Below are 288,358 nucleotides of genomic sequence, written 5' to 3' on the forward strand. Positions count from 1 at the left end.
CGTTCGAACCTCATGGAAACAGCATGGCTGGGGACACCAGTACAGGAACTGAGCTCCTGAGCTGAGAAACCGCTAAAGCCAGTTATTTTGTAAGAGTGTAATATGTTAATAAAACCCCCCACAAAAAGTGAAAGGCCTGCCTGCTGGGGTTCTTCTTCAGCCCAAACTCAGCATTAGTCCCCATGTCTCCCCTGGGGTCGCTCTCTCTTGCACTCCCATTTCCAGTGTCTCATGGGACTAGACCCAGGGCCCTAACACTTTATGTGCCCACTTCTGTGCTCTGTAGGCTTCACCCTTTATGGCTCATGCAGCACTGTCAGGCTTGGGGGGAAGAGGGGCCCTTTAAGGAAACTCAGATGCAGCTTGCTGTGACAACTAGGTACCCTCCCAGCTGTTCCTAATTGGTGGGGGGGGAGGGGGTGTCAGGTGGCCTGGGGAAACGCTTGGCCCCAGCTGAGGGAGTGACTGGGTTTGCACAAAGGCTGAGAGTGCTCATCTGTGGAAAGGCCCTGCTGCCGCGTGCTTTTGTTCTGGGACTGTCCCTGGTAAGTGCAAGCAGCAGGGATAAGAGACCCCCTCGAACAGGCTGAGCCCTAAGCATCTGACCTTGGGGCAGGCTGGAGTTGAGGATCCAGTGGAGTGGGAGGCACTCCAGGGCTAGCCTGGGGAGGCAATGCTGTGAAGCATAGGAGAGCGGGCTGCTGAGCCCCAGGAGGGTGGAGACTCTGTGGCGCAGCAAGCGCTGAAAGGAGCTGTGGGAAAGGCCTAGCACCAAGCTAAGGTAGGCAGTGGTAGCTGGAGCTTGCAGATGTCCAGTGGGGCCCTGGACTGGAACCTAGAGGAGAAGGATGGTCTGGGTTCCCCTACTGGCCACTGAGGAGGGTGGTGTGAACCCCCCTGAGACCAGGGGTAAGACAGGGGAAGCCCTGAGATCGGGGGGTGTAATGATCCCTGGGCCTGGTGCCAGAAGGCTGGAGACCTAGTGGAAGGCTGTTGCACTATTGCTTTCTGGGCCCCTGGAAAGGCGGGGGATGACTATAAGTGACCTGGCCAAACCATTGCAGCACTGGAGTGACTGTTGGTAGGTGGCACTAGATGGGCAGAGCCTGCCATGCCATACCCAGCCATGAGGGGGTGCCCCAGTAGCAAGGCCACTCCCCTACAGCCCCTAAGCGCAAAGGGCTGCACTGCCCAGTTACTGAGCAGCCACAGCACAGCTTGGCAAGGCGTGAGAACTGCCCAGTGCATGCCAGCCCATCCTCCGGGTCACACGCTCTCCCTGCCTTCCCTAACTGCTGCTGCTCCCTGTACACACCACCCATAGGGTTGCCTCTCTGAAAGGCTCCCCCATCCCAGTCAGTGCCCAAGGCCTCTGGGCCTACAGGTTAATGCAATCCCATTTGCTCCTCGGTCACAAAATGTCCACCAGCCCCTTGCTCACAGGCCCTCTATGTGACACAGGGCCATGCCCTGCTCCATAGCAGCTGGAGCAGAGCTATTCCCCTTCTCACAGCTCAGAGCCAATTTAAATGGCTTCCCTGTCGACCTGCTGCAGTTTATTGAAATGCTAAAAGGGTGCTAGTCCTTATGCTCTAGGCACCCTTGAACTAACTGAAAAATACACCACCATTGTGTTGTTGTCAATGGGTGATAGGCACCCAACTACTCTTGAGGCTCTGAGCCTTAAGGCCTAGCTCTGCTCTTGCTTGGATGTAAGGCCCTGATTCAGCCAGGCAATAAATAAGCACAGAGGCAACTTGACCCATGATTAGTCCCTTGAAGGCAGTTGACTTCGATGCTTGCGGGCTTACCTGCAGGCTTAAAAGCCTGGCTGATCTGGACTCTGAATGAGTGCGACCTCTATTGAAATCAATAGAATCCAGTGTCTCTAAATGGAATCCCTACTAGGGTGGTTTTTGATAGGGGGCCTTATCCAAATGACAGTCTAATGCATTGTTATTATTGTGTCTGCTTGGTGCATTCAAATCTGCTAGTGCTGTCAATCATTCGCCCTTGGTTGTCACTGCTCAGCATTGCTGCTCGTGGTCTCTCCTGGAACAGCACTGGTCTGAACTGGGCCTTTGCAGGGCATCGCTGCCTGACAAAAGGTGCAGACGTGGGCTCCTTTCTCAGGGAATGAGGCCCAGGGGTGTTTGCCTGAATGAGGGAGCAGAGTCCATGCTGCTCCTTTGGAGAGGCACCATGTGGAAGGCACAGTCCAAGAGCCAAGCCCCTGAAGTCTGGGCTGCTGGAGGGGCCAAAACAGCCTTTGGTGTAAGCCCTGAAGGCTGCTCTAATTGATGACAATGCCCCCATAGCTGCTTGCTTGACTGAGCTGTAGTCTGCGCTCTCTATAGGGCTGAATGCATTGGTGACTACTCCTTCCAACCCAGCCTACCCTTCGTGCCTTTCTATACACAATACATAAAGCCATTTTCCCCACGGGGCTCTTCCTCATTTTGTCTACATGGAGACAAGACGTGGGGGGCTGTTTCCATTTTACAATGGGCAGAATAATCTGACACAATGATGGAGTGAAAGGAGGTGGTTGGCTGGCGGGCTGGTGCTCCTCTGAACCAGGAGAGGCCCTCTGGCTATGTGAGGGATGGAGCTGGCTCTGGTTGTGGATCCCCTTGGCAGGGGCTATGGGCCCAGAGGGGAAGGCTGGTCCCTCTTTGGCACACAGGCCTAAGCTTGTCAAGGACACCGTTGATTGGAGTTGCCGCAACTTCTGAGCCACCTCAAGGGCTGAGCATCCGCCCTCTGCAAATCAGGCCCCTTTGAGGAGTTTCAAGTTGGGACTCCAAAATCACTGGGAACTTTTCATGATGTAGGTCATTGCTCCTTGTTAGCAATAAGCAGTGGAGCCCTTGGTGAGGTTTTCCTAATCTCTGGCGGTCAGGGGCACTGAGTGAAATGAGATTGGGGGGTGGGGGGAAGGGGTCCTAGTTCCATTATTCCTGTGTCACACTTGGTTAGCACCAAAAGGGTGCTAGGCACTTTGCTAGGCCAAGGGCCCGTTCCATAGTTATTGACCACGCTGGGCTATGGGTAGGGTGACCAGATGTCGCGATTTTATAGGGACAGTCCCAATATTTGGGGCTCTTTTTATTTGGGCTCCTGTTACGCCCCCCCGCCCCATCCCGATTTTTCACACTTGCTATCTGGTCACACTAGCTATGGGTGGTGGTGAGGAACATTGGGAGGTACCAGCCCAGCTGCTAGTGCACGCGGCTGCGGTCAGCTGTCCTCTTCCCCAAAGCAAATGGGATTTCTCTACACAGCCTCCCTGGGAGGTCAGGCTTGGACTGGGGGCACCCCTCCTCCCTAACTAAAGCCAAGAGAGGTTTACTTCTGCCAGGCACAGCCCTAAGCCACAGACTCCAAATACTCACCAAGACAACCTTTCCATGGACAACACAGCTGTGCTCCCTGGCTTTCCCCTTCCAAGTCTCCCCCCGCTCCCCACTTTCTTCTGCATGTGGGATACCTTTTGTTCAGTGCCTGTTTTTCCCCTCAGACTCATTTTGAAATGCATTTCACTCTGTTTTCCCCCTCTTAAATCCTTCTGTCCCAGGGTGACTGGCCCTTTACGGGGAGCGGGGTTCCTCACCTGCAGTACAATTTACCTTCCCTCTGGAGGGCCCGAGGAATGTCATGGGACAGGCAGGTCACGTGGGGGATAGATAGGAGAAGCCCGTGGAGAGCCAGAAATGAAAGTTGGGGAGGGGTGGGGGGAGTCTGTTGCTTGACAGGGAGCAGAAAGGCGGAGGGCGCAGCCTCCACAAAGACTTTTCCTGGCTCCCAGGGACAGGGCCTGGGTTGGGGGGGGAGAGAGCCAGTTTCAACCAAGCAGGCTGGAGTGCAGGAAACAAGGTGGCTGGTGGAAGAGCCACAGGCAGGTTTTCCTTTTGAAAGGTATGAGACCAAACCCGCCCCTAAGGAGGAGTGTTGCTATTGGGCATGTGAAGAGTCCAAGAGGGGAAACTGAGGTGGGAGTGAGCATGGGCCTAGATCGGACAGTTAGCCCTCTCTGCAAGGTCTCACCTTCAGTGTTTCTCCTCTCTCCTTCAGTGTGAAATCCCCTCCCTGCTTTACGGGGTCCGGCCTTATGGAAAACAGAGCCCTGGACGAACTTGTATTTTGACACCCTGTTCCCACCCCCCCATCACCCTGGTCTCCACGGGCTCCCTGGGCTTCCCATCACCTCTGGGCCCCACTGCCTCCACAAGCATTTAATTCGTATTGAAAGAGATGCCAGAGCTCAGCCCTGGCACAAATTAGGCACTGGCAGGGCAGCCTGATACCAGCGGGTGCTGGCCGGGTGCCCAGCTCTGAAGGCAATGCCACTGCCAGCAGCAACGCAGAAGTAAGGGTGGCAATACACCCTGTACCATGCCACTCTTACTTCTGCGCTGCTGCCGTGGCTCGTGGTGCCTGGGGCTCGGCCTGTGGCTCAAGGCAGGCGTCGTGCTGTCACAGAGGGGCTACATCTTGCCAGAGCCCTCGGGCCACTCCTGGCTCACCGGCCACCATTTCAGATTTTGGGGCGGGGAAGGAGGAAACTTTAACTGTAATTCCAGGGACTACTTAGGCACCTGAAAATCTAGAATTTTTTTTTTTTTTTGCAGATAACTTAGGAATTAGCTGACAGGTGCACTGTATCTAATGGTTATATAAAGAAAGAAAAAATGTACAGAAACTCCAGTTAAAGCCACGTTTAAAGTTTATATGTAAATTTAGAAGAGTCAGTTGATAATACAGGAAGATATTCCCAATGCCAAGCCTTGAGATATCAGTTCTGGAGCTCTAACACAGATTTCAGAAACACACATTTGATACTTTGTACACTTTCTTTAGTAGAGAGACATAAAATCTGCTTACTTTCTCTAACATGCACACTTTGTGTTACTGCCATTATCTACTCTATTTTAGTCCATTGTTTTTCACTCCACTAAAAATATGCCTAATTTTAACCTACGTGATTAAGGTTTCCTTTCTTTTATTAAGAAGGGGACTTTATTTTTTAAATTATTTTGGCATTTATGTTTACCAATCACAATCATGGACGTGACTCACTAACATCTGATTCCATCGTTGCTATTAGTATAATAGTTGGCACTGCATTTATTTCCATGCAAATTTTAAGTTACTTTACAGATAGAACTAAGAATTAGGGCTGTCAATTAATCACAATTAACTCATGCGATTAACTCAAAAAAAATTAATCACAATTTTAAAAAAATCGTGATTATCGTTTTAATTGCACTGTTAACCAACAGAATACCAATTGAAATGTATTAACTATTTTTGGATGTTTTTCTACATTTTCAAATATATTGATTTAAATTACAATACAGAATACAAAGTGTACAGTGCTCACTTTATATTTTTAATACAAATATTTGCACTGTAAAAATGATAAAGAAAAGAAATAATATTTTTCAATTCGCCTCGTACATAATGCAGGCTCTTCATCATGAAAGTGCAATTTACAAATGCAGATTTTTTTTGTCACATAACTGCACTCAAAAACAAAACAATGTAAAACTTTAGGGCCTACAAGTCCACTCAGTCCTACTTCTTATTCAGCCAATCGCTAAGACAAACAAGTTTGTTTACATTTACGGGAGACAATGCTGCCTGCTTCTTGATTACAATGTCACCTGAAAGTGAGAACAAACATTCACATGGCACTGTTGTAGCCGGCGTTGCAAGATATTTACATGCCAATGTGCTAAAGATTCATATGTCCCTTCATGCTTCAACCACCATTCCAGGGGACATGCTTCCATCCTGACGACGCTCATTTAAAAAAAACATGTTAATTAAATTTGTGACCGAACTCCTTGGGGGAGAATTGTATGTCCCCTGCTCTGTTTTACCCGCATTCTGCCACATATTTCATGTTATAGCAGTCTTGGCTGACGACCCAGCACATGTTCATTTTAAGAACACTTTTGCTGCAGATTTGACAAAACACAAAGGAGGTACCAATGTGAGATTTCTAAAGATAGCTATAGCACTCGACCCAAGGTTTAAGAGTCTGAAGTGCCGTCCAAAATCTGAGAGGGACGAGGTGTGGAGCATGCTTTCAGAAGCCTTAAAAGAGCAACACTCCGATGTGGAAACTACAGAACCCGAACCACCAAGAACGAAAAACAACCTGCTGGTGGCATCTGACTCAAATGATGAAAGTGAACATGTTTTGGTCTGCACTGCTTTGGCTCGTTATTGAGCAGAACCTGTCATCAGCATGGACCTTGCAAATTACACTGCAGAGGGGTATGAATCTACACAGTTGCCCTTTGCTTTGTGATTTACAGTTGTTAATACATGATTGCTTGCTAATTAGTGACAGTGAGTGTCTTGTAATTAGTGACGAGTCTCTGCTCAGGGCAAGTCTACACTACAAAACTAAATCGCTCTACATTATGTCAACTTACAGCTGCTGCAGTCATTAAACTGCTTCTGCATGTCCACCCTCTACTCCTTGTATCAACAATGCATGTCCTCAACAGCAGTGCTTGCCCCAATTTAATTGTCAGTGTGGGCATTGTGGGATGGCATCTGAAAGGCATCAGAAATGCTCTCCTATAATGCAAGGAATTTTGCATTTAAAGAGTCGGCCATACCTAACAGTGCTACTACTGTATTTAACCTACATATCCTGAAGAGTCTGCTACACTTGTCCTTTGGGTGATTTTTCCATCACATGCCCCCAAAAGCATTGCTCTTTTGAAGGTGGTGTTGGGGGGAAGGGAGGGAGAAGATAGATGAGATGACCTCCTGAGGTCCCTTCTGCCCCTCCAGTTCTATGCTTGTAAGGTATCTGGAACTGGTGGTATGGGCCCGCTGTGTGTAAACCTTGCCAAGTGTGGCCCATATGCATGTGCAATCCAGTGCCAGCTGCCGCCCCCCCCCCCCCACCATTTCAAGCGCACAGATCATCTCTGCTCCCATATGTAGTTGTTTGGGCCACCTCTCCCCATGGCTTATTGTGTAACATCCCCGTGGCGGCGACAGTAATCTCTTACGTGGAACATTAACACAAGGAAGGTATTTTATTTTAATGCAACTGAGCACCTGGAAAAAAAGGTGGGACAGCCCCATGAGGCATGATCCTGTGATCACTGCAGTTAATGGGCAACTAGATCCCATTTTTAGGCTCCACTGGGATACACTGAACTCGCATCGAATCCTGAAAGTGCCTAAACTCACTTGGTGCCTATGTTTTTAGAGTAAAAACTCCCTTGGCGCCAATATTTCTGCCTCAGAGCAGGTGTGCTGCCACCTCGTTCTTGGCATTTGGATGCCAGTCTCCTCTCCAGCCACCTGTTAAGACCAGACCAATTCTCAAACCAGGAGAGAGAGAGGCAGCCAAACAGCTACCAGGCGTGTGGGGCCCAAGCCAGTAAATGTGCTCAGAGACCGCCTATTAGAGCAGCTCCTGTTCAAACGCTGGCTGGTGGCATTAGGGCTCCTGCCCACCACATCACTTTTAGCCCAATGCTATCACATCCAGCTGGGACACAGCAGACCCAGGTTCACGTCTCCCCTCTGCTTAATGGAGAAGGGAGATTTGAACAGGAGTCTCCAGCTGATACATAATGAAAGAGTGATTAGAGGAGGGGGATGGGACCCTGCATCTCCCACCACCCAAGTGGGTACTTAAACCACCAGGCTACAGAGTCATTCTCCTTCGGGCCTGATGACTCCACATATTTATCCAAAGGGGCACATCACCAGGAAAGCTGGAGGGAGCTCCACATCACAATGCCCTATTGCCCATTGGTTAGAGCCCTCTCCTGAGCAGCAGGATTTGAGCAGGGGGCTCCCCTCTCCCTGTGAGGCAGAGGGGTGCGTTGAACCTGGGTCTCCCACGTCTGTGTGCTAAACCTGGGGCTACAGGTTATAAGGTTGGTGGTACCACTACATCCCACTCCTGCCACCATCTTGTGTGGGGTGAGGCAGGTGCCTAACTCATTCTTGCAAGAAACCTTAGGTGCCTAAGCCACCTGGAGTCCAGGCGACAGGTTCCTGGTTGTCGCTCACTAGCAGAGATGGGCTCCTCCCTGCAGCTGACCAAACTCCATGAGAGGGGCAGGGTTTAGGACACAGCCCATTTGTTGGTGTCTCCCACTGGCTAGTTTAGGACGATCCCCAGCTTGCCTGCTGGTTTCTGGGGATTGTATTCTAAGGCACCTACCTCTCCCCATTTGTTTTATAGGGAGCTTGGCCCTGAACTCCGGCTTTGTGGATCACAGTGTTGTTCCTGTGATTTTTTTTCCCCAGGCACCTGAAAGTTAAGCATTGCAACTCTCAGGGTCTGGTGCCTGAGGCCCTTGGTGAATCCTGGCCCACATGGTCAACACCTTTGTGGTCTAGGTTGGGTACCACTAGTATGGACTGTGGGATCAGTAGTGTTGGATACTTCCAGGGCAAGAAAACTGTCTTCAGACCTTTAAGGAAGGCTAGGTCAGAAGCAATATTGTTTGATCACTTGGTCAAAAGCAGGAGAACTCTGGGATGCAAGGAGGCAAGCTAGACCCAGGAAGTGTTACATAGGGCTGTTGTAACTATGCTTAATGGTCTGCGAAGCAAGGATTTAAATGACTTTCCCTGCTGTGTGTAATAAGTAGGATACATTTCCTTGTTTTTATAAACCTGACACAGTCACCAATGCTAGTTTAGTTTTCCAGGATGGGAAATCACACACCCTCCAGAAACATTTGCACTTGTACCACATGCCAGGGCCAAATTCACAGCTGATGCAAATTGGCAGTGATGTTGACAGAGCTCTAGTGATTTACACCATCTGAGAGTCTAGCGACCAATTCTTTACCCACACACGTACTGTTCCTTTTTCATGCCGTGCCAGGAATTCACCTAGAATTCAACTAGAGCAGGGCAAATGGGTAGCTAATATCTGTGTGCGCTGCAGTGACTTTGCCTTGATGGGAGCTATTGGTCTTGCTTTGTTTATCGAGTGGTTAAGGCGTTGCTTAATCTGGTGGACAGCCGGGCTCATGGCAACTTGTGTGAGGCAGGAATGGAGTTCAAAGGCAAGGAAGTTACAGTCTGAACACTTCATCTAGTGCCAGAAGTGACATCAATGGGACCAAAACTATAAACAAACATTCCAATTTGCCAAACCCACAACTTACTAACAGCTCTGTTTAATAGTCACTTAAATTTTCATCTGGATTTTTACACAGCGTTACAATTCTTTTTTTAAAACCGTTTTTAAATAATACTGTAATTCCTTATGATTTTGCCATGTCTCCCCGCCCCCTCATCCCACTTTCAATCTACAGTAGTAAAACATCACAGCGTTCTAACAGAACATCAAGAAACAACTGTAGTAATTAAAAAAAAGTAAAACCCACAAAAACCAGCCCAACCATCGTCATGTTAAATAACTGCACAACAAGTAAAAGATATTAATGCTATTACAGTAGTACAGCTACAGCCAAGAAAACAACTCAGAGGTTCGGCTCAAGTGAATCATCCGCCGTTAATGCGGGAGGAAAGGAAGGGAGGGGGAGACTGTGGCCACAGACATATAAAAGCATGCATTTGGTTGGCAGCACGGTCAATGCCGCCTTTTTAAGGGTTAATACTTTGTTAATGTCATTTTCCGCGCGTCTATCATCGCCGTTGACAAAACCCAGTTGCAATTAAGAATTTCCCCCATAAGCAAATGTGGTATGTGACCCAAATGCACAAAGGTATTTAGGCACCTATTGCCCAGTGATTTCAAGGGGAGTCAAACAACTAAGTACTTTTTGTGAATCTGGAACCTGGAACTTTTGGGGCCAGACTTCCAGGTGGTGTACATCAGTGGCCTAGAAGCCAGTGGTCTCCATGGAAATCAATGAGTGATTTGATCAGCAGGTCACGTGCAATTGCAACGCTGCTGGGCTGCCCTGCAGATGCTTGTGTTTGGTGCCAGGACACTGTAATACATAGCCAGGTCTGGTTTAAAATGTTCCATGGCTTAAAGCATCTGTTGAAGTGTTAATTCAGGATTAGCTGCCATAAAGTTCAACCAGGGTCATGATCCCACCAAGGAAACCAGACCCCATAAGAATAAAGAAACTGGCATTAAAACCTGTGCCTTAGGGGACCTCTGCAAAAGACAGCGCTGAGCTGTGACAGTCTGTCCTCCTCCTCCTCCAGCCGCTCCTCTTGTGTTCTCAATTGTGCAGGGCTGGGAAGAGGGGGACGTGTCATTGGGTTCCAAGGCCTTCTCACCTTATCCTGCACCAGCAAGAGGTGCTGTTGCGTCCCTTGATGCACCTCACCTGGAAGGGCCATGCATGGAAATGGTGCTAGGGAAATGATGATTGTAAGTGGGTGACACTCCTGCTTCTGTTCAGCACCACAGGCAGGCAGCAGAGTCTAGTGGGTAGGGCCCTGGACTGGGAGCAGGGTTCTAGATGTGGCTCCGCCACTGTCCTCCTGTGTGCTGTTGGGCAAGTCAATGCCCCTCTCACCCTTTGTCTGCTTAGATTGTAAGCACTAGCTCTGCAGGTGTTCACCACCCAGCAAAATGGGGACTCCGGCTCAGTTGGAGCATCCAGGTGTCAGTGTAATATCAATAAATGTTCCTCGTGTGGCCTTTTGGGGTGCTCCTGTCATTCAAATAACTAAAACAGCAGCAGGTACTCATGCTGTCCCAACACTTGCAAGGTGGGCTTACGGTGGTGTCGCAAGGTGGTATGCCAAGCTCAGCAAGCAACAATCTCCTGTGAGGTCAACCATAGAGGTCTGCTAGAAACCCCAATGCCTTAGTCCTTTTAAAAAGTGAACTAGCCAAAGAGCTGGAGCGTACAGGGGACACAGTACCAAAGAGACTCCTATTCTGGCCATGAGCTGGACTGGATAACCAATTAAGGTGTTGCCATGTGTAGTCACTGTGATAAGACAGGGGCTTCTTGGGAAGGCAGGGCTGCCTGGTGGGGGGCTCTGTGATGCAAGTATTTCAATGTGAAGAGCAGAAGCAATCTGGAAATGGCTGTGAAGCCCAGACACAAGTCATGGATGGGACAAATCAGTTACCTCGGCAGGTGTGAGTGCCCAGTGTCTGGCAGACGCAGGGGTTTCTTGGCAGAATCCCACTCTCTAGGCTGACCAACCCTGCCTCCTACACTGTGCACCTGGGAAGTGATAGAAGGGGGATGAGGCTGCTATAGAGAGGAAAAGTCTCTCTCTCATAAAAATGCCACGTATGCAGTACTGCTTGGTGAGAAACAAACTCACTTCTGGGCCAAAGACATATGTGTTTAAGGGTCCTTCAGAGAAGATATCAAGCTAACGTCTCTTTTGCCCATCCCCCGGGGGCTGCCCATGTGAAATCCAAAGCTGTCCTGGCATTTGCTGAAAAGAGTAAGATAAACCCAGGTGTCTTGGCCCAGATTCCACCTCACTGAACCCAGCTTAAATATCCAGGGCTGTGTATGAATTATAGCCAAGCGTACCAATGAGTGCTTCAAGATTAGCTTCCTGGCAGCTAGCTTATCCTTGCTTTGTAAAGTGGCTTGAGAGGGATGCATTGGCCCTGAGGGGCAGGGAGACAAATAACTAAGCATGAGCGCGATACGGGCCAAGGTTAGTTCAAGTGTTTTTATAACACCTGGGACTCTGCAAGTGGAGATGATTTTAGAAGAGAAATCAGCCCTCAGGTCTGGGGCATAAGCCACCTTGGAGCTTCTAAAATCTCTTTCCCGTCTCCCCAGCTGGGCAAGAGCATCATGCAAGGCATTTAAAGCACCAATGAGTGTCTACTGCTGGGGGCAGAAGGGTATAAGACCTTTATGACAGAGAGCATAAAAAGTGCGATCTGGCATCCGTATGGATTCCACTGCTTTGTTGCATATAGCAGACTTTCTTTTGCATGGAGCTGCTCGTTGGCTGCATTTAGTACCTAACTGTTACTCTTCCAGGTAATGGTCTAACTATGGTACTGGGTGGTCTTCTCAACTCACCAGTCTAAGTCAGCTCTCCTGAGGTCAAGTTTGTCCACACAACTGGCAATACGTTATAATGCTACTGTCATGCCAGAGGGAGTTTTATCTTGCATCTGCCTGTCTGAAAAAGGTCCGAAGAGCTGACATATCTAATGTGCAAAATTCTCCGGGCATGGTGGTTGCTGATATGCAAATACTGTTAGGTAAGGCTGTTGGCTGTGGGTAGAGCTCTTTAACTCCACACTAGATACAAAACAAACAGATTTGTGTCCTTGGCACTTAGTGGGCGAAAAGAAGGGTGGCAGGAAAGCATAATGTGTAGGTTCAGATGGCTTCTGCCAGCACTAAAATATTAAAAGGAGATTCTACTTTGAAAACTGCTATAAATATTCCATCATGGGGCCCCCATGTTCATCTCACAGTTGTTCCAAATCAAAAGTTCTCAGCTGGCAAGGTCAAAGAGTGTTTCTCTACCTGCCACCTCTGTAGCCTCACTCCGGGACTGGAGAGTCTTTCTCCCTCTCTGATCATCACTGGTAATAAAGATGCTGTCTGCCACTGAACTGGAACTGAACTAAGCCCCATCTCCCCTAGTGCTAATGGGAGTTTAAAACAGTGAAGTAGAGGTGAAGATCCTTGCTGCCATGGCGTGAATTCTTGTACAAACACAGGACTTATGTCAGTCCCCTCAGGGGTTTGCCCCTCGTGTCACAGGTGCCTTCTTTTCCTTTTCCCTGGGAGTGCTCCACCCCCGCTTTGCCCCAAGGCCACACCCCCACTGCACCCCTTACCCCAAGGCCCCACCTGCACGCTGCCTCTTCCTAACCCCCCACCACTCTCCACCCTCACCCAAGCCCCTTCCCGAGCCGCCCCCCATCAGCTGTTGAGCAGGGGCAGGGAACAGCTGTGGCTGGTGGGTGCTGAACTATGCCTCATGCTGCAGCAACCTCAACGAGCTGTGGCAAGAAAGAGCAATCAAACAAGGTAAGATCAGCCCTATTCTGGGGGTGTGGGTGGGAGGCGCTCTTAAAAGAGCCAGATTCATCCCAGGTGCTCTACTGACGTCACTTTTCAAATGCTTCACCTTTCATGAAAGAATAAGCCAAAGATCAGGTTTTTAGAAGGGATTTCCCAAGGGTTAGACTGCATCTCTTCAGTAGGTAGCTGTCTGCTCCTAGGTGTGTGTTCTTGGCTCCTCCCCCCCACCCCGCAATGCATTCCACACTCGGGGTGGAGTTTCACTTTCCGCTAAGTGGAGAGGGATCTGAAGATAAGGAGACGACCCCTACTGCAAAGTGAAAACAATCCCACAGTTTCCAATCTCACCCTCCCTTCCCCACATCCTACTGGTCACGCTGGGTGGCACCTTTGAAGCTGATACTGTGCCATGGACTGAGGTTTGGTGCCAGGGTAAATGCTCCCCAAGCATCTACATTTTAGCCAGAGCTCTGCCCAAACTCATCACTGCTTAGCAGCTGTTATTGTGGCAAAAAAGGGCACAAATGCGGTCCAGGGAAAAGTACATTGCTATGGCCCTGTTAACCTCAGTGACCACCCCCACATGCCATTTGGGGCTGACTACAAACTGGAAGGACCTTGCAGGATCCCAGCACAGAGCCAAGATCAGGGACTCTAGAGAATGAGCAAGGAATGAAGGGGGCAGGAGAAGGGTGCGACAAGCCCTCCCTACCCTCAGATGGTTCGAAGATTATTGCTGCTGCAGTCCAGAGCTTGTCCTTTACAACCACAGCCATTTTTTTGTTATCAGATCTAATCTCAGAGCTGGATCCTTATGGGGAAGAGCAAAATTGGACGCTCATGCCCTCTTTCTGCTTTCCCAGACCTGATGTTATTTGAGAGGCTGGGTCTATTAATTCTAAAGAGGAGATTCCTCTCCCTGCCTGGCTTCTGTTGTTCTGATTTTGTTCTCCTTGGAAACTGAGGTTCATGCTGCATGGGGAATGTAGGTGGGAGTCGTGGGCTGGAACCTTAAAAGTGTATCTTTCATTCTGGAGTATGTGTTCACCTACACAGTCCAAGGAACCTCTTGGTAAAATGAGCAAAACAAACAAAAACTGGGTCTCACAAGACCTCCAACTAGAAAGGCTATTGGCTGTGTTGAAGAGTCTAATACCAGGTAAGTCCTGCAAAGAGCAATAGTTTCCCTCCCTGGTTTAAGTTTTGTCTTGGGAGATTTCAGTGACCTCCTGCAGATCCATTTATAAAACTCCCATAAATGCGCTTTTCTCCCACTTGCCTCTTAGGGGCCTGAGAGTGGTTCCTCAACCCCTCAGTTGTCTTTGTCTCCATAGTCATTATAGAGGACGCTTAGCGCTTGCTCTTCACATGTCTTCTTGAGGTCCCGGCTCAGCTCTGACCAGTTAAGTCCATACGGCTTGATCTCACTGTAGCGGCAGGCGAGATACCTGAGTGACGTGCGCTGGAGGCTGATCTTGGGCTCCTGAAGGAGGCTGTTGCACCAGCTGCTGAGGTCCCCAAGCTGGGAGAGAATGAGGCCGGCCTTCCTGCAGACGGGGGAGAGGAGAAGCCAGAGACATGGTGGGACAAGAGGTAAGATGGGGGGTGGGAAAAGGAGAGAAGGTGTAAAAAGAGAGACACAAGGAAGGTTAAACAGACCATGAAAAGGCCCAGGAGAACGAGGATAACAGTCCTGTGGCAGATAAAGTCACTTGGTCACCCTTAATCTCCATGCCACCTGAATGCAATGTCTCCCTGCCGAAGGGGGCAGCACGGACCAGCCTCAATGCTGAGGATGAAAAGCGAAGCTGGCACCAACCCCACACCCAGCCACCATGCTTCTGTCTCCATCTCAGCCCCCTAGTCACTCGCATCTTTTCTTTCTCTGAGGGTGGGGGCTAAACTCATGTAGGACTAGAGGCCCATCCTGCTCAAACGAGGGAGGGGCCCCAGAGCCCGGAAAACAACTGAGTCTGTAGGACAACACATGGTAAGCCGGGAGTGGAGATCAAAAGTTTAGATCGAGGGCTCTGGATGGGGACAGTGAGCAGAGAACACAGGACAGCACCCACTGCTCCACAAAGAAGTCCAAGGAGCTGCGGTCACCACCCAAAGGAGGAAAAGTGCAGCCAGAACCAAAGCAGGAGGCTGTGGAGGAACCAGAAGAGGAGCTGCAACCTGGTGCACTGCAGGTAGGTGTGCGCCAGGATCTCTCACTCGCCACGGAGAGGGCAGAGGTCAGTGAACCAGGCCAGCCAGCCGTCTCCATTCCAGAGCTGCCAACTACTATCCCTGGCAGGCTAAGAGCAAGGTGGAATCAAGGCTAGCCCATCATGGTGCTCTCCCTTGCAAGGTGGCAGAATGTCCCACCACTCGCTCCTTGCAGGCTTCAGATTGTTGCTACTGACATGGGTGGTTTTGAGGCAGCTACCTTGAGGTGACAGGCCCAGACTAGCAAGGTGATACCTCCTGGGAGGCGATGAGCACTTGGCTAGCAATGCAAGAGCTCAGCACTCCCCAGCAGGCTGAGCAACATACAGCATGAGGCCCGGAGTCACTAAGGCCCAGATCCAAAGCCTACAGAAGTTGAGAGACTCCCACTAACTACAGTGGGCTTTCCAGGCACTAACACCCACTGTTGGTCTGCTGGGAGGCAACCTGTCCCTCCGTGCTGGCTCTTCTCTTGAGCAGGTGGTTGGCTAACTGCACTCTGCGCGCCTTCACAGGGCGGGAGTGAATGGCCACAGTTCTAGCCCCAAACCTCTTGCTCACAAACCAGCATTGCCGAGAAGTGACACGAGCGCATTCTGACAAAGCATACCCAGGAACAGCATAGCAGGATGGAAGGTGCCGACTCCTGACAGCTCACCCAAGAGTCCAATTGGCCTGGGTTTGTATCCAGGACACCCAAGGAGTACCAGAGAGAAGTCAAATGAACACTCTGCTGGCTAAATGACGTCATCTGCAAATGATTTCTCCTGTCCCCACCAGCCTGCATGCTTCACCAAGAGGTCCGGCTTCTGAGCTCTGTCACCACCAGAGACCTCAGCAGCTGTCTCAGCATTCCTTTCCAACAGCACGAGCTGCAAACACTTCATCAGAAATTGTGTCATTTCATGTCAAATGCTCAAACATTTCCAAGGGATGACGTTAAGCTGCCTGCATTGTCACCCTCTCCTCTTTGAAATTCAAACCAACTAAAAGGTTCAGTGGATTCAGTGCTGATCACTGCCAGCCTTGGAGACTGAACTTCCCCCATATACTGTGCACCACACCGTGCCGGTTTACCTCCCTCATGACCGAAAGGGTCGACAGGGGAGTTCCCCTCTCCACGTTGCAGTCAGCCCTTGGTCCCTCTGCTGAGAGTGCCCAGGGAGAGGATAATCAGGACCAGTTCTGGTACTGGCTCTGTGACGAGGTCGCCTGTCTGGGGTTAGTCGAGTTCCCAGCAATCAGCTGCCCTCACAGAAGCCACCACTGGAGGGGAACAATGTTTGATCTCTACCTCCTGGTGCTCAGTTTCAAGAAAGAAGACAGAGGAAGAGCAGCATGAAACCTGCAAGGGTCTGTATGTGTATGTAAAATACCAGCCCTCCCCAAGCAGGGCCCACGCCCAGAGATGGCAACGTACCTACCTCTTGGAACGCCCACTTCTACAAGAACCTGGACCTTGAAAAGAAGCCGCAACCCCCGCCCAGAACACCTAACCACTCAGCCTCCCCACCCCCTGCCCAGGCCTTGGGAACCCCATGCCACACTTTTAAATGTCTTTGGGGGAGCTGCCAGGTTGGGGGGGGGGATGTCTTTGAATCTTTTCTAGTGTCGCCAGAATGGCTCAGACCCCACACACTTGGCAAGCGCAGAGAGGAAGCAGCCCCAATGATCATCCGGCGTAAGGAAGACTTAATAGTCTTTTTAGCATTGGGGAGTTAAGGTGGCCTTGGAGGTTCCCTAGCAACTGTACACAAGAGGAGACACCCACTAATATTTGAATGCAACCATAGGGATGACTGCGTGCTGCCTGCCCCTGCCAAGTCGCACAGCTTTTGCAGCAGGACGGAGACCCTTTCCCAGCTTCTGGGTGCTGTGTCTGTCTGCGGGCTCTGGGCCATTCTGTCCTGACCAGGAGATGTGCTGAAGATACAGGAGGCAGAGGCCCTCCCTGGGAATCTGCTGGAGAGCCACACAAGGACAGGGAGGGACCACTCAGTGCCCCCTGGCATCTGGGGAGGAGGGGATGAGAAAAGCTTCCCAGGCCCGGGGGAGGCAGTGGGCCAAGCTGATACCCCCTGAAGCCCGGCAGATGCAAGCCCCAGTCCCACTTGAAGGTAAGATTTGGGGGAGGGTGGAGCTGGAGCTTGGGGTGAGGGAGAAGGTGGCTGTGTGAGCGCTGTAGTTCCCAGGCCCACCTGCATCTCCTAGACCAGGGCTGGTGGTTGTGGGTTTGTATGGGATTTAAAGCCACCCTGATTTTGGTTGGGTTCTGAGCACTAGTTCACCCATTCCATGGTTGTGCCTGAAGGTGAAAAGCTCTTAGTCCCATGGCCTCCTGTCTGAGTTACCCCTTTCCCCCGCTTCAAGCTGCCTGCAGATGCAGGCTGGGAAATGACCCTGCCAAAGCATATGCGGGAAGACACTGAGCCAGCTTCAGCCTGGGGCTATACAGTCTTTTGCTGCTCTCACCCAGCATGCAGGACGCCTCAACAGGTGAATGGCTGCCATGGGACAAGGTGCCCACAAGCAGATTCACAGATGGCCAGTGAAAGGGTGAGGGCTGGGCAGTAAGGGGATGCGTTGTGAATACTTGGAGCTACAATTCAGAGTACCCAGGTGGGGGCACAGAGAAAGGAGGTTAAGCGTCTATGGAAACAGCCTTGCATTCACCCTGACCCCAGGGTTCTGGTCTCTGAGCTTTAGCTGGCATTCGTCGTGGGATAGAAGGGATCCGGTCCCTCCCTGCACTGTCCCCTTTCTCGGAGAATCATTCACCCAAATGTAATCTTCTGAACTCAGTAGACTCAAGGATTGGACTCTATGGTGCCTAAAAGTCCCTCTTCTCATGGGTTTTTTATTGATCTTCCTTCTTCTCCAGTCTCAGGAAGTCACATCAGCAAGGGTCGAGTTGGCCAGGGAGGGCTGGGATAGTGGACCTCACCCTCTGTTTCTTTATCTTTTACAACCACATCCTATCCAGCCCAAGACCCAGTCTGAAGCTGTCCTTCCTGGGAAGTTGTGGCAGTGCAGATGCCATGTGCCCGAGTCCTCCCTGGGGCACAGCAGCAGTGCAGTTTGTAACTGCAGTGAGGCCTGGATCTCATTTTTGGCCTATATGTGCCACAGTAATACAATCTGCCATATCTAACCTTCCTAACGGTAGCTAAGTCTCAAGGGTGTGTTGGTCAGGCAGAGCTGCTACGCTAGCAGGCATGGCTATTAGGCTTACCTGGGTCCTAATTCGTCTTCACACCGCCAGGTGAACTCCCCGAAGTTCTCATAGTGCTGGTTGTAGTGGAAGAGGACCCGGTGCAGGCTGGGCGAGCCCAGGTCCAGCAGAGTGTTGTAGGCTGTCTGCTGCTCCTTGCCGCTGGTGTAGCCATTGAAGAGATTGTAGATCTTGTCTGCTATTTCTGGGTAGGATGACAGAGAGGGCTGTAAGTGCGTTTGTCAGAGAGAAAGGAAATGTAGCCTCAAACCAGGTCAGATATCAAGTAAAGAGCCCTGGGGCAAAATTCTGGACCCACTGGAGTCCAGAGCAAACTCTTACTGACTTCAATAAGGTCAGGATTTCCCCCCAGGGGACCTGGAATTTACTCTGTCACCAGGACATATTCTAAAAGGAGGGACAGTGGAACACACAGGATTTCCCAGACTGGATTAGACCTGTGGTCCCTCTAGTCCAGTGGCATGTCTCTGACAGTGGCCAATACCAGCTGCTGTAGAGGAAGGTGCAAGGAACCCTACGACAGGCAGTTATGAGATAACCTGCGCCCAGGTGAAAATGCCTCCTAACCCCCATCACTCAGGCTGGCTTATGCCCTGAAACAGGAGGGTTCTATTCCTGTCAAAGCTCATGGACTCTGTATTTTTTTGTACTAGCCATAGACATGTCCAACCCTTTGGGGACTTTTCTAACACTTCACCATCAGCCAGAACAACCAATGGGAAGGCAAGTTTCCATCCACTCACCCTCCCTCCGGCCTCAATCCTAATCTGGATGGACTCCAGCCAAAGTTCCTGCGATCGTTCACACCCTGGTCTTTCTAGTGCAGGGGTGGGCAAACTATGGCCCGTGGGCCGGATCCAGCGCATAAGGGGTTTGGATCCGGTCTGCGGAATTGCCCCCCCATGGTACCGCAGGCTCCGCAGCGCTCTGAGAAACGGCCGGCACCACATCCCTGGGGGCAGAGGCTCCGTGCATTGCCCTTGCCTCCAGGCACAGCCCCCCACAGCTCCCATTGGCTGGGAACGGGGAACCGTGGCCAATGGGAGCTTCGGGGGAGGTACCTGGAGGCGTGGCAAGGGCAGCACACAGAGCCCTGTGCCCCGCCTCCCCCAGGGGCCACCCAGGGACATGGTTTTGGCTGCTTCCCGGAGGGGCGTGGTATGGGACCAGGGAGGGCATGCAGGGAGCCTGCCCTGGCCCCAATGCGCGCCGCTACCACCCTGGAGCCGCTTTAGGTAAGTGGCGCTGGGCTGGAGCCCGAACTCCTCCTGCACCCCACCCCCCAATTCCCTGCCTGCACCTCGCACCCCTCCTGCACCCCAGCTCCCTGCCCTGAGCCCCCTGCTGCACCCCGTGCACCCCAACCCCCTGCCCTGAGCCCCCTGCTGCACCCCGCACCCCCATGCACCCCAACCTACTGCTCTGAGCTCCCTGCCACACCCTTCCTGCACCCCAACCCCCTTCCCTGAACCCCCTCATACACCCCGCACCCCTCCTCTGCACCAGTCCCTTGCCCTGAGCCCATTCCTGAACACCGCACCCCCTCCCACACCCCACACTCCCTCCCACACCCCAACCCCCTGCCCCGGCCCTGCATACAATTTCCCCACCCAGATGTGGCCCTCGGCCCAAAAAGTTTGCCCACCCCTTCTCTAGTAAATCAGGCTTCCAATTACTGCTGGCTCTGGTGCTCGGTTTTTGGGAGAGACACCACGCTCTGAGAACCGCAAATGGAAGATGCTGTCTATCGGGACAGCAAATTATTGCTGTAGTAATGGGAACAGGACCAAGATCTGATGCCTGGGAGAGGCCACCTAACCGACAGCCATCATGTGGGAACCACTTAATTACTGCTGAATGGGATCTTAACTAGTTTATTCAGAAGAGTAGGGCTGTCACCCCATCACCAGTCACCCCAACCCACACTCAGAACAATGCTTCCTATTACCTCCCACCCAAGTGGAATGAGATGTTATTTCTAAACAAACACACTCATTCCACCTGCACAATCTAGATGTATTGACCTGATTCCCACTGCCTCTAACAAGGTTCTGTTCCAGTATAATCAACAGAGAAACAGCCATGCATCCTCTGGCAATAATTCCATCAAGAGCCTCCAAAGTCCCCTTAACCCTTGAGATCCGACGCATGGAGCCCCAAGATGGTGCTTCGTTCTCGTCACGCTTTATTGTCATTATTTATTAATGCAGTGCTGTCGGTAGGTATGGACAAAGATGACGACAAAGGCCCAGAAGCTCACAGATGTTTAGGTGCCTATTTCCCATTGAGGATCTGGGCCAAAGTTCCTACCCCAAGGGTCTTGCAGCCTGAACCAGACAGATAACTAGGGATGGGCTGGATCTGGGAAGCTTCGCTCCAGATCCAAACACCACCAGTGTTTATGAGAGTGTTCAGTTCTGGAGATTCAGGTGTGCCTGTTACAGAGATGCCAAAAGCAACCAGGGTCTGGATTCCACCCAATTTCAGGGCCGTTCACGCCTAAGGTTTGGCTTGGGCGTATCTCTTCAACTAGCCCAACAAAAAAAGAATGGGGGTTTACCTGCTCTATGTTCTGCTTAACCATGCTCTGACAATCCACTGCAGTGAAGTCCAGCATGTCAGACAAGGGCTTTGCCGGGGAGAAGGCAGCACCCCCCTTAAGCACCCCCATTGTTACCTTGAGCCTTCACGTCATCTACCACCGGGCAGGGGGTCTTGACCGTCACATCACTTGACCTGGAGCGTCTCCCCGTGTTATCAACTCCCCAAAGCGTGAACCTGGGGGAGAGGGGAGATGTTATCACAGCACAGAGACAGCAGACAGACTGGGGAATCCAGAGCTCACACACACAGGTGCACACGGCAGACCCCCATCAGGAGGAATGTATGCAACTAACTGCCTAGGAGATATGGGGCTGTCCTACCATGCATGTCACTTCGCTCTGCTTGACACAGGTGCTCCAAACTGGCCTGCGCTGCTTTTCCATGTAGACCCAGTGGGAGGTGAGAACTCAATACAAGAGGCTTGGCATCCCGTTTGCAGCACAGTGACCTCAGCTTAGTGCAGGAAGCTCTCTGCTGGGGCTGGCACTTGGGGCACTGACAGCCCTGCCAATTCACAAGAGCCCTGGTGCATGATGCAGAGCAGAGCCCTGGCCAGCAGCAGGGAAGAGCCAGCTAACATATGAAGAGCCTGCTGTCTCCATCCTGATGCCATCTGAGGTGCTCACTGTGCGTAAACTCCACCCTGGGCCCAGCCTTGGAGGAGGTGATAAGGAAGGAACAGAACAGCAGCCGCCTTGGTGCGACCGCATCATGAGCCTCCTCCACTGCAGCCAGGGCAGCACGCCCGCCTGCCCCCCCAACCCCCGGCTCTGGGAGTGGGGCTGTAGGTAAGTCAGGCATCAGTTCAGGCACTCAGTGAGAGTCATACTGTAGGCCTGGCAGAAGGTGAGGCTGGACAAGACCACCAAGCAGGTGTAAGAAGGGCGGGAGTTAAGGATCTTTCCAGCACTGCCACACATGCTCGGTGTGGCTGCTGCTGGGCTTCCCATCTCTGAATCTACGGAGCACAGCGTTGCCATCAGCAGCTGGGTCACGACTGCAAATGGGAAATAACCCTCCGGGGCAGGTGAGGGGGATACCCACATGCTGCTGTGCCCAGATTCCCCCCACACACACACACACACTGACATCCCCGGGGGATAAAAAAAATGAGGGGGATGCACCATTCGCAGCCTGTGTAGGCCCAGCTCCTGGTGTACCCCAGGGGCTCCTTGCCGCTCACAACCTCTCTGTGGGCCACCCTCCACCCCAATCTATTTCAGAGACTCCCTCAACCACGGGGCTCTGGGTGCCCCGCATTACCTCCTCCCAAACCAGGGTTCCCCATTCTTCCTCTGACCATGCTAGCTGCTCTGCATGCCCCACATCCTTAATCACTCCAATCTCCCCCACCCCCCGTGTGCCAGGGGCTTTGTCTGCCCCTTTCCCCATGCGAGAGGCTGTGTTCTCTCTTCTCCTGCATGCCCTCCTTCCACCATTATTCCTTCTGTCTAGGAGAGCAATCATTCAGGGTGTAAACATGTTAAATTCTAGTGGGAGGTAGGCACAGATGAGATGGGGGATCATTAGGCTGGAGACCTTAACAGGTGCCATCAAACAGGTCTTTGGTCTTCGGACAACTGCAGAGGTGCATGAAGCTGTGCTGAACAGCTGATGGGGTTCCATCCGTTTGTCCCCATTTTGGTTTCCCATTTTCCCAAAAATCAATAGAGTTCTGGCCCTTGAGCTCTCGAACATTTCCTTGTTTTGATCAAACGCAGCATTCAAGAGTTATCGTGTCACCAACAGGGAAATGCTGTCCAGCTGAGTGCACAGCCCTGGCAAGCTTAGCCAACAAGGTGGTGGTGATGATTTGTGCATAGTTTCAGAAGCACATCCAGCATGAACCAATTGGGGGGGGGGTGCTTGCCATGCAAAGGGATGGAGAATGAAAGCTCCCTTTCTCTATGCCCCCCCCCCAAGATGAGGAGTAGCCAATCAGAAGTGGCAGTGCTTCTCACAAGGTTGGGCGTAGCCAATTAGAGGTAGCATCACTCACGTGTAGGTGGTGTCAGGCTCCAGGCAGCGAATGATCAAGGAGATGGTGGTGGACAGCTTGTCGGGTACTTGTGCCGGCATTGCGCAGGGGGATTTGGCTCCGGAGATGATGTCATCCACCAAACTCAGCACCGTCTCTAGGGAAAGAGGGAAAAAGGAGATTTTAGGCAATTATCTTCCCATGCCCCAGAACCTGAGCAGGGGACGATGGGTGAGGAGAGGCTACAATGGGTCACAAGACCGACCAAGCGAGCCCAATACCTAGTGATGGATCAGAAATTTCCTGGAGGGTCGGGAGCAATGAGGAAAGGACCTTGTAACAGGGCTATTCGTGATTTGGACTGGTGCATTGTGCACTGCCTCCGGTGTGACATTAGCCAGTTGGGAGCTATGGAAGGGGAGAAAATGCACTGGTGGGAAGGGTAGGAAAAATGTTTATGTTGCTCTTTTGTCCTGCCTTGACCCCGAGCTGCAGCACATGATCAAGGCTCTTAGGCTGGTGACCTCTCTGCTAGGGGGCAAGTGGAAGTTCTGTGGAGCTTTCTCAGGTGAGGAAAAGCCTTAGTGTCCCTGTTGCAGACAGAGAAATACAAATAGCCTCACAATCACTGAGTCTCCAGCGTAAGAAGTGAGGATGGAGACTGGTGTGATTGTGAATGAAGGTTACCTGTCTATAACCGGATGTGTGGTGGTCCCTGTCTGTATTCCACACGTGGGTGGGGATGCACGCCTTGCGCCCGAAGCTGGAAATACTAACAAGCGCTGTCCGTTGGCCCGCACAGTTCTCCTCGTCCCCCAGACCGAGGGAATAAGAGGCAATGCAGGTTCCTTTTCTTACCACGAATCCAGTAGGATCAGAAGCAGAGAGGAAGGAGGGCAGGCAGTGGAACACAGACAGGGACCACACGTTTCAAAGAACCTCCAGTTACGGCTAAATAATCTCCACTTCTTCTTCGAGCGCTGATCCCTATGTGTATCCCACGTGTGGGCGGTGGGCAAGCGTAATCTGTCAGGAGGTGCAAGGATACCGGCAAGACAGATGTGTTGAAGCACTGCAGTTCCCACGGCCGCATCCGCAGCAGAGGCCCGAACTGGTGTGTTCTGTTTTGGGAATGTGCGACTGGAACTCCAGTCTGCCGCTCTGCATGTGTCCAGTAATGGTACTTCCTGCAAGGAGGCTGTAGAGGCAGCGTGTGCTCTGGTGGAGTGATATGTGCGAATTGGGGTAGCACACTACGGTGCACCAAGGAATCCATTTAGAGATTCCCCGAGAGGAGATAGCTCATCCTAGTGACATTTGTACTACGGCAACAAATAGCTTAGGTGATTTTCTGATCGATTAGGTTCTCTGCAGGTAGAACGCTAAGGCACATCTGAGGTCGAGGGAATGAAGTCTCCTCTCCTCAGCAGAGGCACAGGGTTTCAGGATGAAAACAGATACGGGGAATTCAGAAGTAAACTTGGGGAGGAATTTAGGGTGCAGGCTTTCAGACCAAGAAGAGACAGATTTCGGAATGCCGCAAGTAAGTGAAAACAGACAGTTATGACCCCAATCCAGCCAAGTATTTAAGCGTGGGCTTAAAGTTAAGCCTGGGCTTCAGTACTTTGCTGGATTGGGGCCCACCCCTCCCCACTGAAAGCGCTCTGCTCTTGATTTCAGCCTTTGCTAACAAGCCAATGCTGCAAAAGGCAGAGCTGTGATGAGGGTGTTCCTCATCCATCCGGAAATTAACTCTACTGGCTGCTGGTGCCACCCCACGCCCAGAGCAAAGGAGGAGCCCGAGCAGAGCCCAGTTCGGGCTGCTGGAGGAGCAGTACCCTCCGTCACTGCCCTCACCGGTCTCCACTTTGGAATGATCCATCCGGTCGGTGATCTTCTCCTGACGGATGAGGTAATCGACGATCTGCACTCCGATTGGCGGCTCTGAGTGCTCCCATTCCACCACCACCAAGGTGCTGCTGGGCTCATGCACGGTGGAGAGCTGCAGCCTGAGGAAGAGGGAAAACCAAGGTGGGTCAGGCCCTGTGAATAGGCAGCTCCTGCCCGCTCTAATGGCGCCATTCTTTTCTTCCCAACCCTCTTCAGTGTGGGGCTGGCTCCACCTGTTGCTCCCTCTGAGCTACTGGAGACTCACTGTCCTCTGCAGCCACACGTCACAGGCTGGGTTATGCCCTGTGCCTCCCAGGAGGCAGGGCTGTGAAGACATGATCTGTAGGGTAGGGGGCAAAGGTGATTGGTGACAGCCTTGCGTGGCTGCCTGCAGCCCAGAATAGCCAGTGTACAGAGCACAAGGCCAGCTGCTTCCCCTCCTCATCCAGCCCATCCTGCGCCTAAGTTGCTCCCTCACTGGGGTCCCATCCCCCCCAAACACTAGTTTAATGTAGGAAAACTGCAGCACCAGTCAAGCCTGATGTAATTTTCCTTTGTGCAGACATCCCGCTGATTTCTGAGACAGCTCAGCCCTGCCTGGGGAAGGCAGCTGTTTTCAAGCGAGTGCTGCTGAAACCTTTCTGCCATACTCAACTCCCCCGCCACGCCAGGAGGTCGCCCCTTGGGGTCAGGGATCAAGACCTTCTACAGGGTGGAGTGGGGGAAGCTCGAGCTGCTGCTGCCACCCCAACTTCCAGCTTCATGCTGGTTCTGGGCCTCTGGCTCCGGCACCTTGCACCAGCACGAAAGTTCCCTTCAAGAGAAATAATCTCTGCGAAGGAGAGGCAAAATCAGCGTGGGAGAGACGTACACCGGGTGTGGGAGGGGCGCGCAGGCCGGGAGCCCGTCGGCACCAAAAGCACTCGAGTCGCAACGGCACCAGTCTTCGATGACATCCCCACTCCCGGAACACCACAGGGTGCTCATGGTGGCCTCCTGCAACAGCTGAGATAGAGAAGGAGGGTTAAGGCGCGGCAAGCATGAACGCTCATCACCCGCTGTGCCACTGGGTGAACCCTCATCATCCGCTGTGCCACTGGCATCTGAAAACCTGTCACTTTCTGTGCATGCCTCTCCCCACACAGCCCTGCGCGCACTGCCACAGCTGGGAGCTTGGAGACCTCCTAGCGAAGAGGGGACACAGAGAGAAGTCAAAGAGGATGGGGGCCATTCACGGGGCGGGGCAGACGTGTTCAGCCTTCACCCATCTGCAACTGGTTTCAAGTGGCAATTGCTGAGCCAGGCCTGGGTCTGTTTACTCCCGCGCATGCTGAATGGTGGCTGGTGCTCTGACCTGATAAGCTAGATGGCAGCGTGCCGAGTGCCTGGTCACTATGGTGACCTCACACAGCCCCGCAAAGGCAGATGCCTATCTCTGGGACGCTCTCTGGCTTTTCCTCATCACTCGCCACGTGCTACACCCCTTTGAGCTGTACCTACATGCTCCACGTGGCAAACCCCAGGCTGGCTCAAGAAGAAGAGGTGGAAAGGCCAGTGGGCAAGTGGCAGTGCTGCCAGCCGGCCACACCACATGAGGGCTGGCTGTCATTCCAGGCCCGCCAGAGCCATTCACTGCTAATAACCTCAGCTCAGCCAATCACCAGCCTGCCATATTCTACCCCTCTCTCAGCAACCGGCTCCTCACCCTCTGGGTTTGGTTGTGGGTGACCAGCTCATAGATGGGCGCTGCTTTGGTGACCTCCAGCAGAATTGGCTCGGCCGGCACGTCCGGGCTCGAAGTCACATGGCAGAGCGGGCATGAGGAAGGGCAGCGGCCTCTGCTCTGGCACTCCATGCGGACCCCAGCTGCCATCCGCTTGGTGCCCGACTCGGACAGGCTGGCGACGTATTCGGGGAAGGTGAGAACCTTGGGGTCCCGCTCTCGCTCCTCAGACTCATCAGAGGGGGAATTGCCTGTGGAATGAGAGAAAGAGGGGGGGAGTGGAAATCAGGCCAACCCATAATGCCCTCACCTGTTCTCCCTCTGCAGCCCCTGGCTCTTCCAGTACCACAGATGGCCACACTTGACTTGGTAGTCAGGAAATACTGACCAGTACCGGGTTTACAATGGCGCCATGGTGCTGGGCCCAGGCTCCAAAGGGGCCCCAGCCAGCCCGCCCCGCTCTGCTTGGGCCGCAGCTGGGGCCGAGAGAGCTGGAGCCCCGTGCTGCCTGGGTGGGGCTGCTACCCGCCCCCAGCTCCGCAGTACCAGGGGATGACCCCTCCCTGAGCTCCCCATGTCGTGGCCAGGGGCTGGGGCTGGCCAGAGGCGGATTTACAGTAAAGTGCAGGTGCCCTGGCATGGAGCCCCGCAACGGCAGGGGGCCCCAGGGCCGGGCAGCTGCGGGGGCAGAAGCTTGGTCCTGCCGGCTCCAGGGGCTCCTGCTGCAAGGCAGGCTCCGCCCGCACCCACTGGCAGCCAAGCTTCTCCCTCTCCCGCCTCCTCCCCCGAGCATGTCTTGTTCCTGCCCCTCCCCCCGCCGCTGAACAGCTGTTTGCCGGCGCTCCTGGAGGGAGGGGGATGAGCAGGGATGCAGCGCGCTCAGGGGAGGAGGTGGAGGCGGGGCCTTGGGGAAGGGGGTGGAATCGGGTCAGGGCAGAGCAAAGGCGGGGCCCCTGCACTCCCCCTACACATACCCCCCCCCCAAGCTCCCTGCCATGAGCCGCTCAGGGCACGGGGCTGGGAGCACCCCCACCCCTAGCCCCCTGCCCTGACTCCTGCAACCCCTACATACCCAGCCCCCCGCACTCCATGCCCTGACTCCTGCACCCCCCACCCCCACCTTGAGTGCCAAACAGGAGTCCTGCACCCCTCGCACCAAACAGGAGCTGCCCCAAGTAAGAGCTCCACACCCCAACCTCCTGCCCCAACCCTGAGCCCCCTCCTGCATCTTAACTCCTGGCCAGACCCTGTACCCCAACCCCCAGCCTGCTCCTGCACCCCGACTCCACACCCCAGACCCTGCACCCCCAGCCCTGAGCCCCCTCCCGCACCCTAAGTCCTGGCCAGACCCCGCACCCCAACTTGTTTTTACATTTTTTTTTATAAAGCGCTCTTATCCAAAGCGCTTTACTGTAGTTAGCTAATGGTACAAACAATATTTGGAAAGATCATTAAGTGTCCGCCAAGACTCTCAGCGATTTTCAAGTGGTCTGTGGAAAAGTAAGTTAGACTACAAGAACAATCCAGGTACCTCACTTTATTTTCCATTTACTTGCTATTACTTATAGGATGAAGATGAAGAAAAGAAGAATGAAAAATGGATGTGAGGGGAGAAGATGAGAGAACGCTCTTTTTCTTGGCTGGGACCCAAGGAGGGGCCCCAAAAATGAAGCTGAGCACAGGGCCCAACTAACTCTAAATCCACCACTGGGGCTGACCCCTCCCCCACAGCTCCCCATGCCGCAGCCAGGGGCTGACCCCCCCTGAGCGCCTCATGCTGCTGTCAGGACAGGGGCTGACCCCTCTCTCGCCCCAGCTCCCCACACCACTGCCAGGGGCTGGGGCTGGCCCCTAACTCCCGCCCCAAGCTCTATTCTACCTGCAGCTGGGGCTGACCCCCCAAGCCCGGCTGGCTGCCACCTCACCTTGCCCCCCCCCCACACATTCTGCCATGTCCTGCTAGGGGGGCGCACCGGACTTTTTTAGTAAACTGGCCGTTTGTTCATTTGCTCTTGCCAACTGATCAACTGCCAACTAAATGCCCTTTTTTGTCAAAAGTGTCAGGATGGCCAGGACAGAGCTTAAAAAGGGAACTGTCCTGGCCAAACGGGGACGTATGGTCATCGTATCTCCAGGCAAGTGGGTCCTGAGGGAGTCTGTCCAGGGCGGGGCCAGACCCTGACCTGGCTAATCACGCCATTCCTGAGAGGCCAGAGTGATTCCCCAGCCTGGCACTGGACCGGTCCTGACCGCACTGCCAGCTCAGCCTGGCAGACGCCGTCACATTCCAGCAGGGCCGGTGAGTGTGGCCAGGGTGTGAGGGAGTGGGTCTCTGGAGGTGTGTATGGGGCTGTTGGCCAGTGGGGAGTCTCTTGGGGGGTGGTAGGGGAGGTCTGTGTGTTGGGATGCTGGGCAGTGGGGGGTCTGAGTAGAGTTCTGTGTAGTTGTGGTGGTGGGCTGTGGGGAAGTGCATTGGGAAGTAGTGGTGTGGCTGTGTGTGAGGGTGCTAGGCAGGAGTGGGGGGATGCTGGGCATGAGTGAGGGGGGGCACAGTATGGGCCCACCCCCAAGGGGAAGGGGCACACTGGCAGCACAGGGCTGGGCGGGCCAGTGTGCATCTGGCAACTGCCAGTTAGTATACAGTGCCCTTGCACTGGGCTGGGTGGCCCCACCATCCTATGCCCCACTGCCCCTGGCTTGCCACAGATACTGACTGGTGATTAGAGTAGGGGACCAGGCATCATGATCTCAGAGTTCCTTTCCCTGCACTGTCACTGGCAAGTGACCTAAAGGTCTCTGTGCTTCCATTTCCCCACATCCTGGCCTCTGGCTTGGGGTTTGCTTCCCTGGCTGCTCTCTGCTCACACGCAGAGGCTGAGTCCCCAGGCTATCTGCAAGTGGACTGAATTCCATCTGCAGTGATTAAATTCTCCTGGGGGTGAGGCGGGGGGGCATAGTGAGAGTTAAGGTTTATTCTGGCTTCCACTTGGACCTACTTTCACATCCCGAGACCTTCCTTAAAAATCCTCCTTTTGCGGTGAAACGTTCCATGCTTGGTCTCAAGCCCAGGAGTAATTTTTGTTAGGTTTGAGGGAAATCCTTTTAGCCCTTTGTGGGTAAGAATGGAGTGAAAGAATAGATTTTTTTCAACTTAAAACATTAACACTTTTTTTGAGGGGGGAGCATTATTAATTCAAAGCAAGCATTTAATCAGTTCTCATTCCACCCAATAGAGGGCAGTGTAGCACAGAGTCTCCACATCATGCATTTCACTTTAGGCTTTTATGTAAGACAACTAGGAAGACTTGATCCAAAGCCCACTGAATTTAAAGAAAGGGAACTTAGGATCAGGACCCCTCCTTTGGAAATTTTCGCATGAACCTCTCTGTACCTCAGTTCCCCCATCTGTAAAATGGGGGATAATGACACTGACCAACCTTTGTAAAGCCCTTTGGAATCTAGGAGTGGAACACACCACAAACCATTATTAATTGGCTTGGCAGGATTCATAGTTTCAAAAATGCTACAGCCAGAGGGGACCGCTGTGATCCTACAGGAGGTCACAGTAGATAACAGACTTCCCAGAATTAATTCATGTTTGAACCAGAGCATGTCTTTTTTTGGAGGGGGAGCGTGGGGGGGGGGGGCGGGGATCCAACCTTGATTAACAGATTTCCAGTGATGGAAAAATCCACCACAATCCTTGCTAAGCTGTTCTAGTGGCTAATGACCCTCATTGTACAAAATGGGCACCAACTTTTCAGCATGAATTCTTCCAGCCTGAACTTCCAGCCACTGGATCTCACTATACCTTTGCCTTCTAGCCTGGAGAGCCCATGATCAAATTTTTTTTATTTTTATCTATTTCAATTTTCACAGTTGCACAAAATTATGAGTTTTAAGCATTTTTTTCTATTTGTATTAATTTAAAGGTTCACAGTTGCAAGCCATTATGGGGGGGGGTGTTAAATAATAGTTATTTAATGACAGATGTTGCAATTCAAAAAGTTACAGCTTTACAACTGTTAAAAAACACAAACTGTCATCATCAAATGTCAAAATATGCCAAGTAACTATCCTTCAATCAAACTCTAGTAAGTAGTTACTTTGCCTATCCGTAACGGTTGATCATCATTGATGAAGATGTTCTTTCATCGGTTTGTGTTTTTATGGTGAAATCAACATTTACTGAAAAAAAATCTAATTGTGCCAAGCCTAATTATTCAGTATTTAATAAAAACAGGACTTGCATAAAATGTTAATAGCCAAAAAAGAGCACTATAATAGTTATAAAAACTATCTTATTTTCCTCCCCAAAAGCCTCTCTCCTTGTTCTCTCTCTCAGAAATCTACCTGTGACACTTGTTGGAAAGGTGGATAAAAATCACTTATTAAAAATATATAAATAAAAATCTGATTTTTTTTAACTTTAAATCATTTTTTAAATTTAAAATCTGATTTTATTGTTTAAATAAAATCAGCTTTTGACAGCAGTAGCCTCTTCTGCAGCTGGAGAGAGAATATTTTCTTCATTTCTGCTTATTCAGTTGGTTCAGTGCAATGACTAATTCAGTCAAAGTTGAGAAACTGACTGGCATTTGAAAAATCAGGAAAGCTTGTTTTCTATATCCAATCAATAGCTAAAAACAAAGTACAAGAGGATGAGATCTACTAATTCTAAAATCTTGCAGACCAGTTCCTTCTCAATTATTAGTCCAGTCATGATCTGAAGCAGAAGGGAAAGAGGGAGGGTAGTGGAATACAGACAGGGACCGCACATCTTGAAGAATGTCCAGTTACAGGTAAGTAACTTTCTTCTTTGCGAGCTGGTACCGATGTGTACTCCAAATGTGGGTGACTGGTAAGCAGCCGTCAACAGGGGTGCAAGGATGCAGGCGATACAGATTACTGTAATACTGCCGTTCCCAAGGCTGCATCTTCAGAAGAGGCTTGGACTAAAGTGTCATGCTTCGTGAAGGGATGGATGCAACTCCAAGCTGGCACCTTACAAATGTACACCAGGCAGCCACCAAAGGTTTGGGAAACAGATGAGGATGGTGTCAATGATGGCTTGCAACTCTTGAACGTCCTGTCAAAAGTGACCTTTAGCTGGTGGATGAGGTTGGATGGCTGACGTTGAGGTGGATGGAGCTGCATACCTTGGTCTTTGCAACATCTGATAATTATGTGGTGGTTCATATGGTCACTGGTGGTAGAAAGGCTGTAGAAAAGGCATTGTATATACACCTGTTTATGATGTTCCTCCCTTGGGGGCAGAGTATAAATGCCTATGGAGTGGAGGGTTGTCCTGGAGTCATAACTAGTGCAAAGACTTGACTGTCTTTTCAATAAAGCAATTAGCTGGATCAAAGGGCAAATCCTCCATGTTGTTCTGAATCTCGAACCCTGAAGAGAGAAGCCATGATTCACGCCACAATAATACTGTGGTTGCTCTAGATGTGGTATCGGCCATGTCAACCACAGCGTGGAATCAAGTTATTGCCATGAGTCTACCCTCGTCAACAAAGGTTTGGGAATTGGGCCCTTTCCTCCTGAAGAAGTTTATCTTTAAACTCCAAGAATATGAAGTAGTTCATAAAATCATACTTGGCTAACAGGGCCTGGAAGTTAACGATTCTAAACTGGAAGCTGGTAGATGTGACCGCCTTCCTCCCCAGAAGATCAAGGTGTTTAGTGCCCTTGTTTGCAGGGGTGGTCTTGGAGTGTTGTGGCCCAGATTTTTCTATAACTGCTTGTGCTACTAGGAAGTTGGGGGCAGGATGGGTGAACAAAAATTCTGCCCCTTTTGCAGGGACAAAGTATCATCTTTCAGCTATTTTGGGGATAGGGATGCATGACGCAAGCATGTGCCATGTGCCTGGCTGGTTCCACAATAGTCTGGCAGAGCTACCTGATTTGGACATCCTACAGCCCAGTGGACCCAGAGTGTATGCTGCATGCCATTAACTTCCTCAAATGGGATCTGAAGTTCAGATGTCACCATCTGCAAGAGTTCTTGTATTGTCTCTGGTCATCAGGTGGGGATGGTGAAGATGGGGCAATTGCCACATTGTGGGAGGATGATGATACACACATCAGTAACGCTGGTACCAGTAGATCTGGGTCTCGATGTCTTTCTCCTCTGTATACTTTGGCAGAGCCTGTTGTCTGGGGGAAGAGGGCCTGTGAGACGCTCACACAGATCCAGGGTGCCATGCATATCCCATGGACCCCAATAGGGCCAGTATATTTTGAAGGCTGGTTGGGGGGACCCCAAGGCATCAGGTACCAATGGTCTCTGGAAGGGTAGTTTTGTCTGGTTGGAGGATGGGTCCAGAACAGTCTGGAAGCCCTGTCCAGGCTAACCTTTGTTCATGGAGGCAATGATTCATCCTGGACATCAGATTGAGGAAAAGGCAGCATCTGGTTCCATAGCAGTACTGTCGCTGCTTGCTTGTGGATGGAGTAGGGAAGCAGCTCTTTCTCCCTGATGTGGATTCCACTTCTGGTGTTGAAACATCCCTCAGAAGGACTGGACCCGAAAGCAGAGGAGATTGTGGGTGAAGATATCCTCCAGGGAGGTATAAGTCTCAATCCACCCTGAAGTGTGAGGGGTCCTGGTAATCGGTATTGTTGGATCTGGTGTATCCATGGGCTTAGTGGTTCATGGGTACTTACAGGATTGGGCTGGTACCGTTAAAGGAGAAGAGTTCTGCCTGGAGCTCTTTGTCAGTGCTGGCAGATGCTGATTCTTCAGTTTACTAGCTGGTACCGGAGTTGGTACCTTTGGCTCCTTGCTCCTGAGTGCCTTACCCTTGTGACTGGGAGGCTTGTGTGGGCCTAAGTTTTTAGTACTGGAGTATGAGGACTCACCTGATTTGGAAGGAGTCAGGAGGGATTCTCTCTCTTGGGAGCAGATCTGGAAGGGGATCTGTTCTTGTGTCTGTGAGAGTGTCCCCTACTCTCATAAGAGCCCGAGACAATGGGTCTTTGTCTTTATTAGATCTGGCCTCTACTCCAAAGCTAGTGCTCGGAGGAGCGCTGTCGATGGGCTGCATATGACTGGGGTCTCATAGCTTTGTCCATCAGGTACTTCCTCAGACAGAGCTCTTGTCCCTCTCGGGTCCGGGGAGGGAAGGAGAAGCAGATATTGCATGTGGAGGAGATATGAGCCTCCTCAGAGCAGTAAAGATAGTGCTGGTGGTCGCCACTGACCGAGACTGAGGGAGGACAGGAGAAACCATTCTTAAACCCAGAACTCTGGGCACAGTCCTTCTGGGCACAGTCCCACTGAGGGGGGAAAACAGAGAGGGTCTCTACACTAACTATAAAGAGACTACTAAAACACTAAGAATTATATACAATTATGTTTACAGATAAGAGAGACAGTGCGAAGATATCTACAGACACAGAGGATTTCGAATCAAGCCATGTGGTGGTAAGAACGAACTAGGGAGACAGTCGGCTCACACCTCTCATTATCCCCTGAGTGCTGACCACGAGGAACTTCAGGGCAGAGGCGTGGACTGACAGACATTACTTGCATGATTTTCCAGTCTCAGGCACCTGTGGTGGAATACATATAGGGACCAGCACTCAGACAGAACCACATCAATTCAATTCACTAACTACAGATAATACTTCCTTCCTAATACTTCACTTGGTTTTAAATACAAAATATATTTTGATGATTACTTTTCTCTTATGTATCCAGCACACTTAAGGTAGGTTTATTTAACCAATAACAAACTAATTTAAAATGCTGGTTTTGTGCATTTTTAATTGAAATCTAATTTCCAGCCAAATGAGTCTTGACACAAATATAAAGTAAAAAATTCGTGAAGTAAATAAGCAATGTGCCATTCACCACTTTCCAACATAAAAATAGGTAAAAAATACGAATCTGAATAAATGTGTATAGACATAGACATAGTGTATTCTTCTGATTAACAAAGAGTAATACCGCATTTGATGAAAAGGGTGTATTTCACTGTGAATAAATACCTTTTAATGGTTACCAACTAAAAAGTATAAATGCAAAACAAAATTAAAATTGCTGATTTAAATCAAGGGTTCCTGCTTGTTGATTTAAATCATGATTAAAATTGCTGACTGATATCACTTTAATTTATATCAGTCCGCTTTGGTGAGGGAAGCAGAATTGTTTCTTAACGCAGTGTTTTGGAGAGTTCCTATGATATCAAAGTAGCTCGAGATACTCTGAAACGTCTCTGCTTGCTATTAACCAAGTACACCTATACCTAATATATTCAACAGCTAAAACAACCTACAGCAAAGAGACCACTAGGTGGTGCTGTGACGCCATGAATTGTTCCAGGCCTGGGAATAGCATATGACAGCAATGATTTAAAAGACCTATTTAAGATCAATTCCACTCCTGCAGCAACGTGCAGTATAGTTCCTCCGAAAGCTCCTGGATCAAACAGCAGAGATGAGCTGCAGGCTGATATTAGGCAATGGGCTCATGTCCTTGGAAGCGGTACAATCTCCACTAACGAGTGAATCAAGTGAAGTGTCTTTCTTTTCAAGGAAAGTTTCTATCGAATAACACAGCATGGGGCGAAACAGCCCAATATACCCAGGGAGAAATCTTCAAATGAAACTTCTTGATTGAAAAGAAAGGCAGTGAGCTTTTCTTGCCATTGCTGCGCTCTGAAAATATGAGGCCAGATTGTCAAAAGACCTCCACACCCAGCAGCTCCCCACGTCTGTGTGCACGTGTTCTGTATGTGAGCTGCTGGGTGCCTAGTCATCCGAAAATCCTACCCGGGCGGGAGATCCGTATTAGATGCTGGGCAGACATAGTGAGTGTCCCTCAAAGCTCAGGTGTGGAGAGTCCTAATCTGGAACAGGGAACTAAAGAGAAGAGCAAGGGCTCCATCAAGGAGGTGCCCAGACACCAGACAGCTCTCCCTATCACCCCGAACAGCAAGAATGTGCTGAACTAATGTACCTTCTCCAGCACCCAATGGGGCCCTCCTTCAACTCCTACTGACTTCACGGGTGGGGGGTGCGCTTGGATTTGAGGAGACAATTAGGCCCTGATGCCTATTAACCCCTGGTCTCCAGGGCTTTCCCTCACCTCTGCTTGTCCTTTGTGCTGCAGCTGGGAGCGAGCTGCAAAAGGATCTAGGCAGGGTTGAGAGTGGTCTAGAGCATTGCAAGGGCAGGTGGGTGCTGTTCTGGGTGGGTGGATGAGAGAGAGAGAAGGAGAAGAGATGCAACACACGAGAAGGAGAGGAAGAAAGCTCTCCAGCTTCCTTGGATTCCACTCATCAAAGACAGCAGCTGTGCCCAGCTTCCTGCAAAGCCAAATAAACCCTGGCAGTGTGATTCATAGCAGTGCGCTTCGGGATTGGCAAAGCACATCTGGCTTCTATCTGCCGAGTGAGAACAAGACACGGAGAGAGGTGGAACTAAGTATCCCTGCGGGATTCAGGATGCTCTAATCTCTGTTAGCAGTGGGGGAGGGAGTAGTGCGTGCGAAGGGCTGGCTGGGGAGCAGCTACCTGCTTGTTCTGGGACTGGATCCAGATTTTGCGTACATATATGACTCTGAACAACACCATCAGTGTAAAGAGGGTAGAGACAAGCCAGGTTTGCAACGCCCAGAGCGGCATGGAACAAGAGAGGGCTGGGACCTGACTGCTTCTGCCTACACCTGGAGTAGTGTGTGAATTTAGCACTGAAATACAGCCAGGCCTCTGGTAACAGGAGCTGGGGCTTCTTGGCAGATGTGGAACATAATGAAGGACACATAAAGGTCCAGAGGAAGAGCCCATCTCCTTTTCCCACCAGCTGGGCTTAGCAGTTGGATCCCTTTTGCCTTACAAACACTCTGCTAACTCTGTCTAAAAGCTGTTCATCCTGTTGCTGTGCTGAGCAATGTCTGTAATCTATAAACGATGCTCTCTAAAGGCATCTCACCTCTACCTCCTTGAGCTCTTGACCTTCCCTTCACTTCAAACAGCCACATCACTTCTCTCAATCCTGTCCCTTTGGGATTTTGAATAACTCACCGAGTTGCCCTTCTGCATCTCTTCCTTTCCAAAGGACATAACATCCTAGTCAATACCCAAGACCCTGTAGTCCTTGACACATTCTCTTTGCCCTTTGCAGTAGCTTCTCCATTTCTACGATGACCTTCTCCCAATACGATGACCTCAGTGGAGCACAGAATTCCACCCAAAATCAGGCAGTCAGTGGTCTGGATTCACATGGAACTGTCCTGATTTTGACCAGGCCATCCAGTAACTTTGCTAGCAGGACATCAAAAGTGTCCCTGAAACATCTCTAAGGATCTCTTGCGTTACAGCATGGCATGGCAAGGTGACAATGCTGCTTGCGAGATGGAGATATTTTGTAAACTGATGGCCCTGATGCAATGGTAACAGAGTCACAACAGTGGAGCAGGGCATATTTGCCCTTGGGGATGATGATGTTATTATTTATTTACATTTAGAATAATGCAAAAGTTCCCATGCACAGGCTCTGAGCTCCCAGCTCATAATTTACAAACACCAGCTATGCAGGTCAGGAAGGTGTCCTGTTCTACCAGGGAACAAGATCATCATCAAATAGTAACTAAATAAGTGGCAATGGTAAGAATCATTTCCTTCAACCTGTCATAAATGATCTGGAGGATGGTGTGGATTGCACCCTCAGCAAGTTTGCAGATGACACTAAACTGGGAGGAGTGGTAGATACGCTGGAGGGTAGGGATAGGATACAGAAAGACCTAGACAAATTGGAGGATTGGGCCAAAAGAAATATGATGAGGTTCAACAAGGACAAGTGCAGAGTCCTGCACTTAGGACGGAAGAATCCCATGCACCGCTACAGACTAGGGACCGAATGGCTAGGCAGCAGTTCTGCAGAAAAGGACCTAGGGGTTACAGTGGACAAGAAGCTGGATATGGGTCAACAGTGTGCCCTTGTTGCCAAGAAGGCCAATGGCATTTTGGGATGTATAAGTAGGGGCACTGCCAGCAGATTGAGGGACGTGATCATTCCCCTCTATTCGACACTGGTGAGGCCTCATCTGGAGTACTGTGTCCAGTTTTGGGCCCCACACTACAAGAAGGATGTGGAAAAATTGGAAAGAGTCCAGCGGAGGGCAACAAAAATGATTAGGGGACTGGAACACGTGAGTTATGAGGAGAGGCTGAGGTAACTGGGGATGTTTAGTCTACGGAAGAGAAGAATGAGGGGGGATTTGATAGCTGCTTTCAACTACCTGAAAGGGGGTTCCAAAGAGGATGGCTCTAGACTGTTCTCAGTGATAGCAAATGACAGAACAAGGAGTAATGGTCTCAAGTTGCAGTGGGGGAGATTTAGGTTTGATATTAGGAAAAACTTTTTCACTAGGAGGGTGGTGAAACACTGGAATGCATTACCTAGGGAGGTGGTAGAATCTTCTTCCTTAGAAGTTTTTAAGGTCAGGCTTGACAAAGCCCTGGCTAGGATGATTTAATTGGGGACCGGTCCTGCTTTGAGCAGGGGGTTGGACTAGATGACCTCCTGAGGTCCCTTCCAACCCTGATATTCTATGATTCTAAGTATGTTTTTAAGGTATTTCCACCATCAAAACCAACACCAGCCTATCTAGCAGAATTGGAACATAAAAGGGTTTGGGATATGGAGTGTTTGACTCCTAAGCTGATGGTCAGAAACCACCTCAAGTCTGCAGTGCACAGAAGTTGTTCCCCTCCGATAGATGTTTGACAGCCTGTGTGAAAGAAGCGGTGGTTCCCATCTTTGCAAGCTGAGATGGGGCCAGCCCCAGTTACATGAGAGACAGCCTCGCCCTCCATGACTGTCACCTGTCACGACAGCCGCATCACAACGAGTTTGAGAGTGACTCACCTGTGTGCAGGAGCAGGGGCTTTCGCAATGACGGCCCCACAAACATGGGGCTCACTCCTGGGAAAGATCAGGATGGCTGAGAGTCTCATCGCCTTCAGAGCAAAAGGCAAGGCCCAGTGTTTTGAGACAGCCTTCCCTCAACACCATCCCACACAAGACAAAGACCAGCCCATACTAACAGGGGAAGGGAGACACACCCCTGGCTTTATACATTACACCTCATAACTCTGGGAGACACCTGGATACCATATGACGAGAGAGACATATGATCAAAGAAAGAGCGAATCGACTTCCCAAGTGTCCACATCACAAAAACCACCACCGCAAGTGGTACTAGTCACCCCTGCCTTGTCAGCAGGCCAGTGGGGGGAGAACAGAGGAGAAATACGTAGCCAGGGGCAGTGCAGGGACGTGCACGGTGCTGCTGACTGAGCTGTACCTGCTCTGGAGAACGAGAGAGGACTTTTGTTTCCAGGGCTGTCAGGTTGGCTCCTCTAACCAGCAGGAAGGGCCCAATCCTGCAGCGTCAACAGGAGACGAGAGAGCTCGTCACCTCACAGGACGGAGCACTAAGGCCAGAATTTTCAGAAGAACTCAGCTTCTCTTTGGGCCTCAAAACAAGTGGCTAGATCTTCAAAAGACCTCATCCCGTTGGATGCTGGGAGCTTCTGAAAACCCACCCGCCAATGGCACAGAGGGAGCTGTCAACTGCTGGGCGCTTTGGACAAGCTCACTCTTATTACGGCCTAAACGAGAGCAGAGCTCATGAAAACCTGGCTCCACGCTCTGTGGACAGGCCCTGAATTCACACAGAGAGAGAAGAAAGAAAAAAAATGGGGAACAGAAGAAGACAGGTTCTCCAGTTCAAGCTGTCAGAGCCGCAGAGGGTTGGAAGATGTCTCATTCCAGCCTCCCGCTGGTTGCTTTGGGAATTAGCTCTTTCAGTTGTGCGCCTTCATTAGTGGTGTGTCACCCACCGTTATTCTCTCGGTCTCCATCATCCTCACAGTCGGACCCACATCACTCCTGGACTGCGGGGTCGGCTCCTGGACATTGCCCTCCTGCTGTGCCCGCTCCACTGGCTCTCCCCCGCTTCCAGGGCACCGACAGCTTCTGGCTCTATCACTTGCCTCAGTGACTCACTGCAGTCCTCAGTCTAGCCCCTTCCTCCAAGGGCAAACTGCAGTCTGGCTTAGCCACTCTCATCACTGGCAAGTGGGGGGGTGGAGGGAAGTGGGAGGGCCCAGGCCTGCCTGCTACTCTGGGCCCTGACCCAGGAACTCTCTAGTGGCAGCCACTTACTGCCCTCCTCCAACTCTCCCTTACTGCCTACTTCCCTGGGCCACTTCCCCGTAGCCCCAGCACCTTCTCTGCCCCATTGTGTCAGGGCCCCAGCCTGGCAGTCGTCAGCCTAGAGCTCTCCCAGCCTCTGCTGACCCAGCCCAGCACTGCTCTGTCATAGGTGCATCTCTAAGAGCCAGCTCTTCTCCCTTTGTCCTCCAGGGAGAGACTGCCCTCCTCTCTGCCCTACAGCCTTCTTATAGGGCTCAGCCTGGCCCTGAGTGCCTGCTTTCAAGCCTCCACTTGATTGGCTCCCAATAAGCCCTTCCATGATTGGCTGGGGCTCAACACACCCTCTCTGGCTTGTTTTAACCCCTTCCATGCCAGAGTGGGGCAACTGCCCCACTACAAGCCCATACTGTTGGGCGGGGGGGGGGGGGGGGTGTTTGACATGGGAGTGGGGGCTTGTTTAGCCTCAGGAGGAGACAAGTCTTGCATTGCTCGGCGGTGATGGTTTTAGAAGCTGCCCTGATTATCGGGCTGCTGTCCTAGCCCCCTGAGCTAAAACACTGCTTCCTCCTCATACGCTCAATGAGCTGTGGGTCCAAAGCAGAGGGACATGGGGAGAGGGCAGGTGATTTATTGGAACTATTATGGATGGTGCCTCTTTGTACAGGCAGTTGGGAGAGTCTCTCAGACTGCTGGAGGGGCATCGAGAAGGCAACGTGAATGGTGGCAAGAGCCTCCCAGTCTGGAGAACGTGGCATCCTTCCCCCTCCTTTCACTTGGCCCAGGAAACTCTTAGGCCCCTCTCCAGCCTATATTCACCTCACCCTGCAGCAAAGACCCGTGCAAGCCTCTATGCCCTAGAGGTGAAGTCCTTTCCACAGGACACCACATTTCCGCTCAATGATCCCTAGGTGGAACTGAGCCCTAACTGCGCCCCTAAGGCTCTTCCTGGCACCTCTGTTCCTCTTATCTCGGAGTACCTGGGACAACAACCACGAACCAAACAAAGACCACGAGAAGCAATCGGGAGATCCGCGGCATAGGAGCTGCCTGGTGGGGAAGCAGCCAGGAAGGTGGGTGGGAAATTGAGGCTCTGACTTCACACACAGAGTGCTGAGGCTGCTATGCGCCTTCCCCAGCTCCAACAGCGGCAGCAGCCTCCGCCACTGGCATGAACACTTGGTATTAAATTTATAACAGAAACCAATTAAAAGATAACAAGAGAACATAAGAGAACATATGCTCTGGATCGCAAGAATTTAAGTGTTTTTTTTTAAACAACCACAACCTCCAGCTATCACAGGGGAAGTTTCAGTATTGTTTCGAAAGGCCCACAAACTATTTCAAAACGCATCTCTCCAGCCATTAGAGACTAGCTGTCATAGGCGAGGTGATCGGTACAAATGGGGAGGGTGGGATGCATACGATGACCCAGGAATGCTCCATCTCTGGGTGGGTTGGGACAGGATCTCAAATCAGTATTTTGCTGCATCTGGAGTATGTTTTCTCACTCCCTACAAACATAAGCAGGTGGCTTGCAAGCCTATGGATCTTTAGAATGATTCCACACCTTTCTTTTCCAGACTAGGCCAAAACTATTTTGCAGCAGGCCTCACAATGAATACTGGCAGGTCTCTTACTACTTAGCAGTCACTGCAAATGGACCGCATATGTACATAGATCCAATCAGCTCTTTGTAAACAGCCTCAGAGCTCTCATATACTTTGCAATGAACTTTCTGGGCAAAATAAAAAGGGACACGAGACAATCCAAGGCAGAGTCAGGTAAGTCTGTAGTAGTGTAAAAACTATCAGCCAGGTTGTGCCTCTCTCTGCGGGAAAGGTGTGAGGACTCCTACTCCACCTACCATCACCCTGCATTGGCAAGAAGTGCAATCTGGGTCCTTGCGTGCCCGGCCCAAAAGAACCAGGGACTCTAGTGTAATTGCTCAAACATTTGCACGTGCAGCGTGCAGGTTCTGCAGTAGGAGAGTGTGGGTCTTTGTCCCCCTCTAGCGCTTGGTCCACATAAGAGGTTAATGGATCAGATATAACTTCTAGCTAGAAGATGTAAGCCAAGCTCCTCCAAAGTATCTAGGTGCCTCATTCCCATTGATTTAAATGAGAGCTGAGAAACAGCTGAGACATGTTATCTTGGAATGCAAACCACCAATGCAAAGTTCTAACTGCTGCAGGTTAACTGCATGTATTGCATTTCGCCACGAGTCCACGGGCTCCAGATGGAGAGAGAAACATTTCCCTGGCCAGTGTAACCCACTGGTGAGTGTCCCTGGTCCCCATCAATATCGATCCACAAAGGACACAAGTTGGTTACAGGCCCCGCTAGGTAGACTTGGTTCTGTAGCTCAAGCTATAGCAGCTCACGTATTTTGCTCTGAAAGTCTCCAGGTTGGTCCCTGATGTGCTGACCAAGACAGCGGCTGTCACACCAGCATGGCCAGGAGTGGCTATGCAGCCACGTGTTCAGGATTTAGTAAAGCTGGTGATATTCAAATCCCCAGGCACCTCTCCTGACCATTTGGTTTCCCAGAGCCGGATGGACTGACATGGCAGTGGCTTTCTCTGTGAAACAGCAGGGCACGCAGCAGGAGAAGGGGAATAGGTGGGTAGTCCTTGAGTTTCCAGGACTTCTCCTGGCATCTACTGAGGTGTCCCCTTTTTTCTCCCACATGGACAGAATGGATTTTCCCTGCTTTACTATAGCCTGGATTATTCTTTCATGTAACTGGCAGAGGACGTGGGAGGTGCTTCCGATGAAAGAGGGACCCATTAAAACCCACCTGGCTGGCATGAGAAAGGGAACTTTGGTCTGCCAGCCTGTCTCATTGTCGTTTGCTTTGAACAGAGAGGCTGACAGATCCTTCCCACTTCAAAGGAAAACGCATTGATGTCTCTTAGGTGGAGCCTTTGGAATGCCCACTCCGCAGGAAGCACTCGGCAAGGGAGAGTCATTTTCTCGGACATGAAAAGGTAGGATTGACGTGTCACTTCTCTGCCCTCCAGCTGGCAACCACCCGACACTGGAAAACAACACTGTGGCCAAACTGTGCGCTGGGCCACACCAGCAACAAGCCTGAGTAAGCCCCTTGAAGACAACAGAGAGCAGAACATGGCCCTACGAGACATAAGGATTAAACCAATCCCCCCCATCTTGAATTGGAGGAGATGCTCCTGCATCCTTCGGCTTCAGCCGGCGAGGTTGTACCGGCAAGAGATGTTGCAGTGCTATGGCACTGAGCTGCCAGGGGTTGATATTACATGGTAGCGTCCCAGGGGCCCGGAGGCTGAGGTCAGCAGTGGGTCAGATCCTCTGCTGGTGTAAATCAGCACAGCTCCACTGATGTCAGTGGGGTCATGCCCATTTACATTAGCCCATGGGGTATAGCATGGAATCATGCATCATCGACAACTCAGGATACAGGAGTTCCTATAGGACAACCACTTAAGGTGATAGGGGGATCTTTAGATCACCAATAGCAGTTAGGCGAAGGATGTTCATTGTTCAGGGCTTTGTTTTTGCTGTAGCTGGAGATCATATGAAAGCAGTTCTAGTTACAGTAGAACCCCTATTTTACAAACTAACCTGGGATTGAGGAGTTCGTAAAACTGAAAAGATCGTAACAATAAGCATCTCAAAAGGACGGTAGATCCAGTGCCTAAGTTGCAGGATGGGTGCACAGTATCGCTATCTTCATGTCCTTTACACCACTGCAAAGTGATTTCCAATGCACTGAAGGCACTGGAATGTGGAGAGAGGGAGACTTGTTCTTCATCTCGTGTGATTCGTTTTTCCCCGGCCAAGAAAAAATGGTTTGTGTAACTGGTTGTTTGTAAGATTGGTGCTCGTGAAATCGAGGTTCTACTGTGTTGATACTATTACTTATCCCTAGGGATTATGTACTTAATTTCTCTCTCATACCTCTACAGTACCGCTGATCTGGGCAGGAAGCAGCATCAGAAAAGGAAGAAGAAGTAGGAAGAGTTACTCAGGACTGAGTTGTTCAAAGTCAGCGTTTGCTCAAGGCACAGAGCCGAGGGCTCAGTCTGATGAGGAACCTTTGGACTCCATCAGCACAGACTGCACATTCACTCCAGAGGCCACTTCCCTGGAACTTCACCCCCTGTGTGATGCGTGTAATTGACAATCATTACAAGGGGAGGTCAGAAAAGAACCAGCGCCTCAGTTAATAAGTCAGTTTGACTCCATCTTCTACGCTTGAGAGAACTTACTGTTTAAACACTTTGCCGAGAAATAGGACAGTGCTAACCTCACTCACAAACATCTGCAAAGAAAACGAGCCTGTTAAACCAAAAAGGAGAAAGGCCACTTCTTAGCTTCCCCATTGTCCTGGAAATGGACCACTTTGGGACAGCTTTGCAGGCACGGGGAGAAAGCAGCAGCCACAGAGAATGGTTTGTCTCTTGCAATTTTTCAATCAATATCAGCTCTGGACATTCACCAACTAAAAGCTAAGAGGAGAAAGTGGCAGGTGTTGGAGCAGGAGTGAAGCTGAAAGGAGATACTGCAGGGGAAGAAAGGAAAAGACTGTGAGACTGGCAGAAAGGAAGAGACCACTGTGAAATGGCCCAGACCGGAGGTGGGGGCGGGGGAAGGAAATAGAGAAAAGAAAAGTTGCTGTGCTCGGAGAGATCCTGCCGCTGAACTACAGTGGATTTAATACTAAAGAGGGTGGCTTTGGGCAAACCCTTACTTCAATAGCCGTATGAATCCAAGTGATCCATCCAGAGTCAGAGAAAGGTGAATTTCCCAAATCAGACCCATGCACAGAAGCCGAGTTACCATCATGCCACGACGGAGCAAGTCCCATTATTTATTTTAGTGCCAGGAATTTGAATCTCCAAACTCAGAGATGAAAACAATCTGTTAGATTGTCTAGTTTACTTCTTGCAAGTGCATTGTTGTTCCTTACAGTACAGGTCAGGCAGATTCCCGCTGGCTGTAAATGGCACTCCCATAACCTGTAACATTCACCTGAATGGGACATAAGAATGGCCATACTGGGTCGGACCATTGGTCCATCAACTCCAGTATCCTGTCTTCCACCAGTGGCCAATGCCAGGTGCTTCAGAGGGAATGAACAGAACAGGCAATCATCAAGTGATCAATCCCATGTTGTCCACTTCCAGCTTCTGGCAAACAGAAGGTAGGAACACCATCGCTGCCCATCCTGGCTAATAGCCATTGTTGGACCTATCCTCCATGAACTTATCTCATTCCTTTTTGAACCCTGTTATAGCTTTGGCATTCAAAACATCCCCTGACAAACAGTTCCAAGGATTGACTGTGCATTGTGTGAAGAAATACTTCCTTTTGTTTGCTTTAAACCTGCTGCCTATTAATTTCATTGGGTGACTCCTAGTTCTTGTTTTAGGTGGAGGAGTAAATAACATTCCTATTCACCTTCTCCACACCAGTCAACATTTCATAGACTTCTATCATATTCCCCCCTTAGTCATCTCTTTTCCAAGATGAAAAGTCCAGTCTTTTTAATCTCTACTCATATGGAAGCTATGCCCTTCTCTGTACCTTTTCCAGTTCCAATATATCTTTTTTGAGATGGGGTATCCAGATCTGCACACAGTATTCAAGATGTGGGCATACCAGGGATTTATATAAATAAGGCAATATGATATTTTCTGTCTTGTTATTTATTCCTTTTCTAATGGTTCCTAACATTCTGTTCACTTTTTTGACTGCTGCTGCACATTGAGCAGATGTTTTCAGAGAACTATCCACAGTGACTCCAAGATCTTTTTTTTGGGTGGTAACAGCTAATTTAGACCCCATCATTTTGTACGTGTAGTTGGAATTATGTTTTCCAATGTGCATTACTTTGTGTTTATCAACACTGAATTTCATCTGCCATTTTGTAGCCCAGTCACCCAGCTTTGAGAGATCCCTTTGTAGCTCTTCGCAGTCTTTGGACTTAACTATCTGAGTAGTTTTGTATCATCTGCAAATTTTGCCACCTCACTGTTTACCCCTTTTTCAAGATCATTTATGAAGATATTGAACAGCACTGGTCCCAGTACAGACCCCTGGGGGACACTACTATGTACCTCTCTCCATTCTGAAAACTGACCATATATTCCTACCCTTTGTTTCCTGTCTTTTCGTCAGTTACTGATCCATGAGGGACCTTCCCTCTTATCCCATGTCTGCTTACTTTGCTTAAGAGCCTTTGGTGAGGGACCTTATCAAAGGCTTTCTGAAAGTCTAAATACACTATGACAGGTTTCAGAGTAACAGCCGTGTTAGTCTGTATTTGCAAAAAGAAAAGGAGTACTTGTGGCACCATATAGACTAACCAATTTGAGCATAAGCTTTCGTGAGCTACAGCTCACTTCATCGGATGCACCTGTGAGCTGTAGCTCACGAAAGCTTATGCTCAAATAAATTGGTTAGTCTCTCAGGTGCCACAAGTACTCCTTTTCTTTTTGTAAATACACTATATCCACTGGATCACCCTTGTCCATGTGTTTGTTGACCCCCTCCAAGAATTCTAACAGATTGGTGAGGCATGACTTCCCTTTACAAAAACCAAATTGACTCTTCCCCAACATATCGTGTTCATCTGTGTGTCTGATAATTCTGTTCTTTACTACAGTTTCAACCAATTTGCCTGGTACTGAAGTTAGGCTTACCGGCCTGTAATCCCTGGGATCACCTCTGGAACCTTTTTTAAGAACTAGTGGTTTGAGCATTGGCCTGCTAAACCCAGAGTTGTGAGTTTAATCCTTGAGGGGGCCATTTAGGGATCGGGGCAAAAATTGGGGATTGGTCCTACTTTGAGCAAGGGGTTGGACTAGATGACCTCCTGAGGTCCCTTCCAACCCTGAGATTCTATGATTCTATGAATTGGGTATAGAAGTAAAAGAAAGCTAAGGTTCTGGGGGAAGAAAAACACTGGAGAGGAGAAAACTCCATACTCAAGACCCAGGTGGAAGAGTGCCGATGTGGAAGAGAAAAAAAGACTAAAGACATATAAGAGCTAAGAGTAGAATGAGGCAGGAAGGCTTGGTGGCATGAATGCATTAGCCTTTCATCTCTCTGGGCGCTTGGCTTTTTATTGTCCCTAATGACCTCATTCAGTCCCTACTGAAGCCAGCAGGAGTCTTTCCACTGACTTCAGTGGGTGCTGTATCAGGGCTAAACAACAAACAAAATGAGTTGGTGCCTTAGCTTGAGCAGTTTGTTCATATCACAACACCAGCACATGACTGGCTGTAGGAGTCTACACTGGGGGGAGCGGGGGGGAGGCAAGATGGCCAATGTTAGTCTGGTGGGTCCTGCGCTTTTCTTGGCGGGGAGCTAAGATGCCACCCTTTGCCCCTGCTCTTGGGTGCCAAGGGCCCCACTACTAGCCCGGGAAGGTGGTATAGGAGGGAAGCGGGGGAGGGGTTTGGGTTTGCTCCTTGCTTTGAGTCCCAGCCCCTCTCAACCCCTGCGGGTTTCTTACCCTCGTCCCCCTTAGGTGGGGTTACCCTCGGTCCTTAGATGCTGCGGGGAAGGGAGTCTCCCTTACTTCAGTACTCAGGTCTTCCAAATCTCTCAACACACCTCCAAGCTCCAGTCCTCACTCCTTCCTCCTCCCCCTCTGTCTGCCTGAAGCAGGGAGTTTAATTAGGTTCCTAACAGGGCCTTGACTTACTGCAGGTGCTCCAATTAACCTGCAGCCACCTTCCCTAGTCTTCAGGGAACCACACCTGAATTAGCCTTGAGTTTATATATTTCCCCTCTAGCACTCTCCCACTGCTCCCTGGCCTCCTGTATCACAGGGGGATAGAGAACAGCCAGTATAAAGGTGAGAACACACTCCTTTGGTGCAGTCAGGCACACCTGGCCTGGAAAAGGGCTCCCTTACCTTGACTCCACACAGCTGGGATCTGCCCATATGCTCTCTGGAAGGATGCGTGTATGTTCTTGATCACTGGCTAGGCCTCCTACCTTTGCTTATGTCTTCGTACTCCAGCCAGAGCTGCCGTTGGACCTGCTTATCGGGATACCAGATGGAGCAGGATTCCTCAAAGCCATAGACTGCCTCCTGGATATAGTGGTTGCCAAACTGGTCTAGCAGGGCCACGAAATCGCCTCGGGAGGTGGCTCCATCCAGAGAATGGAGGGCGTTGCTGAAAGCTGCAGAGGAATGGACACAGTAAGCAATGAGAAGTAGAAGGCACTAGTGAATATGAGAAGGAGTGGAGCCAGAGCTCCCAACAAACCCCACCGCAGCAGGGCCTTACTCCCTCTTATGGCCGTACATGGCCAAGTAATAGTTGTGACAATCCAGCCTTTGGTTTTCAAGGAGAATAGGATCAAAACCTCTCTCAACCCAAAGGCTATTCTACCACTAACCTCCCCATCCCAGTTTGCAGCCCAGCGGTACTTACACTGGGAGATGGCCAGCTGGTTGAGCCGGACGTGGTACATGACGGAACGCACCTTCCAGTGCTGCAGCAACGGGTATCCAGACACCTCGCTGAAATTCACCATCCCTGAGGGAGACGGGAGAGAGACCCCCTCAGTGCCGGGGAGTGGCGAGCTACCCAACAGGCAGTCTTCCACACACCGGGAGGGTGTGCGAGACCATCCACAGCGCACAGAGGAGAAATGGGGATGCTGTGTCTTAGGGAGGAAGGCTGGGATGTCCAGAAGAGTTCTGTGTGGGCCTAACTCTGCTTTCACTGAAGTCAGCGGGGCTTAAATACTAATCTTCCTCATCCCTGGCTCTTAGCTCGCACTTCAGCCACTGATCTCAAAGTGCTTTCCAAAGGCAGGCCAATCCATTATCTGCACTTTACATAATTACTACGAAGCTGAGCCACAGGGAAGGGACAGGACTTGCCTAAGGCCACCTACAAGGCAGTAGCAGAGGCAGTAATAGAACCCGAGTCCCAATCCAGTGCTCTATCCTCTAGGCCACACTGCTTCCCTTAGCACAAGCCAAGCAATACATTTCCCTTAGGAGCAGGTTACTCCAGATTTGTATCCTCTCAAGTTGATTGCACCTTCCTCTGAAGCATCTGGTGCTAGCTGCTGGTGGAGGTGGGATACTGGGCTGAATGGATCACAGGTCTGATGTGGTGCGGCTGTTGCTATGATCTCTTGCATTTTAAAACGGAGTGGCTCACACCCCTGTATTCTGATCGGCGCCTGCTCTTTGAAAGCTCAGAGATGTTGTGACAAGTACTGACAAATGAATGTGTGAAATGGTCTCAGCCTCCAGTGCGGACTGCTTAGCTGACTGCACCAAAGGGACAGGACGGATTTTCTTTTGAAGGCTTTGATACAGGCTAAAGTGTCCAGCTGCAAAGGAACTCTCATTTTTCTTGCACAACAGAACAAGCAAGGCAATGGCTGGGAGTTCAGATCCCAGGGTTTGGCCCAGAGTTTGGGAAGTGGTTTGGAATCCTAGTAGGACCTAGTAGGACCTAGCACCCCCAACTGAGATCAGAGCCTCATTGACTTAAGTGCTCCGTAAATATATTGTAAGAGACATTGCCTGCCCTGAGGAGCTCACAGGGAAAGGACTATGTTCTCTATTCCAATCCTTGAGGGGGCCATTTAGGGATCTGAGGCAAAAATTGGGGATTGGTCCTGCTTTGAGCAGGGGGTTGGATTAGATGACCTCCTGAGATCCCTTCCAACTCTGATATTCTATTATTCTATTTTACAGATTTGGAGTGGAGGTAGGGGGAGACTGAATTAAGTGAAATGTATCACTCCCAAGGCCCCATTTTAACCATGACACCATTCCTATTTTCTAGTCACCTATAAGCTTTGTAACTGCAAGTCATTATCATTATCAGTGTTTCCTGTGAGGGGCTACTCACTTCCTGGGCTTTGCAAACCCGGCTCAAAGCTAATGCCCTAGGTAGCGTCTGGCTTCCGCTGCCTGATCTGCTGTAAAGGGACAGTTCTGCCCAATTAAATCTTGCTTTGGGTGACAGAATGAGCTGGGACTGCACTGGAGGAAACAACTGGGTGAGGTAAGAGTCTAATTATGCTAAAAGATGATTTGAGGGTCAGCAATTAAAAATACAACTTTAAAGGAACATGTTTGGGTTTGTTTCCTCGCTCCATCCCCAGCTCGGCTTCTGAAGATAAGGCCTTTTGTGGGTTTTTCATGGAAGGCCGGTCCCAAAGGCATGTCCCGGTATGTTCATTACTCCACTAATTAGACTTTTTTAATGAGCCATCCTCCAAATGCAGCACACTGGGCATTGCCGTATGCGCTGCCTTTAATCCCCCTCGCGGGGTGATTGCCACTATATTCCATGCCAGGAGGAATGGACACAGACAATAAGAAAGCCAGTGAGACCCTGTAGGCTGCAAGTACCAGGTGCGGGGGGAAAGAGGAGGGAGGCACTGGCTGCGGGGGCAGTGACCCCTTCTCTCGACTTGTCAAAGTGCTGAACCCCAGAGGCTACTAGGAAAGACAATGGCGTTTGGGGGTGCTCAGCACCTTTGAAAATCAAGCCTCACACCTCTGCTAGATTAATTTCTCCACACAGAGGATAAGTATCACCTGGACATTACCCACCTGTCTCTCCTCTACATTAGCCCCTGACCCCTCCACATCCAAACAGGGCAGGGAAAGCTCACAGCAACCCTTTTACATGAGGGGTAAGTTTATAAAACGTTCAGTTCCTATGTATTATTAATTGAGGTGGCTGCACTCCTCTATTGAGAAGGCAAGCTGTAAAATACGGGAAAGGAAAATGGCCGGGCTTTTTAACTCCCGGCTCGGGTGGCAAAAGCAAAACTCACTCGGCGTTTCTTGACTGTGTTTCATAATGTCCAGTGCTAGGAACGGGGCAGCAGCGGTGGAATCAATTCAGCAGGAAGCACGGCCACGGGACAATCAGCACCCCGGCCATAGACAGCAGGGAATAACAGGATCATGGGGGCTAAGGGAGGGGGTGCCACTTATGCCATAAAAATTATGATTTCCTGGGGGCAGCAGAGTCAACTAGCGTGGCTGACCTTAAAAAAAAAAAAAAAAGGAGCTGGAGAATGTTAGAACCAACAGTAACGTCTGCAATTACGCATGTGCTCCAGTGAGGGTTGCTGACTCTAGCTGTCCAGGGTGAGCAGTTGTCTGAGTGGATCAAGAAGGAATTCTTTTTCTTCGAGAAGATCTCCAGCTTTCAGATGGTGCTGCCAAGCACAGCCCCTGCTGCTGAGATGCAGACTCTTTGGTACAGCCAAGAGACTCCATTTTTGAGCCGTAGGCTCAAGAACGCTCATCCGCCAGTGAAACAATTCCATTCCTGCTGCCTGTTCTATAGTCTCAGTTAACAGGCACCAGTAAACAAATGTGGAAACATGAACAGAGCCTTCATATCAACTCCTGCCCATTTAAATCGAGTTAAAAGATGTTCTGCCTTCCAACTGGCTCTTTCCGATTTGCGTCTGGGCTGGGCTTCTCAAAGGAAACGCAGGCACCCAAACCTCATTCAAATGAGGCAGCTAACTTCCTTAGGTGCCCTGGAAAACTCCAGCCATAGCTCTTACCTCCCAGAGTTACAGTGAGATTCCTATCTCTGGATTTCAATCCACCAGCTCCTTCCAAATTCCTTGGCGTGCTCCTGGTGGGACTCATGCATGTTCCCTCAGAGCGTGGGCAGCATGTTCAGTGGTGCCCCATCCAAAACTGGAGAAGAGCTAATTCCCAGGGTGAGTAGTGACAGGGAACAAATGCACAATTACCTCTGGATTTGAGGTGCTGCTGCCGGGATATGTTTGGTGGGCCTCCAGCTAGCACCTAATGGACGTCTGCACCCACTCAAATATATTAAAACCATATGACCAAGTGACATAACTAGCAGGGTTGACCCATTAGACAGCACCAACTGGGATAACATGGGGTATGGGAGGTCAGAACTGAGGAGGGAGCCCAGAGCTGGAAAAACAAAAACGGTTCAGATGACGTGGCAGGGCTCTGTATGCAGTTCAGGGCTGAAATAGCAGGTAGTGCTGTGGGTCAGGAGTGAGAAAGCGCCCACCAGCTGAGCACTGGCTACGGATTTCTTATAAATGACGTGCTTCCTGAACACCCTTACTCAGCATTTTGCGTTTTCTGGTAGTTTCGAAACAGTGATAGTCCGCTTTAAATCTCCAGCAACGTATGGGTCACATGACAGTACGCAGCACTTCATTTGACCATCAATTCTGGTGACTAACGTCACAAAACCAGAGCTGCCAATTTTACACACAAGACTGGTCATTAGTTAACCACCATGTGCCTGGGACAAGACATTCTGCTCCGAAAAGACGGGCCTCCACCCTTCCAACTAAAGAAGAATTGCCCTTAGCTATCAGGGTTTATTCTTTATAGGCCAAGGCCAGTAGTGGACGATAGAGTCACTCTACATTCCATGGGTCCAACCAGCCTAGGGGACTGATGACAGATGGACCAGTCAATCCATTACACTACACAAAAAGGATACACTATGTCCTACCACCCACTTGGTTAGCAACCTCGCTCCATTTAGTGCTTATGCAATATGAGATAATAGCACCAAGAGGGTAGTGAACAGGCAAACCAAGGAACAAACTATCCCATGTCAAGGGTTCTTCAAAGGCTCTAAACAGCTGGATTGTGCAAGGAGAGTAAAGCCGCATTTTCCAAATGCTAATAAATGAAGCTGGGGAAAAGGAGACATTCCTGGGCCTTGAAATTCCTCTTACTTCAGTGCTCGCTGTTACTGACGACTTGAATGTGTGGCTCTCCTCTGAAAAGTGGTTATGCAAAACTGGCCCCTTCTTACTCAGCACCTCTGTCCCCCCCGTGTGTATTCAGAATGATGCCGGGATCTGCTGACTTCAGTGAAAAATACAAGGTTTTACTGCTTTTTACCTCTGTCAGCTGTGAAGAGCCAGCCCAGCTCTGGAGAACGAATTGGATTATTTTCCAGCTTGTGCCTCATCAACAGAATTGTTAACTAAGTTCCAATTACAAAACTGCTTGTGTAACAGCGTGGGCTTGGTTACACCTGTGTAATCACCTCAGAGCCAGCAGGGCTGAAAAGGGAAGTGCAGTTTGAGGTCAATAGCATAAGTGAGGGCAGCATTTGACCTGTGGGGTCTTTATTATTGTGTACACAGGTCAGACAGAACGAGGCCTGACTCAGTGTTGGAGATCTACGGGACTTACCTTGGGGAAGTGGACTGGAACTCAAAAGACCTGGATTCTAGTCCTGGTTCGGCCACTGAGCTCTTGGGCAGCCTGAGAGAAGTCACTTTACCTCTTTGTGCTGTAGCTTTCCCAGTGTCTATTTGCACTGTAAGCTCTTTGGGGCAATGTGTCTGTTGAGGGCCCTGATCCTGACTGGGACAGTAGGTGGCGCTTCAATATGAACAATGGCTAACAATGAGTGCCTCCTAGCACTCAGCAAGCTATCCTGCCATGCTAGGCAGCTGGACGGTACCTTTGGCTAGTCAGCCACTGACCATGCGGTGATCCCCTAGAAGGTAGGGGAGGGAAAGGGCATGTGCCAAGGGCGCCCACAGGTGAGTAGGAGCAGCCACGGCATCTGAGGTCTCCCAGGCTTGGGCCTTGTCTGACTTTTTGACGGGCCAGGGAGGCCTTTCTTTGCTGAAGCCGGGCAGTGAAAGGTTCCCTCCCTCTGCCCCATTTTCCATGTGTTAAGAACTCTCTCCAGCCTTCCACAAACGGAGCCTGGGAGAAGAGGAGCCAGAGCGTGGCTGGAATCACTCACCAGTCAGAAAGCCTGGGTCAGGTGTGGGCTCAGAGATCTGCTCCTGGCACTGGTTCTCCAGCGGGACAGTGGCCACCACCAGGCCATCTGGAAGCTGCTGCTCCAAGCCCCGGGCAAAGTTGTTCTGCCTGCAAATTCGAGAGAGTTACACTTGTGTTCGTGTCTGTAATTAAAGTGACTGGATCAGCAGCCCTGGAGAACGAGGTCTAGCGATACAGACACAGGTTTTAAGGCCGGGGGGACATTTGTGCTCATCTAGCCTGCTCTCCCACACAGCACAGACCACAGCGTTTCAGTGATCCCCACATCAAACCCTGAACTTCTGGCACAGTTAGAGCTTCTCTTTTACCAAGACACACATCTTGATTAAAGACCTGAAGTGACAGAATCCACCACCTCCTGTAGTTAAAAACCTGCACCTTATCCACCCTGAATTTGTCTAGCTTCAGGTTCCAGCCACTGGCTCACATTATGCTTTTGTCTGCTGCATTAAAGGGCCGTCTGCTATCAGAAAGAGAACAAGCGTTCCATGATCAGTGGAAGCTCAACCTCCCCACCACACACTGCACTGTCAATGCACCTGCGCTTAACGTACTGTTCAGTCTCCTGGGTCTATTTAAATCCTAGCTTCCTGCAAAACACTGGCTGGTGGGTTTGTGACCTTGGCCTCAAAGGTAGCAGCTATTAGGTGCCTAAAGACCTCCGAGGACCTGGGCCTTGGCCATTAAGAACTGGATTGTGGCCAACAACTCACTACAACCCAGAAGAGCCATCAGATAGGATGGACTTTCAACTGCACCCAATCTGGGCTGCATTTAAAGCAGCAACTGTAAACAGCAAAGATGAACAGCAAAGCAAACTCACCAGCCCACAGTTAACTCCTTTTCCTGTATCCCCCATTTCCTTGGGAAAACCCTTTCCTGTACAGAAACAAGAGGCTATGGACCCGGGACCGTGTTACAGACCGTGACTTCCTAGGGGTGTGACAGGTTCCAGACGAGAACAGTGATAGTGCCTGCTTCATGGAAGGAGAGGACACGGTATTCACCTGAAGGTCCCTTTCAGCACCTGTCCAGCTGCCACCTCCCTGGAGTGGTTGTTGTACCCGTAGAATATTTCCCCAAACAGAGTCTGATTCATGGGCAGCTCCCGGCTCTCCCCGCAGTCACCTCCCTTTGGACAGGACTCCGAGATCAGCTGGCACGACCGCCCATCCACTCCAAGTTTGTAATCCTCAATGCACCTGCCACGGGGGGAAACCCGGCACAAGCCATTACACTAGGGGACTGAGCCAATACATCCAGTGGTGGAGGAGGGGACGGACCTCAATGCAAGGAAAGAAGGCCCCTCTCTAAGGCCAACTGGAACAACCCAAGTGAAGCATAGGAGCTACTGAGTTATAACCACTAGTGGCGGACGGCTCCCAAAACAGATATAGTCGCCTGATCATCTTCAAGACATGAATGGAAGACTGTTCACTCCAGTGCCTTGTTCGGTCCGGTTCTAAATGGCTCAGGTGATTGCGCTTCCACTGTTCCCCTTGACAGACCAGTCCATGACCCGATAGCTCAGACTGTCAGGAAATTATTCCCAGTACTCAGCCTGCGCTCCGTTTGTTCCCAAGCACTGGGCAGATCTGCCTCCCGAGCAAACACAGAGCCGTTCCGTTCGCTTACGAAGAGGTTACAGTGCAGACAATCCCAAGGGGAAATACTGTTCTGATTTCATAGCTGATGGTGTACACTCAAACTCGCACCTGGCTGCCCTCCTGACAAAGGAATACACAGCGCCCTGAGGAAGGCCGGGGCGGTTTCTCTCACTAACATACCTGCCCGTCTGGGAAGGAGGAGGCAGGGAGCTCTGGTGCATCTCCACAATGCGGGATCTCTTCCTCGTGTTGTGCAGCTGTCTGTGTAAGAGGTAAGACCTGCCCCACCTGCATGTGCATGGACATACATACATGTGTGCAGGGCAACACTAGAAATGCTGGGTGCCCAAGGGGCTGCATTGCATGGCTATCCCTGACCCAGCTCAAGACACCATGCACTACGTTCCTTTCCTGCCCTGGGTGCTAATATGGACATGTAAGGTTCCCCCATATCGCTGCCCACCTGTCTCCTAGATGAGGATGGAATGGGCTGGGTCACTCACCCGCAGAACATGAGGATATTGTACAGAGCGGGATCTTCCAGCAGAGGCACCATCTGCTGGAGACACAGCTGCTCGCAGCCACCATTGAACCCATCCGAACAGTCCACACCAACGTGGCGGTCATAGCAGCCAGTGCCATCCTTCATAGGGCTGAGACCTGCTGGGCACTGGCATGACAGAATGACAGAGATTAACCAGGTTCTGGATACTGGGACTAAAACAAGCTTTTGCTCAGTTGTTAGCATATAGTCAGGAAACAGCATCTGAAATCCACGCCTGATGTTCTCACCTCCACTGGCTGTATTGCAAGAAGGCAGCATTAAGCTTACAATAACAAACCTGTTTGCAGCTCCCATCTGTGCATCACTTGCTGCCAATTTTCAACAAAAGACTCAGTTGGATGCCACCCATTTGGACCGGAACAGTGGGGAGGGGGTGCAGGCCAGGACTGAGCTGCATTGGCAGAGCTGGGCAGAGGTAGGTCCAGGATTGGAAGAGAAGAAGGGGCCACGGGTCAAGGCTGAGGTGCATTGACAGAGCCACGTAGGGGCCCAAGACTGGAATAGTGGGGGTGGGGAGTTGCAGGCTGGGACGGAGCGGCCTTGACAGAGCTGTGTAAAGCACTGGGATTAGAATAGCGGGGAACCTGCAGGCTAGGACTGAGGTGCACTGGCCAAGCTCTGTAGCAGCCCAGCACCAGGGATGCTGCAGGACAGGACTCGGGGGAAGAATGACGTGGGGCTCAGCTAGAATTGTGGCCTGAGTCATCCCACGAGTTTGCAGTCTGTGCACTGCAGCGCTTGGGCTAATGTAACTTTGAGAAGGAGAAAGGGCTTCATCGCAACGGAGAGCACACTTCAAAAGTTCTCCCCGAGCACGGAAGCCCCTTAAAGACTCCTTGAAGCAAAGAATGAAGTGCTAGAGGCCTCCCCACCAGCACCCCCCACACACACACTTTTCTCCCCTCCCCGTCACCGGGATTCTGCCAGCACAGCATAGCAGCCGCAGGGTGAGGAGCTCACAGCAGGCTACCACTTCTACATGTTTTTCCCTTCCTCTGACCCTGACTGAAGATCACACAACAGGATGCATATTGTTCGCTGACATTCATTCTGCAATTTCCAAAACAAACGGCACCCTGCAGGCTTGCTAGACTTCCCTCCTGGCCCAATCCCTCTACCCCACGCCTGCCTCCCCTCCACACCAGCTGGAGCGCTGGGACTTGACGGCACTTCAGGCGGTTTTATGAAGCCACGGCTCACTGTGCAAACCCAGCTGTTCAGGATGACAGCAAACAGGTAAATGGCACAACCGGGGATCCAGCCCAGCACCCATCCCCCCTGCTCTCTGGCTCTTCAGCTGTTCAGCCAGACGTGCTCTCAAACGGTGTGGGGAACTGGATGCTCCTGATTGATTTGACTCCTTGGTGATCAGCAAGGCCTGACAGAAGCGGGTTAGAGAGGGAAGAGTTTTTACTGGTTTTAATTCACTACGGTCAGGCTCTGAACCAACTTGTTCTGAAGCTAGTCCAATACAATCAAGACGCCTGTTCCTATTTCACACAGCACAATATTCTGAAAGCCCACTTGGTTACAAGCGCCTCTTGCCTCATCGAAACTATTTCCTCTCACCAGACATTCAGCATCACGAGGCTCTCTACAGCTCCCTGAGTGGATCACCAGAAGGTGGGGCAGAGGGGAACAGTCACCTGGGTGGCCACTAGGTGACCTCACCAGATCTCTTCAAAGAGCAAAGCGCGCTTGTCGTCTGCGCAGTCGCTATCCTGGTCACTAGCATGTGTCCTGCCTCTTCAGGGTGAAGAATTAAGGCTGAGAATCAGGAGACTCCTTCACTCAAGGAATGAGGCAAAAGAAAATGTCTCGCAGTGTCCCCTGGTTCTCCCTCACACCCAGAAAGTCACCGCAAATTCAGACCCTGGTTATCCTGGAAGTTGCATCCCCACATCTCCCAGGATGAGCAGCCACCAGAGGTTGCTACCTGACCTGGTTTCTGTGGACAGGATGGGGTCTGCAATTGTAGGACATTAACATCCTGGCTTGTAGGAGAGTCTATTGAAATGCATCGTTCCTCTGAAGCAGCTGACACTGGCCACTCTCAGAGACACGGCACTGGGCTAGATGGGTCCTGGCCCGATCTAGCATGGCAATACGCTGCAGCATAACGTGTGGCACTTGTGAAGCCACGTCACGATGCAGAAATCACAGGGTTATGATGTTACAATGAGAGGACAAGGGCTGGTGGATGGCAACCATGCCGTGCAGCCGGACTTTAAAAAGCTAGATATGTCCAGCTTGGCTTCACAATGACTGAGGCATGGGAGGTCTGGTCCTGGCAAGGTGTAAAGGCAAAGGGTCTGATTCTGCCCCCTCACTTAGATGGAGTTGCAATTTACACCACAATTGGTCCCACTGATTTCATTGGGTCTGTTTGCAGAGTACAGTGTTCCTCACTGGATGTGTGGTAGAAACAAACCCCAAGGAGAGGGAATGCTGTAGAGTGCGGGAAGCCGCTTTGTACAGGTAGCCCTGCCTTTGCACCCCCCACCTCTAGTCAAATACTGTATGATCTCGACCTGCTATGGCCCCGAAGTTCCCCTTTGTGTGTCAATCCTGCCTGGTTCCTTTCAGCCATCTCCAGCCTGTGCTGCTGTCCAGGGTGGTTCAAGGGGCTGTAACTCTAAGCAGTGAGCAAAGGGGTATGTCAGTAGGACAGCAATGAAGATGGAGCAGGCTGGGGAAGAGGTTCCCAAGGGAAGCGGTGGAAGCACCCACTGCTTGAGTTGTTTAACAAGTGGCCGGCGAGCCACAGGCAATGTGCTCCCTGTGAGGTCAATGGGAGCTGTAGGGGCTCAGCATCTCTGAGAATTAAGCCCCAGGGGACCTCCCATCTCTGGGTTGTTCCCATGCCTCTGTTTGCTGTTTTCTTTGTCTCTTGCTCTTTGCTTTGCTAGCTCTGGCAGCCTCTCGCTCACTCTCTGCCCTACAGGGGTTATGCTGCTGCTGTCAGAAGTTTACACCGTCTTGGGGTGAGGAGCGTTCCACATCCAAAGCCCATTAGCACACCCATCTCCAGCAGAGAGGGTCTCCCAGAGCACTGCAGATGCGGCGCGACTGGGGAAGAGCGTGAATGATGAGACATGCTCAGCAGCTTCACAGCTGGCTTCCGAAGCGGACAGATGGCTCGTCGGGAGCACACGTACAGAGGGGTGAGGGAACGGGGGAGATGGGACATTGCTGCTGCAACGCAGACAGAAAAATATTCCCCCAAGGTATGAAAGCACCATATCCAGGCAGTGGGACTCTTGTAAACACAGGGACAATAAGAACACTGGTGTGCCATGGAGAAAGGGAGGAGATGTGCAGGGCACTTGGTAGGAACCCCTAGCCACTTACCCACCCCACTCCCGTCTAGAATTGGCAGCTGGCTACGCACCAAGAGTTACACGGTGAAAACACAGAGCTCCTGAAAGCACCAACCTTGAGCTCCATGTACCACCGGCAGATGGAGCAGTTGGTTTCCAACCACCCATACTGAAGGAAGATCTCACGAAAGCCGCCCACTCAACATGGACCTTTTCCTTGTGCTATGGCGATAGATGTCCCATGCCTGCTGACAGTGGGGGGGAGGGGCAGAGTGAAGGCAGCTGGCTTCAGCAGTGTTACTGAGCATGCTCACATTAAGTGAGCATGCTCAGTACAAGCCAAGTGGCAAATGATGGGCGGGGAGGGGGCAGGTGGGCGGTGTCAGGCTATGGCAGACACTGCAAGGTTTCTCTGCACACTGCCACTCATTGCTCCCATAGGCCCTCATGTGGGGAGAGATTTAAAATGTCTCCATATCCAGTACAGCCCATCTCCTTCCTTGTGGGAGTCAAGGGACACAGTGCTTGACCTGCAGGCTCCCATGAACACTAGGATGCCTAGCTCCACTGGGGATGGCCACCCACCAATCTCAGTCACAAGCCCCCCAGGGCTGTGTCCTTCTGCTCCCATGGGAAACATTCTCACCTCAAGCAGTGGCTCCCCCACACTTCCTCTGCTGGAGCCACACAGTGGGAAGGGGACAGGTCGGTGGCACAGCTCCCCAAGCTCGCATACAGAGAGCGTCTCTCTGTCCCAGGCCTGGCACAGCATCCACTGTCTCTTCCTCCTCCCTGCCCATCTTCTTTCTTTGCTGTCTATTTTTTCTCCCCTTGTCATTTGTCTCCTTGCTCCTTCCCCACATCCAAGTGTGACAGCTCCTCCTCCAGTTCCCCCACTTGCCCGAAAGCCACACGCCACGTCTAATGGGGGCTGTCTGTCGCATGACGCATGGAGGAGTGCCACGAGAGCAGAAATCAGACTGGCTTGGCAGGCTGCTGCCCCAGCCTGCAGTCAGAGACGTGAGCTGCCCCTGCAGCAGAGACCACCAAGGAACAGGGAAGGAAGATGGGAAGCTCTCAAAGGGTCATCCCGATTCACCTGCAACACCAGAAGCCTCCATGCAATGGTAGCAAGGTGCATCTGGGGGTCATGCAATTATCCCTGCATCCCTCTGGTCTTGTGCCCCCTCCCTGGACTAATCTCCCCCCACCCCGGTAATGGGGCCTGCTCACTTGGTTGGGAAACACCGACCTAAATCGTCTGAATCACTGCAACACATGCAGCAATTGGGACCAGCCACTTTTCGCTAAGCCAGGCCTGCAGGTGACATCTCCTGACAGCCATACCCCAAGAACACCAGAACAGCAATATGTGGCAAGGGACAATCTGCAGCAGCAGTTACAATGGTGCCAACCGGCAGCTCCTCTTAGCTGAGACCCAGGTTAAGGAAGAGAATGACCAAGTTCCAGGACTCAGAAACAAGCCAATACACCTGAGTCTATGGGACTCTGAGGCTTCTACAGGGGAATGAGGGGCAGGAACATCTACGTGTAGCAAGGGTTGATGCTCCCTCGGTAACTTTTATCCTCGTTAATTTGGTGGTGTTAGCAGAACTCATGGCTCAGAGGCCCCTTGGGGCTGCCTCACTGTCTTAGGCTAGAGAACTGTGGGTAGGTAGAAGCTGGGAGAAGCTATCCATGAATAAGTTAGATAGTGTTGGGAGAGCTACAGTAAAGCTGTAATGAACCTTCTGAAAAGGAGGACCTTGTTAAGTGACGTGTTTGTTTGATTCCTCCCAAGGCATTATGGAAAGCTCTTCGCTGCCCTCCCACACATTTCTTATCACATACAGCAGACAAGACAAGCTTTGGGCTCTGACCCCCAGGACGCACGCACCACACAACCGGACGAGTCCAATTTGCGGTCCGAGATGCAACGGAAATTCTTGCTGCAGCCCCCGTTGTCCTTGGAGCAGTCCCGAACCGGTCCAAAGGAGTCTAAGAGAACCTCCAGGCTATCAAAGGAGGAGGAAGTCATCAGTTCTTCCCTGCAAGGAGGGGGAGAAAGGGACACAATACAAAATTCAGGTCGTAGAGCATAAATATATTAATGCCATTTTAATCTAAAGTGCTAGTGAGTACAGACATATTCACACATCCACCAATAGATATTTGCACCTACAGTGGTACACGGTCATGCGGCCATATTTTTGTACAAAACTGTACTGATCACAGGTGCGAATTAGACTAACCACACACACACTAACCTCACTATCCATTTGTGCATGGGCAGTGCATGCTGTGCACAGAGTGGTAATAACTGCATGTGCAAATGCTGCCAGATGCCCATCTGATATTGTGAAAATGTGACTCGGAGGATCCCCATCACTCAGTAGTGAGGACTCTAAGTCTGTATGTAGCTGGTTAGCTTTAGTCCTATAAGCTGACACTAGTAAGACCCAACAGGTACTCTCTGAATGACTTAATCTACTGGGAACAGCTGAGATGTCTTTGAAGGCATGGCTCTAAGCAGGCTGAGGACCATGGCATGCAGAAGGCACATGGTGAAGGTTGTACTAAACTTTGCCCAGGAAATGTGCACCCAAAGGGGGTCTCCCAGTGTACACAGTGAGAGCTTTATGCAAAGTCCATTGGAGTCAGAGGAGAAACTCTCATGGGACGTCACTGGGCATTGGGTCAGGCTGTATATCCTGATGTCCCGTCAACATCTGAATGAACATCCACCAGAAAGACGCCAAATGCCACAGCACTGAAGGACTGTAACAATACACAAGCTGCGGTTAGCTCTATGGTTCCTCCAACTTCAGAGCCTGCCTTGTGAGTGCAATCCTCCTCCCCCAGTACTGGTGTGGCCCTTTGGACGTCCCGTGCCTCGAGCTCCCCCGCTCCACGAACACACTCACCTGACCTCCACCGCATCCTCCATCACCGTCATGTCCGTTTTGCACTTGGCTGAGGGGTTGATGGCCAGTTCGGCCGGCGGGATCACAAAGCTCTTACTCAGTGGCAGCCACATCCCTTCCCCCAGGGTGTAGGTGAACCTGCCGTAGAGAGTTAGAACGGTTCACTAGGGGAAGGAAAACAGCACCCACCTGAGTTCAAGCCACACAGGGGGACAAGGGAAGGGGCGCATGTAGGAAGCGAGGTGCGACTGCCACAGCAACCGGATAAGGAGGATGGCGCAGGGCCCCTGCCAGCCACACCCCCTTGAAGAGAATGGTGGATAAATGTCTGGTGAAGAGCCCCTCCACACCCATGACCCAAAGCACAGACAGCTCCTGAGCCAGCACATGGGATGGAAGGAGATGCTGAGGTACTAGGATGGCTCTGGGTGTCTATTCACAGCCCCCATTCCTATAGTATCCAGCACCTCACAATCCTTAATGTATTTGTCCTCACACCCCCCACAGGAGATAGGGAAGTGCTACCATCCCCACTTGATGGGTGGGGAACGCAGGCACAAGGCTGATTAAGTGACTTGCCCCAGGTCACCTAGGAAGTCTGTGGTTGATCCAGGAATCGAACCCAGGTCTTTGGAGCACCTGTCGTATGCCCTACCTACTAGATCATCCTTCCTAGCCCCCAAGCCAGCCTTGATGCCTTCAGTAAAGTGCTGGCTCTTCGTTTTGCTGCAGAGTCTGACTGTAGCACCTGCAAAGTGCAACGGGCAGCCTGGCTATAGGGAGAGAAAGGTTCCATGGAGCATGGGATGGAAGAAGAAGGAGAAGACAAATGGAGCTGTGGTTAAGGGAGGAAGACTGGCCCTGCAGTTTGGGCAATGCACAGGGACACGGAGGATGTGGGACCATTTCCTGGCTCGGCCAGACTTCTTGGGTGACCCTGTTTGAACCATTTGGGCTGGGAGTTAGAGAACACCACTTCCCGCAGAAGCTGGGAGACTGGCTCCTTTGAAAACCCCAGCTTTACTCTCTCTGTGTCCCAACTCCACATTGGTGCAACGGGGCTTCTTTTAACTGGGTAGATGGTAAGTCAGGTTTTCAGGGTCTGGAACGGCTGTGTTTGCACAGCACCAGGCACGCGGGAGGCCTGCCCTCCAAGCACTGCTGAAATGCAGAGAGCGGAGTGGGGGACAGCAAATTGCCCCCAGTGCGAGCGTAAGGAAGGGACAGGCGGGCTGCCACAGCCCCCCTCAGAGCAGGAACACACCAGCTACAGCACTCCCTGGACGAGAGGCGTTCCCTGTCGATGAGAGTGGGGAGCACGCTCAAAGCTACAGCCCTGCCTCCCAGCACAGCAGCCACGGCTCCTAGGCAGATGACTCCCTCTCCCTAACAACTACCGCAATCAAGGCAGTCAGAGTAGAGGCAGGGGCTGAGGGATGCAGCTAGAGGTTATTCATTTATTCATTCACTCATTTGCAAGCTCCACATTTGACTGGGTGGGTGTCAGCGCAGGGGCTGCCAGCAGGCTCGCTGCTTAGAGGCAGTAGAAATGGGCTGGCACGAACGAGGAATACGAACATTGGCTCCCACGTGAGCAACACGCTAATCATTGTGATGCAAAGGGGAAGAGGTCTCTTTCCTCTCTCCCACTGCCCACCAGCACTCAGTTGCTGCTTTCATTCACAACAGACATACCAGCCTTCTCCAAAGGAGGTGCTCTCTGTCCCTGGGGCCTGGGCTAGAACCTCTGATCCCAGGGCCTAGCCCAAACTGTAACTGATGGGTATCCTGGGACAGCTTATCTCATCACTGCCCGCTGTAGGATTCTGCCTCTGATGAAGCTGGTGCTTGCCCTGTCAGAGACTGGAGACTGGCCTAGAGGGACCAGTGGTGCGATCCTGTGTGGCAATTTGTATGTTTCCCCAGGAGGAGGCAGTAGGGCTATGAGCAGCCAATAGGGACCCTCAGCAGGAGCCACTAAGCTAGTCATGGCTCCAGCTGCCACAGAAGCCTCTTCGCTTTCTTTCTTTCCCCATTGACTGATGTTAAAGGTGCGGCATTACTAGGCCTGGAAGCTGACATCCTCTGCTTGTCCACAGGACAAGTGGAGTCCGGGCAGTGCGCCCCACCCCCATCCCACGAACATGACTCCAGTCTGCCCTGGCTAGATCACCTCTAGACTGAGCAGCAGGTTCAGCCTCCGTTGCCTATTCTGCCCATAGCCTCTCTAGTGACACTGCCGGCAAGTGGCTGGGTGGAGTTAGTAGACCTGGAAAATCGGAGGGCGGTTAACTCACCCACCAGTGGGAGATCATGGGGGAGAGCATCCGAGCTTGCCAGGTATTCAGAATGCAGGGAAGCTGCAGACCCACTGAGAATAAAAGCCAGACTCCAGCAGGCAGGAGAATCCCACTAGCTAAGAGCAGCCCGCGTGCACCGGCAGAGCACGGAGAATGCTGTAATCCCGGTCCCAGCCGCACACAGGGTGACGCAGGGTGGGGAGAGGTGATGCAGCACTGCGAGCAGGAACTGGAGCTCAGTGTGTATACCATGCCTCCCCGATGCCCACGGTGGAAACAAACTGTTGCACTCCATGCCTGCTCCCAGGTGCTTTACAAATTTCTATTATTATTATTCCCTTCTCGCCAATGGGGAAACCGAGGCACACTGCAGGTAAGTGATTTGCCACGGTCACAGAGTGAGTCCGTGGCTGAGTTGGAAAATAGAACCTAAGTCTCTCAACACCCAGCCGTCAGAAATGCTGCCACTTCCAAGTGCTCAGGACCTCGGTTTTCCACCTCACCCAGTGCAAGAAGCTAGGCATCCCCTGCCTTCTTTGCCTCTTCCCCCTTCCTGTCTTCCCTCTCCCACCCCCAGAAGCACTCACCGATTCATTAACTCGTTAATGCCTCCAGAAGGGGCTGGAGGGAGTGGGGGAAGAGAAATGAGGCTCTCTCTGAGACCATGCAGCGCCTAAGGGCCTGGTCTGTATTAGGACACAAGCTGAGGTCTTCAGCCAGCCCTCAGGCCAAATCCTGAGGCATTAGTGAGGCTCTGCTCAACTTCTGTCAGAGCTTTGCCTGAGTAAAGTCTAAACCAGGTAACGGCCTCAAGGTCTGGCCCTTAGTACGCTGTAAATGGAGAGTGCCCTGGTTCACAGTGGACATGACGCGTTCCCATAGAGAGCGCCACATCACACCTCCTGTGGGCAGAGAGGGGAAACCGGGACAAGAGCGGGGAAAATGGGAGATTGCGGAGACAGGAGAGAACACCGGTGCAACCACACAGCAGGGAAGCAGGAGGGAGAATGTACCAGAGCTGCCACCATGCAAAGGGGAGCATGGACAGGACAGCAAATGTGGTGGAGAATAGCACAGGAGCAGCCATGCAGCTTCATGCGCGCGCGCGCACACACACACACACGCACGCCCCCATGAGCACAGACACCCAGGATCAAAGCCTAGCTGCCTTCACAGCCAGTGGATATAGTAATAACTCGCTTCTTCCATTGAGTTAGTGCTTGTACTGAAAGAGACCCATCAACCGGTTACCCCAAGCCACCGCTCAACCCAGACGTGGCCAATCAGATCCCTCTGACGCCCACAAGAGATGTCCCGTGACCCATGGGAACTGGGGAGTGTATTTATTGATGGACGCTTGAGGCCCATTGTTCTGTTTGTGCCCAGAGGGCACGGGGAGGGGCTGGCTGGCTGGCGGCAGGGAGCTAAGGTAACTGGGGATGCTGGCAGGGCAGCCAAGCCTTACCTAAAGATCTTATCCGAAGGCTGCTCTCCCAGCACCAAGTCAAATCCACGCTGGAATATTGTATATGGCCAAGGTCTGGAAGGAGAAAAGAAAATGAAATTAATATCGTGTACTAATTTGTACAGCACCACACGTACCAGATTCGGGGCCTGGGTCTGATCTCACATACACCCGTGAATATCAGAAGTGACCCCACTGGCGATTCACACCAGGTTTATGCTGGTGTGAGATGCTACACATCCAGGGATTGCTTCACTGGTCAGTGGAATGCAGTCGTTTCTAGAGTTGCTGTTTAGCAGTACACAGTAACACTAGGCAACAATTTAGGACAGGAAGCAGGGCCAGTGCTAGACTTGCTGCAGGGCAGAAACTAAGGAGTAGGCCCCCACCCCGCTGAAGCCCCAGCCGCCTGGCATCCCTGTGCTCCCCACCCCCAAACGTTCCTCTGCGCTCCTTTGGGGGGCATGCCCCCCAGATTGAAAACCGCTGCTTCCGTGTGATTTATTTCCACTTTCAGCAATTAAATGACTAAGACTCGCATTACATTTCCCCAGAGTGATACTGTAGAGATGATGTAACTTAGCTTCACGGGGGCCCCGTGGCGTGGGGCCCTGCACAATTGCCCCGCTTGTCACCCCCCAACACCAGCCCTGACAGGAAGTGAAGAAGACTAGCTCAGTTCATTGAATCTGAAGGAGGAATTCAGTGAGGCAGGAGGTAATGACCTAAACAGGACCTGGACCAGGACAATGGAGCCAACACTTCCAAATGGCGTCCGGAGATTTCTTGAATCCCTGCCCTCTGTCGCACTGCCCCCTACCACCGTCCTGGGACATTGGTTTGGCACCAACACTCTGGGAGGGTCCCACCTGCTGCATCAGCAATACGGCGTCCTGCGGGATTCTGGGTTTCCTTTGGCTATATCACATCCCAGTGCTGATCCTGTTCTGATTTTGCAAGCAGCGCTGAGCAGGCAAACCCCTGCCCCTGCCTGGAGCCCTGCTGACTTTGTCTAATTACCTTAGCTGCCCTCTTCTTCTTGAACGTAGCGAGCACATACGTAAGCTTTAGCACCATGTAGCTAACTCCTGAAGAAACTTACCTCATTATATCTCCCTCATAGTGTCTCCTCTGATGTAACACGTGGTCGCCCCCCAGAGGGGACAAAGCACGTAAGCAATGGAGGAAGCTGCTCCTGTTAGAGCATATGTGGCTTTAACGGAATCTCCCACTCAGTTTGTCAGATACGTCCTGCATCTCCACTGTGCAGCTTGTTTTCCCAGAGGCTGCAGACATCTAGGAAAGCTTTGGGGAAAATGGAGCTGTATCCCGCCTGTTTTTAGAGAGCCTGGAGGAGTACCCTTGCAATTCAAACCCCTGGCAGGAGAGGACTCCGAAAGCAGTGATGGAGGGCAGGTCGTGGGAGCCACGCTGAATACACATCTCAAAGAACCACAGTTCCTGCAGTATAAGGAACCATTCTTCTTCCATTATGTGTCAGTGGGGATGCCACTGTGGACCACAATCGAGCAGCATCACACCTGGATGGTGGGACTGAGGAGTACCAGCTGCATTGGTCGAACAGTGATGGGGATATTGGTCTCCCAAACCTGACCTCTGACATAGTTCCTAACTCCAAGGTACAGCACTGGACAGAAGTCAGTGGGTTACTCTATGTCGTCACCCTGCAGATTTCTGACATCAGCACATCCCCGAAGTAGACGACAGATATAGAGCTCTGGTGGAGTGAGACTTGGTGTTCAGAGGGAGAGCCACATCAGTCAGCTGGTAACACATTGAGAAGCAATGGACCCACACAGTGTAATATCCTCAGCGAATGGATGATCTCTAGAATACCTGGCTATGGCTACAAACAGATGGGGAGATAGCTTGAACAGTTTGGTCATGTCAATGTAATAAAGCAAAGCCCTGGACACATCCAGCGTGTATAATTTCTTTTCTCCTAGAACCAGCTGTGGTTTCAGGAAAAAGACAGGCTGGCTTATCAATTGGTTCAGATGAAATTCTGCATTTACCTTAAGAATGGACTTCAGGTGAGGTCTTAAGAATGGACTTCAGGTACCATCTTGCTCATAGGGAACGTCATAAGGGGCATTCAGCTCATAAGAATGGCCAGTGACCAGTGCCAGATGCTTCAGAGGGAAAGAACAGAACAGGGCAATTTCGAGTGATCCACCCCGTTGTTCAGTACCAGCTTTTGGCAGGTGGAGATTTAAGGACTCTCAGGGCAGTTACGTCCATGACCATCCTGGCTAATAGCCACTGATGGACCCATCCTCCTTGAATTTATCTAATTCTTTTTTAATCCAGTTATAATCTTGGCCTTCACAACATCCCCTGGCACCAAGTTCCACAGGCTGACTCAGCGTTGTGTGAAGAAGTGTTACCTTTTGTTTGCTGTAAACCTGCTGCCTATTAATTTCATCGGGTGACCTCTTGTGTTCTTGTGTTATGTGAAGAGATAAATAACACTTCCCTGTTCGCTTTCTTCACACTGTTCATGATTTTACAGACCTTGACCATATCCCCTCCCCCACCCCCCAGTGGTCTCTTTTCCAAGCTGAACAGTCCCAGTCTTGGACAGCTCAGTGGACTTAATAAAGCTGAACACAAAGCCAACATGTTTTAAGTGCAGTAAGTAATTGGGGATCTTCAATATCATGGCTTAAACCAGGTTCAGACCATGCCGGGTGGCCCATATCAAGAACCTCTTCCATTTAGAGGAATGCATCTTCCTGGTAGACATTTGCCTGCTGTGAACCAGGATTTCCTGGACCTGTAGGGAGCAGTTCCTATCCATGGTACTGAACCAGCCAAGAGCAGTGCTTTCAGGTGCTGCAACTCCAGGTTTGAATGGAGCATCGGGCTGTAGTGCTGTGAGATCAGATGGAGGTGGCTGCGAGCTGGAATGGAGGCTGAACCGACATCCGTAACAGGTTTGTCAGACAGAACTGCCTCAGCCAGCATAAGGCTACAAGACTGACGATGGCCCTGTCTCCAGATCTTGACAATCACCACTGGAAGCAACAGAAAGGCACACAGCAGACCTCTGCTCCACTGTAGAGGGAAGGAATCCAATAACAATCCTGGGTTCTGTCCTGCCTTGGAGCAAAAGATCTTAGATTTTGTGCTGTCCTTGATGGCAAACAACCCTATTGGAGACGGGGTGGGGCGGGGCTCCACAATGGCAGGATATCAGTCCTATCACAAATCTGTGCAAGGACTATTCAGGGTTGGTCTGCTCAGGAAATCTGCCAGATTGTCGCTGACTCCTGGTGAAGGGCCATCAGAGTTATCCCATTCTGATCGTACCAGAATTTGATAGCCTCCATGCAGAGGGGCAAGGAGTCTGGGCTCCCTTGTTTGCAAATGCAGTGCATGGCTGTCATGTTGGCTGTGACATTTTGCACTATCAAGTTCCAGATGACAGGCAGGAATGCCACACAGGTAGTATGATGGCTCTGAGCTCCAGGACATTCATACCTACTTCCCTGTTGTCTAGGGACTAGGCCCCTTGTGTCTGTAGATGGTCCAAATGAGCTCCCCAGCCTATCCCTGACACATCCATGATCAGGGTCTTTGTTGAAGCAAGGAGTGAGGAGGACACCCCCTCCACGCTTCTGTGAGATCCAAACGCCAACCCAGCTCTGCAATGACACACAAGGCACTGAAACCTTCTTGTCTATTCATTGTCTTGCTGGGGGAACAAACCGACCTGAGCCAGAGTTGGAGGGACTGCAAAGTCTGGCAAGTGACACCACATGTGTGAATGCCAATATGTGGCCTAATGCTGCAAGTCCGTACTGTCGTACACACTTGTACATCATACCTGCTCCACTCCTATGCCCTTGCATGAAAACCTGGAGCATGCAGGACACCAAGAGACAGAGCTATACAAACATATCTGCTCTCCCACGCATCAGGTGCGTGCACACCTAAAATGGGATCATGCAGATGCATACTCGAAAGAGAACACCCGTTAAAATATGTTGCCATCCATCATCGTTGGAGAGACACTGCGAGTCAAAAACCCGAACGGTCCCATGCAATAGTGAGCCGAGTTGACAGAGGCATTAGTATCAAGGGATTTCATAGTTTACAGCTGTGGAATGACTGCACCTGGAATACTGCATCCATTTCTGGGCAGGAAGATATTGACAAGCTGGAGGAAATTCAGAGAACAGCAGGAAAAAATAATAAGGGACGGGAGGGACTGGTTAGGACGAACGATTAAAAAAGAGTTAGACAGGTGTAGCTTGGCTAAATGACAATAAGGGAAAACATGATAGCAGCACACAGATTGAGAGCAGGTGTAACACAAGCATGGAGTAGAATTATTAAGGATAGCAGAAGCAGCTAAAAGGACACAAAAAGGGAAAATCTAGGCTGAATATAAAGAAATAGACTCTTTTAGACTCTGAAATAGTCTCCTGAGGGAAGTAGCAGAAAAACTCTTGTTTGGGGTATTAAAAGTGGCTTGATCAAAAATGTGCCACAAAAAGCACTCTGGCCTTGGCAGAAAGATGGGCTCAATCTCCAGCTTGCTTGGTAAAGTATGTGGCTTGATGGTCAAATGCTCAGGGTGGTGACGTGTCACTAATGACACATGGCACCGCCACCAGTACCAAGGACAAGATGGAGTCATTGGCCAACCCACTGCTCCCAGACCTGCAGAACACTATGGATGGTGGATGGTTTCCAGGATCACCAACCTGAACAGAGGGAGCATGGTCAACTACTATTGCAGGGTGCTCCATGGACGCCCACCTATCTTCTCCACTCTCCCACAAAATAAACCCAGCCTCCGGAACACTTGTCTTGCCAGCACTGAAGAGAATCAGCAGCATGGTGGTGACCACTTCTGGTGGTAGATTTCTCCATGGTGGTATATCTGCCTTTTAGATGCTGGTAGAAGAAGCTGGAGTTGACTTCAATGACCTTTTGAGAGATACCACAGTGGCCACTTGCCGTGGCCACTTGCCTTGCCCACCCCCTGGAGAACACCATCCAGTGAGAGAGGTGAACTCAGACCTCGAGAGAGATATTGATGACTCTGAATATTTTCCAATTGGTGCTAAATTATTGCTATGCAGAAGACAATCCTAGCAATTTTCTCTGCAGGTAATTACAGCTCTATTATACAAGCACCTTAATTTCTAATCTGAAGTTATTTTAGCAACAAAAAAAAATTCTGATTGCAGGATTGTACATCTGTCTAGTTTCTCTACCAGGATTCAAAATGATTTTTGTCAAGTCGGTGAGAACTGGAGGATGCCATTCATCCCACAGATTGGACTGGCTCAAGTAAAGCAAGCTTTAGAACTAAACACGTACATTCTTGCATGTCTCATAGACACCTTGAATACACTGCCATCTATAAGCCTTTCAATACTCCTGCAGATGGGCTTTATTCTTGTCTCTCGGGAGTGCATCAGATGGCGAACAAAAGGGGAGACAGTATCGTTCCATACAGACACAGGCAGGGAAATCATTATAAGAATGGCTTTTTTTCCCCTGCTCAGTGAATTTAGTGCTGGTGAAAGGTGCCGGATCGACAGCCTTGGAGCCTGGACTCCTCTGTTTAGCCACAGACCAGGATCAGACTGGTCAGCTGCTCTGCAGACTTCCCCATGCTGCACAGCCAATGGACCCTGAATATGAGGAGGACTGGAAGGCTTAGTTTATCATCAGTAAATGCTGGTAAATGTCTATTTCACAGTGTCCCTCTTCCTCTCCTCCTTGCAGGGAAGAACTGATGACTTCCTCTTCCTTTGATAGCCTGGAGGTTCTCTTCGATTCCTTTGGACTGGTTCGGGGCTGCTCCCAGGACAACGGGGGCTGCAGCAAGAATTTCCACTGCGTCTCGGACCGCAAACGGGACTCCTCCAAAACTTGTCTTGTCTGCTGTATTTGACAAGAAATGTACGGGAGAGCAGCTAAGAGCTTCCCATAATGCCTTGAGAGGAAACCAACACATCACTGAACAAGGTGCTGCTTTTCAGAAGGTTCTGAATAAGCAGGCAAAGAGGCTGCATTACAGCTTTACTGTAGCTCTCCACACACACAAACCAACAAAAAAATTCCCATTGATAATAAGAAAAATTTACAGATAGGAAAATGCTGCTGGAGAACTTCTTAGAGTTTGATTTAAGGATATTTATTTTGTATATTTTGATATGTGATGCCGACAACTTCTGTTTTAATGGTTATAAAGCTTTCACTTCTTGAATCTCAACATCATCTCTCCTTAAATAACTATGGTCTGACATGCCCTTTACTTTCTGGCAACAGAGAAAATTGAAATGCATGCAAAAAAGGAAAATGCACAAGATGCATGGGGGTTTACGCAACTGTGAAAAAAATTTACAATTAATGTAAACTGAAAAAAGTGCTGAAAATAAACCAATGTTATCCATCAAAATTATTTTTTAAAGAAATAGAATTCTGCCAAGCCTAAGTATGGTCAACTCAAGAAGTACAAAGGTAATTCACTGTCCAGTGGCTCACTGAGTATTTCAGTGCAGAATTTCCCAACCAAGACTGAATACCGTGATTGTTCATGTGACGCTGGTAAATATTTTTCTAATGCTCATTGTCCAAATAAGCAATTGCTGGAGTTTCCAGAGGTATCCCATGGGATGGTGAACGGGGTCCACATACCTGCAACTGGGAGGGAAGGAGAAGGTCCAAGTGATTCTCTTTCACCATTAAGAAGGGGCCAACCCTGCAAAAAAAAAGTTTGAGCACCCCCCAGTACAGTTAATAGCTTTAAATAACTAGGCGGGCTGGGATTTTTGAAGGAGCCTATGGGGTGAGTGCTCAACTCCCACGGAATTTTAGTGGATTATGGGCATCATACCCCCATAGGCTCCTGTGAAAATGCCAACCCTAGCGAATACATTAATCAACAAACCGTCCTTATTCTTGATTGCTCTTAGCCTTCCAAGCAGCTCGTGCTGTCTCACTTGGCAACACGCCCATAAGCTCCATGCTCCCACAGACTGCGAGGGCTGCCAAGTGACATTCTACCCGCCAACATGGCATTTTATACAAGGGAGGGTCAGGGTAAGGCAAGGGCCAAGCTGGGGGCCAGATCCTCAGCCATGCCAGTGTTCGGCATTGCTGAGATCAACGGAGCTTCTCCCAGAAGAGCCCACGGCACAATGGAGCGCCAACTGGGCATCCTGCTCCATTATATCACTTGTAAAGCTCCTGGTGATTCAGTGGGGCAGGATAGGGGGGTTGTTTACATGTGTTGCCATCCCTGCTCCTGCAGTTGTCTCTAGTGCAGCTGTGATGCGTTATACAGGACGACGCTCTTGAGTACCAAGAGGAGGAGTCCAGATCGGGTAGTGCCTGCTCTGGGCTGCTTGCACAGCAGTGCGTCTCTCCAAGAAGGCTGCTGCTGGACACAGGAGAGCATCAAGTGGTGGCACTGTGGCCTGGCAGAAGGCTTGGGAGGTGCTGCAGGGAAAATGCCAACTTTGGGACATGAGGGGTAGAGGGAGGTGGACAGAAAAGCCTGGCTTGGGTACTTAGCAGCAGCTGGAGGGGCACCCCACAGGTTCTAAAGCCATGTCCTCTTCAGTGCTGCCTGGACCATGCTGCATGGTGTTCAATAAGGCTCCTTCCTGGCTGGGTTTTGTTTTTCTTTTGGCTTCAGAAATAAGTAATGGAGGGGACTTCATCTCTCTGTGCATCTCTCACCATTTCAGTCATTGTCTTTTTCCCCCTGTTGTTTTGCTGCTTTGTTTTGTTCCCGCTTTCTCTTCCCTTTAGCGTCTCGCTCTTTCCCTCTTTCATGATCGCTGCCGGCTCCTCGCTGCTCTATTTTTGTTGCTCTTGGCAAGTGTTTCAGTTGCAGTCTTTAGAGCTCACAAAAGAAATGAGGGCTGATCAGAAACAGCTCAGTGTTTGATCAAACTGGATTAACTGTGCTCGAAATGACCTCATCTTTCGCTATCAATCATGCCGTTCGGGTGTGAACCTGAAAGTGAGGGCTGCCACGAAGCAGACAAAGTATGCCAGCAATTGGGCAAGCTGCTGCTTCAAAGCTCTGCCAGTGCACCTCAATTCTGCTCGTCAGCACTCCCTGCAAATCCAGTCTCGACTGCCATTCACGCCTAGGTATAGAGACAACGGCTCAAAAACAGGGCTTGGTGGGAACCTCCCAAAGCGATTGCACTTGCAAAAAAAATCCTGGTCTCCACCCCCATGCAATGCCTGGTGCCGTAACCTACTGTCCCACCTCAATGTACATTTTCTATGCTCGGTTGTTCCAAGGAACCATTTTTATCTGCAGTAACCTTTGCCTTTTATTCTTTACATTCCTGGCTTCTTCTCTCTCCTACCAGCCAAAGTGTCCGGATGGGGCGAAGGGGTTACAGCATGGCCAAGGGAGTGAGTTCAAGGAACATGCTAGTGATAATGAAGAGTCTATTGTAGCCACCTGCAGGGAACCTGGAGGGAAGACTATGGAGGAGGCACCAGGCAGTCAGTCTGTTTGAGGGTGGCTAGGAATATTGAGTTGCAGTTGGATAAGCTCTGTGTTAAGGTCTGCAAATAGCTGGTTTAATAAAGAGCCTGGTCAGTTTACTCAGAATGGAGTCCTCTCAGGCTGTCACCCAGCAAGCGGCACAAGAGCTGAACTGTGTACATACCTCCCAACATTTCAAGTGCTGGCGTGGGACACCACACCACTGAGGTTTGACCCATCCACTCCTCCGCAAACGGAGACAAAGGGCCACCTGGGCCAAACCTGAGTGGCGCTGCAACCCTGAGAGCCATGTCACAACGCCACTGGGTCTGGGGGGTCCATTAAATGGGGGGCATGAGCCCCTTTTGCCCCCCCAAGGGGCTCTGACTGTGGAAAATGTTCCACTACAGAACAGGGGGGTTGGTGCGGTCAAAGCAGGACAGTCCCGTGAACCCCAGGACTGTTGGGAGATGTGCATGTATACACCTACCTCCCCTTAATTTTCCAATCTGAAGCTTAACACAATGAGTAGTCCAAGAACAAACTATTTCCCCATCGCTCTGTTCGGGCTGAAAAGGAAGGCACCCTGTGGGAACCTTCTGAGAGTCATCCACAAAATACACCTTATTTAATCCCCCAAGATGAAGAAAGGATTTGGGGCCTGCTCTCTAGCCTGGAGTAGAAATAGCAGCTCTTCTTTTCCTCCCTGTTTATAAGATGGGTGCCCCATGCAGCAGAAGAGGCTCCTGCCAAAACTCACATTTCAGAAGCTGCCTTGAGGTTTTGGCACAAATTCCCCGGCTGATATGGGAGCACACGTGGTGAATTAGCATGAGTTAAAAAAAAGCAGAACCTCGATTTCATGAAAACATTTCAAAATCAATGTCCCGCAATGTCAAAATTTCAATATTTCACGCAAAATAAAAGCATCCGACAGTTTTGAATCCAAAAATGTCTGAGGGGAAATAAAAAAATCTGTTTGATTCAAACTGTCAACATCAGCCCAGAGGAGGATGGACAAGAGCGGCCATTTTGAGTTGATTTCTCAGCGTGTCGGCGGGCAGGGGAAGGTGCATTGTCCTGGGTTAGGCACATTTAATGAAATGTAAACGTAACACCCCCCACCCGAATCCACACCAAACCAAGAAAAAATACCCCCCAACACATAGTGGAAGTGCTGAGGGGAAAGGAGGACAACATGAAGATGGTGATGGGCGGGAAAATGGCTGCTCCTCCTCAGCAGGCTGGGGTAGCAGAGAGAGCGAGAGCATTTTGCTGTGGTTATGGGGACTTGGCTTCCTGCAGTCACTGTGAGGGAAACAGGGAGACTCGCAGAGCAGGGCTCAGGAGCCCTGTACAGCTACCTGTGGAGGAGGCACCTGGAGGTGCCGGAGCGTGCGAGGGTCCCGAGGAGCCACCAGCCCTCTCCCCTGTGCCATGCATATTGAAAAGTCAGGCCGAGAAGCTGCAGTGGCAGAAACCCCAGCCCCAAATCCCTGTTTCCACCTGACCCCAAAGAGCTGACGAGCTACACTAACAATCCATTTTCTCGGCTAATTTAAAATGAGGGTCGGGGAGAAGACAGTGACTCGCCAATTCAGACTCATCCTGGTGTGACGTCCCACCCACTGAAATGCAATCCAAGGGACTCCACATGGGCCTGACCCAACATCCACTGAAGTTAACAGAGTCTTTCCATTGGCCCCTGATCTCTGAGTGCTGTACCCTGGGCCAAAGATAACAGGTAAGAAGGACCCAGCACCCCAAGTGCTGAAGCCCCCTCCGTGGCCCAGAGCTCACATCACCAGCCAGTGGGTGAGCAGGTAGGAATGCAGCGTGCTGTGATTTCGGGAGTAATGGCTGCACCTCAGCTAGCACCAGGAAGGGAGAGGAAAGGGCGACATGAGCAAACATTTGGAAGACCAGCTTCAAGTGGGGTTCAATAGATCCAGCAATCTCCCACCAGCCCGCTGGTGCTCACAGCTCCAATTAGATCAGCCTTTGTATTCCTTCTAAGGCCTCTGCCTCTCCCGTGCTGTTTCTACTTGGGCCAACCTTTTACTATCTGTGGCTTGGCTTTTTGCTTCACTTCTTTTTCTCCACCCATCCCCCTGCTATCCTTCCCAGCCAGCTCTTTATTAAAAATGCTAACGCAGACACTTTCTCCCTGGGATGCCTGTGATCTGAAAGGAGAATTGGGGGGAGGGGAGGAATGGAAGGGCAGAGAGAGGAGGAGGCAGCCGGGCGGTTTGGTGCACAGCGGATCTGAAAGTCGGAGAAGCTTTTCATCTGGCTGTCCTTCAATCTCACAAAGCCGAGGCACGCAGCGGGGGATGGAAAGAGGCAGATTTAAAAAAAAAAAAGAATTTTAGCAGGGAAAGTGCTGCCCTTGTAACTGAGGGATGCCTGCGTCCCTAGCCCCTCTTCCGTTTGCAGCCTTGCCAGGCCTTCGCTTGGTTTGGAAGTTGTGTGTTGGGATGTGGGAGGAAGAGAGGGGGCGGCAATGTGGAAGGAAGAAAGGAAGGAGGAAGAGGACAGGGAAAAGAAGGGGGAAGAGGAGGAATAACGGGGGAGGAAGCAGGGAGGGGCACGCGTGCATCTTGTTATGCCAGTTAAGTCATTGAAACTGAGCACTGGGAGTGCTGCAGAGCCTCAGGAGGGTGCAGAAGCGAGGATGCAGGTGTGGGGGCCAGGGAGTTGAAAAGGATGGGCTGATTCTGGGAAGTCTGTGGCTTTTCTACAACCTCGTGGCTTCCTGCCTCTCCAATCCCCACTTGGCTCAGGTCTGTCCTTAGCCAGCACCCCCTCCTAAGCCCCATCCACATCACCCAAGGGAATTATTCATCCAGGGAACAGGAGTCTCCCAGAGGTGACGCTCAGGCAGCTCAGGGTGTTCCTGGCAGGACAGAGACGGGAAACGGCTTCACTAGCTAACTGCCTCCCCCTACCGAACAGCTGCGCCAGTCCCTCATGCTCACACCTCTGTGGCTGTTGTTTCGCTGCTCTGGAAGTGGTTCTAGCTGCTGTCCTGGCTCCCAGGGCCAGCCTGTGATAAATGAGATCTGCACACACAGATCTGCAGAGAGAGCCTGGGCTAGCTCAGGCACAGCATCAGCCCCCACATGCCAGCGGGGCCCTTCCCAAAAGAGGACAGGATCGCTGGGCCAGGCATTAGATGCTTCCTCCTGAGGAACGATGGATGTGACTCCTCTGGCTGCTCCTGCAACCCCCAGCAGTGCAATCCCTCCAGCGCCTAGTGCGCTTCCTCTCCAGAACAACAGGGGAGGCCAGGCAAGGCTCAGCAAACTGCAGTACAAACTCAGAGATGCCTCCCTTTTCTGCTCCTGCAGCCAGCGCCATGTATTATGCCTGCCAGCCTCGCCCAGCGCTGGTGCAGACATTGTCTGCTATGCCTCCTGGCCAGGTACTGAAAGCACAAGCTGTGCCCATCTGCTTTACACAGCTCATACACCAATGACACTTGCCCGCCTCCCCAGGACTGGTTGCTGACATCTGCAGCGCCGGTCTGTCTTGCCCAAACACCACAGTCCTCCTTGCCCACCTGCCTTGCTTAGCATTGACAAACAACACTCCTGGTCCTGGGGAAGTTACTCTCCAGTAATTCTGTTTGTTGTAGCCCTCTCTCCTTCCGTCCTGCACAGCCACAACAATTACAGCCAGCTGTGTGGCTCAGCCTACGAGAGCACAGAGGAGAACTCTCTCTCAATCAAGTCTAGTATACAGGCGCCAATCCACTCATTCCCTTTCCAATCAGAGATTTCCAGACCAAAGTAACAGATATTAAGATTAGAGGGGAAAAGTCCAAGCGGCATTCCCTGAGGAGAAAGAGACAGATGCAGAATGGGAGAGGAGAGGACAATGACTAACCGAATTACCAGTCTGTCACTTTTCCTTCTTGTACATCCCTCTTCTCCCGTGCTACCTAGCAATAGACATTACAGACCGTGGCTGTCACAAGCAATGAGCCAGCCTTATTTTAATCAGGGTGCTTGGAGCACCCAGCAGTCAACAAATGTCAGCAGACAAGGACAGAGCCAACTGGTAGCATCATGTGAAAATGTGAGATGACCAGGTAGCCCCTTGCAGAAAGAGACGCTGCCATGCCACCAAGAGGATACCAATTAATAATTTTGGATGTAACCAGGTTAACAGTCAAAAGTCTTCAATCCACTGTGGTTTTGATGACCTTCTGTCCCCGTTGCAGCCTTCAAAACAAATGAACTGTTGACTTTTCTAAAGCTACCAGTGGGGAGAGACACAAAGCGGCAGAACTTGCTTGACGGCCAGAGAGAGAGACTTTCTCAGTGGAAGGAAGACGGAGTGAGAACCCACGACATCACAACTCAACCTAGGCAAAGCAATATATTACAAATTCATTCCTGGAATAAAGTCAGGGAGAGCTGAGGAACTGGCCTGTCTTAAAAAAGACAAACATAACTGTAGGTTAGGAGAGAGAATCTGTGAATTGAGGTTCCTCTACATTAGAGAAGGGGGAGAGGGAAATAATTCCCTGCCCTGATCCCACAAGAATGCAAGTGTTCCCAGAGTGCCGGGCTCATGAGCCAGAACAGGGTAGCTTTGCTGATTGATTGAAGGCAAACCATTCCATAGGTTAGTCCACTTACTAACAAATCACCAAAACAACACAGGGGTGCAAGACGCCGCCACCTGCCAGAGACCAGAGTAACTTGCCAAATTAAGCTACACGTGTGGAAGCCTCACTTTGCACTGGTGGAGTGTCTCTACATTAGTGAAGTGACGCTGGTACAAATTTATTAGAACACAGACAAACCCAAAGATATTCAGGTATTTCAAATCTACTTCGATCCATGCACGGATGCCACTGGGGAAAAAGTACAGAACCCAGCTGTCAGGTGAGACCATTGACCATTATGTTGCAGACCTACATAATAAACAGGAAGGTGTGTGAATATGAACAGTAAATAGATGGGCTAATTAGACCCAGATTTATTTGTGGTGGACCTTAGAACTAAACTGAACCAAAGTTATTGCATGAAGATGACTTGACTTGCAAGGAGCAGGACTAATGAAAACTGTGCTTTCCAAATGAAAGTGTTGATACACAGTGGAAGAACTGAAGTGCATCTAATTAAAAATGCATATCAAGATGTAAAGACAGATTGCAAGGATAAACAAACAGCAGAAACCAGATGTGTGCTTAGGTTGAAGAACAAGGTGCAAAAGCAGATGATCAAAATGGTTGTGCAGTTTACAGTATCTGCTCAACATGATGAAAGAGATATTCTTTAAAACAACTTGATCGTGTTAAGGAGACTGGGGCAGCATTAATGGTATACACCTCACATTGATACGGATCCTAGTGTGGCACCAAAAATGCATGCTACACTTAATATCCCATTGCCACTGAGCAATAAAGTTCAAAGCTGAACTTCATTAGATGGTAAAATTAGATGAGACTATAGACAAACTTACTGAGTCAATGCTATGGTCATCACAATAAAAAAAATCTAACCAATTAGACATATATAAATCCAAAAGATTCGACTAGGGTCCAGATGCAAGCACTGCCCTATGAGAATGACGGAGGAGGTCAAATCTAGACTTCAAAATGCGAGATTATTTTCAGTTTGGGATGTAAGATAAGGGATCTAGCAAGCCCCATTGAGTACAGAAAGTTCAAAATTCTGTATCTTTAACATCCCTTTTGGTAGCTATGTACCAAAGCACCGTGGTCCCAGATCTGCGAGGATCTGTATGGAGTGGAAGCAATTGTTGATGATCAGCTGATTTGGGGCGAAAGTGAGCAACAGCACAATGATAGCCTGTATTTCTGCAGAGCGCATAAAAGAAAAGCACTTAATCTGAAAAGCAACGAATGCCAGATCAGGTTGAATGAGATTAGAAACATAGGCCAGATATTTAGTGACAAAGGAGTTCCGCTGAACCCAAGAAAAGTGGAGGCAGTTGTACAAATGGACAGACCCAAAAATGAGTCCCTGCTGAGAGATTTCAGGGGCATGTTAACTCAGCAAATTCATCCCCAAATTGTCACATGTAGTTGTGAGAGGAGCACTTATTGATTATCTGTATTGTGATAGTACCAAGGAGTCCCAGTCGCAGACACCACGCTGCTATGCACTGTACAGATACAGAACAAAAAGCGGGTCCTTGCCTCCAAGAACTTGTCACACAAGTAAGGCTGCTTGAAGACAGTACAGTAGCAATGGCAGGATTTGCTAGAGAAAAATTTTTGGGGAATTACTTTTTAAATGGAAGCTCCTGTATGTCAGGCTAACAAGACCCGGAGATCTCAGTCAACACAAGTTCACGTGTTGGGGGCTGTCTTTCTGAAAGATGATCCCAAAGTAGAACATGCCGCCAAAAACACAACAGAGCCATGCTCAGCTTGAAAAAAAAATGCTGAGGGTTGTGAGCTGTTTCACATTTATAAGCAGCATTGGATGAGGTAGAAACTGGCCAGAAAGCACTCCAAGTCTTATTGCAAGAACTACTGAGCAAGGCAGCACCTAGACTTCTGAAACGATCATGAAACTGCAAAAGTACCTATTAAATGTGAAGCACAGACTTGTAACTTTTTAGAAAGCACATGCTTTCAAGAGGCCCTATAAACTATGAAAGCCAGGAGATGCAGGAAGAAGAGTTTGAATTAAATACCATGCAACTACCAACGTCCAAATAAAATTTGATGAGTTCAAGGAATAAACACAAAATGACACCAGTCTTACAACAGCTTGAGAGAGTAATTCTAGATGGATGGCTGATGGAAAAAGCCCTGATACTTCCAAGCATACATCTTATTGGGACTTAGAGATGAGTGGAGGGATTTTCAGATTCACCTAACTGATTTAGGGGTACAAATCCCATTGAAAGACAAAGAGAAATGTTGGGATTCTGCACAAAGGGTACAATGCTATAATACCACACAGTATGATGTTGGAAATGCTAAGCATCATCTACTGTGCCCTTTTAGGTATTGAGAGGCATAAGAACTGATCCCAAGAGGTGCTATTGTGGCCAGGCATGAATGCTGCCATTGAAGGGATCCAAGTGTGAAATCTGCAAGAAATGCAAGCAGCAGAATGCAAATGAACCACTGAAGCCAGATGAGATTCCCGATGGCCATGGGGCTAGGGATGGTACAGATCTATGTGAATTAAATAGGATAGAGTCCCTCTCACTAGCAGACTACTCGTCTTTTTTAAAAAATTGAGCTGTTGCACAACACATCGAGTAGGCATATAGCACCACCTTATAAAGTGCAGTTTGCTCACCATGGGATTCCTGGAGCACCCACGGGAAAAAATACAGTGGGTGCTCAGCATCCACTTATGGGCCCCCCCTTTCCTCCCCCCGAGTGCCTCCTGCCACTGGCGGGTCCTGCCGATCAGCTCCTTGCCTTCCCCCCCTGGCACCCAGCGCCTTCTGGCCGCCTAGGATTAGCTGTTCAGCAGTGTGCAGGAGGTGCTGGGCTGGAGGGAAAGAAGCGGGGCAGGAAGTGGCAGAGCAGGGCGACGTCAGAGGGGACTTCCCCCAGATGCCAGAGATTAGAAGGGGCAGGACCAGCCCCTTCCCGCTGCTGGGATACTGCTCTGCAGCGTGGCGGGCTGGCGGCTGCCTGAGAGAGCCTGGCTGGGGAGGCGGCTTCCTCTCCCTGCTTGGGCTCAGGTGCCAGGGGCGAGTGAGTCAGAGACCCCCTCCCTCCACAGCATGTTTCCAGCTCGCTCAGCCGTGGTCCCTGACAGCTGAGCCCAGACCAGGAGGGTCCGGCATTAGAAGCAGCTCCTTCCTGCTCCCTGCCCAGGCTCCCTCCCGCCAGAGAGAGTGGCAGAATGTGCCAAGGGGGCCAGGTGCAGCAGGAGGACAGAGGAGCGGGTAACAAGGAGCGGGCACAGGAGGTGGCCCTGGGCTGATTGGGGGTTGGCCAAGGGGGACACGTGACCTCCCCTTTTGATCATTCCCCCCCCCCCAGTATGGGGAGGCACCAGTTGACTATGGGGCGCCCTCGGGGGAAGGGGCAGAATGGGGCAGGAAGAGGCAGAGTGGGGGCGGGAAGAGGCGGGGCTGGGGTGAGTCTTGGGGGAAGGGGGTGGAGTGGTGGCGGGGCCTGAGACGGAGCGGGGGTCAAGCACCCTGTGGAAATCAGGAAGTTGGTGCCTATTTTCAGATGGATTCGCTATGCATAACAGACCACTCAGCAATTCTCTTTGATGCGTTAGTTCAGCACACCATGTCAAACCATTCGCATGTACGGGGTAGACGACAGTGAAAACAGCAAAACACTTGGCAAATAAAAAAAACCTTGGGAATTCAAAGCATCTACAGTTAGCACCGTTGCAACACTCCTCACAATACTTCATTAGTATCACCCGTTCAGAGAGTGACGGACAGAAGGCTCTTCTGGGCGTTCCAGGGAGATGGAGCTAAATCTCAGGAACAACTTTTAGTCCCCGATGAGAGGGGCTGATTCTGAGCACATTTCAGTTCAGTGCCTCAGAGACAAAAGTCTGGTAGGGAGGATGAAATTTGCCTGCTGGCTCTCAGTAGAATTCTCTCCTCTCCAAGGACAGAGTTCCGAACTGGCTTTGGGGTCTCTACAGCAGCGGATTTTTCCTTTCTACCCTTCCTCTTCCCCCCATCATCCATATTTTTATCCAGTTACCAGATTTCTTCATCTTTTCTTTCCTCTTATGTACAGCAGCGGTCAAGGCAAGAAGAGGTTAGTGAAACGACAGAAGTAGAATTGAGAATGGGGGCTTGAGGTTGCAGTCCTACTTCCAGGCCAGAAGACAAAAGAAAAAGAGAAAGCAAATGGATGTTTTATACACACGCCTGGCACATGCCCTGATGGACTGATCATTTGGCTCTTCGCTTCTGATCAGTGGAGCCATCACATGGTTGGTCATTGCTATTGCTGGACAGATTGTGAGAAGAAAGTTGGATGGCAATGGACTTTTACCAACCTGGTACAGAACCTTGCGAAGTCCCACACCTCATATATAAGTCACTGGACATACTGGCATGGAGGACGTCTACCACCGATGCCTAGGTGTTTTTTAATGGCTTGCATGCTGAGGCTGGGTGCATGGGAGAGCCCAGGAGTTTTGACCGATGTGTTAAGGATGAAATTTTAAGAATGGGTCCTTGCCAGAAGGTTGTCTCCTTGGTATGAGTGGATGGGAAGCTGACACCTTGAGTAACTACGGTGCCTCACCTGGTAGAGTGGCTGACAATGTGCTGCATTTGTACCACTAGATCTCAGCACAATCTAAACCAGGGTCACGTACCCAGCAAAGAACAAGCTCTCCCTTAGGACGGCCTGGAGTGAATCCCTTCCTATTCTCCACGTTAAACACCGCATCTCTATTTAGCCACACTCCCGTCTCCGTGCTCCTGCAGCCGCTCTGCTTTCAGTTTAATTGCTAAATTGGTTTTAAAATGAAAGAATCAGAGACGAGTTTGGAGATAGCTTCTGCAGCCCTCTCCCTGGGCCCCAGTTCAAAGGAATCTCTGCTCAGGGCCAGGGAAGAGAACAGCAGACTTAATACGCTCTCTCTGCAATCCTCTGGCGCGGAACGGCACAGCAGGGGTTGCTGGGAAACGAAGTCTTTGATGATCTTCTCTTCCCGCTGTGAAGACTAATGACTTTAAAGAAGGCACCCTGCCAAGGATGGGGCTTCCATGGAAAATCTTACAGCAGTGTAATTAGACAAGAGGAGGAAAGTTTTGCTAACTTACCAAAAAGAAAACAGAACGCCCCTCCCCTAAAAAAACCTCAACTACCCTTCTAGGGAAAAAAATTATTAAAGAGGGTCTGCAGCAGAGCTGCCAAGGAGAAATTCCTGCGAGTCTGGAGCAGCCAGCGTTTCCGAGCTTTGTGCTCTGCATTTCCAACAGCAGGGTACAATGTCCTGGTGCAATGTCCTTGCAGACAGGACACTGGACTCAGGAAACCAGGCTTCTCTTCCTGGCTCTGCCACTACCCTGCTGCGTGACCTTGGGTAAGTCACTTCACCTCTTTGTGCTTCTGTTTCCCCTCCCACCCTTTGTCCACTTGGTCTATTTTGGAAGGTCTGCCAGGCAGGACTATCTCTAATTATGTGTCTGCACCATGTCTACCACAACGGGGGTACTGGGCCACAAGTAATTATTAATGTCATGAAAAGTTCTCAGTCCCTCCTCTTTACGCTGCCCCATGCTTAAAATGATGGATGTTAAATTCAGGACCAATTAAGGGGGATTACAAAGTCTGCCTGGGAATTTACTGCTGCCCTCAGAAGAAGGGCGTAGAAGCAAACACTGGCAACATATTAAGAAGAGCGGGCAAAATGTTATGACTAATTATGTTTGTGGGTATTGCATGCACACACTCAGCTAAGGGCAATCAGCTTTCATGCCTCGTTACTGCTTCTCCTACCCTTGGTGGACATAGAGAACCATTGATCACTGGTGTCTTTATAACAACTTTTTTCATATTTGAAGATTTATCATGCCCCCCTTCACCCATCTCTTCTCTACACTAAACGTGCCCAATTCCTTCCGCATTGCCTAACAGGGCATGTTTTCTAAACTTCTTCTCAGATTAGAGATTTAGAGCTCATTGTTCTGGGTGCAGAGCCGAGCTATTGGACTGATATCCCCACTTGCATTTCCAGAGAAGAGAAGGGACCCTTGAATTCTGGGAAGAGGAGTGACTCCCCCAGCCCTTGTCTCACCCAAAGGGAAGCACGATGTTCAGTGCCCTTGTCCCACAATGTTCCCCTTTTTTACCTGCTCCCTTTCTTTGAGGCCCTCTGGAGGGCCCTATGGAATTCCCTCTGGGGCCTGTCAGAACTGCAGTGCTCCTATATAAGTAGGATGAGTGTCTTGAGGAGATCCTGGCTCCTTCCTGACCCCCACACAGCACTATCAGTCCTTAAGCCAACCCAGGGAGGGAGGGGAACAGAGAACCACACTAAAAACTGAACCCTGTCTCTCACTTAAAGAGGTGTCTCATCAGCACATGAGCGCCTGGCATAGGATCTGGATTATGCACCTGGGAACAAAGATAACTTGAGTCAAACAAGGTGGGAACTGGGCCAAACTTTGGAAATGGAAAATTGTAACCTAGCTGGAGATGGTTAGATTCAAGCTTCTTTTACCCAAAATGAGCCAGTAACATTCAGCCCCTCGCTATCCAACCTGCAGTAATTCAGTTTGCCTCAGGCTCTTTCAAACAGAAACCAAGCCAGTTTGCTTTGGTTCTGACTCCATCATATTCAAATCTCTTGGTTCTAGATTTGTTTGGGTTCTTTGAGGAGAACGCTGGGATTCCTGCCTGGCTCTGAGCTCCAGGATCCTTTCACCTGGGTCCCACGCAACTGGCCCCTTCGTCACCTTCTGTGAGAATAAAAAGCAGCAGCATGATGGGGAGAGGGAAGGGAAATCCCAGCCAGACAGTTCCAGGAGGAGGGGATGTGAAGGTAACAGTGTCTTACCGGGACAGTGACAAGCCACAGCGAGGAAGCGGGAGAAGGGGGGCTAATGGGAGGATAATCACATTTGCAGGCGGAACGACAATGACAAGGTCTGAGCATGGAGAGCGCAATCCGCAGGAGGAGAGGTGGGGAAGGGATGACAGAACAGATAGCGTCTTTGGCAGACCCCGCCCAGAGTCTTTGTGAGCAGCTACAGAACCCTGAGGACTTGTCCACAGCTCCAAGGGGGGTGGATAAGTAGGCGCAATGAGGTGGAAGTGAGCCAAGAGAAATGCACGGTGAAACCTAGCCAGCTGGTAATGACAGGTGGAGCATTTCGTCCCCGCTACATTGTTAATCTGAATCCCATCCAGCTCAGTAACGGTCCAAAGTCGCTGTCCTCAAAGGGCTGCTTGGTGGCCCACACGGGATTAGATTGGTGGCCCTAGCCCAGTTCCCCAGTCTGTGGGTCACAAACGTCACGGCTGCAATGGACAGTATCAGGCCTCCTCGCTGGCAGCCCCTTGGAGCAGCACAAAGCAGGAAGTCTCAAGCGGCGGCTGGAGAGCAGAACTCAGTGGGAGGTAGCAGTGGGATTCCTGCCTGACAGGACATCCAGTGCCGGGTATGTCATTACAGGGAGGCTGTAAGGGATGCAGTGTCCCCTCATAACTGTCAGCCTGACCAGGCTCCCAGCCCTAAGCAAAAAGAACCTGCTCCTCAGGTCTCCTGGCACTTCTCCACAGCCTGCAGCTGTCTCCTGTCTGTCTCTCTCATCAGCACCCAGCTCTGACGAGCAGACTTGGCCCTACCCCACATCCCAGTGAGCCAGAACATGGATCAAGAAATCCCTAAGCAGGAAAAGTGACAAGACAGATAGGGGGAGCTCGATGAGAGGGGAAGGCACCTCCAGGTGTGAGGGGAATGGAGGGCAGAGAGGGACCTCAATTGGAGAAAGGTGTAAGGAGACACCTCCTGAAGATGTAAGTTGTGTTAAGGAGACACACACACATACACAGTTAGGCGGAGGAGGGGAAAAAGGAAAGAACCACAATGGTAGGGGGAAGGATGGGAGAGCTCCCACAGGAAGGAGAGTGGAAAACCCAAAGGGAGGCAATTCACATGGAGAGTGTGTTATCGGGGGGAGCTGCAGACAGGAAGAGGGAGAAGGAGGAAGAGGTGGAGAAGAATTGGTAGGGGAAGAAGTGGGTGGCAACCTGGGCAGTAGCGACCATGGTTGAGTTCAGGATCCTCACAAAAGGAAGAAAGGAGAGTAGCAAAATACAGACCCGGGACTTCAGAAAAGCAGACTTTGACTCCCTTAGGGAACTGATGGGCAGGATCCCCTGGGAGGCTAATATGAAGGGGAAAGGAGTCCAGGAGAGCTGGCTGTATTTTAAAGAAGCCTTACTGAGGGCATTGGAACAAACCATCCCGATGTGCAGAAAGAATAGCAAATATGGCAGGCGACCAGCTTGGCTTAACAGTGAAATCTTCGGTGAGCCTAAACACAAAAAGGAAGCTTACAAGAAATGGAAACTTGGTCAGATGACAAGGGAGGAGTATAAAAATATTGCTCGAGCACTCAGGGTGTAATCAGGAAGGCCAAAACACAACTGGAGTTGCAGCTAGTAAGGGATGTGAAGGGTAACAAGAAGGGTTTCTACGGGTATGTTAGCAACAAGAAAAAGGTCAGGGAAAGTGTGGGACCCTTAATGAATGGGGGAGGCAACCTAGTGAGAAGATGATGTGGAAAAAGCTGAAGTACTCTGTGATGGTGCACCCCATAAGGTTTTTATGGAAATATGTTTATGAATGTATATATGACATAACTGGAATATGTTTTATGCTACATATGCCATGTAACATATCTATGTAATGGTTATGATCTATTGAATATATTCATCCTATTTGTATGCATGTGTCATTATTGTATTCTAGGTTATGAATATTGGCTGTATACTTGTTTGATTTTAAATAACCTTAGTAAGGCATTTGGTCAGCTTCTTTAGAAAGGAATTTGCAAGTTAAGTGCCCAATCAAGAAGCACTTAATGCACAATGGATCTTGGAAGGCTCCAATCCACATAAGAAGTCTACATGAGGATGTTCAAGGTAGCATGTGGACAATGGCTGCTGCCTGTAAAAACTGAGTCATGCATGGTCACGTGACTTGCCCATGTGACTCCAAAACTCCATCTTGGAGCTGGACTTTGTGTAGGAGAGAGAAGGGGGTCTCCACTCACAAAAGAAAGTCTATTTAAACCCCTGGGAAACCCCACCCTTCAGCTGGCTCAAGAGATAGCCTCTCCACCCCCAAGGATATATGAAAGAAACTGGAACAAAGGACAGTAACTACAGGGGGTGTGAGTGACTCCTGGACCCAGACTAGAAAGAGACAAGTCTGTAAAAGGAAACTCACCGGAATTCCTCTGAGGGTGAGGTTTTATCTCTATTCTGTTTTCTTAGAAATAGACTTGCATGTTCTGTTTTATTTTGCTTGGTAATTCACTTTGTTCTGTCTGCTATTACTTGGAACCACTTAAATACTACTTTCTGTATTTAATAAAATCCCTTTTTACTTAATTAACCCAGAGTATGTATTAATACCTAGGGGGGCAAACAGCTGTGCATATCTCTCTATCAGTGTTATAGAGGGCAAATAATTTATGAGTTTACCCTGTATAAACTTTATATAGGGTAAAACGGATTTACTTGGGGTTTGGACCCCATTGGGAGTTGGGCATCTGAGTGTTAAAGACAGGAACACTTCTTAAGCTCCTTTCAATTTAAGCCTACAGTTGTTAGGGGATGTGGTTCAGACCTGGGTCTGGGTTTGTAGCAGGCTAGCGGGTCTGGCTCAAACCAGGCAGGGCACTGAAGTCCCAAGCTGGGAGGGCAGGGAAAGCAGAGGCAGAAGTAGTCTTGGCACATCAGTTGACAGCCCCAAAGGGGTTTCTGTGATCCAACCCATCACATACTCAATGCCTTTTTTTGCCTTGGTCTTCACAAACAAGATCAGCTCCCACACTGCTGTCCTGGGCAACACAGTATGGGGAGGAGGTGAGCAGCCCTCAATGGTGAAACAGGTTAAGGACTACTTAGAAAAGCTGGACATGCACAAGTCCCTGAGTCCAGATCTAATGCATCCGAGGGTGCTGAGGGAACTGGCTGATGTGATTGCAGAGCCATTGGCCATTATCTTTGAAAACTCGTGGCAATCAGGGGAGGTCCCAGACGATTGGAAAAAGGCAAATTTAGTGCCTATCTTTTAAAAAGAGAAGAAGGAGAATCTGGGGAACTACAGTCTGGTCAACCTTGCCTCAGTCCCTGGAAAAATCATGTAGCAGGTCCTCAAGTAAACCATTTTGAAGCACTTGGAGGAGAGGAAGGTAATCAGGAACAGTCCACCTGGATTCACCAAGGGCAAGTCATGCCTGACCAACATGATTGCCTTCTATAATGAGATAACTAGCTCTGAGGATTTGGGGAAAGCAGTGGACGTGATATATCTTGACTTTAGCAAAGATTTTGATAAGGTCTCCCACAGTATTCTTGCCAGCAAGTTAAAAAAGCATGGATTGGATGAATGGACTATAAGGTGGACAGAAAGCGGGCTAGATTGTCGGGCTCAACAGGTAGTGATCAATGGCTCAATGTCTAGTTGACAGCCAGTATCAAGCAGAGTACCCAGGAGTCGGTCCTGGGGCTGGTTTTGTTCAACATCTTTATTAATGATCTGGATGATGGGATAGATTGCACCCTCAGCAAGTTCGCGGATGACACTAAGCTGGGGGGAGAGAGAGAGATGCTGGAGGGTAGGGTTGAGTCCAGAGTGACCTAGACAAATTGGAGGATTGGGCCAAAAGAAATCAGATGAGTTTCAATAAGAACAAGTGCACAGTCCTGCACTTCGGACGGAAGAATCCCATGCACCGCTACAGGCTGGGGACTGACAAGCTAAGCAGCAGTTCTGCAGAAAAGGACCTGGGGATTACAGTGGATGAGAAGCTGGATATGAGTCAGCAGTGTGCCCTTGTTGCCAAGAAGGCCAACGGCATATTGGGCTGCATTAGTAGGAGGATTGTCAGCAGATCGAGGGAAGTGATTATTCCCCTCTATTCGGCACTGGTGAGGCCACATCTGGAGTACTGTGTCCAGTTTTGGGCCCCCAACTACAGAAAGGATGTGGACAAATTGGAGAGAGTCCAGGGGAGGGCAACGAAAGTGATCAGGGGGCTGGGGCACAGGACTTAAATAAGAGGCTAAGGGAACTGGGCTTGTTTAGTCTGCAGAAGAGAAGAGTGAGGGGGGATTTGATAGCAGCCTTCAACTACCTGAAAGGGGGGTTCCAAAGAGAATGGAGCTCGACTGTTCTCAGTGGTGGCAGATGACAGACAAAGGAGCAATGGTCTCAAGTTGCAGTGGGGGAGGTCTAGGGTGGATAAAAGGAAACACTAAGTCACTGGAATGGGTTACCTAGGAAGGTGGTGGAATCTCCATCCTTAGAGGTTTTTAAGGCCTGGCTTGACAAAGCCCTGGCTGGGATGATTTAGCTGGTGTTGATCCTGCTTTGAGCAGGGGATTGGACTAGATGACCTCCTGAGGTCTCTTCCAACCCTAATCTTCTATGATTCTAAGAGAAGATACCAAGTGGGTCAGGGTCAATGCAGGGATTGCAGGGCTGGAGAGAACAGTGATGGACGTGTCAGAGTAGCCAGGCAGCTGGCTGAGCGGTAAGCGGGGGTGAGGGGGTGGGGAAGAGAAGTGGGCTCCGATGTCAGCAGATATTCCTGGCACTGAACTGTTGCCGAGTCCTCTGCCCACTCCGGGCACTTTCACAAGCCATCATTCCCAGCAAATTTTGCTCTCGATCTGTTTTGATCCTCACTTCCCAGGTTTCTTATCTCACCCTGTCTGAGTCTGACATTTGCTCTGAGACCATGGGATTTTTTAGGGAGTTCCTGAAGTCAGAGAGAAACGCTTCTGAAAGGAAATGCAGATTTTTTGCGTGGTGGTGGGGAATTCTTGGCTTTCCATGTTCCATCTTCAGAACTCCTTACCAGTTCTTCTAAGATCATGCTTATCCTGGGATTTTTTGCACCAGTACAGCTACCACAGTGCAAGCATCAACGTACATGCACTATGCTGGCGAAGACGGGGCTTGCATCAGAGCAGGATGTCTACGTTAGAAGCATGCATTAATTAACTATATTAAGGCAGCTACATAGGCACAAAATTCTTCCACCCGTTCTACCAAGGTCCAATTTATAAATGGTTTAATGAAGGGTTCATAAAAGATTCCTAGGGTTACTGACATGAGCAGCATGGATTATAGATGATTAAAAACAGAGCAGAAGAAGGTGTTAAAAATGGTGATAAAGCATGGTTATAAACAACCTGTTGGATTCTATAGCCATCTACAGCAGCATTTATCAACGCTTTATACACTACTTATAAATGAAATCTTAATATAATGTGAGACACACTTCCCTAGTCTAGACAAGTCCTACGGCCAGCAACATAGACCTGTTTCAAATGGCTTGGCTTTCTGCATTGCTCCCCACCCTTTGATGTTCTGAGGCTTCATAAAGTAGGTATTACTAACCAGTACTCTTCTCCTTTCATCTTCTTATGGCACGTCACCATGGAAGAGAATAGGCTAAGTCAAGACTATATGTCTTTCTAAGAGAGATACTCTAGCTCAGATAGAAGCTGTGAGCTTGACTCAGGAATTACTGGGTTAGATTCTCTGTCCCTTGTTATGCAGGAGGTCAGACTAGATGATCCTAATGTGTCCTCCTAGTCTTAAAATCCATGCATAGGAACAATATGAGAAATACGGCCTACATGCTTTTAATCACAGAACTGTAAGACTGGAAGGGACCTTGAGAGTTCATCTAGTTCAGTCCCGTACACTCACGGCAGGACTAAGTATTATCTAAACCAGAGATGGGCAAACTATGGCCCATGGGCCACATCCGGCCCACGGGACTCTCCTCTCGGCCCCTGAGCTCCTGGCCCGGGAGGCTAGTCTCTGGCCCCTCCCCTGCGGCCTCAGCTCGCTGTGCCACCGGCGCCGCGCTCTGGGCAGCCAGGCAGCGCAGTTGCAGAGCTGCGGCCTGACCCGGTGTTGTGGGTGGCGCAGCTGTAGCACCGCCAGCCACCGGTGCTGCAGGCACCGCAATAAGGGGGCAAGGGTGGTTAGATAGAGGACAGGGGAGTTCGGGGGTGTGGTAAGGGGTGTGAATAGGGGTCGGGGCGGTCAGACGGTGGAGAGCAGGGGGTTGGATGGGGCAGGGGTCCCGGAGGGGGCAGTCAGGAATGGGGGTGGGGTTGGATGGGGCGGCAGGGGGCAGCCAGGGATGGGGGGGTCCAGGGGCAAGAAGCCGGGGGATCGGATAGGAGGCAGGGGCTGGGCCAGGCCTGGCTGTTTGGAGAGACACAGCTTCCCCTAACCAGCCCTCCATACAATTTTGGAAACCCGATGTGGCCCTCAGGCCAAAAAGTTTGCCCGCCACTGACCTAAACCATCTCTGAGAGGTGTTTGACTAACCTGCTCTTAAAAATCTCCAATGATGGACATTCCACAACCTACCTAGGCAATTTATTCCAGTGCTTAACCAACCTGACAGTTAGGAAATTTTCCTAATGTCCAACTGCCCTTGCTTCAATTTAAGCCCATTGCGTCTTGTCCTATCCTCAGAGGTTAAGGAGAACAATTTTTCTCCTTCCTACTTGTAACAACCTTTTGAAAACTGTTATGTCCCTCCTCAGTCATCTCGTCTCCAGACTAAAGAAACCCAGGTTTTTCAGTCTTCCCTCATAGGTCATGTTTTCTAGACCTTTAATCGTTTTTGTTGCTCTTCTTTGTACCTTCTCCAATTTGTCCACATCTTTCCTGAAATGTGGCAGCCAGACCTAGACACAATACTCCAGTTTACACCTAATCAGCGCAGAGCAGAGTGGAAGGATTACTTCTTGCTTACAACCTTCCTGCTAATACATCTCAGAATGATGTTAGCATTTTTTTTGCAGCAGTGTTACACTGTTGACTCATATTTAACTTGTGATCCACTATGATCCCCAGATCCCTTTCTGCAGTACTCCTTCCCAGGCAGTCATTTCCCACTTTTGTATGTGTGCAACCAATTGCTCCTTCCTAAGTGGAGTATTTTTGCATTTGTCCTTATTGAATTTCATCCTATTTTCTTCAGATCATTTCTCTAGTTTGTCCAGATCATTTTGAATTTTAATCCTATTCTCCAAAGTACTTGCAACCCCTCCCAGCTTGGTATCGTTAGCAAACTTTATAAGTGTACTCTCTATGCCATTATCTAAATCACTGATGAAGATATTGAACAGAACTGGACCCAGAACTGACCCCACTTGATATGCCTTTCCAGCTTGACTGTGAACCCCTGATAACCACTCTCTGAGAACGGTTTTCCAATCAGTTATGCACCCACCTCATAGTAGCTCCATCTAGGTCGTATTTCCCTAGTTTGTTTATGAGAAGGTCATGTGAGACAGTACCAAAAGCCTTGCTCAAGTTAAGATATATCATATCTACCACTTCCCCCCATCCACAAGGCTTTTTACCCTGTCAAAGAAAGCTATTAGGTTGGTTTGACACAATTTCTTCTTGACAAATCCATGCTGACTGTTATTTATCAACCTATTCTCTTTTTGGTGTTTGCAAATTGACTGCTTAAGTATTTGCGCCATCTTTCTGTGTACTGACATTAAACTGACTGGTCTATAATTCCCTGGATTGTCCTTAATCCCCTTGTTATAGCTTGGCACTATATTTGCCCTTTTCCGGTCCTCTGGAATCTCTCCTGTCTTCCTTGACTTTTCTAAAATGGCTCAGGTAAGAACATAAGAACGGCCATACTGAGTCAGACCAAAGGTCCATCTAGCCCAGTATCCTGTCTTCCGACAGTGGCCAATGCCAGGTGCCCCAAAGAGAATGAACAGAACAGGTAATCAACAAGTGATCCATCCCCTGTTGCCCATTCCCAGCTTCTGGCAAACAGAGGCTAGGGACACCATCCCTACCCATCCTGGCTAATAGCCATTGATGAGATATCTCCTCAGTCAGCTGCTCGAGTATTCTAGGATGTATTTCATCAGGCCCAGGTGACTTAACCTATCTCTATGCAGAATCCATCAAGCATTCTGGGCCCCACACAAAGCCATGTAATTATCTCCCCATGCTGGAGCATTTCAGAATAGCTTGAAAACGGGAAGGCATCGGCTTCTGAAGGTTTGTGCCTTTATTTATGCAAATATATGGAAATGAATGCAAATCTGCAATCCTTTAAGGCCAAAAGGATTTGGGCAGGTATGGAGGAGGGAGAGATTCGCAGACAGCAATGGCAGAAAGGTAATGCAAACAGACATGACCCTGGAGATAGTTGCATGGCATTACAAGAAAACGAAATAGCCAGTGCGACCACTGCAAGGGGAGGAGATGGCTAATAGTGGGACACAGTGAAGGCAAGTGCAACTCCCTCTTGTCTATTAAAACAGGAGGAAGAGCTCATCCTGCTGCTGAGGAGGGAGTGTTGATCCCACAGGGCTACCACTCTTGTCTGGCAGGTGGGGAATCCACAGCGGGAAGTGCAGGTGCTCGGTCAGTGGCTTAACCAGGACCAGCACTGGTCAGGGAGAAAAAATGACCCACCTGGAAGTCCCCTATTCCAGTGTTTTTCAAAGTTCGGGTCACGACCCATTATTGGGTCATGGCATGTAAGGCACTGGGTCACCTTGCTCAGCACCTAAGGACCCTTGCGGCTCTGGTCAGCACCGTTTAATTGGGACATTAAAAGTCCTGTCAGGGGTGCTGCCCAGCGAAGGCAGGCTAGTGCCTACCTGTTCCAACACCGCGCTGTGCCCTGGAAGTGGCCAGCAATAGGTCCATCTTCTAGGCAGGGGGCCACAGGGCTCTGCGCACTGCCCCCACCCCAAGCACTGGCTCCGCACTCCCATTGGCTGGTTCCCGGCAGGCAAGAGCCATGCGGAGCCTCCACCTAGGAGCCAGACCTGCTGCTGGCTGCTTCCAGGCGCAGCACGGTCCGTGGTACCAGGACACGCAGGAAGCCTGCCTCTGCACCCTGGCTGCACTGCTGACCAGGAGCCGCCAGAAGGAAGTCCACACCCCAACCCCGTGCCACAATCCCCTGCCCCAGCCCTGAGCCCCTGCCAACCCGGAACCCCTCTTGCACCCCAAGCCCCTCATCCCCAGCCCCAGCCCAGAACCCTGACCCCCTCCCACACCCCAACCCCCTGCCCCAGCCCAGGGCCCCCTCCCACACCCTGAACCCCTCATTCCGAGCCCCACCCCGCAGCCCAACCCTCTGCCCCAGCCCTGAGCCCCTCCCACACCCCAAACCCCTCATCCCCAGCTCCACTGGGTCACGGGCATCAACAATTTTCTTCAACTGGGTCCCCAGAAAAAAGTGTGAAAACCAGTCCCATATTCATCTCCTCTAACGGAAAATCCAGCTGGCCGCCCAAGGCTAGAGGAAGGAAGCACAAACATTTAGCCAGTTAGACCTGCTTGGGGACCTGAGCTCCTTTTGGATAGATTTCTTCACTTGTGCCCTTTGCTCAGCCCTGTCTCCACAAGGCCACACAATGGCAATACCTCCCACAACAGCTCACACGTTTTTGTGGTGGGCCTTACACAATGGTGGCTCTCTTTAGTCACAGATTTCAAGGCCAGAAGGAACCATCTGATCTGATCTCCTGTATAGCACTAGCCAGACAACTTCCCCCAAATAATGCATAGAGCAGATGTTTTTTAAAAAACATCCAATCTGGATTTAACAATTGTCAGTGATGGAGAATCCACCCTGACTCTTGATAAATTGTTCCAATGGTTAATTACTCTGACCATTAAAAATTTACACCTTATTTCCATCTGAATTTGTCTAGCTTCAACTTCCAGCCACTGGATCATGTTAGACTTTTCTCTAAACTCTAATTTATCAATGTCCTTCTTGAATTGTGGACACCAGAACTGGTCAGTGCTCCAGCAGCACTCGCACCAGTGCCAAATACAGAGGTAAAATAACCTCTGTGATCCTACTCTAGATTCCCCTGTTTATGCATCCAAGGAATGCATTAGCCCTTTTGGCCCCAGCTTTGTACTGGGCGGTGGATAATCAGCTGATTATCTACCAAGACAGGTTTTCAAAGTCACTGCTTCCCAGGATAGAGTCCCCTGCGGGCTCCTAGGGTTCCTGGTGAGTATGGCCTACGTTCTTTGCTCCCAGATGTATACATCTGCATTTAGCCAATTTAAAATGCATATTGTTTAAAGGCCTAACATTTTGTTTTGACAGAAAGAAAAGAACCAAGACGTACAGGACCAGAGCTTCAGCTTTTTGGCTGCGATGGAGCTACATTACTGATCCACACCAGCTGAGGATCTGGACCTTAGACTCCAAAACTGGGGAGGACAGGGGAGGTCCACTGAACATTGAGACACAAACGAACGTGTTTGGAAAACTTTGACTTAACTGAAACCCGATTTTTTGTTTAGCTGAAAACCAAAAACACTTTCGCAGTTTAGCCGCTAAGTACTAAGACCTGCAGCAAACTGTGTCTGTCTCATTCTTTTCCCCACAACACAGTGATCAGGTGTCTAATTGGACCAATTTTCAGCACACTTGAGCAGCTCTCATAATACACTGGAAATTCTGCTGTCCGGCACTGCTCTGAGATGCCCACATCAGCAACTCTGAAAACCAGGCTCCCGCCACTCTGATGTAATGCAATGTAGGCAATCAGCCCCATCTCGCTTTCAGCGTTGCCAGTTCACTTTTTTCACGCAGCTCTGCACTGCAAGTTATTTTCCCTCAGATTCATTAGCTTGCATTTTCCCAGACTGCATCTCATTATGTTATTTCTTAGCCGTGATTCTAATCTCTCTGGGTCCCTCTCTGTTCATTATCTCTTCCCCCCGGTGTTCAAAAACACCTCTTGGTTTCATAGCATCTGCCAATGCTTTTTCATCCCCTTTTCCAGAGTGCTGAACTAGAGAGGGGAGGATGGTCTTGTAGCCATGGCAGTGAAGAGGGATGCTGGAGAGCTGCCTCCCTCAGTCACCCTGGACTACTCCAGGACACTGTAACAAACCCATGGTCTCCTCGGGCTGCACGGATATCACAGTGCCACTCAGCATGGCTCCCTAAAACTTTGTGGCAGCAGGGACAGAACTCGGAACCTCTAGCAGCACAGAGACCAGCCACTTGAGCTCAAAGGAGAATTTCCAGTCAGTACCCCTCTATCTTCTCCATAGGCTGCCGCCATCCACTAGAGGGCAATGGAGTCACACACATTAACCGTTAGCGCCACCAGCAGAATCGGCCACTGTTAATTAATCAACAGGGCAAACCCCAAAGGGAGGAGTTGGGGGTGCTCAGCAGCTCTCTGGGTTTGGCCCAAGGCTAGCCGTGCAGAGCCTTCACCCGCTGCTCTGTTCTCATCCCATTTAGCAGAGATCAGTGGTTCCCAAACTCATGAGCAAGATCACAGCAATGCTCACCGGCCTGCCACGGTGATAGGAGGCTACAGTATAAAGCACACTGCTGTCCTTGGATCAAATTTGTTGTTGATTATTACTGTTAATTGAAAATGTTAAGTCGAGACAGAACCACCACCCTTGCAATAAGCCACTGGACCCCACTCCCAAATTCTGTGCATCGCCGTTCCCCTGACCTTATGTTTGAGGTGCGTTCAGTTCCCATGACAGTATTCCAGGGTCCCACAGTTTCACAGCCAGAGAATCTACCCGTTGCCACAGAGATATTGTCCCAAATCTCAGCATTCATTTAATAAAACATGTTTCTAGCACTAGTGTTTGCCAGCGTAACATTCCAAATGTGAGCGGAGTGCAGGGCGATAGAATGTGGTTGGCAGATAATGGGGTTTAGAAAGGTGTTGAACAATTCTATTAATCTCACTGGGCTGTCTGATCTGAAACTTAACAATCATCATTTCAGTGTCAATATTGTTCACTCCCAATCGTTTGTGCAAAAATACCCAGCTAACCTGCTTCTCTCCCGACCTCCAACTGCCTCCCACCCCTTCCTGGATGCCAGCTGTGCCCTAGCCAGCTGACAACTTCCACAGTGCAGCTATAAGCCAGCAGCACAAAGCTCCATGGCAGGCTGAAAATTAACAGGTGGCATGAAACACACTGGTCCAGATCTTCAGCTGGTCTAAACAGGCACCAGCCGAGGATTCGGCCCATTGAATGTAAAACAAAAATGAACCGCAGGAGTTCTGCACAGACTGGGTTATTCGTTTTCATATTTAATTAAATATAAACATCTCTCTTTTTTTTATTTACCCTATTGCAATATTTCTATTCTGTTGCACTCCAGAACCCCAAGGCCTTTGCAACAGAGCTTAGATCCAGCTTGCTGCAGACTACACAGACCTTGACATTACTCTTCTCCAGGCTAATTTCCATTCATTCTTCCAAGAAGATGTCATGCGACAGACACTGTAGCAAATGCTTTGCTGAACCCCAGATACTCTACACGATGGCCATTGTGTTCCCACTGTCCGCTAATTGTCTGACTCACTCAGAAAAACTCACCATGTTTGTCTGGTAGGTTTTGTCCTTTATAAAGCCCATCCTGCCTATTTCTCATGATTGTAACCCTGTAAATGCACTTTCCAAAAGTCTGGACCAAATGAAAGTAACCACGGAACGTGCTAACCAAATAAGTTTCTTTATCTGCCTCTAGTGGCCAGATCCCATTAAGCAGCGTACAAATCTACCACTGCTCCCAAGCCTGCTGGTCCTTTAGCTCAAGCAGTAGAGACTCTTGCTTTTAGATCCAGGGGCACGTGGCTCAATCCCATCGACCACCCATCCATGGGGTTGCCCCAACAGGGAACGTTCATAAAGTCAGGAGAATTTTTTGCTATTTGTGGACATCAGACTTACCCCTGGTTCGTGCCCCACTCGTTCCGGATGCAGAGATGCTTGTGCACCGGGTCCTTCATGTAACCCTCATAGCAAAGGCACTCACCTAGGAATGGAGGAAGGCAAAATAAGAGAGAACGAATTCTACTTGCCACTGCTGGAGACAGGCTACTAGACAAGATGGACCAAGGTCAGATCCTGTGCTCCGAATGAACCCTGCTAATGGGAGTCTGTGGGCTCCAGGGGGGCTCACAACAGGCAGGGTTATTACATCAGGAAATCCCACCTCCATGTGCCAGAGGCTGAAGTGCACAGATTGTGTAACTGCATTAACTCCCTTCCTCCCGGAGATCTACAGGTGGTGCCATGGCAGTGGCGGAGGTGAGCCCTCACACCAAATACTGTCTCCTCTTCTCCTCCCTCCAGACCTTGCTACAACAGTCAGCGGCAGCCTCCAACCCCTGGTCTAAAGGCTGGGAGCTGGTGGTTGTACAAAACCAGCCCATGCTCAGAGTAGAGTTCAGAACACACCCCCTTCCCTGTCCTCGATGGCCTCTTTGGGGCATTCCCCAGGACCATAATTAGGGAGCAGCTCTTGCACTTCCTTGAGTATGGTGAGTATAATTCACACCATTTATTACATTGGCTGTGCAAGGGGGGGAACGCTCCTTTCTTCCTTCACACACGCACAGACACACAGTGCAGCCACGTAAGGGTAGGCTGAATCTGGCTCTTGGTTAGTTAATATTTATAAAGTGCTTTAGGTCCCAGTCCAGCACAGCTCTTAAACACATGCTTAACTTTAAGGGCTTCACTGGGAATATTTAAGTGCTGAAAGCAAAGGACGTGCATAAATGCTTTGCTAGATCAGGGCCTTAAAGAAAAAAAAATGCTAAGAATCATTATTATGTGTTATAAACTCAGTGCACTGTCATGCAACAATGTAAATATGGAGAATTTCAGCAGCCAAGCATCAGGAAAATTCAAAATGAACATTCCCAGTGCACAATTATCTTGGTCAAATTGCAACAGCATATGTCCCACCGTGGTTTGGATTACTGTTTAGGCTAGTGCATTACACCTTACAAGATATATTCTATGCACCCGTGTCACAGTAGCTGTGGGAATATTTGACCAATACTTTCAAGCATCGGCGTCTAAAGTTAGACACCTAAACCCATACTTAGGCACCCAAATAAGCAGGCTGACTTAGAAAGGTGTTGAGCTTCTGCAGCAGCCATTGGCTTCCAGGGGATCTGGGGCTGCTCAGTTTCTCTGAAAAACAAGCTACTATTTAGAGCCCAGATTTTTAAAAGGTATTTAGGCGAAATCCGTGGATGTTAGGCACCTAAATACTTAGGAGGAGCTGGGCATAGTTGCCTAACCTGTCTTTAGGAAGCCAAGTTACATCCATTAATATTTGAATTTCCTGACTCGGACGCATTTAAATACTGAACTTTAATGTTATTATTTTGTTCCCTGTGGAATGGCCTTGCTTTTATTTTAAGTAAAAATGAAGCGTATGAATGGTGTCACAGTGAAGCAAAGCGCAGACGACTTGAAATTCCATATTGCTCATGCGCTCTCCAGTATTTCTTGCCTCTGATCAGACCAGAAGCCCTAAAAGGACAGGCTCTATCCCGTGCTATTTCAGCACTTCCGCCTCCTAGGTGAAATTCACTCCTGCAGAAGTCCAGCATGATGCCCACCATCATGGTTGTACCTGGGGATTGAACCAGGGACCTCCAGAGCTAAAGCATGAGCTAAAAAAAGCCTTGCAGCTAGAAGCTGTAGAAGATCCTATTCTCTGTGGATCAGGTGCAGAAGGGAACATACACACCAAACAGTGGGTTACACAAGAAAAGATCTATGCACCAGACCACTTAAGCTCTGAGGGGTGGATGAGCTTCATGCTGGCTGACTGCGAGTGGGAATTTCATCCCCTTTAAATGACAGAACCCAGAATGGCAGAGACCTCACCAAAAAGGTTTCTTTCAGCTTGGGGCAAAGACTTTGCCTGGCTACTCTAGCCCAATCCGTTTGCAGCCTGCTGCGCTTAAAAAGCCAGCTTTCGTGCTAACAGATACCCTGCGTGCAGCATCACTGGGCTATGTGGGACTGCACAGGGGACAGAGCAGGGCAGCGTACGGTCCAAAGACTAGAGTCCGTCGGGACAGCCTCCTGCTCTTAAAGGGCCACACGCCTTTATAACACAGATGAGAGAACGCTGAATTTTTAAGACCCGACCCCAAGGAGGCTGATGACTCCCTATGCAGGGGCTGCATCTGCTGTGACAGATGGTTGTGAACACATGGAACACTGATTCTGGAGCAAGCACAGACTCCCAGCAGGGGAGCAAGTGGATATTACAGAAGACGACACAAACTGTGCGCAGGTACATGCTGGCCAGAGGGAAGAGACTGTCCCAGCTTCTGCAATGACTCAAGCCCGTGCAGCCCTGCTGGTGTGGTGCTGGGGTGGACAGCAGTGCCGAATGTGTCCTATGGCCCAGAAAGGAAGGATCATGTGGCTGAGACACTGTACTGCAACTCAGGAGACTGGCTCTGCCGCAGACTCTCCGTGCAACCTTGAAACTGTGAAATGGGGAGATCAGGCTTCTTTTCTCAGATCTATTTAAACAGTAAGCCTGGTGGGGTCAGGACTGGCTCCCATTATGTGTTTGTACAGCTCCTGGCACAATGGGGCCCTGATCTTGATTAGGACCTCTAGTGCCATGGTAAGACAAAATCATCATAGAAGGAAGGTGAATTCTGCCCACGGATACTCCTAACTGCAGCAGCTCAAGTGGACAGGAGAGAAGAATGTGGTTCGGTGTTTGGAATGGGTTAATAAGCAGGCTGTGGGTAGCACAGGTGATCAGAGAGCAACACTGCAGGTGGCGCGACTGATACTGGAAAACAGAGACCTTCATCTCTACACCACAGATTCAAGCCCACTCCTGGTCAGCAGGCACCAGAAATCCACGCTAGCTGATGGCTCTTCAGCTGCCTACACGAAACAAGCTGGTGGTTACAATCCAGTTCCTAGCATGCCAGTGCTCAGCCGGCTCTACCTGGGCCCCTCTCAGAGAGGCCGAGGCATGGAGGCTGCACTGCCATCCGCCCTGGCCGGGAGCGAGTCACAGTGCTGGAGAACTAATGCTTCCACTGCCCATCTGTTCCATGGCTAAATCTGCAGGGGAACCAGTTTGGCAGCTTGCCCCAGCACTACATCTACTCCGAACTGAAGGAAGAGATGTGGCTGGATGGAGTGATCCTGGAACACACCCAGAGCAGATAGCTCAGCTGCTCTCCATCGTAGTACTATGTGCCCTCTCGCTTACATATCCACACTACGCTCACATAAAATGAACGCTGGAAGGAAACAGGAGGGGAAAGCGTTCAGCTGCTGCCAATGGGCCCAGTGCTGCTGAAGTCAGCATAATGCCGTTTACACTGATCTGGCCCATGATAACATTCCTGCCAAAACATACAGTTCAGTGAGCAAGGAGATGCAGATCACCTCACGTTACAGATGAAAAACTAGAGTCACTCAAGTTACCCCAGTGTAAATCTGCAGCAAGTCTGCTGGAGATGGTAGCGATACTCCAGATTTACATCCACATCTGGAGCCTGAGATCTGAGTTTGGCCTCTAATTGCTGTAAAATGCTGTTCCATTTCGATCTGACAAGGAAAGGAAGGCAGTGACCTGTAAATCAGATGACACCCAACAGGGAAAACGAAGGCAGAGAAGCCATGTTTGAGAACGAAGCCAGCCGAGGCACAAGGGGAAAGGAGACACATTCCAGTAATCCCACCAGGACTGATCATTTCACTAGAGGGAAAAGCAAGGAACAGAGGCAACTGCAGGGACAGCAGGGAGGCCTGCTTCCCCGAGACAACGCTGGAAGCTGCAAAGCCAGGTGAGCTTAGCTTTCTATGGGCAGAGATCTGACAGAGTAGTGTCACGGGGCAGCATGCATGCTTGGGCCACACAGTGTGCAGTAAGACAGACGATTTTAAAAAAAAGACAATGACCCTATTGAATATTGATGCTCAGTAACGACAACAGACTCCCAAGCTCATTACATGCAGGCAAAACGTGATGGGGGGGAGGAGGATTGATGTTTTCACTGCAATGAAGGTGGAAGGACGGCGTCCCTCACCAGGGGAGAGCACGTTCCCAAAACCAGTGGCAAGAATAAACACCTTGGTGCACCTACAGCCTGGGCAACACTTAAAAACTTAGGTCAAGACAGCCATGGCACTCAGAGGTGTGAAAAGTCCATAGCCCAGAGCAATGTAGCCATGCCAGCCTAACCCAGGTGTAGCCATTGGGAGATGCAGAGAGAGGGGCGCAGGAACCAGTACCACCGCAGCAGGATCACAGCCATGAGCCAGGGAGCAGCGACCCGGCAGAGGAGCAAACTCCAGCTCATGCCCAGACAAAGCACCCACCGCTAGCACCCAACCAGGGTCAGGGCCCTGCTCCTCTTTGGATCCAGTTTAAATATTCGGTAACCTCATGTCGGGGACTGTGTTCTCTACCTATGACCCTATTCTTAGTCCAGCCCAGCAGGATGGACTATATGACCTCTTGAGGTCCCTTCCAGCCCTACCTTTCTACGATTAGACTCTGACATCTGCACTGAGCACAGCGTTGGTTCCATGCTGCGGGTCTCAATACAGGCAGCCACAGATGCCCTGGGTTCCCCCGCGCAGCGGTAGTTTGGTCAGTATCCCCGTATCCCTGCAATGGCATTGTGCCGGCTGGCGGACAGTAAACGACGCGTGCTGGTTATTTCACCCCGTTTTTGCGGGTGGGACCACTGCATCTATGCTGCACTTCCACCGCGACCACACCCAAATTCTTCCCCATCCTTTAGACATCCTGAGATCAGAGCTCTGCGTGGCCAAGTTACAGTTATAGGTGTAAGGAAACGGAGGAGGATCGAGGGCAAGCTATAGCCCCTGAGTGAGGGTTGCCATTCAATCCTTATCTCACCCTGCTGATCAGTGCTGCAGTTCTTATATATCTCTGGGGGGAGGAGGGGCAAGAAAATAGCATGCCGAGTTTCAAAGCGTTACATGGGGCTTTAGCCATACAACTGCCCTTATGTGGCATGAAAAACTCACCTGGGGAATGCATGGATTTCCCTCAGATGGCACAGACCCAGGGGTAACTGCAATCTCAGCCACTCCTTCACAAGCACTTTGGGAAAGGGGATGGAAAGAAGGGATCCCTTGCAGTAAATCATCAGTTAGGGGGACGGAGGGGAAGGAAAATCAGGGATCTAATTTAAATATGCAAATCACCGAACCCTTTTCTGACCTGGGCCACCAAGACCCAGCAAAGTCTCCAGGTCTGTGCCGAACATGTTAGCCACAAAACAAACAGGCTAAATGGACTATGTTGCTGGCACAGGATGCTTATCACACAGGCCACCAGCCTATAACGACTGAGTCTGCCCCTGTGCAGCCAATCTTCGGACCAGCTGGTAAATCCAGGGGGCCCATCTGAACCCGGAGAGATCAGCGAGCAGGAGCCTGTGCTGCTGGTGATGGAAGTTACCCTGGCCTCCCCGCCAACCCTGCCTACCGGTTTCTGGATCACACTGGTGTTCACACGGGTCAAGAAGCCGTCGGGCACAGAGGTCCAGTGCCCAGGGCCCGCTGGAGTTCTGTTGGGAGAACAGGATGACCTGGGCAGGGTTTAGCCAGTCACTGGCATCCAGTTGGCTGCCCTCCAGCAGGATAAAGCGGCTCCCTGCAAGAGAAACACCGGTTGGGAAGCCTGCGACACAGAACTCCCCGCAAACTAGTTTCAGACCCCAAGCTTCCCGCAAGCCAGTTATAGGCACCCCACAGGCCAGTTTCAATTATAACTGGAATAGCCCTTCCCCACACACGCAGCTCTGTGCTCGGAGGATGATGTCCCAGAACAGGGGCTCCCCTGGCCTGGCCCTTCCCCCTGTGGTGGCCCATGATTTCGGACATGGTTCCCAAAGAGCAGGCTCTCCTCGGCCATCAGCTTCACGATGAGTCCTGAAGGTTACCAACCCTCCAGGATTGTCATGGAGTCTCCAAGAATTAATCTTTAATTTAAAGATTAATCTTTATGTAATATGATGAAATCTCCAGGAATTCATCCAACCAAAGTTGGCAACCCTAGTCCTGACGTGATGACATTCGGCAGCATGATGTACCGTTCACCCGTTGTGATGCCAAGGGTGGGCAGCTCCATACCCAGCCAGATTGGCATTTCCCCTGGCCAACTCCCCCTGCCTGAGGGTCAGGGGGCAGAGCTGTGCGGGCGGAGGTGGGGGGGGGCGTGCTCACCGTCGGCAATGAGGTGCTCCGGGACGTGCAGGGTGATCTTGACGATGAGCGGGCAGCTCATGTGGGACGAGCACACCAGGCTGATCACGCAGCTGGTGACGCTGATCAGGGTCAGCGTGGTCTTGTTGACGGGACTTCTCGGCGAGCCAACTGGAACAGCAGCGAACAAAGAGACTGACGGCAGAGACATCAGAGCCACAGCACCAGCTGCCATCTCTAGCACACAATCCAAGGAGCTCCCTAGCTCCCCCACTCCCACCTCCTGATCAAACAGAGCAGAGAATACCAGAAGGGTTCATCTTCCCAAGGAAACCCTCACCTCTCAACCACCCTCACCACTTAGAGGATCAAAGGGATCACAACCCAGAGAGTTTGCGTTAGTCCCTGTCTTGTTTGGGGTGATGGGGGAGGGCAGCTTTGCTGATATCAAAGTGCTGTGCCCTGGAACTGCTTCCACAAGCAGCCAAGTTATTGGTTATTGGCCCATACATGTGCAGAGTCAAGTTCCCACAGGTAATGAACGGCACTCCACGGAGTGCCTAGAAGGCTGGTCGATCTGTCTGTATCTCAAACATCCGCTCAGAAGCGGCAGCCTCTGTCCGCCCCCGCAGTGTCAGGCATCCTGCAGTTTCTGACCTATCATCTCTCTGACAGTTGGCACAATGCCCTGGCAGGGGAAGAGGCAACTCTGGGCCGTGAGAACACTAGCACTATCAGACCTGAAGCTTTAACAGCCTGAGGCTTCACAGTTCTCAGAATCTTTCAGAGCTGTGCGAGCGGTCCTAAGGGCTGCAGGCACATAGGGCTCAAAAGATGCCGTTTTGCTAAGAGTCACAGGACCCATGTGGCTAGAGGAACCAGCTGGTTTGGCGTCACAATACAGAATGAGGTCTTAGGTGTATATAGCGCCTCTCACCCCAACGTACTTCACAAACTACACCACAGACCATTATTTCATCCCTGAAATGCAGTCACTTCGGGGAGGCAGCACAGCAGGAAGGTGGACAACCAGCACACTGCCCTACAGTGAGGGGAGCAGATGTTTTGGGAGATCAGTCTTTCCCTCCCACACACACTCTTCTGAAAAACACACTGGTCCAAATTCTGCTCTCATCCTCCTGACCGGAAATCCAGAGCAACTCCCGTGAGGTCATTCAATGGAGCCACTTTGGATTTATACACGTCAAAGAGGAGACTTTGGCCCATTATGTTTTTATGGAGGATCATTCTTCACTTCGTCAGCTGTCTGTATGTTACTGCACATATAACAGTTCAGGTCCTTTCCCAACACTGTTGTGTGCATCAATGCGTTCTAAAAGACCACTGTAAATGGCTTCTTTTTCCAGCAGGTCAGAGATACATGGCTGAGTATTCAGTAAAAAGAAGAGAAGTAGAGTATTCCATTGGTTTTTCTTGCTGGTAATTTTCTTGGATTCAGTTCGCCATGAATAGGCGCCACGAGATCTTTAACGTCCAAGGCTTTTAATCTCTCATCTGAAGGACTCATGCTCTGAGAAAACTTGTGCTGAGTTCACCTGTCTCAGAAAGGTGAAAGACTGAGGCAGCCTGTGTGGGGCCCCTTATCAAAGGGACCTGCCTCAAATGATTCCTGCTCTGAATTTGACCTGCTGCATCTTTAAATTGCTACAATCCGGTGGTGAATACGGTGAAGCTGACCAGGCACATGCCAGGGTATGCTAGTAGCCTCCGCGCCCATCACCAAGGTATCTTATGGAAGTTTTAGTCTAGAACTTTTCCGAGGAGGAAAGAGAAATCAGTTAATTAACAGAGCCTAGACGGGGATTTGCTTGCAATGGAAGTGAAGACTTAGGCTCATCCAGTGAGTGGACTGAAAGGCTGCGTGCTCATTTCACAAGTTCAGTTGTCCCAAGAAGAAAATAAAAGAAGAGGAAAATGCCATGACTTTAGAAACAGTCAGAGATATTTGCCTGTGTATTCAGCGAAAGGAAGATAAGGAGAAAATACCCATCAACAAACAGCACTTCTGCATTCCCAACTTCAGCGCATTCTCTCATCAGGAAGCTCTGGAGACCCGAAAGGAGTCTCAACCCAAAACTTGTGAATCTCGCCCATCCCCGTCCTGGCTTGTGAAACAGTCAGAAGCAAACGGCACCGGTCCTGACTGAAACCGCCAATGCCTCATGCAGAAAAGGAATTTTCCCTTCCTCCTTCAAACGTGCAGTAGCCCGACCAATCCACCCTGGACACTTTAGTCCAAGTCAACTACTACCCAGCATCAGACCTCCTGTTCCTGAGCTAGCTCATAGAGAAGGTAGCAGAAGGCTGACTACTAGGTAATCTAATCTTCTAGACCCAGCACAATCTGGATTCAGGCCAGGACATGGAACTGAAGCCACTTTAGCAGCACTGATGGAAAATCTCCTGCTGTCAATGGAGAGATGGCAGACATCCATTCTCATCCTCCTGGGACCTCTCCACAGCATTTGACATGTGGACCATGAGATTCTGCTGTCCTGCCTGAGAGGTGTGGCAGGGTTCCAGAGTAATGCACTAGGATGCTCTGGGTCCTTCCTGGAGGGAGGCACCCAGCGAGACATGATGAGGAACTGCACCTTGTGATACTTCTAAGCCTGAGTCTGTTTAAACCTGGGGTGTCACCCCCTAAGCCAGAAAGTGAGATGAGTCATTAGAGACAACTACCTGCAGGTCCTGGGATAGGCTTCATTCCATTCAACAAGGGTTCAGCCAATCCACAAGCAAGGACCCACCCAGGTGACCCCAAGGCACGTATACAAGCTCCTAAAGGAAGCAGGCTCTCCAGTCTGCTTGACGTCACTACCTGGCCAGAAACATTCCCACCGCTGGCAGTTTCAACAGACTCTCCCTGCTTCAGCACTTGGCTCCTGCTCTACCCATGCCTGTTTCCATGCCCCTACTCCAGCCTGCTTCTGCTCCTACCTCAGACGGCTGCCTGAAGACTCTGGCATACCTCCACCACCAGACCGCTCGCTTGTGAAGTTCCACCAGGACCTCTGGGCCTTTACATGCAACCACTAGGTGAACTGGTCAGATGACATGGACGCAAGTGCCGGCAATATGCAGATGACTCACAGCTCTACTTACCCTTCGCCACACATGACCACACTGCTGCCACCAATATGGCCCAGTGCTTGGATGAGATCAGCTCGTAGGTGAAGAACAGCTGGCTGAAGATGCACCTGAGCAAGCCAGAAGTGGGAAGAGGAGAGCATTATGAAGAGTTCAGAGCCACGGTGCTGTCTCCTTTGGTTCAAGGTACACATCCACAATTGGTCAGTTCAGTCCCTAGAGTTGCAGAGCTCCTGGATTCCTCGCTGATGCTAAGCAATCACACAGCAGCATCCATGAATAATGCTTCCTCCATTTCCAGTTGGCTAGGAGACTCCATCCCATCCTGGCAGACAATGACATGCTATTCACACCCTCATTACCTCTTGGCATGACTACAGCACTGTGATATACTTGGGCATGAAGCCTGCGGCACTTTAACGAAGCTCCACCTAGTAAAGACACCGTAGCGCATCTCCTCATCTTCAGAAACACAAACTACCACGAGCACATCAAAGCTGTCCTCTACTCTCTACACTGGTTTACCAGAAAATAGGAAGTCAAGCTCAAGGTCCCTGTCCTTATCTCCAAGGGACTCCATGATCTGGGCACAGGACAGCTAAAGGACAGCTAAAGCTCAGGGATGCAGACTGTGGTCTACAACTCTATTCCTCAGGCACGCCGGAAGGCCCTATAAGAAGGGTAAAGCATGTCTGTGTAGCAGACAGAAGAGTCTTGGGCGCCAGTCTGAGACTGCAGAATGAACCGCCCCAGGAACTATGGACCATCACAAACCTCCCCACCTCCCACTCCAAGTCTTTGCCTGCCTTCTCTAGGACAAACACGGAGAAACGTGTATAAAAAACCCCCAAAAGCAACCACCTCACCAAACCAAGGAGTGTCCGCTGCACAGCTCTCCCACTGGGGAGAGGATGAGAGCACAAACACCACATGACAGATGTTAGTCACATTGTTGGATGCAATCTAAGAACCGACACAATAGAATAAAAGTTCAGGTGTCCCGAGGAGAGAACAGCAGGCCAAGCTGTGAGCATCACTGCCGAGGCTACAAAGGGTGCATTGCGGGGTGCGGAAGAGAATCTACAGTTCCCAAGAAAGAAGCTGATGGTAAGAGAAAACTGGTCCATCATTTTAGCTAGGGACAATGTTATTGGTTAACAGTACAGCCTCGTTTTACTTTGATATAGAAGGGTTGGTTTTTATAATAATTTCTCTTCCTTCTTTTAAGTCGGGCACAGCTGCCTTCTCTATGTTTGTATACAGCCCATCACTGGTGAGGTACAGTGTATTTATAGAATCCTTCCATCTGGTTTCCCCTTTGTGCGGGAGACGGTTTTATTAAAATAATAGCAGTAAGACACCGAACAGGGAGGCACAGGGGCTAACAAGCCAGGCTTTGAAGCCCGTTACTCATTAATATACAACAAATCCTGGGAGATGCCAGCAGCAAAATTTGAATCTATTTCATCCTCAGTTGCAAAGATCGCCCAAACAGCTCCATGCGGCCAGCGGACTGGCTAGGGACTAGAAATCAGCACTTCCTGATTCTAGTTGGAGTTTCAGCTCTGACCGCCATCACACCAACTATTCAATGGAAAATCATGCCCACAGCCGGTGTTCATGTAGAACCTACAACCTTGCACTTTTGCAGCACACAGCCATTTGAGGAAGCCTGATGAGACAAAACAGAACTCGGACATCCCCACAAAGAGGATGCCCTCCCAGTCTGGGTTACATATCTGGAAGGAGATGGAACTATAAGACTACTGGAATAGGGGTATTGCAACCAGACAGCTGGACTGACGGCCTAATCCTGGCCCCGAAGAAGTCAATAAGAGCTTTGCTAGTGACTTCAAAGGGATCAGGGTTTGTCCCTGAGCACTTACCTAACTCTCCATCTCTTCTCATCTTCACATTGGATATAGTCCTGCTATTGGAAAACACCCATAGACACAACCCGGGTCCAGCCCCTGCAGGAACATCTGCTTTCGATTCCCAACCTCCATTCTCCCCCACCTACACACCCACCCACCCACATGCATACCTCTGCTGCGCCGCCTGCTCCGGGATGGGTCAGTATAAAACGTCAGCTGGGGGTCGTTGTCAGCCTCTGTCCCAGAATCTCCTTCGGGGTTCAGAAATGCTGAGCCAGCTACAATTAACAGATGACAGAACCACTTCCAACAATCGCACTTTTTCCCCGTCCTCTGCCCCCATCATAGCCACCTGCCGTCTCTCATTGCTGTTGTTACTTGCACTGCCAGAAGTGCCAGAGATCAGGGCCTCGTTGCGCCAGGTGCTGTACAAATGCACACTAGGAGGCAGCTCTTGCCCTGAGGAGCTTACCATCTAAATAGACAAGGGGTGGGAGGGGAAACAGAGGCACAGACACCTGCCCAGGTGACCCAACCTCAGGATCTTTTGAGCTCTGTCCACTGCTATCACCAATGCTGGCTCTTAAGCGGTCAGAGGGTGTTGCTATGGGGAACACAAAGTGCTCCCTTCTCCCACAGAGGAAAATCATGAACTCTGCCTTGGGGACCTGCCCTGTTTGCAGTCCTCTGTTGTAGATGGACAATGCTGGTATTTGTACTGGTGGAGCCTACTGCTGCCGGAAACTGGGGGACTGTGGCTTTGCCTGCACGCGCCAGATGGGGTGGGAAGGCAAAATCCCCGATGCAGACAAGGCCTGAGCTCCACCAGTGAACAGAACTCCCCACTGCCGCCCCCAGCCCCGGGGAGCCACAGGGTACCTCGCGCTTTGTTATTGATCCGCTTCCGCTGGCTACTGGAGGTATGAGACAACAGGGTAGCCTGCTGGTGGTTGGAGTCCACGGGGCTGGTAGCGATGATGTTATCCTTGTACTTGTTCATCAAGGACAGCTTGGCGTTGTCGCTTCCTGAGCAGGAAGAATTTAAGGCAAAAACTTTCAGAGAAAAGACAAAAAAAGGAGGGAGAGAGAAAGAGAGAATTCATTTCTCAGGATCCAATTCCTTTCCCAGCATCTGGGCGAGAGCACTAGCAACACCTTGGATGGTGGCCCGGCCAGCGAAATTGACCAGGGTCCCTATGGAGGACAAGGGAACAGGGGCTGAAACAGGTTTCTTCCACTCTAAAGGTGCATGGGATGACAAAATTGGTTCAAACCAGGCTCTGGAGAGCCCTGTCCATTCCAAGCAGCAGCATGCCCACCTATTGCAGCTCCACCAGCCCTGCCAATGCATTGCTACCAGGGTGAGATCCAACAAGCAGGGAGAAACTCCTTATCTGGCCTGTAGCGTGGAGGAAGGGAAGTAATCACTTGGGAAGAGCCAGGGATGACAAGGAGGAAGGTTAAAAATCGCCCCATGAGATAAACTACCTCTTAGGCTGGGTGTTGGAGAAGCCCCAATTCATTCAGCGTCATCTTGAGGAGTCTGCAAATAGACAGGCATTCAGGCCCATCTGCACTACAGCAATAACTGAGTCAGGGGACCCTCCTTACAATATAGTTACCCCGACCCAGTTACAATACTATACAAGCTGTAGTGTAGATGAGACCTAACTGGGCCCCTCTCTGACCAGGCTAAGGGCTCGGGTTAAAATTTTTCAAAGCTGCGTAAGAGATTTCACTGCACAAACTGGGCAGGCAAATCCCTTAGGCAGCTTTGGAAATCTCATCCTTGGACTTCCCAGGAATACAGTTTAGATTCCACCTACACAACCTGTAGCCACTTTGCAACCTGATCAGGGGACAAGTATGTAGTCACTAGGTCTTATGATCCAAGAGAAGCCCCATTTGCATCAAGGTGGTATTAACACTGAAGACTACTGATGACACTTTAAACATCGACGTTAACTATCTCACTGCTGATCATTTTTTAAATGGACCCAGTGGTCCTGGGACTGTGGCTGGAGCTTGGGGATGAGGACAGAGCTGGGACAGAATACCACCACATTTTTCCCTTTCCATCTGACCCCTTACTGAAACCTCTGTTCAGGGAGAAGGAAGGTGAGGGCACAGAGATTCTTGTACTGGAATCAAGGCTCTGCATTTCAGCACCTCCTCTTATCTCTGCTATATCACATGCAGTGGAAGACGCGCTGCTAGATCTGGCTGCATGGAGGCCCCAAGCCGTGGCTACGAGAATACCCAGGGGAACATACTCACTGCCATCCCATGCTTAAGGGAACCCCAAATTAGGTTGTCCCACACGGCTCTGGGATCAAATCAAACTTGCACGGGGAAAGGGGTATTCTGTGTATATGTATTCCACTGTAGCCCAATGCCAGCAATACACACAGGGAGAGGACTTGGTTTCACTACTCAGCTGAGCCCACGCAAACAGGAACAGCAAAGCACACGGAGGGTAAACCTTTCGACCCCCAACCTGGCGTGAGATCCATGCCAGACTTCTCATTGCAGCCCTGCAGCGAATCCAACGTCCTGGTGACCTGGCTGGCGAAGTCCTCGCCGCCGTTCATGCACTCGCGCTGCAGGTGGTGACGCAGGTCAGTGATGTCGTACTCATAGCCGTCCAGGATGGGGGTCTCACGGATGCTCAGCGTGCCGCTGGAGTTGTGGCCTTGCACACGGGCGTTGCGCAGGCTCTCCCGCCCGTGACCCCCAATCAGGACTGAGGGGATGTAGTGGATTTCGTTGGCCGCCTCTGCGCTGGCACTTTTCTGGGGCTGCGGCACCCGGCGTCGCTTGCACCAACGCCGGCGGGTGTAGAGGATCATCACCAGGCACAGGATGGAGAGCAGCAGGGCAATCATCCCCCCCTAGGGAAGGGAACAGAAGCAGGGCTCAGAGCCACGGCGGGAGGCAGCAGAACTGCAGCCGGCCGCCGGGAGGCAGAGCTACATGGACAAGGAGATCAGCGGCTTCCACTCCAGCTGGATGGCCAGCGCGGCAGGGGACGCATGGCCTAGGGGGAGCGGCAAAGGGGACTGGACGACTTTCCCCTCTCACCCACTAGTCTGACTCCAGGCCAGGCTGAAAGTCACGCCCGCTGCTGACACTATAGTTCGGGGTCTTATACACTTAAAAGGTCAGGTATAAAAAAAAAAAAAATCGAAGCCCCGGCTTTCTTACAAGCCCTGCGGCTGCCGGGAGCTGTCACGTTTCCAAACGCAGCATAATGGTGCCTTAAAAATGCCAAATTCCTTCCTCAGCAGGCAGCCCTCCAACTACAAACACGGGCGCCAGGCTTGGGACTCTGCCCCACCAGGCTCTAGACACTGTCCTGCTGTATGTTCCACTCAAGGTGCAGGGATGGAGCACAGGGAAATCCTACTATGCCACGCCCCGAAGCGACCTCAGCAGATCTCCTCTCGTTATCAGACTGGGATCTCCAAGCACTTTGCAAAGGGAGGGTAAAGCAGATGGGGAAAACTGAGCCTACCGGCACGGACAGTGCCCATTTAAAACATAGGCCAGTTCCTCAGATGGTCTAAATCATCATAGCTCCATTCAATCGGGCAATGACAATATACACCAGCTGAAGATCTGCTCTTGGGGCCAAAATCACACCTGGAATAAGCAGGAGCAGCATCCACTGGGAGTTCCCTTCAATGGTAATTGTGCCTTCTTAGGCCAGGGAAAAACTGGGCTCTACATTTCCACAGAGACGCCACTGTTCCTGGCAGAGGCAACAGTCTGAATAATGCATGTGATAACGACAGCCGCTATTGTTTTAGTCCTTCAAACAAGCCTGTGTAATGGAAACGGTACTGGAGAAGATGGAAGAGGCAGAGCACCGTCAGGAAATCAGTGGTGTGGGATATAGCTCCCTAATAAGTAACAATCGTACGCAGCAGTTCTACCGTGCAGCTCAGCTGGGCACTTTCCAGAGGTGGGTCTATCCACAGGAGAGCTGGGGAAATGGCAGCAAGAAGAGGTGCAGCAACCTGCCTATGATCACACAGTGAGTCGATAGCAGAGACAGGGATAAAATCCAAGTCTCCTGACACCTGGTCTCCCACTCTCACTACGAGGTAATATTTAGCACTGATCGCCTGCTTTCCAGACTGCATTTCAGAAGGGCTCAGGCTTGGCCTCATTCTGCTTCCACTGAAGCCAACGGTGAGGCAGGCCACGACGGAGCGCTTTACAAAATCCCACTCTATATAACTACTCAGAGTGGGGTACTTTGGTGCCCCAGAATACGGACCCAGATCTTACAGTCCAGTGCGACTGGAACAGTGGCCACCATCCGAGCACCTCCTTGTGGCCAGGGTGCTTCTGCAGCCCATTTTCCCTTTCCTCAGGGCTGCTTAAACACACACCACACAGTCTCTCTCATCTGCTCACACCCCTTCTTAGCACCTGGTTTCTTATTAACACAATGTTCCAAAAAACACAACAATAATCTTCCACCTAGATTTAAGCTGGGCACACACCCTCCTCCCTGAGGTGCTGCCCCTTCCCATCGTCTGGGCAGCTGGAGGAAAAGCAGGGTCTGGTCTTTCGCCTTTGCCTTCTCCCAAAGGAAAAGCAAACCTTTCAGCTGGGACTTCTTACCCAGCCCCAACTCTCTTCCTCGGGGACCATGGCAGGAGATCCTCGCTCCCTCTCATTTCTGTCCGTAGTTCCCCTTCTAGCTCTGTCACCACTGAAATTCCCCCGACCCTTTATAGCCCCGGTGCCCGGCCCCGCCTTCTTACCTGGCTCAGGTGGGAGCACCAGCTCTGGCACAGAGGCGCTGGACCTATGTTAATCACAGGGACCAGCCACCCCGTGACATAGACACAGGATGTATGAGTGTAGGAAATGGGGAGTGGGGGCTGAAGGAAGACAGGACCAACAGCACAAGATCATGATCCTTTCAGACATTAACACATTACACTGCCTGCCATCCCAGTGAGACAACCTGCTACTTGAGCTAAAGGGGAACTCCCTTAACTACTGGTAGTAGTCGGTCCCTTATCCTTTCTGTGGAGAAGGTCAATGGGAGCAGAGTTGGGACTGGTTAAAGATTTCCTCCAGGCCCCACTGGAATGGACCTTGAATTTCTTTCACTTGATTTAGCTGTTTGGGTGAGGTGAGGCAACATGGGGTAGCAGAGTGAGCTGGATCCCTGAACTCCTGGGTTCTGCTCCCAGCTCCGTCACTAACTCAGTGTCTGATCTTGGGCAAGCCGCTTCGCTGTTATGCCTCCCCCTCCCCGCATCTGTAAAACGAGGCTAGTGCGTACCTGCTATGTATAATGTGCTGACTTGGAGTGAATGAATTCCCATGTGAACTAGAATGTATCTTTTAGACAAAACCATCTGAGGGGGATTTGTGGTGGGGGATAATGCGACTGTCCATTTGGGGTCCTTTGCTCTATGGAGCTGTACGTTTTTGTGCAGCACCTCGAGTGCTGCGTAGTGCTTTGTAAATGTGAATAAATACATCTAATCCCATTTACCCTCAGAGATGCCAGAGTAATTGTGCGGAGGGAGGGGGGATTTCTTGGCTCATTTGAAATGGAAGGAATTCTTGGCAAAAGAAAATAAAGAAAAGACTCTGTATCACAACCCTGCATCAGCCAGCAGAGGCTGCGATCATCAAAACATGGAAAGTAGCATATAAATCACAAAACCCCCAAGAGCCTGGCTTCGCCTCATAGGGAGCTTTCATTCAAACGCAAGAGTAAGCTACTGAAAAAGAACCAAAATTGAAACAGTCCTTAAATCATGTTGATGTATTTTAGTATTAAATCATTTTGGGGTGCCCTTTTTTTTTTTTTAAAGGAAACAGAACGTTCATGAATAGAGTCCAGCTGTCGGCTCGGGGGAGCGAAATCCTGTACTTATAATCCACAGGACTGGTACAGAACAGACAGATGATAGCGCAAACTCACCCACTCAATGGATCAATCTTAACACTGCCCAAGACAGATAAGACTGCAGTCCGTAGGTGCTGGTTAGACACTATGGCCTCAATTCAGCCAAGCCCTTCCACTTGACTTTAAGCATGTGCTAAAGTCCAGCCTCCTTCAACAAAACACTTCAGCCTGTGCTTAGTTCCAATTGACTTCAAGGGAACTTAAAACACACACTTAAAGTTAAGTGCAAGCTTTAAATGTTTTGCTGAATCAGGACGGTAGGGCCAAGCGGAGCCAGCTTTGAAGCAGTTACCTGAAAGCGAGGGAAACTAATAATCTTTATATATTTATTTTCATGTAGTCTTTGAAAGCAGAGATCAGATTTACTGTGGGCAAACGCTCCTACTGGCAAAGTTTTCAGTGCCCAGGTGGGGGAGGTAATATCTTTCATTGGACCAATACATCTGTCGGTGAAAGAGACAAGCTTTCGAGCTCACACTGAGCTCTTCCTCAAGTGACGTTTCCGGCTGGTTTGAGCACTAGCGCACTCAATCTTTGGAGACTGTCCCAGGGGCTCTTAGAGAAATTAAGTGTGTGACTTAACAAAAGGCAAGAGAAGACTGGATTGCTATTGACATTACAGTAGTGCCTAGAGGGGCCAACTGAAATCAGGGTCCCATTGCACTGCGTGCTGTACACGCACAAAGTGAAGCCATGTCTGCATGGGGCAATTTTTATTGGCAGAATTTTGTCAGTTTAATCATACTGGTATAACCATAGCAATGGAATCCTGCTGGTAAATCTCCCTGTATAGACAAGCCCTTCAAGCCAGTCCCTGCCCCAAAATGCTCACAATCTACCCAGATAAGCCAGACAAAGGGTCCATTGCTGCTGCAGTCCACAGATAAAGCTGGAGCGATAGGAGCTCAATTTTGCTGACTGTGCCAGTCCTCTAAATCTTGCATGCCAAGAGCAAAAAATAAATAAATGGGAGCCAGCTAACAGCTCAATGTCCATTCTTGGCCATTTTCCCTCTCCTCCTTTTTATGCAATAGGTGATCTTGATAAAATAAAATAATAACCATCATTTGCTCCATTAGGACAAAACATTAAGGGAATTATTGAATGAGCAACAGACGAAGCAGCTGGCAGAGTTCTCTAATGCCCATTACGTGTTAACCCTCTTTCATTCTCAGGATAATGGAGAAGTACTGACCCCTCCCTTCCTTCCAAAAAGAAAAATGTCTGCAGATTAAGCAAAGGAGCAGCCACTTAGAGGGCACTGCGGTTAGCTGGGACATAGCAGTCTCTCGGGGTTCCTTTTACTAGCCCCATATAGCCCTCACCATGTCACGTCATCACAGGGGTGGGCAACTGATCCCAGCAGAAGAGACATGGTACGCTGGTGCTTAAACATGGCATCTGATTCCTGAGTGGTCAGTGTGGTTCTGAGTTACTCATTAGCAAGGACATAACGGGGACTCACATTATGACACTTTTATGCTGCACTGGCCCATACAGTCTGGGGATCTGGCCGTTGGGGAATATACCCAGTGTGTGGGGGAACTTCCCCAGACAGCACAGAGCTGGCATAATGGATCTATGCCACCCCCTTGCAGGCCCCAGATCTATGCCACCCCCTTGCAAGGAGCAAGGGAGAGACAATGGGGCACAGCTGTAATGCCACTGCATGCTGGCTCTTCTCAGCTGCTGGAACTGTAATACGTTTAGTTGCATTATATCATTAGGCCACTAGGTGCCTCTCTGTGTTACACAGAGTTCAAACAGCATGCGGTCCCTGGTAAACAAGGGAGACAGAGCTGGTACTCAAGTTATGTGGAAGCCTGTTTCTAAACTGCCATTGCAGTTGTTTCCTTAAATTAACACTTTCTGTTCAAGAAAGAGCATAACCTCATCTGACATGACATGAGCAGCCCATTGGGTTCCCTAACTTATGCCTAAGAATTGGTAGAATCTTGGCTGGTTCAGAAGTTAGGAAGAAAAAGGTGGCATAAAGCAACATTTGCTCCTCCCCCACTTCCTGCACCAGTTGGAATTGAGAGTCAGGACCCTGCACTCCTTTTCAGGCATGTACAGGAATCCACTTCCGGTTCTATCTCCTACCAATGAATCCAGATTCCATTCCAGGTGGGCATGGGAATCTAGTTCTAGTTTCATCTCTTCTCAGTGGCTATATCCGGACAGCAGAGCAATGGTTGCTATAGAAATTCCTAAATTATGCAGAGCCTGAAGCGCTACTCAAATGTTGGCAATTTTAAAACACCCAGCCACAGGTCATTCTCACAAGTGGCTCAAAGAAATGGACTCAGTCGCCCAGCACCACCACTCTTTGCAACACAACTGAATTGGGAGGAAAAAACACTCAAAATTCAGTTTTAGCACACCACATTATTCTGGTTCCTGGCACAAGACCCTTTCCTAGGGTGTAAAGATGCTTCCAGGATGGAATTAATTTGGGGGAAGGGACAAGGGGAAAATAAATATTTAATTTCACATGTTGGTGTAATCATCACCACCATCACCACGAGGCTTTCTTCCTGTTCATTTGGTAATAATCATTTCCAGGGCTCTTACACTCGTCCGTTTTCCACCCTGGAATTTATTTCACCCCAGATATAACCATGACCCGTAAGCTGACATAGCCTCAAGTGGTCATTGGTTAATTCAAACCACACCAGCAGGAGAGGTGAAATATTCTCAAAACATGCAAGGTCACTTCAGACTGGCTTTCCTGCAGAATCCCACCCAATCAAGCTCTAGGGTAGAGCTCAAGGTTCCAAGCATTACATCATCAGAGCAAGCTCTCACTGGCTGATCCTGAGGGGGTGAACACTGTTACTACGCAACTGCTCATCATTAGATTTTCAAAACAAACCCTTCTAAGGTTCACTCCCTACCGGATTGGGAGGTCCTGTGCCGAGTATGAGAGTCCACGTGACACTAAGCTGAGAGCCCACCAGACTCATTGCACCTGTAACCTAATTCACCCACAGGTGAGAAATGAGGACATTAGTTCCTCACTGTACCCCATCTGGTGGTTTTAACAATGGCCTCAGTGTAGAGGCCCTGGAATTTCCAGTCCAATTACAGACCAAATGATTCCCACAGAGAACCCCTGCATCGTGCCCGCTACTGATATACACTGTCTAGCTGTTGAACTAAAGTCTAGTTAACCAAAATATCCTGTGAACGCAAGTCCAATTGCAGTACAGAACATACCCCAGGCCTGTAGTGTGTATATGTGTACAAACATACATGCATGCACACGCATACACCACTCCAGGATCTTCTCATTCTCCAGCAGCAGAGACCCAAATCCAGCAAAGCATTTAAGCACTTAACTTCAAACATGTAAATAATCCCACTAACTTCACTGGGACTACTCCCGTGCTTAACGTTAAGCACGTGCTTCAGGGCCTCTCTGGATCAGAACCTCGGCATGCAGCCTGCTGCACAGGCCATTCATTGCATTACTGAGATGGCAACCCACAGCCCAGTCTGTTTGAAGGCGCAGACTGGCTCCCCCACTGAGCTGAAGCCCCATTTGGCCCAAGATTTTAGGGATCTCCAAGACCTGTGGACACAAACGGGACCGTGCTGCATTCCATTCCAGAGAGGCAAGTGAAGAAAGGGAGCAAGTGAAATACAGGTGACTATGAGAGGAGTCACCAGGATCTGGAGTTCTCTGCCATCTGGGTGCCAGATCATCAGCTGGTGTCAATTGGTTTAGCTCCACTAAAGTCCACGACTAGAGTGAAAGGATGGTCCAGTGGAGAGGGCACTGGTCTGGGATTAAGGAGACCTGGATTTAATCCCCAGATCACCCATAGATTTCCTCTGCTACCACGCTGCCTAGGAAGGCAGTGCAGTAACATGGTGTAAATTACTAAGGAGACAGTGTAGCCTAGTGGCTGCACTGGACTGGGACTCCAAAGGCCTAGGTTCTAGTCCCAGGTCTGCCACTGACTGGCTAGTTGACTTTAAGCAAGTCATGTCACCATCCTGTGCCTCAGTTTTCCCATCTGTAAAAGGGGGAAACTGACCCCCTTTGTGGAGCACTTTGAGACCAACTGACGAAAAGTGCTACATCAGAGCTAGCTATTATCACCACCTTGGGCAATCACATAATGTACCCTGACTATCAGCTCCCCAGCTGTAAAACTGGGATACAGTTGTCATGAATTGCTCAGATAGTACAGTGATGAGGGCCACGTAAATAACTAGGTAGACAGACCAGAGCTCCCCTGATGTACATCAGCTGAGGCTGCAGCCCCTGTGTCGGGGATAATTTTAAACAGTTAACATACAGCCTTCTCGGCAAAAACAGACTAAATGTTTCCAGTTTGATTTTGCCGTTTATTAATTTTTCTCCACTAATCAAGCACAAAAGATGGAGGAGACACTTGGCCTCGGGCTGCAATCTGGAAGAGATATTGACATTCTCATTAGAGCAGGCTTCATTAAACAGCCTGTAGCAAGCATCAGCAGCCCATTGTCTCCAGCTAATTATCTTCTGCTGGCAAAGGAATTGGTATGGTTCTTCCCATCGTTAAAAACATAATCCACCTCACAAACACTGATCTATACTTTTTCTCTTTCCCCTTTGGCTTCCACTGAATTCTCTTTCCAGAGCTTCTGCGGGAAAGAGGACAGGAAGGCAGCAGAGGGGGTGGGGGATATGCAATCTGCAACACGCTCAAGGGGCTCGCACTTGTTATATTCCAAGCCCTGTGTGCTCACACACGCTGAATCAAAGCCATCAGGCTGTGGTTCCTCTGCTGGTGTCACGAAAGCAGGGGTGACAAAGCACCAGAGGGAGAAAAGCCTAAAGGGAGGGTGGGATACCATGCACAGGAAACAGAGATGTCTGGGGACCACAGGCGCTCTGGGGAACAACATGGGAGGACTGTTGCATTTCTCTGATTTATGCACTGTTTGTCTCATTGGATCAGATCATTGGTCCACAGAGACAAGTCTGCTTCATAGATGGTGGCTCCAATCCTGGGCTATGGCCAAGCTAAGCCCAGTGGGACTGGTGGGTGATAGATTTGTGCCTCCTGGATTCTGGAGCACCAGTGCAGCCCTTGGCACAAGCTAGAGCAGCCCATAGAGAACCACCTGCAATGGTTTCCTATGGAGTCATCCAATTGCCTAGCATAGCTGGAGTGCAACGTGCTCTGGCCACACCTCCTCCCCCCTGGTCCCACCCCCTGCACAGATGGCTACACCCCTACACAGAGGGCTGCAAAGAGGGACAGCATAGAGACGCTCACCTGGCCCTCCACCTCCAGGCAATCTCCATTACAGCAAGGCTATTCCTCGGGTGAGTGGGTGGGGGGAGAGATCCGTCGACTTTGCAGCCCCTGCGGGCTTGCAGAGCTGACGTAAATGAGCCAGAGAAAACACCAGATAGAGCTGGCTGGGAAAGTTTTCCCGTCCCATGAAAAGTTGACGTATTGAAAAATGTTTTTCTCCCAAACTGAGACAAAAAGTCGAAACCTCAAAAAATTCTGCCATCTGAAAATCCAAAAGATTTCCAGTTCTGGCCCCATTGAAATGTTTTGTTTCAATTTCAACCTTTTTTTTTTTTCTTTTCTTTTAAACCTTTGTCTAAGTCTCACTTTACCAAGCATGTCATTCTACCATGCGCCTGGGGATTGGCAGCATCTCGATAGTCATTACTGGTAACCACCACCACAACCACCGCATCCACCCTCCAAGGACAGCTCAGCACACAGGCGTTTCATGGAAAGCGGGAGAGGAAATTTTCAAAGGCTCAACATTCCCACGGAAAGTCAATGGGAGTTGGGCGCCCGTTGGGTGCCTCCTGCAGAGCGGAGAATGGCACCGTGCCTTTGAAGGTGAGCCGGCACGTACCATAACGGAGATGTGGAGGATCCTTAGCTCCTCTTCCGCTGACTCAGTCTGGGGCTCTTCGGTGGGGTCAGCGCCAGGCAGGCTGGGGGTGCCATCTTGGTGGTGGATGTGGAAGAGCAACGTGCCGTTCTCCAGCCACTGCTGCCTCCAGCGCACCAGGGGAATGTCCTCGGTGTTCCCCGAGATCTCTGGAAAAGGAAAAAAGGCTGATGCGTGAACACGGCTACGGTACAGAAAACCCACCGGAAATCCAGTTTACCTCTTTCTAGGGATTCAGTAGAGCGCAAGTGACCTATTTCTGGCTGAGCGTACGTCAAGCAGGCTGCAGACTGCAGCCATCTCTCATCCCAGGATCACTACTGTCTGTTTCACTGCATGCTATCAATGGCCCTTATAATCTCAGAGGATAAATACATGGCAGCTTCCCTCTTCCAAAAATGGGGTGCGCATTAGCTGCCAACTGCAAGTGGATTTAGCAAGGGCAACTGCTGAGAAGCCAGTGAGTAACTGTTATGCAGATCCATGGCACTTACCACATAAGCCCTGTGACCTGACCATGGAGGCTTGACAGCATAGTTCTGGCCCCAATTCAGCAAAGGACTTAAGAGTGTGATTAAACCCCTGAACTTCAGTGGGAAGATGCAACAACTCCTCATATAGGGTTCAAAAGGCAAAATCTGGAGGTTTGTGTTCCTTTTATTTTAACATAAAAAGGGGGAAGGGAGGGACCCATTTTAATTAAATTTGGGATGAACTCAGAATTTTATTGTCCGCAGAAGGGAGGATCTGATGGGAGGGGAGATACAGGGCACAACACTAGGGGCAGATTTTTAAAGTATTTAGGAGTCATTGATTTCAGTGGGAATTAGGTGTCTAGATACCTTTAAAAACCTGGACCTTTATCTCTTCCCCTTCTACCTGCAGGAGCAGGGCAGAATTAGGACCCAGTGTTCACTTGGGCAGTAGCCAGCGGCACTCCATGGCAGCATGCAAGTCTGCAGGTGTGTACCCCAGGCATCTCCACCACACCCATACCCGCAGCAACTGGTGCCCATGGCTCCTTTTTTGGAGCGACATTTAGGAGCACGCTAGAGTGGCTCTTTGCAGGCAGGATGGCTAACAGCCCCCTCACTCAGCTGTGACTCCTCTGCTCCCCCATACTACCCCCACCACTACATCAAGTATCGCAGATGATGTAAAGTGGGCACAGTTCCATAGATCAGAACCCACTATGACTTAAATGGGCCACGCTGACGTAACCATGCTGGAGATCTGGCCCCTTATATCTGGGGTGCTGCCTTTTCTCCTAAGGCTAGTCTGGGACACCTGCAACTCTGCTTTGGCATCAGCACCTAGGGGTTTCCATCAGCTTCTCTTTGCAGGGGCACTGCCCAGCCTGCTCCCAAGGCTGTGCTGCCATCGCACACGCACCCAGAACTAACCTTCCAGAGAATGCACCTAAACTCACGGTGCAGACCAATATGAGCAGACAAACTATGACATTCACAGCCCTAGGGATACATCCTGCAGGACACACAAGCCTATGACTAGGAGCTTATAGCGCATCTTATTGTGGCCGCATAAAGTAATCGCTGATCAAGATGTGCACCCCTGCCAATTCCAGGTAAGTATCAGAGCTGCTCAAACACAAGGCTGCTCTACCTTCTAACAGAGGCTGACAAAGAGGCTAGATGGCCTAGTTTTACCCACAGCTAACAGTGACTCTCCTTTACCTCCAAAGGGCACTGTTACAGGAGCCGAAGGTTGTGATTTCTATTCCCTGTGCTGCATGCGTGTGCTGTAGCTGGGGACTGTGCTTAGCGCATGCACGTAGCCGTAGCAGGATGGATGGGTTTTAATCATGATTTAAATTAGCAAGCAGGAAACTGCAATTTAACTCACTGATTTTAATCTGGCTTTCCATTTGTACTTTGTAATTATTTTCCGAGAGAAAGGTTCATTTTCACTGGTTGGTAAAATCAACATGTTTTAATGGTTACAACCAAATGTAGCCTTTACACTAAATGCGGTGCTTATTTTTGCTAACCAGGGGGATACACTATGCACACGTTTACTTACATAATACACACCTTAACATGTATTTCTTATTTACTAGATAATGTTTTACTCAAGATTTGTATTAAGCTGCAGTTGGCTGGAAATTCAAATTCAAATTAAATGTGTACAAACAGCAGCATTTTTAAAAAGTTTTATTTAATTATTGAAGAACAATCCTAAATGTGCTGGATACGTGTGAAACTATGCATCTCAAACCACGTTTTGCATTTAAAACTAACTGGTTTATTAAACAAAAGTATTAACTGCAATTAGTTGACAGACTCTTTCTGGTCACCAGGGGCCAAAGTTTCAAAGGTATCCAGATAGGGGTATCAACAGTGTCTAAGCAGGTTAGTTTCCCAACTCCCATTAAAATCAAGGGGAGTCAGGCACCTACATACATTTTCAGTGCCTAAATACCTTTCAAAATCTGACCCCGTGTCCTTCAAGTGCTTAGAATTAGTAGCTCTCCTCTTCTCCCACCTGTTTTTTATTAATAGATTTGAAGAGAAAAACAAGCTTTCCTGCTTTTTCAACTCCAAGTCGGTTTCTCAATGAATGAACCAGTCCAAATGAAGGAAATAGGCTTTCTGCACCTACTAGCTAAACTGAAATCTAAAGTAATTCAGGCAAAAACTTTTCTGAACAACAGAAACTGAAAGTACTTACATTTGGAAAAAATGTAAATACCAGCATTCACTCCATTGTAAAGACTGAAAATAACAGAGCTACTTGATACTGTGTGATATTTATAAAACTTGAGTTGACAAAAAAAGTTAAAAGATGTTTTCCCCTGATGCTGCATATAATTTAAAAAGCAGCACCCTTTATCTCATTAAAATTTGAGGAGGGCTCATTGATTCAGCATTGTTATAATCATTTAAATGATTTTAATAGAACCTAGTAAGTTTCAGCCTTAACATAGGTTGTCATTATTCCAAATTTAACAGGTTTATTTTTTAAAAGAAATGAAAATTTACATTTTAAAAATCCAATTTAAATAAAAACTTTGATTTTTTAAATTTTGTTTAAATGAGATTTTTACCACCCTGAGCCATATCATTTCCTCTCTCGCTCGCTCTCTCTCTCTCTCATCTGCTTCACACAGAGCCATGCCAAAGGTAAAATATTCAAGAACGAGAAATATTACATGCTAGGAGACTCCCCTCCATCCTGACCCAACAACCTAAGCCAGAGCCTGTCCACGTTACTGACTTGTCTTTCCCATCAAGCACATGTCAGGATTATCCTATGTGCAGGGATAGCCTATGTGATCCTGCTCTTGGTAAAACCTACCCCACAAAGAAAGAAAATACTTTGCTCCTTTTCAGCAAGGGTTTCCATGTCTTCTGGTTGTGTCTCCTCCACCTAAGTCCTGGGGTTTTAACAGGTGCTCAAAGAGTTTCTCAACCTGCTCCCAAACCCACTGCACCTCCATGTGAAAAACAGTGCGGGCAAATGTGCACTGAATTTTTTCAGTGTTCTCACAAGGTTCATCTCAGATTTGGTTCCAACTTTTTGAAGTATCTAAACCAGTTTATCTGCTCAGATTAAGAAGGGTTTTAATATGCTATGGACACCACTGACCCATGCCCCAGCACTCCTTTCTGGCCTTATTCAAATATCATCTTCCTTCTATTCCTTCATCCACTGCTTTGTGCAACCAGCTGCCAGCCTGGGATGAACTGAACTCCTAAACCATGCCTCCATATACCACTGGAAAGGGGAGAGTTGGTAACAGGAGTGTAGGGTACTAAGTATCATGGGCCAGACCCTTAGCTGGTGTTAAATGGGTAGAACTGCACCTGCTCACGGCAGCTGAAGATCTGGCCCCACAAAGCCTTATGATGGGATGGCAGAGTCAAGACGTTGTAGGAAAGCAGTCGAAAAAACCACAGAAAGGGGCAAGAGTAATCTCAAGATCAAAGTTTGAAAGATATTGATGACAGGCCTGCTCCCTGTGTGACTTTCATTAGGCCTTGGAAGTGAAGCTATTAGCACTGGTATTAACTTCTAACACCTATGTTAAAAAATAGCCTGCCTGAGTCAAGGGTTAACAACAGTAGGGAAGACCACTAATTATCCTGTGAAGCGTTAGCCTGGTATCAAATGTGACCTGAGTCCTTAACACGTACAGGAATATCAGCCTGTAAACACCCCAGCTTGTCCTATAAAGATAATGGCAGCAGCTGATCACTGCCCAGACCATCTGTGAGGGGAGAAACAAGAGGGGAGAGAAAGGAGGTAGGGTGAAGGGAGTAGGAAGGGGAGAGAGGAGGAAGAAAGGCAAACTGAGGAGAGGAGCGAGGAGAAAGGGATGGAGAGAGGAAGATCCAAGCTGAAGTCACAGGAGCCCCTTTGATTTATACTAGCTGAGAATCCGGCACACCTAGCTCATTATCGCTCAGTCACCCTAGCGACCTCCGCACATCAAATAAAATGGGATAATATTTAAACTCTAAAATATGTATGAACAGATCACATCATCCATCGTAATGAGCAGGAGTCATTCTAGAGACACAGCTAGCTCCCGAGAAGAGTCCTGTTCTGAGGCTGTAAGTCCCTCAGGGACCATGCTCCTGGCATCTGAAGCCACAGCGCCCTCACATCAGCTCCTGCTGCACATCCCTAAGGCACTAAATGGAGAAGTCACCATACTACACACCTGGGGCCAGCTGCAGCGGCTGCTGCATGACCAACTCCCATTAACGTCATTGGTTCCTAAGAGCAAAGGCTTCGAGATCAGGCTCTTGGGGCTCCTCTATGACCCTGTGCGGAAGCAGTGTTAATGAGGCCTCTCTCGGTGGCTAAGTATTCCTTGGAGCTTGCTACTTTCTTTGGCATTTCTTTTCTCCTTCTAGTTTACGCACCCAGCACTGAGAAGATATTTTCTGTTGCACTGGCACACTCCTGGTCCTACTGAAGTCAATGGGAATTTAAGCATTGACCACTGTGACAGCAGAATTTGGCCCTAACCAAGGTAGGGGGCTTTTTGTGAGCATGTAACAGCAGCCTCAGAGAGATGTTGAATCTGCAAGGGAAGCGGACGGAGAAGTTTCTCTGAACAGCGTTCTCTTCCTTCCCTATTTGAGCCTCCCTAGGAGATGAACAGGATTCCACAAAGCTAAGCCTGCAGCACATAATGGATGTAAGGAGATTAGGAACAAGGACTGTGCCATTTTGCCATGTAGATAAAGCACATATCTTCAAGGACCTGCCCTACTATGGGACATTAGGAAAACCTTTCCAACTCTAAGGATAGTTAAGCACTAGACCAGATTACCTAGGGAGGTTGTGGAATCCCCACCATTGGAGGTTTTTAAGAGGAGGTGAGACACATCCATCAGGGGTGGTCTAGGTATAGTTAATACGACTGTAATGTGTCCACCAGCACTGCTGCAAGCCTTCCCATGCTTCCAACCTCTGTGATTTGTGCCTTGAGGAATCATACTTTCATCTTTTCTTCTTTTACCAGTTGAGCTGGTTTAAAAACAGCACTAATTTTTAAGCAAAAAAATTTAAATCGACAACTATTTTTCCATCAACATTTTGAAAATCCAAAAAAAAAAAAAAATGCCCATGAGTCCCAATCAAGAGATGTCTCAAGTCATTCAAAGATAAATCTGGGATAAACGTTTTCATAATGCTAGTCATCTCCATAAATCTCTGTAGATTCATTTTACACTGTGCAGCGAGCACTTCAACTGGATCTTTCATTTGCATTAGCTCAGCAATCAAAAGAGCCTTAAACTGACCTAACTTTTAAATCAAAAATTTGACTAAGTGCAATGTTCAGTGTCTCTCTCTTGCTCTGTGCCTAAATCTTTTATGTCCTTTAAGGGGTCCCATCCCAGACCAAGATATCAATCATTATAACTTCAGTACATGTAATCCTTTAAAACTCTGTATAATTAATCTTTGAAATACCATATGAGCAAAATACCAAAATGCTGCATTAGGCATCACCAACTTAAAACCTCACTCAGTTAAATTTACTTGTCAAACTGCATCTCCCAGACCTGATACCAAAATATTTTTTGCTTCTGAGATTCTACTTGCCACATATCTTTCACTGGATAATATTCATGTTTTATGCGGCATGCCTCTGTTTAAATCACGTGTCAGTGCATATTCATGCTTTATTTCTTTTTTTCCGTTCACAAGCAGAAAATTAACCCAGCTTATAAATTGTAAGGCTTTTTCAAAACATCCAGCTTTTCCATATTATGCTCAATGGTTCCTTTATCTTTTGGTGAAAATGGAATCTTTCTTGATGGATTACTGAAGTTGCAAGTTGTTGAAGAGGTCAATGAAGCTGTTGATTGTGATGTTCTCTGTCCAGACATCCTGGTCAAGATTTTCAGAAGGGCCCAGTGATTTTGAGTGCCTCAGTTTTTGGTTGACCAACTTGAGACAACATACAAGGGCAAAAGTGCCAAGCACTTGTCCTTTGAAATAAGGCCCCTTTAAGGTATCTTGAGCTGGTCACCCCAAATCACTAGGCATTTTTGAAAATCTTGGTTAGAGAAGCTAGGCTTGATTTTCAGAAAATACTAAGCACCCACTGTAGCACGATGTGGGCACTTGTTGTCTCCTGAGTGCCCTCTGGTGGCCCGGGGTACCTCTATAGTGCCCCACCCGGTCTTCTCCTTCAGAGGGCTCTTTATACAAAGTCCACACAGCCCAAAGGAAAATGAAAACATTCCCCCTGTTTCCTGTCAGACTTTCTGCTTCTATTAGTCTCAGTGACCCTCTGCACCATACACACCTTCCCTGCAGCTTCCTGTTGCTTTTTAAATCGGCATCACCCGATTCCTCTCAAGTGAGACTTATTTTGTCATCAGGACTGGCTAAGCCCCAGGCTCCGCCGCCCAAGGGCAAGTCACCCTGTTACATCCACCCTCCAAAAATCAGGTGGATTTTCAAGGTGTCTCAAACTGGATACCCAATAAAATCACTTTTAAAAAAATCTTGGCCTCCCATGATGGTAACATACCTATTCTTACTGCAGCTTCCCACGGCCTCAAACAAACATGCATCACAGTAATTTCAGTGTCCTGATACAGAGCATTCTGATAGGAACCCAACTTCCCTCAACCCAATTGTGCTCCAAAAAGTCCCTCAACTCTGTCTTTCGTTATCCAAAGGAGATTTTAGCCATGGAGAGTTCTCTCCTTTCCCAAATACATTTCACAGATCACAGCAGGAAATGTTTTAGGAATTTTTTAAACTAAAAATGGACCTGCCCTAAAATCCCCACCCCCCAACCTGGATCCAACCACCTCCAAATCTGAGGAAAGTTCTGATCTGGATCAGAACTTGTTGGCTCAGGCTCATCACTAATTTAAAAGAAAAAGACTAACAGAATAGTGAGAGATGGAACTATGAAATGGACCTTTCACCTCACCAATGACTCACCGTGCTTCACACTGCAAGCCTTCGCAAGGGTATTTCACCCCTCTCGTTCCTATCCTCCCTTGCCCTCCACATTTTTCTCCTCTATTTTCAGACCTCAGGAGGACTTTCCCCAATCTCCACATTGCTGCAAGAACCCATCGCACAGCAAGATTCTTTGGCCAAGGACAGCTGGCTGGAAATACCACTGGAGCTCAACAACTCAGACTGCCCACTTGGGCTACTGCAGGGTGATCCCAGGGGCTCCTGCTCTTCCCGTGGCTAGGATAGCATATGCTGCCTCTGCGTTACCCCAGACGCTGCCAGCCAAGGAAATGGCGCCTCTCTTTTGCCCTTATGACATTCTTTTGCCTTCCACCCCATGCTACCTGTCCCTTTTCCATCCCCAAATCATTTGAAAGTCATAGAAACACAGGGGTGGGAACACAATGGCCACCGCTGGCTTCCTATTACACACCAGCCAGAGATTTTCCACAGTGAGGCAAATGGCTATTTATAACCGCTAAAGGCTGACAGTCAAGGTAACGGCCAGCTATCTAAACCATCTGCCAGGCACTTAGCAAGACATCCGAGCAGATCGCAAAGGCTAAGTTAGTCAGGGATGGTGGTGGGATAGGAAGGAGGAGGGAAAATGCATTATAGAGATGAGATGGACTACACTTCAAGGGTAAACTTCAGCCCATTCCTGCAGACTAATTTGTTTAAGTGCTCATTATGATGGGGGCCAAGAGGGCAAGAGAATGAGAGATTATTTTAGCATTCGCATCCTTACTGCATGCAATGAGGATGGTTGATTGTTCGTCTACCCACAGGCGAGAATGCTCTCTGTGCTAGAAGTTCACCTTGGGCTTATCATTTGCCCGTGTGCTGGGAAAAAAACCTAGATTAGAGGTTTCAGAGTAGCAGCCGTGCTAGTCTGTATTCGCAAAAAGAAAAGGAGTACCTGTGGCACCTTAGAGACTAATAATTTTAGATTAGAGGGTCGGTATGATGCAGATATCTTCTGCTCCGCACAGAAATAACTAAACAGCATGGGGAGCACATGCCCTGTTGAAATAATGAGGATCCAGAGGTGCATTTTAGGTACCAGTATTTGACAGTAAGAGGCAGATGAAAATTAAGGTGAGAGTTTAGCACTCAGGTGTTTCCAGCAAAAGCCAGGGATTTATCATCACCATCCTTCAACACACACTCCTCATTTTCAGCTGCTGGCAATGTGATGCTTCTCTGTTGATAAGAGAAGCAGAATGGCCAGTTGAGGAGACGTTCACTGGCCATGCTGTGACAAAGCCAGGAAAATAAAGTGGCTTGGGACACTGGGATATATTTTATTATTATTGATCTTAAGGTAGAAACCCCAATTAAGACTGGGACCTCGTGCCAGGTGCTATACAAACACAGGGTAAGAATCAGTCCCTGCCCTAACAAACTTGCAATCTAAATAGAAGAGACAGGGTGGGTGAGGAAACTAAAGCAAAGAGGGATGAAGTGAAGTGACCTTCCCCAAGGTTACACAGCAGATCAGTGGCACAGCTGGGGAGGAGAAGCAGGGTTTGTGAACAGTAGGTCAGGATGTTCTATTCTCCCTGTCTTATAGTACAAGAAGAAGGGGAAGTTCAATGGAATGGAAAGTTTCCAAATACAAAGTTGTCAAATTCAAAACTGATGAAAGGAAATACTTTCCCCAGCCACACACATAATTAGCTTGTGGAACTCACTGCCACAGGATACCAGTGAGGCCAAGAATTTAGCAGAAATCAAATAGGGATTAGATATTTAGATGGAAAATTAAAATATCCAGAGTTATCATAGTAAATTCTTTAAAAATAACCAGAGTTTGGGAAGGGATACAAACCCTCCTGCTTCAGCGCAACAGCTGGCTCCTAAATATTAGGAGTCAGGAAGAATCTTTGCCTAAGGGCAGATGTGACACTTTTCAGGGTTACCCAAGGTGTCCAGGGTGAATCTCTACCACCTACTTACAGCGTGAAATAGCTTTGTCCATGCCCCCCCCGGGGAGAGTCCTCTCAACGAGCGTTCTGCTCTGGGCTCCCCAGGCCCCACTCTCTCCCCCTGCAGGCTAGCAATTTACACACCCCACTTTGCTGCACTCAAGTGCTCAGTCCCTTGTCTCCTGGACACCTGCAAACATACACTGATCCACTACCTCCAGGAAAGCAGTGCACCCCGGTTTTACCTCCGTTCAACACTCTCTTTAGCACAGGCACTTAGATATGTCTACAGTAAAATCAAACTGAACTTTATTTAATAGAGCTTGACATAAAGATTCAAAATAAAGGCAAGTAAAAAGGATTTGGAAACATAAGGTTACAGGTAAAAGAAAAACAACACACAATCCATTGCCTATACTTATAAACAAGCTACCTTCCTAACTAATGAGGTATTTCTCCCCCAATGGTCAGCCCATGCAGTGCTTGTCTGGTCAAGTCATGAGACACTCCCATTGGCAGAATGTTGCCTTCATAACAAATAACCTTTGTGCCCTCTTTCCTTCTCTGATGCAGTCCCACACCTTCATTTTTGTCAAATCAAAACTGCATCTTCCCCAGACTGTGAACAACGGGGCTGGGATGACAGATGTCAAGCGTGTCAATCGTTCCCAAATGTTGATCAAGCCAGCTCTGAGACTCGCTCCACCTCGGGTGACATCTTTCACTTTGAAGAGTTTTGGAACACAAAATTCTCCATGTTACATAACTCGAAGAATGTTCCCCATGCAAACATCCTGTAATGTTGCCACGTGAGCCCCTTCAGGGAACTATAGAGAAGCTGGCTGGACACAGGTAGAATATACCTACCTGGGCATGTCTGTGTCACAGCAGGTTATCCCATAACTGCCTGCTACAGGGCTTCTTGCACCTTCCTCTAAGATAGCTAGAGCTGGCCACTGCCAGAGACAGGCTACTGGCCTAGATGGACCCATGCTCTGATCCAGACTGGCAACTCCTATTTCCCTATAAAAATGGAGCTCCACATTGGTTTTATTTTGAAGTTAGGAGGAGGATTTTAAAGATAATGGAGAGTGAAAAAGAAAGAGGTGGAGGGAGCAGGACTGGGGGGGGAAAGAGTTGACTGTGTGCCTTTATCATTGATCTCTCTTGAAGGAAGAACTTGTCAAAAGGGCAGAGACCAACAGTGTTCAAAGACTGATCAGTGTAAAGGAGTTTTAGGTCTAATCAGGCTTGTTTCAGATTTACAGGAATTGAATAAAGACATAAATCTGTCACTGCCTCGCGAAAATCGAGGTAATTAAATCTGCAGGTGAATAGAATTGTCAAATTGATGATCTATATAAATCAGCAGAATCACCGGAGGCACCAAGTTCACTGCAGATGGAGGAAGCTCCCTTGGAGAAGTATCTCCTGCCCACATTTAGCAATGGGAGGCTGCTAGCATGTGGAAAGAGTCACGCTGGGAGAAATCCATTTCACCTTCAAGAATCTGTCCACCTTTTAGCTCCTTGTAGTCCTGATCACAGCAGCAAAGGAGGACACGGCGAACTTCAAGGAGTTTACAGAAGGAGGCAACTGACGTGTGCTCACATGGTTACGGCCTGGTCCCAAGACCAGGGCACAGAGCCCCCTCTCTCCCATGGTGATTGCAAGCTTCAGCATGTTCAACAGACCCTGGAGCGCCTCACTTATCTCCTAATCCTAGCAGGCCTTGGCTCCCTGACAACTCCCCTCAGGTGGTCTGTTGGAGGAGAGTGGGGGCAGCTCTAAGGTGCTTACAACCAAGGGCTACAGTAATGGAGTATGAGGGCAACATACTCTGGGAAGAAAGGCACACCCTGCCTTTTCCCTTAGCAAGAATCCAGGGAACAACAGAATGGTCCTGTCACCTCTTTCTCCCCTCCTGACTTTCCTTCGTGGAGGGGGTAGGTTGGGGCATGAAGATCATTCCCCTACACAAAGGCCTCTTCCTTAAGAAATTGAGCCACTGTTGTCACACAGCTCCATGTCACACTAGCAAACTGGAGAGCAGAATCAGGGACCTCAGAAAGATCCGTGCCTTGAAATCAGTCCACCAAACCACACATGCTGAATCACTTGTTCCTTCCATTGGCCTGTGACGGGACATTTGACCAGCAAACCAGAAGCGTTGAATTTGTAGCTTCAGAAAAACCTATCCCTTCATATCCTGAGCCTCTAACCCCTTGTGAGTCTTAACATCAGCTCAGCATGATAAAGCTGCTAAGCTAGTGACCTCACAGATGCATCTGCCTTGACATCACACAAGCTATCTGCAGCTGCTAATGCAGAGATATCACAGAGGCCTGTGCCTTTTCATCAGCCCAGCAAGCTAGAGGGTCTGATCCAGGAACATCACAGAGACTCCTATCTTGACATAAGCTGACTTGGGGCCATCTTAAGACCAAACACTGCAGCAGAGTGGATGTGGTGGGCAAACTATCCATGCCCCAGAAGGCCCCTCCATTGAACTGCAAACTGCACTTGCAAGACCCCCAAACATGGCTGTTGGGGCAGCTGGTCAACAGAAGGTCCCCCAGGATCGGATAGCAGACAAGCTGACCACCTCACAAAGATTCCAGGAGTAGAATGGGAGGGCGGTAGGCCACCGGGCACCCCAGGCCAGAAGACACCTAGAGGAACAGGGATCCCAGCACCTGAGGGAGGAACCATTATAGGGTGAAGAAGTAGGTGGGTCTGGGGGTAATGCTAAAGGAGGGGTACGCATGGAGTAGAAGAGAATCATGAAACTTTCCAGCTACAGCACTGAAGTGTTTGCAAACTGCAGGGGCATCACATTATCTAATCTAAACTGTTCCCATGGGAAGGTTTTTTTCATAAATCATGGAAACATTTCGAAAATCTGTTTTAGCAAACCTACATTTTAGGTTAAATTTAACCTGCTAACATTCCTTTTACATTTTTGGCCTGTGTGCAGAGAGAGACAAAGCTTCTTTTAGGGACTGTTCCAATGCTAATGAAGGGAATGGAAAAACTCCCATTACTTCAATGGGAGTAATTACCCATGACACAGGCCTCTCCCACAAAACTCCGGTGACATCAGCAGGATCAGGATTGGGCCCCAGACTGCCCTCTGAGAAAACTAGCCTCTGAAATTTCAACAGGCGAACTCTGCAGGTGGCTTCTGGGAGAGCACTTTTGAAGTGCCAAACATAGGCGTAGGTAGACTTTTCACGGAGTTCTTTATTTGACTTGATCCTCTGCTGAAATTTTTTTACATTTTATTTTAACCTTTTTTATTTTTGGAAACAGGCTTTTGAAACCCAAACTCCCCCGAGCTTGATCTGTTTGTAAGAAGGATCGAAAGTACAGCATAGAGATTTAAAGAAAAACAAAGCAGAGATTCACAGCTGGTGTCAGGTGAATTCTCCGCAATTTCTCATTGTGTCCCATGAAGTCGAAATGGGAGGACATTGTTTTCATGGTTTGTTTGTAGCAGCTTAACCTAAAGCCAGAAACAACGACCAACGGTAATATCATCTTATATTTATATTGTGCTTCTCAGCCAGAAGGACCTCAAAGGGCTTTATAAACTTGTATTCAAATGCAAACTCCTGCCAGCATCTGATCTCATCTACACAGGGTGATTGTATGGCCTTCTTTCCCATTCCAAGGCCCGGTCTAGACTACAAAGTTAGGTCAACATAAGCCGCCTTGTGTTGACCTAGTGGTGCATGCGTTTACACTTAAATCTGTCTCCCACCCATGCGAGCGCCCTGTTACAGTGACACAGTTAACACCGCTTCCCTGAGAGGAGCTGAGCCCTGGTCGACATACTGAGCTCGACGAAGTGCGAGTGTAGACACGGAGTTACTAACGTTGACTCCAACAGTCCTTCAGTAGCTGTCCCCACAATGGCGACACTGACTGCTCCGTTCATGATTGTGAACTCCACTGCCTGGAGTCACAGAAACTGGAAGCCCACCCCCCACCTCTTTAAAGCCCTATGAATTTTTGAAATGCCTTTTCTTGATTATGCAAATGTGCAAGCACACCTAGCAGTTCTCCACTGTTGTGTACAACTGCCCAGCTGACCATGCCAGCAACACGCTCCATCCACACGCCAGCTTCGAGAGGAGATATTGGATATCCTGGGCCTGTGGCGAGAAGAGTCTGTGCAAACACAGCTATGGACCAGCTGTAGAAACGTGGATGTCCATGAGCAGATTGCTTGGGGGATGCAGGAGAAGGGCTATGACAGCATTAGTACCCTGTGCATCAGGCATATCAGAAAGCCAATGAGGCAAACAGTCTGCTGCCGAGCAGCAGACCTGCCTGCCATACATGGAGGAGACTCCATTACCACTGTGGATACCTCTGAGGAGCCCGAGTCAAAGGCCCTTGCCTTGCACAGCGAGGACGAGGAGGAGGAGGAGGAGGATGGGGGACTTGCAACCAAGGGAGGTCCAGCTATGCCACAAACCAGGACCAGTTTGAGACTCCACCACAGTTCTGTCAGTCGAGCATGGGTGAGCCTGATGCAGGGGAGGGAACCTTGGTAAGCCTGTAACAGTATTTCCTGTTACAATGATGTACTGATGGCACCCCCAAAGCAACAGGACACAGCTATCAACTTGTCATTAAATTTACTCATACTAGAAGAGGTAGCAGTAAAATGAGAGGCAGAGTTGTATGCTTTTCATCCCCCTGAACAGTTAGGCGGGAAGGCCATGAGGAACAGTTTGTTTATGTTCCCAGGGATTTCCCCTGATGAAACTTCCATGGACGTCCTCTGCAATTCTCTCCCGAAGGTCTCTAGGGATGGCTGCCTTATTTTTTCCTCCGCAGTAGGACACTTTCCCACACCAGTCCCCAGTAACTTCGACAGGCACCACTGCAGAACACAGGCTACCAGCATACGGGCCCGGGCGTCTCTGGGATGCCAGCAGCAGCTGTGCACTCTGTGCCCCTCAGGAGCAAGATATCAGCTAAAATCACCCCTGCCTGTGGAAAATGATGCCAGCATGCAGTGTCACTACCCCCATACTCATCGTTTCACGCAGCTGAGCAATTCCCCACTCACTCCCCTTTCCCCCGATGGGCCATACTCACCATGACTGATGCTGTGAGGGGCATCATAGCAGAAGTGTCAATAAGCATGTCTTGTTTAAAACTTCAGTGGAGCCAGGGAAGGGGGTCTGAATCTTCACTTTCACTTTCCGGTGTGACTATCCTGACAACGATACCTCTGTATTTTATCTGCAGCTGCTGCCGGTGCAGCCTTGAGGGGCTCTCCTTCCACACCCGCAGCAGAACGCCTGAGCCAGACGGAGAAAGAAGAGGACTCGGGATGTTCAATGAGATCCCGCAAGCTAGTGCTGCATCACATCATGAACACAGGGCCTGGAGGGTGAACACTGCAGACAGCCTAGAGAGTGGACAGGAGAAAGGCCCAGGAGTCCCATCAGAAAAAAGGAGAGGGAGATGGGCCAGGACATAATGGAGCTTCTCTGGCAGCAAACACAGATGCTGCAGATTCTTGTGGACCTACAGGTTCAGCAATCCCAAGTTCGCCTCCCTTTGCCGTCCACGGAAAACTCCTTTGCAGCACCTCCCTACATCCTCCTCCTCGACATTCCACGTGGCATCAGGGGCCATATCTCCACCCCAACCACTCCAACCCAGTTGCCATTAAGGACAACCACAGCTTCACATACACTGACCTGTGGAAGCCACGGTTACTCTCTATATAGGAATAGTGACATGAATGTTCTTTCCCCTTGTTTAGTTCTGTTTCATTAATTTATTACATTTTAATGTATTTTTGCATTGGTTTTGTTACTGAATAAAATTCTATTATTTGGAAAATAATTCAGCTTTATTAGTTCACAGCATATTCTTGCAGAGCGCCTAGCAGTTCCGAAAGCAACCAGTTATGGTACTGTGCAGTGACACACAACTCACAGGCTGTTGACAGTTCTGTTACTGACAGACGTACACCAAGCACCGCACAATCCCTAACAGGCCCCAAAACTTCAGGGCCAGGCAGAGCACAGTACACCACAATGCATTACTGTGGCTCACCATTAAAGTCCTCTTTCAAAGCCTCCCTGAGCTGCATAGCGACATGCTGAACTCTTCTAATAGCCCTTGTGTCTGGCTGTTCAAACTCAGCAGACAGCTGCTCCATCTCCACCCTGGCAGCAACTTTTCCTCCTTTTGCTTCCCAGATATTATGCAGGACACCGCAGGCAGCTGTAACCATTGGCATTTTTTCCCCACGGAGATCCAGTCTTGTGAGTACACGACGACAGCGTCCCTTCAATCGACCAAAGCACATTCAACTGTCATTCTGCACCTGCTGAGCCAGTAGTTGAATCTTTCCTTGGTGCTGTCAAGGGGGTCGGCGTATGGCTTAATAAGCAAGCAGTAGGCTCATCCCCCAGCATCACTACTGGCATTTCAACATTGCCAATGGCAATGCACCAGTCAGGAAAGAAAGTCCCTTCTCATAGCTTTCCGAGAAACAAAGTGGATGACGTAATATCTTTTATTGGACCAATGTCTCTTGGTGAGAGAGACAAGCTAAATGCAAGGTGGAACAGATTGTTTAGCACATTTTAATCGGAGTACCTTTCCCAGACCTGAAGAAGAGCTCTGTGTGGCTCCAAAGCTGGTCTGTCTCACCAATAGAAGTTGATCCAATAAAACATATTACCTCCCCCACCTTGTCTCTCTAATATCCTAGTACTGACATGGCTACATCAACACTGCATGTCGCTTTCTGGAGAGTCTTCGTTCTTAAGCGTGCAAGCATCATGCACCTTCCCTAACTAGTCAAAGATGAAGTCAGTGAAGTGTCCACAGTGATCCATCAACGCTTCTTCCATAACCAACAGAAAGGACTACTTTTCGATGTTGGACTCTGTGGTAGGGTGCTCTACTGCCAAAATAGGGACATGTGTTTAGTCTACTGTTCCACCGCAGTTTGGGAACACCATTGCTGCAAATCCATCCACTATGTCCTGCACGTTGCCAAGGGTAACAATCCTGAGTAGCAGGAGGTGATTAATGGCCCTGCACACTTGCATGACAATGGCCCCCACCGTGGATTTTCCAACTCCAACATGATTTCCCACTGACTGGTAGCAATCTGGCGCTGCAGGTTTCCACAGTGCAATCACTACTTGCTTCTCCACTGTCAATGCGGCTCTCATTCTGGTGTCCCTGCTTTGGAGGGCTGGGGCAAGCTCAGAACACAGATCCAGAAATGTGGCCTTGCACATCTGAAAGTTCTGTGGCTCATCATTCCAGGCCTGCATTACGATGCGATCCCACCAGTCAGTGCTCATTTCTTGGGCCCAGAAGCAGCACTCCACCATCTGCGCTGCTCCATAAACCTCAACAACAACCTTGAATTGGTTCTCGCTATGTCTCACAGCAGTCTGTCCTCCAAGAAATCACTGTGTTCCCCGCTGATTCGTTTCTTCTTGCAGCTCTGCAAATATCAGGTATGTCCTGGGCTCACAACATCTATTAAAATAGTGCCGAGCTGTCAGTACCATGCTTCTGTCAGAGATAGTGAACAGTGAGGAGGGCTGCGCAGGTTCGTGGGAGTCTTTAAAAAGGTGCAAAAATTATGGAATATAGAGGACATTATGGGGTGGAGACAGTTGCATGCTGTGAAGTTGACCTTTGCACTCAGTCACTCCTGCATACTGCATCGTGCATCCACACAAGCACTCCTGGCGAGTGCATGCAGCACCAAGCCAAGAAGCCAAGTATGCACATGCATAAGTGACATAGTTACTGCCGCAGCTTTATACCGATGTAACTTGTGTCGATGTTTGTAGTGTAGACATGGCCTGACTCTTCTCAGAGCCAAGCAATGGGTCGTCCAGTCCAGAATCCTGTCTCTAACAGGAGCCAATGTCAGCAGCATCAGATATAGGCCTGATCTGGCATAATCCTCCTACTTGTCCAGTGCTATGCCATGGGGGCACGTTTCTTCTGCCCTCAGCTGGTAATTGTGTTCCATTGGCTAGTATGTGGATAAACAGTCCGTCTAACTCAATCCTGCCTAGTGCACCCACAGATGCGATTCTTAGCCATGTGTCTCATCCTTTTCTTTTTTTAAAGAAGAATACACATTGGGTCTGACCCAGAGCCCAGTGAAGTCATTAGGAGTCACCTCACTGACACCAGCAGGCTTTGGAGGACGGCCTCAGGCATTTGCCTCTACAATATCATCAGACAGCAAGTTCCACAGGCTGGGGGCACAATCATGGCATTAGGCGCAGGTGCAGACAGGAGCTTGTGGCATGGAGCCACATGCTGTCCTCACACAGAAGATCCCAAGAGAGTGGATCCCTCTTTCCATGAGTTAGCACTCACGGCATTAAAGGCACATCTTCATCTTGAGGAGGGGGGCAATTCTGGCCAACACAGAGCAGTGAGAGCCTGCCACCAGTGAACACTATGACCTGTATCTGCAAATCTCAGTGCAGATTTCCAGCCTCCACCCTCTCCCCCCCGTCCAAACCCCACCAGGATCATAGCTTCCATTATTTGTATTGTCAGAGCATCGTACATGCTAGGGCCCCACTGTGGTGGGCCGATACATAGAATAAGAGATGCTCCCTGCCCCAAAGAGATTACAATCTAAACACACCGTCATACGCTGGGGGCGGGGGCGCGAAGCCCGGAGGGATACAGTGATTTTCCTGAGATTTCACAGGATGTGTTCAGAGTCAAGAGCTGAACCCTGAGCTCTTGCCTTAACCCCAAGACCATCCTTCTCTTTGGAGCTGTGCTCCTGTGTTCTGTGACCCCCATCTCCAATGAGACCCTGACCCCCATGGCTTAACTAGCAGTAAAGTCTTGTGTTACTTTCCACTGGGAAATCCATACCCTGCAGCCTTTCATCTCTGGGTGTGTGAGTCAAGCCCACCACCCTCCATCAGCAGCGAGCAGAGGTTTTTGTCACCCAATGGCTGGTTGGCAGCCCGTGTGAAAGGAGTTTGGTGGCCTTAGCCCAGCTCTAGGTGGATAAATACCACCACCACCTGCCAGGAACTAGCTGGCACCCTTGTTAACAGACTAAGCAAAACAAGGATGGATTGATTTTAATCTATACACTATGTACCCACCAATAGTCTCTGGGTATGCTGACAATGGCTTATCAGCATCGTAAAAGATCATTAAACATAACAAAGGTCAATTTAAGGTGGACCTCCAACCAGCCCACAAGAGAGATACACACACACTTACCAAGGGAAAAAACTGAGGGTCAAGTCCTGCTCCGCACTGAAGTCAAGGACAACTTTGCCATGGATTTCAATGGGACCCACATCTGGTCCTGAGCAAATAAGTTGGTCGTACAGAGTTCTACATCTGGATAACTGCTATGACGATGCACAAAAGGAAAGGTGATGTCTCAAGTAGCCAGGCCCCAAGCTACATGGACTTTCTAGATTCAAAGAAACACCCTGAACTGATCCTGGAAACACACCGGTAGCCAACACAATCTACAGAGCACAGCTGTTACGTGCTTTGTACATGGAACATCGCTGAACGCATGGACAGCTACAGTCAAGGCTCCAAGTGGCCCAAGCAGACTGTCGCAATCCATTCTAAAGGGCGGCAAAGGCATGGAGATCGGTGGCTAGGTTTGCATCTCATGCTTTCATGCCTTATGCCCGCAGACAGCCTTCTAATTTATGGCTGATTATTAACTATTACTATTATCTATCTGCAACATCAACCTACTTAGCTTTCAGCAGTTTCTCCTCTAACTAGGGTTCCAAATGACCTCTGCCCACAGGGAGCTCATTGTGAACTGGAGCCTATCTACTCCCCCCCACCCCATCTCTGTGGCTACAGTTTGTTCCACAGGATGAGCATGGGGGGCAGGAGGGGACGACACAGCTATTGTTACAGAACCTGAACTCCAAATCTCCATGATTGCAGCTGTTGGGATTTTTTCTTGTAACCACAGCATCTGAATAACGTTCTGAACGGATGGATATTTGTTTACAACCCGAACTCTCGCTCTCCACGAAGTCTCCAGTCTGGGAATTAACATATTAGTGATGAGTGAACTTCTAAAGGTTCACATGGGTCCAGGGAAGCACTCTGAAGCTCAGACTTTTATCCAAATGACCTAAAAATTCTGCAGACTGTCAAACCACTCTGCAGACCTTGTGAAAAGAGGATCTCTTGGATCTACAACTTCTGTTTCCTAGTAATACAGATACTTGAACTCACAAGCCTCAGGAAGGGTTCGGCTGGGTTTTGAGAAAAGGGTCAGGCCAGTTTTTGTTTCATCCAAACGGCCATCCTAGCTTCCGCTTCCCTGTCTCAAACTTTCTTCTCTCTCTTGAAATGAAAGCAATTCAGAACACAGGCAGAGAACATCCCCAGAGCAGAAGACAAAGAAGGAGGGTTAAATCCTCATGCCACACAGAACCAATCTTTCCCATTGCACTGAGGCATGTGAAGGCTCTAAGCCAGCTGACAAGGAGAACAGGTAACCCAAGGAGCCGAAGCAAGAGTGAATGAAGCTAATACATTAAGATCTCTCAGACACTGCTTATCCCTCATCTCGTCTGATGGGACAAGCTCTATGTGGCAGCTGGAAACTAACCCTGCAGTGCAGTCACTGGCTTCCTTGACGTCTGAAAGACACTGCTGGTCTGCCCTAAAAAAAGGCTGCAAAACTGACTCTTTGAACACCAAAGCTCTCTAAACCTTCCTCTTCTTGTAAATCTAGAGAGGAAGGATGGTCTTGTAGTGAACCCACAGGACTGGCTGGGAGAGGATCTAGGCTCTATTGGTGGCTGTGCCACTGCTTTTCGAAGTGACCTTTGGCAAATCACTTTGCTGCTCTGTGCCTCAGTTTCCCCATCTATAAATAACAGGGATAATGATCCTTCCTCACAAGGGTACTGCAAGGATCAAGTAAAGCACTTGGCGATATTTAGTTGGAAAATATGATAAAAGGGCAAGGTATTACTGATCTATGTCCAGTCAGAACCCTTCGTGTGCGTGTTTATACTGGCAGTATACGTGAAAAGAATGTTCAGCCAAAAACGACACCCAATGTACTTTAAGGAGGTATACAAAATTAACGGGAGGGAATACAGTAAAATGAGTGAATTTGGTGAAGGTTGAGAAGCGACAGGCTGACAGCTCTGGAGCCCACAGCCCTCTGTTTATTCATTGATCAGATATTGCATGGACTTTCCCTAAAGCCACCCCCAGTGACTGTCTCTAATGAGAGAGAGCACTTTTCCTCCATAAAAATCTCAAAGCACTTCACAAACAAGGTTGGGGTCATTAGCCCCGCTTTACAGATGGGAAAACTGAGGCACAGAGAGGCAAAAATTACTTGCCCAAGGTGGTGACAGGGATAGAATTCAGGTATCCCAGGTCCCAGTGCAGTGCCCTAGCTATGGGGCCACACTGCCGCCCAATCTAAGAGTGTCAATCTACCTAGCTGTGTCTCAATACTAATCGCAGGAAAGGGCGATTTAAGACAGTATCCTTAGGCCATGATGGACCACAGGGATACACAAAGTGGGACCTACTAGTAGTAACTGCTGGGGTCCAACATGGAGAATAGGGAGCAGGGGGCAGCACTGGCATGGCAAGGAACCAAGAGCATTGTTACAAGGGAATGCAAGCTGCAAGGAGCCCTTGGACTGGACTGGATCCAGTCCTATTTAATCTCAATCCACCCCGGCTTGGTGGAGCCATCTCTCTGGGTCAGAGAGGTCACTCTCTGAGCCAGACATTCCTGAGCCTCTCTGCTGAGAATTCGAACAAGAGAGACAGCGCTGCCTGGGATAGTGGATTTTGCCCTTTGAGGCCACCAACTCACTCCACATTCACTCAAACAGGTACCAAATGGTGGTGACTTTTGGCCACTATCAATCCGGGCTGGCTTCATCCCAGTGACGTGGAGAGAAAAAGCACTAAACCCCTTTGCACAGGCCTTGAGCCATCTAGCCATGTGCTCTCGTGATTCATAATAAATCAACACCCTTGTTTCCGTACCATCTTGCTACCCAGCTGGCTCACCTCACATGGCCATCAGGTGGCAACAGCGGCACATCTTGCACTCTAAGGATCAAGCGCGGTCCTTGTCCCCACAGAGCCACCTGTTGTGTCGGCAGATGGGGGCCATGGAGCTGTGTCAGATGGGCATAGTGACAATGAGCCACCTACCAACACAGGGCAGCATGCCTCAGGGTAGGCAGGGAGGGACACATTGCTGGAGGCACTTTAGTACCATCACATGTGCTGCGTACCAGTAAGCTATGCCCCCCACCAGATGGGCTCCCCTGCCAGGACTAAGTATCCTGCCCAGGATACTAAGGTGTCCTGCCCTGCTGCTGCATGGGTGTGCTAAAAAAAGGCTCCCTGTGGCCTCCAGCCCCACAGCACATCTGCTCAACAGGAGAAGGACTTGATCCTAAATTGAGAGAGGTGCCACTAGAACAGCAGACTAACCAAGGTGCAACAACAGATGGCTGCTAAAGGCTGTTCCCAGCATGCCCTGGGCAATAGGGCTGTGCCAGAAAGAGGCACCATTTGCGTGGTTTGCATTTGCTTGTGCTCATGTGTTTTCCTCTTGGCATGGGGTCTGTAGGCACATTGGTATACGGGTTTGCCGGCTTATTGGCCTCTATTCGCGAGCTGTGCTTCGGCTTTCCCAATCAATTGACACATCCTATTTTGGGTTGCGGTTCTGTGCAGAGAGCTGGGCGTGGTAAACTCCAGCTCCCCCAGAGACGAGGCCATGCCGTGGCATAACTCAAGCTTGGCAGAGCTCAGCCGTGAATCTCCTTGTCCTGGAGCCAAGCTACCGAATGACACTGTGTCACATGCCCCATTCCGCCTCCCTGCTCTGCAGAGGGAAGCTAATTGGCACTCACGCAAATGCCACAGTCCATGCCAGCCCTGCAGAGCTGTCCCATTCTGCTGCACGAGGTGTGAGAGCACAGAGAATGACATCTCCAATCTGCACTGACTCCATGCAAGATCATGTGAGCCGTCCACCTCTCTGTCTCCCATAGGCAACGGATCTGCTCAGCCCAAACCTTTGATCATCTCTTCATTAAGTGAGAGAATTCAGTGCTCCTGACAGTGAGGAACTGAGAGCGCTGACTACAGCCAAGAACCGTGGCTTAGAGCTTTGCCAGCTTCCCACGCAGCTCTGCCAATGCACCCCACGCAGATATCTCTGTCCTCATTCCCATCATCAGCTCTGCCAATGCACCTCGCTTCTCACCTGCAGCATCCTCTGCTAGCCCAACACTATGCCCCCCACCAGCTCATGCTCCTCCACCCTAACCTGCAGCATCTCCTGCTGTTCCATCTCCAGCACACCTCGGCTCCGCTGCTTACCACACCTCCCTTGTATTGCAGCCCTGAGCATTAACTTCCGGCCACAGCGAATGGTGGCTTTCTGATGCGGACAAATCGTGCAGCAGATAACAGACTATGACCCAACACACTCGTTCTGCTGCTCTTTGTAGGCTCGACACTGACATTCTTGTCTAGTGCCTTAACAGGCTACAGACGATGGCTCTGCCAAAGAGCCCTAACCCCACATAATCTTCCCCTTGCTTCTGAAACCAAGGGTAAGGCCCCCACCATCTCAGCCCACGAACAGGGGAGAGACTGTGGGTTGTTTCTGACATGCCTGGCTAATAGCTCAATCTTCTGTCTGGCCCAAGAGCGCTCTTTGGCCCTGTGTTCACTGACCACGGAGACTCTTAAGGACTCCAATTGTTTGACACAGTCGGTCGTCCAGCTCATCCTTGCAAGAGCTTTATGTAGCCATGCAGCAGGATGGACTTCAGCAGGACTCTTCGGGAGCCCACACACAGCTCTCCTTACAGCTGTGACCCCTCTGACTCCTGGCCCCTGTATCTCACAGCGCTCAATGCTGTTGCTCAGAGCAGAGACTTTACAAAGAAGAGGCATTTCTTTATGGGATGGAATTGGGAGGACTAGTGGAACTGATGCACTGCTGAAATGTTTATGGCTCCCCTTATGGCTCCCCTTCCATATGGCAAAGAAAGCAAAGTAGATTGAACTAGTTCAGCCAGACCTGAACCAACAATCTTGTCCCATGCACCGCAGCCAGCCATTAGAACCAAGCGCCTTGGGCAGCTGTTATGGACAGAAGTTGGCATACCGGCCAACCAAGCTCAGAACCACGCCAAGCCATGGTTTGCAGCAGTGCTTTCCTCACCGCGTGCTGTCAGAGATCACACTGTGATCTTAGAGCTGCTGGAGGCAGGGAAAACCTAGGGCACTGTCTGAGACACATGCCGTCTAAGGAGGACTATCTCAGATCATGGGCAGGGACAGTACCACCTCCATAGCCACCCACGCAACTTACTGCAGGGCAAAGGCCTTGTACAAGACTCAGCATCCTGGAGTGACCCCTCACAGCATACCAGGGCATTGCAGCCATTCTGACTCAGCATCCCCATCACGCTCTTTGGCCTACTCCAGAGGTAGCGGTGAGTGGGCCCTCCAGCTAAGCCAATTTAAAGCATTCAGCTCCTTCCACAGTAACAGAGTCCCTTTGTCCAAGTCCAAAACCAATATCAAGAGTCTTCAGCCCCACTGAGCTCAGCCTTCAGCACCTTCCCTTACAAGCGAGCCCCCAGCAGTAAAGGCCAGTCTCACTTTCAGCTCCTGGGCTCCAATCAACCCAACGATCTGGGTCAGGCCTACCCTCTTACCAAGAGCCACTTGCAGGCCATAGCCCTCAACCAGTTCGTAGCTGAAGGCCAGCTTATTGCCTCACACTCGAGCAACCCAGCTGTTCTCCTTCCCAGCCAGCCCTCAGCCACTGGGTTGTCCTCAAGTCCCACACCCTACACAGGTGTAGCGGGGCAGTGCTCATTGCACAGAGTAGATCTCTTAGCCCTTTAAGGGACAATCACACAGGCCTCTTTTGAGGTGCTCCTGTCCACCTAGCTGAAAGCTATGGTCACCAGAACCTTGTCAGAGTTGACCAGTGCAAGTCTGGGAACAACACTGTTAGCCAAAGTCCTTCTTCCTCCTGACTGCCACGCAGGCTAACCCTGCCAGGGATTGGCAGCCTCCCAAGGGTAGAGCTTGGCAAACTAGGTAAAAGCAATTAATGCACTGGCAGAATTTAGCCCTTTCTCCTCACTGGCTGAGTGCAAACAGATCATGAGTTCCACCAATCCGTCAGCTGCTTGAAATGATGCTCTGACACGCACACACATTTCAGCCTGTGGGTCGCTCACAAGCTGTGCACTATGAGTATTGCTCTGAGTATTCAGTGTTCACAATGCAAGGTGTTTAAACAGGTCACGCAGGGCCTGGCCCGAAGCTTACTGAAGACACTTGATCAATTGATCAAGCATTGATCAAGAGCAATTGATCAAGCATAAGGTGCATTTCTGTCCCTGGCTGAAGGAGTGTAACTTGTACAATCAGATTTCCAGAGCAAACATTTTGCATTACATCCTTTCCAGAAATATTTCCCAATACCCGCTTAAAGTTCACTTTCTGAGAAAGTTCCTCCCATTATGGTTATTCACTAGGATCTCAGCACAAAGGGAGGGCAGCCAGCATGAATACCTCCTGCACACAGTCATTCAGACGGATTTGGTCGCCTCTGGGGGTTTGCTCAGCTCTAGCCCAGAGGATCTTTGCAAGGAATAAGCACAGATCATGAAGTAGCTCTGATTTCCACAGCAGAGATTAGTTCTTAATTTACATTATGCAACACAGGAATCCTTCTACAAAGTGTTCTGTATCCCAGAGGTCTCTGGGGCTATTGCACAGGGCCAGGAGGGTGTCTCAAAAAACCAGGGGACTCAAAGATCCTGTAAGCAGCTCCATCTGGGGAGAGCCCATTACAACCTGCCTGCACAGGACAGCTTGTAGGGTCAGTGCTCTAGTAGGACAGTGCTCTTGTTGGTAGCAGGGCAAGCTGTAACCCTTATAGGTACCATTGTTTTCACACTGCCATTTGATACGTACATGGCACTGGAAGGGTTAATCAGTGAGCCAGCAGGGTGGGCAGGGTGAGGCCTTGAGAGACTGAGTCAGGGAAGAGGAGACAAAAGAAGAGGGAATGGAAAAGAATCATACTGGAAAATGGAGACAGAGAGAGAATTAGAGGAAGGAGAAGGCAAAGGGGAAGGCAAGGGAGATGAAGGGGCGAAGGAAAAGTGAAGCGTGGGGTTTTCTTGTGATGCAGTTATTTGCAGCAAAACTCTGGGGCCAGATCCTCAGCAGGTGTCAACCACAATTACAGTCAAGGCCTGCCCCCAGACACCAGGAGAAGGCTTTCCAGATGTCATTGTGACCTGGTACCAAACTGCAGCCCTGCCCCTTCCAGATTTGTTGTTGTTTTTTAAAACAAGCAGCCCATGATTTAAGGTGCCAAGGGTCACCAAGGAGCCGGGCTCACCTCTTGTTAATACTAAATGAGACACTAAGTGTCTTTTGGGCACTGAATCAAAACCCCCAAGGGGAGTCACACCAGATCAAGACGCTCCTGCCTTTTAAAGGGCCAGCTGCCCTTTCTTAAAAGATTTCCTTTCCTATGAATAATATATACCCTAGCAAGGATGCATGTACATCCCCATTAGCAAACATCTATTCTCAGGTACAGATTTATTTTGTTTATTTGTTTTTATCATTTTTACAATGAAAAACAAACAGAGTTCTGCATTGCAGTCTCTGACTTACGTAACACTTTCTTCATTTTAAAGATTTGGTACGTTTTTAATATAACTGTATGCAACAGAAGCACTGTCTATATTTACCTGTTTCTATATCTAGAAACAGATACAGAACTAGACACGGAATGAAGGAAAAAAGTACGTAACCTTCATGTGAAATTTCTTTCTGTATTTATATCATTTGCTTCATTCCAGGGAAAAGGGTAGATTTGCTTATTTTGTCAGCCCAGTGCTGCAACCTGCTGTCAGTTCTTGTCTCCGGATGGGTCCTAAAGCCAGCTTTGTATTCACTACTGCAACTATGCTGAAAAAACACGGAAAATCTAAATTATCTCGGCAATGCGTGGGAGCTGCTAGATCTAAGCTCCTACCAGATGACTTGACTGGCATGTTGACGTCTCTTATTTTTTACCCCCCTCATTTGTACCTGAAGAGTTCTGAAAATAACATTGAAAAAAAATGAAACAACACAGCATTAGAGCAAAGCATGGAGAAACATTTTAAATTACTTGAAACACCCCATCTTTCCAGTGTATTTCACTACAGAGTGACCCTCAGTCCTATCAGAGTGAAACAACCTCCTGGAACAAGGATCTTCTCCCTAGGACCATGTGCTCCCCACCAACTCCCGTCCTCTCCTCATACCTAAGCCGCCTCCTCCCAGGGAGGCCCCGATACTGCAAACGCATCTATGTCTGTGTTTAGCGACCCACCACCAACAGAAGACATTGAGTCACCCCACTGACATCCATCACTGCAGGGGGTCAGGCTTGTAAACATTCAAGGCCTCGAGCTATGGTCTGTACCAGAGTCGGGTCACGTGACAGTAGCCAGAAGACAGCATCTTCTGCCTGATGCCTGGTCATGCAGTGAGAGAGACCCACAGTCGGCTATGAGAGCTCACTGCGAAGCCAAATTCTGACCCCAACTATACCTGCACGGACCAGCTCAAGTCAACAGCATTGCACGGGAGTAAGAAAGGGCAGCTTGGCTCAGAGGGTCCGGCTCTCCACTGTTGTGTGTAGTGGCTATGATTACTAATTTGACAAACCAATCAACAGTGCCAGATCAGAGAATTTTGGGACCCCTGTGCATTATGGAAATTGCCTTCCCTCCCATCACCACCATCTTCTTTAAGCTGGACAGGGCATGTGAAATACAGCCTGTAAATAGTAGAACATTCCATTAATTATTAGAGCTAGTCCTTTCTCAGCAGAAATCACAGAAGCACCACAGATACTGAAAAGCTGTTGGGTTCTCACGCTAACTTGTACAGAACAGTACAGTATTTCCAGGATTGCTGATTTGGGCTGGCTGAGGTAAGTTTTGGGGTTGGGGAGGGTGCACATGGGTTAATCTAGGCCTGCCAATCAACATGCAAAGGGCCAAGAGTGGGCCAAAGTTCAAACACAACTGAAGAACACTACAGCAACGTGCGACAAGGTAATTTAGCAGATCACATGTTGTCTATAGTCTCAGTGAGATTACCAGCAAGGGAGGGTGGAGCAGTGCAAAAGAGGTTTAAAATCAGTGAAGGTCCCCGATAAAGTAGGACAGAACAGAGGCACTGGATGGAATTTGGTCTCTGTGGGCCCCAGCGGATGTTCTGGAAACCTTAGACGCATTTTATTTATTATGATTTTATCTATACGACATCATAATGCTGAGCGGCGGTAATGGTTGGCAAGGGGTAAGTCTGGGATCCAAAGACAATCACAGACCTCGTTAAAGCCAGGGAGTGGGCCAACCTTTCCGGCTCAAAAGGAGGAGTCATCAAGCCCCTTTATGTAGTAAAAACAGGTGAAGACAACGGTGGTAACCGCTCAAGGCAACAGGCCTCATGGCAGGCCAGAGCTAACCCAGGGAGATTAACAGGGCTTTTCCGGGCTGCAAACAGGGGGGTTTGAATGTTGGTTACAGGCTGGGTGTCTTGGAGGCAGAGAAAGCCAGCAGAGTTGTGAGTGTGACCCTGAAAGGAAGCACAAGGACAAGCCTTCTTGGGGACAGCTCAATGGAGTTTCAGACATGAGGATTTCTGAACAAGGAAACTGCCTTGTTCCTACTGTGTTCGGGGAAATGGGACTGGGTGTATGTTTTCAGTTAACAGGATTACACTGAGAACATACCTGATGCGGATTGTGATCGCTCTTCCTAACGAAAACAACCCTGCAAGGCCCCAAACTTTGGCTAACCATTCGGGCCTAAGGAGCACCGCTACTAATAACCATACATCTGCCAGCATCAGGGAAGCAGCCTCACTTTAGCACAGCTGGCAGTCTGTGTTGGGCAAAAGGCCTGGAATGGAATGACAGGCGGGTTCTGCAACTCAGAACTGCAGCACCTTGGCAGATCAGGGGTGGCCAGGTAGCATGAAATAGGCCTGGTTCTAAATGGTATTATCAGTAGAACTGGTGTAAAATATATATATATATATTTTTTTTTTTTTTTTTTTTACTCCACAAATAGTTTTGAAGGCTATTTCATTCCATTGTTACTGGTTTTCAAACAAATAGAGCTATTGGAAATTTTTGGAAATTTTCTGCTGAATTTTTCGTTTCCAAAAATCATATTTTCAAAACCAAATTTGTGTTTCACTTTGAAATTGAAAATAATCTTTGGTTTGGAAAAATCCTAACCCCGTCTTGCTAAATTGCCCCAAGCCAAATTTGCAAAGAGAAAACTGAACCCTCAAATTAAAACCAAAAAATAAAGGAAATGACAAAAATGGTTTTAAAGTTACCAAAGAAAAACAGAATTTGCCAGAAAATCAAAATGTTTTTACAAAAATTTCCATTAAAAAAAGGTCAAATCCCACTAACAATTTTTCAAATGAACATTTTTGACCAGCTCCAGCCCTTCTCTTCCATCAATCAGCACCCAAAAGGTTTTAAAAGGGGGCACTAAGGGACAGAAAACTGCCTTATTAGAGGATGTTCCCACTATCCACGTATCTGCTACAGATGGAACGAATTGAGCTGTGTGGCTGATCAATATACATTACCTGTGCTGAGATCACCTCCAGCGAGGAGTGCTCTACCAAATAGGAACAGGAGTACACTCCCAGCATGGACTCAGCTTACGCCAGCAAAACCATCTTACTGCTAGTAATGGTTTTTCTACCTCACGCCCCACTCGGAGTGAAACAAGCTATTCCAGTCAAAGCACAGCTTGGATGGCATAACTGCATCTACGCTACGGGTTCTGTTGGTCAGGGATTGCCCCTCTTCATGCCCCTGACCAACCCAGCTGCGCCAGCAGAAGTATGCAGTGTATATCTGGCCTGAGTTTTGGTGGGTCTCAGGACAGGTATTCAAAAGCCAGCACAAAAACCCTAAACTGTTGTGTGTTCTTGTTCTTTATTACAGTCACAAGATGTTAGTTTTAATTCCCCCCCCTCCCACCCCAAACAAAGAAAGCTGCCATTCAGTGAGAAATCATCAATAATTTATTCATACTGTTATTAACACTAAGAAGTGTTTTATTGGACTATGTGTGTTTATACTGGAACTTCCAAGTTGATCTGAAAAGCTGTCAGGAACATATGATACCTATTATATATTCACTGTGTACATTCACAAGGCAAACAATATCTTTGTATCAATAAATTATTTCAGTAACTTAAATAAGAATTTCAGCACCGAACTCCTACTGCTTAATGACTCTTGCACTCTGCCCATCTAATCATTTTTTAATTCTTACCATCTCATTTCTCCCTACATGTCTTCTATTGTTTCCTTTTCTCCTGTACCTCTGTATTTTAGCTGCTGCTTTTATATTCTCTTTTATTGATCCTAATATAGCTCATGCCCACGGTACCTTTCATCCAAAGGCATTTAGGCATCTTTCCCGCAGCAGTGCAATGCAGCTGCAGCTGGGGTTGAATGCAGCAACTATTTAACAACTCAGAGCAACACTATTCGCCTGTTTAAGGCAAGAAATTAGGAAGAATGCCGTATCCAATTAAAACTCCAGGACAGGATAGGGAGAAGGTAATTACTCAAACTGTAATTTGGTCAGGACAGCTGGACACTCTTACCAAAGATTCCATGAGATCTTCAGCAATTACAAGAGGCCACACAAACAGCCTTCTGCATCGCTCTCAATATGGCACATTATGCTATGCTACAGAGCCAGTTCAGAACAGGAAGCAGCACCACCTACTGAAACACCAATCGCACTTCCTGCAACAGCTGGATTTTCCTTGTGCACCTCCCACCAAAGCGCTTATCACACTGGGCCCTGCTCAACTGCCAGGAGCACAACCGCAGCCCATGCTAGCACAGCCCACCAGGTCAGTAATTTTTCATTCGTTTTCCTCTCCACTATTTGTAAAACCCTGCTAAACTTCCTTTCCTTCACGCCATGATGCTTTTCCAGTGAGCCAGGAAGTGTATTGCGCTGGGTTTCTAATGGCGCAGCAGCTAACATTTGCCCCCTTTCGTTTACTTTCCCCCATCCCTCCAGTGCGCTGTTCCTACGATCGGCGTGGACAGATGCTGCTGCAGAGCTGGCAGGAAGTGCTCACACATAATTGCGTGTGTCACGCCAAAAAGAGGTTTTCTAAAATTTCTCAGCCAAAGATGCATTTTAAACTGAGTTGAAAAGTGAACTGATGAGTTATGAACATACACACACACACACACACACACAGAAATCAGTCCTTTACGGCCAGATTCTTTATCCTTCACCCACACTGAGTAAATACCTTCCTGCCCAACTAATCCCATTGACCCACAGGGTTATCAGAAGTATAACTACACTTTAGACCCTGGATTTGATCTGACTTAGACTGAAAGGATCCATTTAATGAATTCATCCCTAAATGTCTCTTTTAATGCTTATGATGAACTCCCTCCTCCATGAACAGCAGGACTGTACCTGAACTATTATTCAGAGCACAGTAGCAGCTACAGGTGCCACTGTGGTAGACAATGTACAAACACATAATAAGAGACAGTCCTTGACCCGAACAGCTGGAGCAGGGCAGTCCACAGATCCATTACAATGGCTCTCTCGCAGCTCTTTGGAGACAGATACCAGACCTGTCAATCACAGCAGGCTGGGAGCAGCCACTCCTTTGACATCTTCGCCAGTTCGAGGTCCTTCCAATGCTCCTTTGTAGAGCTCGGTGCTTTCACCCTGAATTCACAGATCAGACAGACGAAAATTCCTACGAACTCTTCCTACTGCTGAGCAACATCAAATTCCATCCCAGCCACCAGAGAATATTACATATAACCATGGCCTCAAAGAGTAAAAAATGACCAGATGGCCCCATCACTTCTCCCTTGCTATGTTGCAAATTATCCCCCAGGCTAGGAGGCTTCCATGACTCCAAATAAATTTGTACAAATATCTGAGGGGAAAAGACAGCTTCTACCTTAGAAATCTTCGGAAATGCACTGATTTAGCCATCTAATAACTGAAGCCTTGGCAATGAGGTTTTTTCTTGTTTTGTTTTTCCCCTTTTCTTCATATTTCTGATCAGCATTACAGACCAGGAAAAGAGAGAGGTCTCCTAAACTGGATACTGCATTCAATGTTGATTTTTAGAGCGCTCTTGAAATCAAGTGTGCCAGACATTAAGGGCAGAAAACGAGAGAATAATAATGTCTTGCAACCAGGTTTATTTTTGGAATAAAGGCTGCATTAATTCTTAGCACAACTTTGCCCTCATAAGAGGTGCAGAACTGCCGCACTCCAGTAAGACCCTAATCTCTGAAAAACTCCTTGCTGAAGTGATTGCAACCTTTAGAGAGAGAAATTCTAAGGGCACTCCTGACAAGGGATCAAAACCATGCCTAGTCAAGGCATTTAATACAAGATTTAGGTCCCAAGAGGGAGTTCTCCTCATTAGAGAAGAATTGAGAAATGAAGCAATTCTAATGAGATGTCTTAGGCTGGGATGAGCTGGAAATGTTTACTACTGCTTGGATTTTAGAGGCTGTAGCCCATATTAAGACTTTACTATAAGAACTCAAAAAATATACATATATTTTGCCCTTGCCTTGACTGGATCCATCCATGCTAATGGTATACAGATGAGGCCCTTGATGCCATTTGTGGAATACTTTCAAGGCTAAAAGCATATTGTAAACCCATGAACATATCCTATTTTAACTGGTACCTTTCAAGTATTATGTAGTTTAATTTAATTTCTCTGAGCTTGTGTGGAATTTTGGTCCTTAAGAACAGATCATTCTTGTAGCAGAGGAAGCACTAAGTGGAGATGGTCACCCGAATTGCGTATGAACCAGGACCTCCTCGGACAATGTAGGGTCACCTAGCTCACTTCTGGGTTTGTCTGTTTTTTAAACTATGCTGGAGAACATGCATGAACTGTGCTTGCCCTTAAGTACGGGGAAATCATTGCTCTGTCTGGTGTGAACAATGCTGCCTCTGTTAAGTGTTGCATTTTGCCTTTACAGATGCAACCTTGAGATCTCAGCCGTCCATGTTATCACCAGCCGAAAGACTTCAAAGAATCAGAAAGAAGCCACGCAGAAGCAAGGAAGACATGTTGCATGAAATAATGCAGCATTCAAGTAATAAAAATCGAAAAGTGCAGGAGTGGCAGGACAGTGAAAGGAGGATCCGCCTGCAGAATGAGGAGCGCCGGCACAAAAGTGTGGCGCTCCGGCAGCAAAGCACGGATCGGCTGATAAGCATAATAGAGCGCCAGGCAGACTCGATCCAGGCACTCGTAGCCATGCAGGCAGAACACTACCGTGCCCAACCCCCCCTGCAGCCCTTGTCCCCCCATGTCACCTCCAACCCACTCTCCCCAACATCCGGGTTCTTACCGCCACCAACTGTCTCCAACACATGTAGCTTCACCACCCAGCCCTGAAAACTAGGACCCTTACCCACTGCACTCAACCCCCATCACCATGCCATCCTGAAGTGCAGCACTCATTGCACAGCATTCCAGACAGGAAGGCTGAGTATTATAACAGGACATATGCAAATCTGTGATTGAACCATTCACCACACCGCCCCCTTGCCCTTTGTTTCCCAAGCAGTTGTGTTTCTTTTCAATAAATGAATTTTCTTTTCAGTAAATGGATTTGTTTGGCTTTGAAAACATTCTTTATTATTGCATAAAGTAAAAGATACCTTCGCCCAGGAAAGAAACAGGCACTGCAAGTCAGCGTAGCAAACACAGATTCCTACTAACATTGGAACCACTGCACTTCACTCCCGTGCAGGGCGCCAAACATTACTGGTGGCTTTCAGCCTCAAATTGATCCCTCAAGGCATCCCTAATCCTTGCAGCCCCACACTGAGCCCCTCTAATAGCCCTGCTCTCTGGCTGTTCAAATTCAGCCTCCAGGTGTTGAACCTCCGAGTTCCATGCCTGAGTGAATCGTTCACCCTTCCCTTCACAAATGTTTTGGAGGGTACAGCACGCAGATAAAACGGCGGGGATGTGGTCATCGGCCAGGTCCAGCTTCCCATACAGAGAGTGTCAGTGGCCCTTTAAACGGCCAAAAGCACACTCCACAGTCATTCTGCACCGGCTCAGCCTGTTGTTGAACTGCTCCTTGCTGCTGTCAAGGCTCCCTGTGTAGGGTTTCAGGAGCCATGGCATTAAAGGATGAGCGGGATCTCCAAGGATCACAATGGGCATTTCGACTTCCCCTACGGTGAACTTCTGGTCTGGGAAAAAAGTCCCGGCTTGCAGCTTCCTGAACAGGCCAGTGTTCCGAAAGATGCGTGTGTCATGCACCTTTCCGGGCCAGCCTGCGTTAATGTCAATGAAATGCCCACAGTGATCCACCAGCGCCTAGAGAACCATAAAGAAGTACTCCTTCCGATTAATGTACTCGGAGGCTAGGTGGGCTGGTGCCAGAATTGGAATGTGTGTGCCATCTATCGCCCCTCCACAGTTAGGGAAACCCATTTGTGCAAAGCCATCCACAATGTCATGCACATTACCTGGAGTCACGGTTCTTCTGAGCAGGATGCAATTAATGGCCCTGCAAACTTGCATCAACAGGATTCCAACGGTCGACTTCCCCACTCCAAATTGGTAGCTCTCTGGAGTTCCCAGCTTCCAGATTGCAATAGCCACCCGCTTTTCCACCATCAGGGTAGCTCTCAATCTCGTATCCTTGTGCCACAGGGTGGGGGCGAGCTCCTCACACAGTCCCATGGAAGTGGCTTTTCTCATCCAAAAGTTCTGCAGCCACTGCTCGTCATCCCAGACTTGCATGACGATGTGATCCCACCGTTCAGTGCTTGTTTCCCAAGCCCAAAAGCGGCGTTCCACGGTGGTGAGCATGTCCGTGAATGCCACAAGCAAACTCGTGTCGTCATATGCTTTATTCGAGTCGATACCATTGTCGGAGCCCTCACTGTCACTTTGGATCAGAAGGAATAACTCGACTGCCAAACGTGACGTGCTGGCGAGACTCGTCAGCATACTCCTCAGCAGTTCGGGCTCCATTCCTGCAGACCAAAAGGGAAGACAGAGCGCGCAGTACAAAAAATGTTGAAAGATGGCGCCAAATGTGGACGGAAGCACAGGGATTGCTGGGATGAGAACTGATGCATCATGGGGCACTGGGACAGGACCCAGAATGCCCCGCCCACCCCGCCCCCTTCCCACAAGCCACAGCACCAGAATGGGAAGAGGTGCTCTGTGGGATAGCTGCCCATAATGCACCACTCCCAACACCGCTGCAAGTGCCGCAAATGTGGCCACGCCAGTGCGCTTGTACCTGTCAGCGCGGACTGACTGCAGTGCTTTCCCTACTGCGCTCTCCGAAAGCGGGTTTAACTCAAAGTGCTCTACAACTGCAAGTGTAGCCGTGCCCTTAGACTATCCAGTGTTGGGTAATCCTGAACCTGCCTCCACTCAGCAGAATCAGGGGGAGTTGAGACCCAGTCTACAGGAGTTCATCACAACCCAGTGGTTTCTCTTTGTAGGTTTTCCCTTCTCTTTGGCTTTTTGCCCTCTACCAGTCATTTCCCCTCTTCCTCCCTTCACTGGGCCTTGCTCATTCCTGGGCTGCATTATCGCGAAGGGCACCTTTTGTGCTCGAGTGCAAACCAACTTGGAGGGCCAAATTCTGGGCGTTGCAGCTTTGTCATATAGGCGTTTGCAAAGCCTGACGCGCTGCAGCAACTTTTCAACTCATGCTAAAACACTGCACGGGGCGGATATTGTCTGCAGCTTGAAGTGGATTTGAGTACAACAGGGAACTGCTGTAGCTTCAAAGAGAGCTAGAGAGAATGCAGAATTCACATAAACAGCTATTGGAAGGAAACCTCCCTTTTGTCTCTCAGCTGGCAGGAATTGTTTTTCAAGGGAGGGAGAGGATATTCCTAGAGGACTACGTCTTTTGCACAGACCAGCATGCAGATCACATGACAGATGCTTTGGACAACCTGACCTTGAGACAACTTTGGGAGGCTATGTCTACACTAGCACTTTTGTTCATCAGGGGTGTGAAAAAAAAAAACAAAACACCCGACTGAACTCTCTTCCACTGGCATATAGCAGCTACACAGGAGATCTTACAGCAGTACAGCTGTGCCACTGTAAGGTCTATAGTGTAGACGTAGCCTGAGAGAGACAGAAAAGGAGATCTGATCTGTGTGACCAGGGAAATAATGTTTTCCCATCCTACCTCATTTAATCAGCACTGTCTTGACACAACTGAAGAGAACATACATGCCTAACCATTAACAGAAGGGAGTAAACACCAAAGCGGTGGTACCAAGAGGGTAGAACTGGGACTAATCAAATTAAATGTAGATCATCCTGCAGCAGAAGCTGCCTGGCAGTGAGATTCATTAGGCCGTGGAATAGTCCCTTGGGAGGAGTGGTAGGAGTCCCATTGCTTGGGACTCACCCACATTACAAGTGTACCTAGAGTTGGGTTCCCAAGCTAGCTTGGATACAGTCCACAGCCAAGATTCCACTTCCACAACAAATTGCGGTTGTGTGGTGATCAAGTCAGCAAACAACTGTTGTATGCGAATCCCCTAAACTCTTTGCATTTATAGTGTGGATGGGCCCTAAAACTCCACTAGATAGAGCACTGGAAAGTCTACAGTAGGGAATAATTCTGCCCTCACAGAGGATGAGCTGGGGAACCTAACAGGGCTTTTTCCATGCTAGTTTCAATTTCCGTGAATTAAGGGCTGCTGCTCCCTTCTATGGAAACACAGAGATTTCCCAGGATTCCTTCCCTTTCTCCTAATGGGCCCAGGGCCTTTTAACCATGGAATGAGAGAAACCCCTAGTCCAGCCTGGCCCTACCAACCATAAGAGAGCAATACTGCCTCTTATTTACACATCCCTCATACAGCTCTACCATTCCCTGTAATACCCTCCTTCTCCCTTTTAAAAGCCTGCATTTGTCATTCCTTACTTTCCACCTCGGTTTTCTCTCTCTCCTTTTTCTTCTACCCATTTCTCCTCCCGCCCTGCACACTCGCTACCTCTCCAGCCTGCTGTTCCTTCTCTTTCACTTCCATTCCTGGGAGGTGCCTGGCTAACTCCTGCCTGGCTCCAAACTGAAACTGACTCGTAGTGTGGTCAGGCTGAAGCCCCCCAGCAGATGGCTGGGGCAGGATCCCTATCCCTGATGCCCGAGCTGTCAGTTACCTGACATTAGCGTTCTGCATTTCAGGAGGCAAAGGGACAAGTACGGAGGTGATGCAAAGAGTGGTGTAACCTTGCAACCTACCTGAACCCTTGTGAGATGAAGAACAGGGTGCCTTGTATTAAGAAGCTAGATGTTAAAGAAGGGCTGACCTACTTTTCTTACATCCTCTTGGAATTTGTTACCTTTGCTATCCACCTCCCTGCTAGCTCCTAGATCTGTAAGTAACACCAGGCTGGACTCCCATAAGATTCAGTGGGACAAATTCAGAGGTGATGTGTAAGTTAATCAATAAGAGGGCGTGAGTCTAAATCTAAAGGAGTCTGAAGCATAAGGGTCAAATGCTACCAGAACAGAATCACTGTTGCTAGAAACCGGGCAAGAGAACCCGAGCATTCACTCCCTAACCTCTGAAAATCCTCTGTTAACAGGAAAGCTAAATGGGGAAAATGAACTGATTACAGATAAGACAGCACAATAAAGGACACACATTTGGGGGTATTTTCACACCGTCTGTATGTGTTAAACTGTAGTTTGGACATCCAGAAATTGACTATTCAACCAACCTCTAAATCCTCAACATTCAAAGTTTTTACTAGTGTGACAACGTTCCTCCTCTGCCTTGGTGGGTCCTGTGCTTATTGGTGGATTTGCTCACTTCAGAGGTTCACGGCAGCCCTCAATTTGGCCACTTTCATGGCTCAAATTGGCCGTTCACTCAGATAGCCTCATCACTGGCCAGCATGGGGAAAAGGAAGAAGAACAATCCCAGCAGTCTCTGCTGATCCACCTAGTGGATCGGGGAACAGGCCAGAGACCTTCCCTCTGGTGGAACCCACAGTCCAGTTCAACTCCTCCAGTATCAAGTAGGGAGTTGGGAGAATGGAGGGATGGGGGGAACCCGAGCCCGCCCTCTACTCTGGGTTCCAGCCCAGGGCCCTGTGAATTGCAGCTGTCTACAGTGGCTCCTGTAACAGCTGCATGACAGCTACAACTCCCTGGGCTACTTCCCCACGGCCTCCTCCCAACACCTTCTTTATTCTCACCACAGGACCTTCCTCTTGATGTCTGATAATGCTTGTACTTCTCAGTCTTCCAGTAGTACGCCTTCTCACTCTCAGCTTCTTGCGTCTCTTGCTCCCAGCTCCTCGCACGCACCACAAACTGAAGTGAGCTCCTTTTTAAAACCAGGTGCCCTGATTAGCCTTCCTTAATTGATTCTAGCAGCTTCTTGATTGGCTGCAGGTGTTCTAATCAGCCTGTCTGCCTTAATTGTTTCCAGAAAGTTCCTGATTGTTCTGGAACCTTCCCTGTTACCTTACCCAGGGAAAAGGGACCTACTTAACCTGGGGCTAATATATCTGCCTTCTATCACTCTCCTGTAGCCATCTGGCCCGACCCTGTCACACTAGTCAATGTGAATTACCAAAAAAGGTTGTTTGCTGAAAAACTTGAAACTGCTGTGATGGGAGTTTTTTATGCTAAGCAAATCATATGAGTGAAAATAGGTCCCTTTTTAAATGAAAACTCCAGTTTACATTTTGAATCTCACAATGTGAAATTTCATTCAGATGGATGAAGGGGACATGGGGGAGTTAAATCATTTTGCCTATTTTAATGCAAAACCAATCATTTCACAAAAACAGCAAGATGTACGGGCAAGATGTCACCCAAAACCAAAAGTTACTGAACATTCTGGAGAAATTTCATGAAAGTCCCCCCCCTCCATGGTTTTGATAAGGTTACCCATCACCATGGCCTCTGACCTTCTGCACACCAGTCATACCATTTAGGGAACCAGAGAGACCAGCCTTGGGTCAGATTTTCAGGGTTCCAGAAGTCAGGAGCTCCTATTAAAACCAAAAACCCCAAGGAGACTCCTCACTCAACCCCCTCCCAATTGAGCACAGCTACAGGCTGTTGCAGGCTCAGCACATGTGAAAATCTGGCCTCAGTTGCAGACGCTGATCCCTTCTGAATACTCTGGCCGCATGGCTAAGGGAATCGATGTCAGAACAGAGAGCCCTTGTTCTGAAGGAGGTGTTTTGGCTAGAGATTTGGCCTGACTACAGCCATCGGTGTATCTACACTAGACACACCACTGGTTGGAATCAGAGTGCAGAGAAGCCATAAAAGTCACTGACCCCCGTTTCCTTCAGTCGCCATGAAATGAGGTTTGGGTTGTTTTTTTTAAAAGTTTAAGTTTTCCATTTGGTTCTAGACAGACAACCCTGGAGACTGAAACAACTAATACCAATTCAGCTGTGGGTGTCTTGCACACCTATCCAACAGCAACTGGACTAAGCCCCTCCAACAGCTCTCAGAGAGTAGTCTCTCTTGACAAAGACTGGATTTGAACCAGAAATCTATGGTGGAGAAGTTCCATCATTCAGCATCAGTTCACTGGGTCGCCCAGTCCCACCAGCCCTTGCACGTATTTACCCATGAGACAAACACAGAGGCAACAGCAGTGACCGCTTCCCCACACTAAAGTCACACTTGTGCCATGATGCTCCTGTCCAACTGTCACAGAGAAGGTCAGACATCAGGCAGAAGCAGCAGATGGATTCTTCTAAACCCAGGCCAATCAGGAGCCTGTTTTCATGCAAATGTTACAAGTAATTAGAGTGAAGAAGACAGACTGAGTGTCTCCCGCCTAACAGGCAGGTCAATGTGAGGAATCTTGAGAAGAAACTGCGGAGAGATGCCACTAGGTATGACAAAGCGTGACAGCTATAACCTTGGTACTAAGCATTGTTTAGCACACGGATGGAATTAATACACGAAAACGCACTAGGAAGGGAAAGAACTAGCAGCTTGATCAAAGCAAGCCTGCGAGTCAGCATGCCCAAAGTGCCACCCCATCCCAGAATGCACTGGGCTCCACGGAACACCTGGGATGAACCTTAGTTCAGTTCTTTCAAAGTCACTGGGTCAGATCTTCCATGGTGCTGAGCACCTACCATTCCCACTGAGGTTAACAGGAGCTGAGGTTGTTCAGTATATTTTAAGATTTGGGGCTCATTGTGGAACACAAAGGGGATCCTAACTGGGCATTGCAGAGAGGCTATGACAGAGGACGGGAGAGACAAGCTCACACAGCATCATGAATCTGAAGTAGCCAACCACAGCCAGCATCAAGCAACAAGCTGGACCAAGATGGCTCTGCCCCTCAGTGTGGCTCAGAGCAACTAATTCTGCTTAAGCCCGGAGATTCCTTTGTGCATGCAGATATGGAGAGGAGCTGCTAAAGCAGTGGTCTCCAAACTGTGATCCATGGACCACCAATGGCAGCAAAGCACTTGCTAGTGATCTGCAGAGAGCTGGCTGGTCACATGATGCTGGCTCCTTCTTTATCTTCAGCTGCTAACATGCATTGAAAGAAACTAATTATACATGAAATACTTCCCTAATATTACTTGTCCATGCAAGCAATTGCTGTAGTTATCCACTGGTACAGAATCACAGAAATGCATGGCTGGATAGGCCCTCAAGAGGTCATCTAGTCCATCCTCCAGCAATGAGACAGGACTAAGTATACCTAGACCATCCCTAGCAGGTGTTTGTCTAAAAACCTCCAAGGATGGGGATCCCACAATCTCCCTAGGTAACCTGTTCCAGTGCTTAACTATCATTAAAATTACAAAGTTATTCCTCATATTCAACCTAAATCTCCTTTCTTGCAAACTAAGCCAATTACTTCTTGTCCTACCCTCGATGGACATGGACAACAATTGATCACCATCCTCTTTACGATGATTGGTAGACTTACATCCCTCCTCAGCCTTCTCTTCTCTAGATTAAACGTGCCCAATTCTTTCAACCTTTCCTCATAGAATCTATTTTCTTCGCTTCTTATTTTTGTGCTCTCCTCTGAACTCCCTCCAGTTCGTCCACATCTTTCTTAAACTGGAGCAGCCAGAACTGGACACAATACTCCAGCTGAGGCCTCACCAGAGTCGAGCAGAGTGTAGCAATTACCTCCTGTATCTTACAGACGACACTCCTGTATACTTCGCAGTGGGAGGGGAGATGCCAATGCTCCATGGGCATAAGCCAACCTCTATCTACTGGGAGTTAGAAGGAAACTTCCCTTAGGGCACATTACCTATTGCAGGGTCCTTTCTTCGCCAAACGTTCTGACCACTGATAGGACACTGTTCTAGGTGGACCACAGGTCTGAAGCACCCACGGGTCTGATCCAGAATGACAATCTGTGTCCACAAAACAATTTCTCTATTAAGACGCGCCCCACACTTCAGAAAATTGTGAGCCCTCCGTAGCTGCAGCCCCGACAGCCGCATGCAAACACTATCGATGGTTTGGTTTTTTGTGTTTTTGTTTGGAGACATCATAACATGAAATATGATCGCCTTCCACTTTCTGGGTCAGCAGTCCCATCTCCTGAGCCCTGCTGTCACTGCCTGGCAATCTGGAAGCTGGTTACTAGGGGAACGTGCTACCGGAGAAGGAATCAAGTTTACTGTACGGGCTTTTCCCTGAGTTGAATGGCAAGATAGGTTTAGTTTTTGGAAATGACTGAAGGCAGAGGAGGAGGGGAGATAGGGTGCTCTCAGAGGCGTTCACGCACCATTGGGAAGGGTTTAGTCTTATAGCATGGGAGGCCTGGGGGACCCACACAGACCCCTCTGAATTTAATGTAAGGCCATGAGGTTTGCAGCCCTCCAAGTGCTTGCCCTGGCACTCTGCTAGCTGTGCCTAGGGTGAGGTGGAGCTAAGAGTGAAAACCAGTGCACCACTCCCCTCTTGCTGGCGAAAGACCAGTCTGCCAAGTGAGGCGACAGCGCTTTCTCCCCCTTCCCCTCCTTGGCCACGGCAGGGGACAGCAGGCACAAGAAAGTGGTTAGGGAGGGACGGGCGCACAGATGGGGACTCCGGGAAGACACTCAGCACAGCTGCCTCAGAACCATCAAGCAAGCTGTTCCATGGCATTCTGACCGCGGACCATGTGTTCTGGGTTATCGTTTGTGTTGTCACTGATACCGCAGGGCTGGGCAACCTAGCAACACCTATGCCACAGAGATCCAAGCCCGCTGATGTCAGTGGGAGTTTTCCCATTGTCTAGGTGGGTCGATACCTCTCTCTGTCCTGCATTCCTACCTCCCACCCTTGTGCTTAATCTCCACTGATGGGGGTGTCTCCTCCTGCCCGAGACAGAAGGGCTGGATTAGCCCTTGGAGGTGATTTAAGCACAAACAGGTGTCAAAACAAGTTCTGCAAAATCCCTCCACTATATTCCCAAGAGCAGCTCTGGAGACTAAAAAGCCTCAAGCATTCTCCATCTCCCAGCACTGCAGTTAGCAGGTTACTTGCATGTTTCACTATTCTACCTGCTCAGAGAAAATGGGAGCAGACAGGCAGAGCAGAAGGATCTGCAAGGACTGTCTATACACCCACATACCAAACACACAGCTGGCACATCCAATTTTAGGCCTAGCAGCCTTGGCAATCTCCCAACCCACTTTAAACCAGTAGAAGCAGCAACACTGAGCTCGGACATTGAGCCTCTGACCTTAAGTCATTTCTAATATTGCAGAGATCTCTAAACATCGAGGGTTCAGATTTTCTAAATAGCGACTTTCCTTCTGCTGGAGCAATTTGTGCCCATAATTTTGCACCCACCCTGAATTTGAGGCCACATATCAGGGTTTATTGTAAGAAGCAAAAGTACTCAGAGTCCCACCAAATTTATTTTTGCAGGCACAAAATTACTAGCTCAAACAGCCAACAATTTCTCCTATAAATGGCAGCCAGAGCCTGTGCCCAAAATTTAGGCCTGGATGGTTAGAGAGATAGTCCGAGCACAGGTCTGGAAAACGTGCATCCTTCCATTTGAATTCTAGTTCTGACACCAGTTCATCACTGAACCCTTTGTGCGACAGCATCTCTAGCTGTAAAATGAGCATGAAATGAATCCCTGCCGCACACAACTGCTGTGAAGATTAGCTAATATCTGGAAAGTGCTTGGAGTATGAAACACAGGGTGGAAGCAGCAAATACAGTATTACTCTTGCATATTAGATTTGCAACCACCCGTCACAGGGTTGGATACAGGACTCACTAGGTGAGATTCTATGGCATGTGTTATGCAGGAGCTCAGACCGGAAGAACACACTGCTCCCTTCTGGCCTTAAAAATCTACGAAATACTTCATGGATTCCTATCAATTAGACCCAGAAAAGACCTATTAGCTCATCCTGCCATCCCCCCTATGGCTAAGATTGCTCCCTCCAGCACATTCTTCAGAGCTTTACCCTGTTGTCTTTAAAACTATGCATGTGACAGGAACCTCCACCTCTTCCTCTGGGACACTCCACCGTACCATCCATCCTGGCATTTTCCCCCCCCTTCCATTTGGCTTTGCTCCACCTCCACCCAGAGAGGGCTGCAAAGACAATTGGCAGAGGAGACAAAACCCATACCAAGGCTGGTGTGATTGGTGGAGCAGAGAGCGTGAGGGGTCAGAGATTAGGCAAGGACTGCATGATGAAGGGCCTTGAAAGCAATAGCAAGAAGTCTGCCTTTCACATCAGATGCAATGTGGAACCAGCACCGATGATTTGGACAGCAGCACTTTGGTTGCACTGGAGGGGGCGAAGTTAGCAACAATAAACGTCGAGGAAGTCTATTAATCTACCTCGGAAGGATAGAGATGAGCGGACCCTATCAGGATCCAAACCTGGGGCTCAGGAAAATCTAGAAGCCAGGGCTCGAGAACACACCCACTCGTTTCCCATTGCTGAATGGGAAACTTCCCCTCCTGAGTGCGATCTCAGGTGGGAGTCTGGGTTATTTAAAACAAAACAGAAGCGTTGAGTCCTTGTGTCCTGAAGGAAGCACTGGCCAGATCCCCAGCTGCTGTAAATGTAGCTGTGCCAATTTACACCAGCTGAGAATCTGGTTCCCTAAGTCTGAACACAAACAGCTTGAAACAGAGAGAGGCTCAAATGACCCCACTTCATCTCGGCTGGATGTGAAGCCTGAAAGTCTGCCTGTCACTCTCAGGCCCCGCCTACTCTGCAATCAGGGGACCCAAATATGACTGTACTCGTTCCAGCACAGCTATCAGTGGCATACAGCAGATGAGACTTAACCATGCATGTCTCACAGCCAGGTCAAACGCTTGGGCAGTCCAAGATCTAAGCAGTAGTGTAGACGGGAGCTACCTGTAACCATTCCAAAGCCACTAGCCACTTTTGGCCTTTGAGGTGTCGCGAGCTGGGCGCTCCAAAAGGGAGGCACCCAAAAATCACTCACCACCTGCGAAAATTTAGACTAACAGCTGTTAACAGGGTCCCCTGAGCGATTACAGTTGTAACGTAGCCAGGGCCTCATTGTCACTGAGATTCACTCCATTTGCCCAGAGCTTCCACAAATTTCAGCTATTCCCCTACCCTAAAACTTGCCCAAGGTTTGAGAACTTGACCTGAGTTAGGCAACTAGCATGCTAAGCCCACTGCCAATAACCCAAACCAATACTGTCTCATTGTTTCCTTGTACTCCCACGTCTGTCCATCTGTCTACATTCATCTGTTGTCTCTTGTTTTACACCAAGAGTGTCAGCTCTTTGGGTCAGGGACAGCATCCACCATACTGTGATGGGTTGGATCACAGAAACCCCCTTGGGACTGCCACCTGATGTGCCAAGACTACTTCTGCTCCTGCTTTCCCTGCCCTCCGAGCTTGGGACTTCAGTGCCCTGCCTGGTTTGAGCCAGACCTGCTAGCCTGCTTCAAACCCAGACCCAGGTCTGAACCACGTCCCCTAAAAGCGGTAGACTTAACTGAAAGCAGCTTACAGAAGTGTTCCTGTCTTTAACACTCAGATGCCCAACTCCCAATGGGGTCCAAACCCTAAATAAATCCATTTTACCCTGTATAAAGCTGATACAGGGTAAAGTCATAAATTGTTCGCCCTCTATGACACTGATAGAGAGAGATGCACAGCTGTCCCGCCCCCCCAGGTATTAATGCATACTCTGAGTTAATTAATAAGTAAAAAGTGATTTTATTAAATACCAAAAGTAGGATTTAAGTGTTTCCAAGTAGTAATAGACAGAACAAAGTGAATTACCAAGCAAAATAAAATAAAAGACACAAGTCTAAGTCTAGAACAGTAATAAAAACTGAATACAGATGTAGTCTCACCCTTAGAGATGTTTCAATAAAAGTTTCTTTCACAGACTGGACACCTTCCTAGTCTGGGCACAATCCTTTCTCCTGGTACAGCTCTTGTTCCAGCTCAGGCGGTAGCTAGGGGATTCCTCATGACGGCCTCTCTTTGGTCTGTTCCACCCACTTATATATCTTTTGCATAAGGTGGGAATCCTTTTGTCCCTCTGGGTTCCCACCCCTCCTTCTCAATGGAAAAACACCAGGTTAAAGATGGATTCCAGTTCAGGTGACATGATCACATGCCCTGTGAGACCCAAGCCTTCCTTCCTCCCGGCCTGACTCACAGGAAGGCCTGCCTGCAAACAGAGCCATCCACAGTCATTTGTCCTGGTTGATGGAAGCCATCAAGAGTCCAAACCACCATTAATGGCCCACATTTTGCATAAGTACAAGAGGCCCTCAGAGTTATATTTCATAGTTCTAGTTTCAGATACAAGAGTGATACATTTATACAAATAGGATGACCACACTCAGTAGATAAGCTTTGTAATGATACCTTACAAGACACCTTTTGCATGAAGCATATTTTAGTTACATTATATTCACACTCATCAGCACACTTTCATAAAATCATACAGAGTGTGTCACACATACCAGAGTCCTGCTCCTAGGTGTGATGGTAATTTAAATAATTAATTGTAATAACCAAGCAGTAAGTCAGATATATCTTCTGGCAAGTGACTGACCGTGTGATCTGTCAAGGATTGATCTAGCTATTTCCAACCTGATGCGTAGGCTGCTATGCTATCCCCTCCGGTAGCGATGCCTTTATGTAGAGTCACTAAGCCGGTTTTCAGTCCACGTGACAGTGCCCAGATCAAAGCCAAGTTCAATTAATTTCTCTAATAAGATTTTGAGAGCCATTATTTCAGGAGCTTTTCTATAGTCCAGAATTCCATTAGTTGTGCTCATTTAGTAATTCAATCCATCAAAAAAACCCCAACAACAACAACAAAAAAAACAATTAAGTTACTCGGGCATAATTCAGCCTTGTTAGTTTCAAGTTACATAAAGATTTCTTCTTAATATTTGCTCCATTATTTTGCTATCATGTAACTACAACTTTTTGCAGGTACAACAAAGTTAGCATAAAAGCGATGCCATGGTCTTGCCAGTAAGGCACTAGGCCAAAAGAGAGCTGGGGTCAATTTCATACGTGTCACAGACTCCCTCCCTTTGGGACCTTGGGCAAGTCACTTAATATGGGGTTTTCAAAAGCACTCAGCATGCCCTTTCGAAGGCAACAGAAGCAGAGTTAGGCCCACATGCCGCACTTTGGAAAAATCCCCCCTTAATCACTGTATATCACTTCACCATCTGTAAAATGATCCTTCCTTTCTCCCTCCCTTTGTCTGCTTTGCCTATGTAGGCTGTAAAAACTCTTTGGGTTAGGGACAGTCTATAAAGTACCTGGAACAATGTGGACAGAATCTTGGTTGGGGCTTCTAGGCACAATACAAATAATTAAACAGTAATAAAAAGAGTGACTTTCCACTCAGACCAGCTTCATTCAGATGCTGCTCCATGCAGAAGATGGCTGTCTTTTTGGCAGCACCAAGTTAAAGTGCTGTCTACAAACCCTTAGGCTATGTTTACACTGCAGTGTAAGCACAGGGTTCGAACTCAGGCTCAAACCTAGCCCCCTTCTATCTACACACAAATCTCATTAACCCAGGGCTCAGATCAAGGGTCACAGGACCTCGTGGGGTGGTGGGTCCGAGCCTGAGTCAAGCCAGGACCCAGGGTTCAAGCCCTATTGCTTTGCAGTATAGACACATCCCCACTAAACTCATGCTCTGGGAGCCCCACAGAAGTATCTCACAATCTCACAAGCCAACTTTCTTTGTCCTCTGGACATTCAAGTTCCATGGACAGTCAAGTTTTCCCACACTGCACCATGAACAAAGAGCTAGAGTGGCCACATTTTGGGAGGGAGCTAGGAAGTCTGGATTATGGGTGGCTTAATGCAGTGTGGATGCTGGAACCCCATGTTGGGACCCAGAGTTCAACAATTCCTAACCTGGGGTTACAAATGAGTATAGATGCTCAAGCCCTAGGTTAACAAACCCAAGGTCCGCTAACTGGAGTTCTACTAACCCTGGGCTTACACTGCAGTGTAGACATACCCCTAGGTCCCAGTAATGTGCAGGATGCATGTACGCATGAGGTCAAATTCAGATATGGTGTATGTGAATGTAACTCCATCGGACTCAGTGAATGAACAAATCTACAGGAGCATCTGGTCATCTTTTCACAGACCTAGGATGAGTTAAAAAGAGTTTCCAATGTAATTCCCATCACATCTGTGGCTTTAGCACTATCCATTGTACTTTTCTACCTGTGGTCAATCTTTGCATGCTATACAAAACATCCAGGGCCAAACTCAACCATGGAGTGAGCCGTTTCAACTCCAGCGAAGTCAAAAGAAATGCACCAACTTGCACCAGGGCTCAATTTGGCCTGTGGAGTTTAGCTTTAAGGTGATTGCTCCAACTGCAGTACTGTGCCTGTGTATTAGTATTCGGAGGAAAACAAACTGCTGAACTGGTCGCACAGCTTTCTGGGACAGTGCTGTGCTCCCGGTCCTACAGAAAGAAATACAGAGAGTCCTCTAGGAGCACTGGTCCTGCAAGATGCCTCATGACATGCTCAGGGCTGGAGTCTTCATTGTCCTGCACTTTGCACAGTAATTTGCACCTTGCAAAGTCAGTGTAAATCACTCCCGGGTCAGAATGGCAACATCTTAGGGTAGGTCTACACTCGGAGCTGGGAGGTGTAATTCCCAGCAGGTTCGAGCAGACAACGCGGTGTTAGCGCCGATTGCGCCAGCGTGCTAGGAAAAGACCACAGCTGCCATGGCATGAGCGGAGGGATGGGCTAGACGCCCCAGGCATGGACCTAGCATTTCAGACAGGACCATACTCAGGCCGGCCAGCCCCTTTCGCTGCTCACGTCACTGCAGCTACACTCTGTTTCTCGCGCACTAACTCAGAGCTAGCGCGGGGATGACTCCTCATGCCGGAAGTTATACCCCGGCTCAACAGGCAGACATGTCCTCATGCCCACCACGCGCTCAGCTGGCACCAGTGTTGGGACGCTGCAAGGTGCAGGGCCCCGGCGAAGGGGAAACGGCACTGCATCACGCTGAGCAATGCTGTCTCATGGTGGTTTCCCCCGGCTGTGTGTCTGCATCCACCCGATCACTGTTCTAACCTCAAGGGGACTTGAGGGGAAGGATGGGCAGGGCCCCTTACTATTTTAGGAGCTACCCCAATTCTGACGTATTCAAAGGTGCCAGGGGACAGTGTTTCAGCCCCCTGGCTTCTTCCTGTGCAGACAGCAGCAGAGCCAGGAGCTGCAGGGAGAGCAGCAGCAGCAGGTGAAAGGGGGAGCTGTGGCACCATGAGGGGACAGTTCACAGAGAGAGGGGGAGGCTGCCAGAGTGAGCGGGGGCCCCGCTGCTCCACAGGGGAGGTTGCCCTCAGCTGCCTAAGCTCAGCGCTTCACTGGGTCACTTTAAAATGGATCGGGAGCGAGAGAAGACTTGGATGGGGAAGCGCCACATCCCCCCCCCGGCCGTTGACAGAGCGCGCCGAGTTAAAGGAGGTGACAGGGGAGGTAGAGTGGAAGGGGGACGCGGATGTGAGCCGACGTGTGTCACGTCTCGCCGCCTCCCAGAAAAGTGGAGCGCTATGCAGCCTGAAAGGAGACCCGGAGAGTGTAAATGCCTTCGCGTCCTGTCAGGCCGATTAGCAGCGAGGAGCAGGGCCAATGGGTTCGCAAAATGACAGCCTACCAAGCCAGCTGCTCACCAGGCAATTGCAGGGGAGCTGGAGCTGTCCTCCCCAAGCCACTGCAGCGAGTGCTTCCCGGCGGCTCAATCCCTCCCGTCCAACGCGGACTCTCTGTGTGCAGAGAGGAAGGGTGGAGAGAACAGCCCCAGCTGCTGCAATCTGTGTAGGGGGAGGTCAAGCACCCACGGGAAAGAGGGGAATTCGGTACCTATACAGTCCTGACTCCCAGTCTTGTTGAAACACAGATCTGCTTTTCAAGTGGGTTTCCACAGGAACTCAAATACTAATCAGCAGCAGGAAACTCACCCTGGAACACGGATCTTCTTCCTCTGACCCTCTCTCCACCTCATAGATCATTACAAAACGGGCACTTTCACCCAGCCCAATGCAGAATTCAAACACTCTTCTGAATCTCAATTCCCCAACAATGCCGACTAGTCCTACCGGGTGGCCTGCAGTATGTGAAATGACGAATTGTCTCAGTTGGAGTTCCTAATGGACTATGTCCCACATCATGAAACCTACCACAGTTCATGTCAATCACAGCGGTGGTTTTCACTGTGTGGGAATATTTCCATTAGGAACTTCACTGAGATCTTCAAATTCGTCATTTCACGAGTCCCCCTTGTAGACAGCCTCATCAGGATGCACCAACCCAAAGTGGCACCAGATCCTGCCAGAACAACAGATGCAAAACCTGCAGAAATATCTCCACTGCTACAGTGATCCCCCCCCAACACAACTTTCAAGATCCATGGGTCCTACACGTGCCTCTCACAACACGACGTGTACCTCATCCAGTACACTAAACGCCCCCATTGCAACTACATGGGGTAAACCAGACAATCACTACGCTCTTAAATGAACTCACATAGGAAAATGCTAGACAAAAACACCCTATCACCTGGGGGTGAACACTTTTCACAAAGTGATCGTTCTGTGTCTGACCAATCAGTCCTCAACCTCAAAGGAAACCTGCACAATACTTTCAAAAGACAAGCCTGGGAGCTTAAACTCATAACTTTGCTAGACACTAAAAATCATGGTCTTAATAAGGACACTGCATTTATGGCTTATTACAACAATCTGTTACCCACTAACCCCTCTTTTTGTCCAAGTGGTGTTAAGAGGCCACTTCAGCTTGAATGGTCCCTTAAAATGTGTTAACCACTTATGCTAAACTATCTGATCTTGTATTTAGCTGTAACACTCTACATACCTTTCCCAGACCTGAAGGTACCTCTGTGTAGCCTAAAAGCTTGTCTCTTTCACCAATAGAAGTCCCAATAAAAAGATATTTCCTCACCCACCTTCTCTCTCCAGTATCCTGGGACCAACACGACTACACCCCCATTGCATACCAACCTTCTTGTGATACACACTCAGCCTACACGATAGAACTACTTCAGCATAATTATGTTACTCAGGGGTGTGAATAATCCTGAGCGACGTAGTTATACCGACCTAAGCGCTGGTGCAGACAGCACGATGTCGTCGGGAGGACTCTCTCCTGTCTCTCTTCACTGCAGTGCTACAGCGCACTGATGCACTGTTTTAAGCGTAGACCTGCCCTGAGTCCAATTTTCATCATTTCTGAATGCCCCGGTTTGGGCGTGTGGGGTGTAGGAATATGAACAGGAGTATACAAGAGCATGTTTATGCATGTGCACCCGCACATAAGGGCACGTGTATGCATGAGACAGTAGGTCACATCCTCGGCTTCTGCAAATCAGTGACCGACTAGCCTGCAGAACTCATGGCCAGAGCAACCAATGAGGCCCAGAGCTTCGCAGAATTCCAAAAATGATCAACCGTTGCGGGTGATATTTTCCAAGGCACCAACAGTCTTGATTTCCAGAGGAAGATGGGCGCCTGGTTATCATTTGCACCTCTCAAAAATTCCCCCTACGCAGATAATGAGAACATCTAAAGTTATACTGAAGTGGATAAAAACCAACATGCCTAGGGGATGTGCACCCTCCTGCTTCAGGGTGTGAACCAGCCACTGACTGATGGGAGGTAGGAAAGAATTTCCTTTATGGCAGTGTGACACTGCTTTTCATATTGTTCATAGTAATATTATGATAGTGTCATAATCATAATGTATTTTATGCAAGATAGGTCATGCCAGATATCATTGGAAAGGTTATGATTTACTGAATAGGATTATCCTATTTGTATGCATGTATCATGTCTGTATCTAAAGTTAGGAATACTGACTATACATCTGTACTACAAAAGTGTTTGCACCTGGGGAATGCCCACCAGACAAAATGCAATCAGACTAGCTGGGAACAAGTCAATGGACCATTAGGGACAACAATAGTTCTCTGAAGATGCTAATCTCCCACCTTCCTGAGAAGCTTTCCTGGGATGCTATAAACAGCCTCTGACTCATGGCTGCTTTGACACTGCAGGGTCATGTGATCAAGTCACCTGGTACTGGACTCCAATGACAGAACACCAGTATTTTTCCACTGGAGGGGGGACCACACTGGAAAACAAAGGATTCCCGCCATATGTAAAACCTATTTAAGGCAGGGGAGTGATATAATCAGGGTTCCTTCTTCACTGAATCCCCGCCCAGGATGACTGCCGAAAACATCTAAGAAACGAAGACAAGGGGGGGGGGGGCAAAAGGACTGAACCCAGGCAAGAGAATGTCTGGCCTGTGAAAGAAATACCTTGAGTTTTAAGCTGCAAGCAAGATCAGTTTCCCTTCAAGAACCTCTGCAATCTGCCTAAAACAACATTTAGGGTGAGAATTTGCTAGTTATAATCAGTTTCTTTAGTATATTAAGATTCATAACTTTGGGGGGGGGCACATGCTGTGCATATCTTCCTCCACATTGAGGGAGGGGGCGAATTTCAATGAACTTACGCTGTATAGTTCTCTTTGCTGTGCAAGATGGTGTAATTTTGGGTTTGCACTCGTGGGGGGGGGTGCACTTGAATATATGGGCAGTTCCTTGGCTGAAGCCTTCCCATGCAGGGGCTAGTCAGAAAGCCTGTTTGCATGTTACAACAGCTGGGTGTGTCCCTACGTGTGTGTGTGTGCGCGTGTGTGTGTGTGTCCTGGTAAAGTGCAGTCTGAAGCCTGAGGGAAGACTTGACTGGCTTGCCTCACCAGAACAATGTAAAGGGAACCCAGACTGGTGGGACAGGTGGGCTCAGTGATACCCCGGGGGGAACCCATCACAGGCAGGTTATTCTGTAATTGTCCATTACAAGGCTTCTTCCACCTTCCTCTGAAGCATATGGTAGTGGCTACCATCTAGGACAGGAGGTTGGACTAGAAGGACATTGGTCTGGTCTGTGGTAGCAAGTCTTAAATTCCTATGCCAGCGTGCACGTGTAATGGTGCATATGTACTCACGGGAGGGTCCATGACAGCATGCATGTTTGTTTCTGTCCGTATTTGTGGATCATGCATTGCAGAGGCCGTGTGCGCATCCAAGAGGCACTGGATGCGTACACATGGCTGCAGGCACGCATGTTTATTCAGGAGGGAATGTGCATCATGGAATGGCTGTGCACACTCTTGCCTGATATGGGGGGGGGGGGAATGCATGACACAAGACCCCGTGAGATGAGAACTAACTCTTTTGTTAACAATGGGAGCTACAGGAAAATAAATGAGCTTTGAGTCTGCACAACACCACTCCAGCCCCCAGCCCCACTCGGCTTAGAAAGAACCCAACCTGCAGCAAGCGGCTCGCCTGGGGAGACAGGGATGTGTGGCACAGCCCCCTCCCTGCCACAGTCAATCAGCATCACCTCTGGTGGGGGGGGGTGACATGACATCCCTCACCATTCCCAGTTCGGCGGCAGAGGTATCCTACACCAAGGCAGCACTGAGACACGCAGGGCCCAGACACATGGCTGATCCCAGGGCTCATCCTGCAGGAGCGAGAGAGAAAACGGACGGCATATTCCCCTTCCATCCTACCTGCCCGCCTCACTGAGATCTTCAAACGCTCGGGGTATGTGCATGAGCGGAGCACACGGCCCCCCAGGAGCCGGGATCTGTGCGCCATTCAGGAGGACACCTCCCGGCGAGTGAGGAGTGAAGACGACAGGCTGGAAAGGAACTCCCGGGTGGTGGCCTGACCACAGGGCCTCAGAAGAGCACCATGAAGTAGTCCGTCCATGCTGGTGCCCCTTGCAGCACCATTTAAAATGAATGGGAGGTCTCTACTCAGAGTCCAGCGCTGGAATAGTCGGGCATGCTGCAGGTCAGGGCTGAAACCTGGGCAGAGCTGTGTGAGAGCCTGGGATAGTCATAGCTCTGGGCTGAGGTGCACCACCGAAAGCTGCACACTGCGACATAGCCCAAGGAGGCACAGACTCTGCAGCAGCAAGCCACCAGAGAATGGATATATTTCAGGGATAATATAAGCAATAAATGCACATAACCCTACTTGCCTGCCATTGTGCCCTCCTGGGCACGTGAACAGAAACCCTTGCTTCTGCAATTCCCCAGATGCTGACTGGCTTTGTCCCACCCTGCAGTTACATGGCCAGGGCAAACGGAAACTACACTGTGAGACTCTTCCAGCGGCACCGGGCCCTGGGGCTGCCAGGCCAGAGCCAGCAATGGAAATCCCTCCATTTCACAGGCACTACGTTCACTCCTTCACCAAAAAAGCTGCACAGGAAGTCACTGACATACCTAAAGGCTCCACCACAGAACAAGCGTCCTTCTGCCCAGCAGGAGAGAAAAATAATGAGACACCAGCCAGAATACAGCCACCACCACCCAGGGCCTCTTGCCCTCTTCATCCAGCAATCGCCACCTCTCACAGGAACGATTTGGCAGCCAGCAATTTCTGGCTTTGGAGTATTTTCCAACTGCACTTTATCAGTCAATTCGAGGCCATATTCTGCTCCTTCCCTAAGGGAGAGGCAGGAGGGGAAGGACGCACTTGCTGTTACAGCACAAGATTGATGCTTAGGGGAGCTGGGCTCGAGTCCTGGCTTTGCTTCTCAGACCAGTCACAACCTCCAGCTTTCCCTAAGCTCAGTTTCTAGGTGTCCAACTTGAGATGCCTTAAGAGGGGCTGATTTTCAGAAAGTGCTGAGCACTTGTAATCTGAAAATCAGGTCCCTTTAGGATCTCTTGCCCCGGGACACCCAAAATCACAAGGCCCTGCTGAAAATCTTAGCCTGTGTGTCACAGTAAAGGAGGGGCAATAGCCCTGCCTATGCCTGGTTTAACTTACTGTAAGATCTTTGTGGCAGGGACTGCCTCTCATTCTGCATGTGTGTACAGCACCAAACACAATGGGGCCCTGAGCTTGGCAAGGGGCTCTAGGTGCTACTGAAATAGATAGAGCGAAGAAGAATCTTATGTTTAGCGCCTACTAGTATAGTTCAACTGACCCCGTGTAGCTTGTAATCCCTCATGCTTAATGTAAACTATGAATGCTGCTACTCTGGATTGACACCAGGCTAGTGAGGAGCAGGGTTCGGGCCACATGCTAGCCGCGCTGAGAACACATTCAAAGGGGTCTTTCACCCGAGAACTGCCAAAGGGGAGGTCTCCTGGGCAGATGATAAAGTTTCCATAAGAGTAGGAAGCTGCATTGAGGTTAACAATGGGTCCTAGACGTAAAATCCTAGTGTAGACAAGACCTTAAGCAGCATCTTCCTCTAACAAGGTCATCCAAAGAGATCCAAACTGTATGTCCATTTATATGTGCGTGCGTAATGTGTGTGGATTTATTTTCCTGCCCGCTGTCACTTCGACGGATGTTCCGGCACCAGGTTAATCTGCCCTGTCACCTTCCCGCACTGACACGGTGGATCTGCAGACAGCCCCTGTTGTCTCTGTCAGCTGCGCTCAGCTCAGCACTGTGCTGCCAGCAGGGCTTCACCACCCCGTGATGCCGGGTTCAAAGGGGACAGGCCCCCAGGTGGGGCGCACAAGCTCGGAGACTCAGCTAACGAGGGAGCCCAGCTCAATAGGGCAGTCAGTCAAAGTCGGGGATAATTAAAATCAGGGGTTAGTGGCACCAAAATGCACAGAGGAGCTGAGAGTCGAGCTGCTTCTAAAGCATTTCACACCACGAGGCAAAACGAGACAAGGTTGTTGTCGTTAACTTAGGCTGGTGTAGTCCCTTTCCAAGCTGGCTCTGGTGGGTGGTTCGAACCCCCGGGCAAGGATCAGAGACTCTGGTTTCCTACCACCGCTTGCCATGCTGGACTCCAAATCTGGGTTTATGGGAAACAGCTTACTGTCGCTTCAATTACTTCTTTCCATACAGGCTAAAACCCTGCCACTGTGCTGTGCCCACAAGTGGGCAGAAGGCAGCGATACACACGGTCACACCTCCTGATACCCCCCTCCGGCAGCATCCCCACAGCCATTCTCTACCCTGCCCCTTGGCATAGCTCGAGTGCTGTTAATGCTTATCACCTCCAGAGCTGGTCGGAATCAAGAGGCAAGTGCCAAATGGAAGCACACAGCTGTCATCCAGTCTCACGATCTCTGTTAGTCTTACTGACCACAGTGCATTGGGGAGGGGGGTGCTTGGCAGGAAGTGCCATCCCCGAGTGCATGGCTCCAAGGTTCTTGAGGCAGCCTTGCTGGTCTGCATGACCCACTGACAAGAAGGTTAGTGCCTGCAACTTCCCAGTCCATCATTAAGCTGATTATCTTAACAGAGTGTTAAAGTCAAAGCCTAGGAGTGACAACTACAATCCTAACCATATTCAGTGACATTCTGGGGGACACCTGTGGCGGGACGGAAGTCTGAAGACCCCAAGAACCAACACACATATGGCAGTTCAGCCACCTCTAGCAAAAAACACCCCAAACTATTCATACATACAAGTCTTCAAATCTACCAACCTTCCAACCTTTCCCACCAGAATATGAGCAAAATCACTCTACAAACACTGACTGAATTCAGTCTCTCAGTGACCTGGTGCAGCAGGGAAGGAGAATGCCCATTTTACAGACAGGCAGCTGAAGCACTGAAGATTAAGGGACTTGCTGAAGGCCACAAAGGAAGTCAGCTGCAGAGCCTGAGAACAGCCCAAGCATTCTGTCCACCACCCCTCTACACTTACCAAGACAGCACTAAACAGAGTGTAACGCCTGCCTCCAAGGGCAGAAAGCAGGCTGAAGAAGTGAGATGTTCAGATCCGGTGGCCAGGTGTATGATGCTTTACTCCTATGTCTGAGAAATCCTCACTATCACCCTCCCAGACATATGCAAGTCAGGGTATTTGGGGCTAAGGATGCTGCCAGGAGATGGGCCCAAATCAAAACCCCGGACCCAAACACACTTGAACTTTGGAAAAATTCCACAGCCTGCTCCACAGCTGGCAAAAACTGGCACCCATCCATTAATGTCAAAAGAAACTATGCCAGTTTACATCAGCAAAGGACCTGGGTCCCAAGGCCACTCAGAGGTGACCAGTGATTTGGAGGGGGAGCGTCTCAATTTCTGGTTGCCCAACTTGAGACAGCTTAGATGGGCCTGGTTTCCAGGAAGCGCTAAGCATCCCTGCTCTGAACGTTAGGCCTAATTTCTGCAGGTGTGTCTACGCTGCAATCAAACACCGGTGGCTGACAGCTGACTTGGGCTGCGGGGCTGTAAAAGTGTGGTATAGACATTTGGGCTCGGGCTGGAACCCAGGCTCTGGGATCCCACGAGGGAGGAGGGTACCGGAGGTCGGCCTCCAGCCTGAGCAGAGCGTCTACACTGTAATTTGACAGCTCAAGCCCTGCGAGCCCAAGTCAGCAGACATAGGCCAGCCACGGCTGTTTAATTACAGTGTAGACTCCTAGTCCCTTGGCTTAAATGTACACCCAAACTTTGGATAGTGATGGGGCCTGAGCTAATCACAATAAAATGCATCAGGTTGCAATGGAGAGGGCTGACGGACTAGTGTGTGGGAAGTAGTACAACCAACCTCCACTAAGGCCGACCACGCCCGTAGGCCACTGAATTATTTAAAGGGATTTAAAATAGCAGGCTCCTGTCGGACCCTGCAGAGGAGGGGTGGTGTCTGCTGCCAGGGAACGAGGAGGGGTAATAAATAAGTCAGGGCAAATGCCAGAAACGCCAGACTGGTTCTCCCACTGCAACAGCTTTGGTTAGGAACGAAACCAGGCAAGAAGGCAACCAGACGCCAGGGAAGACATTACAGGAATTAATAATGGAGAAGTTTAAATGAGTGGAAGACTAGATTCCCTCAGCACTTCATGCAAAATTAATTTAATTACAGGGCCCAGGATCGTGAAACTGATTCTGCTGTAGCCATATTGGGGGGGGGGGGACAGGACAGGCAGAGATGGCTGCCTTCTCTCTCCTCTCCCAGCCCACTGATGGGGCTAAACGCACAGGAAGCCAGTGGCCTCCAGCCAGCTGCTGTGATATTAGGAGTCACTGACTAGCAAGGTTAGATGCTATCAAATGTTCCCGAACTCACTGACCGAGACGCAGAAGTCGTTTATCTTCTCCCCCCACTCCACCCTCCCCTGGCCGGCCCTGTCTGACTGCCCAACCCCACTGCTCCTCCTTCTCCCACTCTGCCCAGTCTCCCCACTGCTATCCCATACCAGCTGGTACCCCTGTTGGCCTCCTTTCCACCTTTTCCACATAACAGCTCCCTCCCAGCCCCTGAACCACTGCTGCCCCCACCTCCAATCCCAACCCCTTCCCCTCGCGTTCCCCAATGATACCACCACTCCCAACCCCCTCTCCCCCACACCCTTCATACCAGCGCTTCTCCCATTTCAGCCACAGCCCTCAGCTCCCATTCTGGCCCCCTCCATCCCCAGCAGGAGGAGCACCCCCACCCCAGCCACCGACTTGTGGCCAGAATGCACGGCTGCTCCATCTCACCCCTGACTGCTGTGCTTCGTTTTTGCATAGAAGCAGTGCACCTCACACTGCCATTATTAATAGTGATTTACTAAGCTCCATCCATGTGCTCAAGGCCTGCACAGCCTCCGAGAAGGGCACGGACCCAGCCCTAAGAGCTTCCAGTCTAAATCCCCTTACTGTCTTAGGAGACTGCCAAGGACACGCATGCCAGGGTGTGCTCAGAAAGCAGGGGCATTCCACCGTGGGTGAATGGAGGTCTCCAAACAGCCCAGCTCAGAATGGTTATGAAATGGGCCCAAACCCTGCATCCAGACACAGATTCTTCAATGGGATGAGCCAAACCCCCAGATCCAAAACGTCCCTGCACTTTGAAGGAGTCTAGACCCAAATCTGCAGTTCGGGCCCATTTCTGGAGCTACTGCGGCTGCTCTGTCAGTCTAGGCCGTTTCAATGGAGACCACAGTCTTGCAGCCAACCCATTGGATCATCTTATCCATCACCCCACCAGGACTGGTCCCTCCAGGGATTTTCCCACTCATCGTTTTCAGTGATGCAAACAAGGGGGCTCCCACTTCTTCCCGGCTGAGGCTGTTCCACACACGTGGCATCCCTAGGCTGCTTTCCCCGACAGCACACACAGCGGGAAGTAAACCATTCCAACCCCACTGATCATCAAATGAGCAAGAGCCCCCCCCCAGTGCCTCTGCTGCTCTCTTCCACCTGAAGGAGCTTCCAATGGAGTCTTGCCAACTTGCTTTAGACAACTGGGACTGAGCCCAGGCGTTCACAAACACAGAGAGCTGTAACCATGGAGATGCGGGAAATGCAGCTGACGCTGGAGAACCACGGAAACAACCACACAGGAAAATGACACTGATGCTGACTGGGAAGCTCCTTCAGTCATTAAGCTTTCCAGCGAGGCCAGCTAGGAATTCAGCTCCACAGATACTTCCTCTCCCACACCAACAAACAGCCTCCTTGCTGGTTCAACACCCCCTTTATTCCCATGCCTGGATTCCAGTTTCCCGGTGCAATCTGGAGTGATTTTTCCATCTTAAGGTCTTCGACTGGGATTTTCAGACAGTGCCTCACTTCCTACAGGATGCCTAACCCCATGGGGTCTCAACCAAGACTGGGATCTCCAGCCACTGCTCAATTGCAAAGGCAGGGCCTGGATGGGCTGGCGACAGCAGGCACTGACCCTGCAACCTCCTGATCTTAAAGAACAAGCTTCCGCGGCCTGAGCCAAAAGAGCCTGCTCTGTTGGCCAAAGCTGTGGAAGGCTCATCCATGTCTACCTGTGGCCCAGCCACCCCTGGAAGGGACAGAGCACCATGCCCACTAAGCATAGGTTATACAAATAATATATTGCTATGATGATGTGTGTATTACAATAGCATTTCCATTTGCCAGACAAGATCAGGGCCCCATTGTGCTATATGCTGTACATACACAGTAAGAGACTCCTTGTGAGTTCCTCAGGGCAGGGGCTATGTCTGCACCAAAGCTGGAGGTGTCATTTCCACCTCAAGGAGACATACCTGCGCTAGCTCAGATTGAGCTAGAGAGCAAAACCAGCTGTGTAGCTGCAGCGCAAACAGCAGGAGGGGCTAGCCACCCGAGTACATACATAGGCTCTCAGACTGGCTCATTCTCAGCACGGCCAGCCCCTCCTGCTGCTCGTGCTGCCGCGGTTACACTGCACACTAGCTCGATCGGCGCTAGAGCTGGCGTGTGTGTCGATGTACCCACAGTCTAAACAGATAAGCCAGACAAAAGTTAGGAAATAAAAAGAATTGTCCCGATTCTGAGGCACAGACAGGCTAATGATTTGTGAATGTTCACAGAAGAAATGTGTGGCAGAGCCAGGAACTGAACACAGAACCCCTCAATCCCAGCCCCCAACACTCCTTCAGAACGGTTTTCAAACAGTTCCTAAAATATTTGTATTATAGTTTGAAACTCCCACCAAGATTGTGGGTGCCCAGGGCCGGCCCCTGTAACAGCTCATAGTAGCCCAGCTGAGCAGCCTTGCACACCTGGGCTATGCGGTCATCTAGACTGTTCCTGTGATGTATGCTTCTAAATGCATCTTTTATTGCACAGACAGCTAGAGGGTGGTGACGGCACGCAGAATCAATTGGGGAAAGAAACAGCTGCCAACAAGACTGAGTGACAATTTCCCGTGCTCTGGCTGCAGAATGGATTTTGATTGAACTGTAACATACACGCCCAACCATCCACTCGCCATTATTATTTTTACTTCTATTACAGTAGCTCTGAGGCCCTAACAGAGTTCAGACTCCTGCCGAGCCGGGTGCTGGGTGCATACAGTAAGAGAGTGCCTGCCCCCAAAAGCTTCCCACCTATATAAAGAAGAGTCAAAAGAGGGGGAGAAAGGAAATATCGTCACCCCCACTTTAAAGATGGCAATCCGAGGCACAGAGACTCTCGAGTGCCTGCCCAGGTCAAACAGAGCGTTTGGGCCATAGCTGGGAAATGAATTCAGAGCTCCCGAATCCTAGTCTAATGCAGTAACCACACAGCTATCCCTCTTCCTGCAGGGCCTACGTCATCCAGGGATGAAGAGAACAAGAGGGTGGAGCAGCGTCACACGTGTTAGTTAAGTGACCTTCAAAGTTCTGCAGGACGTAGCAGGCCACGCAGATCACTCGGTTCTGCAGACTGGCCTGGTGCGGTGCACCAAACGCAAGCTAGGAGTCCAGGAGGCTGTTCAGGCATCGCTTTATGGTCTGCACCTCTAACATCATTCATCAACTCACACGGTTAAGCAGTGAGCTGGGTTCTAAATGTCCCTGGTGTCACTGTCAGAGCTGCAATGACTACTCCCTCCACTCACAGTATTTATTTATAAGCCTGGATGGGTAGGACGCTCTCACCACACAGCTGAGCATGCACAATCTCTGGCTCTTCTCCGGAATGCTGTGGCCGCCCTCCCAGTTCTTTCCCCCACAAAGGCCTCTCTATTTCTCTTCCCAGCCCCTCTCTCCTCTGTTAAATACCCAAGACTTTTCCATTCTTTTGTTGCAAACTCATCAATTTCAAAGGTGGTTGGCTTTTAAGTTCTTGGGCTTGTCTGAATCTGAAGCTCAAAGATAACCTCAATGAATCCAGGTAGATGAGAATCTCTCACACACACACCCCATCAGCTGTTGCCTGGACCCCAGCAATCAACTCTGAAAAATTTCACACATATCAACTCAGGACAGCGTTTATCTGAAAAACTACAGGCTCCTCCCCAAGATCAAGCTAGTAAACAGAATTATTCTACAAGAACAGATTTATGTTCCAGTAAAATGCAGTAGAGCGCATACGTGTGTACATACACACACACACACACACACACACCCCCCTCTCTTTGTTGGTTTTAATAATTTTGACGGATAATATCAATGTTTAAGTTTTTTTGTTTTGTTTTTTTAAGATTTACTCAGTATTTATCTATTTTATTTTCCCAGTTGCACAAAATTATGGGGGAGCCAGTCAATTATTTAATGACAGTAGATGCTGCGATTCAAAAAGTTAAAGCTTTATAAACCTTTAAACACAAATTGTCAAAATATACAAAGTAAATATCCTGAAATCAACAAGTCCATTTGGAACAAGCCTAACTCAAAAGTCAAAAAGTCATTGGATTTTGATTCTGAATTCTCAAGCAGCATTTTTCCAACTTTGCCTATCTGTAAATTTTGGTTATTATTGATGAAAACATTTTCCATCAGTTTATGTATCTAGGATGAAATCAACATTTACCAGCATGCACCAATAAAAATCAAATCCTTCCAAGTCTCCTCACAACATACACACATACATACATCCCTCTGGTTTCAATCTGCCAATTTACTCCAACATTAAATTCTCTAAAACAAAATGTAACCCTTCAGATACACCAAAGCTCATTGTTAGGTATAACACAATACATGGGATCACAAATATTCATGACAATGGTATTACACTCTGATCACTGCCCAAATAGACTTTAAGACCAGAAGGGACCATCGTGATCATCTAATCTGACTCCTGCATATCACAGGCCACAGAACCCCACCCACCCACCCACTCCTGTAATAGACCCCTAACCTCTGGCTGCATTACTGAACTCCTCAAATCATGGTTTAAATACTTCAAGTTACTGAGAATCCACCGTTTACTCTAGTTCAAACCAGCAAGTGACTCGTGCTCCATGCTGCTGGGGAAGGTGAAAACCTCTCAGGGTCTCTGCCAGTCTGACCCGGGGAGGGGGGAAAACTCCTTCCAACTCCAAATATGGCAATCAGTTAGACCGTGAACATGTGTGGGAGACCCACCAGCCAGACACCTGGGCAAGAATTCACTGTAGTAACTCAGAGCCCTCCCCATCTAGTGCCTCATCTCCAGCTGTTAGAGATATTTGTTACTGGCAGTCACAGATGGGCCATGCCATTTTAGGCAGTCTCATCATACCATCCCCTCCATAAACTTTGCAATCTCAGCCTTGAAGCCAGTAGGTTTTTTGCCCCCGCTGCTCCCCTTGAAAGGTTGTTCCAGAACTTCACTCCTCTGATGGTTAGAATCCATCTAATTTCGAGCCTAAACTTGTTGATGGCCAGTTTATGTCCATTTGTTCTTGTGCCAACATAAGCCCTTAAATTAAACATTAGGGAGAGAGAGGAGTTATTTATCTCTCTGATGTATTTATAGAGAGCAATCATCTCTCCCCTCAGCCTTCCTTTGGTTAGGCTAAACAAGCCAAGCTCTTTGAGTCTCCTCTTATAAGGCACGTTTTCCATTCCTTGGATCATTCTAGTAGCCCTTCTCTGCGCCTGTCCCAATTTGAATTCATCTTTCTTAAACATGGGGGACTAGAATTGCACACAGTACTCCAGATGAGGTCTCACCCATGCCTTGTATAATGGCAACAGCACTTCCCTATCTCTACTGGAAAGACCTCACCTGATGCATCCTAGGATTGAATTAGACTTTTTTCATGGCCACACCATGCAGGCAGCTCATTGTCATCCTGTGATCAACCAATACACCCAGGTCTTTCTTCTCCTCTGTCACTTCCAACTGATACGTCCCCCAGCTTATAGCAGACATTCTTGTTGTTAGTTTCTGTGATAAATGAAGTGGGGGGAGCTCCCTTTTATGGACACCCAGCCAGCCAGTTAGCTATAAAGTGGCTTGTGGCTGCTTGCTTTACCTGTAAAGGGTTAAAAAGTCCCCCAGGTAAAGAAAAGGGAGTGGGCACCTGACAAAAAACCCAATGGGAAGGCTAGAACTTTTTTAAATTGGGAAAAAAAGCTTTCCCTTTGGGTTCTGTCTTGTTCTCCGGAGAGAGGGGAATAGAAAAAAGTCAGGGCCATGACTGTGCTGTAAAAACCTTTTTGCCAGGTATGGAAATCATCAGATTACACCTAGAGCTACCCATATATGTAAGTAGATCAGGAAATGTCTAGAAAGACACTATTGGGTTTCTTTTATTTTCTGTAAGGCTTGTGGACTCTTCTGTGCGAACCCCAGATGCTTTTGTCTGCTTGTAACCTTTACGATGAACCCCCAAGAAAGCTATTTCGGGTGCTTAATTTTTGGAATTACTCTTTTAAAAATCTAGCAAAAGTCTAAACTCCAGATGTATTTTCTTTTTTGTTTTTAGTAAAATTTACCTTTTTTTAACAACAGGATTGGATTTTTGGTGTCCTAAGAGGTTTGTGCACATGTTAAATTAGCTGGTGGCAACAGCTAATTTCCTTTGTTTTCTTTCTCAGCTCTTCCCGGGGGGGGTGTGAGTGAGAGAGAGAAAGGGCTTGAGGGTAGTGTGTGTGTGTGTGAGAGTGAGAGAACGGGCTTAAGGGTAGAGTGAGTGAGTGAGTGAGTGTGTGTGTGTGTGAGAGAGAGCGCGCGCTTGAGGGTACCCCACAGGAAGGAATTCCCAAGTGTGCCTTCCTGGGATCCAAAAAAGGGGTTTGCATTGGGTGGTGGCAGCGTTTACCAAGCCAAGGTCAGAGAAAAGCTGTAACCTTGGGAGTCTAATACAAGCCTGGAGTGGCAAGTATTAATTTTTTAAATCTTTGCGGGCCCCCACCTTCTGCACTCAAAGTGCCAGAGTGGGGAATCAGCCTTGACAGTTCCTAAGTACATGGCCTTGCATTTTTAAATTTCATGCCATTTCTATTACTCCATTTTTCAAGGTTGTCCAGATCATCTTGTATGATATTCTGGTCCTCCTCAATATTGGCAGTCCCTCCCAACTTCATGTCATCTGCAAATTTTGTTAGTACACTCCCACTTTTTGTGTCAAGGTCCTGAATGAAAATGTTAAATAAGATTGGTCCCAAGACTGATCCCTGAGGAACTCCACTAATAACCTCCCTCCAGCCTGATAGTTCACCCTTCAATATGACCCGTTATAACTCCAATCTAAAGCATGGGATAACAGATTACTCATACAGTGTCCCCTGAAGGTCACTAAACCTAGGTGGGCAGTGAATTAACACCAAAAGAGCCCTCAGCAAGAATGTTGCCCTTGCCCTCCCAAGAGAGGACCGTTAATATCAGTGCCTTGGATGATCGTAACAGCACAGTAGAGCAAGAGAGAGGCAGTCTGTGAAACACCATGACTTAAGCCCCTGAAGGCTATATGGGTCAGAACCAACACCCTGCGCAGACCACAGGAGTAATTTGTTCTCTGCACCAAGCCTAGCTTAACAAACAGGCCAGCTCAGTCTGCACTAGCCGCAATGCCCAGATGGCTTTGAGGGGGATCCCTGTGTCCGGCACGTTGCAGTGACCCCGCCTCAAGGTGACACAGGCGTAGCTTACTGCCCTGATGTCCAAACAAGGATGCAACCTCCTTGCCAAGCACAGCTAGTATAAAGCACTCCAGGCAACTGCTATCCCCTGGAAATCCAGTAACAGCCACGGAGCCAGCAAGACCCCCGGGGTTGTGTAGCTTATAGGAACAGTCAACATGGATTCACCAAGGGCTGACCAGCCTGACTGCCTTCTATGATGAGATAACTAGCTCTGTGGATATGGGGAAAGCAGTGGATGTGATATATCTGGACTTTAGCAAAACTTTTGATACGGTCTCCTACAGTATTCTTGCCAGCAAGTTAAAAAAGTATGGATTGGATGAATGGACTATAAAGTGGATAGAAAGGTGGCTAGATTGTTGGGCTCAACGGATCGATGTCTAGTTGGCAGCTGGTATCAAGCAGAGTGCCCCAGGGGTCGGTCCCGGGGCCGGTTTTGTTCAACATCTTTATTAATGATCTGGATGATGGGATTAATTGCACCCTCAGCAAGTTCACAGATGTCACTAAGCTGGGGGGAGAGGGAGATACCCTGGAGGGTAGGGATAGGTTCCAGAGTGACCTAGACAAATTGGAGGATTGGGCCAAAAGAAATCTGATGAGTTTCAGCAAGGACAAGTGCAGAGTTCTTCACTTAGGAAGGAAGAATCCTATGCACTGCTACAGGCTGGGGACCGACCCGGCTAAGCAGCAGTTCTGCAGAAAAGGACATGGGGATTACAGTGGACGAGAAGCTGGGTATGAGTCAGCAGTGTGCCCTTGTTGGCATATTGGGCTGTATTAGTAGGAGCATTGCCAGCAGACCGAGAGAAGTGATTATTCCCCTCTATTCGGCACTGGTGAGGGCAAACCTGGAGTACTGTGTTCAGTTTTGGTCCCCCCACTACAGAAGGGATGTGGACAAATTGGAAAGAGTCCACCAAAGGGCAACGAAAATGATTAGGGGACTGGGGCACATGACTTATGAGGAGAGGCTGAGGGAACTGGGGTCATTTAGTCTGCAGAAGAGAAGAGCGAGGCGGAATTTGACAGAAGCCTTCAATTACCTGAAGGGGGGTTCCAAAGAGGATGGAGCTTGGCTGTTCTCAGTGGTGGCAGATGACAGAACAAGAAGCAATGGTCTCAAGTTGCAGTGGGGGAGGTCTAGGTTGGATATTAGGAAACACTATTTTACTAGGAGGGTGGTGACGCACTGGAATGGGTTACCTAGGGAGGTGGTGGAATCTTCATCCTTAGGGGTTTTTAAGGCCCGGCTTGATAAAGCCTTGGCTGGGATGATTTAGTTGGGGTTGGTCCTGCTTTGAGCAGGGGGCTGGATTAGATGACCTCCTGAGGTCTCTTCCAACCTTAATATTCTATGATTCTATGATAGGTATTTGCTAGGGGAGGCACACATAGAAGGCCTCAAGGCCTGTAAGACAACAGCTTAGCCAAACTAATTAAGGCATAAGGCCCAAAAAGCCTTAGCATAAGTAGTTTACCAAGAGTCACCCTACAGCAGCATTTCTCAATCTGTGAGTCAGGACCCAAAACTGGGTTGCCAGCATGTTTCAAAGGATTGCATGGCAGCTCTTGTGACTCCTGTCCCAAAGGGCTGGCTGGGCTCACCTCCCTGCTCCAGGCACTGCAACCTCTGGGGTCCCAGCGTCACTCAGGTTTGGCCCAGCTGCATGACGATGGGAGTCCAGGTAGACCGGATTTCAGTGAGTAGGAGTGCAACCCCATGAGCCAGGTCACAATTCCACTCACACACATTTGGTCCAGTCATGGGGACAGGACCTAACCTGCGTGGCACTGCAACCCCGGAAGTTGTGACTCCCAGAGCGGAGAACCAAGCCCAGCCAGCCCCACAGCAAAGGAGCTGCAGGAGCCTCCTCTGTGGGGTGAGTGCCGGGCAGGACCCAATCTGGACCCAAACCACCCCAGGGCCTCCACCCCCAGACTATTTACTGGGTCGTGACAGGCCATAAACATTTACAAATGGGTCCTGAGCCCAAAAAGTTTGAGAACAACTGCCCTAGAGCACAAGATATCAAAAGACAGATGTTGTAACAACTAGACTGCTGGTTGGTAATCACAAGATGCTAGTTTACAGCAGCTTGGGATATTTTTAGTTAGGTACATCAGCCGATGTCTGAGCACAAGAATGCCATGGTAACTAACTGACATATATACCAATAAGCTTGAGGCAAAAGGATTAATAAACTATGGGAGAAGGTACCCCGACATTAGTAGGGCGAGGACATACAAATAAGGAAAGGGACTGAAACCCCAATATCGTTAGGCATACCGGCATCAGCATAACACATTATAAAAGTTATATCCCAGCCTATGTGCTGAGAGAGAAAGATGTAGCTCTTGGGAGATGCCAGGATGACGACCACTGGTGATGGTGATGTTGACGAGGGGGGAGACAACTAACTCGTCCGGTTGTTTTGCAAGGGATGGTGTAAGTATATGGATGCTCAGCTCATTCTGTATCATCTCTACCTGCCTTACTGGGGTGGAGTGTTCGTGAATTTGCTAACGATATTAATAAAATTATAAATATAGTGAGTCTTGCAACTGTGCGCATCGGGGCTCCAAACTAAACAGTAATTCTGATAATACTGAGTCTGAATTCTGTATGCAGAATTCATGTCCCCCCCAGATTTCTTTGCTTCCCAGCAGAAAAATGACTTTCTGACAGCGAAGCAAAGGGAAGCTGCAAGAGCAGTCATACACCTATCCCCAGCAGTGCAAGCGCATTGCTTCGGGCACCCTGAGCAGCTGGCAGAGCGGTAAATCACTGGTTCTTAGCACAGTGCCCTATCTACAGGGCCATACTGCTTCTAACTCTGCTTCTTCCCAGCAATCTTCCACCCACACACAAGGGAGATTCAAAAGAGTGATAACTGTACGTAGACAGGGTCAGTTTCAAGAGATGGTTTTCTTCTTGAGCAAGCACCAGCCAATCCCTCCTCTGGGAGAAGCTGGCAGCATTTGGGCATTGACAATCCACTCCAACAATGGCCCCAACATCTATCTCCCTGTTGACTTTCACCAGACAAGCGAGACATGGATCAAATCCACATGTTATAAAATACAGAGCATCCAGCACGTCAGTGAGCACCAGTGACTAACACTCAAGCAGAGATTTGGGGCCTGATCCTCATTTGGTGCAAGTCAGCAAACTGACTTCAAAGGCGCAACAGCAATTTAGGTCAGCTGAGATTCTGTCCTTTTGTATCTGTCTCCTCAAGAAACAACTTCACTGCACCTGGGGCAGCCAGCTCGGTCTGGATCGAAGTGATCTTACCGGCAAACAATGCCTCACAGCAAGAAACACTTGACTGTCACTGGCTCCATCCAAGCCCCATTCACCATATTATTCCCCACCCACAACAGTTCCAATTACAGGGATTTCATAATGATTGTGGCAAAAGCTCCCAGCTCCCTATGTCATAAGTTGCAATCATCCCAGTTTGGAGCATGAACCCTGCCGCCAGTAATGCAGCCAACTCCCGCCCTGCTTCACTGCTCACAAGATTATCTTCACACTATTGTGCATGTTGTACCTAAGGTTAATATTTTTTCCCTTCTGATTTCTGGTGCAAGACCAGGGCTTGGAGAAGTCCATGGCTCCTAAAGTCCTTCTGTCCTCCGAAGTGTTCCTAACCCTAGAGCCCATGACATACTTGACTTTAAAATCACATCAGTCTGATTACCATCTTCCTTCCCTACCATCTTCCTTCCCACCCCACTTCAACATAAATTTAGCAGCCAGCCTCTAAGAGTTCAACGTATTTGAAAGCTTGGATGGGGTCATCCACCTTTGGTCTAGGAGCGCATTTTTGGCACTTGGCAGAAGATAGAACAAGGCAAGTAGCAGAGTTCAGACTAGTGTCATGGTCAATCCTGGTACATTATAAGAAGAGCTGTCAACATTCAAGAAGGAGAGAGTGAAAGCTCATGTACACACAACCCAGTAAGTCACATTACCAGAGAGGTACCACTCCTCCCACATCACACTCACGACCCCGAAATAGGTATGTTCCAGGCAAAGAACGGTGCTATAGCCATTTAGCTGCCCATTCTACTCAACCAAGGCGAGATTTACTAATCCTATCCCATGATTCAGAAAGGAGTCAATTTTTAAGGCCTGAAGACACCACTGTGATCATCCAACAGAACCTCAAGCATACACAGGCCATTGAATTTCACCCAGTTCTTGCTATTAGCTGCTGAGCACAAATCTACAATAGACAGGCTCTTGCAAACACTATCTTCTTAGGCCCTTTTCTGCCACTTACTGATACCCCAGAAGAGAACTGGTGGGAATGGAGGGTAGCCTACCCCTAAAAAATTTAGGCCAGAATGTTCAAAAGTAGGTCTTGATTTTGAGGGACGCCATTTTGGGGTAATCAATTTGAGACATCTGAAAGGAGGCTGATTTTCCCAGGGGCCGAGCCTTGACACTCCCCTATGAAGCCACCAGGAGGCAGCATTGCCATTACTCTGCAGACACAATAATGGGGGTGGTGGTTATTTACTGAGCTCTGCTAATGTGCTCAGCACTGTACAGACACAGCGGAAAACACAGAGCTTACAGTCTAAATCAAACACAGGGGGGCACAGAGCACTGCCTACGAAGCAGCCCATGGGTGGCTTTGCTGCCCTGTGTTTGATTTAGACTGTAAGCTCTGTGTTTTCCGCTGCGCCCGTCCAGCGCTGAGCACGCTAGCAGTGCTCAATAAATAACCACCATCCCCATTATTGTGTCTGCAGAGTAATGACAATGCTGACTCCTGGTGACTTCACAGGGGAACGGATGGGCCAAACTCTCGGAGGGGCCGGAGTTACATCGGGATGATCTCCTCCTTCCAGCCAAGAGGCACTGCAGCATGGAAGAGAGAAACCATATTAAGAAATAGCTTCTTCTGGCCTCTGCCTTCAAAGCCCTCCACCATTGAGCCCCACCCTAACTTTCCAGTCTAGGGCCAGCTCCTCACCACATTGCGCCATTGCCTTCTAACGCAACACTCACCGTCTGGGAATCTGATTTCTTAGGGCAACGCTGACCCCTCCCTCCCCAATCGCTCTGCCAACTCCAGCTTTGATCGCCCACTCACCTGATTTCCTCACAGATGCCCCCATGCTTTCTCTCATGCCTCCCTCCACACATGGGAACGAATGCCCCGCTGGCCACAATTTGCAAAGCCTCCCCCTTACTCTCTCTTCAATCCCTCCTTAAAACCCACCTCTGCCAGGATGCCTTGGCAAAGCCAGTGACTAGTTGTGGCTACTGGGACCCCTAGGAGTCCTGCCATAGGCAGACGCACCTCTCTCTGCTGTTACTTTGCTCTCCCAGCCCTGTTCATTCATCTGCCAGCTATTATCAGAATGGGAGTCTGCAAGTTCTCTGGGGCAGTGACTGCATATTTAGGGCCTTGCTCAGCAGGGCCCTGATCCTTGACGGGAGTCGTTCGGGGATACAGTAAACAAACACCAAGGCAGAATGGCTACACATCAACCTGTTCGTGTGGCTCCCGATTTCACAAAGGCTCCTAGGTGCTGGAACTGAAGCGGTTTCCATCACATGCAGGGTTTACAGTTTGGTTCAGTGGCTCTTGGCACCCCCACTACACAAATTGTTCCAGAGCCTCTGCAGAGGCTTGGCATATGCACTAAACACCCTGCAGGAGCATGGTCGATTTCAAGATTCCTCTGGACGGACAGACACACACCCCCTCCCAGGAGAGAGGATGACAGATCCCGATGAACCTGCGCGTCAGTATGTGCCAACGGGAGGCCGGAGGAGGAGCCATAAGGTGCTGACAACAACTGCCCATAGCAGTTACCCGCGATGTAACCCCACTGAAGCCCCCTGAGTTACACCCAGGGTGGACTTGGCCCCATGTGATTGCTCGCCCAGATAGCACAGGCCGTGGCTGCTGCTGCAAGTTGCCATGGCAACCCCATTAGGCCTTTCTGCAGCCAGCAGCAGCATTGCACAGAGGTGCCCAGCGCACAGCCGTTGGTTGCTGTGCTTGGGCCGTGCACACAGGAGCCTGCGTGGTAGCTGCCAGCCTACAGGAAAGGCTTTTGGGTGTTGAAACGGGGGCGGTGTGCCACATTGACATCCCACTCTCCCAGGCTTCCCTTGAGGCACTGTGCATATAGCATTTCCAGCACAATGCACTGGGCATGCTCACCACGTGCATGACACAGATCCAGCCTCCCCCAGCCACTGGCACACACATTCCACAGCTCCAAGGGCATCACCTGCATAGTAACACATCTTTACAAAGGCACCACTGAGCAACCTCAGCGGCCGAACCATTGTAACAAGCAGGACTTACCCCGGCGCTTCCATTTCAGCACCAGATGGGCCAGAACTCCACTAATGAGTGCTGTGGGGCCACACCGTGTCCCCACATAGCAGGCATCTCCCCAGACCTCAAGGATTAGGGATTGCCAGTCACATTCATCCCAAATCCATCATCAAAGAACGCTGCAACCAGGGTCAAATCTACAGGAGTGTATTCTTCTGCCCACCAACCCCCCCACCCATTCCTTTCCCCCTACATGGCTTCAGCAGCTGGGCTGGATGGAGGAGTTTTGCATGCAAGAAATGGATCTCCTGGGAGTGGAGAGAAAGATTGTAATGAGAAGGACACAGCCACAGCCAAGCTGGATCAATATACTAATTCTGCATGCAGCATGTGTGTGGCCATATTTTTTCTAGACTGGGGAAGGCTATTAAAGAGGATAAAGAACTCTAGAGTGGCAGACAAAGCATATGCAAAAATGTACGTCCAGGCACCTCTGTTTTGTTAGGTGATAGATACATGGGGAGGGGCGATACACACAATGCTGTAGCATCGTTGGACAGGTGAACTTAGCATACGGAAGGGGAGCTGTGGGTGGCTGCTTGGACACAGGTGTCAGAAAGACGATGCCACTGTTTTGCAGGCTGGGTGTATTTTGCATGCAGGAGGCAAGGTGTAAGTGGGAGCATGTGATAAAGCTGATGCTGAAGTTTTGATGGATGGGTGAGTTTTGCAGGCAGGAGGCAAGGGGCACGTAGATGTCTGGAGTCTGATAACCTGTAATAAAGATGATACCATAGTTGTACTGGGTGGGTGAGTGAGTTTTATACAGGAGGTGATGGGAGTAGGGCATTCTGGAGGGGTTTCATAAAGCGAATGAAATAGATTACATGGACAGGCAAATTCAGCCTGGCATGCAGGAAGCAAAGCGTAAGGGTTGCATTAGCATGGCAGGAAGCACATATATGATATATAAAGCCAAGGCCTAGTTCAGATCTCCCACCAGCATAAATTAGGATCAAATCCATTGGAGTCAATGGAGATACAGGTTATACACCAGTGTATAAACAAGACCAGCATTAGGCCCCTGGAAATCAATAGATATTGACAGATGAATTCCGCTTGTAGTAGATAAAGCACATAGAACTCTTTGGCCAGAGCATGGATATGGAATAGAGAGCGTGCAGCCGTGTGGATGGATATGGGAGTCTTGCATGAGGGCTGCGCATGTGCATACACAGTATTTGAATGCAAAGAGGATACAGGGACAAAAGCCTTGATGGGAAATGAGGTGCCTGTGGATACTTTTCCACTATGTTACAAGAGGAATGAAGTTGGTTAGCTGCATATATAATAGAAACCACTCTAACCTGGATTTAATTACCTGGAGGAAGAGGAGTGTTATTCAGAGGGCACACGAGCCTGCATGTTACAATGTGGAGGACTAGAAGTGTGGGTGCAAATTTTGGCTGGATTAATATGAATGACACATGCAAGAGGTCACATGGATGTGGCCACTTGGGGGTGCAGGCTGGGTGCATGGCTGTCCATGTGGGGCTGTAGGATGCATGGCTGCTGGATACAAGAGGAGCAGTGCATGTGGCTGTGGGGGTGCAGACTGCTGGCCGGGGCGCATGGCTGCTTCGTGCAGAAAAGGCCGTGCATGGGGCCTTCTGGAGGCACAGGATGCATGGGGGCTGTGCATGTGGCTCTTTGGACAGCAGGCAGCACCCCCAGACAAGGTGCATGGCTGCTGCGTGCATGAGAGGCCATGCATGTGGCCCTCTGGGGGTGCAGGGCGCATGGCTGCTGCAGACAGAAGGGGCCCTGCCTGTCACTATCGGGGGGGTGCAGGGCGCGTGGCTGCAGCAGACAGAAGGGGCCCTGCCTGTCACTATCTGGGGGGGGTGCAGGGCGCGTGGCTGCTGCAGGCAGGAGGGGCCCTGCCTGTCACTATCGGGGGGGTGGAGGGCCCGTGGCTGCTGCAGACAGGAGGGGCCCTGCCTGTCACTATCGGGGGGGTGCAGGGCGCGTGGCTGCTGCAGGCGGGAGGGGCCCAGCCTGTCACTATCAGGGGGGTGCAGGGTGCGTGGCTGCTGCAGGCAGGAGGGGCCCTGCCTGTCACTATCGGGGGGGTGGAGGGCCCGTGGCTGCAGCAGGCAGGAGGGGCCCAGCCTGTCACTATCGGGGGGGTGGAGGGCCCGTGGCTGCAGCAGGCAGGAGGGACCCAGCCTGTCACTATCGGGGGGGTGGAGGGCACGTGGCTGCTGCAGGCAGGAGGGGCCCAGCCTGTCACTATCGGGGGGGTGCAGGGCCCGTGGCTGGTGCAGACAGGAGGGGCCCAGCCTGTCGCTATCAGGGGGGTGCAGGGCCCGTGGCTGCTGCAGACAGGAGGGGCCCAGTCTGTCACTATCGGGGGGGTGCAGGGCCCGTGGCTGGTGCAGACAGGAGGGGCCCAGTCTGTCACTATCGGGGGGGTGCAGGGCCCGTGGCTGCTGCAGGCGGGAGGGGCCCAGCCTGTCGCTATCAGGGGGGTGCAGGGCCCGTGGCTGCTGCAGGCAGGAGGGGCCCAGCCTGTCACTATCGGGGGGGTGCAGGGCCCGTGGCTGCTGCAGGCAGGAGGGGCCCAGCCTGTCACTATCGGGGGGGTGCAGGGCCCGTGGCTGCTGCAGGCAGGAGGGGCCCAGTCTGTCACTATCGGGGGGGTGCAGGGCCCGTGGCTGCTGCAGGCAGGAGGGGCCCAGTCTGTCACTATCGGGGGGGTGCAGGGCGCCTGGCTGCTGGAGGCAGGAGGGGCCCAGTCTGTCACTATCGGGGGGGTGCAGGGCGCGTGGCTGCTGCAGACAGGAGGGGCCCAGCCTGTCACTATCGGGGGGTGCAGGGCGCCTGGCTGCTGCAGGCGGGAGGGGCCCAACCTGTCACTATCGGGGGGTGCAGGGCCCGTGGCTGCAGCAGGCGGGAGGGGCCCAGCCTGTCACTATCGGGGGGGTGCAGGGCGCCTGGCTGCTGCAGGCGGGAGGGGTCCAGCCTGTCGCTATCAGGGGGGGTGCAGGGCGCCTGGCTGCTGCAGGCGGGAGGGGCCCAGTCTGTCACTATCGGGGGGTGCAGGGTGCGTGGCTGCAGCAGGCGGGAGGGGCCCAGCCTGTCACTATCGGGGGGGTGCAGGGCCCGTGGCTGCTGCAGGCGGGAGGGGCCCAGCCTGTCGCTATCAGGGGGGGTGCAGGGCCCGTGGCTGCTGCAGACAGGAGGGGCCCTGCCTGTCACTATCGGGGGGGGTGGAGGGCCCGTGGCTGCTGCAGGCAGGAGGGGCCCAGCCTGTCACTATCGGGGGGGTGCAGGGCGCCTGGCTGCTGCAGGCGGGAGGGGTCCAGCCTGTCGCTATCAGGGGGGGTGCAGGGCGCCTGGCTGCTGCAGGCGGGAGGGGCCCAGTCTGTCACTATCGGGGGGTGCAGGGTGCGTGGCTGCAGCAGGCGGGAGGGGCCCAGCCTGTCACTATCGGGGGGGTGCAGGGCCCGTGGCTGCTGCAGGCGGGAGGGGCCCAGCCTGTCGCTATCAGGGGGGGTGCAGGGCCCGTGGCTGCTGCAGACAGGAGGGGCCCTGCCTGTCACTATCGGGGGGGGTGGAGGGCCCGTGGCTGCTGCAGGCAGGAGGGGCCCAGCCTGTCACTATCGGGGGGGTGCAGGGCGCCTGGCTGCTGCAGGCGGGAGGGGCCCAGCCTGTCGCTATCAGGGGGGCCGCTGGCAGCCCAGGACTCACCCAGCACAAAGTAGGGCAGCTCGGTGTTCTCCAGATCATCCACCACCACCATCTCCCCGGGGAAGTCGTTGCGCACCGAGAAGAGCAGCTTGGGCTCCGAGGCCGAGGGGCTGTGCATGATGCTCAGGTCGTTCTCCCGCAGGAAGGGCAGCGCCGACACCGTGATGCTCTTGAGCTTGCACTCCAGCTCCTTGGACGGGTCCCCGTCCGCCTCCGCGGGCCCGGCGGCGGCGGCGGCAGCCTGCGGGAGCCAGCAGCAGCAGGCGGCAAGCAGGGCGCAGAGCCGGGCTAAAGCCATCTTGAGCCCGATCCGCCTTCCCTCCCTTCCCAGCGCTGAGAGCGGGCGCGGGGGGGAAGAGCCCTGCGCGGCGGGGCCGCGATGCAGCTTGCAGGGCAAGGCTCCGGCTCGGATGCACCCCCCGCCGCTGGGTTCCTTTGTTCGCAGGCTGCAGGCACGGGGAGGAGTGCGGTGGATTCACAGAAGCAGCTGTGCCTCCGAGCCGGCTGCCAGCGCTGCTGCCTTTCTCCTCCTGTGCATCCTCTCCCCGGCGCTCGCTCACGCGCTGCTATCCACCTGCTTTGCAATGTCGGCGGTTGCTTTCAGTTTTTCCCCCCATTACACTGTGCAAATGCAAAGATCTGACCCCCACCACTGCATTCTCCAGAGGGGGCAACCGAGCAGCGCCTTAAAGGACAGCCTCAGAGCTGAGAGCAGAGGCTTTTGATCCTGGATTATCATCTCCAGTGCAAAAATTTGCAGCGTGTCCTGTTCATACCTCTGCTTTTCTCTCACTCTCTCCTAATTTGCTCGATCACCTGCACACACACCCCCCCCCCCAAAAGTACAGCTCCAGATTGGTTTCTGGTTGAGGGGGTGCAAAAAGAATGTTTGCAACTATTACAAATGCGGTGGCAGTTTCACTGAAGCGGGGCAGGAGACTGGCAGAGTGCACGCCAAACGTGGGAAGTGTCTGCCCATCAGCCCATCTCGAGATCATTACAGTTCACCTCTCAAAAGGAATATTGCCAGCTGTCTTACACTCCTGCAACCGCTTTGCAAGCAGCAGAGTCGGGCAGGGTAATGCAGGGTTTGGCTCAACATGGTGCGAAAGTATCATTTGGGTGAAATAAATCAAGCCTAGCCACGCCAAGGGTAGAATGCCATAATGAAGTGTTAACTAATCTTTACAAACGCTCTGTAAAGCATTTTGGGACCGATCCAACTGCCACTAAAATCAATGGACAGATTCCCATTCCCTTCCATGGAAACTGGAGCTGGCCCTCATTTCCTCTAGGGCTTGGGGTGCTAACCCTATTTTAGCAATCAGCTGTTAAAAGAATACACTTAAGCAAGGGATATTTTTGGTATGCAACTGTGTTTTGTAGTTTGTGTATTCAACCTACAGGCATCCAAATAGATATTCCCTCATGCCTTAACTAATCACCATACCTCTCAAAGTCAGCTGTCCCTCATTACATCCTTATGAATCAGGGTAACATTTTCAAAAGCACCTCAGTGACTAAGGATCCTAAAACTCATTTTCAAAAGTGACTTATGCCCAGATCCTCAAAGGTATTTAAGGCACCTAACTGCCATCAATTTCAAGAAGTGGGACATCTAAACACTTTTGAGGACCTGGGCCATCGGCTATTAGGGCCAGATTTTTAAAAATATGTAGGCACCTTAAAATAGGCACCTAGTGAGATTTTCAGAGACACCTAAGCCAGTTAGGCACCTTATTATGCAGGAGGTCAGAGTAGATGATCACAGTGGTCCCTTCTGGCCTTGGAATCTATGGAAGTTAGGAGCCTAAATACCTCTGAGGACCTGAGCCTACGTCACTTTTGAAAATGGGGCTTAGCTTCTAGGTTACTTAGGAGCATTTGAAACTGTTACCCCCAGAGGTTCTCAAACTTTTGTACTGGTGACCCCTTTCACATAGCAATCCTCTGAGTACCACCCCCCTTATAAAATTAAAAATATTTTTAATATATTTAACACCATTATAAATGCTGGGGGCAAAGAGGGGTTTGCAGTGGAGGCTGACAGCTCACGACCCCCCAAGTCGTAACCTCCCAACTCCCTGAGTGGCCCCTACCCCCAGTTTGAGAACCCCTGCCCTAAACGTTCCTCTGTTCCACACAGATCAGATCTGGTGGCCATTATCCTCTGCTTGTAAACGATTTACATCACAAACAAAGAATCACAAAAGGAAGTTACTGGCAATGCTATGTTGGCATATTTCTTTATATGGGATGGGGGGGCATAGTGTAAAGGGATACTGCCACTTCGAAGTCCAGTCAGTTTTTAAAAATGAGTTCACAGTAGTTTCAGAGGGTTCACCTGCTTCCAAGTCTCCAACACTGGTGGTTTAACAACCAGATGTTCTCTTGTTAACCATTTGTTCTCTCCCTGGGGCTGTGTGGAAGACAGTAGGGAAATGATAACTAACAATAGAGGGGGAGTGGTGAAACTGACCCTCAGATTTCCCACCATTGCTAAAACTGGCTAAGCAATGCAATATACCCAGGCATGAAGCCTTCATCGCTTCGGAAACTCCAGATAGTACCAATCGCTGCCGCCCATCTCCTCAGCAGCACCAGCTATTCAAACCTGTCCTCTGCTCTCTACAGAGAATCTATCTCTATCCCAGAAAATAGTGAGTCAAGCTCAAGGTCTTAGTGGTTAATTTTTAATTATGTGTATTACTGTAGGATGTCAGAGCCTCGTGGCCCAGGACCTCGTTGTGCTAGGTGCTGTACAAACAGAACAAAAAGACAGTCCCTGCCTCCAAAGAACTCACAGTCTAGGTACCTTATCTTCCAGGTGTTCAGTGGCTTGGGCCCATCATATCTAAAAGAGCCTAAAGCTCTGGGATGATGACAGCTCCACTCCTCTGACACCAGGGAACTCTCTACCACGAAAGTAAAGCTCAGCTGTGCAGGAGACAGATCTTTCTTGGGGGCTGGTCTGAGACCCTGGAAGGAATGCCCCCAGCAGTTACAGACCATCACAGACCTCCTCACCATCTGCTCCGAGTGCAAGTCTCACTTCTTCAACCTGCCTTCTCCAGTATAAACACAAAGCAGTCAGTGTACGCTTCAAAAGAATGAACCACACATGACAGCTGTTAGTCCTGGCGCTTCATGCCCAGCTGGAAGGCGCTCAGATACAATGGTGGTGAACAATGCTTAATTTGCAATGAAAGAGGTGCTGGGGCTTAAGCAGTTAGGTGCCAGGCTCAAGCAATTTTATTACTTTCATAACTGGTGCAGCAAGCCCAGAGGTGCCAGGGCTCAGCCCCAGCACAAATTAAGCATTGGTGATGAGGGCGGTATGACAAGAGAAGAGAAAGCTCTGCCCTCGCATAGATTGGGCTCCAAAAAGTTTGCTAGTGTTTTAAAAACTTTGCCATCTAATCCTGCTCAGAGCAGATCTACCCAGCATGATGCTTAAAACACTTGGAGCTGCCAATGCCTGCTCTTAACTAGTTTTCCCACGGCTGCTATCAACAGTGGAGCTAAACTTGCAGTAGCAAAGGTGGGTAACTTTAGGGAAAAGATCCCAGACAATGCCAAACTTCTGCCAAGCACACAAAGTGAACAAACTGAATATAACATTCTTCTCTAATCTCTTTCATTATTTATTATAATCCTACCCAGAACCATACAGCAGCAGGGAAAAGATTTCCAGAGAGAAATGTGATGTTAGGCACCATCAACCTAAAAAACCTGGGCTCAAAGGCAAACCTCACATTGCCTTCAGTGGGACTAGCATTTCACCCCCACATCTCGGTCTGAAATGGATTGATAACAGAGCTGGTCACAGGTTTTGGTTTTAATTTTGATGAAATTTCAAAATAATAATAAAAAAATAAACAGGGACATTGCTGAGAATTTTTTGCAACATTCCCCCCACCCTTTGTTTTTCAACTGGCTATAAAGCTGGTCAGTTATTTTTTTAATTTTTCAAAAATGTGAATTTAGAAAAAAGAGGAAACATTTTGGAAAAATTGTTGTGATTTTTCTCCCTTTTTTTGGAACTAGCTCTAGTAGAAACAACATCTGTGCTGACTAGAGGGGGGGAATTCAATTTTTTTCAATTTCTTATTGTACATTTGACTGTGTTTTGTACCTAGTCACCTTCCCTGTTTCCCCTCTATATTCCGTTACGTCTCGATCCTGCAAACTCTTACACATGTGCATAACATGAACCAGGTGAGTGGTCCCATCCCATTGACTGGAATGTAAATGAAGTAAGGCCTGGTTTACACTTCAAAGTTGTAACTATGTTGGCTAGAGCTGTGATTTGATTTTTTTTTTATAGCAAAATCATACAAGCCCTAGTGTAGAGGCATTTATTCTGGTATAAAGGCACCTTATGCCCGTAAGGTTATTCTGTTTCCCACATGGGACTAGAATGCCAATATAAAGCAAGTTTATACTGATGTAACTGCATCCACACCAGGGGGTTCCTATCACTTTAACTGTACTTGTAAAGTTAAAATAGTACCACTTTCTAGTGTAGACAAGGCCTAAGTACATGACTTCTTGTAGGATCGAGACCAAAGATTCCTCCATTGTTTTTGAGGTTCTTCTGCACACCAAGAGGGAACAGAAAATCATTTTTTAAAAAGAGGAATGTGATTCTAAAACCACAAAAATTGGCAGGTGGCTGAGGGGGACATGTGGCCTATGAAATTGCATTTAACTTACATTTTAAAATGGATTAAATTTCAAGTTGGTGGCATCCCTTTAATATGTAACAACACAGCTAAAGACTAGAGCAGTACCCTTTGTATAATGACATGAATAATAAATACAAATGAATAAAACAATGAACATAACAGCAAATCCTGCATCCGTTATGCCTGTGTAACTCCCAGTGCTGACTGTTAGAAACTTTAGACATTTGGCATCTGCCTTGCCAACCTCATTAATCATTTAAGTGAAATCAACGGTATATTTTTACAAGGATTAATTTTTTAAACAATAACCAAAACAAGGCTTTGCATCTGTAACTTTGCATCTGTAACACAACCATAATTGGGTGGGGTTGAAGAACTGTAATTAGGAAAATTTAGCCTATTCTCTTAATCATAGATTTCAAGGAAAGCCAGGACCACTGTGATCATCTAGTATGGCCTCCTGTATAACACAGGCCAGAGAACTTCCCCAGAATGGTTCCTAGAGCAGGTCTTATAGAAACCCATCCTATCTTGATTTAAAAATTGTCAGCGATGGAGAAACCACCACCACAGCCCTTGGTAAATTGTTCCGATGGTTAATTAGCCGCACTCTTAAAATGTTACACCTTTGTTCCAGGTGGGATTTTTCAGTGATGTTGTTGATTGCTTTTCTTTGAGGTGGCCTATTTATTTATGAGGGGGCTAGGAAGTTAGTGCGGGTCACAAAGGGGTAAATGAGAGCACAGTGCGGCCCTATGATATAGAAGGAGTCAGATCCTCAGCCGGCATAAATTGTCAGAGCTCCCCAGAGAGCAATTTACCCCAGCTGGATCTATGACAATTTCCCCCCAGCTGAGGATCTGCCCCATGAGATCCAGAGCAATTATGTTTAAGTACTGACAAGAGCAAGCAAGTTCGGTTCGTTCATTGCAACAGGAGAATTTTGTGTGCAGTTCTGGTCGCCCATGTTTAAGAAAGATGAATTCAAACTGGAACAGGTGCAGAGAAGGGCTACTAGGATGATCCAAGGAATGGAAAACCTGCCTTATGAGAGGCGACTCAAAGAGCTTGGCTAGTTTAGCCTAACCAAAAGAAAGCTGAGGAGAGAGATGATTGCTCTCTATAAACACATCAGAGGGACAAATACCAGGGAGGGAAGAGGAGTTATTTAAGTTAATCGCCAATGGCCATCAACAAATTTAGGCTTGAAATTAGATGGTTTCTAACCATCAGAGGAGTGAAGTTTTGGAACAGACTTCCAAAGGGACCAATGGGGCAAAAACCTAACCGGCTTCAAGACTGAGCTTGATAAGTGTTTGGAGGGGATAGTATGACGAGACTGCCTACTATGGCATGGCCCATCTGTGACTCCTAGTAGCAAATATCCCCACTGGCCAGTGATGCGGTACTAGATGGGGAGGGCTCTGAGTGACTACAGTGAATTCTTGCCCAGGTGTGTGGCTGGTGGATCTTGCCATCATGCTCAGGGTCTAACTGATCACCAGATTTGGGGTTGGGAAGGAATTTTTCCTCGGATCAGATTGGCAGAGACCCTGGCGTATTTTTTGCCTTCCTCTGCAGCATGGGGCACGGGTCATTTGCTGGCTTGAACTAGTGTAAATGGTGGATTCTCTGTAATTTGAAGTCTTTCAATCATGGTTTGAGAACTTTAGTGACTCAGCCAGAGGTTCTGGGTCTATTACAGGTGGGTGGGTGTGGTTCTGTAGCCTGCAATGTGCAGGAGATTAGACTAGATGATCACGATGGTCCCTTCTGGCCTTAAAGTCTATGAGATTGAAGGCTGGAATTGTTCCTTCAGGAGCATATGTTTCTCCGTTACCATAGTTTTGCAAACTCATAGAGCACAATGTATTCTCCAGGGAGCTTCTAAAATGACTCTTGCCACCAAGATGCTGCACCACAAGTAAAAGCTGTCAAATAAATAGCCATGTCTCTGTCCCAAAGGTGCTTCTCCACTGGAAACTAAACCAGTCACAGGACAGAAGAAGAACGTTGTGGCCTCAGGTCATTCTGGCTGGGAGATCTCTGCACACAATAATGATAATTTGTTCTTATGTCATACGTTTCAGCGAGAGATCTTAGAGTCTTTACAGGATAAGGTGAGTAGCATTATCAGATGGGGAAACTGAGGCATGGAGAGGGGACATGATTTGCCACGTTCACACAGTAGGCCAGTGGCACAGCCAGAAATAGAAATCAGGTCTCCTGAGTCCCAGGCCAATGTCCTACTCACTGGGACATGATGACTCCCCTCGCAGTGTGGAGATACCACCAATAAGGTAATCCAGGTAGGGAGACTTCGCTAAAGAAGGAGGTAAAGGAGGGGACATGGGAGATGGAATGCAGGTGATTGTTCCAATAAGGCATGGTATGAAAGAAGGTGTGAAGCCAGGACCAACTGAAGGACACCCAAGAAGAAGGATGTTCACTCATCCCATATGATTTAAAACTTCCTGCTCTATTATTTTCCTTGTGTCCCTCCGCCAATATCCCAGAGTCGTGGCATGCTGAATGGGATGGATGGTTGGTCTTGACATTATCCTGTGGCTCGTTTTTTGCATAGTGCTATGGCACTATGCACCGTGTAGCCAACCACTTAACAGGACAATGTGCAGAGCTCCTGCTCGAGAGCTCACAGTCTGGGATTTTCAAAGGCGACGGAGGTGCCCAGTTCCCATTGGATGAAGGCAATGGAGCTGCCTGGAAGATGGAGTAAATGGAAGATGCTCAGTTAGTGAACAGCCACCCACCTTCTGTAGCGCGTTGTCAGCTCTGCCATGTGCTTTATTTGGTGGCCAAAGGAGGGGAAACACCTGTCTGGAGTCAGTGCTATGCCGCAGCAGTGCAATTAGCATTATTTAAAATATGGCTTTGCCCACAAGCAACAATAAAGGAGCCAGCGAAATGGACAATGTTTCTTTCTATCCTTCTTCTCCAGACACATACATTATAACTCGATTTCTTCCATGTAAGTTGCTGTCACGAGAGCTAGAGTGACTGTCACCTTGTTTCAGTTGGCAGATTATTGGCTTGGTTGCATTTGCTCTAAGAATGTGGTGCAAGCTTTGTCTGTTCTGTGCTACAGTTTTGCGATGAGGAAGCTGGTATAGCCTTGGGCATGCTAGCAAGAAGGGATTTCATCAAATCACAGTTCAGCGAGCAGCCTTGTCTGTGGGATCCTGGGTTAGTGGATGCATTGATTCACTTCTAGGGATTTGGTAGAGTCTCCTCTCACTGGGCAGCTTTGCTATACAATAGAAGCAACCCATGGCTTCCAGGTAGACAATGGTGGGAAGGATCAGGGGTGAGGTGATAAATATGCTGCCTAGAAGCGTTAGACATTTGTAGCTCTATTGGCCACTGTAGCAAGAGTACAAGAAGAACAAGGAGACATTCAATTACATGGAGAGACAGCACATTTTACACTGGTAAAAGGAAATACTTTGTCACACAATGCCAAATTATCCCGTGGAACCCATTGCCACAAGATATTATTGAGACCAAAAATGAAGCAGGACTCTAAAAGGACTGGATGTTTATATGATTAACAGATTTATAATAGTAAGGATTAAAATAAAACAAGAGCCTTGAAAAGGATAGAAACCTACTGGCCCCACAGCATAAGCCAACCTCTAATTATTGTGGTGAGGAGGAAACTTTCCCTGGGGGTAGCATATCCCAGAGCTGTCTGCTGCAGCGTTCTTCTTCTGAAGCAGCTGGTGTTGGAGAGAGGACACCAGACCAGAGGGACCATGGGTCTGATCTAGTCTGGCAATTCCAGTGAGCAGTGCCTCATGGAATCCATTTGTTCAACCTTCCCTAAGCAGCCCTGGATGCAAATCGGGAAGGCAATGCACATTGGCCTCATAGGAATTTGACCTGCACTGCATAAGGACTCTAATTAGCTTCTATTCCAGCCAGTATAGGTTCATATATTGTTCTCACCACCATAGTACATGAGCATCTTCCAGCCATGCATTAAGCAACATGACTAACACCAGTCATGTGTGATTCGTTCTCTTTCTCATCCCCTCCCCAGGGGGAGAATAGTGCATGTGGTGGAGTGGGTTTTTAACATATACTCTGCTGGGCCTGAGGAGCAGTGTTGTTGACCACAGTCCTTCTCGCAGGGCTCTAGCTAATCGTTTCCATATTCTGGGCCCAGGCCATTGAGTGCCCTAAAGAGAAGGGCTGAGCCCTTGAACTTGACTTGTTATTTTATGAGAGAGCAGGGGACAGGGAGTTTTCGCTTCTTGAGGGCAACAGGATCTGTCCCAATGTCAGTTCAGGGGCAGGAAGTGGAATGGAAGCCTGGAGAGCAGGGAGAACTGCAAACTAAGTTTTATTCAGAACATCTGGCTCCCGTAAGTCCTTTGGCTAATCCCAATGTCTAATTCCCCAACGTTCCCTAAATCTCCGAATCCTTCCTGTTTCCAGTCACTTCACAACATAATCTCTGAAAGTCTGCTTGCGAAATGAAACACGCCCCATCCCCACCCCCCTTCCTGTCAGTCCTGGGCTGTACTTGTGCTAGGCAGGAAGGGGAGAGAGAAGGCTCCCCAGAGCTGTACAAACAGAAAATAGTCCTGTCCTCTCTGCAGTGGGCCCACGCCTACCCCGCACTCCCCTTGGCTCTGTTCCCCGTTATCTGCCTCTGTGCTGAGACTATCCCCTGGAAAGTTTCCATTTCTTTGCATTTCCACTGGAGAAATAAATCCCTCATGGTCAAAGTCCTGCTCTTCCGCTCTCCATCCATCCATCCATCCATCCATCTTCCCCTCTTCACTTTCCGCCCTGCCTGTTTCCCCACCCCTCTCCCCTTGCTTTGTTCCCAGCAGCAGAACCTTTTTCACAGAAACAAGGCAGGGCTCCCTTTAGCTCATGCTTTGCATTTTGTTGTTCTTCAAAAGACATTTAGGAGCCTGATCCTGACAAGTGCTGAGCGGGTGGCTTCAGGGGCAGCTGGGGCAGGGTGTCCAGCAACTCTCAGGATCAGCAGGGGTGCTGGAACAATTTGTGTAGTGGGGGTGCTGAGAGCCATTGAACCAAACTGTAAACCCTGTATGTGATGGAAACCACTTCAAGCCAGGGAATGCAGCATCCCCCCCCCTCCCCCCCCCCCCCCCCCCCCCCCCCCCGCATTCCAGCACCTATAAGGATCAGCCCAATATTTGAGACACTCAGCCTAGTTTCTTCTCCCACCCCACTTCCCCAAGATCAGTTTGTTAGCCTGGGGTTAGGGGGTGTTTGTGGGTGTGACCCTCTGTCTGTCTGTTGCCATCTGGAATTGGGAATCTAATCTGGAGCATTAGCCTCCTTCCCACCCCCCCACCAGCTCCCTCCTTGCACCCTGTCTGCAAGGCTGTGTCTAGCTGCTGTCTCAATGCTCCCCCCGCGCCCGGTCCTCGGCTCCGGGCTCCTTTCCAAGGCTCAGTCCCTTTCAACCTTTAAGGGGGGGAGGGATAGCTCAGTGGTTTGAGCAATGGCCTGCTAAACCCAGGGTTGTGAGTTCAATCTTTGAGGGGGCCATTTAGGGATCGGGGCAAAAATTGAGGATTGGTCCTGCTTTGAGCAGAGGGTTGGACTAGATGACCTCCTGAGGTCCCTTCCAACCCTGAGAGTCTATCATTCTAGATGGGGATGCAGCAGCCAGCCACAGCCCCCACCCTCCCGCCGGGGCCAGGCTAGTTCGCCCCCCTCTGAGCCCCAGCGCCGAGCACCTGGGCACCAGTGGCTCGGATTTGAGGAGGAGCAACCCCCCGCCCCGTGTCCAGCCTTCCCCCAGCCAGCTGCCCCCCCAACTCAGCGCTGCAGCCCAGCAGGGCTCGCTCGGCCTGGCCCTGGCCACTGGCCCTGGGCCAAGGGGGGGCCCCAGTGCCTCCCCCGCGGCGGCCGGGCCAATCCGGGAGCGCAGGCACTGTGGCCGAGGCTCCCATTGGCTGCCCGCCTGCATGCGGGCGGGCGGGGGCGCGTGCGGGGAGGGCGGCGCGGTTATCTCGCGGCCCCTCCAGCGCCGGAGCAGCGCGCAGGTGACAGTGGCGAGGTGGGCGCCAGCAGGGGCCAGCAGCAGCAGCGCCGGGCTGCGCTCGCCCGCGCACGGTGCACGCAGTCCCGGAAGAGGCGCCGCCTGCAGCAGCCCCCGGCCCGGCGGATCTGCCCCCGCCCAAGAGAGGCCAGCATGGCACGTGGCGAGCGCCACCCTGGCAGTGCCCGCTAGAGCTGGAGCCTGGAGTTCGCCCGTGGGCAGCGGCGTGGGACCCGGCTCTCCCCAGGACAAGGGCTGGTGCATCAGCCATGGTGGGGACTGAGCCTCTGGACGGGCAGAGCAGGAGAACCGCGCAGCAGCGAGGGCCGGGAAGGGTGCGATAAGGGGGAGTCTCCCCGCCCTGCCGGGCCCCCGAAATACGAGCGAGCAAGACTTTTTGGAAAGTTGCCACCGAGGATGGTGGGCAACCTCCTCCCCGAAGGGCAGGCTCCTGCCAGGAGCCCAGGGAGCGCTCTGGGGGCGCTGGTAACGGAGGATCTTTGCCTGGACAGCTCTGAAAACTCCCCCCGGGGGTGCTAAGGCAGTTAGCTGTAGGCCAGCCCGGCTGGCAGGGCTTCGGGACAGCGCCGCGGGGCTTTCCGGCACCGGATCCTAGCGGAGTGCTCGCACCGGAGTTACCACTCCGGTTTCACTAACTCCGGCTTCGCAGCGGCTGGCGTCCCTGGTTGCCTTCTTGACCCACATTCCTATTGCCTGGGGTAAGTCTTGAAAGTTCCTCTCCCTCGCGGCAGCGGCTGTAACGGGGCGGTTCTCATTGCAGGCACCGCTCGCTCTTTTCCTAGCTGGTGCAAGCAGAAGGATGGGTTATGCTTATGTAGAGTATGCTGAGCTGCCTTGTACCCAGTGTTTTCACCTAGGTACATATAGATACGTGACTTACCATGTGGAGATGCCGCACACACAGGGAAAATGTGCTAATGCTGAGCTCTGTTGAGCATTGGGACAGTCTCCTAAGGGCAGAAGAGGCAGCTCCATGGTTTGAGTTGTTTAAAACTGGACTGGCAATGGCAGTGGAAAATATGCTGCTGAACAGTCCTGAAACAGCCAGCGAGTGGGCAAGATGAGCTAATTCCATCTCTACTGTCTATACGGATATGCCTGTATTTGCCATCTGTATCTATCACATTACATGTCACCAGCAGATAGATTAGATTTGCCTTGTATCAGCTCCTAAACATGAAATGCTCCCACCCTACAACTGCATGAATTTGTGAGCTGCTTCTCCCACCCTCCACCTCACTTTTCAGCAGCCAATACTGTATCCATTGCTTACTTACCTAGAGCAGGGGCTCGCAGCCCAGCAGTCATGACCACCGCTGCCCTTTCCCCATTGTTAATTAACAGCATGGCCCTGGCTAGATCCCAGGTAGATGGGTGAGAGGTGCCAGTATGGGAAAGGTTGAGAACCACTGACCTACAGCATGCACACGCAGTCCAAACAGAAACTGGAAAACAGATTAACCTGCTGGAAAGGAGTTCTGTGATCTGACCATAGAGGTAGTACGCTGCTTGGGCTTCTGGCACTTGGAGCAGTACACAGAGGGGGAGGTTAGAACAGGGATTAATGCATTTGGCAGCTAAGGAATGGCTGTTGTACCAGTGTTATAAACAGTGCTAAGATACTACAGTGATTGGTGCCCTATGGATACCTACATTAGGTAAAGCAAATCTTAAACTGTGTGCACATGTGCCATACAATCTACGGTGCGTATTCCCTCTGATAACTTAACATGAACATCTCTGGTTGTCTCTCTCTTGAGAGAGACATAAGCAACCACATCATTCAAGCGTACTGCATCAAGTGGGGTTCTGGAGACTGTGGCTCAGGAGAGCAGAGCATGACAGAACCCTGCAATGGGGTTTCCTTGTAGTACGTTGTTGCCTGTTTTGTTCTTTTTTTCAAATCTGCTGTTTCTCTGTGTTCCCAACACGGCATCTTAGCAGTGAGGGACTGTCACCTGGATAGTAACACAGGGGTGTCCTGAAGCCACAGTTGTGCTGCAAATGACTGTTCATTAGTGCAGTCAGAAATCCCATGTTGTTACATATGCTGTACAGGGAGTGGGGGTGGGGGTGTGTGTGAGGAAATCAGCGTGTGTGTGTTTATGTGCGTGTGTAAAGGGGGTGATATGGGCACACACCGTTGCCAGGAATTGTTTGAGGATGAGCAGTCTGTGTAACATGTTCTGTTCTGCTGGACTGCAGCTTGTTCTGAATAGCAGGGTAGTTTGGCACAGACAAGTGTGTGTGGGGGGAGAACAGGGCGTACTTGGGCGATCCTATTCCACCTGGCATTCAGCATTTCCGCCTCTTGTGTTAGAACCAGCTGCCATCCTCTGACCCTGCATTTAAGACCATCCTGTGAATAACCCTCCTCCTGGCTTCAAAACAAGTTGTTTATGGGGCGCTGTCCCTGCGTCATCCAACTCCTTCCTCTCCCGAGGTGCAGAGGACTCATCAGGGAGGGCTTTGGAGACGCCTTTGTGCCCTGTACCTCGCCAGCCTATATAGAGGAGCCCCCAGGGAGAGCGGAGACAGCTGCCTGGGAACTTTCTGCTGACTGCATGCTGCCCCCCTGCTTTTCCTGTCTGAAATGTTTTGGAGATTCAGTGCTTCCCCCCACAGTGTTGTTGTTAAACAGCGGGTTGGTGCTGGTACTTTGCTTGAGCTGATAGTTTCAGCCCTGCTGAGATAAGAGGCAGCAGTGCAGAGAGTGGAGCGAAGAAGGCTTTCCTGGAAACTCTCATATTATCGTGGTAAAGGGGGAACTAACGTAGGAAGTCACCAGCTTCAAAGCACAGACATTCTGGCTTCACATCACTGCTGGGCCCCGGAAAGGGAACTTGGTCGGGTAGCAATTGTCCCACTGCAGAAATAGTGGCCTGTTAGAGGACAACAGCAAACTGAGGTACAGATGGGCTTGTGGGTTCAATTCCTGGCTCTCCCAGTCTCCCTTTGTGACAGTGGGCGACTCCCAAAGGCCCAGATCCTCAACAATATTTAGACTCCTAATGTATATTAGAACCAGTAGAAAATAGGAGCATAAATACCTTTTGAGGATCTGGGTCTTAGGTTCTCTATGGCTCTGCTTCCTCATCTGTTCCATGGGGATAATCACACTTCCCTGCATCGCAGGGAGGAGTCATTCTTTACTGTTTGTTGGGCATTCACATCCGGTGCTGATGAGCGGCACCATCTATAGGGAGGAAGAGTGTAGCATCAGTGAAAGGAGACTGGGAAGGAGGAAAGGTATTTGGGTTGGGGGATAAAGGAAGAGTTCCTGGGTACAAAAAGCACATTGGGATGTAGGGGAGATATAGAGTACGAGGACACGGGAAGGATGGTGGGATGTAGAAAAGGACCTGGAAAAGATATTGAGATGGAGAGGCAATTCTAGGGTACTTGTATGTAGAAGAATGCTGGGATCTAAGAGAAATGCTAGGCTAGTAGGATGCAGAGCCCTGGGAAATTGGGATGCAGGACTGATCCTGGGATCTAGGATAAGTATTTGCGAATATTTGATGGTCTGTAGAAAATATAGTAGACTGGGATAGACTGGGAAATTACTGGAGTACTGGGCTGTATGGAAAATTCTGGGACAGGAGGGTGTAAGAAGCGTCACAGTACACATCCCTCTAATGAAACCCTAAATGCAACAGCAGCCAGTCTGTCTGCCAGTGATTTCACAGCTGAACGATCAAATCCAGTCAGCCCAGCCCCTGACTGACATGCACTGGCCGACACCTGCCCGGGGCCTGGCTGATGTGCATTGATCAACACCGGCCAACATGAAAAGAATGGCTTCTTGGTAAATATTTGCTCAGACCATCCCCACACTAAAATGTGCGTAGCACTTCATATCTCTTCACCTCGGAGCCAGAGAGCGGCTAATTTCACTGGGTCCTGGGCATGCTCATGCTCCACTTAAACAGCTCTGTCAAACTCAGTCACGCTGTTAATTTCCCAAAGAGATACTGCCGCCTCCTTGATTTTAACAGCTAAAATACCCAGCTCCCCTGAAGCATCTGTTAGTGGAGATTCTGACCTTAAACGCCTGAGCATGCTGTACCTGTGTGGGTCTGCTGCACCTCCCGCCTCTTTTTCTAAATGAAACATGTACCATCTGCAGCTGGAAATGTAGTCAGCCACGTTATAAGGAGCATTGTATTGCCTGCAGCCACACAGCGCCCTGTGCTCTGATCCTGTCGGCTCTCACAAGCGAAGTTGGGTCAGGTCGGGCCAGCACTTGGGTGAGAGCAATCCTAGGAAAAGCTCAGCGTGCTACCCACTGTGGTTCTGATCAACCAGCGGGTGTCACTCTTCCCTCTCACTCCAAGCTGAACCCATCCAAGCATCCAAAGGCAGAGATGAGGCATAACACTGAAGCCTGAACCAGTGGTGGTGGTGCGGGATCCCCACCTGCCTTTCAGAGGTGTCACTGAGCTCCGTGTCTTGCCGTCCAGCCTGTCGCACCCCCCTCAACTCCCCGGCTGTTTCCTTTGTGTGCGCTGTATTCTCCTCCCTGCCCCAAACTGCTCAGGTTGTCTGTTGGGGGTGCGGCTAGACAGCTGCAGCATGCCACTCCCCGAGATGATCCCTGCCCATGGGCTGCCATCTAGGCTCACGCTGGCTTTATGCCAGCTTCCACCAGTGTCGGACTTGGCAGGAGGAGCCGAGGGTGGGGAAATACGCCAAGGAAGAAGATTGTGGGAGGCGTACGGTTGTGCCAAGCACTGGGGGCAAGCAGTGGCCCCCAAAAAGAGGAACCGGCCAAAGCCATGGGGCCTGTTTAGATAGTGCACCGATCAAGCATTTTCTCTCAACAGCCTCTGCCAGCGGGACACCTACGCAGCCACCGTGGGAATTCACACTGGCCTCCCCCAGGGTGAGTCCCATAAGAGGGCAAGCAGCAATCCTGCCAGCTGCCCTCTGAACCACCCTCTTAGCATTGGGGGCTCCAGTGCAGGGACCTGTGAATCTGACCCTTTAGATCAGCTTACAGGGACGCTGATCAATCGGAAACCCAGGCAGCCCAGGTTAAAAGCAGTTTCAGGCCGGCCCCTGCCCCTCAGCCCCCTGCCCGTGACTGTGGTTTTGCAATCCTGTTTTCCCCTCCCTGTGGCTGTGAGGAAAAACCCACACAGACAACAGGGGAAGCAGATTATACACCATTCTTCTTAAATCCCCAGCTCCCAGACTCCTGCGGTGACATGAACAATCTCATTCCTTTAAAACAGATCTATTTCGTTGACCCTCCCCTCCCCCAGCCCATGTTTCTAGCCCTCCTGGTGGCAAGAAAAAGCTTGACAGTGTGAACCCTAAAGGCTCAAAAAGTAGATGCCAAACAAGGAGAACTCCATCTATCTTTGTATACATAAACTCTAGGTATTTTTAAGCCACTCTCTTGATTTTTAAAAAAAGAAAAGGAGTACTTGTGGCACCTTAGAGACTAACCAATTTATTTGAGCATGAGCTTTCGTGAGCTACAGCTCACTTCATCGGATGCAACCGATTTTTGATTTTTGCAGGCCATGATTCGTGATTTTTGAATGTTGGCTGAGACATCGCCTGTACCCAAAGGCAAAGCAAACAAAGACAAAGGAGGACGCATTTTTCTGTCATCCAAGTTAAAGCACGTCAGAAGTCGATTCATAGATGATAAGGTTCGAAGGGACCTCTGTGATCATCTGGTTTGACCTTCTTTATAACACAGGCCTAGAACTGCTCTGAATGACTTGTAACAGGAGGAGGTAAAACATATCCAGATAGCCCAGTGATATGGCCCCTTTAAGTTTGCAAAGTGCATTGGGATGGAAGGCGTGGCATGCACGTAAGACATTACATTGCTGTGAGGTTCATAGCAGATGGCTGAGTTCCTGAAGCATGATGCCTACGTGTGAATGTTGGGATAATTGCACACCCTGCAGCGTGCTTCTGAAATGCTTACTGGCCCAATGAATTGCCCATTGTGCAAGGCCTGGGCACATCATTACCAGGCTTGCAGTTTCCATTAGCTAGTGAGATCAATGATTCCTTGACACTTCCGTGGGAGATTGTGTATGATACCTGCAGAGCAAAAAACTGTGATGCCTAGCGATTCATTATGGGGAGCTACAGAGGAATAGAACAGCAAAAAGGACACAGGGTGGGAAGGAAACCTTGTGCCACCTAAAGGAGACAAGCACAGGGAGAGCTCCCTGAACCCAGTCCTGGCATGTCTCAAGGCAGAGTAGGAGTGCAGCCTAGAGACATAGGCCAGGGAGCCGCTCCCCTCCACCTGGGACATGCTGGCTGGGGAGAGCTCGTCTCCCTGAGAGGCAATCAGGTGATTGGCCTACTGTGAGATCTGCCTTCGTGAGCTCCAGGAGTGCAGTGGCTGTTTGCAGCTGGATCCCATGGGGGGTGGGGGTGGGGGTGGGGGTGGGGGGCGGGTTGATCCCACACATAGGGCTGCTGCCTCTGAGATACAAAAAACCAGGACATCCACCTGCCTCCCACACCACATGCACCCCTGTATACTGATGGCTCCCCACGCAGGGCACCATCTCCCCCTCCCAGCCCCATGAGAGGGCACCAGCCCCTGTGGGCTCCTGGGGCTGCCCCAGGCACCGACCTCACCAAGCAGTATGCACTGCCAGCTGGATCCAACCTGCTTCTGCCCAGCGTGACCGCTGCAGTCGGTACGTGTGCAGTGTGACCAGGTGCTGCCAGCCCCCCAAGTTCCCGTGCCCGTGGCTCCCAGACACTCTAGAGCCAGAGCTCCCTCTTCCATGAGAGCCAGAGGGGGTGCGATTGGCAAACGTTGGGGCGTTTAATGTCCTGGGAAGACATACAGATTTCCCAGGACAGCTACCTAGAGAAAGGGCCGATCATGGGAAAACCTGGACAGGCGGCAACTCTAAAGGCGCTGAGCACTCAAGCCCCAGTGCAGCAAGGCTTTTGGGCATGTGCTTAAGTCCCATTGACTCCAGCAGGCACTACTCCTGTGTGCTCGAGTGCTGTGCTGGACTGGTGCCAGAGGGCTCAGCACCGGGCAGGATGGAGCCCTTTGGGTCCCAACTGGGGCACTGAGTACATGGAAATCAGGCCCCTTAAACCTGCACATCGGGGTCAGGCACAGGGAGGGAGAAGGAGAGGGACCCAGGGTACCGGGCGGACTGGGAGAGGAGAGCGGAGTTGGAGGCAGGGCCTTGAGCAGATAGAGAGAGAGCTGGATGGGGCCTGCAGCAGCTGGAGTGATAGAGAAGGAGATCAGCAGCTAGTGGGGGGTAGTTAACTGAGCCGTGGGCAAGGGGGGTATATGGGGATCAGAAAGGCCAGGGCATTGGGGGCTGGAGTGAGAGCACAGGGACTAGATCGGTGGGGTGGGGGGAGAGGGGAGTTTGCTGTACTGAGCTCCCCTGCTGTGGGATTCGTCTGTGGGCTGGCAAGAGGGCAAGCCCGGGGACAGCTCTGCTCACTCGGATTTGTGCAGGACTCTACACCGGGAACAGGCAAGGTGATGGGAGCAAAGGGGGCAGAACATGGTGTTCTGTGACCCGATTCTTCAAAGCAGGTGCTGAGCTGGGCTGACCCTTCCCTAGGCCTCCTCCCACTTCCTCCATGCTGCTTTGCAGCAAGGTCTGGTTTTTAAAGTGCAGGAACCTTTGAAAGCAAGGCCCACGGGCTCCTGTGCTTGGGGCAGTGTGCCGTGCAAAGGGGAATGAGGGGGCAGGTACCGCTCCCCGTACATGGACAGGGGCTCTGTGCGGTGCTAGTTAAACACCAGGAGTGGCATAGAGAGTAGGTTAAAACACTGGCTGACCAAGCTATGGATCGGAGTAGGGCTTGTATCCCTGAAAACAGAGTGATACGATGTTGTTTCTGCAGCCCCTGCGGCTAAAACAGATGTGACCATGTAATTAAAGACTGTGTCACCCTTCATACGTAGAAGGGGACAGAGTTAAGGTTGTATGGGCACCCTTAATTCTGGCATTTTCTAAGTGTTGAAAGCTTCATTTGGCAGCCTTACTGTTCTTTTATCATGGGGTTGTTGGGTTTTTTTTTTTTTGGTGTTCTAGTATATAAAGATCTCCACAGCACCCAACACAACACCACCATAACAAGAATAATAAGAGTTTGAGAGGCAGCGTGAGCTAGTGGTAAGGGCTTTGGGATCAGGAGACTTACGAAGTTCCGTTCCTGACTCTGTCCCAGAGCTGTTGTTTGCCTTGGGGAAGTCATTTCCCCCTCCCTGCCTCACTGTCCCCTCCCACCTTGCGTCCAGCTGGTCTGGGTGGACTGTGAGCCTTCGGGGCAGAGACTGTCCCTTACTTTTACAGCACCCAGCTTAAGCCAATATCTGTTGACTCTTTAGTCCATCCTGCTACCTTTTCTCAGTCTGCGTTGTAGCGCCCTGTGCTGGGAAATGCACCTTGGTGGTGAGTGGGGTGCTTGGCTCTGTGGCTCAGCAGTGACCCGAGAACTGGGGGTGGGAGGTTGTATTTGACTGGCCTAAGGGAGACACGTCCCTGAAGAACTCCTGAGGATATCTTCCCAGGTGGGGGAGTTAGCCAGGTGCCTTGTTAATAGTGCTTGCAGTAGGGTAGAATCTGGAGGCCACTGCCAAGATCCGGGTCCTGTTGCCCCAGGCACTGTACAAACACAGGAATAGACCGTCCCTTACGCTACAGGTAGACAACCCAGCATCGTTAGCCCCACTGCCAGAGAACGAAGGCACAGAGAGGCTTGCTCTCTCCATGTGCCATTGTGTGGCCTTGGGCAAGAACTTGAACCCAGAGCTTCCATGCCTCAGGCTAGCGTTGTATCCACCAGACCAGCTCTCTTCTCCCTCTTCCCATTAACATCAATTGGGACTTTTCATGAGATCCCCACACCCGCCCATCTGAAAACAGACCACTTGATGGCACGTCTCATCACATCTCACCAGCACAGCATTGGCTCTTGGGGGAGCGGGATTAGAGTTCTAAGGTAAACCCAGGATACTGCAGGAAATAGAGTTGATGACTGAGTAGATAGCAACTTTCTCTCTGAAACAGAGCCCCAGCATGGTGCTTGGGGGCGCTGTGTCCAGCCCCAAATTACGAGGGCTGAATTCCCATCCTGGTAGTTACACCTCCTTCAGACTCCCTCTGCAATTTTCAACTGGAGACAGTTTTCATGTACATCCTAAACTTCTGCATAATGTTGCTCTGCAAAACATCTGCTGCATTTCCCCCTCCCCCAGCCTATAAAGTGCTTTGAGTTGCTCTGTGCTAAATAAATATGGGATAAGATTATCCTGAATATGTGTTTCACATATGCTGGGCTTGATTCACTCAGGACTTACTCTGGCTTCTAGCAACATAGAAAATCTACCAGGGCTGGGGGTGGGTGGAAGGAGGGAGTGTGGTGGAGGAAAGCACTGTGCCAGGGGGCTGAGAGCCAATTACTACAGCACCCAGACCATTGGCTGAGGAGGAGCAGCACTGATTCACAGCTAGGGTGACCAGACGGCAAGTGTGAAAAATCTGGATGGGGGGTAATAGGTGCCTATATAAGAAAAAGCCCCCAGAATCAGGCCTGTCCCTATAAAATTAGGACGTCTGGTCCCCCTATTCAGAGATGCGCATGGGACAACCTGGGCTGGTAGGACTCCTTTGGAAGGTGGAATCCCAAGGGGATGACAGTACCCGTGGGATGCAGGAGCTGGCACTAGTGTAGGGGGTGCAGTTTGCAGCCCCTTGAACAAACAGAGAATTGAAGCCAAGGGGCCAGATCCGCAGCTGGTATAAATTTGCATTGAATCAATGGAGCTATGCCGATTCGTACCAGCTGGGGATCTGGCCCATGGTGAGTTTCAGAAGGTGTCTGGCCCTGCTTTAAATTATATTTAATCTACTGCAGAAAGTGATCTGGAAAATGTACATGGCCTGACAAAATCAATGTTAATGTCCCTGACAATTAGCTAATGTCTTAATAATTGAACTACACCTGCTATACAGTTACACTGCACATCTCCAGGGATGGCTTTGCCATTGGCTTCAAAAGGAGCAGGATCACAGTGCAGAGCTGTGCACTGTGTTGTACCTGCCACAGAACAAGCTTCTGGGTTCTGTTTCTGGGGGTTGTGACAAGGTACTTGGGTTGACCCCCTCCTCTCCGGGCTGGAAGCTCTAGGCCCTTCAGCAGCAGGTGGTTGTCTTGCCAGAGGCAAAAGGAGGATGGCTCTTGAGGTTAAGACACTGGCTTGGAAGGCAGATCAGGGAACATGCCTGGATCAGCTGCATATTAATTGCATGACCCTGGGCAAATAACATCTCTTCCCATCAGTTTTCCCCATCTGCAAAGAGGGGGTTAGACCCCTCCTGTCTAGACTGCAAGCTCTTTAGTGCAAGGGGCTGTCTCTCACCATGTGTACGCACTGCACCTGGCCCAATGAGACCCTGCTTCCGACAGGGGCCCCTCACATTCCTACACTAACCAATGCTGCTGGGCGGGTGTGGGAATCAGAAGCAGAGATTTGATGCAAAAGCCTCTGTCTGAGTTTATTTGCCGCCACCACCCCATCCCAAATATTGATGCTCTCTCCCCACTCCCACCCTGCCTCTGCAGCCCCAGCTGTTCTACTTGCTTAGTAGCTGACCACACGCCCCCTGCTTAGTCGTTCCTTCCCTTTCCCCGAAGCAGAGATGAATTAGCAGCTGCAGGGAAGAAAGCCCGGCAGCTTGAAAGCGGTTTGTGATTCACATCTGTAGGACTCAGCAGTTTAACATTCTTTCTAATCCTGTTATTTCTCACCTTAAACCTACCCATGTGAGCAAGGTGCCTTTATTATTCATTTAGCTGCTGGCTGTACTCTCAAACTCCACCTGCCTCCCAGCATCTGCCATCTCCCCTTCTCCCTGCGGGCTCGGACTAGAGACCCCAGACTCAAGAGGCGTTTCCATCTCGGCAACTCCTTTTGGGCAGTGAGTGATACTGACCTGCCAACCAGTGGGTGATGGTTTATTTCTGCCCCCCTCCCCGGGTTTTATCTCAGAGCAAGCTTCGTCTGGGCTGTCGGTTTGTGTGATGAAGTGGGGGTGGATTCAGAGGCATCAAGCCAGCTACCTGCAATCAATTGCAGGGAAGCGGGGCACTGGATGGCTGGGAGGGGCCAGAATAGGGTTAGGCAGAGCTGCTCAGGAACTAGACTTTGTTCCCATGAAAAAATGGACAAACACTTTCTCATTTCTACTGAAATTTTTCTTTGAGAGTTTTGACGGGGGGGCGGGGGGCAACAACTACTATGCATCAGGAGCCTGAAAACTCCAGGAATTTTTTACGAAAATCCATCATCAAAATCAGACATTTCCCACGGAAAGTTCCATTGTTTTGGTCAAAGAAATATTTTGAACCATAAGCTCTGGAGTTGGGCTCAGTGATGGTTCCTAGGCACGAAGGAGACTCAGTTAGGGTGACCAGAGAGCAAGTGTGAGAAATCAGGATGAGCGGTGGGGGTAAACAGGTGCTTACATAAGATAAAGCCAGGCAGATCGGGACGGTCCCTATAAAATCAGGACATCGGGTCACCCTTGACTCAATAGCCAGGCATCCACAAGGAAACCTAATGTGCATACACATGTGAACCCTCTAGGAACCACACGCCCGAGTCCATGCACACGGGCTGAGACGTGAGACACCCGCACACAAACGCACAGGGCTGGACAAACAGCACCTGGACAGACAAGCACATCCCCAGGACAAACCCTCCCCGCCCCAGCACAAACCCACACAGGACATATGCATGTGAATGGACAAAGTTACACCCAGCCACACGGGTGCACGCACACACCCAGACAGGGCCTCATCTCCGGGGTCTGCCTTCGTCTCAGGCATAAACTAGCCCTGAAACCGGGAGCAGAGCTTGAAGGCGGGAGAGCGGGATAGTCCATATTGAAGCAGTGGGCGTCTTTAGTACTGAGGCAAGTGAAAGACACTTCGCCCGGGGTGTGGAGCCAGCAGAGCTCCCAGCAAATGGTCTCCCGCCCCCAGCGCGCGCACAGACCCAGTTCTGAATGGCAGCGCTCCTGCTACTGCAGTTGGGGGCCAGTGGTGCCACGTCGCATTACACTGCGCCGTTTGAAGCGGCTGAGGCGCTCTGCGCCCCAGCCGACCCCATGCTGTCAGCATGCCTGGCTGTGCCGTCTCGTGTCCAGTCCCCTGATAGGAAATGCTCGTTGTGTGTGCACCGCGGCCAATGTGCCATCTGTCACCCACTGCTAGAGAAGGAAGCAGCACAGCGAGAGATTTTCTGCATCGTTTTCCCTCCTCCTGCTGCGGGTCTCTGAGCCTGGCTCCTGGGGAGGGGGGACCCTCCCGCAGAGAGAGTGCTCAAGTGGATGGTCCCTTCTGCTGAACCCGATCCACCTGCTAGCACTGGCTCCTGTTCCGAGCCCAGGGACGGTATCTCCCATTGTCCCACATCATGGGTCCAGGGCTCACGAGCCCTGTGACATCAACATGGTGGTGATCATCCCCAGCTGCTGTGTCCCATGGTAATCCACCTGCATCAGCCCACGACCAGGGGCACCTCAGGTTGGGGCAAGACAAGGCCGCCTGACAAATCTGGCCACAGGTTCAGCAGGGCCCCGATGCAAGGCAATGGCCCTGCTGGGGAGGGATAGCTCAGTGGTTTGAGCATTGGCCTGCTAAACCCAGGATTGTGAGTTCAATCCTTGAGGGGGCCATTTAGGGATCTGGGGCAAAAATTGGGGATTGGTCCTGCTTTGAGCAGGGGGTTGGACTAGATGACCTCCTGAGGTCCCTTCCAACCCTGATAGTCTATGATTCTATGTAGCTAGGTCCCTGCTCTTCTGCATGCCCATATCTTACACTGGCTGCAATCCCCCTGGGGCTGTATTCCCTCCTCTCCTGCTTGCAAAGCTGGGATGCCTCTGGACTGTGAAGATAGGGTGGCTCTGATGAACCACAGGATATTGTAAGAGGTGGTGAGACTATACAGGTGAACCGGGGGAGGTTCTCCAGATCTGACTTCTTCTTTCCCCTGTCCCCCACCCTGCGCCTCTGAGGCGTGTTCTCTCGGGCACAGGAACGTGGTAGTACAGGCTCTTGTAAGGATCCTGTGTGTGGTTTACCTCTTATCCAGATCACCATCTCCTGAGAGAGAATCCAGCTCTGAGGTTGTAACGTGGTTCAGAGACCCAGATAAATACAGGGTCCAGCCCCAGCGGATGTCTCTGACCCAGCTGTACAGAGGTGGGATGATCCCTCTTGTCCATCTCCCTCCCAGTAGCACTAGGCTCTCCACGGCGCACGGGACTCTGAACCACAGTTTAACCGCGCCTAGGACCATCCCCCTCCTCCACCCCCATGCGGTTGTTTCCACGATGGAGATGGGCCCTCATTTCCCATGCTCTGGGCCAGATGCTGCAGAGCGCAGCCTGGCACACACAGATGGCACTCTGGCGCAACATTCAGCTGTGAACTCACCAAGCTCAGGGGACAGGGGTGAGCATGGCAGAGCAACCGAGGGGTGCAGTTTGCACTGATCGGACAGTCGGTGAGTGTTCAGTGCACACATGTGTGTTGAGGGTGCAAAAGTGTATGGCAGGAAAAGGTAGTGGGAGGGGTTAGATTAAGCTGCTGCCTCTGACTTTACTGATCCCATCGGTCCTGGCCATGGTGCCCCAACCCACAGCCATTAGAGGTGTCAGACTAGACTGCCCCCTACTGCTGCAGGAGGTACAAACACTCTGAGCCTGCCCAGCTCACTGATTCACCTCCCATATCTCGGTGATTATGCAGGGGGAGGGCAGCTTTAGCTGGTGGTCAGGACTTCCAAGCCAGCTGTGTAAATGCCCTAGTTACCCCAGCCTTGCCTTCTACTTGGCCAAAGCTGCCCCCATTTTTGGCCCTGCAGAGGGGGGAGATTGATGCCCCCCAGTGGTCACTTTGCTAACATGGGCCCTGCGGACAGGAGCTGGTGTGAGTACTGTCTATACACGCAAATGGGCTCTAACCCATGTAAACCCAGCATACAACTCTGTTGAGAATGCCCAACCCCCTCCCCTCCCTATCTCCAGCTCATTCCTTTCTGCTTCTGTCCTGCCTGACCCACACCCAGTGCTGTCAGCCAGCCCAGATCTCGCCAGCAGATGGCATCTAGGCTGCTTGAGCTGGCAGGTCCCTCCGGTCCCCCTTCTTTTTTGGGGGGCACTGGAGGAATGCCTCCTGCCACCAGACACCAGCAGCCCTCCCCGCTCCTTCTCCAAGACAGACAGACCCCCTCTGGGGACCAGGGCAGTTGAAGTCTCAGTGACAGAGCATCAAAATTAATCCAGGGGCATCTTTCTGACGACAGATGGGCATCTCACTGTGTCAAGGAAGAATGTGCAGCTGGGGACAGATAATATAGGAATCCATACACAGAGTTAGGTACGGCAGGACAGATCCTCAGCTGGTGTAAACCAGTGTAGCTTCCCTGATGTGAGTGGGACCGTGCCAACTCACACGAGCCAGGGATCTGGCCCCAGGGTGGAGAGAGAGAGAGACACTGTAAAAGCAAAGTGATGGGGTGAAATTAAGCAAAGGAAAATTTCGCGCGAGTATCAGAAAACATTTCCTATCAGTCAGGTCTATTAGACCGTGGACTAGGCTCCCGAGGGAAGCAGCTGGAGTCCTGTTGCTTGAGTCATTTGAAAGCTGGGCTAGACAAAGCACTGGAGAATGCAGCAAAGGGAACCACCCTGCGCTAGCCACAGGAGAAAGATGACCTAATAGGGTTTTCAAGCTCTAATTTCTATTGTCCTTGCAGTCTACCTGAAGGTGTGTGTTAACCAGCAGCCTGGAAGATGTGCAGCGCCTGGCTTTGATCTATGAGGCTGAGAGAGTATGCTGTAGTAAGAAGGGACTTTCACCCACTAGGGCCAATTCTGCCCCTCATTCTGGTCCCTCTGTACCCTGCCCCTTGTGAAAGCCAACTTGGGAGAGGAGTAGCCCTTGCACTCAGCACTGCAGACATTCTGGGCCATGGACAGCCCACAGACACCCCTGGAGAAGCTGCCCTAATGTAAAGTCTCATACCCAGAGTATCCATTTATAGGAGGAATATTCTGTGAGGGAACTGATTTGAGAAGCAGAGAAAGGATCAAAGAGAGGTATTGACAAGCCCAAAATTTGCCTCCCCTTCTCTAGGGTAAAGCATCCACGTGAGTGTATGTGTGCGCACGTGTGTGAGAGAAAGAGTGCCTCTGTATGTATTTGCAACACACTCAGCACTCCTTCCCTTCTCCCCCTGCCCCAATCAAAACAACCAAATCCAACTGCCCGGTGCCCAGCAGCCTGCCAGCAGGATCAGAGCAGCCCACACAACCCAGCACCAGGACCGCTCTGCAGTAACAAACCAGCATGCATGTGATGGGAGGGGAAAAAAAATTTCTTTTCTGCAAAGAAACAGTTCTCACTCGGCTTTGGGTTGGGCCCTGTGAAGTCCAGGGGATCCTTTCCTGTGACTTCAGTGTGCTTCGGATCAGGCCCGCCAACAAGCATAATCACAGCATAATCACTTTGGACCCAGTTCAGTGTCACACCACGTGTCCCGGACAAGACACCGGCAGCCTCTCCTGTTTGAGATATTGCAAGGGGGAGGCATGGGAAACGCAATGAGGAACATCTCTGCCTTCGAAGGGAAAGGTGCTGTCTGCTTTATGGGAACACTAGAATGCCATGGAGATTTCTTGCCATTGGGTGCCAGTGGCTCTGCCCAGGTGCCTCCCACAGCATCCAGTTCCACAAGCGACAGCACATGTTGTGTTATGAACAGCAAGGAATGCATGAAAATATGTGGCGGGCAAGGAGCATAGGTGCAACCAGGGTACTGGTGGCTCTAGACCTTTTAGCAGCAGGGAGCTAGGCAATCAAGCCAGCACAGCGCCTCTCTGAAGTCCTACTAGGATCTCTGTTGTACAGATGGGGCTCTGAGGCACAGAGAGGCTAAGGGACTTGCCCATGGGTAGGCAGGCGGTCTGTGGTGGAGAGGGAATTGAATCCAGTTCCCCAGCTAGTGCCCTAACCACTGGACAATCCTTCCTGGATGCAGCACTGCAAGACTAGACGCTGGGGAGACTGGAGTGTCTTCCTACGTGAGAATACTCTGCCTGTCTGTCTCAGTCCGAGACTGCAGGACACAGCCCTGATTTCCCCTCCATGGCTCTGCGCCCTGATCCCAGCTAATGAAAGGGAGAGCCTGCGAGCTTGTTAAAGAGCTCACAGCTGTCACAGGGCATCAGCTAGTTAATAGTCACTCCGGTACACGCACAGCGCTACGTGGCGGGTGCAAACCTGCTGCCCCAACCAAGGAGTCGGCAGGGCAGTGAAAAGAGAGGGAATTGCTCTAATTGCTGCTCAGAGCCACTATAATCTGAGCACCTGGTTCTCCTTCCACTTAGGCTGAGGTCACACCAGAGTAGCATGGCGATCCTCCCTGGTGTGAATGAAAGGAGAACAGAGCCCAAAACCCCTATGGGAGTCTAGCAGCCTCCAGATCGCCTGGGCTCTGCTCTGCTCAGTTGTTCTGTATCCCCTTCTGCAACAGGGGTGACCCTGTTTGTGTAACACACACGCCACCCCACCGCCAGAGTTCAGGGCCAGCAGGTCACAGGAGCTGATGCCCGGCCAGTTGCGCTCAGTGCTGGAACATTTCTGTCACTCACTTGATGTCATGGCTGGGGAGGAGGAAAAGAAGCCGGACAAGGGACAAGAGAGGATTTGCAGCTAAGTCCAGGAAAACAGTGAGTGTCAGAGAGACAGGAGCTCCCCCCTGCCCTGGAGGGCAGTCACAAGTACAGCTCTGGTCCCAGCTCACTCCTTACTCAGCAAGGGCTCCATCTCGCTGATAGAGCACCCACAGTCTCCACTGAAGTCAGCACCTCACAGGAACGAGCCCCCAGTCTCTCAGGCCCAGATCCTCAAAAGTATTTAGGTCCCTGACTGCCACTGATTCCATTTAGGGGATCTGGCTGTTCCCTTTGAAAAGGTTAAAGATTAAAAGCCACCGGGCAGAGCTGGGATTTGGAGTAGCCATGGGACCCTTGGAAGTGCCATATATGGTAGCTTGTAGGTTTACTTCCTCCTCTTCCCTGTTGCTGGGCCCCAGGGGAGAGATGATCACTGTAGTGAATTGTTTGTTACATTTTCCATTCAGGTACATCAGCAGTGCCAGGGGAGCTCAGTGCAGGCCTGGAGGAGGGGATAACCGCTCCCTGTTTGCGCATGCAGAACCGACAGCAAAACAGCAGGGTGAAGCATGGGCCCTGGAGGGAGCCTTCCCCTGGCAGCACTCTCTGGGTGCAGTGGCTGCATAGCCTTAGGGCAACAGGCCTGCCGTGGGTCCCTGGGCATTCCTAAGAGCGGCGGCCCCAGGCGACATGCATGAGGCTGGGGCACTGAGGACAGCAGCCCAGAGCTTGACAGCAGCAGAAGGGGTTTGGGCAACTGAATCGGAGCAGGTGAATTGGTGCCACGTGTCCCGTTCTAGCTCTATAGCATTTTGGAGTCAGAGCTTCACAGCCACTTCTTATTTCTGCAGAAGGGCAATCAGTCCCTAGAACCACAGAAATAAGAGATGCACCTGATGTATTTGCTCCTGAGTCTGATCCTCGGGGGCCAATGCAGGATTTCCCTATACAATCCTTTCTCCAGTGTTTTGACCCAGACAGTTGGAAATCACCAGCAATGGAGTCTCTGCCAATTCCTTTGGGAGGCTATATACAGCCCAGTAGATCTCTCCGTTAGGAAAGCCTCCTGATGTTCGGCCAAAAAAGGGCCTTGGTTAATTTCATTCTGGCACTTGGTGCTATGGAAAAGCCTAGGGTAGATTACTCCTAGCTACACCTTGCAAAATGGTCCAGGGCTCAGAACCTTTCAAATACGAGACAGAGACTTGATCCATGAGGCCAGCGTCTCCAACTGTTTCTCATTCACTAGTGCACGTCCAACCTATTTCAGGGATGACCCAAACCAGAGTCTTTTAAAGTTTGGCCCTGCTCCAAAAGGGGACTCAAAAAACCCTAACCGGCCAACCAGCCGTTTATTGTCTTCCTGTGACTCCATAACCAGATCTGCTCAACTGACAAGGAAAAGGAACTTGTGTGAGAGATAACCGCTCAACCTCTGCCCAGGATCCCTAAAGGCCAATCGTCAACCTCTTACACTGATGAGCGTTGACTCCAATTGGCTGTATCTGAGTAACTGAAGGCCCAGTGGACTCAGGTGACTATGGGGGAATTGCAGCTCCCCTTTCAATAAGAAGTTTCTAGCCCTGCTGGTTGAGGAGAAAAGCTTGACCACATGGCCAGAGTGCACCCCAAAGGTGCAAAGAAAGAACCTCCCACTGATTTTTTTTTTTCCATTCAATCTCCTGATTTTAAACCAGGGTCATGAGCCTTCTGGGCCTGACCCGTGATGGTTGGGCACTTGAGATTGGCAGTAACGGCTTGCCAGCAATGAAGGCATTCACACTCCAGTTCTAAACAAAGCCAGCTTCTTTCTGGCTCATGCTTCACCCCCTGCAAGGAAGATACTGCCACTGGAAGGTAGCGAACAATTTGTGCGACCGTACACGAGCAAGAATAGAGTCCAGCTCTATGTCTGATAGCTCCACCGGGCCTGCAGGGCTGAGGAACAACACACCTTCCCCCCAAACCTTCACTGGGCCGCTGGGAAAGAATCTGCTTCCGGGCTGGAAAGAGAGAATCAGAAAGTGCTAGGATTCACTGTAAATCAGCCACATCTGAGAGGAAGAGCCATCTTTGCTGACTGCTCCCCCTTCTGCCATGGAACATGTCTAGGAGGCACCAGCCTTGTTACACCTTTGATCCCTCTCTTCCTTTGGAGGCCCTGAGCCCCACCTTCCTTTTCTCCTCCAGAGGTCCCTGCTTCTCTCTCATATGAGGTGCTCCAAGATCTTTAGTTGCCCTGAATCTTCCCAGTGTTGGTCTCGCTCCACCGTCTGACTTTCCCTCCTCCTCGGGCCTCCCCACTTCTCCTGCCCCAGCTCTGGGGAACCCCCAGTCCAGTCTCCACCTATGAGGTTTGGTGCCACAATGGTGGGGAACAGCCTTGAGCCAACTGACTCTTGGCCAGGGCGCTCTCCTCGCTCAACACCTCCTCCCCAGAGAGGGGCCCAATCCGGAGAGGTGCTCTGCGCCTAGGACATCCCACTGAAGTCAGTGGGTGTTCAGAGTGCACGGCGCAGGATCAGACCCTCAGAGAGGGAGGAGGAGCAAGGGGTAGTAAACACAGAGCCTGATCCAGAGCCCCTTGAAATCAGTGGGAGTCTTTCCATTGACTTCAGTGGGCATTGGCCCAGGCGGCTGGAGTAGAGAAAGGGCAGTTTGTCAGCTGCTAGCGCGTTGCCAGGAGGTTATCCCCTGGATGGGCAGCTGAAAATACCAGAGAAGCTGGTGGGAGGCCAGAGATTCAGCCCTTCTCCACGTTTAACAACAGCCATCACTGTGTGCGGAGGGTGACTGTCCTCCCACCTCCACCGCTCCCTCCAGCTGCCCTGCGCTTACACCAGGGGAAGCCGAGGTATTTTGTGAAAGCGAGACCTGCAGTGACAAAGCCCTGGAAATCTCTCCTTTGGCTACGCGTTGTTCAGATGTCGCCCGTCCTTTACCCCACCTCTCCTCAGACGAGGCCCAAGGCTGGAACAGCAGGTCCGGATTGGTGAGTGCTGTCCGAGCTGTGAGGGGCCTCGTACTCAGAGAGCTGCGGTGCTGCAGGGCAAAAATGAAGTGTGAAGACAGAGAGCTGCGGGGGGGAGATAGAACAACAGGTGGTGTTCAAGGCATGATTGAGATTCATGAGAAGAGCTACCTGGGGCCCCTGAATTGGATTAGCAGGGGGTGTTTAAAGCTACGATTGACATGCATTAGCAGAGCTGAATGGAGGCCCAGGACGCATCGCAGAGGGATGCTCCTGGTCTGGATTGACATGCATTAGCGGCGCTGCGAGAGAGCCTGGCACTGGAATGGCAGGGCTGCTGCAGGTAATAATGGAGACATATTATTAGAGCTGCATGGGGGCCGAGGACTGGCATATCAGTGGGGTTTCGGATCAGGAGTGAGAGGCACTGGCAGAGCTGGGCGAGCTCGAGCATCTGCCTGCTGTAAATGTTGCTCATGACTCACAAGGAAGTTTGCTAAACATATGGAAATAATTCTTAATATCACATCGCCCAGATGGTTTTGATGGGGAACATATTTGCTAGAACAGTAGAGCAAAAGCCCTTACATGGTGTGGGCCACTTATAGAGAGAAAGAAAGAGATTCCCCCCTCTTCGCCAGGGACGCTTCCCCCTCCCAGCCTCCAACTCCAATCCCACATGCTCAGAGACAGGAAAAAAAACCCCAAACATTAGAACAGTATTAAGGAGGCAGGTTGTAAATAAACTCCCTTGAATCTGATGGCTCCAGTCGATATCTGTTCTGTTTATTTCCTTTTTCAGGGGGTGGGACACTGCTCTGTTGGTCCCCAAAATCCCTTTGTCTCCTGCCACCCACATAAGAATAGCTCTTGCATAGAAGGGTCATGCATATATCTCCAGGGGAAGGGAAGTATTGTAAGTCAGAAGATGGGGGAAGCAGAGGCAGAGAGAAGGGAACAGGTTTGGCGAAGGTCACACTGGTTTGGGAGCAGAACCAGGGATGAAAACCAAGTCTCCCGATTCCTAGCCCTTTCCCCTAGCCACTAATCTGCCCAGGTTACTTGATGTTTGCTCCTCTCATGTGTGTTTGTTGCATCTACAGTTTGAGGTCATCTACCAGTTAGATTGACTTCACCTTCTGGAAAAGCCCAAAGACAGACATGAAGCAGCTGTGCAGACGGGGGCTTGTTGTTTTGAGCTTAATTGGTCAAAATCTCCTGGCACCATAATAAGAGCCCGGGGATGAGCCATAGCAAGCAGGAATTGCCTTGAAAACCCTATCTCAGCAGCTTCCACGTAAAATCAATAGCAAAGCCCCTAGCAGACTTCATGGAGTCTCTGGCAGTTCTTGCTTTACTGGGTCAGAACTCTGCTTGGCTTAGGGGTTTTTTTAAGGGGGATTGGATTAAAAAGTGTTTGAATTGGGAGCATCACTTACGGTGGAAAGGCTTTCTAAAGATGACATCCTTGCAGTGTTTCCTAAAGACAGTCAGAGTCTGGGTTCCTCTGGAAGGTTGTTCCAGAGCTAGAACCTCCCCCACTGGCAGACTTGCCATCACTGTGACAGTAGCAACTTCAGGCATGGCCAGCAAGTGCCTCCTTAATCGCCTAACTACATGCCAACAAGTGCTTCCAGATATGTACTTTTACACCCCTGCATTTATTTCAGCTAAAAAAAGAGCCCAAGTCAAAAGTGTTGGTGCAGACTTTGAACTCCTCTTTGTTCTGTAGATATTTTTAGTCCTCTCTGCCTGAGAAAAACCCCTAATAAGGAAGAAAATGCTCTATCCACAGTCAGATTCTGCTGAGCAGAAGGCCTTGAACCTTGTAACTCACCATTTCATCCAACCCCGCCTCCAATCAAGCAAGCAGGAAACTCTGACTCACAAAGCAAAGCTCCTACCGAGCATCCATTCCGGGTGGGCACTCAAATCCCACCTGAAATGTCTGTTACGAGGTAAGAAGACAGGTTCACCACACCTCCTCCTGAATCTACCACAGGATGCCCCTTATTGGGTCACTCCCTGCCAAGGGGCCATGAGGGTCTTGCTTTGAGGTCAGATCTGGTTATGAGCAAAATGCTGACCCAGCCAGCCACCAGATGGGTGGGAGACTCTGGTCTCTCACTAAGACTGCTCCAGTATCAGATCCCTTGTGGGCAGAACCAATACAGTGTAAATAAAGGCTGCCACTAGTGGCAGACTGCAATAGGGGGTACTCACCACCAGAGCAACCCCTCAAATCAGGACACAGGGATTCTTCTATTCCAGCACCACCCAGTTGTCAGCCAAGCTGGTTCTCCAACAGCCTGGATCTCCTGGGGCCCAGCCCTCCAGCCAGGTCACCTCTCAAGTTCAGGCCCTTTCCAGGATAACAGAAGTCTTGTTCTTCCACCTACCTTTGGGGCAGAGAACTGAGCCCATTCTAGTCTATATTGAAGGCTTTCTGTCTCCTTTAGAGAAAGCTGGATTCCAGGATGCTTCCTTTGGAGTCTCTCTCACAGTCTATTGCTCATTGGAGTTCCCTGCTCTTTACCCCTACTCCCACAGGCCTGCAGAGTTCTTGCTCCTTATAGCAGGGCACTTTCTCCCCAGAGACTTCTTTCTCTCCTAGCAGCTTTCCTCCACTGCCTTCCTCCTCATGTAGCCCACAAGCTTCTCCCAGAGACCTCCACTGCACCCTGGGGGTAGCACACCCTGCCAGAAATAGCTGCTTTCTGCAGTTGCTACCACAGCTTGTCCCCCAACTGTGCTCGCTCTCTCTCTCTCTCTCTCTTTTTACAAAGCACAGGTGTTCACCATACTCACAAATGGCCCCATTAATCCCACCTCCTCAGAAGGAGAGGCAGCTAATTATGGCACAGAGGGCGCTAATTGGAGAGGGCCAGCTGACCCTTAAAGGGACAGGCTGCCATGTTAGACAGATAAAGGGGCCCTTCTCTATGTGCTAATGCACTTGGGAAATGGTTGTGAAAGAGGATTTCTTTGCCTGCCTGGACTGGACATCAGGTACCAGCCCCAGGAAAAGAAGATGCCCAGGACCAAATTGTCAAGTGCTTAGCAGCCTCCCTTGAGAGTGACCTTTACAAAGCACTTCCCACCCAGCCACTCCCAGAGGGATGCTCCTGGCCCAGTTTTCTAACCACTTTGGTGCCTAAATGGAAGCTGTGCTTTGCAGAGCTCTGACCTTGGTTGGAAGTGATACATGTTTCTTCAACAGTTTATTGGTTTGTTTGGTTTTCTGGCTGTCTGGTTTTTTTTTGTTTGTTTGTCTAGTTGATTTGGCAGTCAGGACTGTGATGCTGACAAATTGTTCCCCTTGCTGTTACTGAGCATTTCATTTCCTCAGCAATAAGAACCCTGGACCAAAGGAATAAGCTGGGCGCAGTAGGTGTGTGCAGAGTGAGCACATACTAGATAGTGGCTTTTGGGACTGTGCACCCCATCCAGAGCACATGAATCCACTTCTCTGTGTGCATGGCAGGTCCAGTCAGTGGGTAGGAGCATCCATGCAGCAAAGGAGGGAGGGTTGGGAAGGGTGCCACACAATTAAGGAGCAAGGTAGCAGCCGGGCGTGGTTTCGGATACAGTGATGCTAAAGGGAACTGGTCCCCAAGCAAGTAGCTATGACTCCTCGGGGTTAGATGCACACCCTGAGATGAGATGCTAGGTCTCAGATCCTAAATCCATGGAAGCCCATAGAAATCTCCACTGGAGCTGCCCCAAGAAGTCACATCCATAGCAACACGTTGCAAAAATGCCTTGCGGCGGGATGGACAAGGAGCTATCTTTGGGCCAGGCCCATCTTGGAAGGTCACCATCAGCAGGGGGCCTGGAGGAGAACAGCAAACGTTTCCCAGATATGATGCTGCCTTTTTGCCAAACGGCAGGGCATTTAATGAACTGGATGAAACTGGGGGGAGTGGCATGCCCGACACCCTCTGGAATCTGTCAAAGTGGTATTGCATTTTGAAGCTTTGTCCCCAAACCTCGTGAATTGCCCTCTGTCCTGGAGCCCTGCACCTTCTCCCTTTGTGTCTCTCTACCCCACCCACATCACCATCCCATAGCCGAGACCCGGGGCGCTCTGGTCAGCCGCCACAGCTCAAGGCTAGAACAGGTCATGGAGAAGGAATTTCCCCTACTCATGGGAGCTGCTTCTTCCAGATCAGAGCTGAGCTAAGCTGGTGGGACAGCGTGGGGCAAGCCTGTCCTGATATTGCCCATGTGGTAGCTGTTCTGGTAAAGAGAGGACTTTGGAATCCAGCATCAAACACGCTGACAAATGCCAAAGTCAGGGTAGAACAAACAGCCACCGATGGGTTTCGGACCTAGCTATGTGCCGCTATGCGTTTCTCCCCAGTACCCAGCGTAACAGCACATAAGCTACCAGTGGGTTCTCTGCCTGTCGGTCTCTCTCACTAATGCCCTTCCCCTCATGCCGTTGCAGCGCTGGAGGCCCTGAGGAGCACCGAGGGGGAGAGAGTGGCGAGAGAATGAAGAAGCCAACCGCGCAGGAGAAGCATGAGGTGGCAGCAGTTTGAAGGGCTCCGGCTGATGGTCCCATGGGCATCGGCCCTGAGTCTGTGCTGCTGGGGGTTGGTAGCGGCCACCGCTGCCAGCCCGGTGCCTGACCAGCATGCCGCCTCCTCCTCCCCCGGCCAGGCGCCGCTGGACTGGCTGCTCACCGACCGGGGACCATTTCGCCGAGCTCAGGAATACACTGACTTCGCCGAGCGCTACGGGCAGGGTTTCACCACCAGGTACAGGATCTACAGGTGAGAGGGGGAGCTGGTGTTCCTTCCCTAGGAGGCTGTCTCTCTACAGGGGCGAGGTGAACGCGCGGGGAGAGGAGGGGAGAAAAGAGAGACAGGGTGGGGAAGGCAAATATGACAAGCTAGCGCAGGGGTGGCCAACATGTGGCTCCGGAGCCACATGCAGCTCTTCAGAAGTTAATATGAGGCTCCTTGTATAGGCACCGACTCCAGGGCTGGAGCTACGGGTGCCAACTTTCCAGTAGGCCGGGGGGTGCTCACTGCTCAACCCCTGGCTCTGCCACAGGCCCTGCCCCCCACTCCACCCCTTCCAGCCCCTTCCCCCCGAGCCTGCCATGCCCTCGCTCCTCCCCCTCCTCCCCAGAGCCTCCTACACACCACGAAACAGCTGATCTGATCGGGAGGTGTGGGGAGGAGGGGGAGGCGCTGATTGGTGGGGCTGCTGGTGGGTGGGAGGCACTGGGAGTGGGGGTGGGAGCTGATGGGGGGCTGTTGACGTATTACCGTGGCTCTTTGGTAAAGTACGTTGGTAAATTCTGGCTCCTTCTCAGGCTCAGGTTGGCCACCCCTGAGCTAGCGTGTGTATGTGCATGTGTGTGCATTGCTGTCCTCTAGTGGAATATAACAGATCTGCTGAGATAGGAGTGCCTTTCACCTCTTAATTCCCACATAAGCCCCCATGGGGTGACTCTCCTCCCCTCCCCCTCCCATGAACTGGGTGACTGCAAACAGATCCTGGCAAATCCTCAGGAATCACTGTCCCAACTCTGCTGCTTTGATGCGCATTCGTACGTTTCCACTGGGGATAACGCAAGAGGCTCACTCAGTGTGAGCCAAATTCTGCCCTTCTCAATGACACACACACGTCTGCAAGTGGTATTTGGCCCTGGGTTTGCAGTTTAAATAGAAAGGATCAAATTCATGAAAGCCAGGGCTGGATTAGGCCTAAGGAGTTTCCAAATCAAATACACCCGACCTTTGCTAACCTCCCTGCGTTACTCCACTGACCACCCTGGGGCTTCAGCCGGCTGAGAGGCGGAACTAGTTAACAAGGAAATATTGTCATGCATAATTGAACCCCTTTTGTCTAAATAACTGAACAAAGCCTGTTTGGGGATGCTAGATCCCAGGGTGGGTTTTTAGGTATTGTGTTTGTTCATTTACTCACGGAGTCACTAACTCGGGCAAATCCTGTCCCAGTCAGACATGAGCTTTTAAGCCAGGCTGTGCAGCCCACAGTATGAGCCAGTCCCCGTCCTGAGGTGCATCGGGTCTGGGCATGGTGAGGCCCTGATCTCAGTTTCAGCCTCTAGCCTCTCTTGTACTAGAAATAAATAATGCTAACAGCCCAGATTCTCAGATCTTCCATCCTTGGGTGCTGATCAGGGGATTCCAAGGGAGCAGAAACCGCCCTCCAGGCTTTCTCGGGGATATCCCTAGTAGTGCAGAGGGCATGTCAATGTAAAGGTGGAAGGAAGCAGCAAGTGGAGTGCCCAATGTGCCTAGTCCTTTGGCAGTTTCCAGCTGCCATGTGATCCCTATGGGGCCATAGCCAGCTGGTGCAGTTTGATGCTGCTCTAAACTGTCTGAGTCCAGGGGTAGAGATTCAGGAAGCTGTAACTGGCCACATCTGGCTCCCAAAAGCCCTCCTCCTCCCCCTCTCCACTGTACTCAGCATAATCTGGGCCAGCAAGTGCAAATCAGTGAGGCTTCAGTGTCATTCACCTCACCAGCTGGCACAGAGCTGATCCTAGAGCAGGAGCAGGATGAATTCTGATGGGTGCAGTAGCGAGCCAGGCCTTGGAATCCAGAGCAGGCAACTCGGTGCACAAGCAGGTTGAACCAAAGCTAAATGTGATTGAGAAAGGGAAAAAAAAACAAATAACCCCGTGATGCCGTCAGACCTTACTGCGATTTCAGAGAGCGCTGGGATAGACATGCTATTTATAGGCCATCCTGCTTGCATATGTAGAGCAAACAGGGACAGGTTCTTCTCGGAGCTTATGTCAGAGAGGGCCTGTGGGGCTGAGTCTTGCAGGAGCAAGTCAGGCAACGTGATGCGCTTTGATAAAGGGCTGGATCATTTTATAGGCAGGGATAACAGTGATAGCTCTAACAACACCACTTTTCATGTCTCTGGCCTGGCCATCTGAGCATCCCTGAGTGCTTTGCCAGCTCCCAGACTGCAACCTTTCAACACCCTTGTGCGCAGCAGAGAAAGGCTGTTAGCATGTCATTCTCACAGCGACGGGCCAGGGTGGGTGCTTGGCACAATGGCCTGCGCTGAGGGGCAGCCTGGAGCTGTATTACCTCAGGGAGAGATTGTGGCTTGGGAAAGTACAGCCCTTTCCCCAACTTGGGGTTTCAGCCTGAGATAGGGTGACCAGACAGCAAATGTGAAAAATCGGGACGAGGGGTGGGGGGTAATAGAAGCCTATATAAGAAAAAGCCCCCAAAATCGGGACTGTCCCTATAAAATCGGAACATCTGATCACCCTAGCCCCAAAGCTAAAAGCATGAGAGGCTATGGTAGGCCCATTAACCTCTGATGTGGAGCAGCCACTAGAGGGGGACATAGAGCCCCATTCGTTCCATGGGTACACATGCACCCTCCCTGTACCATCTCTTAGAATGGTTTAGCCTACACTCCCCCCACCATCTGCCCAGCCAGCTCCAGTGATCAGTGAAGAGGGGAAATGGAGCCTTGGCTTCCCCCTTCCATGTCCCCAGGAGTGGTAGGAGGGAGTGCTCCTTCCACTGTCCTGAGCACAGGGGCTGCAATCCTTCCTGACCCCTGCATGGTGGACGCAAGGCAGGGGAAAGATGGCTCCTTGCTCCAGTCTAGCCTTGGGTCAGCGACTAAGAAAAGGCTGCCCCATTCTGTCCGAGTGCAACCCAGGCGGCTCACAGGATTCCTCCACGAGAGAAAGACGAGACAAGGCATCTTCACCTGCCGCCGCATACAAAGGGTTAATTTCTACACCCTTTCAGAAGAGCAGGTTCTGGAGAGGAGGCAGGTTGCCAAAACAAAGATAGTCTGTGAGGTGCAGAGAGAGGCTCTGCTGGGGGCGGGGATAGGGAGGAGAAAAGAAAAGAAAAGATGACTATTTGAAGGCAATCAACATCTTGCTCTTGGCATCCGGAAAACTCCGCTTTAATCTGCCACGGCTGTCACTGCGGTGCCAGAGGCATTTGGGTGACAGAAGTGGGGAAGGGAGCTGCTTGTTAGCACCAATGTACAGAGGGTAGGGGACACAGGGCTGTGTGGCTATTGGAGAGGACATTGCTCACTGGGAAAGCATGAGCACAAAATTGTTGGGGAAGTGAAATCTGGGTGGTATTTTGTGTGCCTGTCTGGTCACCCGCTGGAAGCTCAGCTGGATTCCCCATTGGCACAGGGAATCCCTGACTTTCTCACGTCGGGGGTGAAACGGACAGGGCGTGTACCTCCCTTTTAGCCCTGCTTAAGTCCTCAGGCTTCAGTGGTGCCTAGGCATTGGGCTGGTCTCCTGCACAAAGGGTTGTGGATTTCACCCTTAAATAGCTCTTCTGAGGACCTATTTTCCTGCCTGGTTCAGCCACGGCTCGCCCCAGATATCTGGAGTAAATGGACAGGAGTGTTGGGAAGCACATGGGCTTGGGGGTGATGGAACTGACTCCCCCCGCCCCAGCCCTCAGGCAGACTGTGGTAAGAGGCGACCCAAAGTCATAACCCCAGGAGCAATGTGGTGGCCTATGGGAAAGGACTCTGGTGGGTCTTTGTTTAGTTCTGAACCAGCAGGAGTCTGTGTCACAAACCCCAAGCAACCCTCACAATGGGAGCTAGCACAGAATCCACTGAGACCAATCTAATCTACCCCCTCCTCCCTAGAGGTACTGTATAGAGACTGGCTAGTACTTCAAAGGTAAATTCCCTGAAGCTTTCATCCACGCTGAGCATGCGCCAACCTGGGGCCGAGCAAGACTTTTGCTGCAATTGCAGCTCTGGGCTGCCACAGGCCGGGCCCAGCCAGAATGGCCACTGGAACTGAGGGCAGGGATCTGGGCTCCCCTGTGCTCTCTGTGACTTCCCTGCTGGGCCTACCCCCCATGGCGGAGGCAGCTGCCTGGTTCGAATACAGAGGGGACAAGAGGCGGACATGAGGGAGTAGATTGGGACCAGGAGCCTTGGGAGGAGACTGGGACTAGAGGGGAGGGGAAATGTGACTGGTAGTTGGGGTGGGGGTGGGGGCAGGCTGGGAGTGGCTAGGCAAGGAAACTGGAGTGGGAGCCAGGAAAGACTGGAGCTGAGGAAGGAAATGAGGGAGAGACTGGGAACCAGTGGGTGTGAGGGGGAACTGCGATCAGATGATGAGCTGGGTCAGAGAGCCACAGGGGACAGGGAAGGTGAGCAGGTTGGCAGGGGCTGACTGGAGGCTAAAGCCAGAGGAGAGAGACAGACTGGATGAAGAGTTGAGAGAGGTGGACTCAGACTGGCTGGGCAAGGAGACTGGGACTGGAATGAGAGGCCTGAGAGTGGAGACTGGGACTAGCGATGTGGGGCAAACTGAACTGGAATCAGGAGCCAGGAGTGGGGAAGAAACAGGACTGGGACAGGGACAGATTGGAGGGAACGGTACAGAACAGTCAAGCTTGGGGAGGTGTGGAAACAGATGCAGAAAAGACTGTGCCCACTGGAGCACACACCCCTCCAGAGTCTGGAATGGAACCCAAGATTCCTGAACCATATCATTCCTCTGCTGTCAGCAAATAGCTGTGAAACCTACTGGCAAGTTGTCCCATCCCCCTCTCCTAGTGCTGGTCCAGAAAGAGGCTAATAATACTGCTATCCACCTACTACTACTACAGTTCCTCCATCAGCTCCAGCGGCAGAGATCTATGCTGGGGAGCGCAGGGTTCCAACCCTGCAGATTCCTGGATTCCAAGGCCAGAAAGGAACACTGTGATCTTCTAGTCTGACCCCCTGCGTAACAGGCCAGAGAAGTTCCCCCCAAACAATTCCGAGAGCAGAGCTTTTAGCAAAACACCCAAAGACCTAAAGATGTCCAGTGATGGAGCATCCACCATTACCACTCAGAAGTTGTTTCAATGCTTAATTACCCTCACTATTAAAAATACACACATTTCCAGTCTGAATTTGTCTAGCTTCCACTTCTTGTTATCCCTTTCTCTGCGCAATTGAAGAGCCCATTAGCCAATATTTGTTCACCAGGCTGGTACTTATGCACTGTGATCAAGTAATCCTTTAACCTTCTCTTTGTTAAGCTAAATAGATGAGCTCTTTGAGTCTGTCACTGTAAGGCATGTTTTCTAATCCTCTAATCGTTCTCATGGCTTTTCTCTGAATCCTCTCCAATTTATCGACGTCCTTCTTGATTTGTGGACACTAGAACTGGACATAGGATTCCAGCAGTGGTCGCACCAGTGCCAAATACAGGGGTAAAATAACCTCTCTACTCCTACTTGTGATTCCTGTTTATGCATCCAAAGATCGCATTAGCCCTTTTCACCACAGCCTTGCACTGGGAGCTCATGTTCAGCTGATTATCCACCATAACCCCGAAATCTCTTTCAGAGTCACTGCTTCCCAGGGTGGAGTGCCCCATCCTGTTTGTATGGCCTACCTTCTTTGTTCCTAGATGTACAGATTTACATTTAGCTGTGTCAAAATAACTCATATTGTTTGTTTGCACCCAGCTTACCAAGCAATCCAGAGCACTCTGTATCAGTGACCTGTCCTCTTCATTATTTACCACTCCCCCAATTTTTGGGTCATCTGCAAATTTTATCAGTGATGATTTTATGTTTTCTTCCAAGACATTGATAAAAATGTTGGGGCCAAGAACTGATCCCCAGAGGACCTCACTAGAAACGCACCCGCTTGATGATGATTCAGCGTATAAAGTTATATTTGAGATCTATCAGTCAGCCAGTTTTTAATCCATTCAAAGTGTGCCATATTTATTTGGTCCTGTTCTAGTTTTGTAATCAAAATGTTGTGTGGTATCAAGTCAAACACGTTACAGAAGTCTAAATATATTGCATCAACACTATTATCTTGATCAACTGAATGCGTAATCCCATTAAAAAAATATATCCAGATTAGTTTGACAGGATTTATTTTCCACAAACCCATGTCGATTGGCATTATTTATATTACCCTCCTTTAGTTCTTTATTAATTGAGACTCATATTAGCCACTTCATTATTTTATGTGGGCGTGATGTCAGACTTCAATGAATCATATGGGGTGTCAATATGATGCCACGTGACAGAATTTCTGTTTGTTCAGTTTGCTTTTTTAAAAACCCATTAAATCACACACATTAAAAATGGCATAGGTTGCAAAGTCAAATACTCAAAAGTTAGGAAATTCCAGAATTAAGTTTGGTGTGTAACCTTAATTTGGCACCCTTGTGCACAGGCATTATGATACCATTGTTAATTACAGGATCACACACAATTTTCTTCCACAAAATCCTTGCCTCATTTGGTATGTGGCATGGATCTGCTCTGGAGACTAATCAGGCTGTGTAGTGAAGGAGGCTGTTGCCTGTAGGACCTTGCCTCATTTGTTGCAATTGGGAATGGGTGTAGTGAAGGAGGCAGGGGATTGCAAGAAGAGAAAGAATGGTCTCATGGCTAAGGCAGTCAAATGCTGCCCTGGAGAACTGAATTCTATCCCTGCCTCTGCCACAGAGATTCTGTGTGACGCTGGGCAAGTCACCTAAACACAGCTTTTCACAGAGGGCCACTAATTGTGTGTTCCTCATTTTCTGGGTGCCTGAATTGAGATCCTGTGATCTGATTTGCAGAAGCACTGAGTTGCATCGCTGCAACTGAAGTCAATGGGAGCTGCGCTTTAAACACATAATGTACTGTAAATAATACTAAGTTCTCTAAAAAAACTGGGCCCTAGGTGTCTCTAAAATTAGTGGGTTTTACTTTTATCTCTGTGCGCTCCTAATCTGGAAAATGGAGATAATACCCTTATATCTCACAGGGGTATTGTGACGATGAATTAATATTTGTGAAGCACTCCTATACTGGAGTGACAAACACCACAGAGAAGCCCATGAGGAAATTAATAACTGTATCTTCAGACAGGGTTGGAATAGTGTGCCGTAAATAAGGCCTGGGGCCACCCATTGAACAATGAGGAGAAAACAAAATATTGGCTAGCTGATCCTTCAGTGAGCGCTGTCCAGCCTGTGCACTGAAGGAGACAGAACTCCAGGGGGGAAAAATAGTATGTGATCACATAATTAAAGAGTGTACCATACAGCATACGCACAAGGGGGGGCAAATTAAGGTGACACAGGCAACCTTAATTCTAGCATTTCCTAACTTTTGAACGCTTGACTTTGCAACCTTAATAATGTTCTTTTAATGGAGGTTTTTTTGTGGTGTAGTAATTATTTATATTGCAATAGGCACAGACTAGGACCCCATTGTTGTAGGCAAGGTATAATACAATGTATTATAGTATATGTAGCATTTTACATGCATGTAAATATCATAGGCCCAGGGGCTTTTTTTTTTGAAGTTTTCCATTTTTCAGGACAACCCCAAATCCAAACATGTCAAAGTTTTCATTTTCCCCTTTATTTCCCTCTTTTTCTCTCCCCTTTTTAGTGGAAAAATGAAAAAGAGGGCAAAAAACAGAAAACAAACCACCCCCAGTTCCCAAAAACTGGAGGAAAAAGTGAAAAATTTTGAAATCAAAATAATTTTAAATACAGATTTTCACAAAATATTCCAAAGAAATTATAACCCTTTTGAAACCGTTGGAAGAAAAATTGTTTAGAAAATTTTGAAAACACTCCTGGAAAAAAAACCTCTCTCTTTTTTTCAACCAGCTCTTGCATTAGCCATGAATGAGTAGAGTGGCCTGGGGAACTATTAATTGAAGGTCATCTCTAGCTGGGGAGGCATGTACTGGAAACAATGAGAATTCCAGTTAGAGGGGGGTGATGACACAAGTTGTTTTTGCTGATTAATAACACCCTAGCCTTGAACCTCGGGCGGCTATTCAGATAGGCACTGATGGGCTTTTTCCTCCCCCCCGTGTCCTGAGTTGAAGGGGTGCCTTTGCTCACTGTTCTCTTCCTTCTCCCATCCACCTACAATTAGATGCATCTGATGTTTCTAGCCAGCAGAAAACTTAGGGCTGGAATAGCAGGGGTCATGATGGAAGCACTTTGGCAGAGCTGCGTGCGTGGGAATCTTGCACATTGCTTGCCTAACACTCTGCCTTCCTCTAATCAGTGCTGTCAGTTTCTCACTTTAATGAGTATCAGAATGCACCTAATTATCTCTAAAAGACTGTATGGGGGTTTTCTGTACAAAACCCTAACAGCCAGGGAGGTGGGTTTTGAAAGGCAGAGAAAAGCAGAGATTCAGTACAAGGCCCTTTTTGACAACAAACAAAGCAGCTGCTGTCAGTGCTGTGATCAGCTTGTTGTTATGAATGTTATGAACCCTGGTGCCTTCAGGGGATTGATTTTCACCACCACCACCCTGGCCTCCATGCTGCTGCTGTGGGACCCAGAGGTCTCCGGAGAAAATGCTGGTGACGAAGGTGGGACAGGAAGAAAGAACCCCACATGCATTAAGGCAACCGTTGTCTCTCAGCTCCTCTGAGGCATGTAATCAGCTAGCAACCCTTTGGATTTGTTTTGATAGCACAACCGTTAAACTCAGGGTAAACTAATCCACCTCCACCTGACAGAGCTTCTGCACTTGGATCTAAAGAGCCTCTCTGAGAAGGACCTGCATGGCACTGGGGATTTGCGCTGTTGTTTGCCGGGTGGAGCCCAGCGTTCAGGTTTGCTGTCGGTCCCCTGTGAATCGAGTGTGGGGGAAGCTTGTGGGGCATGTGCTAAGCTAGCACATGGCCACAAACTGGAATAGCAGGGAGTGCTGATTAAGTCACATTGGGGAGCAGGAAGAGCAGGCACTGCTAAACGTCAGGGCTGAGGTGCCTCGGGGGAGCGGGGCAGTGCTCAGGTTGGCACAGCCAGAGGTGAGGCAGGGCAGGGTGGCAGTGCTTTGGCAGAGCTGGGTAGGCACTGAGAGAGCCAGGGAGCTGCTGTGGAACAGGACTAGGGGCGTTGATGTATGGGGGCCCAGCACTGATATATGTTGGGGCTTTGCTGATGAGGATGGGACACTGACCATAGGGTGTAACAGGTTTGTCAGAATAAAGCTTCTCTCCCTCCTAAGTCCTCACACATGCTGACTTAGGAGCAAGACCTCAAAGCCAAAACCCAGCCCCTCTGACAGGTGCCCAGTCCATACCGCTAACCATCCAACAAAGCCCAAGGCCTAGCCCACGACCTCTGATGGCAGGAGCGTCTGCCCCTCCGACCCATCAGCCAGAGTAAAGGAGGCTTTGTCTGAGGTGAGGAAATGGGGCCGGGAGGTTTCTTCCTCCCAGGTCAAAGTAGAGGGACATGATTCCAGACAGACAGGTACCCCAGGCAAGGGACATAAGGCTTCTGCTGAGACGTGGGCCCCACACTTGTGGCTGGAAGAGGACAGATCTCAGACATAGTCAGGGGAGAGTGGGATAGTGGGATAAATAGGGCCTATCGCCAAACACCAGCCCCTGCTCTTTCTCCCAGCTCTCTATACGCAGACGTTTTGGTCTTCTTCCCTCAGCCCCTGGACAGACTCTTCTTCTCAGTCCTTCCCGGCCAGGGGTGCTCTCCCTCCCACCCTCTTCCTTGCTCCCAGCACGTCACCCCCCTGCATAGTAGACTTCACCCCTCTCACTGACTCACTGTTCAGCTGGGCCCCTGAGAGGAGCTGGGCCCACAGCCCAAAGGTGGTGGTGGAAAGGAACAAGTGACCGAAATGAAAAAAAAGCACCAAACCTGAGCCTCCATTCTCCCTCTGGAATAGCCTCTGGGGACGGAGCAGCCCTAGGCTGTCAGTGGTGGTAATTCCTAGGCCAGGCCAATTGTGAAGAGGGCAGGCATGCAGGCATGCTTGGCTGCTCAGGGCTTTGCAGTCTCACAGCTGCAACTCCAAGCGCTTGTCCGCTCTCTGACATGGCTGTTGTGCTGCCCATTTAACCTAATAAAAACCCACATGGGGTGCCATCACTGGAGCGATGGCAGATACTCCGGCTGGCTGCTCCCCCCAGCCTCCCCTCCATCTCTCCCAATCACCCTTCATTAAACCGGCTGAAAGCCACAGCCTGATTTTAATTAGAGAAAAATTGCAAAGATTAGAATGAAATTGGCCAATCATTGTTTATGGGGCCATTGTTTGGGAACACAGCGGGCTGGTAAATTGCCTCCATGCCGGGCTTGCAGCGAGTGCAGATGGTGCCAGGGATGTGGGAGTCCTGCTAAACAGGGCTTGGCCTGTATCATATGGCACATTTTTCAGGCTGCAGATGTTGAGATGTTACTTACCAAATTACCCAATACCAGCACATGCTGCCAACCTCCTTCCCCCTGGTGGTGCCCCTCCATAGGGCGAGGGGGCGCAATGCTTGGCACAGCGTGGGTATAAACCCCTGTGCACTAGCAGGGCTTTTGACAGGGTAACAGCTGAGTAGGAAGGATGATCTAGGGGATAGGGCACTGAGCTGGGACCCAGGAGATCTGGAGTCAATCCCTAGCTCAGCCCTAGACTGCCTGCTTGACTTTGGGCAAGTTACTTTGTGTTTCTCAGTGCCTCAGTTCATCATTTGTAAAACAGGGGTAATACGGCCCTTCCAGGGTGCTATGTACCAAGAGAGGTTATGCGTTTGAGTTCCATTGGTCAAACTAGTTTCCTTTCCTGTACCCCTCCATTCCCAGAATTTCCACCTCCAGGAGGTGGCATAGCTGAGCAGACTCTCACACTGTGTGGCAAAGCATCAGATCAGGCCTTCCCTTCCACCCTGTTCCTGCAACAGCCCTGTCTGGGAATAGCAGCAAAGGTGGCAGCCTCACACTGCTTTGAGAGCTCTGGGCGGTGGGGCTGTGTACACCTGTGGAGGGTATTCCTGAGGACCCCTGCTGCCTTCTGTCCTACTCCCATTCATAAGCAGACCCAGACGGGTCAGCGGGAGTTTTGCCTGTAGTTTCAATAGGAGCAGTGTTTCTATGTTAGAGACAACATAGCTCTGTTTCTATGTTAGAGACAACACTGTATTTACAGGGTAATAACATTTTAAACCTCAGTCCCCTTAGCTCAGGCATGCCCAGGGAACGGCCGTGTCCTATAGCCCAGTATCTTAGATGTGGAGGGGCAGAGTGCCAGGGCAAATGATTTTAACAGGCCAGAGCCCCAGCCTTCCGAATCCTTTTTATTCAATCTCCACGTACAATTATATTTACATGTAAGTACATCAGCATACCAGGGACTGAGTCTCCTCTCACCTATAGCTGTGTCAAGCGGTGATGGCCCCCTCAAGGACTGAACTCACAACCCTGGGTTTAGCAGGCCAATGCTCAAACCACTGAGCTATCCCTCCCCTTTGGGTAAGACACTTCATCTAGTTCCCCTCCCACCCCTCGTCTACTTAGGCTGCAAGATCTAAGGTGCAGGCACTCCATTGCCATGTGTGTACAGTGCATAGCACACTGGGGCCCTGATCTCATGTTACCATAATACTGATCACCATGCGCCTTTTTTGAATGCTAATACAAAACCATCAGCAGTCTTTTCATTGATTTCAGCTGGCTTTGGCTCGGGCTCTCTGAAACCATCTGCAGGGTGGGAATTGCACGAGGAGAACAATGATCAGCTACTAGTTTGTCTTGTGGGTGGAATCCATCAGCCAGCAGTCCACACCTGTCTGTCACCGGAGAGGCAAGGGGGAAGCAAACAGCATAGCTGTGTGCATGCGTTTTTCATTTCTGAACTTCGGCAAATGTTCCTCCAGATTAGATGCAGCCCTCTGGCAAGGTGTCAGTGGAGCAAGCCTGAACTTTTGGCATCTCTGCCTTAGCTCTGAGTACCGGTCTGTATATCTAACCTTGGAAACATTTCCAGCACCCTGCCCACCAGGAATAGCTGATACACACAGCTGCATAGCAGAGCAAAGGTTTCAACTGCAGAATTCCCAGATGGGATCACTGTGCTGTCAGCCGAGTCCACATAGCACTTCTAGCCTGGCCACACTACCTACAAATGTGTTGCACCATTGGCTGGTGAGCATTCTCACATGCACGCCATTCCACCGATCAACCCTTTGAGACTGGGGATATGTCCCCCTAAGCATTCACTGGGCTGCGGTGTGGGGAAATGCCTGTGATAGCCTACGGGTTAATCTGTTTAGATCAAAGGGTGGTAAATGCCTCCTTCAAACCGTCAACTGCTTGGTGTGGATCACATGTGGTATTATGACAGCAGGACAATTCCCCAGAGAAAACCCTACTCAAAGGGGCTCTCCCACCCAGGCTGTGGTGGCTACCTAGCTGGGAGTCAACAGTTGCTTCCAGTATGGATTGGCCTTTTTAATCAATGGACTTGCTGGTTCGAATTTGGCTTACACGTGAAAAGACTTTGGATGCCTCAGCAGCAGGGGATGGGTAGATTCAGAGACTGGAAAGCCAGAAGGGATCATTGCAATCATCTGGGCCAACCTCCTGCATTACCCAGGCCAGTGAACCTCACCCAGTGATCCTCACTTTAGGTCCTTAACGTGTGGTGGAACCAGTGCATATCCTAGAGGAGGCCATCCATGCAGTCTCAGCTAACGCTGCAAAGTGACGGAGCATCCCTTGGGAAGATTTACCTGTGGTTCATCATTGTCACTGTGCCTTACTCCCAGTCTGAATTTGTTTCATTTCAACTTCTTGCCATGCCTTGGTCTTTGGAATAGCAGCTGTGCATGCAGCTTCCATCCATTCTCTCTCACCCCTACCTCCTTTGAACTGAGCTGGAATTGTTTCCATTCCAGTCTCTCCTCTCGGCTGCCAGAGCAGAGTTATTGATCATACGAGGGGCGCATTGGAGGGAGCTAGACCTGTTAGATATAGTCTGTTACTGCCAGTTATGAGAGACTCTGGCTAAATCCCTAATCTATTCAGTTCTCTGTGGGCATACTTAATCAGGTGATATTGCAATATCCCTATCCCGGTTCCCTCCAAAGGAGATGTTTCCAGCACACATGTGGGACTTGTCATATATACATGGATTTGTATTGCGCTGCATGCCAGCGGGGGCTCATGTACTCCACCACAAAGGCAGCCAGCGTGCCTGTAGGACAGAGCATAGAGGGAGCTGGGTTTTGCCTGGCTCCGCAGATGAAGGGAAAGCAACTGAGATGATGTGAGATGGTAGCTGAAGGAGAGGGAGGCTGCCCTTGTGGTTACGGGAGGTGGTAGCTGAAGGAGATGGAGGCTGGCCTTGTGGTTACAGCCCTGGGCTGGAATGCAGGAGACTTGGGTCAATTTCCCTGCTCTACGACTGACTCCCTTTGTGAGCCTGGGCTCTGGGCCTCAGTTCCCGATCTGTACAGTGTGTAATGGGGTGGCACCCCACCTCTCAGGAGTACCCGCTGGCTGGGTGTGTCTGCCCCTCTTTCAGTCTGAGGTGACCCCTCTAGCCGAGTCTCTCACAGTGTATATGGAACACAACTCAGACAGAGCCCTTCTGGGGTGTCTGTGCAACAAAGTTGTTCAGTGCTGCTGGCCCTGGGAGGGAGCCGTGCCAGCAGGGCCTCTTTCTTGGAGACTCTTCTCCTGCTCTGGTCTGTTCTGGCCCCAGCTGGGCCTCTTAACAGTTCAGATCCCCTTCTGGGGTTTATCACTGTCCAGTTGTATGTCACTTCCCCAGTGGCCTATGGGGGAGGCTCAGGCCCGCCCACTACTCCAGGTCCCCACCCAGGGACCTTAAGAGTCACAGCCACAGGCCACCATGTCCCTTTAACAACCACTTTCAGTTCTCTGGGCCACTTCCCTGCAGCCCCAGCCTTCACCAAAGCTTCACCCTTACCTCAGCCAGCAGCTCTTTCTCGCTCCCCAAGGCCGTGCCCACACTGAGCTGTCCATGGTGCTGCAGTTCCCTTCCGCCAGCCAGGAGCACCACGTGCACTCCTCTGGCTGTAAGCAGCAACTGAGTCTGGGCTGCACTGCAGCTCCTTTTATACTAGCCTGCAACCCTGTGAATGGCTAGCCCCGATTGGCTACATCCCATACAGCCTCTCTATACTTGGAGGACCCCTCTACTATACTTTCCTGGGACGGGTATGGGAGGACCCTAGTCCAGCCCGTCACAAGTGGGGATGAGAATCCTGTCTAATCTATTACAGCGTGAGCTCTTGTGGCCAGAGCCCGTTTCACGAGGTGCCTGTTACAGTGCCTAGCACAATGGGCCCTGATCTTGCTTGGGTCTCCTCAGAGCTACCTTCACCCTCCCCCACCCCCCAATGGAAGGCAGTGCAGTGACCAGTACATACTACAGCCTTTGTGACTGTGATGGGGATTTATGTTCTCTCCTGTTTCCCCACCCTCCCCTCCCTCTCACCTGGATACTGGAGCTCATGGCTGCTTTTCCTTGGCTTCTTTCTCCAGAGAGTTTGCCCGCTGGAAGGTGAATAACTTGGCCTTGGAAAGGAAAGATTTCTTCAGCTTGCCGCTGCCCTTGGCCCCCGAATTCATCCGGAATATCCGCCTCCTGGGACGAAGGCCCAGCCTGCAACAGATTACGGAAAACCTGATTAAAAAATACGGGACGCACTTCCTGCTCTCCGCCACTCTGGGAGGTAAGTGCCCGCTGTGCCAACGTTATGCTCCTGGGGCCAGATCCTCAGCTGGTGCAAATTGGCATTGATGTCAGTGACGTTAAGTCCATTTCCACCAGCTGAGGATCTGGCCCAAGCAAGATGGCCTCTACCTTTCCTGCCTCACTTATGTAGCAGCATCAAGATGTGAGCATGGTCTGCCCGGTTCTGGGGATGCTGCTTGCTCATGGAACCACTGTTGCTGGCTCAGCAGCGGAAGTGACGACCAGCCAAGATCTTCCAAAGCAGCGAGTGATTTTGGGGTCCCAACCTGAGAACCCTGAAAAGAGCCTCTTTTTTGGAGGGTGGATGTGCTGCACTTCCTGAGAATCAGGCCCCTTTCTGGTGTCTCAGGTTGGGTCCCTCAAACCACTAGTCACTTTGGAAAATCTTGGCTGCTGTTGGTTTGGTGGGGCCCATAAAAACAGCAACTAGTGTTTGGCAAGGAGAGCAGCAGAGAGAGGAGGTGGGTTTTAAAAGAGCCGCATGGATGTTTTCGATGTCTGGGAGCAGCTCGGAGCAACGGGGTACAAGCAGCAGCAGAACAAGCCCTAAATACGAGGGCTCCAATAAGCATGGGGACTCTTTACTGAGTGACCATGGGGCTGGGAGCAGACAGACATTTCCACTTAGCCTAGGCTAACACCTACAGCTGGTTTCAGCACTGCCAGGCCTGCAGAGGGTCAGGCAAGGTGTGCTCCATCTCCGAACGGAGCAGGAGAGTCTCCTATGACTCAATCGCAGTCCTCTGGCCAAGCGTTGCTGGGCCCCCCAAAGGAATGCCCCTGATGCTCCGCAAGCACTGGGTTGCTTAGCATTGGGGGCGAGGCCTGGAGCTCGGCTCAGGGCTCTGATGGGGACATGAGAGATGCAGGAGAGATGGAGGGAAGAAGTGGAATAGGTTGTATTTGTGTGCTAGTCTCTCGTGTTCTGCCCTGCAAATGGGCCGCTGTGCGAGGGCCAAGGCAGTAAAAGATAAGATGCGATGGCCCTTTAATAAGGGAGACTGGTTCTATAAATCCACCCACAGGGACATGTCCCCAGGCAGAGGAAGGGCCGATGTGATGGAGAGATGGCCTCCAATGGTGCCCTCCCGTCTGCCTGTAAGAACCAGTTGGGATTCCTGGAGGTCTCCGTGTGACTGAGCCTCCTAGTTGGGCACTGGCGAGCAGACCAGGGAGTGGCAATGTCTCAGAGCCGGCTCAGGAGGTGGGGGCTGTGACGCTGCTTGGGCGACCCAGGGCTCGGCCTCCAGGTCTGATTAGAGCGGCTGGAAATCAGAGGGGCTGCAGGTTGACGTCCCCCACTGGGCCAACTCGCACGCCTGTGAGAGGCCTTGTGGGGCAGACGTACCCAGCAGGCTTGTATTGCTGTGAGGCTTGTATTGCTGTGAGGGATATCCTTCAGGCTTGTATTGCTGTGAGGGATGGCCAGCCCAGAGGGGCAGCAGGGAGGCAGGCTCTGGCTCCATTCCTGCCCATGGATGACTGACGGCGAAGCAGAGTTGAGCGTCCCCAGAGCACACTGACCGGCTCGCATGCCTGTGCAGGAGAGGAGTCCCTGACCATTTTCGTGGACAAGCGCAAGCTGAGCCAGAAGGCAGAAGCGGTCGGGACGGGAGGGGGCGGGAACAGCTCCACCATCTCCCTGGAGACCCTGCACCAGCTGGCCGCCTCGTACTTCATTGACCGGGAAAGCACGCTGCGCAGGCTCCACCACATCCAGATAGCCACAGCCGCCATCAAGGTAATACCGCCACTGAGCTCGGAGCAGGAGGCCCCAGGATGGGGGCGGAGGGGGGTGACAGCAAGGGGGACCCTGCCTATCCAGGTAGGGGTGGGGGATTAGCACCTCTGGCGTTTGCTTTCCAAAGTAAAGCAAAGGTGAAAGGGGTACAGAGCTCATTCCAGGAGGGATGGGCTTGCAAGTAATTACTCGGCGTATTACAGTAGCCGCTAGACACGCCTGATGCTGCACGAACACATTGGAAGGGACTGTCTCTGTCCCTACAAACTTACAATCAAAATACACAAGGCAGATAAAGGGTGAGAGGGGAAACTGAGGCAAGGGGAGGGATGTGACATGCCCAAGGTCACCCAGCCGGTCGGTGGCAGAACCATGAAGAGATCCCATGTTTCCAGATTCCCACTGCACTGCCTTATGCACTGAGCCATTGGCACAGCGTGGTCCCTCCTCAAATGCCCCTCCTGTGGTAGGCTGCAGCATGATATGTGCTCCTGCCTCAGTTTCCCCTTAGTCCAGCTGTAAAGAGAGACAGTCTGTCTCACTGTCCAATTCAGAGGCTTACCTCTAGGCATAACTTGTACACATAAAATAGTGCATAAAACACTCATGGTAAAACAGGAACACACATCGAGATACAGGGATTTCTCCAGTCCCCTCTCTGGGGACAACGCTTCCAGGTCACCCACCCGTGAGTCCCCCAGCATTCCTATCCCAGTCCCTCTCTCCCCTTGTTCCAGGGCCCCTCTCTCCCAGCCAGCCACCTGTCTCCTGAATCTTCTACCCTGAACACAGCTCAGCCCTTTTCAGCCTCCCGGCACTGGCTCTCCAGCTCAGGAAGGGCAGCAGGCTAACCCTTCCACTGGCCTTCTAGCATTTCCTCCCTATTCCCAGGGAAGACCCACATCATTTTCTCCTCTCTGCAGCTTCCCAGTCTCCCACAGGAAGCTCTTACCTGTTACCCCTTGATGCTTTCTTTATAAGGGTCCAGCTGCTTTCTTTTAACCCCCGTTGGGCAGCTGCTAATCAGTCACAGGTGCACTGGACTCTGTTCCCTCTCACAGGGCCCAGTCATGCTGTGACAGCCACTCCCTCACAAGGCATTGCCCTCTGACTGAGAAAACTTGAGTTTGGTGGCTGCTTCTGCTACAGAACGTGTGTGACCTCAAGCAAGTTGCTTCTGTTCCCCTCTCTGATGCAGGGCCAGTAACGCACTTCCGTGGTCTGGCCTGTAAGGGGCTGTCTCTTGCTCTGTGTTTGTACAGCGCCTGGCACAATATACATAAAGAATAATCAAATATCTGGGCAGGGAGCCTTCACCAAACCCTCCAAGCGATGTGTCTTGCCCTGACCACCCTTAGCAAGCTGATGTCTTGCTTTCACCTTGTTCCCTATGTTGAGGTCTATATGGGCTTCTGTGGTTTAACCCCCTGGGTATCTTATATGGCTGAGAACAATCCATCAGTAAATAAAACACCAGCTTCATCATAAGAGCCAGCCACGAAACCCACCACTCAGTATCCCACCCCTCCGCTCCAAATGCCTACCATTAAACTGCCCCACCAGGCGTCGTTCGCAGCACGGACCAACACGGCATTCTTATGCCGCGGTCTGCAGCCGGTGTTCTGTCATCAGAGTGGGGGGCTCAGGGAAACGGCTGGTGTCCAGACTCACAGGGCGACATTGGCCAGAGTTCTGAAAAGCTCCCCTCCACGGCTCTGCCGGTGCACCTCAGCCCTGACCTGCAGCCCACTACTGGTCCAGTGCTGGGCCTCCACACCCTGCTCTGTTGTGTGTAGGGAAGCCAAGTCAATCTCCTCGTGTGGTTGGAGACTGGGCTGGGTGGCTCCAATGTAAACCCTTCCTGAGCTCTGATCTTCATGCCGTAGGCGGGGAGAGCTCGCTGTGGAAGGGAGAGGGGGCGGAAATGGTGAGTGGTCGAAGGAATAAAACAGTGGTCCAGTTCATATGAAATAGAAGGAACATGGGAAGAGGCCAGAAGAGCGCTGAGGGCTCCTTGCGAAATCCCGGCCCACGTGGCCTCAGGCGGCAGGGTGACCTTCCCGTCCCTCCTGAGGAGGGCTGAGGAGTTGCTGCTCTTGCACTGGCATTGTGCCTTTCCTCTGCAAGTGCCATGCCGGCTCCCAGCCTGGAGCTGCTGTGTACAGACTGGGCAAAGCTCTCCTTGTGGTGGGTTATATAGGAGGGGGCTCAACCTCCACCCTGGTCTGTTTCCCTGACAATAGGAGGCCAACCGTGCACCTCCTCCTTCCAGTCCACATAGAACCCAATGTAAGTGTATTTCCTCTCACCCACTGGCTGCTGACAGCATGGCCCAGAGGATGCGGCCTGAGCTGGGGAATCAGGAGATCTTCTTACTAATCTGGGCTGTGCCGCTGAGTTACTTGGGGCAAATCTCTATGCTCTGAATTCCTTCTGTAAAACAGAGCTGTGCTTTGAGATCTCTGGAAGGCTGTTCTCATCTTGGCCTTTGCGGATCGCCTTGTGACTGTCGGATCTGACCCCCCTCTGCTCTTTGAAGCCCTCTGTGTTAATTTGATTGAACTGAGTGGATCTAACGAGATTGATGAGCATAGAGCAGGTGTGCCACATACAGTTAGGGGAGGGGAAGGGGATCTCCTGGTCCCCGTTCTCCCCACCCCTGCCCCGATACTGCACTTGGGATGCAAATTGTGGCTGGTTGAAGCCCAGTCCCCGCCCCGGGCTCTCCTCCCACAGCCTGGCAATTATAACCCCGTCTCTGGCAGTCAGCGTCCTCGCTGGGAGGGGAGAGGGAGCCAGAGCAAGGTTAGCGCCTTCCTGTTAGTTATGGGAAATTGGCCACGCTAACGAAGCCGAGCTGCATCAGGCTGGAGGCAGAGCTGCTCTCTGTAAACAGGCCAATTAGCAGGCAATTATTTCCCCTTTCTCCCAGCGCTGCCGGGCCACCCGTCTCTTGTGCTGCCGCAGACGCCCTCGCTCGGGATTGCTCTGCCGGCCTGGCTGGCTCCTTGTTGGCAGGAAGGACGGCCCTGCGGCCTCTGACTTACATGTGCTTTCCAAGGTCACCCTGCCGCCTGAGACCACATGGGCCGGGATTTCACAAGGGGACCTCGCCGCTCTTCTGGCCTCTTCCCATATTCCTTCTATTTCATATGAACCTGATCACTGTATTGTGCCTTTGCTGCTCACCATTTCTGCCCCTTCATGCTCCTTCTGTCGCCCTGCCTGGCCTCCAGGAGCTGAGAACAGAGCTTGGACTATCAGAGCTCTGCATGTTTTCAGCTGCAGGCTCAGACCTTAACTGCTGTGGTGTGATACAAACGCCAGGTCCTGCCTCACTCGCTCTCTTACTACCCCCTGTTCTCGCAGGTAACTGAAACCCGGACGGGCCCTCTTGGCTGCAGTAACTACGATAACTTGGATTCAGTCAGCTCGGTTCTCGTCCAGAGCCCTGAGAACAAAGTACAGCTGCTAGGTGAGGACGGCAGCCTTCCTCCTTTCATCCCCCATGCCTAGCAACAGCCAGACCAGCCGCTACAGCGGTCATTGAGGGAGGGAGAGGCCAGTGGGAGAGAGTAGGGATACTGAAGCAAGGAGAGGGGTAGGGCCCCAAGTGGAGGGATGGGGATAGTGTACAGGAGTTAGGTCAAAAAAGGGACCTATTTACCCAGAATGCCCTGATGTTGGGGCGCATGCCCCATGTCATAGGTGATCCCAGTAGGTTACGGTCATGTCTTCATTGCACGCTGACTCCTATCAGGGCCCAAGCATGCACTGTCCCACTAGTCCCAGCTGGGCCCTGGGACCCTATAAGGTTGGATGGAAAGGTGCTTTGGAGGGTGGGGGAGAGAAGCTGTGAAGTGGGGGTTAAGAACTACTGAGCTGCAGCACCCAGCGCTGAGGGGTAGAGCCTCAGCTGGTGTAAATCGGCAGAGCAGCCCATGGAGCTATCCCCAGTGATCCCAGCGGAAGAGTCAGCCCTGGATGTTTGGCTGGACCTGATCCAAATTGCTGCCGATTCTTTGGGTCTGCAAAGCTAGGCAAGGGGTCTCCCAAGAAGAGGCTTCCTGATGAGATGTCCGGCATTTCAGTCCCGGTCAGAACCCATAAGCAAAGAACCCACATAGAGAGCTGGGGACGGGACCCGGGAAAAAGTGAATTCAACTTTTCCAACTCTCCCAAAGATTGAGGGGCAAGGCTGAGTTTGGGGATGAAGGTGCCAGTCATTGCTCAGTTTAACCAAATTGGTTCAGCCATCTCTGTCTCCAAAATGCCAGGAGAGACCCTGACCCCTGAGAGTCCCAGCCAGTTTTGCAGGTTTAAAATTAGCATCTGCACTTTTGTAGCTTCTCTGAACCAAGTCTCTGCAGCTGTAGAGATCCATCCCTTCCTTGAGCGGAGCTTCCGCCCTGACGGTTATTGGGCAAAGTGGGGAGAGGTCCTCAAGTCCCAGATCACATCATGTCTGAAGCTCCAGGGCCAGAACCTCCACACATGTAAACTGGTGTCGCTCCACTGTGGTCGAGGTCGCTACATCAATATTTTAGACTCTGGGCCAGAGTCAGCCCTGGTATCATTGGATGTGGCTCCACTGCTGAATTTGGCCCAGTTCCCCGCAGACAGGAAGCACAGAGTGCTGAGGTACGTGTCGGGTGTCTGCTTGTCTCACCCTTCCTGGGACTCTCCCTCTGTGCAGGGCTGCAGGTGCTGCTGCCCAACTACCTGCGGGAAAGCTTTGTGGCGGCCGCGCTCAGCTACATCACCTGCAGTTCGGAGGGAGAGCTCATCTGCCGGAAGAATGACTGCTGGTGCCAATGCGGGCCTGGCTTCCCGGATTGCAACTGCCCTGAAGCCGACATCCAGGCAATGGAAGACAGTCTGCTGCAGATCCAGGATGCCTGGGATAATCACAATAGACAGTTTGAGGAGTCAGGTGAGGCCAGGAATGTGTGAGCTCACTGAGACCCTCCCCTCTTACTGAGACTGCTGTGCTGGAATAGACCAGTGACCCTGCTAGTCTGCTGTCCTAGCTCTGACAGTGCCAGACACTTCCCAGTCGTATTAGCTAAGCTATTAGCCAAGATGGTCAGGGACGCAACCCCATGCTCTGGGTGTCCCTAAACGTCCAATTGCCAGAAAGCTGGGAATGGGCAATGGGGGATGGATCACTCAATAATTGCCCTGTTCTGTTCATTCGCACTGAAGCATCTGGTACCAAGCACTGTTGGAAGACAGGATACTGGGCTAGATTGGTCTGACCCATTATGGCCATTCTTATGTTCTTACTTCATTATGCAATAATCTACTCTCTGTGTGGAGATTTCTTCCTGACCCAGATTGTAATCAGTTTATACCTGGAAGAATGAGAATGTAGACCCTCAGTGTTTATCCCAGCCAGTCTCACTGCAATGTTTTTTTCCATTATAAAATGTTCTTTAAAAAATGTCTACGCTATTTGCCTCAATGATATCCAGTGGCAGTAAGTTTCACAGGTTCATCATATGTAGACTTAAAAAAAAACATAATTGCCTTTTAATTTTAGGGTGTCCCCTTGTTCTTTTGTTATTATGGGATGGGGTAAACAGCAGCAGCTGGGATCACAGCCACATCTGAACCCTTGTCAATTTTAAACCTGAATTCAGTATTGTTAATGCTTCGGAATCAGTGTGGCTAGTGGACAGGGCCTGGACTGGGAATCAGGAGAACTGCCCAGAGGGATAGGGAAAAGAGAATTACAAAAGATGCATGAAGTGGGATTTTGGAAGCAAAGGGGGTTCTTGCATTTCCCTCTTTCTCTTGGCAATCTGGGTTCAGATCCTGAAAGTCGCCCAAGTGGAAATGGGTAGAGGGGGTCTCTGTCTCTCGTACTTATCTGAATCCCATTACTATAGTGTCTGACAGCTTCCCAGAGACCATTTTTGTTAATTACAAAGGGCCAGATTCTGACAGCCTCACTCATAGTAAATAGCACCTTAGAGCCTGATCTAAAGTCCATTAATGCCAATGGGAAGATTCCCACTGAGATCACTGGGCTCTGATTAGGGCATTAAGCCACCAAAGTTCCCAGTTAGAACAATGGGACCCCGGAGAGTGTAAAATGCCATTCAATCGGAATAAAGGAGTCAGCCTGTGGCACCCTAATTTTAGGCCCTGTTGGTGATCTCTGGCATGACATAGCTGAGGGTGCGGACCGTCAGGAGCGCAAGGAGACTGGCAAAGCTCTGTGGGTCCAGGACTGAAACAGCTGGTGTGGTGGTTTGCAAGGAAGGTGCAGTGGCAGAGCTGTTTGGGTTCTCATGACTGAAACAGCCAGTCAGGAGTGAGGTGCATTGGCCTAGCTGCCTGGGAGGAGCTTGACAGCTCAATGCCTGGCTTCGACCAGGGCTACCAGCCTCTCTACTAACACCATGTGCAATGGAAAATGAATCCATTAGCTCCAGTGCAGGGAAAATGACTTCCGAAATCTCTGCCTCGCTCTCCAAGTGGTCTCTCCTTTCCACGAGGGACACCCTTGCCAGGGGGAGTATTTAGGCCTAGCGAGCAGCTTAAAGGTCCAACCCCATATGGGTGTCGAGCCATCCCGACTCCAGTGACAGTCAGTGGGAGCGGAGGGCTCTCAAGAGACATGCAGAGCGCCTTGGGGAACTGGCCCTGCCCCTAGGAATTCGATACCCTGAGGAGTATGTGTTACAGCTGCTGTGGCAGGATGTCACAGGGAACCAGCACCTCTTTGATTAAGTCTGGTGCGGGGGAACCAAATGATACCTGCCTTGCTTTCACCTGGGGGAACCTGCTTGAGTCCCAAGTGGGACTTGTGTGCGGAGAACTAGCGTGAGGTCTGGCTAGGAAAGGTGGGAACTGTCTGAATGTGAAGGACTGGTGTCACGGCTAGAGCATGCTCCAGCGGTTACTGGTGAAACCTTCTCCGTCAATACATTAACAGGAACAGAGTGTGGCCTAGTGGATCGGGCACCTGACTGGGACTCAGGAGACCCTGGTTCTATTCCAGGCTCCTTTCATGTGACCATGGGCAAGTCGCTTCACCGTGCTCTGCCTTGGTTTCCCTTCCAACCCCATATCTGTCTGATCTAGTTAGAATATCAGCTCTCTGGGTGGGTGGACTGTCTCTGATTCATGCAGCACATGGGGCCATGATGTTGGTTGCCTACCCTTAGGTACTACAAAAAGACAATAAATAAAACTGCATTTTAAATAAACTAGTGGCGTTTCCCATCTGATAAACAGGGAGTGTCAATGTAATTTACGTTATAGAAATGAATGAGACCTTATGATTCGTCTAACCAGGCAGTGTGACCTAATGGATCAAGCCCTGGCCTGGTATTCAGGGTCTATTCCCAGCCCTGCCACAGGCCTGCTAGGTGACTTTGGGTAAGTCACGTGCCCTGTCTCTGCCTCAGTTTCTCCAGCTGTAGAATGGGGATAAAGATTCAGAGCGCCCTTGTAAAATGTCTTAAGATCTAGTGATGAATATTGCTAGATGTGAGCTAGGTATCATTACTATAATTTTATCATTTATGCTGCACTAGTGCTTAGAGTCCCATGCATTGCTCAAAACCCCTTTGTGCTAGGCATTGGCCATATACCTAACAAAAAGATGGGCCCTGCCACAAAGAGCTTACAGCCTAACTGTGCTTTCATTGAGGGAAACGGTGTCTAGTAACTCCAGCTAGGACATGTTCTGAGTTCTAATCCTGCCTCTGTAGCCCGGGGCAAGTCAGTTCACCCCTCTGCCTCAGTTTCCCCAGCTGCAAAATAAATCATAGAATATCAGGGTTGGAAGGGACCCCAGAAGGTCATCTAGTCCAACCCCCTGCTCGAAGCAGGACCAATTCCCAGTTAAATCATCCCAGCCAGGGCTTTGTCAAGCCTGACCTTAAAAACCTCTAAGGAAGGAGATTCTACCACCTCCCTAGGTAACGCATTCCAGTGTTTCACCACCCTCTTAGTGAAAAAGTTTTTCCTAATATCCAATCTAAACCTCCCCCATTGCAACTTGAGACCATTACTCCTCGTTCTGTCATCTGCTACCATTGAGAACAGTCTAGAGCCATCCTCTTTGGAACCCCCTTTCAGGTAGCTGAAAGCAGCTATCAAATCCCCCCTCATTCTTCTCTTCTGCAGACTAAACAATCCCAGCTCCCTCAGCCTCTCCTCATAAGTCATGTGCTCTAGACCCCTAATCATTTTTGTTGCCCTTCGCTGGACTCTCTCCAATTTATCCACATCCTTCTTGTAGTGTGGGGCCCAAAACTGGACACAGTACTCCAGATGAGGCCTCACCAGTGTCGAATAGAGGGGAATGATCACGTCCCTCGATCTGCTCGCTATGCCCCTACTTATACATCCCAAAATGCCATTGGCCTTCTTGGCAACAAGGGCACACTGCTGACTCATATCCAGCTTCTCGTCCACTGTCACCCCTAGGTCCTTTTCCGCAGAACTGCTGCCTAGCCATTCGGTCCCTAGTCTGTAGCGGTGCATTGGATTCTTCCATCCTAAGTGTAGGACCCTGCACTTATCCTTATTGAACCTCATCAGATTTCTTTTGGCCCAATCCTCCAATTTGTCTAGGTCCTTCTGTATCCTATCCCTCCCCTCCAGCGTATCTACCACTCCTCCCAGTTTAGTATCATCCGCAAATTTGCTGAGAGTGCAATCCACACCATCCTCCAGATCATTTATGGTGCTCAATACAGTGCTCCTCCCTGACCTAGCTGCGAGGGGCATTGTGAGGATGGTTTGCAGGGTGCTAAGTATTACTATTGTGTAATTCTAACAAATCTACAAGCTATCAGAAGCCCAATTCAGAGTTGATGTGATGGGGATGGGAAGGGCTGGTGCCATGGGGGGAGGAGGGCTCTGTCCCACCAGTCCTTGCAAAGAACCCCTGTGCTAAGCCCGTTTGCTTGGGTGTTCTGCAGGGGCCGCATGTTTGGACTGGGGGCTAAGCCAGGGGAAATACTAACCAGGATGACAGGCCGCACTTGAGAGTGACTCTGGTCTTATCAGATAGCTCTTCCTGCGTTACATTCCTGCTGTGGTGACTTCCCCTTCTCTCCCCACAGAGGAGCTCCAGTCCCTGGTGAAGAGACTCCCGGAGGATCGCTTCGTGAACATGACAACAGTCTCCCAGTACTGGGCAATGGACCTCGACATGCAGCATCGCTACCAGCAGCTGAGCACCAGCCTGAAGCTGCTGCTCAAGAAAACCCGTCGAATCATCCAGCGTCTCTTCAACCTCTGCAAACGCTGCCACAGGCAGCCTCGCTTCAGACTGCCAAAGGAGAGGTACAGCATCCCTTAGCACCGGCTCTCGGCTGCCCTGGCCCAAGCTGGGTAGGTGGGGCAAGGCCTGGGACCACTGGGCCCATTTGTTACTCATTGCACTGACCAAACTGGGACTAGAAGGGTGACCGCCTCTCTCCTAACATGTCACGCCATGGACGCTGAGTAGAGAAGCCAGCCCTTGGTGACTGAACTGCTTTGCCCCCTTAGTGCTGGCTCTTCCAGGCTTGGGGTGGTGCCCTGGGGATCCTTGCCTGTGCCATGGCTAACCTGAGGACTCCAATCTCCAGGGCTGGTCCCTCTCCCCGGAACAATAAATATGTCCAGGGGACAGGCCACCACTCTGACCCTCGGGAAGAGCGGTAGCCATGTTCACGCTGGCATTAAGGAGCCTTTTCTCTCTTGCCTCCTTCTCCTTTAGATCTTTACCTTACTGGTGGAACCGCATTCAATCCTTCCTGTACTGCAGTGAGACCACCCCGCCGGGGACTTTCCTGGAAGACAGCCACAGCTGCACCTGCCCCTCCGACCAAGTCTCCTGCCAGGGGTCCATACCATGTGCCTTGGGCGAGGGGCCAGCTTGCGCTGCCTGCGCCGAGGAGAACAGCACCCGCTGTGGGACCTGCAACCCAGGCTACATGCTCAGCCAGGGCTTGTGCCGTCCGGAGGTGGCAGAGTCCCTGGAGCACTATCTGGGCCTGGAGATGGATCTGCAGGACTTGGAGCTCAAGTACCTCCTCCAGAAACGGGACAGCCGCATCGAGGTGCACTCCATCTTCATTAGCAACGACATGCGGCTAGGGAGCTGGTTCGATCCCTCCTGGAGGAAACGCATGCTGCTGACCCTCAAGAGCAACAAGTACAAGCCAGGGCTGGTCCACATCATGATGGCCCTCTCCCTCCAGATATGCCTCACCAAGAACAGCACCCTGGAGCCAGTCATGGCTGTCTACGTCAACCCGTTCGGGGGCAGCCACTCAGAGAGCTGGTTCATGCCTGTGAAGGAGGGGGGCTTCCCGGACTGGGAAAGGACTAACGTGGATGCCTCGGCCCAGTGCCAAAATTGGACGCTCACCTTAGGAAACAAGTGGAAGACCTTCTTTGAGACGGTCCACGTGTACCTGAGGAGCCGGATCAAGTCTCTGGATGACAGCTCCAATGAGACTATCTATTATGAGCCTCTAGAGATGGTGGATCCATCTAAGAACTTGGGCTACATGAAAATCAATAGCTTGCAAGTCTTTGGCTTCAGCATGCCGTTTGACCCGGATGCCATCCGGGACCTGATCCTTCAGCTAGATTACCCATACACCCAGGGCTCCCAAGACTCGGCCCTGTTACAGCTCATAGAGATCAGGGATCGGGTGAACCGGCTTTCACCGCCCGGCAAAACCCGGCTCGACCTTTTCTCTTGCTTGCTCCGGCACCGACTCAAGCTGGCCAACAACGAAGTGGGAAGGATCCAATCCTCCATGCAGGCCTTCAGTGCTAAAATGCCAAGCCCCATGGAGTATGAGACTGGCAAATTGTGTAGCTAGCCTTGGGGCACCTGGAATCTCTGAGGAGGGGCCAAAGAAAAGGGAGGGGGATAGAGAACCAAGACTTCTGAAGGCCTTACCTTAGTGCCAACCACGTGCTTCCTCGGGACACCACGTGACCAGCCACAGGGATGGCAGCGTGTGAAGGATGCAAGGAGATGCCCAGGCCATGGCAAGAGACTGCAGGGCAGCAGATACAAAATGGTTAGAAAGGGGAGCCAGGCCTAAGGAGATAGGGTGCTTACCTTGTAATGGCTTGTACTTCTCCCCCTTCCAAGTCACAAATGACAATTGTGACCAGGCAGGAAAATCAACAGGTTATTTCACCTGGGAACAGGCCCATGTGGGGGAGACAGCTGGTGGGAGGTGTCTGCCCTAGGGAGGAGACATCTGGTAGTACCTCTGCCTGTGAGCCGAGCCAGTGCTCCACACAGAGCTGGGAGGTGAAGGGATGGGCGGCAAGACCTCAGACACCCAGCAGGCCAGAACTGCTCAGAGCGCTTCACTCCCACCCACCCTGTGGGAAGAGGCCGGCTGCGGCCTTCCTCAGCGCAGGCACTTTTGTATTCTTTTTAACAGACGTTTCTACCCACATCCCGGCTTTTCCATTCTCCGTGTCACTTTCTAAGTCGTCGTATTCCCTGCCTCTTCCTCCCGCCCCGCCTGCTTTCTGGCGCCATTCCCTTGATGGCGGGGGAAGAAGCTGGCCGATTCCAGCTGGGGGGTCTGTGGGACAGGCAGCCCTGCCTGAGCTCCCTTATTCCCACATGGAAGGGGGAGCACTCTGCCCTCCTTCTGCAGCACGGCACCATCAGTGTACCTCGGTACATTGAGCCAAGATGTTCCATTGTCGACATGAGCAGCGACTGGGCACCCGGACAGACACACCCATCGTTACAGTCAGAGGTGGAGCTCTGTGGGTAGCTTCTCCTTTCAGGTTTTTATTTAATCAATTGTTGGGTGTTTTTTTTTTTAAAACGTATTTATTTGGGGGGGAGGGGGGAAGAGGATTCAATTCCTGTCGATTTCTCCAGCCGAGTTTCACCTTAGTCAAATGTATCTGGTTTAATATATTTTTTAAAAGATTGCCTTTTGAGCAAAACAAAACGAAGTTGAAAACAACGCGGTCTCGGGCTCTGTCTTTTTGGCTGGAGACACTCTCTGGGTGTGTGTGAAGAGGTGCTCGGTGTAAACGCGGACAGATACCTAGGAGCAACTGTCAGTAGATGGGGTGCAGAGGTGGAGACATCAACGGCCAGGTGCACGTGTGATTACGTGTGGTGTTAAATAGGTATTGATGGTTCTGAGATGGCAGGTGTGGCTGTGAAATCAGAGGGGGTTGGGTTGAAGGTGGGGGGGTGTAAAGAGATCTGTCCATGTCCATCCATACACATGTAGCAGAAGTTCCCAAGCTATTTTTGGCACGGTTGCCATGGCTCCTTTTCTGTTTTTTCCTCCTCGCTTCGTTTTGCCTTTTGTTTGAAGTCTATTTATAACCCTTGTACCTCTGCTCCTAGCCACACAGTTCAGGAACCCCCACTGATTTGAGCATTGATGCTGGTTTCTCATTGTTAAAGGAAGCCCCTGTCCTCATGTGCGGTCCCCTGGCTGGTGGCTGCAGCCAATAGAACTTGTAGCAAGATGCTGTGGCCTAATCCTCAGCGTTGGCCAACCTTTGCCGTCCCCTGAATCTGGGGGCAGCCAGAGCCTAGTTGAGTCCTGGGCGCAATTGAGAATGGCCTTCGGGCTGAGGTAAGCATAAGGGATGCTGCCGTATGTGGGGAACACCTGGAGCACACTATGTTTTCCCCCACGCTGAGGGCTGCGGGAAGGTTGGGTACAGTCAGTTATGGCAGCTGCACACCACCTGTGGGATTTCCCCAGATGGGCTGTCTGATGCCGCACGGGGGCCCCTTTGCATCACTGGAGAGGGGCTAGAGCTCTGGAGCAGGGCTTACAATGTGTGTCCCTGCAATGTCAGGTCAGGAGTTCTTTAAATGCTTTGTAAACCCCATGGAGTCACTGTGGAGATTTACAGGGAGCCAACAGGGTAAGGTGGGGCGGTTTAAAGGCAGGGGGAGGGGGCTGGTGAATAGAGACAGCAGCGAGGGAGAGCTGGAGCTAGTTAGCTGGCACCTGCAGGCAGCACAGTCTGGGGGAAATCTGTACATGGAGAATTACAGAAAGGTGAGAAAAGCCAGGCCCACCTTCTCCATATCCCCTTCTACAGAGCAGCAACCCAGCCACAGGTAACACTCTGAGGCCTTCGGCTCACATATGAGCAACGTGGATCCAATTCACCACCTCCCCAGCCTGCTCAAATCCAGATGAGGGGAACCTGAGCCCTGTGCTACTGAAATGTAATCCGAAGAGGACACACCTGTATTTCCCTGCTGCTGGCATGCCAGCCTTTCACAGCAGGCCATAAAGTCACTGCACAGCTTTCTCTGTGGATACTGGAAACAGAACAGGGCCTTACATCTATTAAAAATCCCTGAGTGAGGCAGAGAATTACACACAACCTTTGAGGAGGCATGGACCTCAAGCATACCCCCTTGTGGCTGAGTATGGCCCTGCAGGCCTTCTGCCTCTTGCAAGAATTACTCCCAGACCAGAATTCTTAGATTAAGATCCTACTGGGGGGGCAGGAGGGCTTTAGACTCTCAAACTCCACCCTGGTTCTAGAAGCCTGGGTGCTAATCCAAGCAGGCATCTGCTCCTTTTACTTCAGGAGTCCCGCAGCCTCCCCCAGGCAATAATTCTAGCAAGCTTACCCTCCTGGTTTTCAAGAGTCCCTCTTCCTGGTTCCTGTATATGCTGGGACTACCTGCCCCTCAGATCCTTATTTCTGAGAGTACAGTCCTTCAACTGAGCTCTGGTAGCCTTTTATCTGTCCAGGTGCTTGTTAGTTCGCTGCCAACCAGCCACCTAAGCAGTTAACTAATTACAATGGGGCCAAAATGGACTCATTCCCCCATTAGAAGCCCATCATGGATAGACTGGGTCCTGATTCCATGTAAAGCCCCTGCCACTCCCTTTAACAGCTGCTGAAAGGTCCAGATATGTCCCAGGTACCTGCCCTCCTGCTAAATATTCCAGGTTCTCCCTGTTAGCACACACCTGCTGCAGTATATGTTGCAGGCACACCCTGGGGGAACTCACTGACCATGCTGCTGAGCACTCCAGCAATGCTTTGGCAGTATGCACTTCCTGAGTCTTCTAAGTACTTCCCAGGAGAACTCACCTGCCCTGCAATTAAACACAGCACTCGGTCCAAATGGCACTTGCTTGGTAGGCCTGGGGAAAACATTGTTTCTTTGTGGCTGAGCATTCCTGGTGCAGCCTGATGGAACACACCTGCTCTGTGTTCCAGGTACAACCCAGCAGCATACAGCCTGCTGGGTACTGAATGTGCCTGTTACAGCCTGGTTGAATGCACCTGCCATGCTGCTGCATGTGCCAGTCAGCCCCGCTCCGTAACACACCTGCCTGGCTGCTGCAGGGGCTAGACAGACCCTGGTGTAACCCACCTGCCATGTGGTCCAGGCACATTCCGGTTGGACACACCATAATTCAGCCTACTATTCTGTCATGGAGGCCACAGATTCCAGGATTTTAAGAGATGGCTGCGAGCGCTTCAGCCCCAGCCATGCTTGGACTTCGGCTTCAGCCCCGTGTGGCAGGGCTCGGGCTTCAGCCCGACTTTAATAGGCAATTTAAAAGCTTCTGTACTGATGTAGTGAAAACTGCATTACTGCATGTACACTTCCGCAATTTATTTTCCACGCCCTGTCCGTGGCTTTTAATAGAAATCCCCGTGCCAAAATTGTAGCCTTAACCATAATGCTCCCACCATCAGTCCAGTCCATGAGACGTTATTGGCTCATGGGTGGCGAAGCAGAGCGGGGCCAAAGGGATGGGTCATGTCTGTCTTACTGTAGTGGGGCAGTTGCCACACACCAGGAGAAGGAAGGGTTAAAGCAGGCCAGAGGGAGCCTGCATGGAACCCTCCAGTTAGAGGAGGGCTCACTAAGCGAGCCAATCAGGAGATGGCTTGTTGCAGTGGCCAAGCAGGGCCAGCGGGGGCCATATATAAAGGGCTGCTCAACAGAGCAGAGGGCAGTCTCTCCCTGGCCTGCTAAGGAGAAGGACTGGCTGCCTAGGAGCAGCATGGCTAGAGCAGTGTTGGGCAGGGGAGCAGAGCAGAAGAAGCTTCTGGCTGACCGCTGCCAGGTAGTTCCTGGAGGAAGGGCAGTTAAGGTGCTAGGGTGGCCCCCACTTGCCCTGGAAGAAGTGGCTAAGACAGATTGCAGTTTGCCCCTGGAGTAAGGGACTAGATTAGTGGCTGCAGCAGGCCACAGAAGTGAGTGGCTGGACTTTAGACTGCTGGTTCCCCCAAAACGGGGGGAGACTGCAGAGCGGGGGCTGTGCCCAGAAGAGGATGCCATGGTCCGGGGAGCGACGTGGGTCCCAGAGAGGTGGAGACAGCAAAGCGGGTGTAATGGCGAGTGAGACACCACCAGAGGGAGGTGCCCTGTGGAAGGACTTGAGCTAATTCCAGAAAGGCCAGCAGGAGGTGCCACGGTGATGAGTCTCACCCCCGCTACACTGACCATACAGCTGTCAAAGCTCCATAGATACTTTCTCATTGCCACCTAGAATGTAATCGCCCATCCAGCCGGACACGGGGATGCCTGACCCACGTTTACTGAGTGAAGCCTCAGCATAACTCACTAACTAACCAAACCTCCTGGCAGCCGCCACCCAGAGTGTTTCTAAAGCAGGTGTACAGCTACATGGCTCTGTGACTGGCTGACTGGCATGAGAAGCTCTGTTCTCCACCAATAAGAATGCATCCCTTCAATTAACGGCTCACTGAGCAAGTGTCACCCTGCTGCAGCCATCAAGCCAGCTGATTAAATCTACATCAGTCATTTGGAAGCACTGACAGGCCCTGGCCTCAAGGATTGCCAGGGCTCTGACTGCATACTGTATTTCCCAGACAATAGTACGCCTCCTTCATTGTCACCTACAGAGCGAAATGGCCACCTTTTCATTTTGAGTTTCTCGCCTCGAAATGTGTTCTATGTGCTGCCCCTCCAGTCTGTTTGTGGTGACCCAGCCACACCTCCTTCATTCCTTTTTCTTCCCCTGCTTGGGTGGGGGGTGGGGGTTTGCAGAAACACCGCTGTTGAGGTTGCATTGAGTTTTTCGGGTCACTCCTCTTTCAGCTGCCAAGGGGAGAGGCAAGGCCAGAATATAGCAGTTCCCCTTTACACTCGCTTTGCTTGTGTGCTCACAAGCCTGTAGCTGTGCAGAATAAATGGCTGCTAAGTGCCTACACCCTGTGGCAGCCCGGGATTTAATTTGCAGTTAAGGACAGAAAAGTCATTATGTAAAATGACCCGTTCTTATTCCGCATACTCCCCTGTGCGGCTGTAAGCCCTAACTACATACTTAGGGCCAGCTTCTCCGATGGCTTCAATCAGCATAGCTCCATTAATGTCACTGGTGCTATGTTCATTTACCCCAGCTAGCTAGCACTTTTATCACCAGAGTATCTAAGTGCCTCACAATCTTTTTGGCTGTATTTACAATACCAGCGGTGGCTCTAGCCATTGTTATCACTGTTCATATTACAATCGTGTCTAGACCCCCCATTTGAGATCAGGGGTTCCCTTTGCCAGGCGGGGCACTACGTCCATTAAGAGCTAGGCCTCGCCTGCTCACACTCCTTAGTTGAGGCAACCAAAGGTAGTGCTGTCATCCCCATTATACAGATGGTGAATTGAGGCACAGAGAGATTAAATAACTTGCCAAAGGTAACCCAGAAACTCTGTGACAGAGCTGGAGATCAAACCCAGGTCTCCTGACTTCCAATTCAGTCCAGAAAGTGCTGAGTACCACTCTCTGAAAATCAGCATCCCTGTCTCATGTTGGGCGCATGAAATCACAAGTCACTTTCAAAATCTTGGCCTTAATTCTCCACTTCTATTAATGTGGGCACCGTTTCACTACTACTCCGTGCAGTTTATACTTCAGCTGCAGTGTGTTGTCTAAGCATGGTGCCCTGAATGCTTTTCCTATAAATGATTCTTATGGGGTCTGGTTTTGGGGCATAGAACAGGTCACAGTACTGCAAGATGACACCCATGTGAATCTATGGTGGAAATAAAAATGGTATGCTCTTATATTGTATTATCAGTGAAACAGTGTGTGACCATGTAATTAAATAGCACATCATACAGTGCATGCACAAAGAAGCAGAATTAGGGTTGGACATACCAGCCTAGAGCCTCAAAGATATTTAGGCTCCTAATGGCCATTGATTTCAAATTCCTCAATAGCTTTGAGGTGCTGGGCCACTATTCTAACTGTGCAGTTTCCTGAATTTTAAGTGATTAGCTGGGCATCTTTCCTGCTCTTTGGCATGGAAGTTCCTAGGTGTTTTGTTTTTTTTTGTTTTTTTTAATAATTTAAAAAAACATCCCCAGGAGTGGCAAAATCCCCAGGAGTGGCAATCTACAGAGCTCTGAAGGGCAGCTGGCTTTCAAAACAATTGCAATTGCAATCTAAATTCCACACTCTAGAGACCTCCAGACAGTGTGTCCAAAGTCACCAGAACCCAGCTGGCCATGACCAAGGCCTCCTGACCACAAAGGAAAACATCCCCTCTATGATAAAGGAAGACCCGCTAATCAGCAAAAAATCAAGATTTGAGCAGCCTCTTGTTTAATGAAGAGCCTGGCATGGGGAACCTAGACCAAGGCATAAAGTGGGCTGGTTTGCTGGGGCGGGGCATACAAACAGAGCTCTGAGGCTTGTCCCTTGCTGGTGAACCAAGGCTGTTCTGCCAATTTTCAGCAGTGTGAATGCTGCTAGAGGGCTTGGTGTGTCCTTGACAAGGGGTGGGGCCAAAAATGGACACACCCACCTCCAATTAATGGACATGCTGAGACCCCCTGACCCCATATACAGAAAGGGAGGCTCTGAAATACCTCCCCTGCCCACACCCAGGCAGGTTCCTGTAAAGCAGCATGCCACACACACTCTCCATCCTTTCCCATGCTGCGGCTCTTCTCTGTGGATCCCTGAGCGCTGCTTGCAGGCAACATCCAGCCCCATGAACTGGCGGCTGCTGCTAATGTGGCTGCTGCTGTCCCCTAGGAGTAGACCCCCGTGAGGAAAAAGGCACCCTGGCTGCTAGCCCAGAGGTGGAAAGCGGCAGGAATCCCAGAAGAGACACCTGCACAAGAGCCTACTGTGCCACCCTAGAGGAGCAAGTAGTGGGGTTGCCCACCGGGCAGCAGTAGCCAGTTTAGGCTAGTGTGCTGGGACCCCTGCTTCACTATCATGTCTATCACATGGCAGGCCTGGGGTGCCGTGTCCCGCACCCCTGCAAGGCTGGCTCTGGTGGAACAAGAGCATCATACATGTGCTGGGACCAGCTGTCTCAGCCCTTAAATTGCGTTAGGCCTCAACAAAATCCCGCCCTCAGGCATAGCGCCTTTAAACTCTTCCCCTAAGCTCCGAGTTCGGGGAAATAATCATCTGCTTAGCACAACCCTGGCACTGTACGTTTTAACACGCAAGGCCAGTCCAGCCGCTCACAGCAGCTGCCAGCTGATAGACTGTCTCTTGATGATGGTCAGAGCTGCTGCTGCTACTGCTGCTGACGAGAATGTCAGAGAAAAATTTTTAATGGCATTTTTGGGCTGACTTCAGTCTGTTCTTACACCACAGCGATAAGCTTTTCCCTCTGTTAATGACATATGGAGAGCCTCCGTTTACACTACTGTAGCAGAGCGCAGCAGGGCCCCTTTGGCGCCTGCTTCTGCTAGGGCCACAAAGTCACTCTGAGACCCTGGGATTAGTAACCAGAGGTGCAGTTTATTTACAGGCTTGTTCCTACCACCGTTTCACCATGTAGAGTTGGTCCTGCACCATCTGCAGGCAGGAGGGAGAGAAGCGCTACCTCCCTGCTTCCGCTCCCTGCCTTTTCGCTTTCCTTCGGCTCGTCCCTTGGCTTCCTTCCCTGAGGCCTTTATACAGCCCCAGGCTAATTAGGCAGCACTGTCTCTGCCTCCCCAATTAGGGTCAGGTTATGTCCAACCAGCGCTAATCTATCCCCCTAAATAGGAGCTGGCGTGACAGACGGCTGAATCAGCAACCCTTTGCCCAGCACCCTGTCACAACTACACTCTCCATATTTATAGTCGAATGCATAACAATGCCCTCTGCTGGCTGGAGTAAGAACAGCTCAGCTCTATGTCATAGATCCTATATTGCTACGCCCCCAATGGAGATTTTCCTTCGATTCCAGTTAGAGAAGAATCTCAGGTTTAATCCTGTGAAGTCCTGCACAGCCATAATGGGCAGCAGAGTGCTATCTGAGAAGCCTATATATGTGCTATATTTATTATATATGTGATTTTATATATGTGTTCTATTATATATCTGTGATATATTTATCACATTGAGCATACAAAAGCAGGAGTCTGGTTAGCTAATGAGGGGGTCCATGCTACACAGATAGCTCATAATACCTGCATCACTCGAGACTTCTCAGGTAGGTTTTCTGCTCATATTCAGATCCCCATAGAGAAAGGCCGAAGAATGAAGATGAGAAAATAATCTCTGTTTAACCAGTTACTATCTTTATTCATTTTTCCCACCATTCCAGCTAATTTGACCATAATACTGATGTGCCAGTGTAACCTCAAGCTTTTGACGGGAATGGCTGAGCCAGATGTGCCAAAACAAGGAATGCACTGACCTTTTGCCCAAAACTCAAAGGGGCTTGGTTAATTTCCCACCAGTATTTTTCACATTCATGCCCCTTGCATAGAAGTTGCCCCAGTTAGAAGTAGGAGGGCCCAAATAACAGGAAAAAAGGCCTGCCTACGATATTGCTGGCTTCCCACAAAGCACCTGTGCTTATGTGATTTCCACCCAATTTCACAGCCGCAAGAGGCTTGCGAGCATCTGGGTATTTATCCAGCCTGAACACCTGCCCCTCCTGAGGTTCACCCATGCCTAGTGCCTCCAGAAGCAGTGCCCTGCAGTTTGGAGCTAGAGGGAGCAGACTGCTCTGAGAGGCAGGGGGGAGGTGAGGAACCTTGTCGGCTGGAGGGAGGCAGTCGAAAGAGGTCAGATCTGTCTGTGTCAGTAAGTCTGTTGGGTATTTCTCCTGGCATCTGGAGGCACTTTGCAGCATTCCATAGATCAAAACCGCAGCTTGGCAGCCATTATGAGCAACTCAGTTCTGAGCAATTGTTCAACAGGCTGGTAAGATCTGAGCTCTGGGAAGGATGTCAGGTGTGGGGCTCAGTCCCCTGGCTCTCTCCCATCCTGTAGGGAAGTTCCCTCTCTGCATTCTTGGCTGCACGGGGCTCTGCACCAACTTTCTGGGCATGCTGACGCATGGGCATTAGAAGCTTTTATTCCTCCCTGCTTCCACCTCTCCAGGTGCTTGGAATAAAAAGTGACTTTGGAGGCAACATACTGGCTGATTAGCCTAGATGTCTGGCTGACAGGCCAGGGAGTTGGGGGGGGGCGGGAAAGATCAGCAAGGCAGCTTAGCCTCCTTCTGCCCCCGCCCCAGGAGGGGTTTCAGCCACGCCAGAGACAGCGCTGTCAGTAAAGGAGGCCTGACAGCTGACAGCTTTCAGGAGCAGTTGGAGGGTTGGTTCCCCCCCCTTCCCCGTTGTTATCAAGCTCGGTGCCTGACTGGAATTTAAAGCAGCGCTGTTCCAAGGCTTTAGGATAAAACGTATATACGCACCAAGCTCTCACTTTGCTCCATCTCCAGACTGGCAGCTGTCCCAATTTCTAGGCAGAGACAAGGCAGGCTTCTATGTATTACTCCAACTATGGATGAGGGGGTGGGTGGGCGTGAAGCTTCCACATGGGCCCTGAAAACCACAGTACCACTCTTCTCGGGGCCGGGACCCTCAGGATAGTGAGAAAAAAATCCTTGTACAAATCCCCACGCCACCTCCTAATCCTCGCAAGTAGGAGGAACTTGGCTTTTTTAATGCTGCCAAAGCTATGGTAACCCCACATAATCTATCCTGCTTCTATTATCTGTCTGTTCTCCCTATCTGTCTGCATGTTAGATTGCTAGAGAGATAAGTGAGAGAAAATATAAACAGGGCAGATAAACTATCCTATTTATATTCACTGTCTAATCTATCAATCTATCAGTCTGTCAATTGCATTTATAGTCTCTCTCAATCTGTCGCTTGGGCTTCTGTTCTCCATTCATCTGTCTCACTTTGCCCATGTCTTTTCCCTCACCTCTCATCCTTATAAGGAAATCAGATGATTGAACACATAGAAAGGAAATGGAAAGTCAGAGGCAAAAATCAGCCAGAGGCTCTGTGACACAGAAGGCCCAAAGGTGGTTCGCAATTTGTATCCACAACTCATGTCAGGCCTGGCATACTCATTACACCTAATGCTCTGCTTTGTAGTCTGTCTCTAAAAGGTGTCATGTAAGGGATCGTATGAAAACTGGTAACACGCTGGTCCCGAAAATCATTGCGTGGTATATGTACAAAGCGTTATAAGTATGTGGTGGAAATAGATTCTTAAAATGCATTTGGCAAGCAGTGCATAAGCCACGCCTGTTCCGGACAAAGCAATGTAGTTCCGACTGCTCGAATGTGTCTCCACTATGTGACTAAAGACAAAGAAAAGCACATTTTTCGATGCAAGGTAAACAAAACCATCAGGAGAGCAACTGGGGAAAGACAACCACTTAATACACTCCATGGAGAATGGAGGCTGCACCCCCAGGACACCTTCCTGCCTCTTGTAACAGGGTCAGTGAATTTTAGGAAGATACAAGGAAAGAGAAAAAGCCATGTTGGCACCCTTCACCTAGTGAGACAAAGGAACCGAGCACTTTGAGCTCTGTGAAGGGGCCTGGCCAAAGAGTCTGGTCAGCCATGCTGGAAAAGAGACTTGGTGAGAAACACATCTTTGAACATGAGACTCTAGTTTGTTCAATCAGGTTTCGTTTTAGAAGTGTATTTTTACTTTTGTTTGCTTGTTCTATCTTTATTCCTTATACTTGGTGTCACTTACACCTATGATTGTTTAAGAGACTTGTTCTACTTTTACTATAAACCATTCAGCGCTTTAATTAAAACAGAGTTTGTTAACTCCAGTTAAGGTAATAAGCTGGTGGGTACTGTCTCTTTAAGGGAGCAGCAAACGTAATTGTTTTTGCAAGTGATCAAAGAAGGGGCTACAGGGCAGATGGCTGGGGAAAATTCATGGTGTTGGGGGTCACTCTGCAAAGAGTAACTGGGCAGTGAACAAAAGACTGGCCATACTGGGTCAGACCAATGGTCCATCTAGCCCAGTATCCTGTCCTCTGACAGTGGCCAATGCCAGGTGCTTCAGAAGGAATAAACAGAACAGGGCAATGATCAAGTGATCCATTCCCTGTTGTCCAGTCCCAGCTTCTGGTAGTCAGAGGCCTAGGGACACCCAGAGCATGGGGTTGCACCCCTGACCATCTTGACTAATAGCCATTGATGGACGCATTGGTGGAAGCCAGGGTCTGACCGACATGCTTGTATGCTGGCTGTTAGTGGCCGGGCTCTCAGACAAGACAGCATAGCATTCAAGGCCCCCAGAGTTGCAGGGCAGGCAGTGACACAACCCCTTATTGGTCTGGGTGAACCCCAAAGAGTCACATGTGCCCACTCCCATTAGTATAGAAGCTGCTGCTGCCAATGGGGACTCGGGGATAAATCTCTCAGGGGCACCCAGGGGACCGATTCTGTTCCCACCGACCGCTGTGTACTCTCATGGGTATTCCACGTGTGCCACTGGGGTGGCACAGATGGACGTGAAGGGGGGTTGGGTCTCAGGAGCGCCAATATGGCAGAACAGTCAAGAATCAGTAGTCTATCAATTTGTCCATTTCATGGTGTTCAGTATTCTCAGTGGGCAAGACTCACTGCCGGTAAGGGACTTGCTGTCTCATGACCTGTTTGAAGCCCAACGTGGAACATACATTTTGGAGCACACTGCAGTGGTCCTGATTCTTCTGGGATATTGACAGAAGCCCTCCTTATTCCCCTTAATGCTACAGCTACCACTGGCTCGGTCTGGTTTTTGCTGCTCTTCAGCTCTCAAAGGATGGTTTATTTTTGCCGCCCTGCTCTCCATTGGGAGATGCTGGAGGAAGTCAGTTTCATGAGAGAACGTTTACTAAATCTGGGGCTCGAACAAGCATGCAGGATGGATTTCAGCAAGCGCAAAAGCCTCTTGGGGTTGGGGAGAATTTGGGGGTTACTCATCCAAGTTCTTTCCAGGCCAGAAGGAGAGGCTTGGTTCACTTCAAGATTACAGCAGAGATTCTGGTCAGCAACTAGATTTTGCAAAAGCAACTCAGCCGCCCCTGTTGGAGATTATGGAGGGGGCGGGGGCGGGATGTTGTGTGCAAGTGGGAAGGGAGAAGAGAGAAGGAAAGAAGAGAGGATTCATTGAGGGAAGCCTGAATCACAATGAAAAGTGAAACTCTGTGAAGCTAACTCTTGCGTACATCTATCTCTAGTAGTGCAGGGAGCAGACAAGAAGGGAGGAAAAATGGCCTTGTGAAGGAAACACAAGACATCTATATTTGGTTCTTTGCTCTTCCACAGATTGCATGTATGACCTTGGGCAAATCACTTCATCTCTCATTTGCTCCTGTATGTAGTATAAAAGGGATAACATTCCTTTTCTCCCATCCTTTGTCTCTTTTGTCTTGATCACAATCTCCTCGGGGCAAGGAATGTGGATGGACCTGTGAATTGGGATTCCAGAGACCTGGATTCTAGTCCTGGCTCTGCCACTGGTCTTGTGTGTAACCTTGAGCAAGACACCTTACCCCCCATGCCTCAGTTTCCCCACCCGTAAAAATGGGGATAACGATACTGACTCCGCCTGGGACCAAAGGATGAAAAGCCCTAGATAAGCACTAGGCGGTATTATTATTTCTACAGCGCCTAGTGCAATGGAGCAATTATTCAGATCAGGACTCTCAAGGCACTACTGGAACATAAATAAAACAGCAGGGTCTGGTGTATTAGCACAGTGTCTTCAGGAACTGATTGGTCAATCAGTAGAAGGCTGTGGCTCCTGATCTAATGGAAGCTCTGGGTGGATGAACGCCAGTCGCTGATCAAAACAGATCTATTGTCTTGCCTGTGAGCGCCGGCTGCGAATAGCTATTTCAGGGTGAACTCTCCCTGGCTTTCCAGAATGTGCTAACTCGGAATCTCACCATACGGACTGCAGGAGCCCCAGTGCCACTGGGAAATGCTTCTCAGGGCAAAAGAGAAATCCAGGCTCTGGTCTCTTGCTGCTGACTGGATTCCCCTGGTAGCAGAGCGACCCCAGGCTTAACCAGCCTGGTGCTCAGTTAGCCCCGTGGCTGTTTGCTGTCAATAAGATAGACAGGTGCTGCTATCAGAGCAACAGCCTAGTGCGGATGAGTGGGGGGAGGCTGTTTACTTTTAATTTAATGACAGGAGGAAAAACAAGAACTCCACAGGCAGCTGGAGGGAAGAATTGACCGCTTTTCAGGCTGCATCTCTGGGTAATCGCAGCCAGGGCAAGAAAGGGGAGGTGAGAAGTGATAGGACAGCAGTGGGTGAAGGGCCTGGCTAGCTTTCCCCCAGGCCGCTCTGACTGCCACACTAAGCCTCCTTGCTGCGGTCTGGAACCATGTGATGGCTAGGGACTGACGAACAGACTCCGATAGTACAGTCAAACTGAGCTTAGCCCTAGAATACCTACAGAAGCTTTTCCAAGGTCAGAAAAAGTTTGAACCACATTGTCCCTCCATTAAAAAAATATATATATACATGATGTATTTATTTATTTCTGGTGAGTTTTGGCATTTCTGCCCCCTGGCACAAGTGCTGCTGAGGGCCAGAATGACTGATCTTGCAAGATCTCTCTTGCCCAGTTCTGCAGAGATTGGACTAATTATAAGGACTGAATTTTTAAGAGCTTATCCAGACTGATTCAGACCTCAGAACCTTTTGGGGTTTCCTCACCTGTCGGCAACTGGCAACGCCAGAGTGTTTATTAAAACCTAAATTGTTGCATCTATTGCTCAGAAAACATTCTCCTCTCTGGTGACCCCCTTTGCTTGAATCTAACAGATCTTGTTAAGTTAGCCATTAGCAAATGTTTTATCTTTATTTTTCTTGCAGCCATTTCTGACTTTTATGCCTCATTACTTGCATTCACTTCAAATCTCTCTCTTTGTAGCTAATAAACTCGGTTTACTGTTTTATCTAATTCAGCGTGTTCAAGCGGAAGTATCTGGGTAACTCCATTTGGGGTAACAAGTTGTGTACATATTATTGCCTCAAATGAATAACGGACTCAATGTATTTGCACTGTCCAGGAGAGGGCTAGGCAGTACAGGACATATGTTTCTGGGGGGGAAATCTAGGACTGGGAGTGTATTGGGGTCACCCTGTGGACTCTTTAGGGCTGGTGAGAGCCAAGGTGTGGCTAGCTGGCTGCAGCTCACACAGACATGGCTGGGAGTGACTTACATGCTGGAGGCTGTTTGTGAGCAGTCCAGGCTGGAGGCTACAGCAGCAAAGCAGTGTAAAGGGCACCCCAGGTTACAGGGCAGGGGTGGCACAGCCACATCAGTCTGTATTGTACCCTGGTATATCACAGAAAGCTCAACCTATTGAAGGCCGGCCTGCCTGCCATTTTGGCTCCTTGGTCCTGACAGAGAGAACCTGGTGTAGAAAGCAGTCAGAAGCTCGTCAAAGAAAAGAGAGAGGAAAGGATCAGGGACAGAAAGAACAGACAAAGGGAGGAGAGATGGGAGATGCTGGGACAGGGCCTGCCTTCTCTCAGATTATAACACATACCGTGAGAAGAAAGAAAAAGAAACTAAGGGCCAGACCCTTGGCAGGCATAAATTAACATAAGCTAGAGCAGTGATTTTCCACCTGTGATCCGCAGATCCCTGGCGTTCTTCAGACTATATCTAAGGGGTCTGCGGAAGGTTGGCGTTATCACAGAACTGTGGTTTTCAACCTGTGGTCTGCGGCCTCCTGGGGGTCTGTAGACAATGTCTAAGATTTCCAAAGGGGTCTGCCAATCCATTTGAAATTTTTTAGGGGTCCACAAATAAAAAAAGGTTGCAAACCACTGCAATAGAAAAATGCCCATTTACACCATTTGAGCATCTCTTCCTAAAATATTATTCCTTGGAGTTTTCCAAAACTGAAGTCCTTTCAGTCCTCGCTCTTATGTCTGATTTACTGAGCACTGACAATGTGCTCCCCACTGTACAAACATGAAACCTGAGCAAGGTGAATCTGAATTGCAGTGTGAAAAAGCTCCCTTAACTTCAACCTTTCTTCTACCGTCATTATCTTCTTAAGTTCAAGCATAAAGTTAACATCAAGAATGTCAAGTCCCAGCTTTGACAGGGCAGTTCCTTCAACTCCATATGCAGCTTCAACAGCCACACCTTGTAACTAGAAAGGGGGCTAGACCCAGCAACTTGATCCTTGAATTTTGAGGGGTCTAAAATCTGGATCCAAACATCACACTTCAGGCCCATATTGCCTGTGAGTATAAGCAAGCTAAGCAAAAGAATTGCATCTGCTCTGCCTCGCCCAGAGAGTGCCAAAACAGGGCAGATGGGCCAATCTACACATTCTTCACGTGAAGGGCTAACAGCAGAGCTGTGTGAAACTCAACCAGTTTGCATCTCAGGTGTTGCACTTTATTAGTTTCCATTCGCTTGCTGTGCATTTTTTCTTCGAGCTCTGGGTTGGAACACACACAAAATCTCAAAGCAAAATTCAGCCAAAACTGCTAGGTTTCATGCCATAATGACAGCAGAAAGGAGGGTCCTGTGGGTAAGAAACAGGACTGAAAGTGACTTTCTGCTAATCGGAGTTTCATTCTTGGCTCTGCCACAGCCTCCCTGTGTAGTGTTGATGTTGTGCCTCAGTTTCCCTCTTTGTAAAACAGGGTGAGTAACACGGAAAGTTATAAGGATTCATGTGTTAATGTTCATAAGTGCTTTGAGGACTTTAGATGGACTGTGATATGAATCTAGGAAGTCTCACTACTAATCAAAACCATAAATGTCATGTAATTTTAATACAAGACTGCCAAATTGGACCAGCACCTCTTGTAACTGGGCCTGTCTTTGTCTGAAATGTGGGGAAACCTTATTGAGATCTTAGACATCATGGTTCATATTTCAAGTTCATGACAATACTGAAATCAGGATGAGTTTTGCTCGGCTCTGAGCTTTTACAATGAACATTTTGTTCAGCTCCGTTTAAACCTCTCCATATGCAGAGCATTAGCCCCTAACCATCAGGTTTCTCCTAAAACAAAGACATTCTCCAGTTTGACAGGTTTCTCTGTGTTTGAATGTTATTTCGGAGAACATTCAATAAATGGCAAGGAGGTTTCTGAAAAATGTTCTGATCTCTTCCTTCTGGCACAGGGCTGTTTTTTCATAACTGGATTTCCAAAGATGCTTCAATTTATCATTTTCATGCACTATTGCAATGCCAGGTTCTGGACACACACTGATGGCCCATTCCCTGATTTTGGTGATATCTTGATTGGATTTGCTCCTCCTCTTAACTATATTTGGTCCAAACCAGAGCCCTGGACCTAACATAGAAAAAGATGATTAGGGTTGGAAGAGACCTGTTACCAGATTTGCCCGTTACTTTGGGGTACACTCATTTATTAGGGTTACTTTTGGGGGGGGTGGGGTCTGTACTTTTATCAATGTACTGCTTGGGTCGCTTGTGTTCTCATACGGAGCTCTACTTCTCCCTCCTGCACGTTCCCTCCCAATGGAGCTCTCCTGCAGGACCTAGGTTCCCCAGGGCTGGGTTCTTCCAGCCCCAGAATCAGATGAACACCCCTCACACGCCCACACACATTAACAAAGCACATCTGAGAGGACTGGGTTAATCAGCTCTCCCAAGCTGATCCCTTATATGCCCCTGGACTCAGCAGGCTGGGTCCAACAGCACCTCCAAGCCGTCACCCTCATATGCCACGGGCACCGCACTGGAACAGAGTACCCCGAGCAGGCTGGGTTGAGCAGCACTTTCAATCTGCCACCCTCATATGTCCCAGATTCAGCACGTTTCTATTCCCACTTCCATGTAACAATTGTTCTGGCAGTAACCCACTTGATGAGCAAACTCCACAGGATTTTTGGCGCTTCAGGGATCTTTAGCTTAGGTACGAGGAGCGTTGCTGCAGGGCAAATGGGGAAGCAAAAAAACACCCACAAGGGGGAGAGAGAGAGAGAGAGAAGCAACCAGCTTAACCATGAAAGTTATTGATTGCCAGGTAATACCCATAAGGGAGCCAAACAAACAAAACAGTTATAATATTAAATCTAACTTAAATTTGATTATAAAAGTCAGGTTTAGAAAACTATAACGGATCACACAAGTCAGGGTCAGAAGGCTATACCTAGCGAGAGAGAGAGAGAGAAAGAGCTGGGTTCTCACCATTCTGTGAAGCTTGAATCGATCGGGAGTCGTAGGTGGTGGTAGTAGCTGAGGGTCCGGAGTGCTGGAGACGGGCAGAGCCTCCAGCACGATCAGTCAGGAGAAGATGAAGTCCCAATGGAACTGATGCAGATTTTGGATCCAGGCATCAGAACACTTAGGGCTAGTCTACACTGGCAATTTGCAGCGCTGCAACTTTCTCGCTCAGGGGTGTGAAAAAACACACCCCTGAGTGCAGCAAGTTTCAGCGCTGTAAAGAGCCAGTGTAGACAGTGACCCAGCTCTGGGAGCTGCCCTCCCAGCACTGGTAGCTATGCCCCTCATGGGCTACGCTCTGCCGTGACCACACAAGTCACATTAAAGCGGTGCCGCGGCCTCACTTTAGTGTTCCCAGTGTATACTAGCCCTTACTTGAGTATGGGTAGGGGTTTTTGTAGGGAAAGAACAACGGTCCAAGGGAGAACACTAGATTTGTTTATAGGTAAACTGATGACTCAAGGGAGTATACCAAAGTTGTTTTGTTCAGGCTAGACAATAGGAACTGATCATTCCTGGCTATGGGCAGTGTTCCTTCAAGGGAGCTCACAGTGCATTTAGGCAGCTTCAGTATTTTGGATACCAATAAAGGATTTATTACTAGAATTGGTCTGATACTACTGAGCTGGGTGTGTGCAGGCGTGGGTTCATTAACATCTGGAGCAGAAATTCCCCATCATGCAGTGCTTTCCTGCTTTTCTGGTCCCATAGTTCAGTGTGGTTCTTGCCTTGGAATCTCTGTTCTCCATTCTGGATGCTAATGGAGATGCCTCCCTGTCCTATCTTCAATGCAAATGAGGCTAGGGGAGTTTCTTTAATCCTGTCACCCTTGTCCCAGGGGTTTAGGTGTGTCTCCCACTGCCTTTTCATTGCTTTTTGTAAGTCTTTCTTCTGATCAGCTTTGGTTCAACCAAAGGCTGTGGAGGGGAAGGTCTTTTGTGAGTCAGACAGGCTGGGTACTGAGCCTTGATCCCCAAGAACACAGAGCTGATAGGTAACAGACCTCAGGAGGTCATCTAGTCCAACCCCCTGCTCAAAGCAGGACCAATCCCAACTAAATCATCCCAGCCAGGGCTTTGTCAAGTTAGACCTTAAAAATCTCTAAGGATGGAGATTCCACCACCTCCCTAGGAAATCCATCCTAGTGCTTCACCACCCTCCTAGTGAAATAGTGTTTCCTAATATCCAACCTAGACCTCCCCCACTGCAACTTGAGACCATTGCTTCTTGTTCTGTCATCTGTCACCACTGAGAACAGCCTAGCTCCATCCTCTTTGGAACCCCCCTTCAGGTAGTTGAAGGCTGCTGTCAAATCGCCCCTCGCTCTTCTCTTCTGCAGACTAAATAAGCCCAGTTCTCTCAGCCTCTCCTCATAAGTCATGTTCCCCAGCCCCCTTTAATTTGGTAAACTTTGGATCTGGAATTAGATCTGAATTTTGCTGCTTGGGTCAATCACTATTTGTAATTAGTCCTCCTCAAATACCAAGGAGACACTGTCAATCAGAGAGGGGAAGGATGGAGCAGCTACTGCACTAGCTTAGGTCTTGGGAGATGTGGGTTTAAGTCCTTCTCCGGCAGAGATTAGGCTCAATCTGCTCCACCACAGACTGCCTGTGTGAGCTGAGTCTCAGTTTCCCACCTGTACAATGGGGCTAACTGCTCTGCCTTACCTCACATGAGTGTTGTGAAGTACTCCGCTACTAGGGTAAGGATGGCCATAAGGCTAGAGAGATCATTGTACCAATTCCTGCTGCACCACCTATGAAGCAGCATGAGATGAAATACACAGGACTCTGGGGTTCATCGGAGGAATGCCACTTGTATACAACTTGACCCCCCACTTGAGATCCCCCTCCTCTGTTTTGCAGGAACCCACCCTCGCCTGGCTGAGGAGCAGATCTGTGCTTCTGATGGAAAGGGAGACATCAAGTCCGGGTCTGAGAACCAGTCCATTCTCAGGGTGATATTGGCTTTGTTCCCATGTGAGAGAGGAAAGCAGGAGGTTTTAGTCCAGAAAAGGTTTTATTTCCATTTCCCCATAAAGCACATGGCCCGGCCCAGCCTGTGGTGCGGCAAGGCGAGGTAAAGGCTTGCTGTTTCTTTTTTCTTCCCCTGACAGACTCAGAAGTGCAGCGCAGGTGGCAAATTAGCCCTGGTTCCTTGTTAATTGGCAGGCAGGAGTGTTCTCCTGCTGTTCAGGTTGTCATAAGCTAGCTCAGCACATTTGCAGATTTTTTTTCCCTGGCAGTGTTTTTTTTTTAATCTCTGCCGTCTCTGAAAGCTGTCGAGGGCACTGATCCACCCACTTTGTGCTCCCTAGGGTTTCCTCATGCCGAAAGGGTCGGGGAACCTGAAATGGCCATTCCCCAGCAAGATCGGGGGATGATTAACATTTGCTCGGTGAGAGCTGGATGCGCTTGTGTTGCCAACTCAGTGACTGTCCGAGACTGGGAGCTGTCAAGAGATGCTCGGAGGGCACCAGAGAGATCATACAGGCCCCCTGCAGAGTGGAAAGCAGGAGGTGGGAAAGAACAATGGTGGGGGGTGGAGGGTGAGTATAATAAACAGCACTAGAGCCAGACATATGATGAGATCAGAGGAGGAAAGGCAACGTAACAGCAATGGCATGCATAAGACATGCTGACCCAGTGACCCAGACAAAGGCTTATGCTTTGCCTGGAGTGCAAGCTGTATCCATAAAAGTTGGGAGATTCAACCCACACTGTACGAGTGGATCCCGAAGTCCTACTCACGGGGAGTGATGCACACAGAGAAAACTTGCTCCTGTCCTGAAACCTGAGGGCCAGATCCTGTATTTCAAAGGAGCTATGGCAGTTTATACCAGCTGATAATCTAACCCTGAAGGAGCGGGGCCAGGACAGATAGATCCAGATACCCAGACGGTACAAACTGGTGTAGCTCCACTGAAGTCAATGGAGTGATGTCCGTTTTTATCAGCTGAGGATCTGGGCAGTAGTAAAGAGGAAAGGGAGATAGGGATGTTCTTGCTGGAGGGTTGACCTTATGGAAAGATCAGTTCATGTCTAGGGACGTGGTGGAATCTCCATCACTTGAGATTTTTAAGAGCAGGTTAGACAAACACTTGTCAGGAATGATCTAGACAATACGTAGTTCTGCCATGAGTGCAGGGGACTGGGCTAGATGACCTCTCAAGGTCCCTTCCAGTCCTATGATTCTATGCACACCTGGCACTAAGCAGTCCTTTCTGCACAGTCAGTTGAGCAGACAACACCAGCCTATACCCTAGAGCTGCACTGGTGAAATTACCTTGGAGCAAGTAGTGTAGATCAGTTATTATTCTGGGGGCTTTACATTTTGGGAGCTGAGACTGATTGTCAAAGGCAACGTATTTGTCTGGAAGCAGAAGCTAAGTTTTCTATATTTTAAATAACCTGGGGCTTGCTACAGCCATTTTTAAAATGAATCCAAATATGATAATAACTAGCTATTATGGAGATCTCAAAGTTCTTCACAAAGGAGGCTGGTTAGAGAGACAAGGTGGGGGAGGGAATATCTTTTATTGGACCAACTGCTGTTGGTGAGAGACACAAGCTTTCAAGCTTACACAGAGCTCTTCCTCAGGCCTGGGAAAGGTACTCCGAGAGTCACAGCTAAATGCAAGGTGGAACAGATCATTTATCATAAGTAGTTAAAATATGTGCTAAGGGACCATTCAAGGTAGAGTGGCCCATTAACTTGCCAACAGATATCCACCAAAAACACCTCCATTTCATCCTCACCCATAACAATCTTACATTCAATAACAGATACTTTGTCCAAACCATGGGAACAGTCATGGGTACTAGGATGGCTCCCCAATATGCCAGCCTCATCATGGGCCACCCTGAAGAAGAATTTCTGGACCAATGTACCATGAAACCAATGATATACTTGAGATATAATTGAAGATATTTTCATCCTCTGGACAGACGGATTAAACTCCCTCGTAGATTTCCATCACAACTTCAGCCACCACCACCTGTGCATGAAACTCTCTCTGGAACAATCCCACACTAGCATCAATTTCCTGGACACCACAATCAGCTTCAACAATGAAACCCTACAGACAACTATATCCAAGAAACCCACAGATAACGACACCTACCTTCATAGATCCCGTAACCACCCCAAACACACCAAGAAATCTGTGATCTACAACTAGGCACTCAGATACCACAGAATAAGGTGCCACAGCTCTGAGGAGGAAGTCCAGGACACACACTTAAAATGGCCTTCACCAAACAAGGATACTCCACCAGTGAAGTAGATGACATCATAGAACAAGGCACACAAATATCCACAGAGAACCTGCCTCCATACAGAAATAACGCCCCCTCCAACCGCACACCCTAGTTGTCAGCTACCATCCCACACTGGAATCCATACGGGGTCTCATCAAACTACAACCCATACTCAATGGGGACCCCATTCTGAAAGAAATCGTTTCTGAACCCCCTCTTCTGGCCTTCAGACAACTCTCCAACCTCTGCAAGCTTATCAGAAGCAAGCTCCCCACAGACCAGGACATGCCAGCTCAAAGCAGCACCGGACCCTGCCAGAGCAACAGATGCAAAACCTGCAGACATATCTCCACTACTACGATGATCAACACCCAGCACAACACACCTCACAATATGTGGTATATCTCACCCAGAGCACTAAATACCCCAATAACTCTGTGGGTGAAACCAGACAACGACTACGCTCTCGAATGAACTCACAGAGGAAAATGATAAAAGGCAAAAATGCCCTGTCACCTGTGGGAAACACCTTTCACAAAGCGATCACTCTGTATCTGACCGATCAGTCCTCATCCTCAAAGGAAACCTCCCAACACTTTCAAAAGATGAGCCTGGGACCTTAAACTTTTAACTCTGCTAGACACTAAAAATCATGAACTGAACAGACACTAGATTTATGGCTTATTACAACAATTTGTAACCCACTAACGGCTCTTATTGTCCTAGGACTCCAGAGATGTTAATGGGCTGCTCTACCTTGAATAGTCCCTTAGGCTTTGTCTACACTGGCACTTTTGTTGCTAAAACTTTTGTCGCTCAGGGGTGTGAAAACACACTCCCCTGAACGACAAAGTTTTAGCAATGAAAAGTGCCAGTATGGAGAGCGCTTCGTCGGCGGGTGCGGCGCTCCTGATGACAAAGCTACCACCCCTCACTGGAGGTGGTTTTATTTTGTTGCCGGGAGAGCCCTCTCATGGCAATAAAGAACAGCCACACGGTGCACCTTACAATGGCGCAAGCTGCAATGGCACGGCTGCGCTGTTGTAAGGTGTGCAGTGTAGACATAACCTTAAAATATATGCTAAATACTTATGCTACACAATCAGTTCCACCTTGATTTAGCTGTGAGGCTCAGAGTACCTTTTTCAGACCTGAAGAAGAGCTTGTGTGGTTCGAAAGCTTATTTTATTGGACCAACTGCTGTTGGTGAGAGAAAGATATTACCTTACCCACCTCGTCTCTCTAATATCCTGGGACCACCATGGCTACAACTACACTGCATACAACAAAGGAGGTGGGAGTCTATTTTGAAGATGGAGAAACTGAGGCACAGAGAGGTGAAGTGAGTTGCTCAAGGTCACTCAGCAGGCCAGTAGCAGAGTCAGACAGAGTCTAGGTCTCCTGAATCCACAGCGTCCTCTCTACTCAATCATGCTGCTTGCCAATAAGCACCTTAATCAATTAAATGAAATAGTTTGACAACTCATAATGCCAGTGATGAGCTGCCCAAATCTGAAGAACCAGTTCCTTCAGCCGCTCCGGGTCTTCTCGATGGCACTTCGGCGGCGAGTCCTTCACTCGTTTCGGGTCTTCGGCGGCACTGAAGTACCTGCTGCCGAAGACCAAGAGTGAGTAAGGACCCACCGCTGAAGTGCCGCCGAAGACTTGGAGCGCCGCCGGGTGAGTGAAAATTAAAAAGGGATTCTCAGCCAGGAGAGCCTCCCCAGCTGCGGATGTGGCCCGCGGGCTGGAGTTTGCCCACCCCTTTAACAACTGGTTCTAAACCAGCTTCAAAATTTAACAACCAGTTCACGCGAACCGGCTCCAGCTCACCACTGCATAATGCTCACTTCCAATGCTTATGGAACCTGAGTCTCGTGTGAAGTCTGGCAGCTGCTTAACAGCAAAGAGCAACAGATGCCTTCACGCCGCTCCCGGAAGGCGGGGGGTAGGGCCTCCCTCCACACGCTGCTCCTGCCTGCAAGCACTGCCCCTGCAGCTCCTATTGGCTGGGAACGGGGAGCTGTGGCCAATGGGAGCTGCGGGGGCGGTGCTTGCAGAGGGGGGCAGCATGCGGACCCATGTGCCGCTCGCACCCCTTCCCCACAATGGGGCCATAGGGGAGCATTGGCCCCCTTCCAAGGGGAGCGGTGTGGGGCTGGTGCAGGCAGGGCGCCTGCCTTAGGGGCAGCCATGCTACACTGCCAACTGGGAGCTGCTGGAGGTAAGTGCTGCTCCGCGGGAGGCTGCACCTCAACCCCCAGAGTGCTTGTGATCTCAGACCAACTCCCATATGCCCTCAGGCTCAATGTTAATTGGCAGTCCCAGCAGAAAGAACAGGATTTAAACAGGCAGGGAGACTGGTGCCTCTGGTCCAGAATCCTGTCTCTGAGCGTGTCCAGTACCAGCTGCTTCAGAGGACATAGTTATATTCCAAAATCTACTCACACCAAGCAATTCACTATTTTTAAGGGGCAAGTGAAACTACTGTGTTACGAGGAAGAATTGGCCAGTGTCTAACACATGTGGCTAGCGCTTGGGAGAGTGGGTTCTAGTCCCTTCTCTGCCACAGCCATCTTGTGTGATGGTGGACAAGTCACTCGGGGCTAGGTGCGCAAAGGTCCTGAGGCGTTGCAGTCTTCGGCACTGCAAGGCATAGGCGTGTGTGTGGAGGGGGCTCACCCTGGACACACCTGCCCACAAGCTGTCTTTTGTATGGGAGCTGAGCTTGTAGAATGCCTCAGGATCAGGCCCTCTGGTGAGATAGGTGGGGGAACATAGTCGCACAATTAGCTTGTTGGCTGTGGGGCAGTATCTGGATCTAGGCAGCTTTGCAAACTCACTGGCAGAAACTTAGGCCCCTCCAGGATGAGGTGGCAGCTGAGTGGCGGTTTTGAGAACGTCAGAGGTGCTCTGGAGCCTACACATTGGACTTGGACACTTAATATCTGTGTGAATATGGGTCTTAGTCTCTCTGGGGCTCAGCTCCCCACCTGTGAAACAGGTATTATAAGCCTGCCCTACCTCCTAGGGTGTTGTGAGGATAACTCCATTAAAGACAGAGCGATGCTCAGACCCTCTGGCAACAGGGGACATACAAGTACCATGGCCCCATGTCATTTCACGATTTCCAGCAGCTCATAAAGGTAGGGGAGCAGATTTCATGTCTGGGCTGTTACATTTCCATGATATTTTTGCACGTTTGGGCAAAGGGCCATTTAGGGGGAGGTGCAGAGGGATGCTTGCCAGGCTGCTGGCCACAATGTACCTGGTCAGTGGAGGACTTCCGTTTTCGGAGCTTAGCCAAATCACTTCCAATATTAAAATAGGGATGCGCAAGTCCCAGGTTTTATGACAAAACTTTTTGCATGTAATCCACTCAAAGTCTCCAGCGATTAAAGACCCAGAGAGCTAAGAAGTTGGTTAGGGGAAAAGAGGAGGAATCAGACATGGAGATAACGCCAATTTGTGTTAAATATACATACCATAAATATTAAACAGACATAATCGGCGCCTTTGGGATACCAACTTTTCTCCCACGCTCAAGGAATTCCTAATGATTAATGCATGCTGGCTGGATCGCTAGCCTGGTGCAGATTGCGCAGACTGCCTGGCGCCCAACTGGAAGCCATTAATTATTCTTTTTATTACCAACAAAAGTAAAACAAAACAAAAAAAACCACACTCACCGAAAAAGAAAGACTCTTGTCCAGTTCAGAGCCTATGACACAAAGGGCTGTCAGGATGGACTGCTTCATGTGATGTCACAGTCACGCTCAAGTGTCATTGGTTAAGCTGTGATAATGTCAGGATGCAGCAATCAGAAAGCTGCTGTACTTGATTTCATATGCTGTAGCCTGTAGTAACTCCTGGCTAAACGGGAAGCATGGTTGAGTGGTTCAAGCACAGGACTAGGAGTCAGGAGTTGTGAATTCTGTTCCTAACTCTTATACGCACTAGCTCTGTGACCTCATGGAAGTCACATCATTGCTCCGTGACTCAGTTTCCCCCATCTGTACAATGGAATTAATAGCACACCCCATTGTGTGTAGAAAAGGTAAGGGGATCAATTGTAAACAACTTTGAACTCTTTAGTTGACAGATGTTACACAGGGCAAAGCATTCTCTCTCTGCTGTGTTTTACAGTAGAGGTCTCCAGGTGGTGCTGTGACAGGCCTACAAGTTTTTTTTCCGTCTTAGTTTGTGAGAAAGATTTTTAGTCTTGGAAAGATGCTGCAATGGTGCTGGTTTGCTGAAGTTGTTCTTTGGTGGAGCTGTTGCAAACAGCAAGGGAGTTTGCTCTCTTCCCTAATCTTCCTCTAGAGTCAATTCTTGGGGCACAGTTGCTCCCTGGGAACCAGGCATTAGTATTCAGACTCAGAGGACTGCCTGCATGCTGAGCACAACTGCATCTGTTCCAGGACTGATGTATGCAAAACAAGTTGCACTAAAAATATATCCAGACCTGAGATCACTGCAACAAGATGCTGACCTGCAAGGCTCTACCATCTACTACCCCTGGGCAGAGGTGCAACAATATATCATAAAGTCTTATTCTAGGCAGTATCCAGTACCTGAGCACTGATCATGCTGTCCTAGAACACAACCCAATTCTAACAGCGTAAGATGGGTAATAACTGAAATGGGACAGGAAAGGGCTAAAACACAATTAGATTGATTGGTGATCCCTCGATTTCGAGGATGATCTCTATCACAGATTTTCATATGGTCCTGAGATGACTCAAGAGTTTGATCCTGGTACCGCAAATCTGCCCGCAGTAGGTACAGACATTTTGTGGCGGGACAGCGGCTCTGCTGGGAGAAAGTTATTTCTTTTTCCTTCCTTCTCCCTCTCTTTGCAGCTTCGAGGGCAAGGCACTTCTCCTCAAAGTGGGCCACTGCCTGATGGAGGATATGGCGTCATTGGGGTCAGGTGGTGGCTTGCTCTTCCCAGTTTGTGATGCCCACATCAGTTTTCTTAAGATACGCTTTTAGTGTGTCTCTGACCATCACGGGATCTTTGACCCTGGGTGAGCTGAGAGTAGAGGACTTATTTTGGGAGGCAAGGGTCTGGCATCCGCACACAGCTTCCAGCCCAGCAAAGGTGGTGCATGAGGATCATTGCTTCAATGCTGGTGACATTGGCTTCAGTGAGGATGCTGGCGTTAGTGCAGCGATCTTGACGCGAAGGAGCTTTCAGAGGCATTGTTGGTGATAACTCTCCAAACTCTTGAGGTGCTGTCGATAGGTAACCCAGGTTTTGCATCCATAGAGGAGTGTAGGAACAACAATTGTCTTATACACCTGGATCTTGGTGTCCGACCATAGGTCACAGTCCGTGAAAACACGTCGGAGCAGTTTCCCAAAGGAAGCACTTACGCACTGGATCCTGTGCTGGATCTCCCTGTTGATTTTTGCATTTTGAGACAGTCGACTACCAAGGTAGCAAAAGTGCTCAACTGCCTCAAAAGTCTGACCCTTGATGGTGATTTGTGCTGGGTCATGTGCAAGGCCTGAAGCAGGTTGATAGAGCACTTTAGTCTTCTCAGTATTGAGTGAGAGTCCTGGTGAGAAAAGGCCAAGGAGATTGAGCTTTATGCTGCTAACCATGACATGAGGAGTTTGTTTCAGGCAATAAGGGCCATTTACGGCCCATGCTGTCATGGACCCACACCACTCCGAGCCCAAGACGGGTCAACATATTTTAAGGACAGCGAAGAAGGACAGATGGAAGGAGCATTTTGAGTTACTCCTGAACCATGAGTAAACAGTCTCTGATGCCACTATTGAATCTATACCTCAACTACATGAAAGAATCTCTTGTTGACCCCCCAACCCTCAAAGAAGTAACACGAGTCATTATGCAAACTAAGAACAACAAGACAGCAGGGCCAGATAGCGTACCAGATGAAGTCTACAAGTTTGGAGGCGAAGAATTGGAAGGAAAGCTTCACAAACTTTTTCTTCATATCGGCTATAATAAGAAGATTCAGGAGACTTGAGAAAACACAATTTATAGATGAACTGAAAGCATCAGAAATAAATTATTCAAATTAAGTGCTTACATATACCACTGCCTCCTACTGCCTGGAATCAGTCGTGCCTGTGTTCAGGCTCCCCTCCCCGATGGGGGACGGGTGCAAAGGGGTCAATTGCCCCAAGGCCCAGTAATTTAAAAGATATGTTTTGGGTTTTTCTAAATTAAGATGAAAAAGAAATCCGGGTTCCTGCTCCTGCTCGGTCCCGCATTGTGACAGCAACAGTTTGCCCGAGCACTGCTTCACCCATGGACCTTGCTGCCTACTCTGGCTGCTCGGGAGCTGCTGGGGTTGCCATGGCCAGGGACACTTTAAGAGGAACTACTCTGCACTACCAGATTTCCTCTGCCAATGCTGCAGCTCCTCGCCAAACACAAGCCAGCAAGTTCAGCCACCCAATCGAGCCGCCCTAACTTTGCAGAGAGGCAGCCGGGGCTAGCCCCCACCTCGCAGCCGCTAGTACTGGCTGCTGAACCAGTATCACGAGTGCAGAATGAGGGGCCACCTCCACTGCTCAGCCAGGGAATGAGGCGCTGGTTTTCCCTCTGCCTTCGCCCCTGGCCGCCTCCTCGGAGATCTCCCAATAGCTGTGGTGCAGCATGCCTGCCGTCTCCTCATTGCTCTGGGTGTTGATGTCCCACGGCACCAGCAACTCAAGTATTGTATTCTGTATTTTAACTTTGTTGGTCACAGTCAGTTACATCTTGTATATCAGTTTTTTCCTTGTCTTTAGATTACACGTGAATCATGATTCAGTGCGTAATTAGCCTGCTTGATACTTTAGGCGTTTTCTTACTTTGTGCTCCTTTAAATGTTTTATATCTCAATTAATTTCATTCCATAATGTATGTATTTAATTTAAATATATAATTCAAAACAACAAATTCTACATCTTATAGTTAGGCTCACAATTTGTTGAATACTGGTGCTGTAACTGGAAAAAAAAAGTTAACTAGATCAAGCAATGCCACAACTTACACATAGAGGGTTCAAATGTTTTATCAATAGGATAACAAGTAGTGTCGCAAACCTCAGCCATCCCTTTCTAGGGGGGCCATTGACTGTTCTGCCCTGGGGCCTGGAATTGCTGTCAGCAGGCCTGCTTGTGTTTCATAAGCTCTATTTGTATACAGAGTCTCCTTACAGGGGCCTATGCTTTGGAGAAGGAAGATCTGTGGGTTGTGTCCCCATTTGCCCCTGTGGCAAGACACCTCCTTAGTCTCGCCGGACCAACCACATCCCCCTCTGGCGATGACAGGCCTGGGGTAAATCAGCCCCACTCCACGCTGGGCACCGTTTATCCTCCCCCCTTCTGTGCTCCTTTGGCCATATTTCCTGGGTAGGCCTACGGGGAGTAGTCTCATAAACAAAAAATTAAGGGTGATACCTTCCCCTGCCTCCTCGCTGGGGCTGGGTGTCGCCCTGTAGTCTGCCCCAGGGGGTCAGTCCTTCCCCTAGCAGGCGCTCAGCCTTGTCTATTTCCCCTATGGGGAAGAGCACAGCCTTCCCCTCCTGGAGAAGCTTACTTCTCTACTGCCACTAGCCTGGTAGCAGCTTGTCTTTCCCTCCCTCCTGGTTTTAAGAGGTCTCAGGCAGCCCTTAACTGGATCCAAGTGTTCCTAATTGACCTGAGGTAACCCCTTCCCAGCTTAT

General features: G+C 50.0%; 2 protein-coding genes and 1 long non-coding RNA gene across 8 annotated transcripts; 1 reads left to right on the forward strand and 2 right to left on the reverse strand.

Moving 5' to 3' along the window:
- Window positions 1-9,163: 9,163 nt before the first annotated feature.
- On the reverse strand, window positions 9,164-197,288 carry ASTN1 (astrotactin 1). Of its 4 annotated transcripts, none has more exons than XM_043520869.1 (23): window positions 196,293-197,288; window positions 121,796-121,983; window positions 112,475-112,868; window positions 110,857-111,030; window positions 110,148-110,255; window positions 105,014-105,187; window positions 104,274-104,441; window positions 98,696-98,780; window positions 65,753-65,827; window positions 61,988-62,125; window positions 60,961-61,111; window positions 55,682-55,848; window positions 54,579-54,773; window positions 53,531-53,658; window positions 48,197-48,301; window positions 47,754-47,942; window positions 26,571-26,839; window positions 25,737-25,870; window positions 24,833-24,984; window positions 22,997-23,132; window positions 21,071-21,171; window positions 18,394-18,577; window positions 9,164-14,497 (listed from the first exon to the last, which is right to left on the reverse strand). In XM_043520869.1, exons 1-23 carry the CDS (start codon window positions 196,588-196,590, stop codon window positions 14,263-14,265), a joined length of 3,948 nt encoding a protein of 1,315 aa, XP_043376804.1. In that variant the 5' UTR covers window positions 196,591-197,288; the 3' UTR covers window positions 9,164-14,262. The 4 variants fall into 4 exon arrangements, with proteins under 4 accessions (XP_043376804.1, XP_037763618.1, XP_043376805.1 ...); XM_037907690.2 differs by having other exon boundaries at window positions 105,014-105,163; window positions 110,857-111,003; window positions 196,293-197,115; XM_043520870.1 differs by having other exon boundaries at window positions 110,857-111,003; window positions 196,293-197,103.
- A 9,704-nt stretch (window positions 197,289-206,992) lies between these two features.
- Window positions 206,993-265,379, forward strand: BRINP2 (BMP/retinoic acid inducible neural specific 2). 3 transcript variants are annotated; one of them, XM_007061163.4, is made up of 8 exons: window positions 206,993-207,745; window positions 231,187-231,514; window positions 246,031-246,221; window positions 247,789-247,985; window positions 251,355-251,460; window positions 252,682-252,918; window positions 257,072-257,294; window positions 257,713-265,379. In XM_007061163.4, exons 2-8 carry the CDS (start codon window positions 231,261-231,263, stop codon window positions 258,827-258,829), a joined length of 2,325 nt encoding a protein of 774 aa, XP_007061225.2. In that variant the 5' UTR covers window positions 206,993-207,745; window positions 231,187-231,260; the 3' UTR covers window positions 258,830-265,379. The 3 variants fall into 3 exon arrangements, with proteins under 3 accessions (XP_007061225.2, XP_037763372.1, XP_043376851.1); XM_037907444.2 differs by having other exon boundaries at window positions 207,024-207,745; window positions 231,187-231,499; XM_043520916.1 differs by lacking the exon at window positions 206,993-207,745 and adding an exon at window positions 228,576-228,694.
- LOC122461418 lies at window positions 222,869-229,768 on the reverse strand. The gene is made up of 3 exons (XR_006283286.1): window positions 228,960-229,768; window positions 226,908-227,073; window positions 222,869-226,807 (listed from the first exon to the last, which is right to left on the reverse strand). It is a non-coding gene; the product is annotated as an uncharacterized LOC122461418 (long non-coding RNA).
- Window positions 265,380-288,358: the final 22,979 nt, after the last annotated feature.

This window comes from Chelonia mydas, chromosome 8 (assembly GCF_015237465.2).
Source record: "Chelonia mydas isolate rCheMyd1 chromosome 8, rCheMyd1.pri.v2, whole genome shotgun sequence".
Lineage (NCBI taxonomy): Eukaryota > Metazoa > Chordata > Testudines > Cheloniidae > Chelonia > Chelonia mydas.

Coding starts and splice junctions, on each gene's coding strand:
- ASTN1 (XM_043520869.1), bottom strand. CDS start 196,590: ATGGCTTTAGCCCGGCTCTGCGCCCTGCTTGCCGCCTGCTGCTGCTGG. Junction 104,442..105,013: donor GGAGCACCTCATTGCCGACG/GTGAGCACGCCC, acceptor TTTCTCTTGCAG/GGAGCCGCTTTATCCTGCTG. Junction 21,172..22,996: donor GAGCCTGACACCACCTACAC/GTGAGTGATGCT, acceptor CCTCTCCCCCAG/GTTCACGCTTTGGGGAGTTG.
- BRINP2 (XM_007061163.4), top strand. CDS start 231,261: ATGAGGTGGCAGCAGTTTGAAGGGCTCCGGCTGATGGTCCCATGGGCA. Junction 247,986..251,354: donor TAGCCACAGCCGCCATCAAG/GTAATACCGCCA, acceptor CTGTTCTCGCAG/GTAACTGAAACCCGGACGGG. Junction 257,295..257,712: donor TTCAGACTGCCAAAGGAGAG/GTACAGCATCCC, acceptor CTTCTCCTTTAG/ATCTTTACCTTACTGGTGGA.